Raw genomic sequence first — 288,358 nt, 5'->3', positions numbered from 1 at the left:
AAATTGCAATTTACAGATATTTCCAGAAAGTTGGTGCTTCATTAGTTATAACAATAGCTTCAAATATATAAGAAAATTAAATTGTTCATGAAGTTTCTCCAACTGAATATTGAGATAAAACATCAGCTAAATGGTTGCATGCTTCACCCACCACCCGAGGATCCCAATCTGATATTCTCTCTTTATGGATAACCAGTGACCTGCCAGGTGTTTCCTGAATGTTTAGCTTTGGTAAGCTATTTGAATTGATGCTCCACAATGAGATCTGTGACATTAGCTGCAAAGTGTCAGGCTTTCAAAGCCAGTGTGCTTCAGTATTCATCGATTATTCATCACTTGAGTCTAATCATTTTGAATTTGTTACTTAAATGAAATCCCAAAACCCAGTCACCCATCTGCTGAATTTAATCAGTGTAAGTATAACTCTAATATCTCTAAATAACCTTGGCCTATTATTGTGAAAACAAAGCTCAAGTCAAATATATCTTTCTCTACACAATTCACCATATCTACTTTCCTGATACCTATACACTTCAATTCTGTAAGATAATGCAATGTTTTCAAGAGGAGTTCTCTTGTGCTCCTTGCAACATTGACATTTCATTGTCACTATATTAATATAACTGGCTCACCGTTAGATCAGGGCTTTGTGGCTAATTATGTACCTATCCTGTCAATGGATTTGGAGGATCCTGTGGAGAGAGCTTAAGTGGTGCTTCTTCAGTGACTTGTGTGTCTTAGATCAGGGCTTTGGGTCTATTAGATCACTGGACCAGACTGCACCAGGCCTGACCTGCTGCTCAAACTCACTTTCCCACCCAAACTTACTTTTTGTAGAACCGGAGGGCCAAATGAACTGAATCTTTGCAAGGACATGCACTCAGCAGGGTGGAGTGAGATCTGAGCAGCAACTGCATCTCAGTTATCCCAAGGCCCCACCTCCAGAACACCCTGATAGACTTTGACAGCTTGTCAATTATAAGAGACATTTAACACCCACTAAAGCAGATTTGGTTAAAAAAAAACAAGATGTACAGGCATCTAATCGATAGCAACTCTTGGACTTCTGCATTTGGCCTAATGTGTGCAAAGCTCCTGGACCTCCTGAGGAGCAAATGGCTGATAGGCAGTGGCTCCCTTCAGTTGTAAGTTATTATGATCCACCCCATGGCTCCTTCAAATTTAGCTTTACAAGGAAAGTTAGCCTAATGGGAGATTGTTTTCTAGCAGTTTTGTTATTGGCTACTGAAAATTATAGTTATGTTCTACATGATAAAAAAAACAGAAAATACTGGAAACACTCAGCAGGTCAGGCTGCATCTGTGCAAAGAGAAACAAAGTTAATGTTTCAGGTCGAAGACCCTTCATCAAAACCGTTTCTTCTGAGTCCTGATGAAGGGTCTCGGCCTGAAACATTGACTGTTTATTTCCCTCCATGGATGCTGCCTGACCTGCTGAGTTCCTCCAGCACTTTTTGTGTGTTGCTCCAGATTCCAGCATCTGCAGAATTTCTTGTGTCTCCTTCCATAGATGCTGTTTGAGTGATTCCAGCATTTTCTGTTTTTATTTCAGATTTCCAAACTCGCCAGTTTTGTTATTTTCAGTTATACTTTGCATTTCCTTAGTAATAACATCATGTATCAGAAATTTAGAAAATCTATTACGTAATTCACAGTGGCAACATTTATAATGAGGAAAGTGGCAAACAGTGTGTCCCATTGACAAAAAAAAGTTTTGCTGGTTTTTGAATCATAATTTTTGACAGATGTTTGTTTTTCTTTGTAGAAATTCAATATTAAAGCTGTAGTTTGAACATGATGATATTTAATAGCAGACACAAAAGCTTCTTCTCCGTTGCATAGATACAGAACCCATTCTGTGTACCTGCTCTGATGAATAATACAGAACAGCTCTATGAAAGACCCATCCAATTTAGTCCACCTTCCTGCTCTTTCTGCTATACACCTAGAAGTTTTCTTTTAAACACCAGATACTTTACTAGTTTCAAACAAGAAATAAAAACAAAGAATGGTGCAATTACTCTGCAGGTCAGGTAGATTCTGTGGAGAAAGAAACAGATAACAATTCAGGTCGATGACCTTTCATCGAAACACTGAGCTACCTGGCTTTCTGCGTATTTCCAGCGTTTCCTGTTTGTATTTCAGATTTCCAGAATCTGCAGTGTTTTGCCCAAGAACTGGAAGGGGGTTCCGTTTGGTAGATGGAAATCCTAATATTATTAAAGGCTCAATAGTGCCGGTAGTAGAGCTGCTGTCTCACAATTCGGTGAACTTGGTTCAATCCTGACCTTCAACGCTCTCTACGTGGAGTTTGCACGTTCTCCTTGTGACTGCCTGGGGGCATGGAGAGAATAGGTTAGGATAAAAAAATCAATGAGGGAATAGGATTGCTGAGAGTTAGCATAGATTTGATGGCCCAAAATGTTCTGCTTCTATGTTGTAAGGAAATATTGAGGTGGAATAATACACATACCACAGGGACCCCAGCCAGTCAGGAGCCACATGGAGCAACATTTCCATGGACAGAGGAGCTACCAGGTGTTTGGCCTTATACCCAGGGCTAAGGTGATCAACAGTCCAATATGCTCCAGCAATTCAGTTCTCCCATTGGTCCAAAAGGCTGGGAGAATGATGGGAATCCCCAGGAGAGCCCCAACTCCTTAAAAGGAGTATTCTGTGATCTCACCACACTTCCAAAACACATGTGGCAACCAACAAAAGAATGTGGTGGCTGCAGCTGTGGAGTGACTACCCTCCCCCACCCCTGGGTCCATTGGAAGTTCATTCCCATCTCTGGGACCCACCCATTGGTTCTCTGGACCAGAAACTTAGGAACAGGAAGGAACAGCCTGGGAACCTGAGCCAGGGGGCTAAGCCTAGGGACCTGGGCCAGGGGGCCAGGACTATTTACCCGAGCCAGGTGAACCTCTAACTGGCAGACTGGGATAGGCCAGGAACCAGGGGTTTAGATTCCAGAGACCTTGCTAGCTCTCATATTTCTCCTATTTTTCACATTCTCTTATGACATAGGAGGCCATTCAGCTCATTGAATCTAGAACATAGAACACTACAGCACAGTACAGGCCCTTCAGCCCACAATGTTGTGCCGACATTTTATCCTGCTCGAAGATCTATCTAACCTTTACCTCCCACATAGCCCCCTATTTTTCTATCATTCATGTGTCTATCTAAGAGTCTCTTAAATGTCCCTGACGTATCTGGCCCCACAACCTCTGCAGGCAGTACGTTCCACACACCCACCACTCTCTGTGTAAAAAACTTTCCCCTGACATCCCCCTTATATCTTCATCCAATCATCTTAAAATTATGTCCCCTTGTGTTAGCCATTGTCACCCTGGGAAAAAGTCTTAGACTGTCTACTCGATCTATGCCTCTTATCATTTTGTACACCTCTATCAAGTCACCTCGCATCCTCCTTCTCTCCAAAGAGAAAAGCCCTAGCTCAGTCAACCTATCTTCATAAGACATGCTCTCCAATCCAGGCAACAGCCTGGTAAATCTCCTCTGCACCCTGTCTAAAGCTTCCACATTCTTCCTATAATGAGGCGACCAGAACCGAACACAATACTAAAGTGTGGTCTAACCAGAGTTCTATAGAGCTGCAACATCACCTAGTGGCTCTTGAACTCCATACCCCAACTAATGAAGGTCAACACTCCATACACCTTCTTAACAACCCTATCAACCTGCACAGCAACCTTGATGGATCTATGGACGTGGACCCCAAGATCCCTCTGTTCCTCCACACTGCTAAGAGTCCTGCAATTAACCTTGTATTCTGCCTTCAAATTCGATCTCCTGAAGTGTATCACTTCACACTTATCCGGGTTGAACTCCATCTGCCACTTCTCAGCCAAGTCTATGCAGATAAATGACATTGGGGTGTAAAATTCTTTGAATTACCATCACAGCCGCAATGTCCCTTCCAGATTATACTCTTGTTAGGAAGAAGCACACATACCTGAGTCCAGATTTGTTTTCATATCCAGCTCTAGACCCAGGGGCACTGCACAAATGGACACAGATCTATCATTATAATGCAGATATAGTTCTGATGGATACAGATCTGACTTTGTGCAGTGCTGGCTTTATGATGGTGGGAATAGATCTGCCACTGTATAATAGTGGGGTTCAGGTCTCTCACCAGCAGTAAATGCTGTTTCAAAAGCACTTTTAAGGAGCTAGTAAATGACAATGGATTGTAAAAATTGAAATGCCATCACTGTCACTGCCTTTCTCTAAGATTTCATCCTTTTGAGGAAGAGACACGTGCACATGGATGAATCATTCCCATTTAAAGCAGATACTGTGAAGTACAGTGGTTCCGGAGTATGGGCAGGAAGAGACTTAGATGAATGAGAAATATTTCCCATCTAAGGAGGAGGAAGGTGTGAACAGCTAGATTTTTGACAGTTTTAGGTTTTGTGAATTTTGTTGCCTGAATTGTTGCCTTTGGAGTTTATTTCTGAATATATTCACTCAGAGGACTGCAGTACTTTCAAAAAATGCTCAGATGTTAGGAATGGAGCAACTGGCAGATTCCGTATTATGTTTCTATCTTCCTATTTCATGCAGTATCCACATGATAGTTCGATCCATTGACCCCTTTCTCCTCCTGCGATCTTCTGTGGTACATCAGCGCTTGTTGTGACTCTACCCACAAAGGAGTGTGAAGGCACTTCCAATTTTCTCTTTGCCCCTGCTCCAATAACGCAGCTGCTGAGCACCATGAAGAAATGCTCGGTACTCTAAATGGTTGTAATTTGGAATCTTCCCTCAGGTTTGTAAAACAAACAGCATATTAATACATTCAGTTCCTACTGGATTTCACAGTTGATGTGTATGTTTTAAAAATCTTTTAAAGTAAATACGACTGGAACAAACTGCCTGAGTGGGTGGTGGAAGCAGATAACCTCACAAGATTTAAGAATTATCCAGATGAGCACTTGAATTGTCAAGGCATTGAAGGCAACAGATCAAGTGCTGGTAAATGGAATTAGTATAGAAGGCTGCATGAAGGTGGGCCAAAGGGCCTGTTTCTGTGCTCTGTTACTCCATGATTCTATGATGCTAAAAAGACCAGTGGGATTCTGCACAGATCAGCACTTAGATCTCTTTTATTTGTAATATATACTGATGATTTGGATGAAAATGTAGGAGGTCTGATTAGTAAGTTTGCAGATCACACAAAAATTGGTGGAGTTGTAGAAAGTGAGGAATGTTGTCAAAGGATACAGTAGGATCTAGATCAGTTGGAAATTTGGGCAGGGAAACAGCAGATGGAGTTTAATCTGGACTAGTGTGTGATGATGCATTTTGCGAGTTCAAATGCAAGAAGAAAATATGAAGTAAATGACAGCACCCTAAGGAACATTGATGCACAGAAGGATCTTGTGGTGCAAGTCCACAGCTCCCTGAAGGTGGCAACACAAGTGGATAGGGTGGTAAAGAAGGCATACGGTATGCTTGTCTTCATTAGTCAGGGCAGTGAGTCTAAAAGTTGGCAAGTCATGTTGCAGCTGTATTAAACTTTGGTCAGGCCACATTTGGAGAATCAAGAGACTGCAGATGCTGGAATATGGAGCATTGTAGCACAGTGTGTTGTATTGTATGCATTTATGGTCATCACACTATAGGAAGGACGTGGAGAAGTTCACCAGGATGTTGCCTGGATTGGAGTATGTTAGCTATAAAGAGAGGTTGAACAAACTTGGATTGTTTCCTCTGGAGCGTCAGCGGCTGAGGGGTGACCTGACAGAAGTATATAAAATTATAAGGGGCATAGATAGGGTAGATTGTCAGAGTGTACTCCTTAGGGTGGAAATGTCAAATACGAGAGGATGTAAGTTTAAGGTGAGGGAGTGGAAATTTAAAGGAGACGTGTGCGGTGAGTTTTTTTTAATACAGAGAGTGGTAGCTGCCTGGAATGTGCTGCCACAGGAAGTAGTAGAAGCTGATATAATAGGAACTTTTAAGAGGCATTTAGAGAGACACATTGAACAGTTAGATTGGCATCAGGGTCAGTGCAGTCGAAGAACATAGTACAGTGCAGCACAGGAGCAGGCCCTTTAGCCACAGTATCTGTGCCAACCACGATGCCAATTTAAACTAATACCATCTGCCTGCATGTGGTCTGTATCCTTCTATTCCCTGCCTGTTCATGTGTCTGTCTGAATGCCTCTTAAACGTTGTTATTGTATCTGCTGCCACCACCTCCCTGGCAGAGTGTTCGAGGCACCTACTACTGTCTGTTTAAAAAACTTGCTTTGCAAATCTCCTTTAAACTTACCCCTTCTCACCTTAAACTTATGGCCTCTGGTGTTTGACATTTCCACCCTGGGAAAAGGACTGACAATCTACCCTATCTATGCCTCTCATAATTTTAGATACTTCAGTCAAGTCACCCCCCCCCCCCCCCACAGTCTCTGATGCTCCAGAGAAAACAATTAAAGTTTGCCCAATCTCTCCTTACAGTTAATACTCTCTAACCCCGGCAACAAATCGGTGAATCTCTTCTGCACAGTCTCCAAAGCCTCCACATCCATCCTGTAATGTTGCCACCAGAACTGCATAATGTGGCCTAACCAAAGTTTTACATAGCTGAAACATGACTTTCTGACTTTTACGGTATACTCAATGCTCCAACTGATAAAGACAAGCATGCCGTACATTTCTTTACCACCCTATCTACTTGTTTTGCCACATTCAGGGAGCTACGGACTTACATCCCGAGGTCCCTCTAAACATCAATGTTCCCAAGGATCCTACTAGTTACTTCATATATTCACATACTCTTCCAAAGTGCAACACCTCACATTTGTGCAGATTAAGTTCATTCTGCCATTTCTCTGTCAATATTTCCAACTGATCTATATCCTTTTGAACCCTTTGACATCCTTCCTCACAATCCACAACTCTGTCAATCTTCATGTCATTTGCAAAATTGTTAATCAGCCCACCTACATTTTCATCCAAATCATTTATATATACGTATCTCACAAAAAACAGGTCCCAACAATGATTGTGGCAGAACATCACTAGTCACAGACCTCCAGTCAGAATAACACCCCTCTACAACTACCCTGTCTTTTATGACCAAGCCAATTTTGAATCCAATCTACCAAGTGTCCATGGATCCCATGTGTCTTAATCTTATGAATCACCCACCATGAGGTATCTTGTCAAATGCTTTACTAAAGTCCATGTAGACAACATTCACTGCTCTACCCTCATCAATCATATTCATCACCTCCTCAAAAAACTCAATTAAGTTTGTACATGATGCATGTAATGGACTGAAGGGCCTGATACCCCGCTGTACTATTTGCAAGGAACACCACACACTGAGGTTGGGAGAGGTAACACATCGAGATCTTATTGTGCAAGCACAATTAATGGTTCACCACCAATTCAGAGAGAATGTAGCAAAAGCTAACTGAAAAATATGGTGTAATAATAAATCCATTCAGGATAAAACACAGAACATCAATTTGTTATTTTATGGTTCACTGATTAGTATTCCACAAGCTTTTCTCTTTTCTCATTGTTGAATAATTGACCTTGAAAATGATTCAGAGGAAAAACCATTTAAAAATTCCTACCATAAACAATCTTAGCAATGCAGGAGGAATGATGGAGCTGGGTCTACTTTCAGAACAGTATGCACTTCAAGGATACCTCGTAGCATTTATAATGAAAGAGGATAATAACTTGATTCTTGATAAATTATGTTAGTTTAACAGATTGGGGAGGGTCTGGGATTTGAGCTTAGACTATGTGGAAGTAGGAGTGGATTGGATATGAGCCAGTCCTTTATTCAGAGAACAGCAGACCTCTGGAGTACACATATGATCACTGCTGCATTCTTTAAAGCTGGACCTGGTCTGTTTCTTGACTGGGACAGAGGTTTCATCATAAGGAAGTTATGCGACTTTACAGATAACATACGGTTCATCTGATTCCTGGACTGCTTTCAATCACTTGACTGCGTTAGAAAGAAGTTTCTCTTTTCATTATTGGACATGAATTTTAGTGTCTCCCAGGAGACTACCTGCTAGGGCAGGGGAGGGATGGAAGATTTCATGATTGTCAAGTTACAACGAGTGTGGGGCAGATTGATGGAAATGTTTGGAAATTCTTGCAGCAGATGGTTTCATTTTTGCTACTAACTGTTGAACCTGTATTAGCTGATCAAATAAAGATATCCATTCTTTCCTCTGGATGTGAGATATGTGGTGTAACTGGCAGTGGTTTTATGGAACCTCCTCTTACACGAGAGATAAGTGCACTATGTGTTTAGGTGCCATATTTTTCATAATTGAATAAATGGATGGGTGTGAAAGCTCTGAGATGTGAATGTCAGGCATGAACTATTGGTATATACAGGAAGGTGCAGTGGGGGAAATAAATGTTAATTCCAAGTCTTGATCAATGGAAATAGTTAATGTGTGAATTTGGGGCTGTGGTGTATTGTGCAGTGCTTGAGGCTAATGGTGCCTTTGATTAGAGATGGCATTTGAACTTCACTCCAGAACTTTACCAGTGTATGTGTGTTCAAATGCGTTTAAATCTTTGGAGCTTTAATTCACATGTTGACCTTATTAACTGTCTTCTCCCACTGCTGCTTTAGACCCCTCTTCTCCCGTCCACTTCATCTACCAAAGCCTCCTGTGTTGTATTTGAAAATCTTAGTGCTTGCTCTAATCAGTGTTTATCATGGCTTCCAACAAGCCAGCAAGATCTCCAAAATGATTTCCCATCTTGATGCAGCAACAAAATATCTCCTCTTTAAGAGGCAAAAGATGGCTTTAATCAGTCCTAGCCAGCTGGGCCTGCAATGATGATCCAAGCCATTTAATAGTGCAGTTAACATTGGCTGGTAGCTGAATTCAGATTATTGTGCAGACAGCCATAATTTTGTGTGTGTCCTGCACCAGGTCGAATCGGAGCAGGTTAATTTCACAACCCAATCCTTGCAACCATATTCCATTAATGTCAAATTTAGCCGCCATGAAATGTAGTGATTTTGATAGAGAACTTTTAATTAAACATTCCCTTTAGACTTCCCTGCACTTTTAATAATGAACATGTATAGAATTCCACAGTTGCCTTGTTACTTACAATATATCCTTCAGTGAGCTCAGGCCCTCTAGGGAATCTGTGACTGATGTGTGCCACATGGTAAGTCAAGACAAAAAAGGACAGACAACCATCTGCCAAGCACTAGCAGTAACAGTGAAGGTCCCTAAAGTACTTAATTCATATGCCTCAGAGATCTTCCTGGCAAATCACAGTAGTCAGTCACTTTGTGTGTTTTTCGTTCGTCTAACTTTTGTTCTGTACATAATGAAAGGATGTCAAACTGCAAGATATATCAAAGTGAATTTTGTTCATTAGTTTAGTCCTCTGCTACAAAAAACACATTAATCTGTTTAAAGGCTCTTGTATGTAATGAACTTCTGTCTATTGTTTCCATACCATTTAAGACTCTCCTACCTGTAAGGGAAACTTAACAGGTTGCATAGCCAACCAATGAGTTATCCAAAATAAATAATATCCATTATCTAAACCTGCAATTAATTTTGATGGCCCCTTGAAAGTATCAAGGAGTTGACATCAATTAATACTTTTACAAAAGTACCACCTACAATTACTTGTACAGTGATATGTGGATATGTAGGGAATCAAGGAAATCTCATTATTCCTTCTTTGTGTAATTGAGTTCAGTGACACCTGTAGTTCACATGTTAGTTCTTTTGGTTCTGTGTTTTAAGTGCATCTGTGCCTTGACAGTGATTTACGAAAATTACTTGGGCTCTGAGGATTTCAGAGTGAATTCTGCATTGCTCCAAACCAAAAGACTAATGCCCGGAATTTTGTCTACAAATATGGCCTTGATCCTGTTGCCAATCTTACCCATGTGGCTTGAGCAGTCTTTAGGTCAACTTCTTGGAAAAGGTTCCAAGTTCAGTCAGGAAATTATGGGTTCAAGTCCTACCTCAGACTCCTAGCAAAAAATGTAAGCTGGCATTCCAGTGCAGTAGAGATGAAGTGCTCCAATTTCAGAAGTATTGTCTTTCAGATGGGAATTTAAGCTGAAGTCTAATTTGACCTTTCAGGTGAAAGTAAAAAGTACCACTACACTCCTCTGAAGAAAAGCCAGGGAATTATCAGCAGTGTCTTGATCAATACCTATCCTCCAAAAACATCACTGCAACAGATCAATTTGTCATTATCATATTAGCGTTTATATGATCTTGCTGTCTCCAAGTTGAGTTCTGTATTTCTTATATTAAAACAGTGACTGCCATTCAAAAAGATCTCATTGGCTGTAAAATGTTTTAAGTGATAAGATAAGATTTCCTTATTAGTCACATGTACATTGAAACACACAGTGAAATACATCTTCTTACGTAGTGTTCTGGGGTCAGCCTGCAAATGTTGCTACGCTTCCGGCGCCAACTTCCTAACCTGTAGGTCTTTGGAATGTGGGAGGAAACCGGAGCACCTGGAGAAAACCCACGTAGACACGGGGAGAACGTACAAACTCCTTACAGACAGTGGCCGGATTTGAACCCCGGTCGCTGGCACTGTAAAGCCTTATGCTAACTGCTACGCTACCATGAACGAATGCATAAGCAAAGTCAGCATCAATTATAGACTAGCAAAACCTCTCAAGGAAAGATCCTGGTTTTGAACACATAATAAATGTTGTTGTCTCCAGAGACAATGTCATATTTTGTAGATTTGACCACCATCAATTTAAAGCATCTTCAGAAGAAATTGATACCAAATAAGGTGCTTTATCGTGTAAAAGTGAGATGGTTTAGCAGGGGTAAAGTTTGTGGTATGGATCACCAATGATCACCACATTTTTGATGATGAAACAAAGCCCTGCAACCTCTCTTCTCCGCAGTCCAGAGGAGACTAAGTATCTTTGTGACGTTTCCTGACCAACTTTACTCTCCACCTTTACAAAGAATATTCACCTTCAAGAAAAGGAAAAACTTTCCTGTCCTCACCGGTGAAAACACATCCCTTCAGAGTAAATATATTAAAGCTGTTCCACACATCACTATACCAAGATGATTTTTCTTACTTTCCTGTAACACACAGCTTTTATGTGAAGTTGTAAGGAGGATTTGGTATTTATCTGTGCAGTGACTTTCAAACTTCAGTAGAAACACAGAGAAGTTAAAATTATTTAATGACCCATTTTCAGTTGACCCAGAAATGCTTCTGACTTTTTGCAACAAATAGTGCGAAGGAAATTTTCTCAATTTTGCTTTGATTCAGAGAAATTTCAAAAACTGAGAAGTGAGGAGAGTGATGTACAACTTACAAGACTTTGCAGCTGCAGGTTTATTGGTGAGCTTGCCTATTCTCTGCTGTCTCAACTAATCAAAATAGGGCAACCAAATTGCAGATGAAAGACTCAAAGGAGTTATGCACCTAATAATGTTAAAAATAAATCTGACACTTCCAAAATGGTCTCCTGGAAAAAATGCAGCATACAACATAAACCCAAAATTCACTGATAAATCAGTTATATCTTAACTTGTAAAGAATCAACTGTTTAAAAATCTGTAATGAATTAGTGGCTTTATTTAAACCAATCTGTGATCAACTATCCAGGATTGATAAGGGCTGTAAAAATGATTTCAAGTAAATTATTCTAATGCTGATAGCATCAGCCACAATACCCTGCATTTTAAATAAGGAGACTATCATTACGTTTTGTAGCTTGATGGAAATTTTTACAAAAGGTATGCTATTAAGCAGACTTTACTTTTTGTGCCTTTATGTACATTTAAAACCATGGTTATGCATGGTTGAAAAATAATTTCATTTGTGGGCATCAGAAGGGATTTGGATTATCAATCTTGGCCTGACTATAGAAGAGTTGTGCACCACTTGTATGGTCATTAAAATCAATAGAGACAACATATAGCAGTCTGCAAAGCTGTAATTTTATCTTTAGATTTTGTTTGCAACTGTTAACCGTTCTACCTTGGTTTAGCTACAGTGATATCATCTAAAGTTCCAACTAAGTTAAATCTTTTCAGGCCACAATATAACTGCTCTTGTCTGCTAGAAAGTGTGCTGGGGGAAAGAGAGGCTGCATATGAATAAATTACCCACCAGCAGCCATGTAGCAGCACTCCCACCCCAGCCCTGCTCACCACCTTCTGATCCAGCTGGTGTCCTGCAGTGTCCATTATTAAACAGGCAGCAATAAACCTGCACAGGGCAAAAGCTGGTGCTCCTTTCAAAATGCAAATCATGTCTGATAATACAGACATCTGAACTGTAAATTTAATTTTTAGGCTTAAGAAGGGCAATAATGTTCCACTTCCAACAGGAATATTTGTCTGACACTGGATCCCGGGCCAAAAATTTCATTTTAGGTTTCCTTATGGCCCAGGAAGAGTAGCATTAAGACCCCATGCTTCAGAGTAGGGACTGAGCTACCCTTGTGCTGGAATTTCCATCTCTCAACCCTTGACAAATCCTTTCCACCCCTTCTGAACCTACCCACAGTCTTTATCTCCATTGCCATCCCAATCTTTGCCACAGCTGCTCCCCTCTCCCTAACTCTATGACTGCATGCTCCCTCCTCCTGATGCTGTCCAGAGTTTTCCACTCCTGCTGACTGGGTTCCTGATTATGGAATTTCTGCCACTCAGCGGCCGATCCCACCCACCAGTCAAACAGTCAATGTGGTGGAATATCTGACTCTCCTCAGAAGGCATTTATTTAAATAACACACAAAATGTTGGAGGAACTCAGCAGGTCAGGCAGCGTCAATGGAGGAAAATGGACAGTCGACATTTTGGGTCGAAACCCTTCGACTGTCCATTTTTCTCCATAGGTGCTGCCCGATTCACTGAGTTCCTCCAGCATCTCGTGTCTTGTTCCATATTCCAGCACCTGCAATCTCTTGTGTCTCCATTTATTTAAATAAACCTTTCTCATTATCATGGTCAGCACCTCCACTTACCCAACCTTGTCAGATCCAGGAACTTTTGCAATGAGCTGATTTCAGGTCCTTTGGGTCACAGACTGGAGGATCCAATCAGATGTCAGGTGCATCTGTATGGTCTGTGAGGCTTATGAGACTTACAGCCTGCTCCTGGAATTTGATCCAAAGTCCACAGAGCCCTGCTAGGGAAGGTGCTGGGTCATATCTTGCGAGATTCTGTGTGTGTCCACCACTGGACTTCTTGCTCACTTCCTGATGCTCAGTGAAAATTGAAGCCTAATTATCATTGTGCACAGTTCTTCTATTTATCAGATTTCATTAAATGTTAAACTTACATTTACAGGGAACTTGTTTTTTTAATAGATTGTGTATTAACCTGAAGAAGGCAGATTTAAAATATCCAAGGATACATTTTGATTCTGTGCTATGGTTTGAGATATTATTGAATTTGTAGCCCATTTTACATTGCCATGGCTTCTGTGGAAATGAAAGCAGAAGAAACATAAAAGCAGAAAATTAAAACAACTACAAAGTAGAGGTAAAATTTGAAAGCTGTTAATACTGTGTAATACTGCTGGTGTTAGCTTGTTACTTAATCCATCTGCCAGTGAGAAGAGTGTGAGTTGAGTTCAATTGAGCTGTAGGATGTTGGATTAGGAGGCAGAGTTGAAGGTTAGTCTTTTTAAAATAGTTGTTCTTTTAGTTTAATATTTCATTTAAACATTTTTAAAATGCTGTTTAGAAAATACATTTTTGAATTTAAAAATATTAGAAACATTTAGAAACTGAAAAATACTTCAATTTTTACAGCTGACAAGGCTGTAGATGAAACATTGCCAGCTGCTAAAGGTTTATGGGCAAAGGCTTGCTCACTGCTCTGTCAGAGGGTCCGCGACTGCTGAGACCACAGAATCAGGGACTTTCGGCCTTCACATCCACACCAGATGTGCAGGTATGGTGAGGCAGCAGGAGAAAAATCCTGGGTGGGGGGGTGGGGTGGTGTGGAGGAAAGGCCAGCAATTTCACCCATTAAAATCTACCTCTTGCAGGAGATTCTGTAGCAATGGGGAACCTGGAATTATCTGACCTATGACTATCATTCCTCAGAACAGCAGTGTGGAACAGGGTCTGCTGGAGGCCACCTGAAAGGGCCAAAGCCTATTCAAACAGATCAACTTATGATACGATTCACAGAGATTCCTTTCCAGGACCCAGCTGTTAGAAGACAAGCTCAGTCTCAAGAGCCACTTTTTACCAGCTGCCTTGTGACACCTAGATACTACAGCAATCCGGGCCGTTAGTCTTAATGAGATTTGACAGATATACAGTCAGTATTAGAATTAACTTCACAAGACCTGTAATTGGCAGTTTAAACTCCCCATTGTCACCATCCTAAAAGGATCTTGAATTATCCACATTCATCTTGCTTCCTTAATGACACACATACAAGCAAAGACACGCAACATCTGAGCTTGTATTGTGTATAATATTTTTTCTAATGTGTATGTCAGTTATCTTACCCAAAGTCAGGAGATAATATTTATAATTGGTTGTTTTCCTCTAGTTAAATAAATTGTTATAATTTCTATAATATCGCAAACACACGATTGATGAACAGTTTTGTGCACGTATCATAAATAAATGTAAGGTGTATTGTAAAATGTACGAACATGTGTTCCCTTTCTTTTAGCAGGTTTGAGAACAATTGCTGCCCTATGTTTTTGGCTCAGTTCATGATGCCTCGATTCATTGCCAGTAACTTGTTTTGCCAATCACACCTCATTCACATACAGTTATATGCCTGATTATCTTGGTATTTCTCTGTAACCTTTGCTAGCCTTAATCAGACAAAAGCTTTAATATTTTTTCTTCCTCTTTGTACAGGCTTGGAGTTTCCATAGCACACAATACTACTTAGTGTTCAGCTTATTTTTTATGTTTCTGGCTCATTAAAGCATTCTATGAAAAGCAGCTGATGCCACACCCCCAGGAAGAAACCCATTTGCAAGAACAATAGCAAAGATATTTTTGGCAAAATGAGCGTGTGATAGATATCCAGTTAAAGTAGAATAAGACCTGCTATATCTGTGTTCTGTGACCAGATGCCGGGTGTTGCAAAAATTTTACAAACAACAAGAGCCCATTTCTGACAGCTGATTGGACACTGTGTGCAGTATTTGTGAGCAAGGCCATAGCCTCTTACAGGGCCAAACATATTCAGAATGAAGAGGAGTCAGAAATCTTCAGCAAATAATTAAGCTTAGTGCCAGTTACTTTCTTCTCTTAGCCAATTTGTGATACAGTTTCAAGTTAATGCACACATACTTACATGTGGAAGAAAGATATTTTCCACCATTAAACCAGAAAGGCTGTGCTTTATACGGAGGAACAGACCAGGTAACACACTGAAAGCAGTACATGGAATTACACAAGCTGAGAGACTGAATTTCACCCTTTTTGGTGCATTAAACAATTGTAACATTTAGTAATGATGCCCTTTCAGTCTTGCTGCAAATAAAGTTGTGAACTTGGCCCAAGAAGCTTTGGAAACAGGATTAGAATAGTTTACACTGAGAGATGTACACTAAACCAAGATAAGCACACTTCTCAATTGGACCACACTCAATTACTCAATTTAAAAAAAGCTGTTGATTCTTTGCTATGCACCTATAACAGGAGGCCATCAACCTTCAAAGGCACACTGGTCATTGGCAACTAATCAGATGTACCACACACAATGGCACACATGAAGGAAAGAGAGATAGAGAAAGAGAGATACTGCAGGAGAGGGGGAGAGAAGGTGGAAGGGGAGTTGCACGGGGATGGGGAGAGGGAAAGTTTCTTCCATGTGATATTGAGGTCCTGTTGCAGGGGTTAGAGGAAGGGATGATTGTTCAGTTTTCCAGCAACATTGGTGGGGAAAGAAATTGCAGGTCAGTGGTACAAGACACCTGGCAGGCCACCATTAGAAGAGCCTGGCAGGAGGTGTCAGTGTAATATTGACCAGGAGTGAATCCCAAAACTAAGAACTCATGCTCAAAGAAATGTCATTGCTTTCCTACATATGTTGAGGCGAGCGCTGTAATATCAGAAATACTGCTCTTTCACTTAAACAAACTCACACAGACTCTATTAGTCCACCCATTCCCCACCCTCAGCCTACTACTGACTTTCTACTTTTTCCACATTTCCACCAAGGTCAAGCCTCCAAAAGGATGATATTTAATGACCTTTTATCACTTCCGTGTAAGCAAAGGAATCAAGAAATAGGGGGAAGGCTGCCAAAATGGTCCAGTGTCTAACTCACATCAATCAGTTCACTAGTACATGTTGTGTTAATCAATGACAGGGAATTAAGCGTGACTGTGAGTAATGACAAAGATACAAAGAGGGCTCAAGAGAATGTAGATAATTGGAATGAGTGGGCAACAACATGGCAGATAGACTACAATGTGAAGAAAATGTGAGATTGTGCACTTTGGTAGAAAAAAATACAGAAATGCTTAGTATTTTTTAATGTAGAAGTTGGAAAGAGCTGATGTTCAAAGGAACCTGTGTGTCTTTGAATACAAGTCACTGAAAGCTGACATGCAGATGCAGCAGGCAGTTAGGAAGGCAAATGGTATGTTGGCCCTATTGCAAGAAGATTACAGAACAAAAATAAGTATCTTACTACAATTACATAGGGCCTTGGTGAGACTGCACCTAGAGCACTGTGTACAATTTTGGCCTTGTTATCTATAAAAAGTTATATGTGCAATGGAGAGAGTGCAGTGAAAAGATAATCAGAACTGTGATTGGACCAGGAGATCATGTGGTAAGAAAATAAACATCAAAGTACTCCTTTCTCTTTTCATGCTGTTTTCCAGTCCAACTGCAAATGTCCTATTTTCTTCCATGTCTCCCTTCCCTAGCACAGTCTAAAGCAAAGGTATGAAAATAGGTGCAAGAATCACACAAACTCATAAAAAGAAAGAAATAATAAAGAAATAAAAAGAAATAAATGAAAAGAAAGATAAAAGAAATATAGAAAAAATCAGATTTATTGAAGCTGAGAATATTACAGACAAACACAACACAAAAGATGCATGTAATAAATGATAGATAAAATTTATATAATGCTGTGGATGAACCATGTGAACTATATGTGATAAATATCTTAAAATTACACCATGTACATTGCACTGCTTAAAAGTGCTTTGATTTTCTCAGGATATACAACATTGACAGCACTATCAAAATGTTGCCTGTGATGGAAGGTGCATCAATCAATTGTAATGTTATGTAAATAGACAAAGTAAGGTATAAGGTTAAAATGCTCCATAATGTTGGTATGCTTCATGATAATCTTCTCAAAACTCTGATGTGTGCTCACTCACTTCTTCAGGTCTTTTTAAGTATTCAGAGAGAACAGAGGAACAAACTGTAATGTTTAATTAATAATGGACAAATACAAATATGATCTATCTGCATAAATCTTTGAAAAGAACATAATCAATGGTGGTACAAATTAGGTAGAAATCACTGGTGCCTTTTGTTCTACTTAAACTGTGCTGGTCATCTTACAATTACAGTGAAAAATGCAATTACTGAGAAGTATTTGAGTTCACTACCAACCCGGAGCAGTGCTCAACATCATGAAAGGCATAATTTAATTAAGCCACCCCTTAAGTGTATTATGTAAAATTAGATTTTAAATGAATTCTTGTCTGCAGAAGTGCCTTTTCCTTAATGTTAATGACTTCTACAACCATTACATAAAACACAATCTATAGTGATTAGCAAGAGTGAAAAATTCAGTTGTTGTTTAACTTTCTTTACATAAACTATATTGAAGCAGAAAGGTATGTTTTAATTATCATATCATTAATAGTCAAGAATTGATTGAGCACCATATAATTCCACTGAAATCAAATTACATATATCAAATGATATAGTAGTAGAGACTGTAATTATGCCAGTCAGTATGTACATGACTAAAATGTGCAGCATGGTAGCATAATATTGTTCTGCATATTTTGTCTAATTTTTATGATTATTAATTTAGTTAAGGAAGTGAGTAATAAAACCCAAAAATGAGTATACAAGGCCAAAGAGTCAGGCTGCCATTAATGTTAGCTTCAATACTCATAACAACATTGTTATGCTACTTGATAGTGTCTGAGGGCACAGCACTCTTAGGCCACAATATCACAGACTGGAAGTCAAAGATATACAAATGCCAGGACTTCTTTCCTGAACTATAAGAGTGTTATGTTGCAGCAAATAGTAGAAAAAGCTAAAGTAAATGGGTTAGGGAAAAAGTTCAACATTTCAGTAGAGGAAGTGTAGGATACCTTTAAAGAAATAATGGCTCAGAAATTCTATTGAATAGTGTAATGCTTCTTACCCTCAAACAGAGTCTATGACGAAAACTATTCTCCTTTGCACACTTAATGGTTGCATGTTGTCAAAGGAAAGATCTTTTACTGATACTTTAGGTATAACACATTTATAAAGAGGAACACAGAGACTTAAGGAGCTATGGACTCATCAGGCTCCCTTCTATTTTGTCTAAAATAATGACACAGATTACAAGGAGTAAACGTTACATGTACTTGGTGTCTAGGCAGAATGGTTTCAAAAAGACTCTATGTGTCAAACCTCCTCCACCTATTTGAAGAAATTTATACTTGGAGTTATAAAAGACAATATTGAAGGTTTCACTTAAAACATAAAAAATCAGTTTTAGACTGAACCTTAGAATTTTGTCAGAAATTGGCCAGAGAAGAAGAGAAAACACAGAGTACTGGTTGGGAGCAGAGGAGTAGGAGAAACTGCATTACTGTGCTCTTGACCTGGTGGGGAAAGGTCGAAACACTGTTAAACAGCAGGAACTTGCAAGGCGATTGGTTAAAAAGAAGAGGGGATTGGAACTAATTGGTAGCTCAATGGGCCAAATGATCTCTAGCTCTGGTGTACCATTTGATGATGTGTTCATTAGTCAGGGCATAGAAAATAAAAGTATGGAGGATAGGTTCTAACATATAAATGTTAGTTAGGCCACAGCTTGATTACTGTGTGCAGTTCTGGTTGCCAGATTACAGAAAAGATTTGATTGCACTGGAGGGGGGTGCAAAGGAGATACATTGGGATGTTGCAGGGGGATGGAGCATTTTGGCTATGGGGGAGGCCAGCAAGACTGGATTTATTTCCTTGGAGTGGAGAAGGGCCAATGAGGGGAACTGATTGAGGTACACAAATTATAACAGGCAGTCCATTTCTGCTTGCAGCAAGACTGAGGCAACGTCCTAGGATTAACCTGGCTACACGAGTGCCAAGAGATGGCAAGAGAAACAACCTAATTTTGGCATTCAAAGACATGATCATCACTGAATTACTTGGCATCTTCAATTTGGGAGTAACCACTGAATACAAACTTAAGTGAGCCAGGCACTTAATAGTGTAGCCAGGAGAGGGTAAGAGTTTAGGCATTCATTATTCTAATGTAAGAAATAAGTAATGCTGTCATCCATCAAAATGTGCTGGTGGTAAAGCATATTATTTGTGGGAGGGAGCAAGAACTAACACCACTTAGACCAATTTCAGGTAACGACTCCTAAGTGAGTCAACCCAGAATATATTTTCTAAACATGGTTTGTTTTCTGGGGATTCTCACAAAGGCTAGGATGTCTCATATTCCTTATGTAGTAGTTTCCATTGTTATGTTAGATCCTTATGATCCACAAGATGGGAACTCAAGCTCAGGAACTCTCTGTCCTTCACCTGACTCCACTACATATCATTGAAAGTTATGAAGATTTAGAAATTTTATATTCTTCCCAATTTTTTTTGGTATTGCTCAGAATTTCTCTTTCATGTCCAAATGTATTGTCATTTTGAGCCCCCCCACCCAACAAGCAGAATTGCAACTAAAAATCCTTGTTACTTTCATTGTTTAATTCACAAACTCTTTCTGGTTGTCCTGAATTTGAAAGTAGAAAGTAGAGCCCTGGTGAGATCACATCTGGAATATTGTGTACCAGTTTGCTCTGCCTACAAGAGTATACATGATGCAGAATTCCTGAGATGAGGAGCTTGTCCTTTAAGGAGACATTGAAAACCTGAGCCTATTCTATCCAAGTTCAGGAAATTAAGTGATGATCTCATTACAATATACAAAGTTCTTATGGGCTTGACAGGATGGATAAAAGGTTGGGGTTGCCGTTTCCCCAGGGCCCACAATGTCAGAATAAGGAGTCGGCCTTTCAGGATGGGAATGAGAAGAAGTATCTTCACCTGAGGATGGTGAACCTGCAGAATGCTTGACCCAAGAAGGCTGTGGAGGCCCAGTCACACAGAGGTTAATAGATTTTTGGATATTCAGGTAATCAAGGGACAAGGTGTTGGTGTACCAAAGTGGCACTGAATTGAAAGCTCAGCCACGATCTCACTGAATGGAGGAGCATGTACAAAGGACTGAATGGGCTCACCCTGCTTCTGTTTCTTGTGCAAGAATAAAAAATATTTGATGAGAATTTAGGCTATAACTAGTAAAGTTTTTTTTAAAATAATCAGCATTAATTGATTATACAGCAGATTGCAATAGTTCATAAAATTTTGTCTCAACACCTGAATACAAAAACAATAGTTCAACCCATTGTTCATCAATTGGAGACCTGGAATAGGAGGGGTTTTATGACACCACATGTTGGTTTGTGAACTTTATCACATCAGAAAATGCTAGAGAGAAAAGCTACCATCTTCAGTGCAGAACAATGATATAGAAAGGAAATCAAATAAACTTCCTTTAGCTGCAACGGTCTGCTGAAGATTCACAAGATTAAACAAACTGTTGACCAGAGTATGAAGTCTCTTGCACTCTTGAAATTAGAGTCTTCTATTTTAGTCTGTCAACCCAATGAGAGGATACTTTGAGATGACCACAAGTTTGCATATATTATTATCACTTAACCTTAACTGGACACTGTTTAAAAGGGGTACATGGATAGGAAAGGTTAGAGGGATATAGGCCAAATGCAGGCAAATGGGACCAGCTCAGGTAAGCAAATTGGTCAGTATGGATGTTGGGCTGAAGGGCCTGTTTCTGTGCTGTATAACTCTATGACACTAGCTGTCTGGGGTAAGCAGATACAGCTGAATCACTGACTGAAGGACAGAGGTCTTGAGCATTCAAGACAATAATAACAAACAACAGGACTGAGATCCTGGAAAGATGATGGCATTCTCATAACTAAGCCTCCTCTTCACATCTATCCTCTCCTTCAACCCTCACAAACTTCAGATAAGATAGAAATGCTTCTTTTATTGGCTCCTTTCTCTTACAATAATCCAACAAATGCCTTTCTCCTTTCACATTTCAAATTGCAAGCTGACCTGGAGTCGATTGAAGAGCAAGAAGACAATGAAAATGAAGAAACACACTTTCTTATTTTGACACTTTCAGCCTCCATTTCAGAGAGGACACTCTACATATTGGAGCTTAGATCTACACGTGGTGCTTCAATGCATATGATTAGCCACCAGCCAAAGCAATTGGAAAGGATGGTACAGGTTCCAGCCCTCTGGAGGGCAAGATCACACACAGGTTTTGCTGCATAGAACACACCTGAAATCTTCAAAGGTGAAGTTTGTTGGGTGCACACAGTGAAATCTCTGGTATACTGGCAAACCTTTCGGAAAGACGGTGCTCAATGACAAGGAGCACAAGTAAGCCATGTAACAACATCACACAGGGCTTAATGGGGGACCCATAGACCAACCGTTACAGCAGCTGGGTGGTCAACATCATAATCACACTCGTGGACGCAACCATCATATAGCTTCTGATGACTGTTGTCTCAGCCTTCATTGCAATATTAATAGAAGGCACTCAATGCATGTATGCTACAGTGTCACGGTTTCACGTTGTGCAAGCTCAGACTGCCATTGCCATGACTCTAAATATCTTTTTATGCCATTTCTGATTGAAATCCTGCAACCTGTAATCCATCAAATTTACCAGAATTCTGTGACATTGCAGGGACTGTGGCAGGATGTCTGTAGAACATAAATCAGTTGTCCTTTCTCAGGGGGATAAGTCTTTGTTCTGGGCCCACAACTGGTTGGGGTCATCCTGTAACACCATCTACAGTCTCCCCAAGTGAATATTGGCTGCTTTCCATCAGCCAAGCTGCAGCCATTCTGATGGCAGAGCATAGGAGTACTCAGACAGGCATGTGCACATGGAATACAGTGCACAAAAGGGATCAGTTGACATTAGGATAGTATTTGGCACAGTTGGATTTATAAATTTGTATTAGATTGTTGATTGTAGGATGGTTTCTATTTTGGCATTCTGATAAATGATATTGTGATGACTACTGGATGGTGGAAATTGCCTGGATGGTGACCTGCCCACTACTTGATGCTAATCTCCACACATTTAGAACACATGGAATTGGCTGAATTATGAAGCTCTAATTTTGCAGTTACAAATTGATCAATGTCACAATCTACCTGCTCTGCATACATCTAGTAGGGGTTAATGCCATATGTGTCATATTCCTTCCCACAATAGCAGGCAGCTGAACTCCCACTACAAATGTGCACTCACTCTCGTTAGATTCCACACTGGACTCAAACTAGCATCCATAATGTTCAAGCAATTGGTGCTGCACCACATTATTCATTGTTTAAGGTTCCCTGAATACATTCTGTGTGCTTTTGCTATGAGGACATTCTTATTCTGAAGGTTTCCATTTTGTTGCAAAGGTAATTATCCCTTCAATATTTGTATTCCATGTTACTCAGAAATGTTGTGTCCATCCTTTTAAATTTACTGACTTGTGACATTTTGTAATGTAAAGTATTTTGTGAGGCTGTCAGGAAACTCTTACTTTAGTTGTCTTTCTCATATGCCCTATTTTTTATTTAAAATGGTTCATAACATTTATCTACAGACAACTCCATATGAACGTTGATTACATTCAGCGTAAGGAATGAATAAAATGATTTCAATAGCTGTAAGATTATAAAAGCAATGCACATTCTGAAGATTGTAACTGAGTTAACAAAGGGTAATCTCATTAAATAGAAATGTCTAACAGGCAGTGAAGCTACAATAGTACTGTGTCTCCATCATGTCACTAACATATGAACAGCCTGAAATTGCATAGACTTTCATTTCAGGATCCTTGGGCTGAATGTTAGTATGTAATTGTGCGTGGGTGGGGAATTAGGACCAGAGAAATCGACAGCACATCAGGAAGCCAACTCCAAGTTGCCAACCTCCCCATTTAACTGCATCATATCACACTGTGTATGAGCAATCCCCTTGGGAGAGGTACCATGTCAATTCCAATACATCCAATCAGTCAATTACAATAATATTAACACTTTGAGAATTTAATTTGGGGTTTGATCTGGTTTCCCGGGTATTTTCAAGATCACCAGTGAAGCAAGGCAAAAACATGGAAGCAACTGAGGGCTGAAGACAACAGACTGAGCAACGTCAGTGAGTAATGAAGCATCACAGCTAGTTTCTTGCCTGTTTCAGTGAAAGATTTGATTCACAGTGCTTGTGCTGAGAAATTACTTAGTACTTTGGAGGCTCTTCTGACAACTTTAGAGGTTACTCAGACAGCGCTGGGGATTTGTGTGTTTGATCTGGACAAAGGAACATTGATTTAACAGATCAGCATGGGAGCTGCTTTTGCTGCATTGTTTCCGATCTCAGATGAGGAATGAGGTGACAAGCACTAACAGCAGCACCGGCAAGTACAACACCAGAACTAACAGCTTGTAAGTCACAAACTTACATCTCCACAGGGCAAAGGGGATGAAGGCAAAGTAGTGTAGCTTGCAGTAAATTGAGCCTACAGCTAGAAGTAAATCTTCCTCAATATGTTGAAGCAAAAAACTTTCAGGGGGTTCAGGGTCAAACATCAGATGGTGGCAAACACTACAGTCTGCTGGAACAAAGCCTTCTCCTAGATGGGCTCTGGTGACCGAGCTTTACCAATGGACATTCAAGTCACCACGACTATTTGCCTGTGGATCCTTCCAGGTCTTTGTTGGATATATTTGTAGGATTTCACAGTTTGCAACATGTCAAGTGACTGATTTGTTGCCAGGGCAGTTAATCATGTGCAGTCTTCCAATGAAAATGACAGTCAAAACAAACTGGTGCCTGGGCTTGTGGCTTTACGTTTGTACAGGGCATCATGTACAATTAATACACATTCAAATCATCCAATAACTGCAAGGTATCCCACTCCATCACTGTGCAGCTGGCATACAACAACAGAAAGATCTTCATGTAAGTGTGTGAAAAATTCCTGGGCAGGAGCTATGATGATTTCTTTGCACTGCAGTCCACCCTCCCCAATCTCTTTGGACCACAAAGCAGAATTACTGGCTGAATGCTTGGAGTCAAGTGACAAATTAGTTGAAGCATGGCTGATGAGGATACCAGCCAATGAGGTCAAGTAACAATATAATTAAAGACATATGGCAACCATTGATTAACTCCATTGGCAGGCTAAAGATGCACTTTAGATGTATGGACAGATTTGGAGATGTCTGTTGCACACACTTGACTAGATATGAACAATAGTTTTGGGTTGTTGGCCTTACATTATATTCCATAGTAGGGAGGCTTGGGCCTGCAGGAGGAGTGTGCAGAGAACACAGCCCCTCCATCTAATTCGGAGGAGGAGGAAGAATGTGATGCAGTCAACACACCAGCTGTGACATTTCTTACTGGCTGGGCTACCTGCCTTTCTGTGAAATTGAATTAAATTCCATTAGACCACCCATCTGAAAATCACATGCAAAATATCCTCTTGGTGATATCCACCTCCAAACCCACAACGCACCATCCTTCTATCTACCCTTCTATTTTTTGGTGTCAGTTCATGTCTTATCATACATCATAAATGAAAAGTCCATCTGCTAGTCAGCAAACCAAAATCAGACAAGGCAGGAAAGTCATGGAAAAGTTGTCTTAAAGATTAAAAAAACTAGCATTTTATTGTACAATCATATAAATACTCATGCAAATCTTTACTCTTACTCTTCCTAGCTCTTCTACTTGTTGCAACCTAGTTAACCACGAGAAGTCCTACTAAAAATAAAAGGGGACATATCTAATTGAAAGAACTGCTCCACAACAGCTTGATATGGCTATATTCAACACATATCTTTCAGCCAACATTCTGAACTCCTCCATCAATACCTTTGGTCATGTCTTGACCACGGATGAGAAGAATAAACATACCAGAGATGGTAGCATTATGGCATTCAGTCAAGGAAAACTCTGAGAACCATCAACATTGATTCCAGACTCCATGAAGTTTCACAGTATCAGGCAAATATAAGCAGGGATGACTATCGCTGATTACCATCATCTGCCTTCCCTCAACTGATGACGTATGTTGAATACTTGGAAGAAGCATTGCAAGTAACAAGGGACAAAATGCACTCTGGACAGATGAGTTCAACGCTTATCACCAAGAGCAACTCAGTAGCACTTCCACTTTCCAAAGTGGCTGTCCTAAAAAATGTAACTGGTCTGTGGGGCCTGCAGTAGCTGGTGAATGAACCGACATGAGGGATAAACCTGCTTGACTCATTCTTACCAGTCTATCTACTGTAGATGCATTTGTGAATGATAATGTTGGAAGGAGGGAACACCATATCACCCTTGCAATGGCAAAGTTCCATCATTCTTAAGCAGCTCAAAACTAGGAATCCATGAGGCCACACAACTTCACAGCTCCCTGCTCTGAGTCATGCAATTGGTAAGTGTGCACCAGTTCAGGGGCAGACTCAGCTGTCTGTGTTTGGGCAGGGTGAAATGGGAAAATGCAGGGACATGTATACAGTGTGACCATGCTTGTAGTTCATTCCCATATCCTATGCCACCATGATTGCTTTCATCACCCAAACTCACTGCTCAGCAAGGGGATTGGGGTAACATGCAGATGTGTATATGTGAGTAAATATGCCATTGCATTCACCTTGCTGATATACTTAAACCACTTTCAGCACTATGAACTTGACATCAGACTTCCACTTCTGACCTCGTGCACCAACCTCCAGCCCAACTTCTTTGTTTCACCAAAGGCTTCCTCCTCCCATCAGTAGGGAAGAGTATCTCCATGCAGCTCCTTGCTGCACCCAACATCTATGCAATCACTGAACTTTTAGACTCCATCCTGCCATTTCTGACAGTTGTGCTTCCAATTACAAAATCCACCCAGTTGCATGTATGAGGCGCCCCCTTAATTCATCTTTTGAATACTCAGCAGGTTTAATTGGTTGGAGTAAATGTGCTGTCCTGTCCAGTAAGTCACCAAAATTGCCTTTGGAGTTAATTCTGTAAGATAGGTCACGAGTTAAGATGTATTAATGAGGGTCAATAACATTCACGTGGATACCTCAAATTTTGATTTACATTGAACTGAGAAGAATAGCAATCATGTTTCAACTTCTATTCCATCTGTCTCGTTTCCCCGAAGAGAAGGAACTGATGTCCTTGCTTTAGCTGTAGCCCACAAAGCCAATCTGAACTCCATCTACCAGATTTCCTTCTCTCACTCTCCACATATGGATTGTTGTTCTGTGCAGACATTAAGGGGATCCCTAGCTTTACCTGGAGGAAACTGAAAGCTTAGTTGCCACTTCTTTTGATTACATTGGTTATAGATACTGGAAGCCTTAAAAGTTTTCCACATTGAATTTCATTATCTGCCTATAATGTTTCTTTCACTCCCTTTTAAATTCTAAAGCTTTGAAAGTTGGCTGCCTTAAGCACATTTGCTGAGCACAAAACAGCAAGCTGCTTATGACAACATGTGCTGTGCTGGAAATTCGGTAAATTAACATAAATGAGGTCTGATTATGAAAATGGCTCTACTCTCCCTGAGCAGCCGCAGAGCACATCTCAGCCATTGTTTAAATGTTTTTTTATATATTGAAAATTCATTCCAAGATGAGAAATTGGGGTGGTGTCATCCTCTTGGAGCAGGACTGACATCCAGCCTCGAATCTTGGGATGAAAGGCTGCTCCCCTGTTGGCTGTAAACAGTTCTCTTTGGAAACAAGCCTCAGACCAGTCCCTACTGTGCATGATTAAATGTAAGCCTGCTCCGTGTTCTGTGTTGATTGATAATCTTATCACTTTAGCAATACTGGGATGATGGAACAGCAAGCACTGTGTGGAAGAAAATCTGTAACCTGCAATATTTGTGCTTTATTCAAATTCATATCCTGGTGGATGTATGAAATGGGAAAATTCCAGGCACCAACATGAACAGTTTTCATACTTAAGGGCACAGAAATTGAAGACAACATGTTAACATGTCACAACTGTATTCCCAAGTTCAAACAAAATAAATTGTGATAGGTTAAACTATTTCTGCAGTGTGATACATTCGCTGTCTCTTGAGTTAAAGAACAACCTGGAGCTGTCATAACTCCTTAAATGAAGGGTAGGAAGTAATCTCTCTTCCAGATTTATGTACCATATGTGAAAAGCAAATATAAAATGTTATTCTGTTAATTCTCCAAACGTTGTGAACCAGCCAGTCAAGGGCAAGTAATAAAAACAACGGTTAACCACAATACTTCATTAGGAAGTTCATGTGCCATCCTCACCTAAAGAAAGTACCCTGATCTTAAGTGACTATCCTTTGTTCGTGTTCATCCCACTTAAGCATTGGCCCAAATGGCAGTTGTGATATTTCCCCTGTGTTACGGACTCAGTGAAAGTCCCTTTAAGATAGAGAGTGTGTGTGTATATGTGTGTGGGGCGTGCTTACGTCAATAGAAGATAAAGGACGTAATGACTTTGTTAAAGAAGTTAGAAGAAGAAGAAGGAGAGAGAGAGAGAGAGAGAGAGAAGGGAGAGAGACACTAGCCTGCCAGTTTTCTCTATCGATGGATGAGAAACTATAACTGTGTCTGCCACTGAAATCCATGTATGGAAGTTGGAAGTAATCCGGTGGAGTTCACTTTGTCGCTGACCTGTAGAAGGAAACAGGTATTTGTGTGGACGACCACGATTCGGATGCTTTTCAGGGTGAGGAAGTCACTACCGAGTAAACACTGAAGTGTCGTTTGGGTTCCATTGTGGAACATTTCGATTTCATAATTACTCTCTCTATGTTTCTCTACGTCTACGCCTTATCTTCAGACAACAGTGGTTGTTGAAGAAGCCTTTGCTCATGTTTCACCTTATGGCTTGCGGAACTGAACTTTAAGAACCATTCCGGAACTTGGAGTTTGGGACTTTGTCACACACACACACACGAAGAGTTTAGTTTTGGGGTTAACGTTCGAGGTTTAACATTTTTGAATTCTAACATACTAACATTTTTACTTTTATTTTACGTATTATCATAAGTAGTGATTAATAAAATAGTTTTTAACACTGAATCATGCTCAGTGTGTTTCGTTTGTTGCTGGTTCATGACAAAATTGGGGGCTCGTCCGGGATAGTTCCCAAGGTTAACGAGATTCGTCCGGGATCCAATCCAAAGATTAACGAGTGTTGTCTGGGATCGTTCCCCAGATTGACAAGATTTGTTCGGGATTCAATCCAAAGATTTTTGAGGGAGGTCTGATAATTTCTTTTTAATTGGCTTGTGTGTGTGGAAACCAGCAGCAATGGATATTAAGGCATTTTTGGAGTCACCAACCCAAAAGGGATTGGAAGTGGCGAAAAAGGATGATTTGATAAAGATTGCTACAAAGCTAAACCTTACAGAAGTAAAGCAGTCTATGAGAAAAACAGTTATTCATAGAATGATAGTTGACTATTATTTGGAGAAGGAAGTGTTTGAGTTGAGTGAGGTAGTTGAGTTTCCTGAGAGTAAACCAGTGATTTCTGATGTGACTTTTCAACCAGTGGAGTTGGAGGATCTGGAGGAGGAAGAATTAGAACAGTTAGAAGAGTTTTCTGGGGGTGAGTCAGAGAGACCTGTTAGACAGGTGCAGATAGCAAAGATGGAGTTAGAACAAACACGACTGAAGGTGGAGTTGGGACAAAAAAAGATAGAGACCGAACAAAAGAGATTGGAGACTGAACGAGAGATAACTCAGATGAAGTTAGAGGCTGAACGGGAATGAGAGCTAACTCAGATGAAGTTAGAGGCTGAACGGGAACTAATTCAGTTAAAGTTTGAGGCAGAGGAGAAGGAAAAACAGAGGCAGCATGAGTTACAAATGAAGCGTAGGAGTTTGGAATCTGATTCTGATGATGGTTTTTCAGCCAGCAGGGAGGTTCGATTAGTCCCTCCGTTTGAGGAAGATCAGGTTGATCAGTATTTCCAACATTTTGAAAAGGTTGCTGTGAGTTCAAACTGGCCAAGGAAAGGATGGGCTCTTATGGTACAGAGTGTGATTAAAGGTAAAGCTCAAAAAGCTTATTCTGCTTTGTCTGCTGAGGATGCAGCTGATTATACCAAGGTAAAACAAGCTATATTGAAGGCCTCTGAATTGGTACCTGAAGCTTATAGACAAAAATTTAAAGACTTGAGGAAATCTGCAGATCAGACTTATATGGAATTTGCCAATGGAAAGAGAATGTGTTTTGAACGATGGTACATGGCTAAAAATGTAGATGGGGATTTTGATAAATTGAAAGAATTGATACTAGTGGAAGACTTTAAAAGATGTGTTCCAGCTGAATTAACAACATATTTAAATGAAAAGGCAGTGAAAACTTTACAAGAAACTGCTAAATTGGCAGATGATTATGCTTTAACCCATAAATCCAAATGGGAACAACCTAAAACCTTACAAAAGAGTTACAAGGACAATCCAGGTAAACCGGAGATTAAATTGGGAGGTAATCAAAAAGGAAAAGATGAAAAGAAGCCAGGGCTGGAGAAACCTGTTGAGCATACTTGTTATTCCTGTAGGAAACCTGGCCATGTGATATCTAATTGTGCCCTTTTGAAGAAAAGGAAGGAAGCTGTGCCCAATGCTTGCGTTCAGGCAATTAAAAATCAAAAAGGTTTAGGAGATGCTGTTAAAGATCAGTCCTTGCAAGAGGTAAAAGCAGAAAAGTTGGAGGAGGTGAGAAAGGAATTCTGTTCTTATGTATCAGAGGGTTTTGTTTCACTGAATGATGAGTCACCCCAGGTGCCAGTGAAAATTCTTAGAGATACTGGGGCTAGTCAATCTCTCTTGCTGGACAGTGTTTTAAATTTTGGTGAAGAAAGTGACACTGGTGAGGTAAATCTAGTGCGAGGCATTACAGATGACACCATATCTGTCCCTTTACACAGGGTGATTTTAAAGTCAAAGTTCGTAGAAGGACCAGTCGAGATAGGGATAAGACCTAGGTTGCCAGTGGAAGGAGTTTCTTTGTTATTGGGAAATGACCTTGCAGATGGAGAAATTGTTCCTGTGGTACGGTTAACGACCAAACCAAGGATTGATGAGTCTGAGAATGATCCAGATGTTTACCCATCATGTGCGGTGACTCGAGCTAGAGCTAAAGAATTAGCCAAGACCGACAGTCCGGTGCAGTTTGATGTGGTTCCTTCTGACAGTCCTAAACAGGAAGAAAATTATGATGCCTTATCTGAGACTTTTCTGTCTTTACTGGACGATCAACATCCTTATAGTGAGCCTGAATTTAAAGATTTGTCTTTGTCGAGGAAGGATTTTATGGTGGAACAGACAAAGGACCCTGAGTTGACGGAATTGAAAGAAAAAGCACTCTCATGTGAGGAGATTGAAAAAGTGCCAATTGGATATTATGTCAAAAATGGAGTGTTAATGAGGAAATGGAGACCTCCTCATGTTCCTGTTGATGAGGAATGGGAAGTTATTCATCAGGTTGTTGTTCCAAAAGTTTATAGGGATGAAATTTTAAACTGGGCCCATAGTATGCCTTTGGGTGGTCATTTTGGGGTGAATAAAACTGTAGGGAAGATCTTGAAACAATTCTATTGGCCTGGTTTGAGAAAAGATGTGGTGATGTTTTGTCGAACCTGTCACACATGTCAAATGGTAGGTAAACCAAATCAAAAACCCCCTGTGGCTCCTTTGAAGCCAATTCCTGCTTTTGGTGAACCCTTTTCGAAGGTGATTGTGGACTGTGTTGGCCCCTTACCAAAGTCTAAGACTGGAAATCAGTATTTGTTAACCATCATGTGTGCCACTTCTAGATTTCCAGAGGCAATACCCCTTAGAAATATTAAGGCCAAGACGGTGTCAAAGGCTCTTTTAAAATTTTTTACCTTGTTTGGTTTGCCAAAAGAAATCCAATCTGATCAAGGTAGTAATTTTATGTCAAATTTTTTTCAACAAATAGCCTATGAGCTGGGAGCAAAGCAGATTGTATCATCTGCATATCACCCAGAATCTCAAGGAGCTCTGGAGAGATTTCATTCTACTCTCAAAAATATGCTGAAGACTTATTGCTTTGAAAACACAAAGGATTGGGATGAAGGTATTCATTTACTTTTGTTTGCCGTTAGAGATTCAATCCAAGAGTCAGTAGGATTTAGTCTGTTTGAGCTTGTATTTGGACATAGGGTGAGAGGACCTTTGGAGTTGTTAAGAGAGCAATGGGTTAATGAAGAAGTGCACTTGAGTCTGTTGGACTATGTCCAAAAATTTAAAACTCGGTTGGAGTCTGCCAGCTAGCGAGAGAGAATTTGAAAACCAGCCAGATAAGAATGAAGACATATTTTGATAGACGTGCTCGGCCTAGGACATTTGCAGTGGGGCAAAAGGTGTTGGTATTTTTTCCTAGCCAAAATAATCCCTTGCAATCTCGTTTTTCTGGACCCTATGTTATTGAATCTCGAGTGACTGATTTAACATATATAATCAAAACACCAGATAGACGCAAGAAAACACAACTCTGTCATGTAAACATGCTAAAACCTTATTATGAAAGGAATTCAGTTGTGGCCTTGGTGGATGATGTAAAGGTTGTTTCTAGAATGCCTGATGTTGATGTTGAGGAAGGCCAATTTAGACCAAATATTGTTCCATCGAAAATAAAAAAACCAAGATATCCTGGAGAACCTTGAAACAAAGTTGGACCATTTACAAGTTTCACAAAAACAAAAGATGAGAGAATTAATTTTAAAATTTAAAAATCTGTTCCCAGATGTTCCAAACAGAACATCGATAATTACCCATGATGTTGATGTTGGGGATGCAAAACTAATCAAACAACACCCATATCGAATGAATGTGGACAAAAGTAAACTTGTTGATCAGGAAATAAAATACATGTTGGAAAATTATATTATTAGACATTCTACTTCAAATTGGAGTTCGCCCTGTGTTATTGTACCTAAACCTGATTGAACTGTTAGATTTTGCACAGATTACAGGAAAGTGAATGCTGTAACAAAGTCAGATGCTTACCCTATTCCTAGGGTGGATGATTGCATAGATAGAGTGGGAAAGGCAAAATTTCTTACAAAGATTGACCTATTAAAAGGGTACTGGTGTGCTCCATTAACAGATAAAGGAAGGGAGATTTCAGCCTTTGTAACCCCTTCTGGATTGTATGAATACAATGTTTTGCCATTTGGAATGAAAAATGCTCCGGCAACATTTCAAAGAATGGTTAATTCAGTGATTCATGGGTTAAAACATACAGATGCCTACATTGACGACTTAGTGACTGGGAATGATACATGGGAGGATCACACATCTGCGTTAGAAAGGTTGTTTGAAAGACTTTCCAAGGCTAACCTTACAGTTAACTTGGCTAAAAGTGAATTTGGCCATGCCACTGTGACGTATCTTGGTTATGTTGTAGATCAAGGCAAGCAAGCTCCTGTTCAGGCAAAAGTTCAAGCAATATCTGAGTTCCCTATTCCACAGGTACGAGGACTGTTAGAAAATTTTTGGGAATGGTTTGGATATTACCGAAAATTTTGTAAAAATTTTGCTGATATTTGCTCTTCCCCTAACTAATCTTCTGAAGAAGGGAGTAAAGTTTGTTTGGACAGATTCTTGTCAAGAAGCATTTGAGAAGCTGAAAGCCATTTTATGCTACCATCCCGTGCTCAAAACACCTGACTTTGAAAAGCCATTTTCATTAGCAGTAGATGCCAGTGATGAAGCTGCAGGAGCTGTGTTATTGCAGAAGGGTGACCTTGATGATATTGACCATCCTGTAGCTTACTTTTCAAAGAAATTTAATGAGCATCAAAAGAATTATTCCACCATAGAGAAAGAATTACTGTCGCTTGTTTTAGCTTTGCAACATTTCAGTGTATATGTTTGCACCGCTCAGAAACCATTGACTGTATATACAGATCATAACCCATTGGTGTTTCTGAGCCAAGTCAAAAACAAGAACAGAAGGCTGTTCAACTGGAGTTTAATTTTGCAAGAGTTTGATCTCATGATAACTCACATTAAAGGCAAAGATGATGTGATTGCTGATTGTCTTTCCCGATGTTAAATGGGAAACATGTATCTGTACTAATCTGATAGTCTGTAGTTGTGTAGCATGATAATTATTAACATTACTAACTGTATGCGCGGTTAAATTTTTCTTAGGAAAAATTTTTTTTAGGTGGGAGGTGTTACAGACTCAGTGAAAGTCCCTTTAAGATAGAGAGTGTGTGTGTATGTGTGTGTGGGGGCGTGCTTACGTCAAATAGAAGATAAAGGACGTAATGACGTTGTTGAAGAAGTTAGAAGAAGAAGAAGGAGAGAGAGAGAGAGAGAGAGAGAGAGAGAGGAGAGAGAGAGAGAGAGAGAAGGGAGAGAGACACTAGCCTGCCAGTTTTCTCTATCGATGGAATGAGAACTATAACTGTGTCTGCCACTGAAATCCATGTATGGAAGTTGGAAGTAATCCGGTGGAGTTCACTTTGTCGCTGACCTGTAGAAGGAAACAGGTATCTGTGTGGAACGACCACGATTCGGATGCTTTTCGGGGTGAGGAAGTCACTACCGAGTAAACACTGAAGTGTCGTTTGGGTTCCATCGTGGAACATTTCGATTTCGTAATTACTCTCTCTATGTTCTCTACGTCTACGCCTTATCTTCAGACAACAGTGGTTGTTGAAGAAGCCCTTGCTCATGTTTCACCTTATGGCTTGCAGAACTGAACTTTAAGAACCAGTCCGGAATCTTGGAGTTTGGGACTTGTCACACACACACACGAAGAGTTTAGTTTTGGGGTTAACGTTCGAGGTTTAAGCATTTTTGAATTCTAACATACTAACATGTTTACTTTTATTTTACGTATTATCATAAGTAGTGATTAATAAAATAGTTTGTTAACACTGAATCATGCTCAGTGTGTTTCTTTTGTTGCTGGTTCGTGACACCTGGGTCATCTTAAATCTCTGCCAGGAAGCTGATGAATTATCTTTTTCACCTGGTAGCAGCAGTAGGGAGCTTGCTCCATCTGTGAAGAGGATAATCCAAATTCTTTCACCCCTGTACTCCGGGGGCACGAAGTTTATCACAAACAGGGTGAGGCCATAAATAACATATTGATTTAAGTTCATCTTTATTCAAAGGCATTGATAACTTTTGGCTGTTGTGTGATGTTTATATTGCTGTGTCTATGGCTACTTTCCCACAATGTTGAAGAATTATTTTCAAGACCTGCCATAGTGTTTACTTGAAAGGAAAGTTAACATTGTCTTTTCAGAGCTTGTGCCAACAAAAGCATAGAGATAGCTCTCAAGAAAGAAATCACTTTATCCAAGTAAGGATGTGTTTGATTTGGTGTCCATCATGCAAGTATACAAGTACCTGATGACTGTTGGCAATATTATTAAGAGCAGAACAGGTTGAGAACCTATAACAAGGTCCTGGCATTTATTTGCATGTGGCCATTCAGTGCACCTTTAAATCAATGGCAGATTGCAATAACAGAGTAGGTTTATAGAAGGCTGGTAGTGAGCTTGTCATAATCTTGCTGAATGAGACAGGTTGTTGTCCAGTGCTGATGAGGCTGCTTTCATAAAGGCAAAAATATAACAGGAGTCTTCCTGATGCATTCAAAGAGAAAAGTACTTGGCAGGAAACTTCTTGGTTAGGAGCTGTCTTTGTGGTGCCAGAAATGTAGCAGGAATCCCTTAGGTCTGATTTTCCCTAGTGGAGGCATGTAACTTTCCTCAGAATCCATGTTTCGTAAGTCCCAACTTTCACATGTTTAGCAGAATCTCCTGTAAAACGTTATCTGTCTACACTTCTTGCTGCCTCTGTAATGCAGTCAGCATAATCAAATACCTCACCCACCCCAAACATTCTCTCTTCTTCCCCCTCCATCAGGCAGAAGTTTTTCTAAATTTTTTTTTTCATCAGGCAGGAGATACAGAAGCCTGAAAGCTTGTAGCACCAGGCTCAAGGACAGCTTGTATCTCGCTGTTATAAAACTATTGAGCGGTCCCCTAGTGCGATAAGATGGACTCTTAACTTGGCAATCCATGTCCTTGTGGCCTTGCACATACTGTCTGCATGCAATGCACTTTCTCTGTGATTTTTGCACTTTATTCTACATTCTGTTATTGTTTTCCCTTGTACTACCTCAATGCATTGTTGTAATGAAATGATCTGTATGGATAGCATTCAAAACAAAGCTTTTCACTGTACCTCGATACATGTGACAATAATAAACTAATTTGTAAATGTATTAAATCCCCATCAAAAGTAGTACTGCAGTGATAGGAGACCTATGGGTTATACTACAATATGCAGCCATTTCCACAGATTTCTTTCTGGACTCTGTCTAGCATTTTTTTCCTGAGAAGTATGGATATTACCTTCATTTACATTCACTTTCACTAATTGATATTCATAATAATATGCAAATGGTTTTATTTGAGTGTTACATTTGAATAATGATGACTAGCTTCTGATTACGTGTCTTCTTGTTGAAATTTATGGCACTGATTTGCAAAGTAAGTGTATAAAAGCCATTAATCTTCATAAATAACATTTTTACTTTCAAGACCATTTAGAAAAGATCTTTCCAAATATGTTTTCTAGTAAACAATGGATATGCAAAAAAACACACGTGTACCTTACATTTTCATTTATGTGTTCAAAGATTTGCAAAATTCTACTTAAAAGAAAGGAACAATTATGTTTTCTTTTATTATTCAACTACCTTCAAAGGATTCTAAATATGTCAGATGAAGGAAGAACAATGTTGCATTTACATAGTACTTCTATCCTCAGAATGTTCCAAAGTCTTTGATAGTCAATCAATTTCTTCTTTAAAGTAGTCACTGTTAAAATGAAGAGAAACCTTGGATTAGATTTGTGCATCCCTATGTCCGCCAAGCAACCAATACAGGGCACAAAAATATATATTCTTAAGTAATTTAGTAGAAGGGTAAATGTTGGCTAGTTGAAATCCACTGACTAATCCCTTGGGATAAATGCTCAAATTATTCAATTGGATGTTTCTGACCATGGGACATAATGATAAGGAACTGGATGAGAGAGTAAAGGAGTAACGTCAGATCATGAGGTTCAGTGGAGAGCCTCATTGATAGTTGTTAGGGTCCTTGCTTTCTAATCATTTCAAAGACACAAATTAATCAGATCTGTAGATATGCCAATCCAAGGAAGAGGTCAGCTTGATGAAGTATCAAAAGGAAACTGCAGAATGCCAAATAAGCTTGGAAATTGGTAATCTAAGACAGATATAAATAATATTTATATAAATGTAAGAAAAACTGGTTGGAAAAAATAGAACAGCACCCTTATCCAGAGGTGGGTGTTGGAGATGTCAGTGTCTTCCAGGCCTTTTGATGCATGTGACTAATCCCCAGAAGAGGCAGCATTTTGAGAAAGCAAAACAGGGTGGTCTATCGAGGGACATTCAAGCAGAAAGAGGTGAACAATCCATTGTTGCAACCTATACACTCTAGGAGAACATAGTATTGCTTTCGTCAGTGTCATGTGTACCCAAATTGGTTATTTCCAGACAGAGTGGAAAATGTGATTGTGATGACTTCCTGGTCAATTTGAGCCACTCTGGAAATTCAATGAACCATCACACTTGCATTAATAACATGATTTCTGTATCGGGGCACAAGGAATGGAGTAATTCAAAACAAAAACAGAAACTGCTGGAAAAACTCAGCAGGTCAGGTGGCATCTGGGGAAAGAGAAACAATCCATTGCCTGACCTGCTGAATTTTTCAATTATTTTCTGTTTTTGTTTCAGATCTCCAGCACCTGCAGTTTTGTTCTGAATTTCATGACTGGTGTAACGCATTGCACAAAGCCCCTTTAGAGTTTTCTTTACCTATCCCCTCATCTTTGTGCCTCCTTCCCAATATCTTTGCAGAGCGTAAAAATAAATGTGGTATCACTCTATGATGTAGTTGATTATGGGTGCATCATTGTGTGCATGTGTAGAACTTCAAATAAACCAGACACTGCTTTTAGAGTTCACCATGTTTCTCACACATTAGTCTTCCCCTCTTTGTGTAATTTTACTAAGAAACACAGGGGTAAGTACCCCATACAGGTAAGGAGAGTCACAGTAAATTCAAACTGCAGACTGGAATTTCTGGGCCTCAAGCCAAGATCAAACAAGGGAGAATTAAAGGCGAGTGTATGACAATGTCAATGTAAGCTTGCAATCATTAAAGAGGAAATAGTGCAACTCATACCCCATCTGGCTGCATTGGCTTTGGAGACTAAGATAAAACAATTGGAGCCCATCAATTCCTGATGTTGAACAATGGGCTGAGATGCTTTTCTGAGCAAACAATATCATTGAAATTAAGAGCAAGAACAAAATTGTGGCTGCTCCAATACATGAATATAAGAAAGTTATCTTACTAATGGAGAGAAGCTCAGATACATAGGCCAATGCAGTAGTGCTCCCGGCAGCACATGAGATGAAAGATGTTTCATTTGTGAGGTGATAGGGAAATCTGCCGAATCACTTAGTTTAATTTGGCACCGTATTTGGCGCAGGAATCACAGGCCAAAGGGCCTTTTCCTGCGCTGTACTATTCTTATTCTATTTCAATTCAGCAGTGTCAGAGATTGTAGGAAGTTACAAATTCAGGACCAGAAATCAAAGTTCAGGTGAGATCACTGATGATTATAGTGCAACGTTAAAGAGTTTGTTGTGATATTAGCATGAAAATACTGGAGTCTCTTATTAACAAGTCATTTAGAAAATTATAGTAGGATTAGAGTCAATCAAAATACATGTAAGGGAAATCATGTTTGACAAGGTTGTTGCAACCTTTTAAGATTGAAGAAAACAGATTAGATTCCGGTGAATCTGTTGATATTAGGACTTCCAGAAAACCTTCAGTAAATTCAAGCACAAAAGAATAATAAACAAGATTGCAGTACACAATATTGAGGGTAATACACTGGCATGGATTGAAGATTGTTTAAAAGGCAGAAAACAAAGAGTAGGAGTAAATGGATCATTTCCAGGTTAGAGTGTCTGACTCATGGAATGTTACAGATAAAGGTGCTAGAGCTTATGCTGATCACAAACCATGTTGACTTATATCACTGATTAGGAAGTGTGCGTGTGTGTATGGGTGGGGGGGGGGGCGTCAAATGCAATATATGCATGTTTGTTGATTCTTTTAAGCTGGGTGGCAGTGTTGTGAGAAGGATGCAGAGAGGCTTCAAGCAGATATAAAATGGTTCAGTGAATAAGCAAGTGGTTGGTAGATGGAATACAATGTAAAAACGTGAGGTCACCCACTTCAACAAAAAGAAAAGTAAAACAAAGTTTTTTTTTAAATGGTAAGATTTCAAATGGACCTGCAAATCACTGAACCAGTGTTAAAGAATTTGTTGTGATAAAAGTACAGAAAATACTGGAATATGTTATTAAGGAAGTAGCAACAAGGCATTTAGAAAATAATCATAGGATGGATGCAGGTACAGCAAGTAATTAGGAAGTCAAGTGTCACAATGGCCTTTATTGTAGGAGGATTTAAGTATGAGAATAGAGATATCTTCTCCAGTTATAAAGGGTCCTGGAGAGAACACACCTGGATTATTGTATACAGTTCTGGCCTCACTACCCAAGGAAGGAAATATAGCAATTAAGGAAGAACAGCAAATGTTCACCAGTTTGATTCCTGATATGGTGGTTTTGTTGTAAGAGAAGAGGTTAATCAGACTGGGCTTATGCTTTTGAATTTAACTTCTTTTGAGGCTATTTGTAGGTGTACAGATGACATTGACCTTGGTTGAGGTGTCTGGATGCAGGGGTCACAGTCTCAAAATAAGGGGTTAGCCATTCAAGACTGGATGAGAAGAGGTTTCTTCACCCAAAGGGTGACAAACATTTAAAATTCTCCATTCAAGAGAGCTGTGGAGTTTTAATAACAATTGTCTATATTCAAGACAGAGACTGATCTTCAGGGAATCAAAGGAATAAGGGGTAGGTGTAGAACAGTGACACTGAGGTGAAAGATCACTCATGAGCTTATCAGATGATGAAACTGACACAAGGGCCAAATAACCTCTTCCTTTTTCTATTTCTAAAATTCTTGTGTTCTCATTGTAATGAAGGCATCTTCCTAAACTGAGTGTTAAAGAGCAGATCTGTATGCAGCTTAACAGAAGAGTATAATTAATATAAATTATTGAAATGCATAACAATGTACAAATGTGAAAGTATCTCAAAAGACTGGCTCAAACAATTAAAAGGTAGATTGAAAGAACTTATTTAAGTATAAACACTTCACACCCTTGTCAACCTAAGTTTTTAAACCAATGTGAATGTTTGTTCATGGATTTGTATACTGGCATTAAGGGACATGAAGTCAATTTACATGTTAAACTAAACAAAGCTAATTTACCGTAGGCTTATACTAGTAACATACACAATAAAGACACAAGTAGTGAAAGAGTACAATGAACTCACACAACATAAGATTTCTTTATTAGTCAAATGTACATCGAAACACACAGTAGAATGTTCTAGGGGCAGCCCACAAGTGTCGCCATGCTTCCGGTGCCAACATACCATGCCCACAACTCCTAACCCATACATCTTTGGAATGAGGGAGGAAACCGGAGCACCCAGAAGAAACCCACACAGTCACGGGAAGAACGTATAAACTCCTTACAGACAGTGGTTGGAATTGAACCCGGGTCGCTGGCGCTGTAATAGTGTTATACTGACCGCTATGCTACCATGTCACCCCATAGTGTGTCAGTCAAAGCAGCACAAAGCAGTTGGGCAATACCCATTGTTTTGACCAAAGATCATTAAACTATTTAGCTTTCTGGGCACCACAAGGTAACCCTCAATGGAGTCTACAACCAGTCATGGAAAACATTGAGGCCATTGTTGGAAAAATTGAGAATGCCACTGAACTTCAATCTTTCTGAAATTCACTAATGTCCCTACAATTATGAAGTTGGGGCAGTGGTAAGTCAGATTATGGACAACGTGTTTGAATCACAGACATTAACAAAGAGTAGGTAAGGAGATATTGACATTCATATTGGGGATCAAAATATTCCCACTGCTTTTGTTAGGCCAACTGTTCATATTGGTCACTGATCATAAATTGATGTCAGCCATTCTTGGGCCCAATTCACAATTTCTACAATGGCAACTTCAAGGATGCAATGGTAGGCTGCTTGTTCATCCCAGTATGCTTATGATATTGAACATCATGCTACAACCAATGCATTATCAAGATCTTTTTATGAAAGAAGTGATGCAATATTTGAAGATCCTAGGTGCACCTAAAAAAGTTTACGAAAGGAAATGTAATCAGACATTGCTTCAAATCTCCTTTTCATCTAGCCACAGAAGCTGAAAGATTTGAAAGTACAATGAAAGAGGCAAAAGAGTAGTAAGTTATGAAAGACACATCAAGTATTAGTATGAAACAATATGCAGCAGATATTTTTCTGAGCTATGGATCAACACCTAACTCTGCAGAAATGCTGATGCACAGAAGACCTAAGACAGGTCTGGAATATGGTTGAAACAAAGTAATTATCATAGCATGCACCATAAATTCAAATGACATGAAAGGGTTCATGTGTTTCCAACAGGTCAAGAATGAGCAAATAATATATTGGAGATTGTGGAGGTATACAGTTCCAAAAATTAACTTGCAAGAGTTACAGGATTGATTAAATAACAGTAGGATTGATGGAACAAGGTGAGAGAGGATGATATTGGGGATAAAGATAAATTTCTACAATCTGTAAATGTAAAGGCTCGAAATTTATTACCAGCACCTGCTGCCTGACAAAAATGGTTATGATTTGAAATTTTTGACTTCAGTATTGAGTCCAGCAGGTTGTTACATGCCTCATCAAAGTTATCAGAAGACAGACCCAATGTATACTCGTGGAGTCTTAAGGAGAACTATTTATTCTCCCGCCTCAAAACTAAACTGCAAAAGAATCGTAAAAAATCCTTGTGCATCCTGTGATTGGAGTGTTGCCTGCTCTTGCCATTGAATCTGAGTCTTGGCAACCTTTAAGTAAGATAGCTTGCAGTCCTAATGAAGTAATCAGAAAGAGAACTTTCCCTTAGGTACTGCTTCTAGCCATCCATCAAGGGTAGGTGATGTCCCTGAGCCTGATTTCAATCAAGTAAAAGCAGTGCTTTATATCTCTGTTAAGTGATGCTGTATACAAAGAATTATAGCTGATGATGCTTCTCCGCAGGAATCTCCTTTCTAACCTCTTCATGTTTTCACCTTCCTTTTTATAAAGGTGAAGTACAACTGGTTCCAATTCAAAACAGTGTTCTCTATGGGTGATAAAGTTGTAAAATTCTGACCATGATTTCAATGCACCATGAAAATATTGCCTCTTTGATTGCATATCTAACTTCATTGGTATTGGTTTATTATTGTCACTTGTACCGAGGTACAGTGAAAAGCTTGTCTTACAAACCAATCGTACAAGTCAATTCATTACACAGTGCAGTTACATTGAGTCAGTACAGAGTGCATTGATGTAGTACAGGTAAAAACAATAACAGTACAGAGTAAAGTGTCACAGCTATAGAGCAAGTGCAGTGCAGTCAGGTGTGAGGTCACAACAAGGTAGATCATGAGGTCATAGTCCATCTCATTGTATAAGGGAACCATTCAATAGTCTTATCACAGTGGGGTAGAAGCTGTCCTTAAGTCTGGTGGTACATGCCCTCAGGCTCCTGTATCTTCTACCCGATGGAAGAGGATAGAAGAGAGGATGTCCCGGGTGGGTGGGCTCTTTGATTATGTTGGCTGCTACACCAAGACAATGAGAGGTAATGGACTCTAAGGAGGGGAGGCTGGTGTCCGTGATGCGCTGCGCTGTGTACCATCTCTTCAATGGCCGCATTTAGGCTATCTTACAGCCACTGCTACCACAGCTTATAAATAATTGGTAATTATCTGATGCACTTTTAGGGAAAATACTGCTAAAGTGCTAGCTCCAGGTAATGCCATTTAAATGTGTCAAAGTTCTAACATAACTTAAAAAGGATAAACGATTATATTACCAGCGAGGAAACGGTGGTGCTGTTTTAGGTTGGTGACTTTGAAATAATAGAATTTCCACTATTTTTATTTTATCAACACCACCCCAAGCTGGATTGTTATTCACAGAAGAATCCAGCCCTGGGAGTGGTTCTAAAGTTTAGTCTTGAGAGAGGCCTTGCAGCAATAATTTCGCAAGAAACAGTCAGCATTGATTTAACAGGAAAAGAAAGACTTCAATTTCTAAAACACCATTCCCATGACCAATAGGACATCACATGGTTTTACATCCAAGGAAGTATTTCTTAAATATAATCGCTTTGGTATTGTAGAAAACAAGGCAGCTCTCACAAATAATATGATGGTTGCCAGGTGATCTATCTCAGTGATGTTGATTAAACAACTGGCCAGGTTTCCAGGGTTAACTTCCCTGTTCTTCTTCAAAGTAGTGCTATTGGATCTTTATGTTGAGCTGACAGGATCGCCAAGGGCTTCCATGTTATGTCTTATCATGAAGACAGGACTCATAGATCATAGCACTCCTTCAACACCACACTGGAAAATTAGACCAGATTTTTGTGCTCAAATCTCCAAATTGGGATTCACACCCACAACTTTGTTTCTGTAGTGTCTGCAGGCTTTTTTTGCTTTGCTGTTCACTGAAGCAAGTAAAAAGGATAGATCTATTGACAAAACATTCTTTATGAAGTCAACAATCAGTCAATAACAGTCGCTGATATAACAACCAATCAAAATCCATATCACATTACATAGAGTTTGTAAAGAAAGTCTTACAGTTATGCTACAGATTCAAAAGCAAGTATCATACAGACTGAGCCTCTATTGACTGTGTTTGATAAACTTCTGTAGTTTCTGAGGTTAGTTATTTAGGAATAGACAATCATATTTGGAAGCTAGCACTAAATGGCCATGATAGTGTCAGTCATCCATTGATCTCTCAAGTCTCCAGTTTCACTCACTTCACAACAGAATATTTAAGATCCATTGACAAATTTCCACATAGCAATCATAAAGAGAGTATCTACAGCAATACTGATCACAGGACTGGACTGCATTAAAAAAATGGATTAAAAATAGTGACTAGATTCTTTAAATTACTGAAAACACATCAGAATTTCTACCGTGTGCATCCCATAATTTTCCACCTATTAAAACTAATGGAGATAAAAGCATAGGAGACCTGTGTCTAATGTTGTATTTATTGCTAGCAGGCAAAGTTCCACACTCTTGAGTGTGATAGTGGAAAATTATGCATGTAATATCAAACCTAAGGGTAGTATTACATTGAGTTGGGCAGAACTTTATAGAAGGGGCTTTATTATGATCTAATCTACATTAATAGCTTACATTACTAAACTAGCTGCAAGCTCATTAAAACCACTGACAATATAAAATATTAATGTGCAGTTTCCTCAACTATCACTAATTAACTCATCAGTTATTTCAGGTAATCATTTTGGTTACTGTCAGTCCTTTCCAACTGTTAAGTGAAAAATCTGTTGTGTAGATAAATGCAGCAAATATCACTGAGACAAGAGTGACAGAATACATTCATAATCATACTTTTTTTTTCTTCCCTTAGGTCTCCCAGGGCGATCCATGTGCTGAGGTGGCCGATCTTAACCAGGGCCTCAGGGTTTTACAGTTTGCTCCAAGGTAACAATAATCAAAAAGAGATTGAAACCGAGACCTTGGAAGTATAGTTTAGTTATTTAGTGCTTTAATCAAAGGAGTTTTTAAAAATGCATTTAAAAAAAAGAAATGTTTCCTCCCTGTCTATAAAAACTGAGACACTTTTATGCAGGTACAATATTTTTGAGTTGAGTCTTATGTTCCCAACAGGGAAGGTAACATGGGAAATTACAGGGTCCAGCTGTCTCTGTTATAAATCTAGATAGTGCTTTTCCACCATTACTACTAAATTCTTAAAAATAATGTATACAAAATGCCAGAAGCAGTTTATTATTTTGTGCAATGTTAACATTCATTCCTTGGCTCACCAATTCCCAGTCTGGTTCTTACCCCGATTTCAAATTCTTCCATGGCTTTGATCCTCTATTTCCTTCAGCTCTAAAGTCTTCTGAGATTCCAGTCTTCTTGCCCTCTTGAGAGAAGGGCTGATAACCTGCTTTGGAGAGGAAAATGAGGCTGGAGGTGAGCTCGTAACTCTCAAGATTGGGGTCAAGGGTTATTCCTTTCTTGAGGAGATGATTGATGGCAGAATATTTGAAGGAAAGAAGGATGTGGTTGATAGGAGTCAAACATTAACAATAGCTATCAAGGGAGCTTGTGGATTTGGAATGTAGTTTGTAGTTTCATGGGAGAAGAGTTGAGGGAAAATGGAATAAGTCTTATTGACAAGATGAGTTTGAGAGGCATGTTGAGTTCTAGAGCAGGGTTGTGGAGATGGGGGAACTGCTGTGAAAGTTTAGCTTCGTAGATTAGGGGAGAGAGGTCACAGAGATCACATAACCTCAACCTACATTACAAATGAGCCCATTGAAGATGGTTGGAGATGTGGATGGAGGAGTGAGAGTGATTGCACATGACTTGAGAAGGTGGTTTGTAGTACAGAAAAGTATAACACTTTAAAAAGAGTTATGTTAATTTTTGGAATAAAAACAGAACATGCTGAAAGTTCTCAGCAGGTCAATGTCACAATGTTGAGCAAAGAGCAAGCTTGCAGAGAACCCAAATACAGCACACTGGTACAAGACTGGAGTCAGGATGCTTCCTCAGAACCAAACACAGGCAGCAACTGGAAGGAATCTTGCCTCAGGGATCTGAGGTGGAGTCCCAACACAAAAACTGGATATCCTAAGAGGAACAGTGAAACCAGGACTACTCTAAAGCTAACAACTCTAAGCAGCCAGAAGACACCATATACCCAAAAGTTGACCAATACTCTAGCAACTAGTGCTAGAGAAACCCGGGTACTTATGCTAGGCCCTGATGGGGCTCAGGTGTGTGTCGTTATACAATTAGTCATGCAGGGAATCCATGTGCTGCCCAACAAGGCATCATCAATGGAGCTGAATTAAGGCCAGTACTTGGAATCATGACAGTCAGAGAATGTCTATGAAGAGAGAAACAGAGATAAAGTTTCAGGTTGGTGACCTTTTATTAGAACTGTGCAAAATTAGACTCTGTTTCTCTTTTTACAGATGCTGCCTGACCTGCTGAGTGTTTCCAGCATTTTCTGTTTTTTATTCAGATTTACAGTATCTGCATTTTTTCCCTTTGTTTTCTGGTGCTGGTTTCAGCCTTTTACATACAGTTGCTAGATTAAAACTTTAGCAGGCAAGGTGGAGGGTAGGCACAGTAGTGTAGCAGTTAGTGTGACACTATTCCAGTGTCAGCAACCCAGGTTCAATTCCAGCCGTTGTCTGCAAGGAGTTTGTATGTTCTCCTCGCTTCTGTGTGGGTTTGCTCTGGGTGCTCTGGTTTCCTCCCACATTCCAAAGGCGTACGGGTTAGGAAGTTGTGGGCATGATATTTTGGTGCCAGAAGCGTGGCGACACTTGCGGGCTGCTCCCAGAACACTCTATGCAAAAGATACATTTCATAGTGTGTTCCAATGTACATGTGACTAATAAAAATATCTTCTCTTTATGGCCCTGAATCAGACAGTAGAGCAAGTCAATCATCTATGGTGATGAGAAGGCAAATGTCCCATACTGACTGACCAGCAGAAGACAAACCAAACCGGAAGATGAACCTGCATCTTGCGAAACAGGCCAACCAGGGACAAAGTATGGGAAATGAAAAGAAATAGCTGAGGCCGAGCAAATATCTATAGTCCAAATCTTGAGTGGGGAGACTGAGAGCTAACATGTGGTATGAAATGGCAAAATGAGCTATGCAGATAATTGAACTGATGAGGAAGTGGATGGCAGATCTGCAATTTGTATGCTTGTGTCTATTGCAAAGCATTTCTGATATAGAGGGTATAACAGCTCCTCTTCACGACATTATGAGTATGAAAGATTCATCCATCATCAAAGTCTAATTCAAATACCTGCCCGAAATAGATGAAAAAATATTGATGCTTCAGTGGCCTTACACAAGCATTAATAAAAAGATTGTAAGCTATGCAAAATGTTAGAAGCTAACTAGTGCAGAAGTTCACGGCAGTCTTCGTGGTTAATCTGTTTGACTACAAACAGAAGCAGACCATAAACTGTCTTGAATTGGCCTCAGATAATCACTTGCACAATGCTTATCTGGATAAGCCAGTTTAGAGCAGGCTAGACAGGACAAGGAGAAGTTTAGCAGACTAATCCTATCTGAAGGACTGAGTGGAGGAAAATGGAGTGTATGAATTTAGCTACATAGTTAACATGTCTGTTGTTAATTTGCATAAACATCAATTAGATAGGAGCACCTAATGTGACTTGATAGCAGTCTAATACAATTTCTTATTTTTTGCAAGGTAGAATCTTGCACCTTTGAAAGAAAAGATATATGCATCGTATGTGGCATAGATCATGATAACAAAGTTAGGCTCTCATTGTACATGCTAACTTTAGTTGTGAATTGAACATAAAGTTGACCGGCTCCAAAATTCTTGCAAACCTTTCACTTAGTCCTGCTGGGATAAGAAAAACATTCTAAGGCAGTATGTGTAGTGGAATGTCTGCTGAACCATACCTATAAACCTTACTACACCATATAGGAAGCCCTAATATTTTAAATATGATGCAGATACAAAGAAGGATAAATTCAGTTTTTAGGTTGATGTGTTAAATAATACTCACATCACACAAGTGTTAGCTAATGACCATTCCTAAAGGAGCAAGTTTAGCTGCCTCCTCTCAATGCTTAAGGGCATTACCAACATTGCATTCTGGACAATAATCATTCAGATAGTTTGTTCTTTAATCATAATCCCTGTATGACATCAATTCTGATGCTAAATACCCTTCTTATGTATTTGAGTGAGATTATCTATTTACTAAGAGTGGATGATAAACTATCCAAGGTTTTGCAGTACCAAATTATGCCAATGAGGAACAGGATTAAAGACCACTAATACACAATTCACAATGGCAATTTAGAATTTGAATTCATGGCAGTGGGTGGGTTTGGAGCAAATGGGATGAGGGTAAAGTGTGATTAAAAATGATGGTATTTAAGAAGCTCAAAGCCAATTCCTTGCAATTTCTGTCTTGCATTTGCGAGAGCTGGATTTACAATTTCAATATTGCAATCACTCGGTAAGACCAGTATTAACACTTTGAGAGTACACAGGTTTCCTGAGATTCCTTGAAATCTCAAGTGAGACCAAGGTGAGAGCAAAGCACCAGTAAAAGGCAATTTAAGAGCTGACGGTAAAGAAGTGACTAGACATAAAATAGATTGTTCCCATTCTTCAAGATTTAACATGATTATGGAAAATATCAAAGATCAAAAGTTCTCAGTTGAGGAAAGGATAATTTTACAAAGCTGGAATGTAAATGGCCAGGAAGTAGCTACTTGAAGGTTAGTTAGTGTCAGAAGCAGTCAAGGGAAAATGCCAAGCAAATTCTTTTATACAAAGAGAAAAGGAGGAAGTCTCAAAGTTGGACTCTCAGCCCTCCACCTTCCACTTCCCTCACCAAACCCAATGTCATGGAGCCCATCATGTAAGAAAAAAGCAGTAGTGAAAATAAAAAGGAAATAAGGTTGATAAAGCGAAGGCATGGAAAAATACTGGAAAATAAAATCAAGAAACGCACAAGTTTTACAAATATTTAAAGAGAAAGAGAATAATTAAGGTCTATTAGAGACATAAAGAAGATAATTTGCATGTGGAGGTGGAAGACATGGACATGGTCCTAAATGAATGCCATGTGTCTATCTTTGGAAAAAAGGTGAATTATGTAATTGGTAGACACCAGAGTGTGAAATTTTTGAAAGATAAACATAGTTAGAAAGGAAATAATAAGAGGTTTAATCCTTTTCAAAGTAGTTAAATTTCCAGGCTCCAAGAAGTATATCCCAGGCCATAAAGAGAAACAAGGAATAATTGGTAAGGGCTTTATCCATCAGCTGGCATGGAGCTGGAGAATTGTTAGTACTTCATCATTGATCGCAAAGGGATAATGGAATAAACTAAATATTTGATTGCCACTTAGAAAGTTATTAGATTCATTTAGAGAAAGAGATTAGTTAAAGGCAATCAGCATCATTTTTTAAACAAAGTTCATAACAGAATTTTTTTGAAGAAGTAACAAGGAGGATCATTAAACTACACCCTGGGGATGCTCAGTGTGGAATTTACCAAGACATTTGACCAAATCCCACACAGCAACAGTGAAGTAAAACCCATGCATTCAGAGAGTGAAAAGTTGAACCCAAAACCACTGAGCAATAATGACTAACATTGTTTGTGGAAGGCTGATTCTAGTGCTGTTCAATGGAGTCCAGGAACAGGTCCCTTGTTTTCTGTGACAAGTATCAATGATTTATCCATAACAATGCCATCAGGGGCATGGGAATTGAATGGTTCAGCTAACAGATTAGTATCCAGAAATTTGAACTATTGATTCAGAGATGGAGGTTTGAATCCGACCATGCAGATATGGAATTTAAACTCGAGTAATGAAAAGCCTGTAACGCCAATGATAATCAGCTACTGGTTTGTCCTAAATTCATCTACTTTTCTCACTTTCTTCAAGGAAGAAACTCTGCCATCCTTGCTCAGTTTGGTCTATATGTAATTCTAGACCTATCAATGTGGTTAACTCTTGACTGTCCTCTGAGATGACCTAACAAGCCATTCAGTTTGGGGACTATTAGTTCAGACAATAAAATCTGGCTGCGTGGATGATAGTGAGGAAGAAAGATATACACTGCAAGGAAATTTGCCTGGACTGCTCAGGTGGATAGCCAACTGGTAAATGGAATCCAACCTGGAAACATAGAAGGTAATGGGTTGGCAAGGACACAGGGTGATGTGGAAATAAGGGAAGGGAATACAAAAGTGTAGAGGAATATAAAGTCCCTGGATGCATTGCTGAAGGTAGTGGAATGATTTATATGGCAGTTAAGAGGCATACAGACGGCTGCCCTTCATTATCTGATGACTGAATACAAAAGTACAGAGATTATGCTGGAAGTGTTTAAAAAAAAAGCTCTAATTACACTGATTTGTCCAATACTGTCTCCACAACATCCTTAAAATCCATTGGCAAGAGAAGCAAACCAATGTCAGTATCTTCTCCCAGTTCAACATCTTTGACAGTGAAGCTCTAATTACACCCAATTAGACAACAACAAGAAGGGAGGGGGCATCATTCACATGCCTGACTTTAGACTTCCACAGCAGCTGCTCTTCTCTGATCTCCATTGTGACAACTGATTAATGGCAAAGCAGATAAAACACTACAAGGCTGTTCTTGAAGCCTTCCTAAAAAATATAACATGCTTACCAACTCCTGGCAATCTCTGGTCTGCAATGAAACAAAATGAAAATGGAGCATCTCTAGTTGGGACTGAGATCCTCAAGTCTCTATAATTGGAGCTGCTAGAAGCACAATGAGAAAGGTAGGAGGAGCAGACATACTACTCACCACTTGCCCCATCGAGCACTTTCTGCTCACTCCCCTCACGCCTCCCATGACAGCAGGAGATCCTAAAATGTCTCATCAGCTACCTCAAAACCTACAGAACTGGTAGAGGAGGAAGAAAGACATCCTCAAATCATTGCGATTGTCTAAAATGACAAAGAAGAATTAACACACAGATAAAATACTACTGACAATTCCATCCACCTCATTACAGAAAGAATGTGAAGATACAGTTAAGCTTTATGGGTATTTCATAAAATCATTAAATAGTTGCAGGACAGGGGGCAGTCATTTGGACAATTGCGTCCATGCAAGCTCCCTACAAGAGCAGCTTGCTGGTTTCACTCCCCATGGTACCTTACCTGAAGCCTTACAATTTTTTCCCCACCATATATCTATCTAATGCCCTCATGAAGGCCATCTGTCTCCACCATATCTGCAAGCAGTGCACTCCAAATTCCAACTATACATTGCATACAAAAAGGGTTTTTTTTCTCATGTTGCTCTCATTTCTCTTCTTCTTTACTTTATATCTGTGATCTCTAGTCCTCAAGGCATCCACCTATGGGAACAGCCTCTCATTATCCACTCTGCCCAATCCCCTCATCATTTTATATACCATTGTTACATCTCCCCTCAACCTTCTATTTAAAGAAAACAATCCCAACCCCTCTAATCTATCCTAGTCCCTCATCCCAGGAACCATTCTCATAAATCTTTTCTGGACTTTCTCTAGTACTGTCGATTCCTTTCTATAATGAGGTGACCAGAATTGATCACAATAGTCTGGTTGAGGCTGGACCAGTGTTTTATTAAGGTTCACCATGACTAGCCTGCTTTCAAATTTCATGTCTTTATTCATAGAGCCCAGAACTGAGTGTGCCTTATTGACTGCTTTCTCAACCTGCCCTGCCATTTTCATTGAATTTTGCAATGACATTTTAATTTTGCATTGTTCCTGCTCACCTTTTGCAACAGTGTCCTTTATCCTCCATTGTCTCTCCTCATTCTTCCTACACAAATGGATCACCTTCAATTTCTCTGAATTAACCTTCATCTGCTGTGCGTATGCCCATTCCACCAGACTGTTTATATTGTTCTGCAACTAATCATTGTCCTCTTTACAGTTCAAAATACTGTCACATTTGGCTATGTAAAGGTTTTATTGGAACAGATGATGCTTAAAAAAGACTTAATCTAGGTGCATAAAATTACAAGTGTAGTCCCTTTATGATTAGAGACTGGTTAGGAAGGAGCTACCTTGCTTAAAAGTGAGGTTAATAAACTATAAAACTTGTGCTGGAATGGTTAAAAGTGAGTTGGAGAAATTATTTAGTTTACCCAGAAGATGGTGACTGTTTGGAAAATCACTACCTGAAAGAGTGGTAGGGGCAGAAACTAATCTGGATGCTCAAGTAATACTTAGGAGTGACATAACCTATGAGACAATGGACCACACAAATCGTAAAGTGGGATTAGACTGGGTAATTCTTCATCTGGAAACAACACATGGGCCAAATGGCCTCTTTTTGTACTAAAAATTTCTATGATTCTGCAAGAGCTGTCAATAAATTCTACAGCCTCACAGATGCTTTCTGAACAGTCCTGTGAAGATGTTTCTTCACATAAATTATCCGGAGAGATTACTGAGAAAACGTTGGAGATAAATTTATAGTATTGGAAAAATTGTTGACACCATTGTAACACAGTTAATAAAATCAGAAAATGCTGAAAATACTCATCAGGTCAGGCCACATCTGTGGGAAGAAAAACAGAGCTAATATTTCAGGTTGAACTGCCCTAGAGTTTACCTGCAGGCAAATTTGCATAGATGCTGTGTACGCTGCCAATTTTAGAACTCAGAAAAGCTTCACGATTGTCTCTATACCTCTTGTTAGGGTTGGAAGAAAACATAATAATCTATTGCTGGCTCAGGAATACCAGCAAGCTAATTATTAAAGACCAGTAGCCATATGGCAGAGAGGGCAATAATGGAAAGACACAGCGTATGGAAGGTCTTGTCAAGTAGGATGTGTCCACATTTATCTGAACAGTTTTGCCTCAGGAGTCTCAGGGTCTGATGTCAGGAGAGTACAGATGTTTGCAGCTTTCAGGAACAAGATTTCCTGCCTGGATGCTCTATACCAGTGGCAGTCAGAGGTAGCACCAAGCTCAATCTTTTTGATGACACATTGATTTTCTATGCTGATGGGACTCCAGCAAATGCAGGCAATCCATGCATGTGGGAGTCAAGGCACCAAAAATTTCCCAGGGATGTTAATGGACAGTAAATGTTTCCATACTACCTACTTTTACCTCCTGGCAGTCGTCCTTTCCTGATATTTTTGTATGATTCCATGCTAGATGCTTGAAGAAAAAAAGACACATTGTTACACTCTGGTAAATGAAACTCTCCCACTGACTTATCATCTACAAAGTAACTGTTGTATGTAGCGTATCTGGCTGATATTCAGTTCTGTGACCAGGTTGCAGTGATACCCCCATTCACTTGTCACTGCATTCTGGTGTGCCAGTTATTGCTGAAGTCTTGTCCTTGGCAGATGTGCAGAGTTAATTAGATGGAAAATTGCCTCTAGTATTTTGTTATTTCTCCATGTCTAGTCTTCTGTGCAACTGAGAAGAAAGGAACCAATGAGTGAGTCATGCAATGTGGTGAAATGATGGCTTTTGAGTTTTTGTTGAGTCTGACGATGAGTTGCATGAGAATAGCAGTGACTTGATGTAATGATTCATCTGAACGTCAGTGGTTTACAGACAGGTGGGGTTATGTGAATGTGCATAGGTTGAAAGGAATGGGTTCATCTGTAAGGTGAGTTGATGTAAGGAGTTTTATATCATTATGGACTTTCAAAGGCAGATTGGGAGGTTTGGAGTGATATGCACATTAATTTGTGGGTGAATGACCATTGTAATCATCTTTCTTAATCTGGTGCTGTCATTAAATAGCATTGCACTGAATTAATGAACCCTAGGCCACAGTCATAATTTTCTCTTAAGCTCTGAATTCTTGGTCCACTTCTAGTCTACTGCTCTATCAGTAGAAAAATGATTACATACTGCCCCCTCCCATTTAATCAAATAAAATGTTAAAGCAAAAGAAAACCTTGTTGCAAGAACAACCCAGTTTTTTCTCTATAGCTGTTGGGCAGCAACATCTAAAATCCATTGTATTTCAAGACTGTGCTTTGTCTTTAAATCATGGAGCTGAAATTGAGTCTTACACAGTGCATTATTTCAACTGAGCTTCATTGTGTAGGGAACTCAGAAATAATATCTTAATGCAATAGGTTGAAATAATAGGGATCTGCAAATACACTGCAAAAGGTCTTGTTTTTCTCTTTTCCTGGACCTCCATGAACCTGATCCCTGAACGTTAGCACCCCTCTTACAGTGGATGTGCAATGTTATATTCCCCCCAGTATAGCATATTATCTGACTTTCTGCATAAAGAGAAAGGACACAGCTACTCCATACCAAAACAAGATATAAAGAAATGATTTTATCCCACTTTGAAGTTGAATTTAGATAATTGTTTTCTTCATCCCTGATAAAAGGGTACATGTACAATGCTTGCTAAAATTCACCAAAGTACTCAACTTGATCAAATTCTGGACCAAAAGCATTTTTTAAAATACCAAGATCAATTTGCCTACTATCAGCAAAGCAGTACGATTTTAGATATTAAATACATTTGTATTTTGTGCAAAAATATTGGGAAAAACTTGGACATTAATAAAAAAATAACAAATACTGGATCTGAATGTGTGATGGAGAACTGCGAGAGCAGGTTCTGAGGGATTGAATCACTGATTGAATCTGAAATCCATAAATTGCAAACATTTATACAGTGCTCCTCCACAGGATACATTATTGAAGCTTTCTCAAGTGAAATCAGAAAATTGATGAGAATATCAACTATTTACATAATATTCTGACTTGGAAAACCTTGAAAATGCCATGCAAATGGGGTGTATGGCATTTTGGTGAAGATATGCTGTTGGGTTGGGAGTTCCAGGATTTAGATACAGTGAAGAGGGAGTACCAGTGAGTTGTTTCCAGATAAAGATGATATGCCATTTCTCAGAGAATCTAGGGGAAAATGAAAATGGGTCTTTGAACCCATGAACACTACCTTGTCATTCAATTGTTTGCAATTTTTGTTATTTTTGTAATTTACAGTAATTTTATGTCTTTGCATTGTACTGCTGCTGAAAAACAACAAAGTTCATCTCATATAAGCCAGTGATAATAAATCAGATTCTGATGCTGATTCTGAAATGGGGGTGCTCCCATGCCCCTGTCCTTCTTGACTGTAGAGGTCTTAGGTTTTGGAACAGTCTTGGTGAATATCTGCAGTGTATTTTATAGACAGTGTTTTGTGCAAACATAATGTGCTGGTGGTGAAGGGAATGAATGTTCAGGATGGTGTCAAGGTTTGTTTAATGTTCATCAAACTGCATTCACCTGAGCAAATGGAGACTATTCCATCACATTCCTAATAGTGGAAATGCATTGGGTTGTCAGGAAGTGAGTCATTCACCTCAGGCTGCCCATCGTCTGATCTACTCTTCTAAATAGATATTTATATGGCTCATCCAGGTGAGCATCTGGTCCATGCTAACCCATAGATGTTGACTATGGGGGACATGGTGATGGAAATGAAAGGCAATGAGACTTACTCTTGTTGGAGATTGTTATTGCCTGGCATTTGTATGCTACAAATGTTCCTTTCCAGTTATCAGTAATACCCAGATGTTGTCTGGGTCTTAGTGCATGTAAACACAGACTTCTTCATTTTCTGAGAAATTGAGAATGGAATTAAACATCAAGCAATCATCAGTGATTCATGACGGAAAGGAATGCCATTGATAAACCAACTGAAAATAGTTGGACTGGGGGCTACCTAGAGAAATTGCTAGGGATATCACAATAGACCTTCAATGACCAATAATCATCATCTGTGTTAGATATGACTCCAACAATTGGTGAGTTTTCCCCTTGATGTTCTTTGACTTCGGTTTGCTTGGTATCCTTGCTGCCACTTTTGCTCAACTGCTGCCTGAATGTCAAGAACAAATACTCAGCTCACTTCTGGAATTCAGCTCTTTGGTCCATATTTGGAATAAAGCTGAGTTAAGGTCTGAAGCTGAATGGTCTTGGTGAAACCCCAAGTGGGCACTATAGATCAGCCTATTGGTGAGTATGTGCCATTCAATAGCACAGTCAATAACATCTTCCATCACTTGCTGACAATTGGGGGACCTTTCATTAGACACTTATTAGCTAGTCTGGATTTGCTATGCTTTTTGTTAACATACATGAGTAATTTTTCACACTGTCAGCTAGATGCCAATGTTGCAAAAATACTGGAGCAACTTGGCAGGAGATGCAACTCGTTCTGGAGCACAGGTCTTCAAATATCACAGCTGGGAGGATTTCGTATGACCCCATCACTTTCTCAGTCTGTTCTTGATATCATGTCAAACAAACCAAATTAGCTGAAGGTTGGTCTCTTTGAAGGCATGAATCTCAGGAGGAAGCAGTGATGGATCATCTGGCTGAGCATAGTTGCAAATGTTTCAGTCTTTTTGGCACCAGCATTCTGGCCCCTACCATCATTTAGGATGGAGATGTTGTTGCAGTTGCCTGCTCCTGCTTGCTGTTTGACTGCCTACCATCATTTACAACTAAATGTGGCAGGGCTGCAGAGCTTTCATCTTATCAGTTGGTTGTGGGATCACTTAGCTCTATCTTTGTTTGCTATGTAGCACACCTGTGGTCCTGTGTTGTAGCCTTGTCAGGTTGCTGCCTCATTCTTGGATATACATGCTACTGCACTCCTCATTGAATTAGTTTTGATCCCTTGGATTAATCATAATGATAGTGACTGTTATGCCAGGCCACAAAGCTGCAGATCATGGTGGAACACAGCTCTGCTGGTGACGGCCCAAAGCACCTTATGAATATCCAGTTTTTAGCTGTTCCATATTATGTGATCAGCTGCTTTGCCCACTTGATAGTATCACCATTTCTGGGGTCTGGAGGTCAGCTGGAATTAGCATGGGTGAAAGGGGAAATCCTTACCACAGGAAATACTTGGTATCAGTGGGCTTCTTTATTGTGGTGAGTGATGCTGACAGACATTCTGCCACTCACAGCAAAATCCAGGTCAGAATTACTAAGTAAGTAAAAGAAAAATGCAGATGCTGAAAGTCAGAAAAAGAAAATGCTGTAAATGTTAGGCAGAGTTAATTCTGATGAAAGATCATTAACATCTGTTTTGCTCTCCACAGATGCTGCCTGACCTGCTAAGTGTTTCCAGAATTTTCATGAAGGACACCATAATTTATTGTTTTGAATACAACAGGTGTCCTGCATAGCCCACTATCAATGCATCCTCTTCAGTATTTACATTGCATTCAGACACAATTCAAGCACACTTTCACTTTTTAGTCAGAAAGACAATGTATGGTATATATTTGCCTCTTGCATTAGAAACTATTTCAATGTTAATAGAGCAGCATATAATTTTGGCTGAAACTATAGTTATCAGCTAGATTAATGTAAATAAATGCAATTTTTAAGGTAATCTGAGGAAATACTAAAGATCATGGAGAAAGATATCATTATTAGTTTAATGCAGCCAAGGAAGCTGATTGCGGCTTTTAATGCTGCTTACATGTCTTTAAATGCATTCACTCTTATAATTGTGCTAATGGATTTAATCACAAAAGCTATTACACTCATCTTAGCTTTAGAAATACATGGTATACTGATGGAGAACTGAATCTATAGCTTATTGGGGTTGAATTAGTTCTTCACAGTCAAGGTTCCAAATCAACATTAATGCTTGCAAAATCTCATTGCTTGTATGGAATCAAAATCCCTCAAAGAGATAAATGAATGAACCAATTAATTGGCATCCATTTTCTATGTATGTGGGCATTAAAATTGTTCCTTGTTGTTGTTGTTTCTCCTCTTTAAAGCATCATAAGGTTTATTTTTTATTTGAGGCACTGCATGAAAGTGAATAATTAAAACAAATGAGATGTATTTTAAATTTTGCATTTAAAAATAAAGCCATTTATTTTCCATAAGTTATGAATTACCTCATTTCCTGCATGTCAGCATTTAGCTTCTGGCTAACCTAAACCTCACAACTGCATTAAGAGTATTAGAACACAAATAATACATAACATAATGCTTTGATCTGATAATGTCAAGCAGGAGGTAAGCTAACCATCAACATCTGATATTCAATAGCATTATAGTTATCAAATCTTCCACTGGCAAAATCTTAGGCTGTGGTTGGGATGGGATTGGAAGTAATAATCATTTATAATAATCAATTTTGGGCTCACTAGTCTATAGCTCCCACCTTTCAATGTTAGTCCTTCATCAAACAATAGGAATACATTTGCTACTTTTTGATCTGTGAGAACCATTCTAGAATCAATGGAATTTTAGAAGAAGCGAGGCATGCTGGTAGAAAAAAAATGGAAAAGTGATTTTTTTAATGTTTTGAGAGGTTGTAAGATATTGGTGTTCAGAGGGAATAGGTGACCTTGTACACAAACCTTTGAACTTTCAAGTATGTGAATGGTAAGAATTAGGAGGGTAAATGGTATGCTGTCCTTTAATGCATGAGGATTTCAGTGCAAGATTAAAGAGATCTTACTGCAATTATATAGAGCCTTGATGAGACTGCACTTGGAATATTGTGTACAAGCCTAGTCCCCATACTCAAGGAAGAACATACTTGAATACTTGAGACAGAGGTTTACGGACTGATGCCTGGGATGAGAGGGAGGAAGTGGGGAAGGGGTTATTGTCCTATAAGAACAAATTGAACAGACCAGCAAAATATTCCTAAGAAAACTGAGAGGCAACCTCCTTGAAACATACAAAATCTTGAATGACTTGATTGGATGGATGCAAGGATAGTGTTTCCCCAGGCTGGGGCTCTAGAACCATGGATATGTCTCAAAATATGTGGTTAGCCATTCTCAACAGAAATAAGAAGAAATGTCTTTAACTAGAGGGAAATGAATCTTTGGAATTCTCGATCCAAGAGCATGGTGGACCCTCATTGACAGTGTACTGAAGATCAATACTGATACAAATTTGAATGTGAAGGGAATCAGGGGATATGAGTTTAGTACAGGAAAGTGGCACCGAGTTAAAGGTTGGCAATGATCAGATAGAATGGCAAGTAAGCACAGAAATCTGAATAGCCTACTTACTCTTGCTTCTATTTCTTATGCTCTTATATTTTATTTTCCAACTTGTTAGATGAATGCCTGCTCTGCAAACAGCCAAGATGATGATTATCATACAGGATAAAGCATCTGTTGGATGAGCATTCTATCCATATTCACTTCCTCCGATGTGGGTGCAGTTTGTTACAGCTTCAGTAACTTATGATTTACCAGAATATTGTAAACATTTAAGCTTTACAATCTGGAAACTTACGGGCAGGAGGCATGTCATTGTCCAAGTTGTGCATCTTAACCCTGTCACAGAGCCAAATTAAGTTCCTGGGACTTTAACCAACAGCACAATAGGAGTATCTTCGCTGCATGGTCTACATAAGTTCAAGTACACAATGCGTCATCATGTTCTCAAGAGCAGAAAGGGACAGACAATAGATGTTGGCTTTGAAAGTAACAGCCGCATCCCATGAATGAATAAGAAGTAACAATGTATCTCTTAAGTTATTATGAAAAACATATGTGAACATTTGTTCACAGTGAAAACAGTATTATGTACATTTCTTAACAACATTGATGAAAACAAGCTGTCCTCCTGATGCTTCAAACCACATCATTAATAACATGCAATTTTTATTATTGCCACATTGGTGAGTTTTATTTACCATGTGAAGTGGGTGTTCAAATATTACATTTTCAAGAAGAACTGAGGTCTGAAAATACTACCACTTTGTTGAGCTCTATTATTAGTTTGAAGCAGAGGTTTACTTTTGTCGTCTACTTGTAGGCAATAATAAAACTTCAATACTTTTGATTAAAATGTTTAAATGCTAAAGTTAATAAATACTTGCTATATGGTCAGAAGAAGACAACCATTCAAATATAAGAGCTATACATTCATAAACAAATCAATGGAACACAATAAAATAGGAATTAATTAAATCTTCAGGATGATATGAGGGTTGATATCTAGCTTTGTTAACCCTTTACATCCAAATTGCATTGTCTAATTTCCCAGTGCCTAATTCTATATATTACAACAAAAGCTCTATTAAGTTAACATTAGAGTTTGATTTGATTGAGTGGGCATTTGATGTTTCATATTGATCCAAACTGTATATTGATTTTCAATTTGCAACCTTACTGACTTTCAAAGTGGCACATGTCAGACATATAACATCATGGATATTTGTTAAAGGTTATCTTAAAACAAAAATCTTGCTGCTATGGTATTGGCTTTGTCTTGAAGAAAGGGAGGGCACTACTCCATTAGGGCCATGAAACCAATCAATCATTTAAAAAACAATGTTTCTTGAATAATAAGGCTATACCCAACTGACCTTAACTCATTTTATCTTAGGGAAAAATAAAGGTAACAATCAGTAAATTTATTCACTATGCAGTTTATATGCATTTTAATTATTTAGCTCAAATTTGATGGATCAAAATATACCCAATTAACCAAGGATAAATAATGTAACATGTCCTACTAGTATAAATCTTGTAAACTACATCGTGTTCCAAGAGTCTTGATCCAATGTCTATGATGTGTTTGTTTTCTACTTATAGTTTTTGAAAAGTGAACAAGCCATTGATCAAATAAACTAGAAGACTTGAAGCAAGACAGTAGATTGTTTTCAGATTTTTTCACGTCAAAGGCTGGCTTTTGATTTTAACCTTGTCACTTCTGAATTTCTTTTGTAAAAGATCTGTGGTTAACTTTCTCTATATTTTCATATTTTTCCAGAGGCATTACAAATCAGAAACAGATGTGACCCGCAACTGTATAAGTTATGTATCCATTGTCTCTTGCAATGGTAGCTTATTGTCAATACCATACCTTTCGTACATCAGAGCTCAGTAATGAATCACAAGTACTGCCCATGCAACAAATACCACCATATAAACCGCCCTCTGCTTCAGATGTGTATTATATTTCCAACAATACACAGTTTGGAGTTAATGGATGAAGATCTTCCAAGCCCTTCTGCCTTCTACGTGACGGCGGGTCAACTGCGACTATAAACAATTTTTTGTCTCTATGGTTTCGCTTCCAGAGAATAATCGCGGGGTGGGAGGGAAGTGATTATACATCCGATAAATGTACAGATGTGTCAGTTTATCGCAAGCAGACGGCATAACAAGCTATTTTTAGCAGTGCCTTTATTCCGGCAGCCGAAGTGGGATAGAGCAGCAACCGAGGGGAACAGTTCTTGTCAGAATTGCAAAGCGCGGAAGGAGCTGTTTTTTTCAGCACCAACGTCTTCAAAACGTCAAATAAGGTTTGCACCTTTTCTCCAACCTTTCAGTCTCAAGAAATTAACCATTTCCAGGTTTTGGTTTGGGGAATATCAATCCCATTTTCACGTCAGGGCCCAACCTGGTTGCACTCCCAGGAAATCTACGTATGCATGAGACCACGGTCACTGTGATTAATTACAATGTAGACCAGGGCTTTGTTGATTTCGGCGTCCTTTTAGATACTGGTGAATGAAAATGCCCAATTCTACATTGTTTAATTGGAATTTTAAGCAGAATGTCTCACACGAGTGGGTAAGGCATTGTGCCATTGTGTCTGTTACGTTTGCAAACCACAGGGTGTAAATAATCCGGGACATGCACAGACCAAACGGAAACTTGAATGTGGGCTACAGGAATTGAAGCCCGAGTAAACAGAACTGGCAAGAGGTACGTGCTCGTTGATTTCCCCAATTCTGTAAAAACGCTTTTTTTTAATGTTCACCAAAGATTAAGGGCAATATTCAAGATGTGAACGTTGCATTGTTAAGTTGAATCGTACTACAGCTTCCATGGCCCTGCTTCCCTCACTCGTTCGCTACGATCCGTCAACCTGTAAAATGACGTGGGATCGTACAGTCGCTTGTTACAGCAACGATTAGCATTAATATGCAGCGTGGCCTTTTAATGCACGGCTCAGCGTCGCTGAAAAAAAATCGTGTTGTTCACTTCGGGGTTTATACTTGTGATCTGGTGGCGTGTTTGATGTACAGGGGTATAGGATAGAAAGTGGTAGTCACGGTTATTTCATCTTTACCAGTTAGCAAAGAGTAAAACTGAGTGGACCGAAAGATCAGAAATGCATCCACGCGATTGTTTATAAATTATTAACAATGTGCCGGCGCTTCAATCAACCGCATATGGTGCAGATTTAGGATCATTTAAATAGGAAACATTGCAAATGCATCAACCAACGAGTGACTTGCACACGGCCGGCGTGGATATGTTTTTCTTTGTGCCAAATAAAATAGTTAGGGGTGATATTAATTCAGCACCAAGGATCAGCTATTAATACAGAGCAAGGAGATTGGATTTGTTGGAAGGATAGGCGGAAGGCAGTTATGAATGTATCCAGGTTCTTAGGTTAGCAATATTACTTTGGTAATAGGATTATACAGATAAATGCAAAAGTATCAGGCGGCTTTTCTGCTGATCTTCTACTTGACCTGCAGTCATAAGCCTTTGAAAGCGTGCTTCAGCGAGACGAACAGTCAATTAATTTAAGATTGAATTGCACACTCCTGTTCCAAGAATAGTTTAGTTATTATATTTAGGCTTTTATCTCCCAAAAAATGAATTTATATGTAGACAAAAGTAAACACATTTCTGATTCTGGATCTTGCCCTTTTATGAGTGGAGATCATCTCGTAGGATTACTTTGATTCGTTAGACAAGACGGTTTATTTCACCATTGGACACGTTTTCACCAGACATTGTAAATAGAATCTCATTTCCTGTAAAATACCAATGTTCACAGTTTCCCTACACCACAAATAAATATTGGCTGATATCTCCCCGCAATATTAAGTGATGAATTGTTTTCCTATTATTAAAATTTCAATATCTTAATATTGTCAAACTTTCAACACAAGTACATATAATGAAAATATTCAGTTTCAATAAGTCGATAACTCAGTGGTTTATTTTCATTTCCTTGCTAGAGCCCAAAATAAGATAACTGCTTACTTGAGCATCAATGCCATAATGTTTTTCTTTTCCTGTTTGCAACTAAGGATACTAATCATTCAAAAATATTACAGTTAGCATTACAGACCACAAATGTAATCATATTGCAAACAACAGTACCAAAACAAAGAAAAACAAAATTGTTACAACGTTAGAGATATTGATTATGACTTTTACCATTGAAAATCCTTTTTTCCCCTCAGTTAAAATGACACTTTAAATTTCTGCCAGTTTTAAATCCTCTTTGTGTCTCCAGAAGTGTCAGCAGGGAATATTGCTCCTCTGCAGTTTCACTTTCCTTAATGCTAGCATACCGAGTGTGGGGCCAAACTGTGTAGGAACTGGAGAATGGGGGTCTGTCATAATCCCAAGAACATACAGGAGAGACCCATTGACAAGGCTTGACAATCTTAGAACCCAGAAGTGCCAAAGCACCAGCCTAAAAATTGCAAAGCCAACAAATGGAAATGCAACTTAAGGTCCCAAAAGAACCTCTCCTGTACTCAAAGTGCCTCTTGCTCAGGGACAGGTGCTGGAATGCAAATTTGCTGACGTTTTAAGTGGTATATTAGACACATTAAACATACATGTCATACACATTCAAGTGATCCATAGAATTTCATATTTCATAGACAATTATGGATCATGTACTTTCATAACCTGCTCCCACCTTTGTTGACAGAGGCTCTACCAGCTAAATAGGACTCAGAAACGTTAGGTGTGTTATAGAGCAGAATATGCGTATAGTTATACCAACAATCTACTAATGTGTTATTTTAACAAATTAATTGATTAATGTTAAAGTAGTTTTCTCTGTTCAGAAAGTTATGGTCATGTCCCTACCAGCAACAGCCATAATCAAGTAACAGAACTTTGTATTTTCCCCTCTTTATCAAAGTAATTACCTGCTCTTTTGCCTTTTTGTTCTTAAATGATGCATTTTGCATGTAACATCATTAGTTAATCCACCATATCTCCCAAATTTCTCTACTAATCATTAACACTGTGGCACTTATCCAATGAACCATAAACTCTTTTGGTTCCTCACTCTCATTCTAATCATAAAATACATGAGCATACAGTAGAGATGCATACAAAAGGCCAGTGGCCTCAAAATTTCTGCATATTATTTTTGTGCAGCTCAGCATCACAATTCCCAATGTTTTCTATCCACTGAGCAGCCACACAATTAACTGGAAGAAGCAAATGAAATAAATACAGGAACAATTCAGAGGAAATAAAAATCATCTAACAAATTCCTCTCTGATCCCCAAAGGCATTCTAAACAAACTTCAGAAGATAAGTGACCATATGAGGCATGATCTAACATCACACCTACCTTGTTCCGGAGTGAAATCAGTCAAAACTAGGAAACTACCCATTTCTCTTTTGATATTTGCAGCCAATCTGTTTTCACTACCCAGGTTCATCTGCTTATGTGAAGAGGAAATCTAACCTTGTTCTTTGCCTGTATAACTTCTAGGCAAGCAAACTATTTCTGCCTTATCAATTTAATGGTCCCTTCACTTAAACAGAACACCTTAATTATTTTAAAACACCCCAGTCTAATTTCCCTGGTCTTCTCTTCTCTAGAATCAGAAGGTCCACTCTTCTAAACCTAAGTATACTACTTTTTTTCCCCTATATGGAATTAAAAATTTTACTCTTTTATCAAAATACTTTAAAAGATCTGAAAGCTTTTGAAGTTGATTACTTTTCCATTTCAACTGTTCACTCAGTACACCGCATTGGAACTGCTTAAGTGTTTGTGTATATTGTTAATTCAGCTGTTGATTTAAAAAACTTTCAAATACCAATCATTCCTTGCATAAAATAATCTGGTTATGTTAATCGTATTTCAATCCTCAGAAAATGAAGTTTATTGAATGTGCAATTAACTGGTTTCATAATTAAGTAATTTATTCTATATATTAATCCTCCAAGTTAAGTATTTGCCATTTTAGTTCTTTGACATTGCAATCCTTCACTTTTATGATAGTTTGCAACATGGAAAACAAATGAAGGTTAGGAGGGGTGGGGAAGTGCTGGGTTGATCAATTTTCATTAGGTATTCTTTACTGGCATACAGAACCTCAGCTGCTTGAGTATTATGTTTCCAAACATCCTAAAAGAAAAAAAAAGGATCTATGGTTAAAATTCTCAGCTTGATCTAGATGAAGGCTTTGCCCAAAAAAATGGTTACATTAGACCAAATAATCACTGCCATTGGAGACCATAACTTAGAAAAAGTCAGGATTAAATAAGTTAGCAAGAGAACTACTATTTGTGAATCATGGAGCTAAGCAACTTGTAGCCTTCCGATTCATTGATCTCATCACTCCAGACTAACTCATGACAAAAGAAAAAATACCACTGAAGTAAATTTAAGATTAAGATATCTCTATTAGTCACATGTACATCGAAACACACGGTGAAATGCATCTTTTGCATAGAGTGTTCTGGGGGCCCCAAGCATGCTGGAAATGTGAAATGAAAACAGTAAAGGCTAGAAATAACAGGCCAGGTAGAATCTGTGAAGAGACAAACAAGAGTTAATATTTTGGGTCAATGCTGCTTTTTATTTCGATGTTAAACATTCTCTATTGTTGATTAAAATAACAATATTCTTACCATTCCAGAGCAATATAAGGTACGAGTTCAGCACCCTAAAATAATAAACACACAGGAGTCCACTGACTGCTAGAACAAAATTAGTATCTTTGTCGATTATTGCAGGCTTTGATTTTGGTGCTGCGGTAATGAGCGGTTGCCTTGGTAACACAATTCTACACCTCTATTTTTCAGTGTACAAAAAATTGTTTGACAATATAATGAGGTGAATCCACGTGTGGTTACAAGAGTCTTGGTCAGTTTCCATTTCAGATAATAAGAAACTTAATATACCTAATAAGAAAAACTTTGGAAATATATGCATAGCAGATTCCCAAAAATTCAGTGCATGGTGTACCAAGGAGTAAATCTTTGAGAATGAAGGTGAGTAATGAAGATGAAGAGGCTATAGCAGTCATAAACTAAATCAACTCTTTATAATCATGTTATTTTCAAAAATTATATTTACATTGTCAGTATCATAAAAATAATTAGTTACACACCTCAAATAAACCCTCAGCCTCTGTTCTATAGAAATAAATATCACCTCATTGTTATTATATAAGCTTGACAGAACATCGAATCCAGCTGGGTGCTTGAGAGGCTCTTGGTACACTGCTGTTCACTAATCCTGTACAACTTGTGGAATCAAATCGTGGTTATATCAGAGTTGGGTCATGGCCTGCAAATACTTTTTAATAATTCAACAGATAGCACTTAACATGATAATCAGTATATCAGAAATACTTTATTTGAAAGAAATAAGATGAGCCAAATACCATGCATTTTCCAAAATGATTAATATGAAAATCTAAATGTTTTTTTTAATCTCAGTATTTATTACATAGAATGATTAAAATAGTTCAAGGTGAAAATATCAAGTAGTAGACTTAATCAAATAGTCTTGAATTTGGTAAGACAAATGTTACATAGGAAACTAGATAAGCAGTTCCAAAGCATCTATAAATTAGTAAGACCATATGTCATAGGTTGTCCCCCAGTCCATCGATTCTCCATTATGCAATCTGCACTTGTGCCCTCACCTCCTTTCTTCCTACCCAGCGCAAGGTTAGGATTCCCTTGTCCTCATCTTCCATCTCATTGGCCTGCACATTCAATGATTCAATTTTTGCTATTTCTGACATAATGCTGCCACAGAGAACATCTTGCTCTGCCTCCCCTTCCAAAAGATTGAACTTTTCACTCCCAAATACTTTGCATTTTTCTTGTAGATCTACCAAAATCCATTCCCTTTCTCACAGCATCTTCACAACCAATCCCGTGAGGAATAACATCTACCCTTATACTCCCTTCCTTCCTGCCATCCTGGGCTGAAAACACATCTTAGAGGTGAAGCAATGACTTCACTTTACTTCTTTCAATTTGGTGTGCTGCAGCCATCTTCATGAAATAGGCTTCTTTATATTGGAGAAACTGAATGCAGATTGGGTTCTCTAAAGCACTCAACTTCCATTCAGTCTGCAAGCGTGAAGACGTGTCACTTTAATTTTCAGCCATTCTGACCTTTGTCTTCGCTCAATATATAATCCAACTCAGCATATTACAACTTTCTGCACTAACCATTGCACTCAACAATCTACCTTTTTTATCTCACAATTCTAGCAGCTTTCATCTTCTGAAAATTTGAAATTTTAACCTCTTCTCCTATTTACTTCTGTTTGAAGTAGCTTTTGTTATCCATTAGCATTTACTACCTTTTTTCAATTGGCTCCAGCACCACTGTTATCAGATAGTCCCTCCTAGTCTCCACATACACTGTTTCATCTAGTCCTCTCCATGTTTCTCTGCAATTTAATATGTGTTTTATTTCTAACTTTATCCTGTCCTGATGAACGGTATATTGACCCTAAAAATTAACTGTTTCCCTCTCCACATTTACTGGTTGACCTGCTGAGCATTCCATAATATTCAAGTTTTATTTATAATTAATAAGAGTTGTTACCAGTCTGATGCACTTAATAATTTTCTTGTCACAACAGCTTCCCACTGAATTGGCTACATGCTATATTTACATTGAATTTAAAGGGGAGTTTTCTTTCATAGCCAGGGTAAACTTTACAGAGTGCTGTCAACACAGAAGAGAGTTGAGAGGAGAACAGGGAAGAGTAAAGAAACAAAAACCAGTATACATCAGCAAAAGAAAAATGTTCTTTATCCACAACAAAAAAAGCCACAGAAATTCAAATCATTGAAGTTGCAATTACAGGGCAGTTTTATCTTTCACTAAGTTGTACACAAGCAGGACAATTGACAGGAATATTGCTTTGGATTGGGCACCAGCTGTGATGTTTTTATTCTTCTGAAAGCTGACGCCGGTCTTTGGGTAAGGTTATCCAGTCCTTAAAATAATGTTGGCAGAAGTTTATAAAGAAAAAAAAATGCAGCGTTACTGCATATAGGAATTTTAGGCTCATTTCATGAGAATTATTTAAGATACAGGGTGAAATTTGACTTTGATGGCTATAGCCAAACAGGTGCAAGTGTATTGACCACTGATTTAACTCAACTCGTGACATTAATTTTTATTGATATCATTTTAACTGTATGTTGGGAGATGTTTGCAATTGGCAAGTAATAATCTCACATCCCTTAAATTTTGGGAATTATTCCCTCACCAATGAGCAATGTAACACTGTTACCCTGCTTATCTTTTGCGGAACCAACATTAAAGGCCAACACATTTGATCACCACAAGCTTTTCATTGCTGATATATTTCAGGCTGCAAAGATCAAACATTTTACTTTTTAAATGAATAGTGCTTAGATCAATGACAATGATATTTTGGGTTGGATCTCAGCCTAATTTACCACAGCAGATGATTAGTTTTAGTTTTGTGACATGAGCACCAAGGCACATGAAAAGTGCAGCAGGTTGTGGTATCATAAATTACACTTAAGTGGGTTCAGAAATGTTTTTCAATTTTGCTTGCAAATTGAAAAATTGCAGAAATGATGGTGGTCATCCCATCACATGTACCAAACATTTGAGCAATAACGTTTAGCAAACATTGCTGTGCCGTGAATAAGCCAACCACTGGATTTATTTTCTGGTACCATGGAATTATAATTTTTAAGTATTTGGTGATTTCAGAGGAAGATATTTCCACTTCCAATGCCCAGGAATAGCAATTAATCCTGTTTGTTCTGATGTTAAATGAACTACTCGGCTTTCAATATCATGTGCAGCAGCAGGTTACACATTTTTACTCAAAGTATCAGCCTTAGTGACAAAGATAGAGGTACCCACAGCAGGAAAACACAAGAGATTTTTTTTTGAAATACATAATAATTCATTTAAATTAGGGTCCTCAAGTGTAGTTTGCATTTTGTCTCCCATCCACCCATTTGTGCCCTTATTGAATTTCAGCCTAGTGTAAGAATTACACTTTTCTATTCAAGTTGGCCATCAACTGCAGAATAAAATGCTGTCAGCACTGAGGCAATTCACAAATGGACAAATTATAAATTAGCTGAATTGGAAAGTTTAAAAGAATACTCCAGAAGCAATACATAACTGTTCACTTCATGGTAATTTCAATCCACGTGCAAACATGGAGAGCCAGGCAATCCACATCTTATCAGCATACAAAAAAAAGCTTGAGTTGGCGTTATCTATAGGATCAATGTCTGATCTTAAGGTAGGAGAAACTGATCTTAAGGTATCAGACATATAGAATGCTGTAGATAATATGTCAGAAAATATAGCAGTCATAAAAAGCAAACATTATCCTATTTGTCAACATGCATTTCTATCTTTGCAGAAACGACAATTGAGGGTAATGGGTATTGTTTCTTTCCAGCATGACATGCTTTATGATACTAGATAATTTATACAATTGAGTAGTGTTGCAAAGTCTACATAATTTTTCATACGAATGAACTAAGCTCTTAATGATAGCACATATTGATTTGAGTGCATGTTTATATCAATACTCTGTGTTTGTGCAGAAAGAATCTCACCAAGGCTGCAGGTCATAACAATATCCTCCAATGATTGATCTTGAATTTGGTTGCAACATTCATATATTGCAACTGGAAGCAATTAGCCAAGTAGACAAGTCAACTGTTGATCAGAGGACCGTAGGGTATATGTAGCATAAAGAGGACATGGCTCTAGCCAATAAATGTCATGCCACGGGATATTCTATTAACTGAAATACTAAGCTATCAGAGTTCTTCTAATGTCCTAACTCATTGTTTATTGTTTTTTGTAACCATATCCTTTTTTGTTACTTCATTGATCATAATGTGGGTGCATTACAGATTTGGTTTAGGTAAGTTTCTTCACTATTGGCGTTATTCACCATATCGCAACCAGGCATATTTTGGCTCACTCATTGACTTTAATTGCTTATTTTTGGTGATGTACTGATGGTGAAATCCTCAGCATACATTGTCACCACACTGTGGAACAGCACATTTCAGAGTGCATACATGAGCAGTTAAATGCAGAAATTTGGAGGTTGCTGTCAGTGATTCCTGGACTCTTTCCTAAATATCTACTACTTTGCAGTGTAATCTGTAGAAATCTATAAATGGATAACAGAGAGTATTTATGAAATATTCTTGTTGTAAAATACCCCAAAACTAGCATGCTTTAATGCACAAGTTTTTAATGATGTATGTATGCCATGATTCCCACCTTTTTTGTTTTAAATTCATCAAGGTTGCTAATTATGTATTGCAATTCTTTCAACTATTTATTTTAAAATTAATATTTTGAAGTGCATTTTACTTTTGATAGTTATGCCTAAGCTTCTACGTTAATCTTGTTTGCATGTTCCAATCTTTATCTTGCACTCTTATAAAATATTATTCAAAATATTTTACAATGCACTTTTTAACTTCCTGATTTGATGTCCGTGAGAATTCTTCAAAATGATTGACCAAAGGGCCAACTTGTCGAAGTCATTGTGCCTGGACTCTGGGATCCCATAGAACTTATATTTGACGACTGACTCCACAATGTGGGAAAAGCATGTCATGGAGTTTGCTGGATCTTGGTGAGCAACTTTCTTTGAGACCAGCAGCAAGCACAGCCATTCTGTCACTGATCACTGGGCTGTTCTGTAACGTCCTCCCTACCATTCTTCTCTTGCCTTTCCCAAGCAATCTAATTATAAGAACTGAGTATTTAATGACAGAGTGTATTGTCTTGAGAGCTCCTTTATATTTATACAGGAAAAATCTATCCATTGCTGCAGGCCATAACAAAATACTCCAATAATCAATCTTGCAGTTGGTTGCTATATTCAAATTTTGCAACCAGAGGCAATTAGAAATAAGTCAGCTATTGATCACAGGAGGTATAAGTTTGCCTTGATCACAATTGCAAATTGTCTTAAAATTCATATGAAATTCTACCGTTAGCTTACATTTGAAGTGTTTTTTATCCTAAAATCAATTTGAGCAATTTCAGAATTCTATGATCCAATGCAATCAGGCAGTGATAGAATGCAGAGATCTATTTTTTCTCTCCATTAAAAAAATATTCTTCTTTATACTTTAACATGGTAACCTAATTCAGTTCTTTTTGTAACAGCTAAACATGGAATTACTTGCAAAAATAAGCATTTTTATTGCAGGTATCGAGTCCATCAACTGTGAGTAATCTAATTTATCCAATCACTGTAAGTGGCTTACAAGAACTATACTGAAACATTTATTAGCTTCATGGTCAAATCTTGGTCAAGCTTTTACCAAATCAAATCATGAATGAGCTTTTAATACAGACCTGCTAATGTCTCTGTGCATAAGGAAGTGAAGGTATTTGAGCTGCATTCCTAGATTAGTGTAATTGGTTGCATCTCCCAATTTTGATGAATGGGGTATGAGGGTTGGGAGCCTCATATGGGTAGATGAAACTTGAACCAGAATAAGAGATTACAGAAAAACTTGAAAAGAAGCTGTCTTGGGTACAACTCAGTTACGACTTAAACTTCTCCATTCTTTTGCATTAGTTTGGCTGCTTCTGCCTGGACTGTGCCAATTCAGTTGGATTGGTACCAGTGTTACTGTCAGAACCAGGAGGAAGTGATCCATACATATTCATGCAAAAGGTCTTTCATTACATATTTTAATGTATTTTTGACTGGAACAGTTTGTAACTGTTGTAGCCATCGGACCCTTCTCTGATTGAATACAGTAGCATATTCGAGTGTGAGGAATGAGAAATTGCTTACGAACCAAGTTCCTGTCAAAGTCATGATGAAAAATGCAGCTAATCATATTAATTTGATTGAGGCAAGTGCTATAAACCAAGTGAATGGACGATTTGAAAGTAAATCCAGGCAGCATAGTGGTGCAGCTAGAAGAGAGGCTTTCTCACAGCTCCAGCAACCCGGAATCAATCCTGACCTCTGGTGCTGTCTGTGTAGAGTTTGCATGTTTTCCTTGAGACTGTATGGATTTCCTCCAGGTTTCCTCCCACATCCCAAGAATATGGAAGTATATAAGTTGATTGACCACTGTAAATTGGCCCTGGGTGTGTAGGTGAGTGATAGAAACGGGAGCACTGACAGGAATGAGGGTGAATAAAAAACATGGGGATTAGTGTTGGATTAGTATAAATGGATACAGTGGTTGAAGTGGACTCAGTGGGTGAATGACCTGTTTTTGTGCTGCATGACTCCAATGAAATGTGAAGGGAGATCCGCAGGGAGAATTAAATTACGGGGCAGATAGGCAGTTGCTGCTGCAGGAGCAGGTGACTGAATGGGGAGAGGTTTGCACCTTCCCTCTGCAGGCACAGGACAACTGAATCTTCACCATCAGGACCCCCACGTCCAAGTGTCTTTCAGGCTTCCAAAACTATCCTGAGACTTGACTGTGTGTGTCAGCTGAATACTGTACATTTTCGGGAGCATTTGATCGAGTTGTGCTTCTCTAAGAAAACTGCATCCAATGAACGCTTGTAGACTGAACCTGCCCTTGTTTGCATTAGCAGCACCAGGTAAATTCAGATGATGGCAAGCAGCAATTAGTCCCAAAGCCAAGCTTTCAAAAAATATTTTCTACTTGATTTCAGCTTACACCTATTTACCATAAAAGGTCCTTGAATTTCTATCTAAATTGTCCCAAACTCCCACTCTAATTTCAGTGGGTAATTTTCTGAATCAGCAGGAGAAGCAGCAGGAAATGGCTGATGTGCTTAAACTCAGGTTAATTTTTGTAACACTGAGAGAGCCTCCAGCTTTCCACATAGACAAAAGTTCCCTCCTGACAGGGAGCATTCCAACTTTGTAAGTGATGCAGGAGCTTCCTGGTAGCTTCTGAGAATATAAACCCAATAGATTAGAGTCTTCATTAAAACATGGTGCTCATTAATTGCATTCCTTTCATCTCCAAGTAAATCATTCAAAAGAAAAGAATGACATTTAATCCTTGTGGAAATCCTTTTATTATAATAATGGCCTTTCTCTTGAATTCTTGGAACATTCCATTGCTTTTTGGAGTTATTTTTCAGGCAGAATATTAATAATTGAATTACATTTAGGTTATCAAATGTAATAGAAGGCTTTCACATCCTGCTATTAGTGTAAACTTGCTATTAAGATCATAGAACACACTCTAACATGACTTTAACAGGAACAGTGGATGTAACCCATATACTGTGCATACTAGTCCGTAAGTGCAAAGAAGATCAATCAGTCTCTGACAGAGAAAGGTTTGTGTATCAAATTTGATTCTTCAATAGGTAATGGCTTCCAAAAGAGTTACATTAGAAACTTTAACAAATCTGTATCTCTCAAACCCTGAACTAAGTATCCAAAACTTTTGAATTCCAAAAGGTAAACATTTGGACACTTTCCCCACCAATAACCTCAATTAAACATTCTACTACTCATGTTTTATCCCTACTCCAAGTTCTACTTACTCATTGCTCTCACAACCTTTGGCTTATATTGGCTCATAGACCTCAAATGTCTTGTATTTAAAATTCTTGTCCTTGCTTTTAAACCAAGAATGCTAATGCACTCTTTCTCACAGAACCATTTTATTTTAAACTTTCTTTTGTCTCAAAATGTTCAGCCTCCTAAATTTCACACCATTTGTATATCAGGAAGTTGGCACACAAGGTACAATGTGGGAAAATATGATGCTGTTGACTTTGGAAGGAAAAACGACAAGCAAATTATTATTATTATTAACAGAGTGAGATACAAAATATTGCAGTGCAAAAAGATTTAGGTGTTCTACTACAAGAAAACGAAGTTAGTATGGAGGTACAGCAAATAAAAAGCCAATGGAATGTTGGTCTTTTTTGCAAAGGGGTATGGAGTGTAAAAGGAGCTAAGTTTTGATGCAACTTCACAGGGTGCTGGTAAGAATGTACATGATATACCACATACAGTTTTGGTCTCCATATTTAAAGGAAGGATGTGCTTACACTGAAGGTAATGCTGAAAAGTCTCATTAGGTTGATTCCTGAAATGAAAGGGTTGAAATAGGAAGAATGATTTCAGCAGTTTGGGCCAAATTTCTATTGGAATTTAGAAGAACAAGAGGCGATTCTGAGGCAAATTGAAAGGGTGGATGCTGGGAGACTGTTTTCCCAGGATGGGGTATTTAGAAGCAGAAGACATAGTTTCAGAATAAGGGTTGCCTATTTCAGTCAGGGATCAGGAAGAACTTTAGAGTACTCTACTCCAGAGGACCATGGAGGCAGAGTCTTTAAATATATTCAAGGTAGAAATTGATGGACATTCGAACTACAAGGGGGTTGGCAGGTACGGTGAGAGTGTGGGAAAGTAGCCTTAAGGTCAGGATTGTTTCAGTCATGATCTTACTGAAAGCTGGAAGAGGATCAAAGGGCCAGCTGCCCTACTCCTATCTTTTATGTTCTTTTCCTCTAATTTTAATATTGGAATGCTGTTGTGGCTTTCCTGCCTGGATGAAAGGATGATTGGGACTTGACAAAAAAAAGTTTGATAAACTTCCTTTGCCAGAAAGAAACAAGTTTAGAGTTCCTTCTGGAGTTACTGTACTGACATCTCACAGGCTATTCTGTAATCCTACTCCTCAAGTATTAAGTTTTCCAAGTGAGAGGCCTGCGACAGCTGATTCTAAAGTGGTCAGAAGCTACTTTCTGTTAACCTTGTAGTGGAAGTGAGTGAAAGTGGACCATCTCATGTTTATGAGTTCTGGAGTTCCATAGCACTGGCTGATTTCTGCAGCAGTGGATAATTTTCCAACTCTCATTCACATCCACTAGACAATTCTACAACTGGATACAAGCCTAGCCGGTCTAATTTTTCCTCATACAACAACCCATTTATTCCAGGCATTAGTCTAGTAAAGCTTCTCTGACTGCTTCTAGCATATCTGTGTAGAACCTTAAATAGGGGGAACCAGTAGTGTACACAAATTCATGAAGTATAACCTCTCTCCCTTTGGATTCAATCCCCCAATCAAGAAGCACTAACATTGTCAGCTTTTCTAATCACTTGCTGTACCTACATACCAACTTTTTATGAAGTACACATAGGACACCCAGATCCCTTGGCATCTCAGAATGCCAAAATCTCTCACTGTTTAGGTAAAATGCTTTTCTTAAAAAAAATAATTTCATGTCAACATAGATAATTATCCCCTTTCTTCCCTTTCCCCCCCCCACCCCCCCCCCCCCCCATGTTATACACCATTTGCTCACTCACTTAACCAATCCATATGTCCTCTTCACAACTTACTTTCCTACTGTGGTCAAATTTAGCAATCATAACTTTAGTCTCTTCATCCAAGTCATGTATATGAATTGCAAAAAGGTTTAGCCTCCAGCACCATCATGTATGGTTTACCACATGTTACATCTTGCCAGCCAGAAAAAGACCCATTTGTGCCAACTGTCTCTTTCTTGTTGGCCACTAATCTTCTATCCATATCTATACATCATGAAACTATTATGAATTAACTAAAATAAAAATCACACATAACTCCTTCCACAGCTTGTTCAGTGTTGGATCTGGAATTAATAAATTCCACATGCAAGATAAAATCTTCCTTAAAGAAATAGAGATAACAATGATCTCAAATCTAGAAAAGTGAAAAGGCAGTTTTCACCTTTCAGAATAATTCCCTCTGCTCCCAGCATGCTCAGTTGCACTCATTTTTATTTTAATTTTCTTTCAAAATGGGAACATTATGACTCAACACACCCACACTTACGTGGCTTGGATTTTAGTTGCATAAAGAAATAGATTAGTTATTCTTTGAAAAGTTTAGCTCATGGACTCCTTTGTGAAGAGTTTTTGAATGTTTTTCATTTGAGAGACACCATATAAATTAATGTGCTCTCGCTGAAGCTCATACACAACCTTCAGCAGTAGAGAATGAACAATAGATTGAAATGGAAACTGACTTCCTCTCCCTGCTGCACGAACATCAATGTTATTTTTAGTACTTGAATGAGATCATCCAAGTCAGATTAAAACTGGGGTTTAAACCAGTGACCAAGAGGCTCACTTAAACACTGTACCTCATTTGAGGAATTAAAAGAGCTTTGTATTTAAATTCAAATATTTTACAGATCTATGGATCTAGTACTTTAGAACTAGCCTCCTGTTCTAAATTAGCATCCATGGATGGCACATTCAGATATCACCATCCTATTGCTTTGGCCTTCATTCATTTTAAGGTCACCATGTTGAATTACACAAATACACACAGACAATATGTGGTGGATATGATATTAGTCGATAATCTTTGTCTTAAACGTGATTGTGTTTAATATTTAGTTTAGCCTTAATATGCCCAGAAGTTTTTAAACTGCATTTTTATTTTGAGGTCACCGATAACAATTGAATAACTTGAGGAAAATATTTCAGCTGCTACACAAGTGTGAAAAAGAACTTTGTTAACAGATCATTAGCAATTGCAATGTAAATGTAACCTGCCACAGCAGGTCATGAAGCAAAATCTGTATTTGGAGTACATTGGCAATGAAGTTCCAAGCATAGTTACCTTTGTTTTCGGAGCAAGTTTACTGATACGTTTCTGGGAGAATCAACTATCCTCTGGAATTGCAGGCCACATTGTGTTGCCCAGGATACTGGTATAGCCACAAACACAGTATAACCAAGTGGTACCATTCAGGAAAAGCAGATCCACATAGAGCTGAACCAACAGTCTAATAGGAACCAATGTATTGGTCATGACCAAAGAAGTGCGCATTTTAAAAGGTGAACAGGAAGTTCACAGTAGGAGCACTTGCTAGTCCCTCTTACACCCCTTCCTGATATCTTTCTTCCTTTGCTCCCTTCCTGGTTTTTCCATTCCCAGAATCATACACTTTCCCTTTGAACATCCACCCACGGCCACATCCAATGATGCAGAGGGCAATGAAGTGGTGTCTCCTCACTGGTTAAAATCTGAAGTGATATTTAGGTGGTTTCCCTGCATAGTTTGCATCAACATGCTAGTATTTCTAAGCTCAGGTGCTCATCTACAGATCCCAAAGTCCAAAAAGGCAAATAAATGTTGGCTGCTCACTTGTTATCTACATCAAGCATAGGGTTGGTAAATTAATCTTCTGAAGTGTAAATATCATTTAAGTTGAGTGTTTAGACTGTGGGGATTAATTTTAATTTTGAATATGCTACTCTTTATATGTTGTATACAGATGTATTTTTTGATCTGCTTTATAATATAGCTTAAAAAGTGGATGGTCTGGGGATAAATGCATTCACTTCACAGACTAATAGCATAACATTCACTCCTTCCTTACTGCAGACTGGGTCACTTTCCAGCTACAGTATAATGAGCAGTCTGATGATTGTTATCAAGGTTTGGCACTGATGAATGTTGCCTAGTTACAGAGTGAATGCACATCTGTCAATATCCTTTATTTCCTACAGTCCTTGTTAGATAATTGGATCCATTCCAAAAGCTTGACAATAGGAATGATTGTTACAAACAAAAGCACTGAAATGCTGAAAGCTCTGTAAAACAGTCATTACAATAATATCTGCTGCTTTGCACTATGCAACTCTCATTATGTAATATACAAAAGTGTTCCAGAAAGACTGTACAGTATTCTAATATGGAATTTAAGCTCACAGAACTCTTATTTTAGTGTGTTAGTTCAACAATCCGAGTAAAATAAAAAAAAGCATAATTTTTTGCATGCTAAGAAAATAGTCTACCAATTGACACCAGTTGAATAAATCTATGCAACCATATGAAGTAACACAGGTGTTTCCAGAAAGGAGCATACAGCACTGACTAATATTTCCAAAAGAGCAACATCGTCAGTGTGTTAGCAGCTGTAAGAGCTCTAAGATTCGTTTGCATCTCTGTAGCACTCTTTCTGGGAATATGAGGATCAAATAACTAAGACTGGACCTCATGAATGAATAATTGATAGGAAGGAACTGTGTCAACTTGTTTGTGGAAGAACAATCGGGGGTTACAGGACCTTATTAGGTAAATCAGCTTTTATTATTGAGAGCCCAAGGCTCAAAGCTATGCCCCTTCTTTGACTGTAGATTATCAATTTTAAAGCTAGAGAAAATCAAAAGACAGTAAATGCTGGAAATCCAAAATAAAAACAGAAGAGGCTGGAAATACTCAGCAGATCAGACCCAGGTTGGGAAAGAGAAATAGAGTTAATATTTCAGGTCAAAGATCCTTCGTCAGAACTAGGAAGCAGGGGTAAAAAAAAACTTGCTGAGCAACAGGGTCTCTGATAGGGTTAAACCAGGGTGATAATGGGAATAAGCTGCTTTAATTAATATTTAACAAGCTATTTTAAAGCACGCTTCTTCCTGTGTTCACTTCTCAAACAATGAAGATACCCTTTCACCCTTTCTTGGTCATTACTTTTAGCTTCTGCATGCCATAATACTTCCTTCATTATATGTTATGCAGATGTCTGGAAACAAATCACTAGATTTCAAGGCACAGCTGGATTTATCTAGCCACCTAAAGCCCGAATTCTGAATACCCACTGTCTACTGTATTCCACATTTTGCTGCAGCAGGGTCCTCACTATTATTTATTCAGTATTTTGGGATGTAGGCATTTCTAGCAAGTCCAGCATTTATTGTCCATCTCCGATTGTCTCTTGAACCACAGCAGTCCTGCTGCAGTCATTCTCTCAATGCTTTTGAGTATGGAGACCCAGGATTTAGAACCAGTGATGAAGAAGAAACATCAATATACAGTATTTCCAAGTCACGATAGCATTCACCTTTGAGAGGAACTTGCAGGTGGTGGTATTCCATGTACCCATTGTTCTATCCTTCTCAGTGGTAGAAGTTATAGCTTTGGGGGATGCTTTCAGATCACCTTGGTCAAGGAACCACAATGCATTTTACACAGGGTACACACTGCAGCCACCGTGCAACAACAGTGGAGAGACTGAACATTCAGGACTCTGCACGGGGTCCCAATCAAGTTGGCTGTTTTGTCCTGGATGGCATAGAGTTATTTTAAGTTCTGTTGGGGTTGCACACATGCATGCAAGTGGAGAGTATTCCATGCTCCTGATTTGTGCCTCGTGGATGGTAGAAAGTCTTTAGGGCATTAGGAGGTGTCATTCACCACAGGACACCCAAACTTTGCTCTTGTTTTGTAGAGACAGTATTTTTTGTGGGTGGTCCAGTTGAGTTTCTGGTCAATAGTGACCCTCAGCATGTTGATGGTGGGGTACCCACCAGTGGTGATCCCATTGAATACCAAGGTAGGTATTTAGACTCTGTCTCATTGGAGACTTCCACTGTCAGGCATCTGTGGTACTTGCCATTTATCAACCCATGCCTGAATGTTGCCTAGGTTGTGCTTCAAACAAATATTGACTGCTTCATTTGCTGAAGAGCTGCAAATAGGATTCAACATTGCACAGAGAATAAACCCATTTCTGACCATTTGAGGGAAGGAAAGTCATCAAAAAGATTGGATCTTAGATGCTACTTTGAGAAACTTTGTGATATCCTGGGTGGAGATGATTGACCTCCAAGAACCAAAATCATTTTCCTTTGTAATGTCATCATATCAACCATTGGAGTGTTTTCTCTCTGCTACTCTTTACCTTCAGTTTTATCAGGTTCCTTGATACCATTCTTGTTCAAATGATGTCAAGAGCATTCACTTTCACATTCCCTCTGGAATTCAGCACCAAGATTCATTACTTGGACTAAGACTGTGATGAGGTCTGGAGTCAAGTAATCCCGATGAAATCCAAACTGAGCATCAATGAGCAGTTTACTGATAAACAAGTGCTGTTTCATAGCACTGTCAACAACCTTTGAATGAATTGTCGATGATTGATTTGGTAGTATTTACCTAGCTTGGGTCAGTCTTGCCTTTTTGTACGCCCCCCCCCCCCCCAAACAGGATTCCCTAGGTCGTCTCCACATTGGAGGAACTGCCAGTGTTGTGACTACTGAAACAATTTGGATAAGGGTGTAGCTAGTTCTGGAGTGCAAGTCTTCAGACCCAGAGTTGGGATATTGCCTGGAACTGCAGCCTTTACAGAATTAAGTATTCTAAGCCATTTCTTGATATCATGTGGAGAGAATCAAACTGGCTGAAAACCAACTTTTATTATGAGGGGGAAGCTCAGGAGGAAGCAAAAGGTAGATCATCCACTCCACACTACTGGATGAAGGTCACGGCAAATGCTTAACTCTTGTCTTTGTATGCTGGGCCCCACCATCATTGATGATAAGGTTATTTCAAGAAGCATCCTTCTCCTTTTGGCTATTTAATTGTCTACACCATTCACAATTAAATAAGACAGGACTGCAGGGGTTTGGTCAGATCAATTGGTTGCGGAACTGATTAGCTCTGCCTCCTACTTGCTGTTTACCATGCGTGTGAGTCAATGTTGTAGCATTGCCAAGTTGGCACTTCATTATTTAGGTGTGCCTGTTTCTGTTCCAGACATATCCTTCTTCATTCCTCATTCAATGATATTTGACTCGCTGGATTGCTTGGAATGGTAGAGTGAGGCACATGCCAAGCTGTGAGGTTATAGTTTCAGTGCAGTACATTTCTACTGCTGCTGGTGGTCCACAGCATCTCATGGATGCCCTGTATAGAGGTGCCAGATTTGTTTCAAGTCTATCTCCAGCATGATGGCAGCACTAGCAACACAATGGGTGGTGACCATGGTGAGAAGATGGAACTATTGTCTTCATTTTACAATGATGTAATGGACTGATGCATCTGCAAGTTGCAGTGAGCAGGGGCGAGGTCAAGTAGGTTCATGCCACATCTTAATTGTCACTAATTCCTGCAGGCTTAATCTGGCAGTCATGTCCTTCAGGACTCAGCCAATTTAGTCAGTATTAGTGCTACTAATTGCTATCACCAAAGAATGGCTTGTACTCCCTACCCAGAATATCGTCTGTGCCCTTGCTATTTTCAGTGCTTTTTCCAAGTATTGCGCAACACGAAGGAACACGGAATCATCAACTGAGGTAGAATGATATCTGGTAATCAAGAAATGTTTTCCTTTCCCATGTTTGAGTTGGTGCTATGAAACCACACGAGATATGGAATCAACATCAAGAACTCCCAGAAAGATTCCCTCCAATCTGTATACCGTCACCAGTAAGTCTGTTTTGCTGCTGGGACAAGAAGTACACAGGAAATGTGATGGAGGAATCTGGATGTTGTTGGTAAGGTATGATTCTGCAAGTATGACTACGAGAGGTTATTGCTTGACTAGTCTGCGGTGCAGCTCTCAGACACCAGTGATGTCCAGTTTAGACACCAATTTCTAGTTGCTCATGAGGATAACTGGGCTGGCAGTGACTTTCTCCACAGTTGAATGCAGTGCCTAGGTCAATGCTGGACAAAAGGTCCATTTTTTTAATGGATTGTTGTATTTAAATATAGCAACCGTGATATTATGGCTTGCTGAGGCATTTTAGAGTGCATTTAAGAGTGAATCACAGTGTTACAGGTCTGGAGTTTCTTATCAGTGAACCAGATGGGAATCTAATAATAATCCAATGGTTTCATGGTCCCTTCACTGAGATTAAATGTAAAAATAAAATTTAACAGCATTTAAATTCCACAGCTGCCATGATAAGACTTAAACTCACGTCTCAATTGTTCATCCAGGTCACTGTGTTACTTGTCCAGTAGGTTAACCACTGTGTCTCTCTTATACTATGCTTGATTCCCAACTATCTGTACGAACCTTGCTTATCATCCTCCTCAACTATTTGGATGGAATACTGTTCTCATGAATCATCCTCGCACATAGTTCTAGGACGGGTATTGTGGATTGTCAAGTGAGAGTTTCTTGAGATTCTGGCATTCAGTTTCAGGGTCAGGTGATTGGGACTGTATACCTGCTACACATCACATGTTCACAAAATGGTCAGGACTGCTAATTGGAACTTTGACAGTCACATATGTCCACATTGCTCACTAGTTCAAATTGTTTCAGTCTGAAGGAATGAATTTCCCTCTTTTTTTCAAATCTGACTCCAGAGGGAAATAATCAGTCCTTCATACCAGAGCAAGCAGTAGTCTTGATATAACAACTTCTGATGAAGGATCCATTTCCAAATTTAAGTGAGGACTTGGAAGTAATAGAGATGATAGTGGGAGTGGGCTCAGGTCTTCAGCCCATAGTCTATGAATTGCCCCATGGCCTCCTGGGGTGGGGAAAGGGGAAAGGGGAAAGAATGGCCTTTGGCATTGACTGTCAGAAGTCCTAGGAAGACTTATTCACATCATGCTCTGTAAATCACGTGTAGAGATGTTTTTAGTAACTCCTCAATCCAGCCTCTTCTATTTCCTCATCAACCTCGTCTTGACTTAGACTGGAGTGGATGGATCAGTTTGGTGAAATTCATGCAAATTGGATGAAAGTAATACTTCATACACATTTAATAAAACCATCAGCAAAGGATTTTACTGACCCTTCTTTATTCATTTGCATACATTGGTCAGGTGCTAAGAGGTCTTTAAAGGGGAACTTGCTTTTTTTTATTTTAAGTTTAATTCAAATATAGTTTTGTTGTGCGTTGTAATATTTAAGAATACACCCCAAAGCAGAGGATAATTCAGTGCTCTGAAACAATCTCCTGCACCCTGACACACAAGAATAGAAATGCTGTTGTTCCATTCTCTGTATTCTCTGTAAAGGAAACAGTATTTTTCAGCATTCAAACAATTCTTCCCTTTAATAATTAGTAAGCTGCACTTCAAATGTGATCTTCTGCTAAAAAAAAGCTCTTATGCCGACATCAAGCTTTCGCAGTGTTTTAGTCAACGTCATCACTTGGCAACAAAGAATTGTTAATAAACTCTCCTGAGCAGTTAATTACTTCTGCAGGTAAATGGAACATATCGACTTTGAGCCTTGTGTTACTAAATACATGAAATGTTAAAGCACAACTTACTGTGAGCTACAGAATATTACAAAGAGTGTTCCTTATTTCAAACATGTTTAATTTACTCAGCCAAAGTGCAAAGTATAAGGGACTTATTGGTTACTTACCTGCAGGGGAGAGTTACTGAAACACCTTGGCAATGTGCCAAAACTAATTGTTCTTACAGCATCAAGGCTAAAATGATGGGAAGGAAGTTGCGGAAAAACAAAAAGCAGTTTGATTTGAAGGCCTGCAGGTTAAGGCACAGAAGGGAAACAAAACTGAAAGGAGGTCCAGAGTTTCTGAGATTGTGATGAAAATGAATTTGGAGTTAGGTGAGAGGTAGACAGAAATTCACCTCAGGTGGAAACTGAAAACAACTTGCTGACAAAGACAAATTGTCATCTCCTGCATAAGGTTCCTTCTACACTAGTAGTGCAATAAAGCTTCAGTTCAATCTAGCTGGGGTATAGAGAGGAGAAAAGTGGTTTTGGAACTCCAGATTAACGAAGCCATTCTCACAATTGTCGAAAGAGTTAAGAGTAAAATCTTCTTGTAAACAGTGATGACAGCCGCCAACTTTTCACTCACGTTAAACAAATAAAACAACCAAAACATTTTTAAAAAAGTATGTGATTGGTGATTCAATTTATGTTAGTTTCAAGAAAAGGTTTATGTGCAAAGGCTTCTGGTAACACAGATTTCGATATCATTGGACATGAAGTCTTATGCAAACCAATGCAGCTTGGAACATAATTAAAATAAAAGAACAAAGTTATTTTGGAAAAAAATGAACAAAAAGATATTTTGAAAAATATTCCTTTATACATTTAAGAATGTTAATCTGATGGTTTTCTTCTTCCCCCACACAGCTAAAGTTTACTTCAAGAGTACAATTTTTTTTTAAATCAGACTATTAGATCCATCAGCCATGAGCAACCAGATGTTAAGTAACTAAAATACCTTTAATAATTATAAAAGACCATTTACTTATTAAATTGGTGTATTGAAGAGAATTAGAGTAAAGCTATCAAAATCAGCCATCCGTGTCCTGTACCTCAGGAAAAGAAAACCTAATTTTTTTGAACACTTCCTCAAAGACCAATAAATTGGCACAAGTAGAAGAAATGCATTGTTATTAAATTGCTCAAGGAACTTGAACACTTTTCTGGGCAAAGCTAGCTAGAAGTATTATTACCAAGAAATTCAATTGTTCAGTACTTTTTTTTTCAGCACATGTGAGAAAATTGATCTTTTTTCAGGAGTGGAATGTGCTTTTGGGTCAAATCAAGACAACCTGGAAATTTATCCAAGCACTTCAGGTCACAAATTTTTCATGTGTTAAAATGCCTCCCATGTTTACGTAACCATAGAAATGTGACCATATAGGAGGCACTTGACCCACTGGGTGTGCTGGTTCTTGGTAGAACAAATCAGTCTCATTATCCTGCTCTTTCCTTGTGCTCTGCAAAGTACTTTCCCCTCAGCTGCCTATCCAATTCCCTTTTGACCACCCTGATTGACTGTATTTCCATTGCCCTTAGAGGGAATAATTTCAAGATCATAACTACTATCTGTGTGAAAAAACATTTTCCACACCAAAGGGAAAATCCAACCCAACTCTCTTCAAATGTTCTCCTGTAGTTCTCTGCTCCAGAGAAAAATAACAGCCTCTCTGGTCTAATGTTATGGCCGAAATCTCTCCTCCCTGGACAGTTCTGGTAAATATTGTCTACACCCTCTTCTAGAACCTTTATATATTTCCCAAAGAATGTCATTCATAATTGAACATAATAATCCAATTATGACATGACCAGCATTTTAGAAAGATTGAACAAAATCTTACTGCTTTTGTATTTTATCCCTCGATTTATGAAGGCTGGGACCCCAAATGTTTTACTAACTACCTACTCCCTCATTATATTTTGCTGCTTTAAAAGATTTATGAACATGTACACCCAGCTCTCTCACTTCTCAGCATCCTTTACAACTATGCAATACAGTCTACATTGTGACTCCTCTTTCTATATACTATAAACATACTTCTTCACACTTTCATGTATTAAATTTCAACTGCTATGTCTGCCCATTTAACCAGCCTATCAGTTTCTATTTGTAGTCGAATACAATCCTCCTGTTTATCACACCTCCACATTTTTGAAATTTTACTCTAAAACCCTGCATTCATCATTAATATATTAACAAAATAGACCTACCCTTATGAAAACCTATGCATCAGCCTCCAATCTAGAAAAGCAAAATCTTTTACCAGACACTCTGTTCTTGAACCTGTTTCTTGCTGCCGCTGATACTCCACTACCACTCACTACTATACTCCTGGCCTAAAAAATAACTCCCAAAACCAGCGATTCCCCAACTTAGCAACCACCATACAACACACTGACTAACCTCCCCACCCAACCTGTGCCTCCACAGAACCTCCCAACCAAAAATTGCACCCCAAGGTCAACCCTCTCAGACTGACAATTGCATCTGAATCAACAAAATTCTGCACAAAATCATCATCGCTTACCTATTTGCTCCCTCCCAGCCCCAACCATTGACTACAGGCCTCCTTCACAACCCTGCCCCTCTGTCCAGGCATCCTTTTGGACCCGGTCCAACTCTTATCCCCATATGAAAAACACCATGATGCTGGAGAAAGTCAGCAGGCCAGGCAGCATCCATGGAGAAAAGCAGGTTCCAGCATCATAGTGTTTTTCATCTAGATTCTAGCATCTGCAGTCCTTTGTTTCTCTCCTATCCCCATATCAAGCTTACTTGTCTTAGATCTGTGCAATATAGTCCATGTTGTCACTGCTCATTCTCTATCCTTGCTTAAGGCTAATTCACCAGCAGTTATCACTTGAGATGCTGAATAATTAGCTAATAATCCATAACCAAAATAATTATTGGCACACTATGCAGCAATACACTAATGTACTGCTGTGGATGCCAGAGAATTTCTAGGTCAACATTTTTAAAGCAGCTCAAAAGATTACCAACACAACTTTCACTAAATTTAAGCACAAATTATAATTGAATAAAATTTTGCTTTGGTTGGATTGGATTATGCTGAGAAAACAGAAATATAACCTTGCAGAATCACCAGTCATTCGGATACATCCTGGAAATGTCAACTATTAAAATGTTTTAGGTTGATTCAACAGCATTGCAGTGAACTGACAGAACTCCACAATCTTTTGATTTGTTGTAGGTAGAAAATCAAGGTACCTGGTTAGAAAAACAGTAATAATCAGTAAAGAATTGAAAAAGTAGTAGTTAGACATTTCATCATTAACAGATAACCAAACAGTAATTTTTGAAAGCTGGAAGGCAAAAGCAAGAATAAAAATCAAAGCATTTAAGTTTACTGGCAAGAACCATTTGCTGTTGGTGTTTGACTGGTCAAGGGCGAGGATAGTCCCTATAATTGGAAAAACCAGAAACCCCACCACTCTGCCCAAACATTCAAAGGATGTGGAAGTCAGGGATAGGATGCCCTGGCGCAATCCCCATGATTATAAAATATTCATTAGTTTGAAGAACAACAAGAGCACATTTTTTTTATATAACTGCAAAGTACACTTCAAAGCTGAAGCTGAAGCCCTAAAGGATTTATATTAGCTATGCTGCGGCTAGGAATCCTTAGAGAAGTTGTCTCAAGGGCTATCACAGATGCTGCTGTGAGAAGTATCATCCGAGAGCTTGGCAAACTACAGCCTAATGTATAGTATTTCTGCATGTAAATAAATGTACTATTTAAAATGACTGCATACAAATAAATAGTAAAATCATCCAACTGTACAGCAGAGGTTAGAAGTATTATCTCAACAGTGTGTAAATCAACATATTCATTCATGTATTTAAAATATATATTCCTTTTATCAGAAGAAAATTTCATACCATCTGGAGTTGAAATATGCATTACACAGAGCATATCAAATATCAGTACAGAGGTTAAGAGGTTGTGGACAAGATTCAGCACCATCACTGCAGAAGGGCTGAAATGCACTGACTGTTGCATGGCCACATTGAGTCCAAAGCAGGGCTTACTATTGCAGGGACTTTCTATCAAATCTAACAGCTAGACACAATATCTGAAACCCAGAAGAATACTCCACCTTCAATTTTGCCAACTGTTTGGAGCTCCAGGGGTGGGGTTGACATTACAAATAGCCCTCACAGTTGGACTCTGGGTGTGCATGGTCAGTGTGATAGTCCCACTGCATTTGACCCAAATGTGAGCACACAAGGCTCACTGTACCAGTTAGGTCCAGCCCAATCCAGCTGGGTAAATGTGGTTGTTTAGGGACCATGGGTGGCAATTCGGGACAGAGGGCTCTTTCCAGCTCAATCAAAATATATAACTTGGAGAGAACTGTGCTTATTTTCACAAATTCTAGGCCATACAGTGCAGGAAACAGTTGTAATAACCAATATCGTGTGTCAGAGATGTGGCAAGCTATACACAAGGCCTTAGCTTCAATATAAATGAAGCACACATTTTTCTTTGTCTTTTGGTAGTAAGTAGGTGAGAGCATTGGTCACTTGTTGTACTCAGTGCCTTTGCGGGGACATACATGTTGGGGTTTGAGTACTATTGAGAACTGAAACGATGGCATCTATTTAGCATTAATAATCATAACAAGGTTCTTCTTTAATACCTCTGAAATTCTAAATGGAAACTACAATCCAAGAACCCTGCCCCCCAAAAATGCTAGAAATACAGATACTGAATTGCAATCAGCTTTACATGTGCCTGTTTGGGCAGAGAATAAGTGTTCGAAGTCACTCTCCAAGGGAAATTGTCCGTACTGTAGAGGAGATACAGGCATTAGAAGGGGAAACCTTGGAAGGAGATCATATAGTTCAATCTAGTCATATCAATATTATAATCATCCAATACCTGCCCAATAAAGCAATTCAATGTTTGTGGCATAATGGGCAAAATGTTAACCCAGAGACCAGTCAACAATGGTTAGGAGATATTAGATATATTAGTGATACCAGCAGATAATTGCATCTCTTTTTCCACAGAATGCTTTACTTTAAAAAAGTATAGAAGTTTATCTACATTTGAAGATGTCTTCAAAATAATAATTTACTTTACTGTTTAACAAACCCTCTGATATAAAGCAGAGTTGCAGGTTAATGATATCTTTGCACTTTTCTCCTCCATTTATTGGCGTTAGCTAATGCTGCTATCTAGTCTACAAGCAACCAGTTGTGAATGAGAAAAAATGAAAACCTGTTTATGGATGAAGTATAATAATATCAATGAAAAATGAAAACAGAAAATACTAGAAATAGTACGTCATCAACACAAAACATCGACTATTTCTCTCTCCATAGATGCTCTGACTTGATGAGTATCAAGTATACTCTGTTATAATTTTAAATCTCTCATATCCACATTTTTCTGGTTTTCCAATAATGCCGATGAGCATTTGCTTAAACCCAAGTAGATTACATTGTCAACCTTTCCAGTTGATGTTACCAACACAAAAACTGGCTAACTATGAACTTTTCAATAATCCTCAACAATCAAACTATGAAAGGTTCATTTTTCCTCAGCAGCATTGATCATACTGATCACTGCGCACAATTTCTGTGGATATTATCCAATTTTAGCACTGAAGACAACCCCATGTAATTAACTTCATTGAGAGTGCAAGTATAATTTTTATAATATTAGGATTAGGATTTCACATTTTTGAATAACACCAGAAACAATAAATACTTGAAGAACATATTTTCACTTCACTATCACACAAGTAACTTGTAGCAGATATAGTTGTCAATAAACTCTTGCCACTCAAATGTCTTACTGTAACCAATTCATCTTCTGACTACTAGTCTTGCTGGAGTGTATATGTATTGTACTGTCTTTGAAAAGAGTTGCAGAAGTTTTGACTAATGAGAATAGGAAATCATTCCCTGGATATGAATTCAAAGCTTCTCTTGAAATACAGGTGGTCAGCAGAATTAGATCATCACTTACTTCCATCATTAGCTTTAACAAGTCCAGGGCTAATGCAACCCACAGTGCTCATCTGACAGCAAGGATAGTCTAGCCCAGAGTGGCTAATTAAGTAGAAAGACAATGCTATCTTTAATTTTAGTTTGTTTTGAATAAACTACAGAGGTCATGAAGTCCACTGGGCTTGATAAGTATGTTGACTTATGTACCAAGAAGGGCAATATATTTATCATGCTGGTAGCATTTTTTGTTATACTTGCTTCCAGCAAAGCCAGTCCATGCAGTCTTTTTGCATTATTCATTATTGCTTATTAAACTACATCATACATTTGTAATTTTATTTGAAATGTACTTAGGACTTTCACAGAAAGCTTCTACCCTTTAGGAATACTTTTAGTTGTATACGTATATTTCATGTAGAAACTTTGAGCTTTCTTGACACTTGCTTTTGTGAATTATATCATAAGATCAGTTCCCCAATAGTGTTATTCAAACAATCCCATTCCCTTGCCTGTTCTGTGTAGCTGTGAAAAGAATTCCCCTTCATCCCCTGTATTCTCATCAATGTTATTTTTCTACCACCCTTTCAGACAGTGCATTGCAAAGCACAACAACTCATTCTATACTAGAAAAAGGTTTCCTTACACAGCCTCTACTTCTTTTCACCCAATCATTTTTAATTTCCGTCTTCTGGTTACCAACATTTCTGACACTGGATCAAATCAGCTTATTTACTCTATCCAATAAAAGGAATATGATCTCTATCAATTCTCCACTATATTTATCTATTCGAAGGAACAGAAGAAAAAGGAACAGGAGCAAGGCCTGCTTCATTAATAAATGTCATGCCCCATGTGTGATCTCAGTGCCTGATCCCTACACCTTTTGATCTGCTTAAGAGTCCAAAATTAATTGAACTCAGCTGTGAATATATCAAATGACTGAGAGCACTCCAGGTCGATTCAAAGATTTATGATCTTCAAGTAAAGAAACCTCCTTGTCTCAGAAATGGCTGACCCTTAATCTTGAGGCCAAGCCCTCTGGAAATAGATACTGTAGCCTCAGTCAGCAACTATTCCATTAAGCCCCCTCACAATCCTATTTGTAGTGCAAGTGACAGTGAATCCATCACAACTCACTGGTTATACCAGTGGAAGTTTGACAACAGCCTCTGGAGTGTTGCACACCAAGTTAAATATGGAGATCTGGAAGCTCAGTGTGATTTTTGATCACCTGTTCTTCCACAAAGCAATGAATTTTGTAAGCTTTCTTCAGCATAATTCAGCAGAAATCATTTAATGAAAGCTTCTAGTAATTACCAACCATTCCCACTGAAAAAAAATTAAGTATTTAGTTTCATATGGTCTTAATAGTATGCTAAACTGTAAATTGCTATGCCTAAAAATCAATTTGATCAGTGTGGATTGCTTTAATCTCAGGTAATTATTTCAAAAAGCTGCACATTTAAAAAAAATATTATTTTGAAGCCTCTAATGTTCCAATACTTAATTTGTACATAGTAAAATCTTTAAATATTGTTTAAAATTTGTACTTTTCATTTCCTGGCTTATTGTCTGTGAGAATTGTTTAAAGTGAATTGCTGCCTAGGCTTCTTGATGACAATGCTCTTGCTGGTTGCCAGAGGTTCTGTAGAGCAGGTCCCTGACAGCGACTAGTATTGGGAAAGATGAAATTCACAGTGAAGAGATCACCAGATCTTTTTGAGCAGCTTTCTTCAAGGGCACTGGCAAGTGACTCTGCTACCTCACTGCTAACTGGGAAATCTGGCTTTTATGTTCCAGTGACACTTTCCATTCTTCTTAACTCCAGTGGAAATCAAGCATATCCTACTCAATGTCTCCTCATCTCAGGAATCAATCCAGTAGATCCATGTTGTACTCCAAGGCAAATGCATCCTTATTTAGATATGGAAACTTAACCTGCAAACAGTAACCTGGGTGCAACATCAAAGACTTGTTCTCTTGCAGCTAGACTTCCACTCTTATTTTAACCTCCTTGCAAAAAGAATTAATTTTCCTCACTATTTGCTTGACGCACTTGCACGTTAACAGCTTATGTTTTATGACATCTAAATCTTCCGACTGCTAAGGTTTATTGCACAAAATCCAAAAAGAATTCAGTTTTCCAGTTCTTTCTTCAACATAAATAACCTTACATTTCCCCATCTTGTAAACATCAGCCAACTTTTGCCCACTTGTTTGGTCTGTCCATATTTCTTTGTAGATTTGGTGCTTGCTCCTTGGTTTTTTCCCAGCTAAATCCCCACTTAGCTTTCTTAAAAATTTTCATCAGGTTTTAGAAGCATTCTACTTGGTCCACTTTCCGAGTTACTAATAATAAACATAGGAGGTGAAATCTTGACACTTGTAACTTTCTTGTACAATATCCCGCCAATCTGAAAATGTGCCATTTATTCTGTTTACTGAACTTTATCCAAACCTCAAGGCACACCAGTGTATCACCCTATATCCCCATAAGCCTTGCTTTGTGTAAAACCCTTATCAAATGGTCTTTAAAAATGAAAATATAAAACATCCATTAGTTTCCCCTTGATCTATCTTGATAGCCCATCCTCAAGAAAAAACGTTTTCTTAACAAATCTCAGCTAACATTGCCTTAAGATATTCTGATTTTCTGGATCGCATTACCTCTTCAATAATACATTCCAGGATTATTAGGTTTACATAGTAGTAGTAACCCATTTTATCTCTTCTTCATTTCTTATACAGTGATGTTATATTAATACATTCTAATCTGTAGGTTCATACAGAATCTAAGTAATTCAGAGCTGGTGAAAGGATGTGGAGGGTAGGGGGTTGGTAGACGGATGCATTCTCTCTATCACCACCTTGGCCATTAGGTGCAGGGGATTTGTCAGCTTTTAGTTCCAGTAATTTTTCCAGCACCTTTTGCTCACGAAAACACCTTTCATTAAACCCTTGTTTCCCTATTATTTCTGGAATGCTTGTTGCACAATGAAAAATGGATTAAAAATGCTTAGTATTTTGGCTATTTCCAGATTCCACAGTATAGTTTATTCTGTTCTGCTTTTACTAAACCAATGGCCTAATTTACTTTTGCTGGTCTCTTTGTTTTCAAGTTAGTGGAGATTTTACAATCTGTTTTTTACTTTTCTTGTAAGTTTATTCTCATATTATATTTTCCTACCTCCCATTTTATCAGCTTTTGATCATCCCTTGAGTCTTCCAAAATTATTCCAATCTGCAGGCATATTATTTATCTCAAAAACACTGCAACTTCCTTCCTTTAGCATAATGCATTTTTTTTTGGTCAGGGGTAAATCACTTTTCCCATGTATTTTTTTTTAATTTTCAATGGAATAAGAATTTGTTAAGAATTAGGAAATATTTCTCTAAATGATTGGCATTGTTTATTTCCTGTCATATTTTCTAAATCTACTTTAGCCAATTTTTCCGCTCATTCTTTTACAATTAACTTTGCTCAAGGACTTAGTTTTAAACTCTATGTAAAATACTAACATACTATCATATTATTCATATAAAAAGCCTGGAGTATTCTTTACTATAAGATTACCAATTAATCTTGACTCATTATGCAAGGCAAGATCTAAAATAGCCTGTTGCTTGGTTATAACAATGACATGCTACTCCCTAATGAATTCAATGAACTCATTGTCCAAATTATGTTTTGCCAATTTGACTTGTCCATTCCAGTACACGTAAAGATTAAAGTTCACCATGATTATGGAATTACCTTCATTATTATGAGCTCCATTATTTTTAATTATCTCTACAGCTTTACTGTGACTACTCCAAAATTCCAATTATCTGAAAGCCACCATTCCCAGTGCTACTCAAGTAAATCCTTTCTGCTTCTTCTCCAAGACCTTGAGATTGAATGCAGCTGAGACCAAACCAGTGATTTACCAAGATTTAGCATTACCTCATTCCATTCTATTAAATATCCTACTTATATTTTTCCAGAAAAAAAAGGTCAGTCATCTCAATTTGCCCTGCCAAATTCAAATGTTTGCATGCATTCACTCAGAAATCTCTCTGCAGTATGGTCCTTTATTAAGTCAACAGTACAACTTTGGTATTGGGAATCTTCTTTCTTCCACTGAAATAAATCACTTCAGTTCTGTCTGTGTTAACTTTCATCTACCATGTGCTGGTACCTTTGACAAGTCTACCTTCTTCAGCTTCCACCACCTCACTAATTCACCACGTTTACAAGTTTTTGTATCATCTTTAGTCTTTCAAGTCAGGCTATAAACACCAGAGTCCACCTCATTGATTTATCAAAAAGCGCAGTCAGCCTGATTTTGACCAGCAGGTCACATCACCCTTTATTCCCATCGAGTTTGAAAACCCCCTATTCAAAATCTTTCTTTTTCCGCTGGCAGCAAATTTGTCGGCATATTGCTGCTGTGTGTTTAAGCTACAGGAGTTAATTTTACCAGCAAACATGTGCAAATGAATCTATATATCCTATGACCCATGGAGCCAATTAGATGTGACCCAAATAAGAATTCATAATATTTACTGGAGGTAGCGATGACCATATAGAAACTGTTTACTGAGTTGATCAAGACTCATACCTTTAATTAATAATCTAGTTCAGAAATATCATAAAAACATTATCCAATTAATATTGTTAAATAACATAGGGATAAATATTATGCAGAGAATAATAAAATGGTTCCGCTTTTAGCATTTTAACTTCAAGCATTCAAGTTCTCAGGAATGAAACAAAAAAATTAGTAGTACCTTAAGTCCAATGTTGATGAGGGAAGATATTTATGAGTTATTAGTTTTGTTCGCTATTTTACCCATATCTTGCTGTACAAATCAGTTCAAATGATAAATGATACTGTCACTTACTGCTTGGTGGGATTTAAACTAAAATAATTTTGTACTGCGCAAAATATGAAAATATTTCAGAACATGCTTAGAGGCAAGTTGCTTAGACTTTGCTTATCCAACAGGCAAATAGCCAGATGTACAGTAGTCTAACCGCTGGAAATTAGTTTTGATTTATAATTTGCCCATTGCATTAGGTTTTCTACCCAATGACCAAAGTCTGTTGACATTTCTGCTTCCCGGTCCATAAAGGAAATGTTGTATACTAAGCCAGCACTAATCAGACAAAGCCAAGGAACATTGGATACTGCACTACTTTCTGACTGCGTAGCTAGGCCTTCACTCACTAAAAGAATGAATGAAACAACCCACCATTGCTAAGTGGACTTCTTGCACTCCATAGTTCTTGTATTCAAATGGACCCAAGATCAGACACATTGAAAATGCTACTTCAAAGGCAAATATCACACATCAGATGGAAGGAAATTATTCAAAGACCAGTGATTGACTATATAAAGGCAGAACTGAATTTAATGTCAGATTGAAATTTAGTCAACAGGATGTGCATTACCTCAGGAGGATAATTTCAGTTTTGTTGAACTGAAATGGCAACAAAAAAAGGCAATGATGTAGAAAATCTATTGAAAATATATTCAAGTTTTACTCATTTCTGGATAAACCTGCAACCTCAGTCTTAAAGTCCTTGGATTAATTGCAAAATGTTTGTATTAAAACTGGACTCAGGTTCTTTTGGGTTCCTTTTGAACGACAGAATCAGTAATGAAAGACACTACAATTTCACGAAAAGTTTGAGTAAATTTAACACAACTAAAAACAACTAAACACAAAGGAAACAACAGCTCTAACCACAAATCTAATCTAACCCAAATTAAAAGTAACAAGACCAAAAACCCCAAACTCTCTCACTTAACACTTCCCTGGTAAAATTGAGCTCACGTTTGCATGCAGTTCTCAGTGATACTTATGGGCATCCAGTACTTAGCAACGTTGCGTTCTCTGCCACTCAGTCTATCGCTGAAGGGGAGCCCCGGGGTACCTCAGCAAGACGTGAAGGAGCGCATCTTTATAGTCAAGGAGGGCTTTGTGCCCCATTCGGTCCTTGCATAACAAGGGATTCCACACCTTTGCTAAACCCTCCCGTTGTTTGAGAGAGTCTCATCAGTCATTAGTGCAGAAAAATTCCACTGTTAATGAACAGATAAAAAATCTGATCTTCTAGAGGGCAGGTGGCTCCATGAGTGTGTAACCAAGAAAGGTTTGTGACGAACTCAAACAGAGCTCTGGGATCTTGTCTGATGGGGCAAATTAACCCTCCCCATTGTCTCGCTTGGCTGAAGCATACCCTGATTGTTTTGCAAAGCTGCCCGTTTAACTGCACCCGATTAATGCTCGGGGCTACCTTCCACAGAGAAAGATGCTTCTTTTAACCCTTTAGTTATATCCAGCCATAGGTAGCTGTTGCAACAGGGAAATCATTGATTGTTTTTCACCTTACCACAATGTTCTAATCTACAGCAAGAGAACAAACTTCTTGCCTCTGAAAACTATGCAGGAATACTAATACTAATCTACTCCCGGTCAATCATTTATTAAAAGTCAGACAGCCACTGGTCAACCATCAGAATAGTTGTAATACAGGAAACAAAAAGGAGAAATAATTAGGTTGCTTTCAGAGTGGGAGGCTGTGACTATTGAGTTGCTGCAGGTATCAGTGCTGGGACCCCAGCTATTCACAATCTATTTCAGTGATTTGGATGATGGGATCAATGTATCCATGATTGCTGACAAAACAAAGCTGTATGACAATGTACAGAGGATGCATAGAGACTTTAGGGAGATGTAGACAGACCAAGTGAATAGGTTCGGACAATATAGAAAAAAATTTAGGTCATCCACTTTGGTGGAAAAAAATAGAACTGTAGAGTATTTTTTTAATGGCAAGAGATTAAAAGTTGTTGGTGTTCAGAAGCACATTGCTTTCATTATACCCTAATCAATGAAATTAACATTCAGGCAGGGCAAGCAATGAGGAGGACAAACAATGTGTTGCCTTTTATTGCAAGAGGATTTGAATACAAGAGAAAATATATGTTCCGACAGTTAAGTGGGGCCTAACCAAAACCACACTTTGAATATTGTGTTCAGATCTAGCTTCCCCACTTCAAGACAGAGGGAATGCAATAAAGCCTAACAAGTTAATTCCGGAGATGGAAGGATAGTTCTATACAAGGGAGATCAAGCAGACAGAAACAGGGCAGGCACGATAGTGTAGCAGTTAGCGTAACGCTATTACAGCACCGGTGACCCAGGTTCAATTCCGGCCGCTGTCTGTAGGGAGTTTGTACGTTCTCCCCGTGTCTGCTTGGGTTTCCTCCAGGTGCTCCGGTTTCCTCCAACATTCCAAAGGCGTATGGGTTAGGAAGTTGTGGGCATGCTGTGTTGGTGCTGGAAGCATGGCACCACTTGCAGGCTGCCCCCAGAACACTCCACGCAAAGATGCATTTCACTGTGTTTCGATGTACATGTGACTAATAAAAGAAATCTTAATCTTATACCCTCGAGAGCTTAGCAGAATGAGACAAAATCACTTTGATGAATACATCTTGCAGGACTTGGCAGGGTGGAAGTGAGGATAGTACTTCTGCCTGGAGTGATTCGACCCAGAAATCACAATCTCAACACATGTGGTCAGCCATTTATGAGTAGGATGGGCGAAAAAATTTCTTCCCCCATAAAGTAGTGAATATTTGGAATTCCACAAGAGGGCTGTGATGGCTTAGTTGGTGACTCTATTCAAGATACATTAATAGATTTTTGATCAAAGGGATCCAGGGATATAGTACATGAAAGTGGCACTGAGGTAAAAAGATCAGCCATGATTTTATTGAATGGCAAAAGCAGGTGCAAGATGGTCTATCACTTCCATTTCTTATATTGTCATAGAAACACTTATAGAAGGATATCTTTGATTACACTCATTCAACATTTTCAAAACCAGTGCTAGACCAAATATTTAATTTGAAAAAAGGCCTGTAATAATGTTGGGCCTTTCCCAAAACATCTTCCTAAAAGTAACAGTGCAATTAATTCCAAACTACTGACTATTTTCCATTACACAATCTACAATCACGCTCCTTTGAAATTTGATGAACACAGTCAAATTTAATACAAATTAACAGTCAAAAACAAAACAGTTTGGCCACATAGTTCCAAACTGAATTTGACCCCAAGTGCCAGAAGCTAGACTGCAGTTTTCTATAAAATTGCAGTACTGAGTCTGTGGTACTGATTTAGCTGCCATTGAAAATTACATTACTATAATGTAATTGAATGATATGGACATTGGTTCTATCCGAGACAAGAAGTATTGAATCACAACATAGAAATTGAATCATTCCAGTTTCTGGCCAAGGGACACCATTGAAAGGACTATATCAATAGATTATTTTCCTTTTTCACCCCCCCCGCAAAAGAGGATATATTTGAAGTAATGAAACAACTAATGATGAGCATGACAGCTTTATGAAGTAGTTCAGTTAATATCTCAATAAATAGATTGCAAAACCTCAGATGAATTAACTTCTCATGTATTTAATTTTACTTTTAATTTTCTCGTCATCTCTAAATTTTCCAGAGACTAACATCTCCCTGACTGAGAAAATGATTAGCCATTCACAGAAAACAAACTAGATTCTGAGCCACTGAATATTTAGAGGGTACAAGAAAATGTGTCAATGTATCTTGAAATCCATCCAAACAGAACCTCCTGACCCATTCAATAGCAGAATTTATTTGAAGAACATAGTAAACTTTTCTTTGATTGATTCTGTCTTACTACATTGAAATGAAATAAAAAGGTTTACAAATAAATCCCTTCTGACTGTTAATATATGATTATTTCCTTGAAAGGAAGGGAATTTATTCCAGGAAATGTCAATAGATTCTGGCTGTAGGATATACTTACGTGTGAACAGTAATCATCCCAATTGAGTTCATGATCACCTGTCTATAATATCCATCTAATCTCATAACCACAGGCTGCCTAGGCTGGTTTAGTTTTCACCTCAAGTACAGACGTTGAAGCACAGTAGCCAAGAATTACAGTAACACCCACAAAAAAACGTACTAGTCCATCATTTATAGAGTGCGCCAATGTGGGTTTTGATCCCGGACCCACCACTTAAAAATGTAGTTAGCCCTCAGTCCCAAGGAATCAGACATCATTGAATGGCTTTACAAACAACTTTGTGTGATGAGCTATTGAAGAGCACGCAAACGAATGCAGGAGATAAATCTGGAAGTAAAGTTGTATCAGGGTGGGGGAAGAGAATGGGTGGAGTGGCTTGGTACTGATTGCATCAGGACCAGGGGGTTTGGGCTCATCCAAGGCTCATGGACATAGGGTGTGGGTACCCCCTTCCTAACCCCTCCCCAAGCAGTGGCAGATTAAGATTTACTGGGGCCCTGGGAAAACAGCCAACCTTGGAGGATCCTCACACCCCATGGTGGATGGAGCTTGTTGTGGGCAGGGTCTCAACAAGCCTCACAGGGTTAGCACATGCTCTATGGAAACAAAAGCCTCCTGTAAGTGTGGAGACTGCATGAAGTTATATCAGATAATTGAAAAAAGGAAATACAAAACAAAATACCATCTGCAAGTTACCCATTCTGAAATATGACCATGTTTGGAAAGGACTACAATCTCCATAGTATGTGCTAATGCATTCAGGGGCAAACTCCAAAGGCAACATTCCAGGCCATTCAGATAAAGTACTTGGAAGCTAAGTGTTTATTTTTAAACCCAGCTGCTCACACCTTCTTCATTCCCCTCAGAGGGTAAGCATTTCCCACTTCCACAAGTCAGGAAGTTGGACACGTTTCCTTCCTGCCCCCTCAATAATCGTTGTACTTTACAGCATCTGATTTATCTGGGAATCTCACAAACATGCCTACATTTAATGAGTAAAATCTGGGAGGGAGGCCAGATGGCAATTCAAAGAATCTTACAGCCCATTATGAATGTACCAACTCCTTAAAAGAACTCTTTGTAGTTGCAGTTAATGCCAGAGAGATACCTGTGGCCACCACTACTGTATCCCAGTATAATACAGTGACAGCTATGCCCACCAGTTCTGTACCCCAGTATAATATAATGACAGAACTCTGCCACAAGTATGGTACCACTGGGTTTACAGCTGGAGTTTGACCCAAATCTGCACTCAGCCCTTAACAAGGTCTGACATAGTTCCTGATGTTCTGTTCTCTGACCAAGGGTCCCTTGGTCCCCAAAGCAGGCTGGCTCTGGGTGAACCTCTGGGTCCCTAGCTCACTGGGTGGGTACCAAGGTTCCAAGCAGATAGTGTTTGCCTCTGACTTCAGTCATGGTTTCTACATTTCCTCCTCATAGCATGATGAAATTACTGGCCTCTCCTTTAGGGACCTGGGACTGGCTTCAGAATTCTCAGCACCTCCCCCTAAAACCGTGTTGGCTGCAAGTGAATGGTGACATCCCAGATGTTAAAGGGATTGGTGGCAGCCCTACCTTTGGATGCAAGGCCACACATCTGACAGCTCATCACATAGCCTTGCCGCCTTTCCAGTGGTCCTGAGGCCTAGGCCATTTCCACAGGCCAATGCATTAATGTTGTTCTTCCCCTCCCTCCTCTTACCACAAAGGAGATCAGGTAAGAAAATAAGCTGGAAAGGAGCTAGATTGGTATCCCAGTGTTAGGCTGGAAACTGGGCAGGCAAGCGTCCTTCGAATGATGCTGCTGTAGGGATAGCAGCTATCTTAAAAACCTGGGTGTTCTGGGAGTGCCCAACAACAAGCTTGCCTCAGAACCATATGGACAAACTTTCCTGGCAAAGGTTTGGCAGAGACATCATTGTATGTGTATCTTTTGTGGGAGATGAGTCTTTAATCCAAACATATTCATAACTAGAAATACCCGGCTGAATTTCTGGAGAAGCATGATTCAAAACAGAAATCATAATTGTATTATTCTCCAGAGAGAGAAAAAAATTATATGGATGGTGATGTGTAAAAGAAAGAGCGCTCTGTGTCCTAAATGGGGGTCAATATAATTGAGGCATCTGGTGGATGATCCAAGAACTAGATGACATGACCTTAAAATTACTTGAGTCATTCAGAAGTGGTGTTAGATAACACAAAACCTTACAAAAATCTGGAACTCTCTGCCAAAACATAGAAAATTTCTAAACTGACAGATTTTTCCCAAAGGGAGAGACATGGATATTTGTTTAGTGTATTTCATGATCTCAGCACATCCCATGCCATTATGTAAAAAAAATAAAGTAGTTTTGACTTGTAGTAATTGCTGACCTTTTTCTCAAGCAATCCCTTATGGTTGGGGTTTCCCTTCCAGTTCTCTGGTTTGGTGGTGCACAAAGCCCCCGTGGTACCCACAGTCTGTCATTTGTGAGGCAAAAGGTGCTTGACAGTTTGGGCAGGAGGGCAATTTGAGAGCTGAAGTGTTCCAACCGTGAACTCTATCTTCTCAATGCTGTCAAATGCTCCTTCTCCATTTTGAGAATTTATGGATCAGAGATACCCAGAAGTTGGTGGAGAAGTTATACATTTTCAAGGCGGCTTTGAAAACATCTTTGAATTATATCCTCTGTCCACCTGGTAATCTTTCGGCATAACAGAGTTTGGAGTAGAATGCCGGATTTGGGAGTCTCACATTGGGCACACAAATGAAGCAGCCTGCCCATTTGAGCTGACCAAGTGTAATTAGGGCCTCAACGCTGGCAATGTTGGCCATTGACATTGGTTCCCAGTGGATTAGCAGGATTTTGTGGAGACAAATTTGGTGGTATTTCTCCAGTGCCGTCAGTTGTTAATGTCCAAAAAGCATACAGAAGGGAGAGATCATTGCTGCCTGGTAGACCATGAGTATTGTATTGGGCTTGGTATCCAAACAATCCTTTTCTTTGTTAAACAAAGACTATGTTGGCACACTGGAGGCAGTGATATTCCTGATCAATATCTGCCCTTGCTGAGAAATAGTTCCAAAGATACAGGAAATGGTCACTTAACCAATGAGTCCACAACACACCTAGTCTCAGTGCAGTCTGGTGTTAAGCAAAGCTGCATCATTACCCCACTATTTTTCTTTCTTTTTCTTGCTGCAATATATCACCTTGTCTCCAACAGGCATCCTGTTGGTTTGGAGCTAATCTACAAGACAAATGAGAAACCATTCAACCCATGCTACCTTTTCTACGGAGTCAAGGTCACTCTCACCTCTGTTAGCGAGCTATAGTACACAGTTGATGCTTCCACAAATGCTCACTGAGGGGCCAGGTTCCAAGTCATCATCAAATCATTCACTGATGAGAGAGAGTGAGAATGGGCCTTACACTAAACATCCACAGATCTCACTTCTGTAATGTAGGAAATATACTGGCCAATTTGCACATAGCAATCTCCCACCAACAAAATGTGATAATGACTTGAAAAATAAATATTGGCCAAGATACCAGCCATAACTTTTCCACTCTTCTTTCACAAATGAACCTGCAAAAGGGAGCAGACCCAATTTTTACAGATGCACCACAGAAAGCATCCTATCCGGATGTGTCACAGCCTGGAATGGCAACTGCTCTGTCCAAGACCGCAAGAAATTGCAGAGAGTTGTGAACGCAGCCCAGTCTATCGTGAAAACCAGCCTCCCTTCCAGTGACTCTGTCTATACTTCCCGCTGTCTTGGGAAAGCAGCCAACATATTCAAAGACCCCTTCCACTCCGGTTATTCTCTCTTCTCCCCCCTTCCAAAGGGTAGAAGATACAAAAGCATGAGAACATGTACCACCAGGCTCAAGGACAGCTTCTGTTCCACTGTTTTAAGACTCTTGAATGGACCTCAGTCTGGCAATCTACCTCATCATGGCCCTTGCACCTTATTTATCTACCTGCACTTTCTCTGAAACTGTAACACTATATTCTACATTCTGTTATTGTTTTTCTTTTTACTACCTCAATGTACTTATGAATGGAATGATCTGTCTGGGTGGCATGCAAACAAAAGTCTTTTGCTGTATCTCAGTATGCGTGACAATAATAAACCAATTACCAATCTTCACCTTAATCATACATCTGAAATATGGTACCTTGACTGCATAGCACCTATCTGGATTACTCTTTCAGTACATTATATCGAGTACTAGTATGCACTTTGTGATCAAGTCAATGGCATAGGATTTGAACTTGCAAGCTTCCAGCTCAGAGGCATAAGTCCTGCTAACAGTCAGGCAAACTTATTAAGGGCAATTGAACCAAAGTGGATAAATGGAGTTATAGAAATCAATCATTAACTTGAACAGTCCTGAAAGGCCGTATGACCTTTTGTTTTCTATATTCTTAACCAGTGACTATTGCTAAAGATACGATTATTAAATTCTCTTTTTGTCTCCAAGTAATACTGCCTAGCAATTGGAAATATTTGCGCCTGTTATTCACAAATCAGACATGAAAACACTTTGCTCTTGTTTTGAAGTGCTCAAGTCCAATCCCTGCTGAAGCCCTGTCCATTGGGAAACTGAGCTGAGCACTTCCCATTGCAGTTGAACTAAATCCAGGTGTTATTTCCCCATGGATCACTACCCAATCTCCTGGAGTCTTCCCTGCCCTTCTTTCCCTCCCATCCCACAGACTACTATGGAAAATTTTAAAAGCACTGACCCACTTCCCAAGGATTAGCTTGTTTATGACTCATCTGTCTAGAAAACAGTAGCATCTCTAAAATACACTGATTAGGTTTTAAATATCCTTAAAGGAGAGCAAACTATGAAAATGATTTCTCAAAACTTAGTTCAGGATTCTTGTGTGATCTTGGATTTGGCTTTGAGATTAACATTATAAGTAGCAATCATAAAGCATACCAAATATGCCCACAGTCAAAAAAGTAGGCGTGCATTTTTAACTGTTGTTGTCGGGTAGTTCAGATAAAATTGTTAATTTTGTAGTTATTGTCGTGACTGTTTTACATTGACTTTCATGAGGAAAAAAAATGATATTGGTGAACAGAGCTGTGACTGTGTTTCTGGTGTGAATAGACTATGACGTTTCAAACCCATTTCCACTCCTGTTCAATTAATCTGAATTGAATAATTTATTTTTAGAATAATAAACTTATATTATTTTATCATGCAGCAAGTTCTTTAAATCTTATGTCTCACTGTTCCCTCCTCCCCATGAGAATGTTTTTTTTCAGCATGCCCTGAAAGAGGTACATTATAGAAAAATAATACCTTATATCATTTATTCACATATGTGCAATAACATTCTTGGAAAACATGTATACTTAATATCTGAGTTATGATGAAATCCATAATTTGAATTTGATAAGATTATAAAATTCCAATCATTTACCTGACCCATCACATAATTAAATGCAAGTAATTCAAAAGATAACTTCTGATGACCACCCCCAACACAGGTGCAGGACCCCGATGCACATTTCCTCCACCGCCTTTGTTAACCAGCATAATTTGCACCACAAGTGTGTGGATCCCCATATTGCAATTAATGTGGCACTAAAAAGATGCTCCCTTTGAAATTAAATTTTACATTCATTTTGGAAATATAAATCTTTTCAAATGGAATATAAAAAAAACCTTTTCAAAGTGGAGGCTTCCATTCCCGAAGTACATCACGATTAGTTTTTACTTCGGCTGTAAATCCCACGCTTAGTAAATTGTTCTGTTCAAAACTTTTATAAAAAGAAAACTGATGCATTTGCTATTCTCAATCTGCACACATAATCTAAAAACAGTCTGATCACAGAGTCATACAGTCAGAGTACAGAAACAGGCCCTTCAACCCAACTCGTCCACGCTGACCAAGTGGTCTACCTGAGCTAGTCCCATTTGCCTACATTTGGCCCATATCCCTCTAAACCTTTCCTATCTATGTACCTGTCTAAATGTTTTTTAACACTGCAATTGTACCCACCTCTACAGCTTCCTCCTGGAGCTGGTTCCATATACTCACCACCCTTTGTGTGGAAAAAGTTACCCCTCAGGTCCCTTTTAAATCTTTCCCTTCTCACCTTAAACTTATGCCCTTGAGTATTAGACTCCCCTACACTGGGGAAAAAATTGTGACCATTCACCTTATCAATGCCCCTCATGATTTTATCTACCTCAAAGGTTATCACTCAGCCTCCTTCACTCCAAAAGTCCCAGCCTATCCTTGTAACTCAAGCCCTTAGTCCCAGTAACATCCACATGAATCTTCTTCTGCAGCCTTTCCAGCTTAATGACAGTCTTCCTTCAGCTGGGCAACCAGAATTGCATACAATACTCCAAGTGTAGTCTCACTGACAACATTTACAGTTGTTACATGACATCCCAACTCCTGTATTCAGTACCCTAAACGATGAAGGCAAGTGTGCCAAACACCTTCACCATCACAGTTTACCTGTGTCTCCACTTTCAGGGAAGTACTTCCCTGTACCCCAAGGTCCCTTTGCTTACGACATCTCCAAGGCCCTACCAAGTCCCGCCCCAGTTTAACTTTCCAAAATGTAATACTTTGCACTTGTCAGAGTTAAATTCTATCTGCCATTCTTTAGCCCACTTCCCCAAGATCCCATAGTAATCTTAAATAACCCATCCACTATAGCACCAATTTTGGCATCATACATTCTCATCCAACTTGTTAATGTAGATCACAAACAGAGGACCGACCCCTACAGCACACCATGGGTCCCAGGCCTCCAATCTGAAAATCAACCCTCCACTGCCACCCTCTGATTCCTTCTGCCAAGCCAATTTTGTATCCAATTGGCTTGTCTCTGTGGCGCAATCGGTCAGTGCATTCGGCTGTTAACTGAAAGGTTGATGGTTCGAGCTCACCCAGGGACGCTGGTAATCCCGCAGCTTTTGTGTCATTGTCAGCTGTGTAACACTGCGCTGCCCAGAGGTGGGTACTCCCTGCTGCTGCCTCACTGAGCATCCTCCCTGCGGGGTCTCAAGCCCAGGAATCTGGATGTTCTGCTTCCTTTTCACCGGAATGTGTGTGTTTCCTTGGGCGACATCCTTGGAACTGACGGACTCGCCAGGTCTAATGTCATGTTTGGGCGGCACAGTAGTGTAGCAGTTAGTGTAACCTTTTTTTTAAAGAAAAGCTTTATTTACAGCAGGGTAACAGGCCCTTCCGGCCCAGTGAGTCTGTGCCGCCCATTTAAACCCACATTAACCTACCTGTGCATCTTTAGAATGTGGGAGGAAACCTGAGCACCTGGAGGAAACCCTTGCAGTCACGGGGAGAACGTACAAACTCCCTACAGACAGCGACAGGAATTGAACCCCGATCGCTGGTGCCGTAGCAGTGTCATGCTAACCTATCTGTGCCGCCCCATTACAGCGACCAGAGTTCAATTCCCGTCGCTGTCTGTAAGGAGTTTGTACGTTCTCCACGTGTCTGTGTGGGTTTCCTCTGGGTGCCTTGGTTTCCTCCCACATTCCAAAGACGTACAGGTTAGGAGCTGTGGGCATGCTATGTTGGTGCCGGAAGAGTGGCGACACTTGCGGGCTGCCCCCAGCACGTTCTCAGTAACGCAAGAAGATGCATTTCACTGTGTTTTGATGTATGTGACTAATAAATAAATATCTCAATATCTTAAATCACCCTGGATCCCACATGATCTAATCTTCTGGGCTAGCCTATCATGCAAGACCTTGTTAAAGGCCTTGCTAAAGTTCATGTAGACAACGTCCACTGCCCTGCCCTCAACTGTCCTCTTGGTCAACTCTTCAAAAAAAAAATTTCAGTTTGTAAGATGCAATTTCCCCACACACAAAGTCATGCTGACTATCCCTAATCAATCTTTGCCTTACCAAATGCTGGCAGATCCCTCATAATTCCCTCCAGTGATTTTCCCACCACTGATGTTAGGCTCACTGCCTACAATTCCCTGGCTTGTCCTTCCCACCCTCCAATCTTCTAGCACATCAGCCGTGGCTAAAACTGGGTTAGGGCCCCTGCAATTTCTTCCTCAGCCTCCCTCAATGTCCTAAGATACATTTGGTCAGGTGCAGGGAATTATCCACCTCAACATGCTTTACCTATCACTGTTTGTGTTAGACTACCAGAGTAACAAACCACCAGCACTTCCTCTTTTGTAATGTGGATATGTTCCAAGACATCACCAATGTTACTGAAGATTTTATATCTTGAAAATGTTTCTCCTAAAAAGACTAATATTGAGATAATATTATCCTACGTTGCATTTTTGCATTAGATTTTAAAGCAAAATTCACTGATCCAATAGAAGCATGCTGTGATTATAACATATTTCACAATTAATTACTTGCATGGTGAAATAATCACACAAGTCCACCTTATAAAGAAATCATTTGTTTTAGTTGGCACTGTCTTCCTCTAGTTTTGTTTGATCAATCACATAAATGAAAACTATAGTCCAATAATAATTTTAGAGTTTGCATAATGTCTATCTTACTTAAACTACTCTATGGTTGATCAATGATGCAGGGTCCAACTGGAAGATGATACACATTTGGCTCAATGCTAGGTCTACATCGTACACTGAAAAATGTGAGGAAATCACAAAATGACTTAATTGGGTTACCCAGCAAATAACTGGATAGTACTGCCCTGTGAGGTGTCAGGCTTCCTCCTTGGTTCACTTGTACCCAACTTGGTTGACGAGGAAAAATACAAAGACAGGATCCAGCTTGGTTGTGACCTCCACACCTTTACTTTTCAATTGAATAACTAGCTAATATTTGCTACCTCAGCTCATCTTTGAATAATTATTTGTATCAAGCAATGTTATTGAAGTGCGTCTGATGGCAGAAAACATCTCAGAAAATGAGGTGGGAAAAATAAGTAGTCCTGAACTTTTAAAACAAAAGCATTGTTTGATTCAAGGGAGAATTAGACAATAAAAAGTAAATAACATACAACATAAAGGGAGCTGCATCTCAAATTAAGGTGTGTGGTGGACAGTGATCCTATATAATGGGACCAGTCCAGAGAGATCTAGCCAACTGAAAGTGAACACTCATAGGTTTGTTTCATTATTATCACAGACTCCAGTTCAAAGTCCCTTGGATCCAAGCATTTTTTTTTATCCTCTTCTATTGTCTAAGGGTTACCACTTCAGTGTATTTTAGAAGCCTTCATCCAGTTCCAAATCAGCAAGCACCAACCAGTAGTACAGACAGCATAAGGAGGGAGTAGAAAACACTTTTCCTTGATGGTGTGAGATTCAGGCTTAAGAATGGTGTCGGAAAAATAACAGTCCAACAAACCAATCTCAGTCACATCAGGAGGTTAGCTCCTTAGACATAAAATCAAAAGTTATTTATTCCTTATTCTTAATCTTTCACTTTGATTGACTAATAAAAAAAACATAAAATAGAAATATTTTCAATATAGAAATTCTATCAATGAGTACTTACAACTCAATAAGTGTAATTAACTTACTCATTTATGGGTAATTATTATAACTATTACAATTCAATTTTTCAGTCTTATAAAAATTAAAAGCTTTTCCCAAATTACCTTACTTCCTTTCCTGAAGGCACTAATTCTTGATGATCCCACCATTAAACATTGGCTTCTAATACCTCAACCACTGGAACCATTAGTCTTATTAATCAAATTAACTCTGAAAACCAGCAGCCAATTTGTATTAGAGTGCATCACAGATGAACCTAATTAATTTTTCAACCAGTATCAACACATGCACACTTACCAGAAAGGGTGACGGGATAGCAATTGAAAGCAGAAAGACCAGCTACTTCTTTTGCTTCCTAAATCCATAGGTTTGGAGGTCAAAGGCAGCATCTTGTTGCTGGTCCCATTGAGATAAGCATGTTCAGCAAAGGGCACATTGCATAGTTTAGCAATAAACATTCTATCAGATAAAATATACAAACTTCCTATGTTTTCACTTATTGATCTACCAAATAACTGGGAATCTCCCTGTCATTCAAACTACATGATTGCACTGCTATAAGTGACTGTGATTGACATTATGCCCATGATTTATATGTAACTATCCTCCACTGGTGGCCTTTTTCAAGACGTAGCAGATGGATCAAATTTATCCTTTGGAATTCATTATTAGCAATAAAATATGCACTAAGGTCAAAAGCTGCAAAATATCATGAAGTGTTCTTTTTTTTGCAAGTTATGTGGGCACAGTAGTGTAGTGGTCAGCGTAACACTATTACAGTACTAGCAACCCAGGTTCAATTCCCACCACCGTCTGCAAGGAGTTTGTACGTTCTCCCCATGTGTCTGCGTGAGTTTCCTCCCACATTCCAAAGACATACAGGTTAGGAGCTGCGGGCATGCTATGTTGGCACCGGAAGCATGGCAACACTTGCGGGCTGCCCCCAGCACATTCTCAATAATGCAAAAAGATGCATTTCACTGTGTGTTTTGATGTACATGTGACTAATAAATAAATATCTCATCTAAATTGGTTCCAATAGGGCTTTTCATACATGGGGGTACATTCAAACTGTCCTGAACACCAGAAATGACAAGGATGTTAATAACTTGTAATGCTAATTTGACCCCCAACACTCCCAAACTAAAAGTCAGTGCTCCATCTAATACACTATTTAATCTCATTTAACTCCATACCCCCGCCAACCCTAATTAAAGGGATCATTAACAACTTCCAGGTGAGTTGCTGATTGATTTCTATTGGCTGTTGTTATGATTCTGCAGGTGTTTTGGACTTTCTAGTTCCTTAAAATCCTGTAATCTACAGGCAGTACTGTACCAGGTACTGAATGCCTTTGTCTTGGCTTTAGAGCCAACTATTCATGGGTGTGGATACATTAAATAGTATCTCATTAGTAGGTATACATTAGCAGAGGACTACTTTACTGGGGGAGCAAGTGAAGGCACATAGAGAAGGGCAACAAAATAGGAGGGAGCAAGAAAGGACAAAATGGATCTCTTCAGGAGGTTACATCTACCCAGTGTGTTCATGTTGAGGATCTCAAGCCTTCCTATTCCACTTCATGCTTGTTGCTATCCAGGGATCACTTGCCAAATCTAAAAAGGAACCTGTTTCCTCGACGTCTATCTGGTGTGTGGTGTTCTACAGCTCATTATGGAGTTCAATGCCTGTATCCTGACAGCAGGTGAGAAGCCTACATTCTGCAGCTACATTTGAACCACGATGATAAACAATAGTTCTGTTGGTGACAAGAGTTATCTACTGACTGCAGTTAGCAACTCATGCACACGATGGCGTTGTGCTATCAATAAGTGCCATCCTGCCTCCTGTAACGTGTTAAAGAAGAATATTGGCATGCTGAAATAAGGATTACGCTGCCTACGCTGTTCTGGAGGAGCCATGCAGTCTTTGGCAGAGTGAGTGTCAAGCTAGGTGGCAGTCTGCCTTATGTTTCACAAGCTCCTCATCACGAGGCTGAAAACCTAGACACCAGTTATATGGTGAGCAACTGCAGCACAGGAAGAGGAGGAGGTAGATATTGTGGAAGAACCAAAGAAGAAGTGGAGTGGAAACAAAAACCAGACACAATCTTTCTAGTCAAGCAATCTGTGAATGATTCATTGAATTGTGATACCATTGAACACAATCCCAATTGTCCTCCATCTGTTGCTCCCCATCAGAATGTTAGCTTGGCTTCAATGTAAAAATAACAGACAATGCAAAGTACACTACATAAATAGTGCTATATTGTATGGTAATATAAACTGATCATGCTTGTGCATTCTCTTGCACTTGTTTTTTGTTGTGCCTTTGTCTGTCCTGGTGCCTTCGTCTGTCCTGGTGCCTTCATGCAGTGCAACGTCATTCATTGTGACATGGCTGGTGAAAGGTTTTTGACTTCTGGTAGAGGAGATTGCTGATGGCCTCCGAGAGTGACATCTAGCAGCACTGGATTTGGAAGACCTGGTTTTAACTGCACCATCTTGTCATTATGTGGTAGTAGTCTGGACTAACCAACTGAAGGGCATCAGCCAATGGCAGTGATGAAATCACAAACCTCTCATCCTAAGAGGACAGCAGTTCATGCTTCACAGACCACTGCCACTCCTGAGAATGATGAGGCTTTTGTAATGTGTTGGAGGACAAACTAATGGAGTGATAAAAGTTACTTTGAACATTGTTAGCCAGGGTCATGATATTGGGGTCTGGGTGAAATGACCAAGCATTTGAACTTTCACTGTAGCAATTAGAGCCTGAAGTGTCTGATTTTCTTGCAATGGAAGCTACAATATTGTCTGGAGGCTTCACTATGGATGCCTAGGCAACTGTACTAAAGGATTTGCCCACCAGTTCCTTGCTGGAAAGAATGAGCTCTAAGCATTGCACAAAGCTATGTGCATGATCAGTGCTAGCTTCATGCATGTTCCTTGTCATTGAATACAAGTGTTCTAATTTATCTTACAGTTCCCAAAGAGTCCCACATTGTTAGAGGTGTCATTACCAAAGGCCTCCTCTGCTCTCAGCCAGATAAAAGATCCTAGGAACCACTTTGAAAAAGAACACAATAGAAGTCATGGTCGATATTTATCCCTCATTAAGGACAGTTTATCTGATTATTAGGCAGCACGTTGTGTGCAAATTGGCTGCTGTATTTTCTACATTGTTTCTACAGTTATTCTCTACTGTAAAGTGCTTTAAGAGATCAGAGGTCATAAAAGGCATTACATAAATGCATGTGTTTCTTTTTTTTAAGTGCAAATCTTTCCAAAATCTCACAGAAGGCAGCAAGGTCAATATTAGCTGTGCTTCTTTGTGTGAATTATGTTCCACCCCCTCATCCTCCACTAATACTTCGACAAAACTAGTAGTGAACACTGCTATCGCAATCCACTGGCAAAATAACTACCAAATTTTTAATGTTTCTCCTTCACTAGGGATAGCTATATTTGAATCTTGTTTGAGGCTCTCAATCAACATAACCATGGGAATAAATGTTTTCTGTTACCAAGAACAATTATGAATGTGTAATCTGTCAAATACACCGGAAAACTCGCCCTGAATACTTCAGCTCAGCCTTAGTGGAAAGTGTGAATCAGCAGCAAAGGCAGAACATATGGCAATGTTGCTGAAAGCAAATAAGAACACAGTTTAACTTATCCCATAAAATCTGTGGAATACAGCTTTGGGATGAGTTCAGTCTCAAAGCACATTTGGAGTAAACATATCTGAAGATTTAAAGCAATAAACTTTTTTTAAAATCAAGATGCTAGAAAAAATCCAGGGATCTCAATGGAATGCCTGACACTTGTTAAATTATGCTGTGAGGGATTATGGATGCTAAAATCTACCATGAACACACAAATAGGAATTGTGGACAACAGTTCTATGCCAGATTGTCAAGACAAGGAGGATCTAGTGCACACATTATATGCAGAAGTTCTAAGATTTACTGGAACACAGATTGCAAAAGGCAGATCATCAGAGTGCTCAGATAGCATTGGAAGATAAGACAAGAAACAATCTGCAATTCTTTGAGGGATGAATTGAAAAATAAGTATTGAATATCCGTTACAAAAAGAAACCTAGAGTTAGGTCATTGTGAACAGCAGCATGGAATTCTGAACTGCACAGATGCCTAAGGAAATGCAAAAAATAAGTATTAATGGAGAATTTCATAATCAGAGGAATAGACAAGCACATTTTTAGGGAAAAAATTTAAATGATAATGATGGCTCCCATATGGCAGAATGAGAAATACCATGAAGGACGAGCAAATAATTTTTGGAAATGGAAGAGAAATCTGTAGAAATTGTGGCTCATGCTGTATTCAATAATGTAGCAAGGATTAGAATCAAACATTCATAGAATTTTAGCAATTCAGTGATAGATTAAGGAAAACAGAATGTGCCAATGTCACCTGAACTAGGCCAGAAGTAAGGTCAGTGCTGAAGGAGTAATTTGTGTAGTGAACAGGCTTTAAACTAATATGTTATTGGGGAGGGTAAAACAAACATGGTAAGAGTGCAGGATGGAAAGCAAAATGATCTTTTAATATAGAAAAGATGCACGAGAATAAGCATCAAATGAGAAAAGAAAATTAATGGAAGGCAATCGAACTGGTAACAATAGTGATTCAGCTTAGTTTAAGCCAGGGCCAAGATAACCTTTTCTGTCTTTCCTTTTGGAAACAAAATATGCAGGAGAGAGAAAGGAGAAGAAATGGTGGTTGTGATGAAAGATTTGGTTCCGACATTAGAAAGTTTTCTGTTTCTAAAAAAAAGGCTACGTATGTTTGATTAGGTGCAGGACTAAATAAAATAGATAAATGGGTAACTAATAGTTCTTTAAAAGGGCGTAATTCAGGATAAAATGAATGCATAGAAAGATGTGAGTTTGTGTAAAGTGAATTGTGCATGAAAGGTTTAATAGCATTCTTTTCGGGATGTAAAAAAGTATATTATAAATAAAATGGATATTTTACATATGAATGTTGAAATGGAATTTGATATGTTGCAGTAAAAGAAGCTTGTTGATAATGTTCACCTGTGCAGTACAAAGCTTAAGCCCAGAAGTTGGTTACAACAGTGACTTCAAAAAACAATTCACTGATTATACAACTTTGGCATCCTGAGTCATAAAAGGCAATATAACAAAGCAAGTCTTTCCTTTCCTTTTTTGTTAAAGGAAATTGCAGCAGGCGTTGTGACTGAGAGCTGTTTCTTCTATATTCACTCATGACACCTTCTTAAGGTAGTATACGGCTTTTTTTTTATATCCTTCTGTCAGGAGAAATAGCTAAGAGGCTACCAGGTACATAATATTTTGGTAGGCAGAAGACACTGGAAAAGTTAGGATTCCTTTCATTAGACAGCCAAGTGGAGAGTTGATAGAGGTAGTCACATGAAGAAATTGATGAGACAGGGAAAAACTATTTCTACCAGTTGATGAATTTGGTAGGCAATGACTGTAAATTTAAGGTAATTTCAAAGTGTATGGGGAAATCACACTACTGAATTTTTCAGAGCCAAAACAGGCACAAATTGCCTTCAATATTATATGATTCCATCTATAAAAAGTACACCAAAATAGATAAATGAAAGTTACTATAAAAATCCCAGGCATCCATTATATTAAAAGCAAAAAGCTGTTTTTTTTTATCTTTAGCATTTATTTAGTTGCTATGATTAGATACATTGGTAATGTGTTGATGCAAAAAATACTGTTTTTCATTTATCCTGTTCTAAAACAAATATCATTTATGTGATGTTTCTTTCTAATAATGTATCCATATCATTTGATGGTCTTAAAAAGTAAGTTAATGTAATAAGCCAAAGAGTATTGCTGGATTCTCCGTATGTTGTCAACTGATTTCTCCCTCCACAATCTCTTTCATAATGTCTAACCTTTGTGTTAAATTGATTAAATTTGACTGGAAGCCTATTGTTTCTACAAGGATCAAACTTCATAAGCTTTATAAACATATATTTAAACAATCTTGCATTAAAATAGACTAGTCTGTCAATATGCAACAATACATCAACTGCTCATTGTCATAACTATTAACTTACAGCTTCCTCTAAAGTGAAATGAATTTTTCATGATTGCTGGAATTTGCACCCATTTGCCAATGACTTTGTACACTTGTAATTTCCTGTGCATTACAAAATATGAAATATTATTGCACTGGATATGGATAAATGCCATCGTATTGCCTTTCAAAAGTTGAATTTCTGGTTTAGCCACCACAGAAAGTGGATTATTTGCTTATCACATTTGTCTGTAGTCTCAAAGAACCAGTGACTATTGTCCACAACAACAAGATGTGCCAAAAGAGATACTTTTCGCTTCCAGGACTACAATTCAATAAAACATAACTTCTTTCCAATCCATTAAGCTTTGTGAGAAATTGAAAAGAGAACTTGTAACAACAAGGAAAGCATGCACATGATCTTGAAGCAAACTTGCTGACCAAATCTTTTGGACTTCTTGTGAAATTTTAACCCTATGTCCTAGAGGTCAGTATCTATCTTGGACACTAAAAAGCACTCAATTCTGCCTTTTGAGTGTTAACGTGAAGTTGGATCCTTGGGAAGGCCTGTGACTGAGTTCTCAAAGAATGACATTGTCTTAAACCCCCAGGGCCAGACCGGAAGGCCTGCAAAGCAAGTGAAAAGCTGATCCAATTATTGCAGATCTTGGAAATCTGAATTAAAACAGAAAATACTGGAATTACACAGCAGGTCAGGCAGTGTATTTAGAGATAAATGCAGAGTTCATGTTTTGAGTATGAAAATGTACATTGCCTGGTTTGTGTGAGTTTTGAGGTGGTGGGCCGATGACCAAAATCATCATTGTCCCATCCCATTAATGCCACTTTAGCAAGCCTTTTACTGTGAACAAAAATGTCTGGGCAGTTATCTCTTTGTGGGTTGCTATGTGTAATGCAGTACAGACTATTCAGTGTAGCTGCTGTTGATGGGAACACTAATTAAATCTTCGTAGTGTGCCAAAATTTAGTAAAGGGTCAAGACATACTATGCAGGATGTCACCAAGTTCTGAAACACAAAACAGTAGCAGCTCTACTTTGATTTCAGTGGAGTGAATTTCAGAAGCATAGCACAATATGATAATGCTCATAGCCTCTTTAGCACTACCAACTGGAGATGGATTTCCTTTATGGAAATTCAGAGTAAACCGCAAAGACATTGCAAATAGATGCAATAGGTTTCTTCTTAACACTGATAATTGTGGACAAAAATATCATTATCATCACTTATATTCCATATTCAAGCCAATTTTCTTTAAAATCTCCTCAGTAAAATTTTACCTAATGCTTTTTGAAAATTCAAGTAAATCTAATCATTAAATTGCCCCATTCAGTCAATTTAGTTATTTCTTTTGAGGAAATATGACAGGTTTATTTTGCAATCCATGGTGAAGGGATGTCATCAGCACTGACTTTGAATTGTTATGAACCAGCAACAAAAGAAACACTCCGAGTCATGTGATAAGTGTTTAAAACTACTTTATTAATAACTACTTATGATAATAAGAAAAATAAAAGTAAAAATGTTAGAATGTTAGAAGTAAAAATGTTAAATCTTAAACATTAACCCCAAAAAGTAAACTTGTAGTGTGTGTGTGTGTGTGTGTGTGTGTGGCAAATTCCCAAACTCCAAGTCCAGGAATGGTTCTTAACGTTCAGTTCTTCAAGCCGCAAGGTGAAACGTGAGCAAAGACTTCTTCAAAACCACCGTTGACTGAAGACAAAACGTAGATGTAGAGAGAAAATAGAGAGTAATTACGAAATCCAAATGTTCCCCTTGGGAACCCAAACGACACCTCAGTGTCTACTCAAACCATGGCCATCCACACAAATACCTGTTTCCTTCTACAGGTCAACAACAAAGTGAACTCCACTGCTTTGTTCCGAAGCATCTGCCACCCTGAAAGGCATCCGAGATGTGGCTGTCCATACAAATATCTGTTTCCCTCTACAGGTTAGCGACAAAGTGGACTCCACCAGATTACTCCAAAAATCCATACATGGATTGTAGTGACAGACACAGTTACTGTTTTTCATCCATCGATAGAGACAAGCTGTCTCTCTCTCTCTCCTTCAGACTGACTGCTTCAAAAACGTCATTATGTCCTTCATCTTCTGTTGATGTAAGCATGCCACACACACACCACTATGCTCTACCTTAAAGGGACATTCACCAATAGTAACCTAGTCCGTAACAGAATGCAGCTCCCAGGAAAATCTTGTGATCTCGGTAGCAAAATTTTACCAGGCCTTCTCCAAAGGGAAACTTGGTTCCAAGCAGTGATGATGTTGTTCATGCAAAACCTTAAATTAACTTTTTAATTATTTTACAGAGCACTGAATAAAGTTCCGAACACATCCATAAAATTAAGGTAAAAGCCAAAATATTATGAATAAAAAAAACTAACCTTTTATTACAAAATATAAATTTTGTAGATGCTGAAATCGGAAATAAGCATGGAACGTACTGGAGTTATCTAGCAGATCAGGGCAGGACCTATCGAGAAAGAAATGATAATATTGTTTGAGGTTGATGAAGTCCCAACAGAAGAGGAACAGTTTGAGATATAAACAGTTGAAGCTGAATGGGAGGGTGGAGAAAGAATAAAAGTGAAATACTGTGATTAGGTGGCAATCAAGAGAAAGTTAATAATATAAATGATGGTGGTGCTCAGTGAAAAATAATGGTAAAGGCTAATGAAATAACAAAAGGTATGTTTAGGAGAAATCGAAGATGAACAAAATCGGAAATGCCGATCCATTCACAATTTCCATTCCCACCATCCAGGGACCCAGTTTTTTTTCCCTAGGTGAAAGAATGATTCACATGCACTTCTTCCAATCTATTGTATGTGCTGCTCGCAATGTGGTTTCCCTTACATTGGAGAAATCAAACACTGACTAATTGCTTTGTGAAGCACCTGAGTTCAGTCCACAGGTGTGACCCTGAGCTTGTGGTTACCTGCCATTTCAATCCACCATCCCACTCCAGCCTTCCTATCTCTAGCTTTCTGCACTGTTACAATGACACTCTATCCGAGCTTGAGGAACAATACCTCATTTAGCGATTGGGCATGTTTCAGTCTTCCAAACTCAATATCAAATTCTCCAATGTCAGGTAACTTGCTTGTTCTTTCTGCCTGTATCAGACCTAGAAATTTCTGCCCATCATCATTTTGCCTCAGTTTTTTTCTTTCTATACCAGAATAATCTGACTTGCTGAGCATGTCCCACAGCTTTGCTATTAACATTTACAAATTTGGTCTCACTCTATTGAAGATATTCCTTTGTGGTACTTATCCCTCCCCCATCTTCTCTGTTATGGAAATTCTCTTTCCTACTTCCAAGTGAGTGGAGTGCTGCATGTTCAGAGGGGTAGATTAGAATGAGTAAGTGGAGAGGAAAAATTGAGATAGATTGCTAACAGCTTGCAATGAATAGATCTAAAGAGGGAAAGGGACCAGAGGGAACAGTCAACTTGTATTTTTCATTTTGTAATCCTTTAAATTTTTAAGTATTTATTTAAGGAATTTCTTGCTTTCTCACTCTCCCAGTTCTGATAAAGCTTCTCAGTCCAGAAACATGAACTGTTTCTCTTTCCACAATATTGTCATTGATGGAACAAAAACAAAAGTGAGGAAGGGGAGCCCGAGTAAGACTGAAGCAAGGTGTCTTCCACATATATCACAAAGCTTGGACCCAGCTGGCTGCACCTTTTATTGGGAGGAAGGGAACAGACATTAAAGAAATGGTTACTCAATGTGAGAACAAGTTCAGCCAGGTGAAGGAGGGTGGACCTCTATTCATAGTAGAAGCAAAGGACCCTCAAAAGATCTTGGTGAGCGTAGAAGGATTGAACATCCATATGTAAATTAAATGAATCATAAGAGACAGAAAACTTTTCAAGTGAAGGAGGGCAATGGAGTATTCCAGTCAAAGGTGGGAAGAGACTAAACGTGAAGAAAGAATAGAGTTAAAGTAAGGAATAAGTACTCTGGGACAACACAGGCTGACGTTAGGGGTCTGCGGGAGAGTCAGGCTTGAGGCTCTCAGGGAAACAGTGGAGGTACTGTGCAGTGTTGGTGTACTATGATGCTGAAGACTGTGAAGGGAAGATCTCTAGAAGAAATAAAGTCAGTGAATGTCTGGGAAACAGTGGCCTAATTTTCAATGGTGGGATTATGGTCTAGGAGGAAATGAGAGTCACAGAGCTGACATTCAGGCTCAGTGAGATAAAGATAATTTGCCAAACAACAGAGCTCTTGTCAGTAGGTTTGATGACAATGTTGGGCTTGGTCTCCAGTGAATGGAGTGTTACACATTCATGGGGGTAGATTAGAATGAGTAAATGGAGCAGAAAAATTGAGACAGATTTCGACAGCTCGCAGTAAATAGATCTAAAGAGGGAAAAAGACCACAAGGAACAGTCCAGGTGTATTTTTATTACTTTGTAATCCTTTAAGTACTTATTTGAGTGAATTGCAATCCATGTGCATAAATTTAAATTTATTTTGGGCCAGATTATTTATAAAGGCAGCAATTATGGCTTTGTACACCTTTAAGCACTCATTTACACTTGAGCACCTCAGTGTAACTTTGTTAGACTTTTCATAAATCCCTGTATTGTTCATCAGTTCAACGGATTTCCTTTGATGACACTGGAGAAGGCTAAATCACTGAGAGGATCTTTGGGAATTCCAGGTTAAACATTGCTCCTGTGGAAGCCCCAAATATACACGGCTCAGTTACTCCACACAGCCATAATTTCACTCTTATAGCAAGCACAAAATCCATGCCTTTGTTCAACATGAGGGTGGATTTTTTTTTGAGCTCTTGGTACATTGTCTCACATGCCAGAAATACATAATAAAAATTCAGCTTTAGGGCTCAGAGGGCTACAAGGGATTTTGTATCTCTTAAAAAGTGTTATTACATTTATACAGGTGCTATCCAAGTGCAAGCTGCTTGTTGTCTTATGCATACCAAACTCCAGAGATCAATATTCCTGAGATACAGAACATTCTGACAGAATCAAACCCCTCCCCCCCGTGTGGAGCATCATGCCTTATTTTGTTGTTACAAACTTTAGACTAAATGACTGTTGCTTGTTTGTAATCTATTCAGGATTTAAGATAACATTTACTATCCTCCAGACTGAGGTGAAGATTACAAGGGACACAGGGATCCAGAATACAGGCAGCTCCTTAACAATTCAGTCAATAACAGCAAAGAATCTCATCAAATTTTTCTCTCAGGAAGATAAACAATCTGATGTTTTTCTTTTATTGAAATGGAGTCCCATAACTTTACAAAGTTCAAGGGAATGATACAGGACTAGCAGTAATCTAGAGTAAGAGACACTGATTTAAATACTGTCTAAGCCATAATTCTGTAAATTTATTGCAACTGCTCATGAAATACTAGAACATTTGAAACGTGAAAAGCATCTCAACCACCTTTAAAAATAGCAATATATTCATTTTAGATCTGATGAAAATATCTGAACAATTTATAAAGCTTGTGTCTGTCATCACTGTCAAGATCATTCTATAAAATTCAAACAAAAAGACTTGTGCACTGTATTACTACATTTTTAATGTATGTGAAACCCAAGATTATTGATCAAGTGGATCAGTAAAAAATAGGACATTTATTTTCCCATTCTTAATTCATGCGTGTGACTGGAATTTACTGTAAAATTTATATCTACTAATGTAGTTACAGTGCACGGTATTTACAAGTTTCTAAACTTTTCAGTTTTGCCAAATTCTGGATTTATAAAAGGGATATACAGTGTACTGAAATTAAGTTCAAAGTAAGGCAAAAGGGAAATATCATGGGAAAGTAATATATCCTTGTTTGTGAGTACCAGTTATACTTTCTCTCCCTTGAAGTAAACGAAACCAGATGTGCAGGAATGACCGAGTCCAGCTAATGGCCAAAACACTTGCAGATGTTGAGTGCAAGCGGCTAAAGATGCCCCACGTTTCAACAGCTGCATATTGAAATTATGTCACTGCTTGTAGTTGTTATCTATTAAGGGTTCCACCTTTAGAATCCTTGCAGATACCCAGTTTGCTGAATGTTTTATTTTCATATTCAGCTACAAGTCTATCAAGCCTTATACATCTCAACAACTGGCTTGGTTCAAATATTTGAAGACACTTTTAGAAACTAGAAACTGTTTAATTGAAAATTATATTTGTTCATGGGGACCATATATCTGAATTATATTTTCTATGGCTATAATATTTCTGAAAATGATGTGCGTCCACCATAATATACCTATCAAGTACCTAACAAAATTACTAGATATGTTTGTATCCATTATAGGTTGATTTAGGAATATATTTAACATTGATGAAATACTGAATTGTAAAATACAACAGAATAAGGTGGAATTAGAAGAAAGAGCCAAATTACATGACTTCATTCATAAATGTATAGATGATTTCTAATTTAAATAGCTTTGGATTTGGTCATTCCTAAGATTGCATATGACTGTATCAACAAAAAGTCATATTAATTTTTAATTTGCAAGAAAATGTGGAAGTGGTATAAAAAACAATTTTTCTTCTCAGTCTTATGATATGTTTTCTGTAAATAAAGGCAGGTGAGAAACGTAAGAATTTTGCAGCAGTGGCAACCTGAATGAACATATAATTTCCCTGGTGTAACTGAAGCATGGCACAGATAGGCAACTTGTAACCTTCTTGACAGGTTAAAGCCTTCCTTTCACCCTTGCATATTTTGGTTTGTCATCACACAAACACTGATAGAGAGAAAAAGCCCTCTGATCCATCTAGCCTGTTCCACTCAAATGTGATGCTCACCCAAAAAAACATGTGATGTCTTGAGAGAAGCGGGAAACCCAATAAAACCCAAATGAACTTGGTGAGAGAGGTATGAATATTCCTCTGCTATCAAACAACTTCTTCACCACAACTCCCAGTTCTGACAGAATCTCAGACCTAAAACATTAACTGTTTTGTTAACTGTTTCTCTTTCTATGGATGCTGCCTGGCCTATTGGGGTTTTCAGTGCTTACTGGCTTTTAACTCCCCACCACAACCCCTGGGAGATAACTCTGGCCCTGAATTTATGAAAGTACTTATCATTATTTATACCTTCAATAAGAAATAGGAGCAGCTCTTCCTTCCAAGTATTCAATGAATTATCATCTACCACAGAATCCAGCAAACCCGTTCCAGAGGTCCACAGTTTGACCTTGTAGATGGCCTCATACAACTTCAAGTAGAAATGGCTCGCCTCTGATTTATTTGGGCTCGCTCTCAATTTGAATGGCATTGATGTGGTTCCTCATCAGTTACTGATCAGATCCTTATTAAATCCAAGTTTCTCTAATGTCCTTTTGTCAGATTTCTGAACAGTCCATAAACTCATGAACCCTACCTCATTATTGCTCTTTATTTATTTTTGTAACTTTTTATAATTTTATGCCTTTATGTCTTGCACTGTACCACTGCCCCAAAAAACCAAATTTCATGACGTATGTCAATGATAATAAACCTGATTCTGACTCATCCACTATTTGAAAACTAGACACAGTACTCCTTGTACACTAACCATTTAAAGTTAGTATGTTGGAAAAACAAGCAATTCATAAAATAGATGGTATGTTGACCTTTAAATTTTTTTAAAAAATTTTATTTGCAGCATGGTAACAGGCCCTTCCAGCCCAACGAGTCCGCGCCGCCCATTTTAAACCCATATTCACCAACCCTTACGTCTTTGGAATGTGGGAGGAAACCGGAGCACCCAGAGGAAACCCACGCAGACACAGGAAGAACGTACAAACTCCTTACAGACAGCGACAGGAATCGAAACCCGATCGCTGGCGCTGTAATAGAGTCGCGCTAACCGCTACGCTACCGTGCCAAGATGATGTGAGAATAAAAATAAAGTCATGTCACGGAAATGATATAGGGTCCTGGTGAGATGACACCTGAAGTATTGTGGACAGATCTGTACTTCCAACCTAATGAAGTATATACTTGTGATAGACTGAAATGAAGGTTCTTGAGATTCACTCCATGGATGAGGGCATTGTCCAATGAAAAAAGATTAAGCAGAAAGAGACTATATTCTTTAGAGTTTAGGACAGTAAGAGATTGCATTGAAGTATACATAATATTTACAGGACCTAACAAGGTAGTTACAGGGATGATGTCCCTCCTGTCTGGAATGCCTAGAGCCATGGATCACTGTCACAAAATAAGGACAGCCATTCAGGACTGATATGAGAAGAAATTTCTTCACCCAGAACATAGTGAATCTGGAATTATTTCCCCTGGACCACTATTGGAGGTTCAATTGCTGAGAATATTCAAGATGGAGTTCAATAGAATTTGGAATATTAAGGGAATCGAGTTCAGGAAAATGGTGCTGAAGTAAAAGATCAGCCAGAATCTTGCTGAATAATGGAGTATAATGGAGTAGACAAGAGGTACCAATTACCCTACATCTTCTAACTCACATGTGATGGGACCTGCCCAAATTTTTGACTTGGTGGGGGGGGGGGGAGAGTAATATTCCTTATCATGGATCAAATTATCTAGTGAATGCAAGTCCATATCTTGTTTGCCCCATCATTTTTCTGCGGTACTCATGAACCTTTAGAGACCTAAGCAACAGAATGGTCATCATCTGCTGCCATTAGCTCAGTCTACAAACACCAAGGCCTTGACAATATCATTGTGGTCAGGTTTCACAACATACACAAGTCCATTATGTGATATGTCAAATCCAATCATACAGTTCTAAATTTGGTTCAATGCATCATTTCTAGTATCAGAGGCTTTGATTTTGCAGAGAACTCCCTTGTGTAGTAACTTATTAAAAGCTTTATGTATGTCTAAGCAGGCAATATCTACCTGGTTTACTCCAACCATCATCCTAGCAACTTCTTCAAAAAATATAAGCTAATTTGTAATCCATCTTGGGTGCACCTGAGATCTCAATCTCTCCCTCTCCCCAATATTCTTATAATGTATCCATAATGATTCATGTGGTAGTTACCCAAATAAACTTCCCACCTTTGTTAAAAATACAGATTTAAGCTGCATTGGCAAGGGATATACACATTTTGTTTTGTTCAGTATTAGTTGCCTTTAGTTCGTAGAAAAAAATTTCATACACAATTTTTTGCACAATTGAACATGAAATTTTGAAACTGTGTTAAAGATACCCTGGCTTTCCCAATGCTGCACAAAAATAGCTTTTCGGTATCTGCTTTTTCATGCAAATCAATAATGTATTTGAAGAGCTTGGGGTGAGGTTGTATCATAACAAATTAAGTCCTATGCATTCCGTATAGGTATCTTCTCAACAACGTGGCAAGTCTTAATCACAGCCCAACAATCATTGCAGTATGGAACATTAAGATTTGCAAATGAGACATCTCATTCTTTCATAGCTTAATTATTGTTAAAGAGTTAAAGTTTGTCTCTTTTACCTCTCGCTCTCTCCGATTTTTTTGTTAGTTTGCATTTTGAACGTAATTTGACATTTCACTAATTTTGATTTAATCTTTCATTCATATTCTAGTTCAGACTCTTAAATAATGCTTCAATCCAATTGGTTAAGGAGTACATAGTGGCTAAACCTGTTCACATAGCTGGCAGATTCCCTGTAGAGGGTACTGGTATGTTTGGCTTACAGCAACTTGCAACTGGACAAAGTACTTGTGTAATTATTTGCTGCCTGTAGCAAAACACAGGTAGAAGACTGACAAGATTGTGCATTTTTCAGATGATTTTATAACACAGAATCCAACATATAAAGGACAATACTGAGAAATTATTTGATAGAATGAGACTCATTAGAAAGAGGTAACTCAATAATAACTTTTATGACCCTTATCCTCCTGTACCCTAATGTTTGAACTTGATTCATATACAATTAGAACATTATGAAATATACTATTAAAATGTTAGTTGAAAAATACACCATGTAGATATAATTATAATTCTAAAAATCAATGTTAGGCATTTGGAAAGTCAGTGCTATTACAGAAGTACCTTACACTTAATGTTCAATGGTTTGTCAGCAGTAATCGTGTCAACTCAGTTGGGCATTACACCGGTAAATGCTGCAGTTGCAGAGGGACTGTTTCAAGTATTGCAACAATACCATCGTTAAGTAGCTGTTATTGTGTTCTCAGATGATGCTAGCAATCACAGTATGTAACGACTAAGGAGGCTGCAAGCAAACTCGTGTCCTCTCCGCTCTCTTCAAATGGTTTCCATTTCCAAAAAAAAACCGGATGTAATATAAAGCCTGTAGGGATCTGGGTGCAGTGTTTCTTTATGTGTTTGTATATTGACACTGACTTGACTGAACCGGAGAGCAACTGGTAGCATACGTTATTTTAGTCACTCTCTCAACATTGTCACTTAGAGAATTGATTGTTGTTCTAAACGTACTCCACAATGATGAACCGACAGAGTTCAAAGATTCAGCTGAAGGCGGCTCCTTGAAGCAACTTAAGTGATACCAGGCCTTCCCGTGAGAAGGGAAAGGATAAGTACGCAGCGCAGAGGAAACAACTCGAACAGGGCCCTATATTTAAAACAAAATAAACTGATTGATGAGTAATTCCTTATTAAAAAGCCCACAGGCTTTCAGCACTTTTATTGTAGGCACTCCAATCAGTCTGTGGATTGGCTGCACCTGGCGAAAAATCAACACAACCGGTCTCTGGTTAATTGTTTTTTTTTAATGACCAATCAAAGAATAGAGCTCTCTACCCAAAAGTGAGTATTTTCATTAAACAGATCGTGCTCGATAACAATTGCTGTTGAATGCATTTAGGTTCAGCCAGTGTAAATTTATCAAGAGAAATTTTTCTTGTAGCTGACTTAACTTGTACTCTTTGCCGAGGGCAAATAAAGATTTGTCCTGAATTCTTCAGCAGACATATCAGGATTTTTTTTCATATAATTTGACATTCTTCAGGTAATTCGGAAGTCGGTGAGATCACTGTGGGTTAAAGCCTTTGGGTGATCATTCTGGTATTGGCAACGCAGTGGTGATGTGACTAGAGACACAGCAAATAATTGTTTAGGCATATCTGTGCGACCAAAATTCATAATTTGTAATTGACCAGCCAGCTAACGGAGTACAATTACTGAAAGAAAAATAACACCTCGAAACAGTTGTGGCTGCAGATATCACGCCCAGCTTTATTTTGCACTTTTATTATTATTACCTCACACGCACACAAAATATTAGCCCTACTTTTGATCTTTGGAAATTGCAAATGGTTTTAATAATGATGAAGTATACTTCCCAGAGAATAGAAAGTGACTGATTACAGTAATGGATACATTACTCCCTCCCCTGTGGGGAAATTGGCAGAGGGATGCAGTGATCATTGCTGGTTTCAGTAAGAAATTTGAGTCCCAGCATCTGCCGGTTGTTTCTTTTGCCCAACAGGAGATGAAACCAGTTCAGTCGCCGAACAGCTTGCGCTTGGAGAAAAGCCCACCTGAAAATAAAATCACGAATGTATACAGGCTTTCTTTTGGCTGAGAAGTCATTTCATAGGGGAACAATTTCTAAATGAGATTTTGCTGTCAGAGGCGGTGTTTATTATGTCCTTATTTAGTTTAAGTGATGAGTTTTCCTTGTGAACTGAGTCTGCGTTTCATTGGGTTGATACTGATGATGTTTGTGGTTGAGTATTTGATTGTCAAAAAATTCAGGAACTTCTTGTTGAAAGTGACAATTACATTACAAAATACACTTCTTTCAAATCTAATTTGTCCTTTTACTGTAGGAACAGCACCAAAATCGGTGCAATAGTAGGTAAAAACACCACGAGCGAATCAAAGAGTCCCCAAGATTCAGCTTCATTGCTAAGAGAAGCTTCATAATATGCTATTTGGCTTCTCGCATAACGTCATCCGATAATTGCAACTGTTCTCCGTCATATTGGTATTCAATCTGTGAAAAATATTTCTAATCTTCAAATGCCTCGAAAAAGGCAAAAGCTGAAAATTTGAAACAAATCCCCGGGTATACTTTGCGGGACGAGCGGCATCTGTTTAACGTTCAGAGGAGGTGGTTTGGGTTAGAGATCCTTCCTTCTTCACACGTGGGAAATAAAGGCGAGAAGATTTAAAACAAAAGAAAGAGAGAGGGAGAGAACACCAATACCGCGCGCGCAAGAGGAGCCGAATCCCTGGAAAAGTGTTGAGATTAACAGGACATGATTGCTCAGCAAGATGTGATAGGCAGTGATACCACAAAAAGACAGGTTCAATAAAATAAAAGGCATAAGAGGAGGAGATTGCGAATGGCTTCAGGGTGTTAGTGAGAAATATCTAAAGCCTTCAAAATGAAGTAAACCCCTCCGACCCACCAGTCAAGTGGAAGTGTTGGGAAGATACAAGGACAGTGTTCCTCTAGTGCCTCTAGTTCCCGGTCTGCAACAGGTAGCCGTGCAGATACCACCGGGAAGCCAGTCATAATTGCTGGCATACCGGTTTATGGCCACAATCCATTTCAAACGCCTACTTGAATAGTCGGCCATTAATTTGTGGTGGACGTTGGTTGGCGAGCGTACCCTGAGCTCAGGACCAGAAGGAAATCACGCGCATCAGCTGAGAAGAGAAATTGACCGACGTGCCGAGCGAGTAAAGATAAAGCGGCTCCCCGGAGGGTCACACTCCGGCTTGACGAAACCGTAGTCCAATTAATGCAAAGAAAATAAAGTGAGAGATTACTGTAAACCCGATCCATCACGTATAACCGTTTTTAAAAACTTTGCCTTTATATAATCTAAGGGATATAATGATTTCATTGTGCTTAACCAGCAATAAACTGGCTTAACCTTGATGCTTATTAAGAGTGCTTTGAGGCGAGTGGGAACTAAGCATGAAATCACTGTTCATCAGGAGTGCAGGTGATAGTGAAGTTGCTTGTCCGAAAATACAGGCAAGGCTAAAACTGAGAGCTGGTCCATCCTCTGTTATACTGAAGCTGGACATTGTGGGCGGTAGGTGTTGGAAACAGTTCCCTGGTGTAGGTTCCCCGTGGCGTCTGGATCGTTGCGTTTAGCAGTAATCAGTATTCAGGACTCCGCTCACGGGCTCTCGTCAATCTGAGGAGGAATCTCGACCGAAACGTGGTGCAAGTGACTTGCAGGGCAGAAAGATCCCGAAACCTATTCTGCATGTGCACCTTGTGAGATTCGCGTCGAAACATTCCGCACATCGATCAATCTGCAAGTAAGATTGGTTATCTTTTTCCCGTTCAGGGCTGAGTGGTTGCCGACAACAGTCAAGTTAGCGCACAGGCCCCCTGTGTTTTTCATTGCGCCTTTAAAAGCATGCGCGCTCCTTAAGGCACAGCAACTATTCGGCGGATGTTACTGATGTATGGCGGGTGGGGAAAGACCTCGCCAACATTTCTGTTTTATGGTTTTGAATGTCCCACCCCCGTTACTTTGCCAGGGGTGGAAATGCATGCGGAATACTTAAGGGGGCGCATGCAGAATGCGTTTGGGGTCTTTCTCCCCAGTAAATCAGTTGTACCATGTTCCCGTCGAGACGCTGCGTTGACTTTTATTTACTTTTTTGGGGAAAAGGAGAACGAGCGCTCATGACAAGTGGCAACAGCTGAATGCTGCAGGATTAATCTATTGCTCTTCGCCCCCAGTTACAGTGCGACATCGAACGGGATTTCTCTTTAGAGCCGTGGTCACTTACTAACCGCATAAGCTCCTTCGTGTATAATTATGCCAAACACTTCTAATCCAATAGAGATAGGTGCCATTTGATGCAAGCTCACTGGATGCAGTTCTTGCCAGAACCCAGGGCTATGGGCACCTGTTAGAAATATGTCCAGGGCACCGACCTGGGGAAGGGCTGTCCAAACACGTGGGCTTGTGGAGTTTTGTGGACAACTGCATCGTATCTGCGTTTTTAGAAACACAGTGATGGCGCAAATGAATAATCTAACTTCGTAAGAAAGAAAAATTATCTCCGTACTTAGTTTAAGAAAAAGAACCAGAAGTGCTTGCCGGTGGTCCCTGGCGGTGATTATTACCAATTGTGCAAAGTACCTTCCCAGTTTGCACAAACGGTGCTGGGAGACACACCAGAGGCAGAATGCAACCTTCGCATTAAAAAGGTGAATTACTGGTGTCTTTCTGGCACTTGTCACTTTTGCGACCAGAGCTACAGTTGATCAAAGGAGAAGCCCGTATGGTCGCAGTCTGTCCCACTAATTGGGTTTATAATTTTCTTTTGAAGCTTGATTGTTCGCATCTTCACGTTTAATTTTCTAAAACTCCAAGGGGGCAACTGGGATGTTTTAATGAGGACCTATCGAGAACTAAACTGACCACAGTGCTTGCTGGCATTCTGCAGAGCTGGGACTGCCTGTCTCCCTCAATTTGCCCGTTGTATCTTCCTGTCATAAATTCAATACTAGCCACCCATTGTCCGATCGACTGGAAAGTCCGCATTACAGTTGTCAGTGACCTGAACGAAATAACACATTCGCGTTTAACCCCTTACAAATTGTAGCGATCAACACTCCGTTCACAGAGCGAAGCAATCAAACCCCACCCAACCCACAAGGACAATTCGGTGTAGCATTGAACAAAGTCCTTGTCAACATTGTCAATGAGATCTTGAAAAGGGCACTAGAAAGCAAGCTAATAACACGTACAAGCGCAGCTTTTGATGTGACATGTATGCACACTAGTCTGTTAAATTGAATGCTGAGGTAACTAACTGCATGGAACACCTTCACCACTAGAGAGAGTCATACTGCCTACAGAACGCAGTTTCCTTCGGCGTCCGTAACTTGCAGACACGCCTTTAGTTATTGTACATCCAAAAAATAAATGAAAAAGGAGTCGGCGTCCGTAGATCCCATTTCACAGAGACTAAGACAACGGTACACACGTCCCGTAATATATGGGTTTAGGAGCTATAGCCTACTAATATAAGTATATGAAGCCTAAACTGAACTCACTTATAGCAAAGCGTGAGCGAAGAACGGAGCAATTCAACACACTGTAATCTATTTTCCTTTTATCTTGTTTCCAGGTCTGACGACGTTCTTGGGCAATTCAACATCAAATCTGAATGAAAGCTTCTTAAATTAGGAGTGGAGACAATTAGTTGAGCACCATGGATTTCGTTATGAAGCAAGCGCTGGGCGGTGAGTAAAACGAGTCATTGTTGTTTGGACAAGTGTGTGATGCTGTTATCAAACACGGAAGAATGATTTTTTTTGGAAACGTTCCGTCTTAATTTTGCACCGGCAATCTTAGTCCCAGTTTTAGTGCGCACGATATCGATGATCCCCGTTCGGTTCTCATTCTTAACATAACTCAGGATTTCATTGAAAAAATAAAAGAGCTAAGTCATATCTGCACGTGAGGTTCCTGCATGATGTGTTGTTTGCTCAAGGTCACACTATGTGCTAAAAATCGGCGGAAAGGTTAAATGATGGTGGAAGATCAAGGAGCCGGGGTGCTAAGGGATTAGTGTCTAATATAAGCTTCTGTGTCCCGAGAGACATTGTGACTGGCACGGCGATAATGATGTTCATAAATCCGGTATATTCTCTTAAAGCGACAGTGCTGCCGTGTTGCTTTTTTTTAAAAAAAACGAAACTGATAGCGTACAGCCCCTGTAACCAGAATCTTTGTCGACGTGACCCTGAAGTTTAAGTCCAGATACTTGCAACATTAACCAAACAGAAGCAAGCACGGCACCTTTACTTCTCTCCAGTTGACTTTCTTGCAATTCTAGCCTATGACTGTTTTGGGAAGCGATTTACAAATGTGCTGGATACGGCATCAATACTGTAGTTTACGAAGTAAACTCATTGTTACCGTCGTTATGAACATCTTAACTGCGTATGTTTTTTTGATGGTGAAATGTAGGTGCATTTTGCGATACTTTTCCAGATGGAGTTTGAAATCAGAAACTCCCCTGAGAATAAGCCAAACCTATCGAGTCCTTTGCCTGTATACAATACATGGCATATTGCGGTAGGTAGATCTGCGACGTTTGATGCTGCTGATGATTCATTACTAATTGTGATAACCTGGACAGATATCACACTTGTACGGGAGCTGAAAGCATTTTGTTCAACAGGAAGCTGCAGAGTTAATGGTTTCGATTGGAAGTCGCGGAAAAAGTTCAATGTTAATGCAAGGTCAGGGTGTACGAAAACAATATTTGGTGTTTTGCTCATACATTGGGTTGGCACTAATTATTTTGCCTGGTTTTTTTTCCAGCTTCAGTTACAACGTGTCAAGTTCTTGTCACTTCCAATCACCCACCCACACCCCCAAGGGAACACTCAAAAGTCAGTTTATTAATAGGTGCTTTGCCTTTTCCCATCCACAAGACAGCGATTGGAACCATGGTCAATTATACTGGGCACGGAACAATACGTACACTTTTATATTCCTCGGGGAAAAAGGAAAAACACATAGAATCAAATTTTCGAAATACATTATAATTTGGAAGAAAGTACAATGCTGTGGAGCAGTCAACTGTTCCACTAATTTAGAAACAGGCTTCAAAAATATTACCATGTTTATACTTTGAAATATTAAATATGACCACCGACACACATCAAAACTAATTATTTATTTTAATAGCATTTTTAACACTAATAGTTGCAGTAGGTTCTTCTAAAAAGAACTTTAATTTCCCTAATTTTGATATCAAATTATAGGTTTCAGTCCCCTAGTAAACATCAACATGAAAGATGTGATAACAGTACAGTAACTTCTCTGAATATTGAATTTATAAAAGCCTCATTGATTAACAGATGTTTTATTCTAAAAAAGGTTTACAAATGAACTTGAAAGCAGGGTAAAGATATTATACTCTCAAACGCTGCCTATCCTTTAGCTAGCAAATGAAGGATAACTAGATTCCACATAATAGAGAAACAAAATGTACTGCCAGATTATGTACAGTTATGCAGTGCTGCTAGATTAAAGGAGGTTGATTGGTGATATGATTGCTGTTTACAGGGTTCTAAAGAGACTAGGTAATGTGAATCATGAGAAGCTTCTTTTTACCTCATCCAGAACAGTAGGAGCATACGACATGACCTGCATTTGAAGAAGAGTAGTTTCAAAGAGGATCTGACAAAAACAACATTTCAGCAAGTGAATGACCAGTCTGTGGAAAAAGGTCCCTAGGGAGACAGTGGAGGCTGTCAATATTGATTCATTCAAATGCAAATTGGATAATTACTTTCAGAAAAATAACATTTTGGATTAAAATATGTGAACAATTGAGGCCTGGTGGGTATGGGTGGCATGCTTGAAAGGAATGATTTGACTTTCTTTCACAAGGCTTTCCCTGCCTCATGTCTGACAGATGCATAAATGGTTACCGCCATCATTTTCTGAAAAAAATCTGACATCTTTCCAGTTCTAATTTTTTTTTACAAATATACCAATTCTTTAACAAGGTCATGTGACAGTATGATGCATTTGGAGAAGGTTGTGTTTGTTAGGACAAGAGGTAGAATGTGTGGAGAAAAAACGTTGGTGTAAGATCTTTCAGAGGCTGACCAATTAGAAATCTTTCTATCAGAAAAGGACACAAACACTCAAAGAAATCAGTTTCTGGAATTATTTCCCAGAGGATGTGATTATGAAAGTTATATATCATATCATGCTATTTACAGTGTAGAAATGGGCTAATTCTTTCACATGTCCACATGGAAATTATGTTTATAAAGAACTGAAGATCACTTACTCTCCCATCTTGCCACCAACTCTTCTTCATCTACCTACTTTTATCCCTAGTTAAGTAAATAAAAGTTATTTGTCTCAAATATTTATTGTGATAGTCACTAATAAATGTGAACTTACTAAATTATATAAAATTATATATTGTGTTCCCTGGTTCTGGACATCTATATCTACCCTATCAAACCATTTTATAACTTTAAAAGCTTTTGTCAGTCTTTTCTAAAATTTATTCGTTCTTTCCTGATAGAACTGTGTAACATCTGAGTTCATATTGTTCCAGTGCATTTTTATCTTTGCGTCCTCACCAGAGTGTCTCTATCTTTTCCAAGATTTGGAAATCAGAACTGTTCAGTACACCGAGAGGTCATTTTTGAAGCGCTTATTTAGTATGGGAAGAAGATCCATAAAAATGGAGCTCTGAGGGGAAACTGACATTGTTGGCTTTTATTTGAAATGGTTTAAGGTGCTTTTTAAATGGATGATTTTCTTAAATTTTTGTTAATTTTGAGGGAAAATCAGCACAATTCTGTAACTGCTAACAATGATGTTATTTATAAACTTCATCAAAAGGTTAATAAGAAATAAAATGAAAGGAGGCATGTAAGTAACATCAGAAAGTATGAAACTATACACTCGTTTCTTAGCATATCTATCTGCTGACTATTATAGGTAACTGCCATAGTTTTCCTCATCAGCTTTACCACCTGCACCCATTCCAATGAAGGGACACTACTGTCCTGGCTGGTAAGGTCATCACAGCTCTATCTGTTAATTCTGTGGTTTTATTCTGGTTAGCACAGAAGACCTATTGTTTCTGATGCAGTGTTTTAATGTGTGAAACCTTTGGAAGATGTTAGTGTGGAAAGGTTTCCAACTGAAAATTGCGGCCATAACGTATATGCTATCTAAAGTTGGGGGATGCAGAAGATCCAAAGAAAGAGTTGTTAGGATGTAAAACACAATGATGCTGGAGGAACTCAGCAGGCCAGGCAGAACCTGTGGAGGAAAGCAGGCGGTCAACGCTTTGGGTCAGGACCCTTCCTCAGGGCTGGAGATAAGAAAAGGGGAAGCTCAATATATAGAAGGGAAAAGCAGAGGTGGACAAAAGAGGGGAGGCGGGGTGGGCACAAGGTGGTGATAGGATAGATGCAGGTAAGAGGTGGTGATAGGCAGGTGCAGGGGAGGAGGGGAGAGCAGATCCACTGGGGGATGAGTCAAAGGTAAGGAGGAAAAAAATGGGGGGGTTAAAAAAACGAGAGATAGGAAAGGGAAGAAAAGAAGAGGTATGGTTGGGTGTGGGGATTACTTAAAGTGGGAGAATTCAATGTTCATGCTGTTAGGCTGCAAAGTTCCAAGATGGAAAATGAGGTGTTGTGCCTCCAGTTTGCGCTTGGAATTCTCTTGGTAGTGGAGGAGGCCAAGGACTGACATATCTGTGATGGAGTGGGAGGGGGAGTTGAAGTGACTGGCAACAGGGAGATGCAGACTGCAGTTATGGATGGAGCACAGGTGTTCCGCGAAACGGTCACTTAGTCTGCATTTGGTCTCACCAATGTAGAGGTGGCCACACTTGGAGCACTGAATGCAGTAGATGATATTAAGGGAGGTGCAGGTGAATCTCTGTCTCAACTGAAAAGACTGTTTGGCTCCCTGGATGGAGGTGGTGTAGGGGCAGTTGTTGCACCTATGCCAGGGCCAGTGGAAAGTTTCCAGGGTGGGGGGGGGGGGGGGTGGTAGGGGAGGAGTGAACTAGGGAGTTGCAGAGAGAGTGGTCCCTGCGAAAGGCAAAATGGGGTGGGGAGGGGAAGATATGCTTGGTGGTGGGGTCCCGTTGGAGATAGTGGAAGTGGTGGAGAATGATGTGTCGGATACGTAGGCTGGTAGGATAAAATGTGAGGACAAGTGGGATCCTATCCCTGTTGGGTCTGGGAGGGGTGGGGGTGAGAGCAGAGGTGTGGGAAATGGCAGAGATTACTAACTGTGGCTTTCCCCCCTGCTGTGGTCAAGAGAGCTCGCACCCACACCTCTGCCACTTCCTGCACCTTTGCTCTCACCCCCACCCCTCCCAGACCCAACAGGGATAGGGTCCCCCTTGTCCTCACATTTCATCCTACCAGCCGACGTATCCAACACATCATTCTCCGCCATTTCATCATTTCCAATGGGACTACACCACCAAGCATATCTTCCCCGCCCCACCCCTTTCTGCCTTTTGCAGGGACTGCTCTCTCTGCCAATTCCTAGTTCACTCATTCCCCCACCCATCCCGCTCCCACCCCAGATGCTTTCCACTGCCCCGGCATTAGGTGCAACACCTGCCCCTACACCACCTCCATCCAGGGACCCAAACAGTCCTTTCATGTGAGACAGAGATTTACCTGCACCTCCCTTAATATCATCTACTGCATTCAATGCTCCCAGTGTGGCCTCCTCTACATTGGCAAGACCAAATGCAGACTAGGTGACCATTTGACAGAACACCTGTGCTCCATCTGTAACCACGATCTGCTTCTCCCCATTGCTGGTCACTTCAACTCCCCCTCCCACACTATCACAGATATGTCAGTCCTCGGCCTCGTCCACTGCCAGGAGAATTCCAAGCACAAACTGGAGGAACAGCACCTCATTTTCTGTCTTGCAATTTGCGGTCTAATGTCATGAACATTGAACTCTCCCACTTTTTAAGTAATTCCCACACACACCCCTAACCATGCCTCTTATTTTCTGCCCTTTCCTAGCCTACCTCTTTTTCTTCTACCGCCCCTTTTTTCCTCCTTACCTTTGACCAATCCCCCGGTGGATCTGCTCCCCTCCTTCCCCACACCTACCTATCACCACCTTGTACCCACCCTGCCTCCCCTCTTTTGTCCACCCATCACTGCTCTGCTTTTCCCTTCTATATTTTGGGCTTCCCCTTTTCCTATCTTCAGTCCTGAGGAAGGGTCCTGACCCAATACATTGACTGCCTGCTTTTCTCCACGGATGCTGCCTGGCCTGCTGAGTTCCTCCAGTATCATTGTGTTTTTCATCTAGGTTCCAGTATCTGCAGTCCTTTGTTTCTCTAGTTGTTAGGATGTGCTAAGTAAGGCTTTCAGGACATTTTGTGACACACCAAGTTATAAATATTACTTTATCAAAGTAGCTCAAATTCTTCATTTAGTCTGCTTGGCAAATGCTTAGAATTAGCACAACTAGCCTATGTAAATCATTATCCTTTTCCTCCTAAGAATCAACTCTGTGATCTCCTACCCTTTCACCTGACATATCTTTCGTCATATTAGGAATAGTGTGTACTTAGGAGCAGAACTCTCCAGAATATTTTGATGGATCTTCTTGCTGAAAACTAACTGAAAAGCAGGAAAAGTAGAAAGCAGTGGGGAGAGAATCTAGATTGTTGCTGAACAATGAGATTTGGGTGGCCTCAGACATGAACATTAAAAGCTGGCATGTGGGTACAAGTAATTAGAGGAGGCAAGTGGAATGTTGGCATCTATTACAAAGGGGATTGGATATAAAATTCAGGAATTCTTGCTGCAGCTGTGCATATACTTGGTGATGCCATATCTGGTGAAATGCATACAGTTTTGTCGTGGAGTTAAAGGTAATAGAGAACAGGCAGAAAAGTGGAGCAGAAGACAAGTCAAGGTAGCCATGTTCTTATTGTTCAGAAGAGCAGTTTTCAGCACATTTTGCCACGTTAGAAACAAAAAAACTACAGCACAATTCAGGCCCTTCGGCCCACAAAGCTGTGCTGAACATGTCCCTACCCCAGAAATTACTAGGCTTACCCATAGCCCTCTATTTTTCTCAGCTCCATGTACCTATCCAACAGTCTCTTAAAAGACCCTATCGTATCCGCCTCCACCACCGTTGCTGGCAGCCCATTCCACGCACTCGCCACTCTCTGAGTAAAAAAACTCACCCCTGACATCTCCTCTATACCCACTTCCCAGCACCTTAAAACCTATGTCCTCTTGTGGCCACCATTTCAGCCCTGGGGAAAAGCCTCTGACTATCTACCCGATCAATACCTTTCATCATCTTATATACCTCTATCATGTAGCCCCTCATCCCCCGTCACTCCAAGGAGAAAAGGCCGAGTTCCCTCAGCCTACTTTCATAAGGCATGCTCCGCATTCCAAGCAGCACCCTAGTAAATCTCCTCTGCACCCTCTCTATGGCTTCCACATCCTTCCTGTAGTGAGGCGACCGGAACTGAGCTCAGTACTCCAGGTGGGGTCTGACCAGGGACCTATATAGCTGCAACAATACCTCTCGGCTCCTAAATTCAATTCCCCGATTGATGAGGGACAATACACCGTATGCCACCTTAACCACAGAGTCAATCTGCGCAGCCGCTTTGAGCGTCCTATGGACTCGGACCCCAAGATCCCTCTGATCCTCCACACTGCCAAGAGTCCTACCATTAATACTCAACTCTGCCAACATATTTGACCTACCAAAGTGAACCACTTCACACCTATCTGGGTTGAGCTGCATCTGCCACTTCTGTTGCTATCATTCCCTTTACTTATGTTCTTAAAAGACCATAAAATTTGAAGCAAAATTGTGACCAGCATAATGTCAGTTTCCAGAGTCTTATTTACTAGAAAAAATGGTACTGGGAGAATTGGAATTGGTTTATGTACATTACGTACCAAGGTAGAGTGGAAAAACTTGTCTTGCATCCCCTTCATAGAGACCAATTCATTACACACTGCATTGAGGTAGTACAAGGTAAAAGAGTAAAGTGTCACAGCTACAGGGAAAGTGCAGTGCAGGTAGACAATAAGGTGCAAGGTCACAATGACATAGATTGTGAGGTCAAGAGTCCATCTTATCATACTAGGGAACCGTTCAATAGTCTTATAACAGTGGGATAGAAGCTGTCCTTGAGCTTGGTGGTACGTGCTTTCATGCTTTTGTATCTTCTGCCCGATGGGAGAAGAGAGAGTGTCTGGGGTGGGTGGGGTCTTTGATTATGCTGGTTGAATGAGTGTCCCTACAATTATAGCTCCACCCCAGATGGAATTAATCACAATTGTGACCCTTCTATAGTAGGAGTAGATTATCAAAACCTTTGAGCCTGCGCTATTGTTCTTCAAGATCATGGCTGATCTTCTACCTCCAGTCCATATTCCTGGACTATCTCCATATCCCTTGATTTTCCCTTAATATCAAGAAACGTATCACTCTTCTTTTGAATATATCAATGACTGAGCTTCCACAGTCTTCCTGTGTAGGGTATTCCAAAAATTCACGCACTCGCTGAAGGATTTTTTCTCCTCATCTCATTCCTATGTGGTTTCCCCTTTATTCTGAGACAGTGGCCTTGGGTTTCAGAGTCCTCCACCAGGGAAAACACCCTCACTGCATCCACTACACCAACCTACATAAGAATATTGTTAAGTTTCAATAAGATCACCTCTCATTTTTCTAAACCCTATAGGATACAAGCCCAGTATGTTCAATCTCTCCCAAAGTGGCAAATCTGCCACCACTGGAGCTAGGAGATAAAAAATAAAAAAAAGATAGGGATGCTGGAAATCTGAGTAAAAATTTAAAAAGTGCTGAAAACACTCAGCAGGTCAGGCAACATCTGTGGAAAGAAAAACAGAGATAACATTTCCGGCTGAAGCCCTTTGATTAGAATTAGAAAAGTGAGAAAACAAGTTAGCTTCAAGTTGCAGAGAGGGTGGAGGAGGGATGTATTGGACTATGGGATAGGGGGAGGCCAGTGTTTCTATGACAACAAGCTGGTCATGTAGCCATCTGGTTGATGGGGGGTGGGGGTTGGTTAGAAAGAACACAAACTAAGGGACATGTAAAAGGTGTAAAATGCCTGTCTAGAAAATACCCTTCAGGTCGGGCTGTGGTATTGGAGAGAGAAAAGAATTGACTCATTATTTCCGGATGGATGACTTACAGCAAAGCTGGCCAGTTCAAATGGAGAAACAGAGATACAAGTGGAGAAAGCAAGTTACCTGAAGTTATTGAATTTGATACTGAGTCAATAAGGCTGCAGCACGTCCTGGTGGAAGGTGAGGGTCTGCTTCTCCAGCTTACATTCACTCTCACCCCTGCAGACTGAATGCAGGTACTCTGCGAAGTTCGCATCTGGTACCTGCACTGCACTTTCTCTGTAGCTGTGACACTTTACTCTTTCACCTTGTTTTACCTCAATGCAGTGTGTAATGAATTGATTTCTATGAAGGGGATGCAAGACAAGTTTTTCACTCTACCTTGGTATGTAACGTACGTAAACCAACTCCAATCCTCCCAGTACCATTTTTTTCTAGTAAATAAGATTCTGGAAATTGATATTATGCTGGTCACAATTTTGCTTCAAATTCCATGGTCTTTTAAGAACATATTGTGAAGAATGAATGCAGTATGAAAGAAGTGGAAGAGAATTGCTGCTTCACTTGGAAGTACTATTTGGGTCCCTGGATGGCGGGAAGGGAAGAGGTAAAAGGAGAGGGACTGTACTTCCTGTGGTTGCATGGGAAAATGCCATGAGAAAGAAGTGATTGATGGAGACAGAAGAGTGGACCAGGTAGTTGTGGAGGAACGTTCCCTTATGGAATGCAGAAAGGGGAGGGCAAGGTGTGTCTGATAGTGAAATCTCGTTGGAAGTAGCGAAAATTGTGCAGGCCTGTAATCTTTAGCTTCCTGCTTTTGAAGATCTCCCTTACTGACTATACAGGATTCTGGAACTGCTCTCATAGCCTTAGATTCTCACTATCTTTGATTATTGAGATATTGTAGCAAAACAAATAATGGTATTTTAAAATAATTTTAACACTTTATATTAATCTTTTATGTTGTCTGGTGTGTAGTTTAGAATGCAATATCAGTTTGTTGAATGTGAAGTGGGTGCAGTTGATTTCAAACCTCTGTAATGTCCTGATCTAAGCTCTCTTGAATAGTGTGACAAGTCACTATAGGGGAGGATGTGCATGCTATTGTGGGGAAATAGAAAAATTGCAGCAGATGGTTGCATCAATGGATAGAGATGCAGTTGGTGGGTTTAATATCTGCTGCCTGACGTTGATATGTATTTATAATCTCTTGTGGTCTAGTGTGAAAGGTTCACCCTTGATGAATCTAGAAAGAACTTCACATGAATCTGGACGGCCGCAACTGTGTTGGAATCATAGCTTCTTGAAGATGAATTTCTTCAATTGCTAGCACAGATCTATTAAAATTCTATGATAGTAAAACCATTTTCAATTTTCAAAGTAAACAAAGGTTTCCTTAATGATTATCATTAACAATTAAAATAAGATTTCCAGTAATTCACATAGCTACTGTATATGTTTTTAAAAGAAAAATATCATGGAAAAACATTAGGTACCCTTTGCTTTCTCAAAAATCATCATAAAAGCCTGTACTTTGTTTTTTAAAAATATTGATAGTGATAATAGTTTCACCATTGTGGCATAAGATAGACGGGCTCAAGTCTGAATGCTTAGTTAAGTGTAGACATTGGAAGGTAGCTGGCAAGTTGCTAAGCTCCTCCTCTGTAATGGCATCTCTGAGAGGCTTAGCATTCAAGCACATGGAATGGCACATAGTTTTTGATAGTTACCTACTATACCTCCCAAGAAGTATAAGAACATAACCATTTAAATATAGTTCATAGTATACAGTGTGATAAGTTTTAATTACTGCCAGAAACCTTTTTGGTACTGAAAATAAGCCTTCCTCCAGAATTTATTTATTGTTGGGCACATTTAAAAAAAATACCCTTTTTGTCTCTTTTAGCACACATTCTCTTAATTCAGTCTTTCCCTCTATCTTGCTTTCAATATATGATTTGACGTTGAATTAACTCTGAACTGACATTTCCTAGTTTAGACTCTGTTGCTCAGGGGAGATTATTCCACTTGATCAGTTAAGCAGGCACACCATTGCTTGGCTTTATTTACCACTGGCTGAAAGATCCAGACTAATGTTAAAATTTGATCATCAATAATAAGCAGACACTCAGTGTGGAATTTAGTTCTTAGAATGTGATAAATTGCAATAATCTATTCTTAACCCAGTTAATGCGCAGATAAGTATTGTAAAATCTGATGCTTATCATGCATTTTCAAGTTATCCATGTGATTTTAATAGCACCACAGATTATTATACTTAAGTGTTTAAATCTTAGATCAATGTTATAGTTCTGTTTCTGACCTGTCTCTTTTGAGGATGCCTCAAAATTGAAAGCATTGTCCTCTGAAGTGTTTCCTTATATTTTCAATTATGTAGATACAGGACATTGAGGAGAACATATAATGCTGAGAAACTAGATTCCATAGTTGCATTAAAATTTGGTATGTTCTACCACTGGTTAAAAATTATAAGGCAGTTGTGGGCACAATTTTAATGAGCCAAATTGATTTGGCTGTGGCAAGCAGAGTCTAATGGTGGAGTCCAGGCGTGCTGGGATTCCTGATCTAATTATCTCTATGTGTCATCATCTAATGTAGTGTCAATTCTTTTCAGTCATTAAACAAAATATAATAATTTTAAAGTGGTTGAACAAACTGAGAGGTTTCAAAAACATACAGTAATCAGAAAAAATAAACAGAAGTCATGTTACATTGCTTATAGCAATAGAGTATTAGCATTCAGAACCATAAGTTAACTTGTACTTTTTGAGCTGGTCTCATGCAAAGCCTGTCCTGCTGTACCTGCTGCATTATTTTAAGATGTCAGGAAAATGTCTTAAACTTAGAAATTATTTTAATTTTTGAAACTTCAGTGAATTAAAAAAGCTTTTGAAATTTATGGAAAATAATGTCCATTACATATTATAGCAACCACACCCTAGCATCTACAGGGCATATTTAATCCAAAAATGTGTCACAAAGTACTGTGTATGGGCACAATCCAACAAAAATCTAAGCAAAGAAAAGGATATGATCAGAGGAAGGTTTGCAGAAGTGGGATTTTGGAAGAGCTTAAAGGAGAAGGTAGAAGATGTAGAAGGCTTAGCAAAGGAATTCCAGAGCTTTTGGTCCAGAGAGTTGAAAGCATTACTAAATATTAAGGAGCTGCAATGAAAATTAATTGCACAACAAGTTTAAAATACATACATATAGCTTTTGACTTGATTCTGTAATGATTGCTAGAGGGCACTGTCGTCTTTAAAAAGTTTGCTTCAGGATTGTATTCCTAGGCACACGTTCTCAAGAATAAACTGACCAAAATATGTATAGGCGTACACACACATGCGTACAAACACCCAGGCGCACAAACATACTGCCTTAAGTAATAACTTGGTAAGTGATCCAGAGCAATAGACTGGGTTAGTTTTGGGGTTAGAAATTCATCTTTGTTTGTCTGCATGCAGTTCACTATAATACATGTGTCTGTTTTACCTCATTTCTATGGTATCATTGACTTCAGTGGAACCAATTTTCAGAGCTGGGTACAACAGAGACTTGTTATTAGCAGTACACATTTAGTATGAGTAAACAAGATTAAGTTTCTACATCTTTTAGTTTAATAAATTCCAATAAAAGGCATCTTGCAGAGGGAGCACATTAGGAAGAGAAAATGTATAAAACTAACTTGTTATAATTACCACGTGCCTGTGTCTGATGTTAGAATATTCTAGTTCTTCAATGCTGGATACTTGAAGTCTGCTTTAAGTCTATTGTGTGATCTATTAACAACTAAGAAAATAAAAACAAAGTCATAGTTTTGAATATATTAGACAATTTTAACTCTACTTTTTGGTTCCAACGTATTGTTTTTTAGATGTATGTTATTGGTAAAGTTCCTGTCGTAAAGAAATTGACATGTTGAATACAGATATGTATTTTCCATCTCACTTCTGGCAAATGTCCAAATTCTGAACTGACCCAAAGTTGACACATTCAGAAAAAAAATGCACAGCAGTTCAAAGGAGACTAATATTAAATCCATTTAAATTTGAAAGTGACTTCACACCTCGTTTTCAGTTGGCAGGGAAAACAATACCTAATAACACTGATCTAAGTGACATCTCATCGTGTACATACATGGATGCTTGACTTGTGAAGCTGGGACTGATGCCAAAAAGCATTTTATTAGAAACAGCCTGAATTGTCCTTGAAGCAATGTAAGTGCCACAGAGAGCTTGTACATGGCGTTTGAGACCAGAGTTATGTCATTTTTCCTCAGGCCAAAAATTTGGAAGTTTTTGTTCTGATTTGCGATAATTGACATCTTGACTTTGTGCTGCCATTTGTACGAGATACAGATAAGGAAGGCCAGTGCTCCTGTTAGGTACATGACTGTCCACTGCCAGCTGAACTGAGTAGTCCCATTTAATGCTACTTTGCATAACTATTGAATAATCATATATACATAATGCTAGTGGTCAACAATATCATCTAAAGATATGTATTATGAGATGAAGATTAGCTGCAGCAACAGAATAATCAAATGTTTGCTTCTTTTCTAGGTAGAGATTGGCAAGAAAGTTAACTTTATTTTCATGTGCACAAGCCTTTTTTTTGGAACGCAGGGAATCTAGAACTAGAAGGTATAGGTTAAAGGAGAGAAGGAAGAAATTCAAAACAGATCTAAGGGTCTGTTTTTCACACAAAGGGTGGTGGTTATCTGGAATAATACAATTACAACATTTAAAAGGCATTTGGATGGGTACTTGGATAGGAAAGGCAGAGAGGGATATGGGCCTAATGCAGGCAAATGGAACTAGCAGAGAAAGGCACTATTGCTGGCATGGACAAGGTGAGCCAATAAGGCCAGTTTTGTGCTGTACATTTCTATGATTGGAAGCCACAAGGGCATCTTATATCCATCTGCAATTTTAATAAATAATTCAAAATTGAAATGTATATGTTAAAGTCTCATGTGGATTTCCCTATTAGGGAAATAATTCTGCAGCATCCAATGAGAAAAGCTTTTCTAATCAAGTTCAAGCATGAACAATTGATTAGGAGGAAATGAAATTGTGTTTTATTGAAGTTAGGAGTATTTGGTTTTTGTCTTGGTAGCAAAACTAGTAGAGTTATTGAAGTGGTTTAATATTCTCCTTCTTATGATGCACGTTGAGATTTTTGCAGTCATGTGATCATACTTTTTCAGTTGCTATGACAAAAAAAAGGGACTGCTGTGAAAATGTGTCTAACAGCTGTGAACTACTGTCTGATTTCCTCCCCTGAAGTATTGTATGAATACAGATGTGGTGAAAAATATTATGGGTAATAATGTCCTGATGCTAGAAGTTAACCAATGTGCTAAGTATATGTTTCATTTTGAAACACATCCAACTAATTATGCAATAAGTCAACTAATCATATTGTTTCAAATAAACAGTTACTTAATTAGATTATAGATCTTTGCATAAGAACACAGACATAGAGCAAAAAAAAAGACATTTTGACATTCTGCAGATAAATGAGATTAAAGATGATGTACTACCAAAAGCACACACATCATTACTGAAGATATCAGTGAAGGGCATAACTCACATACCAAACATTTGCCTTGTGAACTTGCACATACACTGCCTGCTGTGACAAGTCTTTCACCAAGAAGAGGTTTATTGAATATTAATGAGATCCCTAAAATAAGATTTCTATTTATTGTACCCCATTCTTTAAGTATTAATCCCATAAGACAGTATGCATTATTGCAAAATAAAAATATTCTCTTATTTGAAAATCTCATTCAGTATAATAATCGTGAATAGCAAAAGCAGAAAGCCTTAGCATTGAAACAGGTAGAAGATGACAAACCACCAGTTATATTTTTCTTCCAAATTCTACACATCGCCGTATTTCCTCTTGTTTTTATAAAAAGCAGAGAAATTGATAATCTGTACAAGTTCTGCAGGTGCTCATTTACATTAAGCGGCTGTAACAGTTTTTCAATGAATGATATTAAAATTGCTAAGTCAAAATTAGTTTACTAGGTATGCTAGACTCAATTCAATAATGCAACAGCAAAACCCTTTTTCGCTCAATATCTTCTCAGCATGAATTTTGATGTGATCAATGGATGAAAACATTTACCATTGCTGTTGGTGGGAGGAGAATATTAGTTACTGCATGAGGCACTAAACGATCATTGTATCAGAGTATTCTTCTGCATTATCCTGACGGCCACTCAGTTAAATGAGTGTCATTGAGTTCAGAAAATGTTTAGTAAGATACATACAGCTGGCTGAATAGACCAAAAAGCTGCTTGATCAAATATTTAATTCTTCTTCATAAGAAATAAAAAAATCATTCATTTGTACATTTAAATATATAATTCTAACTAAGTAAATATATATTTGAATTCAACATAGCTTACATTATTGGGAAGGAGAGATGAGAAAGGTAGTTTAAAGGGTCATATTTAAAAAGAAAGAATTTGAGAAAGTTTTATTTGAGGAATGAGAAGTGGAGAAATGGGAAGCATTTGGAAGAGTTCCAGGCATCTGAAAGGATTAAAAGGTCTGAATTAGGGGTGGCAAGTATGGGGGATAAATGCTGAGCAAGTTAGAAGGCACAGTAGAGTAAGAAATATGGAAAGTTGCAAAGGTAAGTAAGAGTTTATATTTTGAAAAGGTGGGCGGATGAAGGATAAGTGTAGATCAGCAAAGATAGGAGAATTCAACTGGCAGGATTTATTGAGATATTAATGTGAAGACAGTATGAACAAAATTTCCATCTGAAGCATATTTTTGGATGCCAAAGTTGCCACTTTGGTTTTGATGTGTGCACACACATTTGTGGGCTGGGTCGAGGTGAAAGCCATTTTGGTGAAGGTATTGGACATTCATGGACAATACCTGTCAGATGTCACAATGTCAATAATGGTTTAAAGCCAGCATTGCCTTTTTGAAGCTCAGTGCTGCAGTTAATGCCCTCTTTTGATTTGTTTTCCAGAGTTCTTAATAGAAGGTCATCCCAGAAGAAGAAAAATTAAAAATTTGTCCTCAGTCACATGCATTAAATGTGTAATATATTCTGTACTCTTTTTCTCCAACTGTATCACTGTGCTCTATAGAAGTGAAATTTTGAAAGCAGAGTAAGCATGTGTGTCATAAAAGCAAAGTCTGGCTGAAGACAAATTTCCACTCATTAGTTCTTGCACAGTTTGACTCAGTAGGAGCAAATGACTTTGACTTGGGAGATGGATGGTATTAGAAGCAAAGGCACAGAGATTGTGGTCCAAGCTGGAAATCATGGATATTTTTTGCTTGTGTTAAACTGGAGCAAGTGGTAGCTCTTTGGACTTGACGTAGGATGGCAAGAGGCAGCTCTATGGTTCACAATTATGATGAAAGTAATGTGTATGCTGACCCCAAGCCAGCTCTTCAAGATATGAAAAGGAGATGAAAGCCATATATGGACTTTGGGAAATTTCAGGAGAAAACTTTGGGAAGCAAGAAGGGAAATTGTTACTGGTGACATGATGCCTGGATTCAGATAGATTAGAGTGGTGGAAGATGACATAATCCAAAGACCACAGGAAGGTTAAGGAGAAGTTGTTACATTGCTAATTTCCTAAAACCTACTGCATCCTAAGTTGAATTAATGCTCTTGGTCTTTTAACTTAGTAGATGGCATTAAAGCTATGTGGGAAACACAGTGCAAGCTTTATTGTGAGTCAGGCCTGATAGACCAGGTTCCAAATGTCTTGGATCTGCAGCAAATTTGGGGTTCAACTGTACCAATCACTCTTATAAGCAGGCCCTGAATCCCTTACGATCTTCAGTACATCTAATACAACAATAGAATGATCTAAGGGGCTGTAAGATTTGACTCCTTGTCAAGTATACTGCATGCTATCTTTTTGTAAGGGCCACATAATGCATTCTATTTTCTTTCAAGACTTGCTGATAGTACACCCAGGTAGGCTATAATTACCTGAAGTGGATGAAGGAACAAAGTAGGGTTTTGCAATACGTTTTATCTATTTCATATCCATGCCAGGTAATATACAACTTTCACATTATCTTGGTACGAACTATTTGAGACCCATCTATCTTCTACATAAAGTGGTCTTAGCTGTACGCTGCAAGCATTCTGATGCTTCCATGAGCTTCACATTCAATATCTAGTGGAAAAGAATTTCCCTTGATCTCAGACAGCTATTTCAGAGAAAAACAAAGACTATCCCCTGACCTTTTTCACATCTCTGGGTCCTAAAATAATAATTCCACCAAACTGCCAATCAAAGATCCCACCTTGAATGAAGATGACTTGATTTGGTAGCTGACAGCACTTGAAAACTATTCAGCAAAGATCCCTGCTGGGCATAATGAATAAAAATCATTCTAGCACCACCGTGTGAACTGCTATGGGATGTATTTAATGACTCCCTATTGCTTCCCAATTAGCATCCTAAATGTTTCTAAATGTTAAGCTACAAATTGCTATACATCTGGGAGTTAACCTTTTGGAGAATGAATGAAGTCTTTTGTAATAACATGAATTAAAACTAATTTCTTTCCAGGCCATATAGGTAAAAGTCCCAAAATGTTACACTGAATAAATCTAAAACAATGAATCACCTGAAAGCTGGATTAACGCATTTATTCATTTAATTGAACAAAAATGGCAAGGACAAAATGACTGATTTTAGGAATGAAATAGATCTGATTTCAAAATACAAGATATATTTTACTACATGCCCATGTAAATGCTTGGGCATATTGTACTGGATTAAACATGAAAGGAAAATATCATCTTTACTAAATCAAACACCTTTGTCCTGTCAAAAATATCTGAGAATGAGGGGGGCATTCTCCACATTGTTGTTCCTTGGCTTTTTGCTTTCTCCTTTCTTCACTGTCTGACAGAGGCAAAGTTCTTCATGGTGGGAGGACCCCTCCTAGGGGGTGGATTCTTCATTGCTTGAACTTCCCAAATTTCATCAGATGTGACTTGTCTTTGTAATGCTCCCATTGACCTCTGTGAATTCTTGGTCCTTGACTGAGTTGGGAATAGAGAACCTGTTAGGCAAGGCCCTCATCTCACATGCGCGCACAGTGACTTGGCAATTCCAAGAAAAATGTTTGGAGCATCAACGGGGACAGGCTGTGGCTTTCATTTCTCCTTTTAAGGCTTTTGATTCTGTTAAATATGAAATCCTGTGGCAACTGTTGTTTACAGAAGTTTGTCAACATTGTGAACCTCCTGCATTATCATATGATTACCACAGTCCCACGCGGTGATTCAGAGGACTCTTCTGTGATCAATTGAACAAAGCTGTGTTATCACCCCAGGCCTTTCCCCATTTTTCTATAGCCATCCTATTCCAAATCAGTGACCACTGTCTGTGGGGATTCCCAGAGTAGCAAAGTGATGTGCCCAGACCAAAGCTAAGGGGACATCACTCATTACATTGGAATCTTTCTTAGGTTGTCCCTTTGAGTCAAGAATTAATTGTTTTCACTCCAGTGCTTTGTTTTCTGAGGTGGTTCATGAGGTCAATGTGGAATCTGCAGACCCTGCCATAGATGGGTCAGGAGATACTTGACAAAACAGACAAATTGATAGTTTGGGAGGTATAATGTCCATTGTCTTGTCTGCTTCAGTGAATGAGTCAGCCTGGAACTCCACCTCCAAGTGTGTGTAAACAAACCTCTATATGCCACACCTCAATAACCAATGTTAGGGTGACCTTGTTTCTACTGTGGAGGTGACATCAGTTAGACAGTTGCCTATTTGTCCTGTGAATTAATTCCACCTGAGCAGCACAGCGGCAGAGCTGGCAGAGTTGGTGCTTCACAGCTCCAGTGACCTGTATTCAATCCTAACTTCCAGTGCTGTCTATGTGAGGTTTGCATGTTCTCCCTGTGGCTGCAAGGAGTTCCTCTGGGTGCTCCAGTTTCCTCCCATATCTGGGTTGGTAGGCTAATTGACAACTGAGTTGACCCAAGTGTGTAGCAAGTATCTAAGGGGAAATTGACGGAAATATGGGAAGAATGAAATGGCTTAAGGTAGGATAAGTGTAAAAATGGGTGCTTGATGGTTGGCATAATGTTTCTGTATGTATCTCTCTATGACACTTTTGGGAAGCTTGTTGGAGGTGATGTTTAGCAATGCAGGAAGAAAAAATGAGAAAAGTGTCTAGCTGACTGATACCAGTCTCTAGTGAAGATGGGTCTGTTATGGACTTGCTGGTTAACATCATTGCTTGCATGTCATTATGTATAAGATGGTGATGAATTTCCACAAGCAGCTTCATTTGAAAAAGATGCTGCATGGTCTTGAGCACGTGCTGTTAATGCCATTATAAGGCACATAAAGGAAGACATACAGATCTCCCTAAATGTGTTCAGATGCAAGCAAACATCTGCAACTCCACATCAATATTGGATAAACAAAACTGTTACATCAACTGGTCCCCATATCAAGACGGATGCACATATACATTAAATTTTGACCAAGGGTGACAAATATATAAGCGAAACAGGAATTTGCTCTTATCCTTTGGTTACTAATGAAAAGGAAAGTGTAAATAGTGAATAAGGTATGCTAAATTTAGAGAAGTTCCATGTGAGGTGATGTTCCACCTAGAAGGAATAAAGGAATGTTTGGGTTTCTGGATGGTGGGAAGAAATGTGGTAAAGGGAAAATGTTGGATCCTCAATGTTTGCACCACGGGAAGGGGACCGTGTATTACAAGTCAGTTAGTGTGATGCAGAGAGAACAGTTGCTTTAGAATGCTGAAAGGAGAGGGGAGGATATGTATGTGATGGAAATGGAGGCAGTTGAATACAGAGACTGATGGAATGGAAAGTGAACATAGTTCTGGGAGGATGGAGGAGAGCAGAAGTGTTAGAAATGGAACAGAGAAGCTTTAATTTCCCAGACTGTCATTCATCTCATCGCCTGTGAAAATCTATGCACCATCATGAATCACGTAGCCCACTGGTCCCATCTTTACCTACTTCCCAGGTTCTTCTGAGTTTGAAGGCTGGAGGAAATGTATCTAAAGATGTCAAGATAGTCTGATAAAAGAAAGCTTTTATCTTCTTTCCAAGACAAACTTTGATTGGATGACAGTTCTTTGGCATACTTCTATCCATTCAGTTTAATTCTCCAGCCTAGTCACACTCTAACCTCCATTTCCTATATTGTTACAGTGAAACTCAATGGAAATTTGAACAACACCTCATTTTTGATGAGTTACAGCCCTTTGGAAGTAACATTTGAGTGCAGCAATTTCAGATTAAAACTACTACCAATGGGTGTAGAGGAAGACTAACTGTCATGATCCTTTTGTTTCTTTGCTTGACTCATTATACTTTTTTGCTTTCTGCTCTATCGCAGACTTTCCTTTTACCTCTTCCTTCCCTCTCTATTTCCCTGCCACTGTGCCTATTTAAAAAAAACACTTGTCTTTGGTACAAAAATGCAAGAGAGACTGACAAGGTGAATGGTGCAGGGTATTTTTTATGGCTGGAGGCTCTAGAATTTGGATCGGTGATTCACAGAAAGGAGTTGGCCATTTAGGACAGATGAAGAGGAATTTCTTTTCTATGAGAAACTCTAATGCATTGCAGGAGAAACAGAGGGGGCATCAAAATTTTTAGCCCCCCCCCCCCCAACTGAAAACTCGACTTTCAGGAATCAGTGTAAGTAACCGAGCAGTTTCATAACCTAAACTGTCCTCCCAGATATTTCTATTGGAGGCCAGGAGGGGATTTACAGTCACAGGTTCAGTTAGGATTATGCTGGAGCCACAGGTGGGGCAATGGAACACAGCATGTATGTAGGTGGTGTGTGATCCGCATATCAAAGGCCGGGGTCATTAGGTTAATAGCCCCAGAGTTGGGGTAGGGAATCTGGGACCCATGCTGGGGCATGTAGGGTTACAAAGGTGAGTAACACCAGGAAGTGGCTGGACAAATTTCCACAGTGATGGGCCTGGAAATGGTTATTATCATGCTTTGCTGCAGAAGGAAGTCAATTTTCAGTTACATAACACTTGTAAAAGCACCATTTACTTTCTTGGCAATGATTGTAAATCTCTGTAAATGTCAAAGCCAGAGGGGTGTAGATGTTCAGTGGTATTCTTTAAAGTAATTTAGAAATGTTTATATTTAGGTTTTCCAAATATAAAGCAGGGCTCTAAAGTTTGGAAATATAATATGATCTTGTAGCCTGGTCCACATTGTTGCTGAAAACAATTCTGTAAACAAAAGTTATGCTGAAAAGAAAATCAATTGATCCCTGAGTTGTATTAAAACACAAAACTAAAATGATCGTCAATGTTAAAATTTCATGTAACTGTTATCAAGGCCAAATTATTTTAAAAATGCTTAGGAGGCTGAGTTCTGGGGAGGAATTCCACATAAAGTGCATTGTTGATGAATTGGCAGAGGCTTATTACATCTACAATTTTTTGTTACCTCGTATATCAAAAGCTTTTAAAATGTGACATGTTTTTTAATGGCTACTTATCACTGCAAGTGTTTGCTTGGTAAGTTAGAATTTACGTGTTTACCTGTCAAAATAATAACTGACAGTACTTTCTATAACCATAGAAACAGAACGTAATTAGAAAAGCAATTACCTGATTATGTAAAAATGCTGCTTAATCCTATGAGCACTTTTTAACATTTTTGTAACATTATTTTCTGTCTTTCAATTTTCTGTCCTTCTGATTGGAGGGCACAGGCTCATGCTGAATGTGCTGTGTGAGTTACTGACAACCTTCAGGTTCAAGTGACTATTCCACAATATTAATTATCTATAGACTTTTGGTGTGTGGTACCACAGTTAAGTCCAGTCCTTTTTGACAAAGTCACTTTTTGGTTAACTTACCTGATCAAGAAGAGCATCCCTCACAGACCCTGTCTTATATTATTGCAAACAACACTGACCATAAATTCATACCAGATCACATCTTTTCTGTACAGTTCAGCAGTAGCATTTTTCATTTATAAAGCCCTAATGTAATATTATCACCCAAACTGTTTCCCAGAAGTGTCATCAAACAAAGCTTGACTGAACAATGTTTGGGAATTTTTGGACTAGTGGAAAAAAATGCTTGTTCAGAGATGTAGGCATTAAGGAGTGCCTTAAAGAAGCAGATAGAGGAGAGAAGCACATGAACATTATCTCGCTCCACACCCGGACTATATCTGTTCACTAAGCCATTGGGGCAGAAGCTTGTTCCCTTTTAACACTTCCTATCATCTTGATTTCTGTGTCTGTTTGGAGAACAGTATGTACATCAAAAGATTATAGGAGTTAAACCATAGAACCATAGAAACATACAGCACAAAACAGGCCCTTCGGCCCACCATGTTGTGCCATCCATCAGACCACCCTCACACTACCTAACCCCTTCCTACCGCATGTCCCCCCATCCCACACTCCTCCATATGCCTATCCAACAAGGTCTTGAACCTGTTCAATGAATCTGCCTCCACCACCACCCCAGGCAGTGCATTCCATGCACCAACCACTCTCTGGGTGAAAAACCTCCCTCTGACATCTCCCCTGAACCTCCCACCCATAACCTTAAAGCCACGACCTCTCGTCTTGAGCATTGGTGCCCTGGGAAGGAGGCGCTGACTGTCTACTCTATCTATTCCTCTCAATATTTTATATACCTCTATCATGTCTCCTCTCATCCTCCTCCTTTCCAGTGAATAAAGCCCTAGCACCTTAAGCCTCTCCTCATATTCAATACTCTCCAATCCAGGCAGCATCCTGGTAAATCTCCTCTGCACCGTCTCCAACGCCTCCACATCCTTCCTATAATGAGGCGACCAGAACTAAACACAGTACTCTAAGTGTGGCCTAACTAGAGTTTTGTAAAGCTGCACCATCACCTCGCGACTCTTAAACTCAATCCCGCGACTTATGAAAGCCAACATCCCATTGGCCTTCTTAACTGCTCTTTCCACCTGTGAGGCAACTTTCAATGAACTGTGAATATGAACCCCCAGATCCCTCTGCTCCTCCACACTGCCAAGTACCTTGCCATTCACCCAGTACTCTGCCATGGAGTTTGTCCTTCCAAAGTGTACCACCTCACACTTCTCCAGATTGAACTCCATCTGCCACTTGTCAGCCCAGCTCTGCATCCTATCAATATCCCTCTGTAAGCTCCGACAGCCCTCCACACTATCCACAACACCGCCTATCTTAGTGTCATCCGCAAACTTACTAACCCAGCCCTCCACCCCCTCATCTAAGTCATCTATAAATATCACAAAAAGTAGAGGTCCCAGAACCGATCCCTGCGGGACACCACTAGTCACTGCCCTCCAATCCGAGGGCACTCCTTCCACCACAACCCTCTGCTTTCTACATGCAAGCCAATTCCTAATCCACACAGCCAAGCTTCCTTGGATCCCTTGGCCTGTGACCTTCTGAAGAAGCCTACCATGAGGAACCTTATCAAATGCCTTACTAAAATCCATGTAGACCACATCCACCGCACTGCCCTCATCAATCTTCCTGGTCACCTCCTCAAAGAACTCTATCAGGCTTGTGAGACAAGATCTTCCCTTCACAAAGCCATGCTGGCTGTCCCTAATCAGTCCATGGTTCTCAAGGTGTTCATAAATCCCATCCCTTAGGATCCTTTCTAACAGCTTACCCACCACAGACGTGAGACTCACTGGTCTATAATTCCCTGGCCTATCCCTATTACCTTTTTTGAACAAGGGGACAACATTCACAACCCTCCAATCCTCCGGCACCACCCCCATAGACAACGAGGACTCAAAGATCCTTACCAGCGGTTCAGCAATCTCCTCCCTAGCCTCTCGAAGCAGCCTGGGGAAAATCCCGTCAGGACCCGGAGATTTATCTGTCTTAATATTATTTAACAACTTCAACACATCCTCTCTCTTGATATCAACAACCTCGAGAACATTACCCCTACCAGCACTCCCTTCCGCATCATCAAGACCCCTCTCCCTGGTGAATACTGAAGAGAAGTACTCATTGAGAACTTCTCCCACTTCCGCCGCCTCCAGGCAAATTCTCCCACCTTTGTCCTTAATCGGACCTACCTTCACCCTAGCCCTCCTCCTACCCTTCACATATTTGAAAAAGGCCTTGGGATTTTCCTTAACCCTACTAGCCAAAGCCTTTTCATGTCCCCTTCTAGCTCTCCTCAGCCCTTTCTTAAGTTCCTTCCTTGCTACCCTATATTCCTCACGGGCCCTGTCTGAACCTTGCTGCTTATACCTCACGTATGCTACCTTCTCCCTAACAAGTCGTTCCACCTCTCTCATCACCCACGGTTCCTTCCTCCTGCCATTCCTTCTCTGCCTCACCGGGACATATTTATCCCTAACATCCTGCATAAGATCCCTGAACATCGACCACATCTCCATGGTACATTTTCCTTCAAAAAGGACATCCCCATTTACACTCCCAAGTTCTCTCCTTATAGCCTCGTAGTTAGCTCTTCCCCAATTGAAAAACCTCTTGTCCTCTCTGCACCTGTCCCTGTCCGTGACAATTTTAAAGGTTATGGAGCAATGGTCACTGTCCCCCAAATGCTCACCCACCAATAGATCCTTCACCTGTCCCGGTTCATTTCCTAAAACCAGATCTAACATGGCATTCCCTCTAATTAGCCTGTCAACATACTGCATCAGGAATCCCTCCTGGACACACTTAACAAATTCCGTCCCATCTAAACCTTTGGCACTAAGCAGGTTCCAGTCTATATTTGGGAAGTTGAAGTCTCCCATTATAACAACCCTGTTATTTCTGCTTCTCTCCAAACACTGCCTGCCAATCTGCTCCTCTATATCTCTACTGCTACCGGGTGGCCTATAGAATACTCCTAGTAGAGTAACTGCTCCTTTCTTGTTCCTTAATTCCACCCATACGGACTCTAGAGATGATCCTTCTACAACATCCATCTTTTCCACAGCCGTAACAGTGCCCCTGACCAGTATCGCCACCCCTCCCCCTCTTCTCCCCCCTTCCCTATCCCTCTTAAAACACCGAAAGCCAGGAATATTCAATATCCACTCCTCTCCTGACGTCAGCCACGTCTCAGTAATAGCCACGATATCATAGTCCCCCATACTTATCCAAGCCCTCAGTTCATCCCCCTTATTCCTGACACTTCTTGCATTTAAGTAAACACACTTCAGTCCATCTACCTTACTACTTTTATAGCCTGTATTCTGCTTCTCCTTCCCCAAAGCCTCTCTACCTGTTTGATCTAACTTTTCCCCATTCCCTTCTTCCTCTGACCTACTCCTCCGGTTCCCTTCCCCCTCACAAACTAGTTTAAACCCTCCTGAACCACCCTAGCAAATCTCGCCGCAAGGATATTGGCTCCCTTCTGGGTCGGGTGTAACCCGTCCTCTCTGTACAGGTCCCACCTTCCCGAGAAGAGATCCCAATGATCCAGAAATCTAAAACCCTCCCTCCTGCACCAGCTTCTCAGCCACGCATTTATCTGCCACCTCCTCCTATTCCTACCTTCACTATCACGTGGCACTGGCAGCAATCCCGAGATTGCTACCCTTGAGGTCCTGTTCCTCAATTTTCTGCCTAGCTCCCTGAACTCAACTCTTCAGGACCTCATCCCCCTTCCTACCTATGTCGTTGGTGCCAATATGGACCACAGCTTCTGGCTGCTCTCCCTCCCACTCAAGAATTCTGTGGACCTGATCAGTGACATCCCGGATCCTGGCACCTGGGAGGCAACATACCATCTGGGATTCATGCTCACTGCCACAGAACCTCCTGTCTGTTTCCCTGACTATCGAGTCCCCTATCACTACCGCATGTCTCTTTCCCACCCTTCCCTTCTGAGCAGCAGTACCAGTCCCAGTGCCAGAGACCTGGTAACTGCAGCTAGGCCCCTGCAGGTCATCCCCATCAACAGCTTCCAAGGCAGAAAACTTGTTACTGAGGGGAACAGCTTCCGGGGTTCTCTGTCCTGTCTGCCTGCCTGACTTCTTCTTCCTCTTCCCTCCCCTGACAGTCACCATTCTATCTGCCTCCTGAACCTCAGATGTACCTACCCTAAGGGGGGTGACTGTCACCTGATGCACCGTGTCTACATAACTCTCTCCCTCCCTTATGCTGCGCAGTGTTTGTAGCTGCGACTCCAGCTCATCAACTCTGAGCCGAAGATCGTCCAGCCTCAAGCACTTGCTGCAGATGTGGCCATCTTGGACCGCAGCAAGGTCCACGAGTTCCCACATCAAACAGCTGCAGCACACCACCATGTACTCCATCTGACTACCTTTCTTTTATCCCTAGTTAGTCCCACCTACAAATCTATAATGAACAAAAGGTAAACCTTGCCTTTACCTACTTACCAGCTATTTACCCTCCTTGCCCTTTCATGCTGAAGCCCCTTGAGTCAAAGCCCAGAACACTCTGCTCCCACTCACTCCGCTGTCTGCTCCGCTGCCCGCACTATAGGCTGTTTGCTTTTTAAGCTGCCCGCGCCGCGCCTGCGCAGTCCAGCCCCCACTCGACTACTTAGTAACAACATAAAAAATCTACCCCTTACACTAAAAACCCTAACAAAAACTAACCCTTATACCCAAAAACACTAATAAAAGTGATAAACAGAGAAAACACTTAGCTGCTCCGAAGTCCTCCGAACCGAAGCCCGAGTCCTCCGAAGTTTTTTTTCTCTCCTTTTTAAGCTGCCCGCGCTGCACCTGCGCAGTCCAGCCCCCACTCGACTACTTAGAAAAAACTTAAAAATCTACCCCTTACACTAAAAACCCTAACAAAAACTAACCCTTCCACCCAAAAACCCTAATAAAAGTGATAAACAGAGAACCAATTAATTCCCCTCAGGTTTACACATAAATTTCTGTAAAATCTTTCCTTTAGCCGTCTGTTACTGAGTTTTCTAAGACTGATGAACTCAGAATGAGTTAATGCCCTAGTTAACAAAACAATGTAGTTTAATTACCTGCTAATTATGTATTTTTATTGACATTGCATTACATCAGCTAAATGAATATAAAAGATGTAGAAATGCAAGCTATAACCTGTCTGGAAATCAACAGTTTATTTGTATTGAATGTAGCTCACCATGCAGGCTATTCTGCAGTAGCTTTGCAGTGTATCAGGAAAGAAGTCTCCAAGTTTGTGGTGCTTTGCTGTATACTGTATAACCTGCAATGACATGATCTCAGGCTTAACCTTTAGCTGCAGACGGGATGAGGAGGAGACAGAAAAAGGGAGGCAACATTAAGAATCCTTTGTGGATGGGGCAGTTGAAGACCAATTAACTAAATTATGTTTTCAATGACCATTTTCCACATTCTCCATACGCCACAACAGCCAGGACCTCCCGGTGGCCACCCACTTCAATTCCACATCCCACTCCCATACTGACGTGTCTATCCATGGCTGCCTCTACTGCCATGCTGAGACCAGATGCAGGTTGGAGGAACAACACCTCATATTCCATCTTGGGAGTCTCCAACCTGATGGCCTCAACATCGACTTCTCTAACTTCCGGTAACCCCTCCCCTCTTTTTCTTCCACCCCCACTCCCTTGTCTTCCTTTATTCCTGTGGTTCCCTTCCCCTGCCTTGATGAACTGCCCATCTGCTCTCCTCCTCTCCTCCCCTCCTCCATCCTTTTATTGCATGGTCCACTGCCCTCTTCTGCCGGATTCCTTCTTCTTCAGCCCTTTGCCTCTTCTACCTATCACCTCTCAGCTTATTACATCTTCCCCCTCCCCCTCCTACCTACCTTCCCCCCTCACCTGGACTCGCCTATCACCTGAACTCACCTATCACCTGCCTGCTTGTACTCCTCCCCTTCCCCCCCCCCCCAACCTTCTTAGTATGGCTTCTGTCCTCTTCCTTTCTTGTCCTGATGAAGGGTCTTGACCCGAAACGTCAACTGTTTATTTCACTCCATAGATGCTGCCTGACCTGCTGGGTTCCTCCAGCACTTTTTGTGTATTGCTCGAGATTCCAGCATCTGCAGAATTTCTTGTGTCTCCCCTTTCAACTACTGTTCTGATTCTCCTTCTCACTCTTGCTTATCATCAAAGTGTTGATCAAGATGACAGAATAAAAGCTAGTACTGTCAACTTTCCAAACCATATTTGTATATCCACCCATAAGAAATCACACAAATTTTATCTATTCACACTTGTCTTTTCCCTTTGTGCCCATCTCCTGCATGCTTTTCATGTCTTATTAATCTTATATGGTTGGTGAAAGGCTCCTGACATGCAACGGAGCATGTGGCTGACATTGTGGCTCAGGGCCCAGTAGGTCCACCTTTGGACTGCACCATCTTGCCACGAGCACAGGCAGTCAGGGATGGCTAGCTTATAGTCAGCAGTAACTAAGCAAGCTGATAGGTAGACCATTAATACATTGGAAAAATTGTAATCATTGTTTATCGTGATGCTTTGCCTGATGATTGGGAGCCACTGTTTAAATTCCCTTTATGCAGAGGGCACGCCGGGAAATACTGGTCACGTTTAGTGATCAATTTTATATTTCAATTCAGTCAGATCACTCAAAAAAAAGATATGCACTATAGAATTACATTTTTTGTCCAATGTATCCTTGGTGATTGAAAATAGAAAAAAAAAACTGCAGATGCTGGAAATCTGAAATAAAAAAAATACTGCAAACTCTCAGCAGTATTCTGTTGTGAGCAAAACAGAGTTAATATTCTGAATCAATGACCCTTTATTAGAACTATCATTAGTGATGTTGGCTGAGGGATAAGTATTGACCAGGGTACCTGGAGAATTCTACTATTTATCTGTGAACAGTGCAATGGGATCTTTTAAATGCACAAGAGTGTAGATGGGATATTGATTTAAGTTTTCTTCTGAAAAATGGTACCTCTCTGATAATCAGCAGTCCCCTTAGTGCACCGTGCATTGGCCTGGATTAAATGTTCAAGTCTCTGAGATACCTGACATTTTGACCCACAAGTGGGAGAGCTACATGGAGTTGAGGTTAACAATGAGAAGAAACTAAAGCAGAATTGTTCCACTTCATGTTCTTTATGCATCCATAGGATTTGGGCTTTATTGATGTGGCCACCATTTTACTGTCCATCCCTATTTGTTCTTAGAAGATATGGTAGTGAGTTGTTTTCTATTGGCACTGCAGTATGTTTGTTGAAGATACTCCTACACTATTGTTGAGGACTTCCAATATCTGGACTCTGATGTGATGTAGGAAGAAAAATACATTTCTAAGTCTGGATGCTGTGTGAATTTGAGGGGAACTTGCACACTGCAGCATTCCTGTGCATAAATTGCCCTTCTAAGTGATACAGATTATGATTTTGGGAGTTGCAGCTCAGGGAGCTTTGGTGGATTTGATGAAAGTTATGATAAACACACATTAAGATTTATTTACACCACCATTTTAAAAATCAGTTGTGTGCTCCACAGTATATACTGTGACATGGATATGTCATGTACGTCATTATATGTATATCAGTGCAATTTAAATGATCAAAGTGTCTGCTTTTGAGTGGAAAGGAAAATCTAAACAGTCAGCACATAGGATCAGAAATCGATTATTCAGCTCTTGAACCTGTTGCTTTGGCTTGTGATCTCTAATAAGCCATGACCCAGTCGGTAAGCACTGATTGGGAGCTCCCTTTCTCTTCAATGCAAGTAGTAGCCTAGAGTGATGTCTGATTATTTAGATCAAAGGAATTATTTTATTGTAGACTGTATAGTATCAGGATAATACTGATACATCTTAACATGCTAAATTAATAACAAACTCTTTGGCCCCTCACAATCACATGACAATTGTGTATTAACCTCATCATTATATTTACACAAAACTAATTGGGGTACTTTTTTCTCTGACACAAAACGCAGGAAATGGGGCAACAACTTCTGAATGATTGATTGATTGTTTCTTTCATGCTGTTTCGAGATTCCTAGGGCTTCCCCGAAGAGGAAGCAAAGTGTTTGTATGAGCAGTAAGTGCTAGTAAAATGCTAATATATAAATGCAGTGGCTGCAGGATTCTCACCCTCTCCAACTCATTTTCTTCAAATGCCTTGTATCCTTTTTGAATGAAATATCAAAGAGAATGGGTGCAAATACAAAGGTCCTGAAAGCAAATCTGTATTATTTAGGGACATCAGTTTAAGGATTGGCACTTTGTGGGTACTAAGCTGAATTAAAGCCTGGTTACATGTGACCATTTTCACAAATGTCATACAGTCAACACACCAATGATGACACATGGGAAAATTGTGTTTCCTTGTTAAATGTGATTCATGAACCTGTTTGTTTTGAACTTAAAGCAGTAATACCACAACTTGAATGTTGCTCCAAGTTCTGGAGCACTAAAATTAAAAGACTTTAGTGCCACGAAAAACCTTCAAAAGTGAAGTAGCACTGGTGTTGCAAACTGAATTAAAAAGAGAACATGATGGAAATGCTCCACAGATCAGCCAACACTGGTATAGAGAATGAGTTACCATTTCACATCATCAGAACTGAATAGTCTGATTGGTGAATAGTCTGCTTATTGTGGAACTCAGCTGATGTAAATTCTACAGATTCCAACAAAGGTCCTATTAATGGGCAGTGAGGCACACCATCAGAGCACTGCCAGATGGTGAAGGTGAAGTTCCAACCCTTTTGTCTTATAGAAAGTGAACTAAAGTTCCTACATTTAGGGAGCAATTAGGTTGTGCAAATTTGGCAGACAGGAGAGGAAACTGCTACAGGTTCTGCACAAGACCCTGTATATCCTGATCAGAATTTCATCATTCTGGGCTGATTGTATTCACTAAGTCCACAGCAAATGAGTATACTTGCCCTGTAAATAATATGTCACATGATATTTTTGCTGCATAGCACTCTTGAACAAAAATAATATTTTGAAGAAAACATCCAAAGTGTGATCAATCACAAACCAAAAAAACATGAAATCTTGACAAAACTGATTGACTGCTAACACTGTAATGAAGTTTTTGAGAGAGATCCCTCTAACCTCAACTAAGCAAGCACCACATTTATACTAAAACTAGCATCTGTTCCCATTTGGTGGGGAGTTGGGGTCACAAGGATGACATGCCAGGAAATGCCCAGTAAAGTTTACAGAGTGATGTGAAACAACTGAGAAATAGCTCTTATTGCTCCTAATTTCAGAGAAAAGCCACTTTAAGTTGTAAGATGCTGATTAGAATAGCATTATACAATTGAAGGCAAAGATTGAGGAACGGTAGTGTAGTGGTTAGAGTAACGCTATTACAGTGCCAGCGATCCGGGTTCAATTCCGCCGCTGTCTGTAAGGAGTTTGTACATTCTCCCCGTGTCTGCATGGGTTTCCTCCGGATGCTCCAGTTTCCTCCCACGTTCCAAAAAAAGACGTACAAGTTAGGAGCTGTGGGCATGCTATGTTGGCTCAGGAAGAGTGGCAACACCTGTGGGCTGCCCCCCCAGCACATTCTCAGTAACACAAAAAGACACATTTCACTGTGTGTTTCGATGTACATGTGACTAATAAATATCTTGCGTTCAGTGATACGCTCTGAAGTGGTATACACATGGTTATGTATGGGGTTTCCAGTATAAAGCAGGTGTCTAAAGTTTGGAAATATAGTTTGTCTTGTTAACTTTTAGCTTAGTGATAACAGTGTTATTAGCAAAAATCTTCAATAATGCAAAACAACACCATTAAAAACCCCTTAGGGGGGTGAAAGGGAGAAGATTTGTTTTTATAGCTTGAGATTCAAATTTTAAGAGCTTTACCTCAGGGAACAGAATGTAACTGTGAAAACTCTGGGGAGAAAAAAACTTATTAAATCACAAGAGGAAAACCTGCATCTTTTCAAAAATCACAAGCCATAAACAAAGTAAAAAAAAAACATGAAACAAATTACTTTGGAGAAAGGAGTTTAGTCTTCTGATTATCCAAGGCATCATTTACCCTAAACTTTGAAGGTATGTCAGATGTTTCAATAATGATTGATGCAATGTTAATACCTGATGTCAAATTACCTGCTGTTTAGCCTTTCTTCATTGGTAGTTGTTTGGCCTTTGGATTTCAGAAGGAATTTTATAAAACAACCTTTAGGAAACATGATTCCAAAGAGCAAATAATAAAATAAATAATAAACCTGGATCACTAAAATGAAAGAGAGAGAAATGATGAATTTAAGTAGATTGAGTTATGTGTGATTTGTATCTATCCCTAGCCCAGAATTTTGGACATGGTCAGCTGTCTATCTATGATGCAAGTAAAAGATTAATCAGTCCTGATGAAGGGTCTCAACCCGAAATGTGGACTGTTCATTTCCTTCCATGGATGCTGCCTGGCCTGCTGAGTTCCTCCAGCAGTTTGTGTTCATTGCTCCAGATTTCCAGCATCTGCAGTCTCTCTTGTGTCTCTGTAAGTAAAAGATTTGGCCCCTTTGACCTCTAGAGAAACCCTGTGGTAAATATTTACTATAATTTGCAACCAATTGGATACAAAATCTGCAGGAAGAAACAAAGAAACTGCAGATGGAAAATAGATATATGGGTGAAAATGGCTGTACTGTACTTTTGACAGATTTTATGTATTCTGACCATGAAAAATTGCTAGTGTTTTAATTGAGACAGGGAAAAAGAGTTAAGCTGTATTTTCTTACTAACATTTAGGCTTTTAAGTCAAAGTCATGTTTATTGTCACATGCATAAGTGCATGTATGTACAGGTACAATGAAAAACTTACCTGCTGCAGCATCGCAGGCACATAGCATCATACAAGCAGCATTCACAAGAAAAACATAAATTAAACATGAATTATACACAATTTTTTACAAGAAAGAACACACTTGGAGCAAAAAGAAATAAAGTGCATTTGAGTACAAAGTGATCAAAGTGGTCATAGTTTTGCTAAACTGTAGAGATTAGGGTTGGGGCATAGCAGTAGAGGAGGCCACACTTGGAGCACTGAATGCAGTAGGTAATATTAAGGGAGGTACAGGTGAATCTCTGTATCACCTGAAAGGAGTGTTTGGGTCACTGGATGGAGGTGATGTTAGGGGCAGGTGTTGCACCTATGGCAGGGGCAGTGGAAAGTTCCCGAGGTGGGAGTGGGATGGGTGGGGGAGGAGGAGTGAACTAGGGAGTCATGGAGAGAGCAGTCCCTGCGAAAGGCAGAAAGGGGTGGGGAGGTGAAGGTGTGCTTGGTGGTGGGATCCCATTGGAGATGGCGGAAGTGGCAGAGAATGATGTGTTGGATACGTAGGCTGGTAGGTTGAAAGGGCTGTGCTGATTGGTTCAAGAACCAAATGATTGAAGAAAAGTAGCTGTTCTTGAACCTGGTGGTGCGGGACTTCAGGCTTCCGTACCTCCTGCTCGATGGTAACTGTGAGAAGATGTGAGCATCCATTTTTTTGGTGGGGACAGAAATGTTGCTAACCTTCTTCATATTATTGCTTAACAAAATTATTGATGCATCTGTAATACAAGCTGGAAATACTTCTCTATAAATTAGTTTGAATGTAAATAGTAAGAAGGAATTGTAGGTGCATTGTGTTTCACATCTGCTTTTGGAGAGTCCTTGGAACAAAGGTGTATTATTGGCTGCTATTTCAAAACAGGTCCTAGAATATCATCTGCCATTTATACTCTCTTGTATTCAGATCCTTTGATGTAGTGGAACAGAATGAAGTGAGGGAAGTACAGGGGGTGGCCAATGCTTCCATGTAAATGCAATGGTGGTAATTAAAGATAAATTTCTTCCACTCTAATCTAATGGTGAACCATGTAAATTTAGTTCAGCATCAATCTATAACATGGCCACTTTAAAGAAGCAGTTGTTTCCAAGGTTTGTCTGGAGTGTGGCTGCCAATTCTTTTTGCCTTTCAAAGGCTTTCAAAGGAGAGACTTCCATTTCATTAATTTTGAGCTGCTTCATCTAATGTTAATTGCTTAATTGGCCTACATAGTTACTAAACACTTCAAAATGATTAAAATATAACTTTACAACTATTTCCTGTACATTTTTGAACGTGAAATTAATTTGAATCAGTTGCGAGAATAATGTGCTGTCCATTACCATCAAATTGATGGACTAATAGTCCTTACCAAGAGTACAGATTTTAATATTGATGGGGATTTATGTTAACAAATTTAGGCCAAAAAATGGATGCTTAATTTATTTGACAGAAAATTATATCACTTTAAATGATTAGTATATTTAAGTAACGTGATATGAAAGCAAAAATAATTCAATAAATGGCTATATTACATAGCAATGCCAAGTTAAACATTAGAAAGTAATCTAAAATATTAGACACTAATGTAAATAGATAAATAAGTGCTCAAGATAGGATGAATTATAGACTCATTCACAACCTCTTCTATGAAATTAGTTAAGAAATGTTTTGAGTTGGAAAAGACAGTTGTACTCAGTGGTTTCCCGCTAAGTAAAATCCAGATATATAGGGCTGAAATTGTTTACTCTTTAAAAGTTTATTAATCACTTACAGGGAAAGGAAACCTGTAAAACATGATAAGTGTATGTCAGGAACACTAAATGCAAAAGAACAGTATTTCAAAGTTATGTTCCAATGTATTGTGTGTTTTGCCTTGCAATACATGATTTCCTTTGTATATAGCACTTTTCTGATGTTTGATTGATCATTGCAAGACATTGGGTATTCCCAAGTGCAAATCCTCAGAGTACTGTTATGTGATGCCACACTTCAATGAGGCAAAACAGTGCCATTTAAAGCCTCTTAGGAGGGTGTAAGAAAGGAGTTTTCTTTTGTAGCTTGAGATTCAAATGTAAGAATTTTACCTTAGGGAATGGAGCATAACGCAGTGAAAATTCAGGAAAAAGACATTAAATCACTGGAGGATAAGCTCATAAGCTATAAAGAAACCAACACAAGGGACACGAAGAAAATTACCTTGGTGAAAGAATTTTACCCTTCAAATTATATTAGGTGCAGGTTTATTGGTGATATTTTGTACGACTGATGTCAAATTAAACATTATTTGTTTGTTCTTCTGATGTATATTGGATTAAATAAGGCCATTCATAAGAGGCCTTATAAGAAATATCATTCCAAAATGAAAACAATTATCATACCAAGGAAAGAGATAAAATAAATAATGAATATTTAGACCATAAAGGAAAGCAAGGAGTGATGATCAACTTGAGTATATTGATTTATGCACTAAGGCAGAGTGGTCTAATACATATTTCCAAAACAGAGTATCTAACGTGTAGAAGTCGAGGACAGTGGGAGTTCAGTGCAATAGGGATGCTGTTCTTTGTTTCTAGTTCTTGAGACAGTATAATTTTGGCACAATGCGTTATTTTTTAATGCTTAATACAGGTTAGTGAGTTCTTAAAATGCAAAAGATTGAAGGTAGAAATAATATAAACTAAGATATAGCAGCAAAGGTTATGAGTCCTGATTACAATACTTGGGAATTTGTGAATTGTTAGAGTTCTGAGCAAACATATCTTTAGTAGATATCACCCCCCTTGAATCTAGAACTACCTGAAAAAATTGTTCTAGAGCTTATAGCAACTCTCTGAGGTGCGAGCATTAGAATGGAATTGTTTTGATTAATAGGGTAGAGCAGAAGGGGAACCCAAGTAGGATAGAGACTGAGATTCCACAGAAAATGACCTATGCAAAAGTAATGATATGCTGTACTTGTTACCTGCTATGTGCAAGATAAAGAATGGCGGAAGGACAGGAGGAGAAAGGAGGAGAAAGCAGAGAACCTTGGTGTTATAGTTGCAGGGAATTCAATAATCAGGTATGACAGAAAGCAGACTTACAGATCTGTTGAGGAATCCAACATTTTAGTGTGCTACAGTATAGAAGTTCATTAAAAATGTGATCACTTATCATGATCAGGCATTTAATGCAGAGGTAGGTCACTTATGTAAATTAGTTGCTGATCCTCTGGAAGCATAGTACATACATAAATGAAAGTCACTGCATATGCAGTGTTGCTGTTTAAGTTGGAATAAATTTAATTGCGCAGGTGGTAATGGTAAATAACAAGGACCTCACATACTAAAGCAATCACTGCAAAAAGTTCAGGAAGCCTTTCTTGGAGATTGCTCCCACCAATGCGCTGGTGATGTCCTCAATGACTCACACCCTCCCCCCCATAAGAAAAAAAAATTGTGTTTGACAAATTTATTGGAATTCTTCAGTAATGTAAATAGCATGGTGAGTAAAGGGGAACCAGTAAATGTATTCCACTTGAATTTCCAAAAGTTATTTTGTAGATGCCACATAAAAGATTATTGCAGAAAATAAGGAGCTCATGGTATCAGGGGTAGTATGGTAGCAAGGATAGCAGACTAGCTAACAGAAAATTGGGAAATGAGATAAGCAGGTTATTTACAGGTTGGCGGGCTATAACAAGTTGGGTGTTGTAATGATTAGTGCTGAGGCCTCAACTATTTGCAATCTATATTAATAATGTAGATGATGGGACTAAGCGTATGGTATCCAAATTTGAAGACGGTACAAAGGTAGGTGGGAACATAAGTTGTGAGGAATTCATAAAGGGTGTGTGTGTGTGTGTGGGTGTGTGGGTGTGGGTAGATGGAATATAATGTAGGGAAAAGTGAAGTAGGATGAATGTTGTTTGAGCAGAGGACCATACACAGGCATCATGAGGAAGTCAAAGGATACGGCACTGAGATGGAAAATCAGCCATGAAATTAATAAATGACAACGATGGCTTGAAGGTCAGATGGCCTACTCCTGCTCCTATTTATTAATATTCTTATGACTCTGTGGAATCCAGCGTTGGTGTGGCGCTGGCTAGTCAAACTCAGCTATGAAGTTTGAGATTCCACCTTCATATAGGTGGCTGTATAGAACATTTGCAAATCATTCCTGTCCAATTTGGCAGACTAAATGTATATCAAATTAACGTTCACCCTGATTCCAATTCCTACTGTGGCCTGCTTAACTGAGTTCTGGTGGTCAAAGTAAAATAGTATCCCTTCTAACATCGTTGTTTAAAACAACTCTCTGAGGTGCCTGAAAATGGTCCATGACCATTGTGACTTTGACTGCACCTTTTCAGGCAACTTGGATGCAGCTGGGCAAAAAATGAACACTGAATGTTACATGACAAAACTCAGGTCAGTATTTTGCAGTCAGCATCAGTCATCTCTCTGGAAAAATCCAGCATTCTTTATGGTCAGGACATTACAATACCAGGCTACATCTGAATGTATGGTTGAGTGTACTAGGACTGTAACACTGAAATTCTATTTATATGTGAACTGAACACTGTAAACTCTATGGTAATTTTTTTTCAGTGTTCTGAAGGGTTGACTGATGAACACCCTGGTGAAAAGGGCCAGTTGAAATTCAACGAACGGAGTCATTTTGCATATTTATATAGAGTGCCAATTAAACTCTTCTATAATGCTTCTCACCATGGAAAGTAACAAAGTACTCTGGACTACTAACAGGGAGGCTAAATATATCAACCGACTGACATTTTTTTCTGAATTTTGTTGCCATTATGATCTATTCAGCTGAGCCCTGCTGAGCAGAGTGAAGAGGAAACATTTCTAAATGAGTATCACTAGGGAATGTTGGAAGATGTTGGGAACCCCTCCTCTGCACTTGAATGGTATTATCAATGGCAATCCCATTATTTCCAGGGAAGTTTCATTTGCCTACTGTGTATTTGTTTACACTTCCATTTTCTCTTGCTGTCAAATAGTTAAGCAGATGCTTTCCCTATTAGTCCTTAGAATCTTGAAATGTGGACTTAGCACAGCCAGAACCAATTATCTATTCTTCTGAACCAAGTAGTCAAAAATTGTGAATTGCAACAATGGTACAGATTACCCTATTACATAATAATGTCTCCTCTAACACCCCTTGAGAGCTAGAATGTTATATAGTGAAAGGGTCATGCTTGCCTCCTGAATATTTAGCACTAGCATGCAAGATAAAGAGAGCGCTATTGCCTGCGTGCTGCACATTAGTAGCAATGAAAGCCCTTGTTGTTCTTTGTCATATGGTACTTTGAATGCCAAATATAAACTGATGGTGCTTGCGAAAATGGTCACTCTGCAGAACTGGCAAGCTCTCTGCTTGGTTGGCTGGTGTCATTGGGAAAGATATGCATTGACCAGGCCTCCTGACTAGAGCATCATAGGCCTCCGTGTTGTAGAAGCAAAACGGCAGCCAACCCCTATAGCAAAGTTCATACAATGTCACTTGGAAGGATCTGATTACAAAGATATCAAACGTATTGGCTTTCAGACCTTGACAGTCAATGCTGTTCTGCTATTAGTGGAAGGATGCTGCTTCATTAGCCATTGACATCTTTCTTCACTAGACTTCACAAGACGAGGCAGCATTCTAAAGCACTGAAGGCAAATACATTTTTGATGGTAGAGTATGATGGGAAGAAATGCCTCTGAGATCCCTTACTCGGAGCCTTGAATTCATTCTCTTCTACACTCTCCTTGCTTTCTTCCTCTTCGCAAAGCAAAAATGGAAAGATGACCATTGAGAAATTCATATCCACAGTGCTATCAGCAAAAGGATTGGTTCAGCCTCCAATGTATTAAGTAGATCAATTCTTGAGGTGGAAGTTTGGAGAAGTGGGTAAGGGAGAGAACCATGTCCTCTCAATACAATTTTCAGACAGCAGAAAGGAAGACTTTAGAGCCTTAAAAGGAACTGGATGTTACTGAAGAGGATACTGAAAGTAATTTTATGGCAGCATCCATTTAAAATAAAAAAAGACATCATTTTGTTTTACACCCAGTCCCACCCAAGTTTAAGTTATAATGAGAATTCTACTTAATTAGAATTAAGTAGCGCTTTGAATTTGGACTCTTGTACATCTGCCGGTGGCTTTGTATTTTTTTCATTGTAACATAACAGTAGCTATGTAACAATAAGTCTCATGATAACCCAGGTGTGGCTCCAATCTCTGGCAGCACATGGGAAGTAATTGTTCAACTGTGCTGCAGTGGAGATTAGGGTCTAAAATATCTTGTCTAATTGAATTGGTTTTAACTGAAGAAATATTCACATTATAAAACTCCACATGGTATTCTCCACAATTCAATCATTTAACTACAATTTAAGATAAGCCAAGAATGAATTATTAATGACAGATGTTGATTGTTAAAACTAGATTTATGCATTTATGCCTGTAACAGAACTACATACATGATTGTTCATTGCCTTAGCCATCTAATATTCTGGATGATCCAAATACAATCTGAAAAATGCACATCTCTCTTATGTTTGCCCCTTATTAAAATTGTGCTCCCTAATTTTAAATTGGCAATGTATGAATATATTGGCATAATTGCTTGCTGAGGAAATACTGAAGTTATAGAATCTTCATGTATGTATTTCTAATTTTTTTAACCTGCCTGTGATAGGAATGACATCATCCAAATTGCCCATTAGATTTGTAAAATGTATTCTCACCAATAAATGATAATGAACACTGACAGTGAAATTGCCACAGATGATTGACGTATAGTAAGAAAAAGCTTGAATACACTTCAGTACTGAATACAAATACTAAAGGGGATTCTTCCTGTCAACTTTAATTCAATATATAAAATGCATTAAAAATCTATAAATTCCACTAGGTTACATAAATTACTTTTTCTGTCTGGATTTTTGTTACATCAGACTTTGAAATGAAAACCTTTCAGTATGTATTGATGAGAGATTCCAAACAAGAGGTCCATTACAGACCCAATCCCAGTGCAGACTGAGATCAAGAAAATCTGTGTCAATGCATCAACCCTCTTCCCAATCCTACTCACTGAAATACTGCACCCCATTGCCAACAAGTTTTATATCTGTCTTCAGAGAGAAAAAAAACACTGAAAACCTCCAAAAACAAAATAATGGAGAATTGCAGGTCTAGAGTGAACATGGAGTCTACAGAAATTAATATTAGTAAAAAAAAAATCAATTTAGAGAAATTGGATTGAAGATTCACAGGATCTGATGATCTATGTCCAAAGGTTTCAAAGAAAATGTTATATGGAAATATAAATGCTCTGGTTGTTGTCTTGCTAAATTCTAAAATGGTTACCACAGATTGGAAAGTAGCATACATAATCCTATTATTTTAACAAGGATGGAGAGAGAATATAAGGAACAAAAGATCTTTAGCCCTGATATAAGTAGTGGAAAAAATACTGGAAACCATGACTAAGGAAGTGGTGACTGGATACTTGAGCAATGTTTCTTGAGGTTGTAACTAGTAGAATCGAAAGGGCGTGAGGAGTGAATGTGGTGTATCTGGACCTTCAGAAGTTCTTCAAATAAGGTGTAACACATACTCATCTAAAGAAAAAGTTAGAGTGCACAGTATTGGGGAAAATATACTGGTGTGAAGTGAGGATTGATTAATAGGCAGAAAATAAAGAATAGGAATAAACATGCCATTTATGGGTTGGGAGACTCTAGTGGGTACAGCAGGGATTGGTGCTAGTGTCCTTGCTGTTCACAATCTGTATCAATGATTAAGAGAAGGGAATTATGCATAATATTTCCAACTTTGATGGTACAAAACTAGGTGACAGTGTGACGTGTGGGGGGGGGGGGCTGCAGAGAAGCTTCAGGGGATGTGGACAGGCTCAGTAACGGGCAAGTACGTATCACATGGAATACATAAGGTAAAATTAAATTGGTAAATTAGTTTATTATTGTGACATGTACTGAGGTGTAGTGAAAAACTTTGTTTTGCATGCCATCCATAAAGATCATTTCAGTACAAAAGTGCATTGAGGTAGTACAAGGGAAAACAATAACAGAGTGCAGAATAAAGTGTTACAGTTACATAGAAAGTGCAGTGCAGGCAGACAATAAAGTGCAAGGTCATAACGAGGTGGATTGTGAGGTCAAGGGTCCATCCTATCATACAAGGGGACACTTCAATAGTCTTATAACAGCAGGTTAGAAGCTGTCCTTGAGCCTGATGGTACGTGTTTTCAGGCTTTTGTATCTTATTCACGATGGGAGGGGAAAGAACAGAGAAAAAAGATATGTCAAATCTGCCTGTGTGGATGGAATAATATTACTAAAGCAAATAAACAATCCCAAGCTACCAAATGTTTTGCCATCTGAATTAACCCCATTCTGACATCTAATATATTTTATAATGCAAAAAAAATAAGCAAACTAAAAATACTGCAGTTTCACTTGGGTTGGTAACTGGGTGATTTTATGGTATCATATAGTAGCTAAACAAACACATAAGAATCTAAATTTAATCTGTGATGATTTTGCTGATCAAGATCACAACAGGAGTTGGTGCCAAATTGGACCTCAGTACACCTGAGTGAGGAAGTCTGGGAAAGCTGCTGAGATGGCTTTTCAAGAATTTTATTTTGTGACTTCTGTGGGCTGTTTACAGAAATATACATCAGGCTAGGGATAGTTAGCCTCGGTTTTCTGTCTTCCCCCCTAAGTCAAGTGATAATGGGCATTTGGACAAGATGCAGGAAGGCTGTGGAAGTGTTGAATCTGAATAACAGGAAAACATGAGAGGAAAAAGTACTGCATAAATCGAATTTCAGTTTTTTTTTGAATTATGAAATTTAAAGTTTTGTATGTTTTATAGCCATTGAGGTAAAAGGTATCTTTTTACTAGGGAATTAAACTCTTGCAGTTGTGATTCAGTGTCATTATTACGTACCAGCAGCTTGGATGTGTAAATATAGGTCAGATGTGGAGAAGCACTGCCTCTGCTTTGCTCCAACATGAACATTATATGCAGCCAGGAAATAATATCTCCTTAGTGCTACTGAGAAAGAAACTAATTATCCAGATAGTGGTGAATAACAAGCAACTTAATGTTATGGTCATTGATCCATTGGTAATTGGGTTGAGTACACAAGTTTGTTTAAAGTGGAACTGGGAAATCAGTGAGACAGATGTCTGTCTTTGGACCTGAAGTTGACTGCACAGTCCTACTCTATATATCCTTTTCTCAATTTCCTTGTCATGGTTACCGAAGCACAAATTGGACTTCAGCAATCCAATAAATCTGTTGGAGGATCAATTGCTAGATTGTGAGACCCTATATAATGGCTGCACATAGGACACATGCTTCTAAACCCAAGCAATGCGAGGAACATAGAGATGCATAGAGAGTTACTAGAACATGTGTAATTGGCTTAGATGTGCAATTGGTTCATTCAACTTGTACATTTCCTGCATTGCTCTATTTTCCTGTTTTTGAAAAGAGCAATTGATATAAATATATTACATACAGATTTACCTTATTCACAAGTTTTGCTTTGATCTTCACAAATGTAGTTGCATTGTTGACTTTGTATCAACTTCTTGACTTGAAGTTGACCTAATACGGTAAAATCCTGCTGGTTCTTCTGTAGTATCCATTGGATCAACATCTGGAATGCACTCAATTATGTATAATTCCATGCTCTTGTATTTTTCTCATTTAAAAATTTACGTATTTTATGTATCTATTTCTAATTGTATCTATTTTTGCAGTATAAATATTATTCCAATATCCTGATTCTGGACGTTAGGTTGGTTGGGCGGTATTAATACATCTCTATCATATTACTTCAATTGGTCCTCTGTTGGTTGAGTTATCATTTAATTTCTTTCTCAGGATTTTCAATCAAGATTTGGTTGAACTGAGTTAATTTGTGTTGCCTGTCTTCCATGCATGAGAATAACTTCTTGTGCAATATGGTGCATTCTATAATTTAGCAAAAAGTTTGCTAATCGATGTTTCATGGTTAAACTTGATCACCCTTGTCATACTTGCTACTTCCACCTTTGCCAATCTCAGTGGTCTCACCACTGTACCAATTGATACTAGATGATATGGTGACATTAGTGTGTGCTTACTACAATTTTCTTTCATAATATGTTCAAATAGAAATGAATGAATCTGAAGATTGTTATCCAAGACTATCTCTTCTGATAAGTTAGGAAGTGAGAAACTGTCTCTCAGTTCTTCAATAGCACACTTTGTTGCAGTACTGCACACAATATGTTTCACCTCAATCCACTTAAAGTATGTCAAGTTTTTATCTAAGAATTTATCAATCCTATTCTCATAAAAGCCAATGTGTACTCTTTGGAAAGGGCTCATTGGCCATTTCTAACTCAGTAACAGTATCTTCACTGGTTTGGCTCTGCAATCATGACAAACAGTGCATATGTCTTAGTTTTTCAAGATATTTATCTAATCCTCGCTAGTAAACAAAACCTCTGGCTATTGCTTTCATGCTCACAGTAACAAAATGTTCAGTGTGAAGTTCTTTTAAAACCTATCTTCTCAACACACTTGTTATGACAACTTTGTATTCACACCTACTTCAACTCTTGTCATGCTGACAATCTTCAGTTACAGCACAATCTCATGTCCTCATCTGAATTTTTGTATGATTCAGTCCATCCTTTTGAAGATTTTTGTATATTCATTATAATGTATTTTTATGTCCTTCCATTTCTATAAATGTCAGCTACCACCTTTGCTGTAAATTATCATCTTTTTTCAGTGTGAAGGTCCTATATTTGATTTCTCAAATGGTAAACTTGACAACACATTTAATTTCCAACATCTATATTCAACTATGTAACTTTATTGAGGTAAGGGAATTGCTCACTTTAATATTCTCTCTGCGGCCACAGTTAATATTGTTGATATATGACCAAAAATTGCTAGCAATGTCTTGTGATCTGTAATCAAGGTGTGTTCAATAGGAACTGATGCTTTTCTTTCATCTAAAGACAATTCCTAAAACATCTTTCTCAATTTGAGCAAATTTCTCTTAACCTTCATCAATGAAGGTTATTGTGGTCTAAGGACAAGTGGTTTCTCTTGCCCATCATGGATAACATGATTGAGTATGGTTCCTAATCCATAATTTGAAGCATCACATTTTAATTAGGTTTTGTATCATGATGAACTGACAAAGAGCCACTTTCCAGTCTTCATGTGCATTAAGTCACATGTCTTTTGCTGTTCTTTATCCCGGTTCCATTTCAGGCTTTCTTCAGTTACTTATATAATGGTGTCAGCACTTTTGCAAGATTTAGCACAGTTCCATACCATGCTAGAAATGGTCTAACTTCTGAAATGTTTTCAGGTTTTGATGGGTTCATGGTTTCTTCCATGTATTTTTGACTAGTAGCAATCCATTTATGTCAATTCTTAGTCCAAGATAAATTGTTACTTTATCACTTCTTCTGAGCTTTATATTTTGCTTGTGTAGCTGCTTGAACATTTTGCCTAATATTGGAAAATTGTCTACTTCATTATTTACAGCCATGAGTACTTTACCATGACTACATTTAAAAAAAAGATACCTTGTAATAGCTTGTCTGTTATAAATTGAAAGATAGTTGGTGAGTCTTTTGCAATATAAGGTGGTTTATTTAGGTGTGAATACCCATATATGCAATAATAGTTAAATATTGCACCAGATGACACTTATGCTAGTGGTTAAATGAATTTTCTCATCGATTTAACCGCCATGAAACTGTGTGTATTTCAGTGCTGCAAGTTCTTCAGTAAGAGAATGCACTCACTGACATTCTCGCCTGACACAATTCCTAGTTCAAAATGTAGAGCTCTTCATGGTTTCTAATGGTTTAGAATTGATATGATCTTGTAGTACTTTCCTGAAAAAAGTTTACCCTTTGCAGTGTTAGAAGAGTTACTAACATTCTAAATATTTTGGAGCCCCTTCAAGTTAGAAGTAAAGCTTTCTTACATTCTTGTATATTCCCATGTATACTCTGAATGAACTGAAAAATTCACACACATGATCAAGTATACCAACTTAGAAAATGAAAGGTCTGACGAAGAGCCTTTGAACTGAAAGGTAACACCATTTCTCTTTCCACAGCTGCTGTCTGACTTGCTAAGTATTTCCAGCATTTTCTGTTTTTTTATTTTGGATTTCTATCATCTGTTGTTTATTTTTGATATTTTTAATCTACTTCACCATATGGTGGTTTGGAAAATTAAAAATTGTGAAGAGGATGTAAGGAGACGGCAAAGGAATATAGATAAACTAAGTTAACGGACAGTGATCTGGCAAATTCATTGTAATATGGGAAAATAAATAAAGCATGTTATCCACATGGTGTGAGACTGCAAAGCTGCAAAGGATTCTGCGTGTACAAATACATAATTTGCGAATGGCTACTATACAGGTACAGCAAGTAATTAGAAAAACTAACAGAATGCTGTTGTTTATTGTTAGAGGAATTGAATACAAATGTAGGCAGGTTTTGATTTAGTTAGATAAGGTCTTGGTAAGACCACACCCGGAGCATTACAAAGTATTGGTCTTATTTAAGGAAGTATGTTATGCATTGGAAGCATTTCAGACAAGGTTTATAGTCTAGTACTTGGAGTAGTTGGGTAATCTTCAAAGAATGGTTAGGTGAGGCTTGTATCTCTTGGAGTTTAGAAGAGTAAGAGGTGTCTTGATGGAAATGTACACATTCTGGACAGGGTGGTTCTGCAAAGGATGTTTCTTCTTGTGGGAGAATAAAAAAATAAGTGGTTACAGTTTAAAAATGAGCCATCCATTTAAGATGAGAGATGAAATGATTCTCTTCTTTCAAGAGTGTCATGAGTCTGAGGAACTCTCTTCCTTAAAGGGTGGTGAAAGAGATGGATACATCCTTGATTAGAAAGGAAGTGAAAGCCTACTTGGAATAAATGGGTATGCAGCTTTGGGTTACAATCAGAGTAGGCATCATTTTGTTAAATGATGGATCAGGCTCAAGGGGCTGATGGTCTGCTCCTGTTCCTATATTGCATGGATGTAAGCCATCAATCATGTTTATGCAAATAAAAGCACAGCTTTTTTAAAGAAATGTAGTTCCTGAAACTTTGCTTTCAGTATAATATGTGTATAAATGCTACATATTTTAAAAATACAAACAAAGATATAGAGAATTGTTTCATTTTTAATAAAGAGATTTTGTTTTTAAGAATTCAGTGCATCAATACATTTCTTCGGTGATGCTAAATCTGAATATTTTGGGCACAAATGCAGAAATGTCTATTTAGTGTTCTTTTCCATCTGTGAGAGTGGGTCTGTATTATAATCTTAGCAGGGTTTTGATTTATACAACCTTTTCAATATCATGCCAAGTCGAGAAAATTAGTGCATTGCTATGCTTTGGCACAAAACTGGTGTAAATCAGTTACACGTGAATAACTGAAGAGAACTGTGCCTGAGTTCCCCTGGAACATTACAGGAAATTACAGGCCAAAGTGAAATATGCCAAATACAATAAATGCTATTAATACAGTAGTAACTGGCAATGTCAACAACTAGCAAAGCCCTCAGTACAATTCTATGTTAAGGAGATGGGGCATTCTGTAGCTAATTAATAAATATGTAGAAAAGTATAATTCCTGTGACTAGTTGCAATTTGCAATAACCACCAGTTACATGATTTGAGAATCATCTTAGGTTCTGAATGTAAACACTACCAGGTGCTCATTTTTAACACAGTTTTACACCTTCAATTTCATCAAATCCAAATTACAATATTTATTATTAATTACATTTCAGATTTTTTATATAAATTACTTTTTTATATAAATTGATTTTTAGGAGGTTGATCAGTAGGTTGGTAAGTGTAAATATTCCTTGGAGCAAATATCTTTACAATGTTGAAATGTGAAATTGTACTTTAAAGCTATTAAAAGGTTAATTGATAGGTTAGCTGCTTGGATATTTAGCTCCTTTCTAGCTATTTAATAACTGAGAACAATAACATAATGATATTGGTGCAGACTTCTAGAAAAATTAAGGGCTAGGAATGAAGCTGTGTAATAAATAGGTTATAGATTGCATTTAAAATTAGTTTAAGTCATCAATTTAAGCAAAGGAATTTCACGCAAGCATATTAAGTGTTCATAATTATCAAGCAACATAATTTTCAGGCACAAAATTTTGAAGACTATGCATGGCAATTAATTACAAAAGCACAGATGGAAATTACTTTATTCTTGGTTGTATGAATTCAACAGACAGTACAGTGAAGCATTTATACCATACTCTGCTTCTGAAATTTGAATCCATTGAAGTTAAATGAACCAAATTACTGGAGTGCTGCAACAGAGGATAAATTTCTACCCTAGGGTTTTTAATGCTTTCCAAAGTGGCCCAGCAAGCCATTCATTTGTCCATTCTACTGTGCTGCTGTGTAGTTTCTGAGTTTTACTCATATAAGTCATATTCAGATAGGCAGATAGGCACCAGAGATTATGTTCAGAGTAAACCTTTCCCTTGATCCAAGTTTAGTTGAAGATTCACAATATTTAAACAAATCGTAGGAAGTCAGAAGGCAAGATTTGTTGGCAAGCTGTGGAGGATTCATATGACACTGCAGATGCTTGCAGGTTAGACACATAGTCACAGTATTAAGACTAACTGTTTACCAGCTGCCTACAGGATCTTACTTTGGAGTTATTTACATTCTGCAATGTGCTACATAAAACATTTTTTGTCTCTTTCACTGCCAACAAGCTCTACAAGCTGAATCTCAATTCCTCAAATGAGCTGGAGATATATTAGAGACTAAATTGCAAAATGAAAAATCTGGAACCGCATCTGAACCTTGCCTGAGTCCATAAAGTTCCAGTTTTATCAGAGGTCCAGCAAGGATCAAGTGGCTAATCTGCTTCAGGGAAGTAGATTGATCATACATGTAATATGGTAAACTGTCATTCCTAATTTCAACCATAGACAACCAGTGTTCTCGAGCTGAAAGTCAATGAGTAGAGGTTGGACACATGATACCCAAGTTGACCTGGCTGCTCTCCCATCACACTATCCCTCCACTAACAACCATCAACAGGCCCCGACGTAACGTAAGTGGAGACACTAATGCTGCCATAGGGCAACCACACTGCACCTTGGATACTAGCCCCTCCAGGGTTAACATCCTCCCTCAATGTCACTTCAGTCTACCTGGTCTCATTTGTTTTGGCCGTCTGAAGCAGACTTCTCACCCAAGAGAAATCTAGCTCATCATCCACCTTGTGAATGGGAACCCTACTTATAGGAGGCCTGCAGTTAAATTCTGCAAGACATTCAGAAGTCATGTTCCACAGAAAGTCCTCTCACACAGAACTCTTCTCCAGGCTATAATTGAAGACAACGTATTGGTATTGGTTTATTATTGTCACATATACCAAAATACAATGAAACGCTTTTGTTTTGTGTGCCATCCAGACAGATTCAGGTTTTTTACATAATTACATCAAGGAGGAAATAAAAAGAAAACAGAATGCAGAATATAGTGTTGCAGTTACAGTGAAAGTGGGGGTGGGAGGGTCCTTGATTATGTTAGCTGCTTTTCCAAGGTAGCGGGAAGTGTAGACAGAGTAATTGGAGGGGAAGTTGGTTTGCATGATGGACTGGGGTGCATTCACAACTCTCTGCAATTTCTTGCGGTCTTAGGCAGAGCAGTTGCCATACGAAGCAGTGATGAATCTCGATAGGATGCTTTCTATGGTGCATCTATAAAAATTGGTAAGAGTCATTGGGGACATGCCTTCTGAGGAAGTAGAGGAGTCTACTCTTCCATGTGGTAATGTTTATGTTGATATTAGGTGTAGTGAACTGTCTTGGAAACCATCATTTTCCATTTCTTCTTAACTATATTCAAACCGTTTCTCATAAACCTCATTATTTCAGCATATGTGAAAGAAGTGAAGAAAGGCAGGCACACATTCCTCAAAGCTACACCCAAATACTAAAAATCATAGGTTTTATGCAGGGGCCACACTCTCTGTGACTCTCTGGTCCTCTCATCCCTTCCCACCCATCCACCCCTCCCTGGCACTTTCCCCTACAACTGTAGGAGGTGCAACACTTGTCCCTGCAGGACCTCCCTCACCACTACCCAGGGACCTAAACATCCTTTTTAGGTGAAGCATACACGCACGTCACTTCCTCCAGCATGGTTTATTGCATTTGGCGCTCTCGATGTGGCCTCCTCTACAATGGTGTGATCAAACATAGTCTCGGTGACCGTTTTGCAGAGTACCTGTGCTCTGTCCACTGTGGCCATGTTGAGCTTCCAGTTGCATGTCATTTAAACTCCCCTTCCCACTTCCACACTGAATTCCCCTTCCCACTTCCACACTGACCTGTCTATCCTTGGCCGCCTTCATTGCCACAGTGAGGTCGAAAGCAAACTAAAAGAACAACACCTTAAGTTCTGCTACAGTTCAATGGTATGAATGTTGAATTTTCCAATTTCAGGTCAACCACTTCCTGTGTTCTTTTACCACTCCCACCAGTCCACCCAGGATCTCTCTCTTTTTGTTTACCTTCGCCATCCTTTCCCTCATTACGTAGATTCATCACTATCCCCCACCTGGTTCTACCTGCCCATCACCCCTTCCTTGTCTGGTTCCACTATCACCTACCAGCCCCAATCTTACCCTTTCCTCTCACCTCTTTATACTAGCTGTCTTCCCTCTACACTCTCAGTCCTGATGCTGGGTCTTGACCAAAACTTTGATCATCCCTTTGTCTCCACGGATGCTGCTTGACCCATTGAGTCCTTCCAACAGTATTATTTTGCTCCAGTTTCCAGTAGCTGCAGTCTCTTGTGTCTCCTGCAAACAAACTGTAGCTCAATGCTCAAATACAATATTTTAAGAATGTGGCAATGCACAAGAATTGTGCAATTGCTTTTATTACCATTATCACTACAACAAAGTTTAGTTCTTGTACAGGTACCCTTTTTTGGGGCTGCACTATGACCAGATAACTTTGTTCTTGCACTGATCCATGGACATTTTACTTACTAGTATGTAAGACTGAAGTTCAAATAGGGAATTGCTCACTAGCTTAAAGGAAGCCCAGGTCTCTACAGCAAATACATTTATAAATTTTTGCTTCTTGAAGCAAAGATCTGTTTATGTCCATTGTGTAAAGAGATGTGAATGCAGCACTTTTATCTGAAACTGTGACTTTCTCTGAAACACTACTTGGATTTGTAATGACTACCTTTTACATAACACAACTGCAAATTGTCTGGCTGTAAATAAAATGGCACTGTTTTATTTCCCTTCAGAGGCCACGAGTTAATCTGCAGTGTAGCTTTCTCATGGAGAAAAGAAAGTTTAAACCGATGTGCACCTGACCTACAGAAGTATTCCCAGAGGTATTATCAAAGGTTTAACTTCAAAGATGAAGTTGGCAAATTGTATTTCTGTCTGTCACAGTCTAAACAAAACAGGCGTAAATGGGCTGCAGTGATATTATAATTGCTTGTTCTCGACGTCACTGTGATGTCAGTACAGTTCCTGTGCTACTGCTGGCAATAACTGCCATCCAGAAAGAATTTGAAATTAGTGTTTGCTACAACTGTCTCACTATATGGTTATTTTTGTTGCAGCCACAAATGTAATGGTGCTAATTTTCTTGAATGTTGCCCCTGAGGCACGTTTGTTTATACTCCTTCCCCAGCTCTAAAGAATGAAAATTAGGATGCAGAGAACGATGACCCTAAGTGTCCATTCTTTCACATTGCCCAAACATTTGGTGGGGAGAGTGTGGGGGAGCGCTGTGTACTGTGTGCCAAGATGTAATGATGCTCAAAATTGCTCACTTTAGAGAAACCTTGGTGGAAACAGATACAACAGTTACTTACAAAGCTAAATTGGATATATATTCAAAGAGGAAATATTTGTGCTACTATGGGGATAGAGCGGAGGAATGTGACTAATTAAACCATTCCCTGAAAAAGCTGGCGTGAGCACAAAGGGTCAAATCACCACCATCTCTGCTGTATGATTTCATATTTCCATAAGACCCACCCCCCCCCAGCTTGAAACCTGAGAGTCTGAGAGGCTCAAGCAACTAATTGAAGCAGAACTCCAAGCAACGCTTGCAAAATTCACCTTATTAAATATCTGATATTTCATCCTTGTTCTCCATGCAGCTGGAAAAGCTATCCTATGCAGCTGAGTTTTCATTACTCCCCACTTGCTCCTATGACTTGCAAATATCAGCTGATCATTGAGATGACATTTTTCTGGACGCTGCTGAGGGCAGTCCAGTATAAGGGTTGGCAGCCTAGAGGAAGGAAGAACAGCACACCTGAGTTTGGACGGGCCCCCTGAGGCAGAGAGGGTGCCAGAAAATATTTTTCTTGGGGGAAAAGAAGAGTTGAGTGGGGAAAACAAAACATGACTTCACTGCATCGGGATGTTAAACCTCGCATTCTACCTACTAGAACTGCTAATTTGCACATGCTGCGAGTTTGTCAGCTACAGTCCTCTTTATGGCATGTTAAATAACGCCACCTCCCATTGTATTCTTTGGAAACAGTCAGTGACAAGAACACTGCAGGACTGGATTTCACTGATCTGGGCACAGGAAAGAGAATGTGCTGATAACAGTCCCTTTAAATAGTAAAATAAAGAAAATTGTCTTTTTGACCTAAAGGTTAAGATGCTTTACACTCCCATAGTCACAGCATCAGCATCAATACTTGTAATGAGTTCTGTCAGCCCTTGACTGGGCCTACCAGCGGGACTGTTCCCAATAGCAGTGAGGAAACCAGAGTGCATGTTGCCCTGCAGCCAATGTGTCGCTACTAGGTTGCAGTAGAGTTACTACCCAAGAAAACTAAATGGAGGGATGACATGGCAGAAAAGGGAGAAATCCACAGATAATGATGCTGCAATGTATGTTCCTAGTCCGACCAACAATAAGGGCATTCTGAAAAATGGAATAAATAGTAAAAAAAAGGTATATTTTGATCTAAACTCCACAGAAGAGACAGCTCGCTGTTGTATGTAGAAAGAGAATCAGACAATCCAAATTGCAATCTATTCGGCAAGTTCATCCAACCTCCACACTCCATGATGGAGGTTATTACATCCCAGCCCACACTTTGATTAGGCATTGTAAAGCAGCTTAATTCTCCAGCCCAGAGCAGAGAATAAACAGCATTAGTCTATCTCATGTCACTTGGCCCAGGAGCAAATGACAAAGGTAACAGTTAGGAAGGATTCACTCTCCGGTGGAAAACTTGCACAGTAAAAAAAAATAAACTGCTGGAAGAACTCAGTTGGTCAGGCAGCATCTGTGGAGGCAAAGGGATGGCTGATGATTCGGGTCGAGACCCTGCACCAGGACTGAGTGTAGAGGGAAGAAAGCCTGTATGTAGAAGTGAGAGGGAGGGATGAGACAAAGGTTGGGAGGTGATAGGTGGAACTAGTTGAGGGGGGGTGGGTATGCTGGGCATATAGAGCCGGAGGGGAGAGTGTTGAGGCAGAGGGTGATGGGTGGAACCAGATAAGGGAGAGACGATGGGCAGGTGGAACCAGGCGGGGGGGGGGGGGGGGGGGGGGGGTTGGTGGGCGGAATTTCGGAGAGGTGAACCCAGAGAGAAGAAACCCAAGTGGGTGGGTATGTCGGTGATGGGCAGATGGAACCATATGGGGAAGGTGATGAGTTTAGGTAACGAGGTGAGGAGGGATGTGAAAAATGAACAGAGAGAGAGAAAAATCCCTGGGTGGACTGGTGGGAGTGGGAAAGGGTTACAGGGCGTGTGGGTTACCTGAAACTGGAAAATTCAATATTTATCCCATTGGGTTGTAGACTACCCAAAGTGGAATATGAGGAGCTGTTTTTCAAGTTTATTAGCCTTTAATTACTTTTTGGTTTGCCACAATGATTCACATGAGCTAACATTGTGGACTGCTGCATGTTTACCAGCACCTATGGGCATTATTCGTTCACAATCAACAATTAGGGAGTGAGACCCTCTTTGATTTTTGGGGAGAAGTGGGATTCCTTTTGGCTCTGACATGCAGCATACACGTATACCTACCTAATGGCATCCAGCTCGAGGCTGGAAGGACCCTGAGGCATGAAAGTTAATTGGCTCGTTCGAGGATACAGGTGAGAATGGGGTCAGATTGCAGTCAGATTTTCCATTCAGTAGAGACATTTTGCACATTCTTCTCCACTGGGATTCATTTAGAAGGATAGCAGAGGAAACATAAGAGACTGCAGATGCTGGAATCTGGAACAACAAACAATCTGCTGGAGGAACTCGGCAATCGAGCAGCATCCGTGGGAGGAAAGGAATTGTTGACATTTTAGGTTGAATCCTTGTATCGGGACTCCCTGGCACCAGTGGTAGTTCCCTAGCACTTTGGCAGCTATGGCCTCTTGCTGACCGCCCTTCTCCCTCTCTTGTCTCTTCTAACAGCTTTCCCCACTTTCCACATTCAGCCAGTGGGGCAATTGCAAAGGGAATGCCTCCTAAAACTCCCATATGTGAGCAACTGACTTGTATAGAAGCTTGAATTCAGGCAAAAGTCTTCAATATCTGGCACACCATAACTGGCAACTCAGCAATGTGATGTTATGGCAAACAGTTAGCCAGAATGTGAGATCCAAAATGACAGCGCTGGCATCAAATCAATGTTACACAATGATCAACCTCCTCGGCACCCTTCCAATGGGCATTTGTTGAATGAACACAAATACCAATGCATCTGGTACCATTCCCAGTCCAAATGTGTATATGCATCACAGATGTCACTTTGGACAGGTATGGGTGCCCAGAAGTAATCACAGCGAAAAGGCTTTATAGATCTGAGGGTTTTTTGCTGATCCAATCTTTATTGTAATAATTTGGAACCCATAAATATGTCATTCAGCAACCATTGACAAATGGAGTATATTATTTCCAAGGCCTTCCATCATGAAAGTGGTTACTTTAGAATTCTAAGGAATTTGGCTTGCCATTGAAAATACATTACCGCATTCAGAGATAAATTAGCACATCCCAACCTGCTAAAAAGAACATTGTTTCACCTTGTCACATCCTATTCTATTGAACGGTAACCAGTTGAGAATGAAGCAGCTGCAACACAGATGACCACTCTGTATATGTAAGGGCAGTTAATCTCTCAGTTTATACTGTATACTAATTTTGATTCTAATTTTTCCACAGCTGTTTGAACCACACATACATGATAAGCATACACCATACTTTAATGCAATTAAACAATGATTTATTTTTGTAAATATTTTGAAACATCGGAAATGCAGAAAGCATGGTCTGCATTTAATAAACCCTTATCTATTTTTCATGCTCTGTCAAAATAACTTCTGAACAATACCTCCATTAACATTTGGCATATAACTGAACACTAATTTATTTTGCTCCCCACAGTGCAGAGTATGATTCCTTATACCTAACAATTAAGAGATTTATCTAGTTATTAGATGACTAGGAGAGGGTAGCCAAAAGATATTTAAAAAAAACAAATATTTTTTAATCTCAAGAAAACATTATATAACAATCAAGCAATATGGTCAAAAAATTATTTTCCCTTTCCTTGTAAGTGACATCAGAAGAAAGGACTTGATTTAGCATTGTCTAAAGAAAGATCTCCATTTCCAGCAAGGTACTTCCATCACTTGGTACTTATGATGGAAGAGAGCTGCTTTACTCAGTTTGCTTATAATATTTTATATCATTTTATTAAATATAAATAGCTTATAAATACTGTCATAATCAGAATGTCTGACTGAAAACTGTCAGATTTGAATCACACAACAAATAATAATAAAAAAAATCATGCTTGTATAAGATCTCTTAAAAAAAATTAGAACACCCTCAATGCATCCCCCCACCATCTTCTTGAGAAACACACACACACAGAGTAAGGACAGTTAATGGGAGGGTTATCATAGAAAAAAATTAAGACTGAGCCACAGGTGGAGATATTATGACCAATAACCCAAAAGCTTGGTTAAAAATATGGGTTTTAAGAAGCACCTTAGAAGAAAGACAGAATCCAATAGGATACCAAATTTGCAATTGATCTGGATCAATTATTGGCCTGAGAGAGAAGGCTCCAGAGCTCAGCTTGTTCCATGGAATGCATGCAAGTTTAATATTCCCAATATTTCACTGGAGAACATGTCTGCTCATCCAGTCCTATATACAGTATAGTATGGGTAGCTAGAAAACTCATAGGGGCATTGTCTTCCATAGTATATGTTACACGCCTGGTATTCACAATCAGAACTCTAATCGTACAGTTATATTCATCCCCTGACTGTCAGTGGAAATTTCTTAACTCCATTAAATATTTTTGCTCATGTATTTCAGGAGAAAAGGGAAAAATATTACAACTTTATATTGGCATTTTGAGAGTCTTATAATTGTGCAATCCTAGAACTGGATCTTGATTTACTGAAAAGTCAATAAAATGTTCTTAACCACAAAAAAAATGTATTTTGCATTTTTGTGGAATTGTATGGTGCCAGGAAGACGAGCAGATGGAGGGGGATCCTTTTGCTTACAGCTCAGTTGTACTTTCTAGTTATGCAAATAATGAGTCATGGACTTATGGTGTCCATGGAGATTTCTGCAGGCAACACAGTGCCATTGAAATGACCCAATTGGGCAGAAATGGGGAAATAAAATTGGAATCAATCAGGTCTTTTTCTGATGTTCTCAATTATGTTGTAATTTAAATTATAAATAAAAGCATTTGTTTGCACAAGTAATGCATGCGTGAAATGTTTTAAAAATGTTAAAATTGAAAAGCAGGTTAAAGTTTGTATTAATTTCCTGGTAAAACATAGACCTACCACACAAAACTCAGAGGGACGGCTATTCTGCAAAATTGGAAAGCTCTTTCTGATGTAGATTTAGAGTCTAAATTTAGTGATTTAGGAATCTGATAACCTTTAATGAGCTGGAAAAGTATTTAAATTTAATTCCCACATTATTAAAATACTGCAGATGAATAGCTCATTGATGATTTTAAAATGATTGGCAAATTTGGTAGATGCACTAGCAATATGCTTTTATTTAGACTGCAGCAAAATGTCAGTATGAACATTATGAAGGTAAAGGTCAGTTTTTTTATTTCTCTCTTTCCTCGTGACATTATGACAATAAACTGTATTACTCAGAAAGTATGATTCCTCTATTGTCTTTAATAAAATACAATTTAAAGTATTTTATTGATATATCATGACCCTTTGCAGTTTAATAATTCAAACACTTGGAAGAATGATATTAGAAACAGAACAAACTATTCATTCAGCTCAGAGGTTTGCTTCTGGACTAAGAAGAAAAATGCGAATAAGTCAGAGCAAATGAAACATTTTCAGTTGTATATTTAGCTGTGAGCTTAAATGTCAATATCAGCACTATGCACGAGTGAAAAATTGAATGAAGGCTGTAGGTGGGTCACCTTGACAGTCTACATGGTACCTGAAAGGATGCCAGTCTCAGTTATGCAGCATATTTATCACTCCAGGGGATGTACAGTCATCATATGGTCTAATTTATCTGTGTATGTTCTGACACATCATTTAAAAGTCTCCAAATCAAGCCCAGGTACTTTTTCAAACTTATAACTCTGGAAAATGTTGCACTGAAAATTTACCCCAAAGCAGTCATTGAATAATATTTAATTTGCGAAATATCAATCAGCATTGCTCCTTGGAGATTTTTCCTAGAATTTTCTAGAAATAGCAGAATTTGATAATCACCTTTGTCTTTTCTTTATCAATCTCTTTTGGAATTCAAGTTATGGTACCTGAACTGATACAAACCTAGCCAGGTCATGTTTCAAATTCAAGCAGAAACAAAACCCTTAAATTCCATGCTAACTGGAAACATCGCTGTTGAGATCTGACATTAACACTAATTGAGCAATATCGTTTTTATCAAACACTGGTCTTTAGTAAAGACTATTATTAGGAGATTAATTTGGTTTAATATCAGAAATGATAAATGATCTAAGGAGGTAAGTATATTTAAAGTGGCCTGCCAAGAGTAATGTTCATTCTAATTTCCATTAGCAGTTAAATATTGATTAATTGATTCCTTAACCTTACTGCATCATCTTGGACCACTTCATTCTTTGGGGTATTAATGGAGAAACCAGTTCTAAAGCATAATACCATTCTAGAAATTCTCAACTGTAATTGATAGATGATTGTCTAGCCTATGTGAATACCTTCATAAATGCTTATTTCCTTTTCATTCATGATAGTAGTAGTAATAAAGTAAAATCTTGCATATATATACTAACCTACTACAGCATTACAACAACTCAATTTGGGATGTAATTCAGGAATTGTAGAAGTATTGAATAATAAGGCTAAGGAGGCTGTTTAGGCCATGTTTAATAGAACAATTCAAGTAATCCACATGCCTGCTTTTTCTGCATGGCCATGTCAAACGTTTTCCAATCTTGTTGAATGTTATTGCTGATTTTTCCTTTGCCTACCATCTTTTAAGGCATTGCATTACCAACCACCAGAAGTAATTTTAGATTAAAAAAATGTTTCCTCATGACACTCTGACTCTTTAACTGGATCCAATCTGATTGGTCACTGTTGCTTCATCTACAGACTGTTCTTCCTAATTAACATGATCAAAGATTTTGGTCACATTTAACACATTTGCTTTTTGATCTTCTCTGAGGAAACAAATCCCAACCTCTCCAGTCACAGTGCATTTCTGAAGTCCCTCATTACTGATGCCAGTCTCATTAAATCTCCTCTGCACTCCACTTAATAACCTTCTGAAAGTATGATGCCCAGGATTGAACGTAATACTCCAGGTGACACCCAACCCATGTTTCATAAGTGTTTAATTTGATTACCTTACTCTTTTACTCTTCTATTAATAAAACCAAGAATCTATTCTACTGATTTTATTAGTTTTCTTAGTTTGTTCTTTCATCTTCAAAGGCCTGTGTACATATGTCCCCAGATCTCCCTGTTTTGCATCCTTTTATACACTCCATTTACATTATACAGTGGCATGCAAAAGTTTGGGCACCCCTGGTCAAAATTTCTGTTACTGTGAATAGCTAAACGAGTAAAAGATGACCTGATTTCCAAAAGGCATAAAGTTAAAGGTGACACATTTCTTTAATATTTTCAGTAAGATTATTTTTTTATTTCCATCTTTTACAGTTTCAAAAGACCAAAAAAGGAAAAGGGCCTGAAGCAAAAGTTTGGGCACCCTGCATGGTCAGTACTTAGTAACACCCTCTTTGGCAAGTATCACAGCTTGTAAGTGCTTTCTGTAGCCAGCTAAGAGTCTTTCAATTCTTGTTTGGGGGATTTTCACATATTCTTCCTTGCAAAAGGCTTCTAGTTCTGTAAGATTCTTCGACAGTCTTGCATACACTGCTCTTTTGAGGTGTATCCACAGATTTTCGATGATGTTTGGGTCAGAGGACTGTGAGGACCATGGCAAAACCTTGTGCCTCTTGAGGTAGTCCATTGTGGATTTTGTGATGTGTTTAGGATCGTTATCCTGTTGTAGAACCGATTCTCTTTTCATCTTCAGCTTTTTTACAGACAGTGTGATGTTTGCTTCCACAATTTGCTGGTATTTAATTGAATTAATTCTTCCCTCTACCAGTGAAATGTTCCCTGTGCCACTGGCTGCAACACAAGCCCAAAGCGTGATCAATCCACCCCCGTGCTTAACAGTTGGAGAGGTGTTCTTTTCATGAAATTCTGCACCCTTTTTTCTCCAAACATACCTTTGCTCATTGCGGCCAAAAAGTTCTATTTTAACTTCATCAGTCCACAGGACTTGTTTCCAAAACGCATCAGGCTTGTTTAGATGTTCCTTTGCAAACTTCTGATGCTGAATTTTGTGGTGAGGATGCAGGAAAGTTTGGAGAAAAAAGGGTGCAGAATTTCATGAAAAGAACACCTCTCCAACTGTTAAGCACAGGGGTGGATCGATCATGCTTTGGGCTTGTGTTGCAGCCAGTAGCATGGGGAACATTTCACTGGTAGAGGGAAGAATGAATTCAATTAAATACCAGCAAATTCTGGAAGCAAACATCACACCGTCTGTAAAAAAAAAACTGAAGATGAAAAGAGGATGGCCTCTACAACAGGATAACGATCCTAAATGCACCTCAAAATCCACAATGGACTACCTCAAGAGGCACAAGCGGAAGGTTTTGCCATGGCCCTCATAGTCCCCTGAACTGAACATCATCGAAAATCTATGGATAGATCTCAAAAGAGCAGTGCATGCAAGACAGCCAAAGAGTCTCACAGAACTAGAAGCCTTTTGCAAGGAAGAATGGGTGAAAATCCCCCAAACAAGAATTGAAAGACTCTTAACTGGCTACAGAAAACATTTACAAGCTGTGATACTTGCCAAAGAGGGTGTTACCAAGTACTGACCATGTAGGGTGCCCAAACTTTTGCTTCGGGCCCTTTTCCTTTTTTGTTCTTTTGAAACTGTAAAAGGTGGAAATAAAAAAGTAATCTTACTAAAAATATTAAAGAAATGTGTCATCTTTAAGTTTATGCCTTTTGGAAATCAGGTCATCTTTTACTCGTTTAGCTATTCACAGTAACAGAAATTTTGACCAGGGGTGCCCAAACTTTTGCATGCCACTATATGTCTCTCCTCATTCTTACTATCAAAATGTAACACTTCGCGCACATATGGGTTAAATTTCATTTGGCACATATCCAATCATTTTACCAAAATTTTCTTTGTCCAGCTCATACCTCCATAGTACCATAGAACCATACAGCACAAAACAGGCCCTTTGGCCCACCATGGTGTGCCGTCCATCAAACCACCCTCACACTATCAAAACCCTTCCTCCCGCATATCCCTCTGTCTCATATTCCTCCATGTGCCTATCCAACAAACTCTTGAACCTTTCCAATGTTTCTGCCTCCACCACCACCCCAAGTAGTGCATTCCATGCACCAACCACTCTCTGGGTGAAAAACCTCCCCCTGACATCTCCCCTGAATCTCCCACCCATAACCTTAAAGCCATGCCCTCTCGTCTTGAGCATTGGTGCCCTGGGAAGGAGGCGCTGGCTGTCTATTCTATCTATTCCTCTCAATATTTTATATACCTCTATCATGTCTCCTCTCATCCTCCTCCTTTCCAGTGAATAAAGCCCTAGCACCTTAAGCCTCCTCATATTCCATACGCTCTAATCCAGGCAGCATCCTGGTAAATCTCTTCTGCACCCTCTCCAACGCCTCCACATCCTTCCTATAATGCGGCGACCAAAACTGAACACAGTACTCTAAGTGTGGTCTAACTAGAGTTTTGTAAAGCTGCATCATCACTTCGCGGCTCTTAAACTCAATCCCACAATTTATGAAAGCTAACATCCCATAGGCCGCCTTAACTGCTCTATCCACCTGTGAGGCAACTTTCAGTGAACTGTGAATATGAACCCCCAGATCCCTCTACTCCTCTACACTGCCAAGTACCTTGCCATTTACCCTGTACTCTGCCCTGGAGTTTGTCCTTCCAAAGTGTACCACCTCACACTTCTCCAGATTGAACTCCATCTGCCACTTGTCAGCCCAGCTCTGCATCTTATCAATATCCCTCTGTAAGTTCCGACAGCCCTCCACACTATCCACAACACCGCCGATCTTAGTGTCGTCCGCAAACTTACTAACCCAGCCTTCCACCCCCTCATCTAAGTCATCTATAAATATCACAAAAAGTAGAGGTCCCAGAACCGATCCCTGCGGAACACCACTAGTCACTGCCCTCCAATCCGAGGGCACTCCTTCCACCACAACCCTCTGCTTTCTACAGGCAAGCCAATTCCTAATCCTACATTTGTGATTATCAGTATCTCTTTCTAAGATACAGGAAAATAGTCAATAATTCAAACTAACGACAAATAGATAAAGACTTTACAGTGCTAAAATGAGTGTGATTTTCAGTGAAGTAACATAAGGTTGACAAAGGTGGTGTGGCGATTTATATAGATTTTATGTTACTGCAGTTTACTTCACAAAGGCAGACGAACATTGTTTAGTGTGAAACTTACCACAATGTTACAATAATCGGCTATATGATACAATTCTTAAAGTGGTCCTGACCAAGAATACATATGTCGCATGTTGGCATCATCTACAAATTTGACAATCAGGCCTCAGTTACCCAAGTCCAGGTCATTAATATATATGGAAAAGATTTGTGGCCTTAATCTCTTCCACTGGGAAACAGCATTACGTTCTTCCCTGAAGTCACTTATTCAGTGCTAGTCTGCCACAGAGTCATCTCTTCCTATTTATGTTTTTGCCACTGTCCCTTTTACCTGAAATATTATCAAATGCCTTTTAAATCTATATAGATCACCATGCAACCTTCATCAACCACCTCTGTTACTTCATGAAAAATCTCACTCAATTTAGCCAAATGTTTTGTAGCTTTAACTCTCACTTACTAGCCTATTCTTTTCGAAATCCCATTTTATCCCCCAAGATTGTTGTCTTTAACCTTTCCCTTCCCTGCCAGGTTTATTCCTCAGATTTTTTGTTTTGACTGAATGTAATATTTCAAAAGCTCTAGTCTTCCATGTCTAAGGAGCTTGGGGTAGTTATGCTCAGGGCCATCACAATTTTTATCTTCCCTTTACTTTGTAATCTAACTTTGGATGGGGTGACTTTTGAAGATTGCCAGGTTTTTAATTACCTCCTGTTTACCTATTCTTCTATCCAGTATCACTATCACACCTCCTTTACTGTCAGTTGCTTGTTTTCTAGAGGAGACAGGTGCATAGTACTTATTTAGTACCTAAGCAATGAACTCTGTTTCTACAAAACCAATTCCTTTTGGTCCCAAATTGATCATATCCTTTTAACTATCCTTTCACTATTTATGATTTAATTTTGGACAACTTTTGATGTTTACCATTGATCTATTGCAAATATTCAATTTTCTCCTATTTCTTCCTCAGTTAGACTGTACTTTTGACATCTTGCTTGCCTCTCCATGGAATTATGCACCTTCTATTTGCTTTGACAATCATTTGCTGTTTCACCTCTAGTACCTGGGAACTGGAGTATGTAGCACCAGTGTTTTTAAATGCAAATCGAGCATAAAAGTCATTTGGCACACATTTTAATGTGTTTGTGTCCATTTCTGGTTGAAGTCCTGCCCACTGGGAAGTTGAACTGGACACTTATGGGCATGACTGATCTTAGCTGAGCTCTCATTCTTCTGCTGCCATTCACACACATGACAACATTATCAATATATACACATTCATACCATTCTGACAAAATAGGATCTAAATATCACAGCCTACAACCTTTGTTTTCACCTTGCTGTCCAATAAAAAGCAAAGCCTACAACTATTATATGTCTGTATGTGAATTAAAGAGAAGAATGAGAGCTCAGCTAAGATCAGTCATGCCCATAAGTGTCCAGTTCAACTTCCCAGTGGGCAGGACTTCAACCAGAAATGGACACAAACGTTTTGGCCACTGACTGCCATTATTATTTCTATGTGCCGTAATCTTCTCCACAGACATCACTGATAAAGATTGTAGTGTCTCACTATTATGCAGCCCAATGCAAGATGCTATGATCTGTCCCTGGCATGATCCCAAACCTTGCAAAAGCTTGGGGCTATTTGCTGCATGGGAGACCATGTTCTTTTTAAAGTCATGCCTCTGCAAATATGTTTTCTCTGGCAGAAACTTTACAATCACACCAAAGTAGGTGTGATTTTCTAATGAATATTCAACCACACCCAATTCTGCCCTTGCTCAACATTCTTCCATTTAATATTTCAACTTGGGGCTCTGAATGGTGACTAATTGTGGAAAACCTCATAACAATAAAAAGCAAGGCCTACAACTATTATATATCTGTACGTGAATTAAAGAGTCTCTGCTGGGACATCAACGTTTTGGCCACTGACTGCCATTATTATTTCTATGGTTAGTTCCTCCAGTATGTTTGTGGTGTTCATGTGTGTGGACGGCATGGATTGATAATCAAAAATATGCCAAACACTTCCAAGGTCGTTTCAAGAGAAATTCTATTGCATAGCACATTAAAAAAAACCTTTGCATTATGTAACTCCTAGGCCTGTGACTCCAGGCAGTGCCTTCAAATTTAAGTTACAAAAAATTGTTCCTCTTAACAGATGCGAGTCCTGAAAATGAATTTTATAGAAATTGTAGAGATAGGAAGCAGAAACAACTGTTCTCATGAATGGTCAGGGTTTATATTTTGGATACTCCAATTGAGCCACTTGTTAAATTAATGAGCTTGCTTACAATTGGCTCATGCACATGGGTCACTTTGAGATTTAACCCAATTTGTGAAGCAGAGTGCAGAACAACACGATGCAGCATTTGACATTTTCATTCATTTATTATAGATCTTCCGGAACTGTTGTACCAGCCAGCATATTTATTTACTATTCTCAGAAACACATCTCAAATCATTGAGGCCTGCTCCACCACTCTCATGAAAAGGAACAAGCAGTTTCAGTATCAGCTGCATCTTCCATTAAGCAAATCAGTGAACTCTATCGATGGCTGTAATTTCAGAATGGTTCCCTTTTAATATTTAACTGGAGCTGTCTGTGCTGAAAATTGCTTTGCTAAAAAAAATTAGTGAGATGGAAAGAAAGAGAAGACTATCCTTTCTGTCAATTTTTCCAAATTTACCTCACTTGGGTGTTTTAAAAAAAAGGAAACAATTCCTTCACTGAACATTGTAAAGATGTAAAGGTAAATTACCCATAAGGAACTCCCTATAAGGGATTACATTTGAATGACTATTGGTCACACCCAGGTTCTTTGTTGCAGACTCCCTCATTCCTCAAGGGAAAAGAAACAACACCTGAAGGCAGACATCCAGCAGAAAACCTGTGATCTAAAGAACATGTGGTGGGTAGAGGGAGCACATTTACGGCCCAAATATCCAAGGCTCCTCATGACTGAGAGCTGAGAGGTGGGGTGAACTCATCAATGATTGCTGGAGAGAACTCTTCAAAACCTCTCCAAATGACATTTTTGTGATCCTTCTTGATTACAAGCCATAGCAATCTATTCAGTCCAGCCTTGCCGTTGCTCTTGACAGAAAAGAAGTAGCAAACGCCGTATCCAGAATCAGAATCGAGTTAATTATCACTGACATATGTCGTGAAATTTGTTGTTTTGCAGCAGCAGTGCAAGACATAAAAATTATTATAAGTTACAAAAATAAATAAATAGTGCAAAAGAGGAATAATGAGGTAGTGTTCTTGGACCATTCAGAAATCTGGTGGCGGAGGGGAAGAAGCTGTTCCTGAAACATTGAGTGTGGGTCTTCAGGCTCCTGTACCTCCTCCCTGATGGTATAAATGAGCAGAGGGCATGTCCTAGACAGTGAGGGTCCTTAATGATGGATGCTGCCTTCTTGAGGTGCCGCCTCTGGAAGATGTCCTCGATGGTGGGGAGAGTTGTGCCTGTGATGGAGCTGGCCGAGTCTACAACCCTTGCAGCCTGTTTTGATCCTGCACATTGGAGCCTCCATATCAGGCAGTGATGCAACCAGTCAGAATGCTCTCCACTGTACATCTGTAGAGGTTTGCAAGAGTCTTTAGTGACATACCAAATCTCCTCAACTCCTAATGAAGTAGAGCCACAGGTTTGCCTTCTTCTTGATTGCATCAATATGTTGGGCCCAAGATAGATCCTCTGAGATGTTGACGACCAGGAACTTGAAGCTGCTCACCCTTTCCACCACTGATCCCTCAATGAGGATTGGTGTGTGTTCTCCCAACTTCCCCTTCCTGATGTCCACAATCAATGACACTGAGTGAACAGCAAGACCTTATGAGCAGACAGTATCCCTGCTGAAGTTCTAAAACTTGGCAGTGAAGAGCTTCAGTTAAAAATTCACAATTTAGTTATCTGCCTGTGTTTGAAGATCAAGACTTCTGGCCTGATGAAGATCTCCTGGAATATCAGGCAGCAGTGATCACTACCTTAATAAATGCTTCTGAGACATCTCAAGGTACTGAAAAGATAGCACCAATGTCAGCTCTGCAAATTCACTGGAATAACAAACAAACCTATGTCAGTGTGCACTCCCAGGTCAACAACACCAGCACTGAGGCCCAATTTATACTCAGTCAGCTCCTTTGGGATGGCCTTGTCAATGTTGCTTGACGTCAAAATCCTGAAGCAGACACTTTATTCCACACTCTATAATGGGAAGAGGTTACAAGGTGTGCAGAGGAAAAGATTCAAAGATATGCTCAAAGCCTCTATTTAAAAAATCCAACATCTTCACTGTCTCTTTGGAATCCTTGGCTAAACATTGCTCAAAATGGAAGAGGAACATTTGGGATGCTATTGAGAACCTTGAGTCCATGCATTGGGAGCTCTGCATCAATGGTAGGGGCGCACTACCTCACAAGCTACCACCTGTCTGCCCTGTCAGGCACTTCCTCCCCATCCGTGGGAAGGTCAGTAGTTCTCACACTGTCCACAAAACCAGAGTGGAATCAAGTCATCCTCAATCCTGAGGGACAGTCGAAGAGGGAGAGGTGTGACACTGTGTCTATCATTGGGGTGTCACTTTAATTGATTGCTAGAACACAGCTGCTTATTATAAACAAGATATAAAGCTGCATCATCAAGGAATTCCACTGTTAAATCAAAGCAAAGTGGAAATGTGAGATAACACCTGAAAAAAGATAGTGTTCACTGCAGTTATTATCAGGAAGCACCTTTAATGCAACTGACAGAATTATATTTCAAACCAACCAACCAAAAATGATATCTCATTAGAAAATCTGACCAGAACTTGAAATAGAATTAAATATCACCAGCTTTCAGTTATATTGAAATATTTCATTTATCTTAACTGGTTTTTAATAATGATTACTCTCAAGTTATTATACTGACATACTGTTTCTAATTTCTTTCTCAGATTATGGAACTATAACTTCTTGCACATTCTACTAATTGCTAAAATCCCAGATTGCCTTTTGACATATAAAGGGCGCAGGAAAGAACAACATAATCCATGCAGTTATCGTGCTGAGGAAAATAATTTGTTTCTTAGAGACTTCATCTGGCCAATTATTCCTAAGAGCAGTTTTATGTATCGTTATTAATACCATATACAGATGATGACAAAGCCTGATCTTACAGGTATTCAATGCATGTATCTTTTCCTACAAAGGAACTAAACATTTCAAAGTTAAAACACTGGATTAAAGAACAAGGCTACTATAAATTCTGTATAAGGATGAGATTTTTGGTGAAATGCCATTTACTTAGGTAGGAAAAGCTGCATTACTTCATTTACATTCAATTCAAATAAACACCCTTTGTTTCATTTTGTGCCCTTGACAGCTAGGTTTCTCTTAAATTCCCTTCCTAATCCTCTCCACTTCTCCCCTTCTTAAAACCTGGCTCTTTGCCTGAGCTTTTGTTTCACCCACGTGACTTGGTCTCAGGTTTTGTTCGGCAGTGTTTTTGTGATATGACCTGAGATCTTTCACTATATTAACAATGGTATTTTTGAGCTACTGATGTTCATTCCGACAAACCCATATCGAGCATTAATTCCTGAACCATTTGAAGCTGTCCCTAGAAACCATGAATTGGTATCTGTTGAAAAGATTTGAGCATAAATTGAGTAATGTTGCAATAAGGTTGGGAACAAACCTCACCCACTGAATGAAGCTTGGTAATTTTAGATGAGTTTGTTGGAAAGGGCAGATACCTTCCCTATTAAGGGAATTAAATCTAGATCTCTGCAGCAACTTTCTTTTCTATTAGCATCTGTAGTGTAGCAAAAATATCCCGAAGCTATTCATAGAAATATTATCAAACAAAAATTGATGCCTAACCGCATGAGTAAAAACTAAAGCAGATACCAGAAAAGTTGGTGGAATGTTGGTTTGAAGGACCATTTTAAACCAGAGAGATTTTCAAAGTGATACAAAGGGCAAGCACGGTAGCGTAGCGGTTAGCGTAATGCTTTACAGCACCAGCGAACCCAGGTTCAATTCTGGCCGCTGTCTGTAAGGAGTTTGTACATTTTCCCCATGTCTGTGTGGGTTTCCTCCAGGTTCTCCAGTTTCCTCCCACATTCCAAAGACGTACAGGTTAGGAAGTTGTGGGCATGCTACGTTGGCACCGGAAACATAGCGACACTTGCGGGCTGCCCCCCGAAACACTATGCAAAAGATGCATTTCACTGTGTGTTTTGATGTACGTGTGACTAATTAAGATATCTTACAAGAAACTAAAGCCATTGGGTGCTGAAGGCATGGGGTAATGGTGAAGAAATTAAATTTGGGAAAATACAAGAAGCCAGAATTAGAGAGGTGCAAATATTTGAGAGTATTATAGGACCAGAGGAGAACAATGAAATAGAGAGGGATAGGACTATCAGAACAAGGATGAGAATTTTAAGATCAAGACACCTTGTTGCTTAATCAGCTGCCCATGTGTTCTTGTTAGGAGTTGGGCAAAGAAGTTTTTAATGACTACAAATTTACTGAGAATAAAATGGAGTACATTGGAAGAATGTAATTGGAAGAGTGAAGATTGAGGGCATCAGCAGTAGATCAGCTGAGGCAGATGTTGCTATTAAGTTGGAAATGAGTGGCCTCAGTGTGGTTATGAGATTCATAACTCAGGTCAGGATTTGATATGACTGAAAAGGTTACAAACACTCCAGTTCCACTTCAGACATTTGCCAAGGAGAAAGGTGAACTTGATGGTTAGGGAATTGATTTTGTGACAGGGTCTGATGTTTTTCCATTTCCAGTATGTAGTCATGGGAACTTTCTTTCATCCAGTAATGGATTTCATACAGTCTGATCATTTAGAGATGGTAAAGGAATCAGGAGAGCTGGTGGCATGGTAAAACAGAGTGTTATCGGTGTACATGTAGAAACCGATGCTCAGCTTTTGGATGACGTTGCTAATGTGTAGCATGTAGATCATTAAATGGAGATGACCAAGGATTGATTTGTGGAGAATACTAGAGGTAATGGTGCGGCCCAGGAAGAGAAGCCAGAAAGATAGAAGTGCAACCAGGCATGTGTTGTCCCACCCAGCTGAAGAATGGTGGAGAGGAACTGGAGGAGGATGGCAAGGTCCATCTCAGAAGTGTTTCTGCTTGTAGTATTCCCTTGGTAGAAAATTATAATAACTTCAGAAAGATAGCAGGTGCATAGGAATGCAAGATTCCTTTTAATTCATATCTGGTCCTAACTTGGAAATAGCATTACACTAACCACTACATCACTATTACAGCACCAGCGATCGGGGTTCAATTCGCACTGCTGTCTGTAAGGAGTTTGTACATTCTCCCCCTGACTGCATGGGTCTCTTCCAGGTGCTCTGGTTTCCTCCCACGTTCCAAAGATGTAAAGGTTAGTGGTGTAATTGCGCAACGCGGGTTCATTGGGCCGGAAGGGCCTGTTACCATGCTGTATAAATAAAGTTTTAAAGTATTCATCATCATCAGGTTGAAATCCTGGAACTCACTACACCACAGCACGATGGAAGTACCTTTACCAGGTAGACTGCAGTGGTTCAAGAAGGTGGCTCACTACTGATGGTCACATACTGATGGGCAATTAGTTCTGGCCTTAGCAAAGATTTTTAATTCAAAATGCAAAAAAAGACTACAGATTCTTGAACTCTAAAATATAAACAAAAAATGATGGAAACTCTAGGTAGGGCAGGTAGCATCTGTGAGGGGAGAAACAGAGCTAACATTTTAGGTTAATATTCTGATGAAGGGTCATCATTCTGAAATGTTGCCTGTTTTTCTCTTTACAGATGCTGCCTGATTTGCTGAGTATTGTCGGCATACTCATAGAATCATAGAAAGTACAGCACAATACAGGCTCTTCAGCCCACCAGGTTGTGCTGACCTTTAAACCACACCTAAGACTATCTAACCCCTTCCCCCCATGTATCCCTCTATTTTAAATTCCTCCATATGCTTATCTAGCAATCTCTTGAATTTGACTCTGTTTTCTACGTTGGTACATTTTCAGCATATGGGTATCACTGGCAAGAACATCATTTATTGCCCAACTCTAGTTACCACATTCCATAAATAAAACTATAAGTTTAGTACATATTGAATGGTCACAGTGTAACCAGATGCTATCTATCTTACATCTGATTTTGTCCTTTTGTTTTTCAATCAAATTTGAACAAAATGCATAATGTAAAAAGGGAGTGAATTTAAAATTATAGAAACTTAAAAGTTATGCAATAACAGAAAAGTATGGAGTTAAATTTACTGATATATTTGGGATGACATGAACCAAATAAAAATGCAGGAATGATTTGAACAAAATGTACTGTTATATTTGGTCATCAAATGGCCAATGAAACAACCTTGATAATGCTATAATCAGCAATCTTGTTCCTCCCTATGGAATGTTATTGCCTCTGATCTTACAGCAGCACTCTTCCTAGATAAAAACAGAAGAGCCAAAAAAAAACTCCCAAAGTAAATTTTTGATTTTAACAAAAATCAACATAAAGGAAAGATTTTAAGGCAATGCTTGTATTCTTTTCAGCTAATTCTGTCATGCTCAGTGCCAAGAACTACTTCTCCAAGGACACCATCACACTGTAAAAATTAAACAGACACTATATCTGGTAGGCTTAAACAGAAACCCCTGTGATTGTATTTGATTACTGGATAAGTCACCTGTTCATCTAGTCTTAGGAATGTGGAGGAATAAATATTTCCATCTGAATATGGTTTAAGATTATAAAGTATGGAACAATATTATTAAAGGAAACAGTTGAGCAATATAGCACATAACAGAAAATTCACAGAACTTAGAAAGGTAACAGATAAGGTTATGGATCAAATATGGGTGAATAGGACTGGTAGAGAAATACAATGGTCGGAATGGTTATGATGGGCTGAAGGGTCTGTTTCTGTGCTGTATGACTCTATGTCTGAGGGCAATCATTCCTTCATGATATTAGACTTGGAATAGACCTTCAGTGCAACTTGTGTATAAAGTTTTGATGAGCCATGTAGTTAACAGTGCATGTTGGTTTACTTGAGAAACTTAAGCATGAAATTCCAAGATATTTAAGGCCAATCTTGGTCATCCAGTATAAAACAATGGGCCACAGCAGAAAGAATGCTGCCCAGTAGATTTAAATTGGGATTCAGCATCCAATAAAAGTCTAAGTACTTGGCATAGATAATGGATAAGATTTTTAAGGAATAATTAGCATTGAGGATTTTGGTTAAAAAATGAAGTTTTGAAACTATAAATGTATATGTGCATAATTCAGTTGAAGATTTTTATCTAGTGAGAAATAGTGATAACTAACATAACAATACAGAAATCTATATTTTACAGGTTAATATAAATTACAGAATAACTTGTTAAAATGATTACACAAATCTAATCTAAGCTAGCAGAATGTAATCGAAGCAAACTGTTTAAGAATATTTAGAAGTCATCAAAGGAGCTGTGTTAAGAATAATGGTTTATTTTGAAGACCATGTTGTTTGGGTTAGCTTGCTATATTATTTTGGAAAGATTATGAGTAACTGTGCCAAATTATCCATGAAAGCCAAGGCATTACAGTTGAAATGTTATCAATAGTCCAATTGGAATAAAGTTATATAGTGCAATATTGCCACCTATTGGTGTAGTAGCATATAAATAAGGATCACATGATAATCTCACAATTGATAGGTTCAGAACGTTGTCTAATAATTGCTTTGAAGCTTATCCTTAAGTGGAAGAATTAGGATTGATATTGCTGTTCTTTGTCATTCCACTCTGAGAACGCATATGAATTTTTTTGTTCATGGACCCCAATGAGTATTCTATTTTTATGTGTGTGGATCCACATGTCTGGATGTGCTCTCTGTGGAAGATAAATGCAATGTTCCCCTTGAATTACCCAGACACCTGGTAAGTAGACAATGGCATGGTATGTAAATGCAGATACATTTACTTGATTTCTGTGCAGTAAGAAATGTTAATGACCTTGCCAATACTGCTAAGAAAAGTAATGGTCCTTGCCATTTTTCTTTATTTTTCTGTTCAGACTCACATGAACCAAACAAAACTTTTGGACAAGGATTTGTTTACTTTGCTTCTCCTGCTTGCACCTACACCATGAAAAAAGTGGAACTCCTCTCACAACTATATTTTTCCTCTTCAACAAATTTGCTCCTGTTTCTTGTCAATAAATGCACTGTGGTAATCTGGCATATACTGAGGCAGCTTGAGAAACTTTCTCCAGAAGAGATGCTTGTATTTTTCTGTCTTGTCATGGGACAAACTAACTAACATCCAGAATGATGACTAATCGTCATCTTGCACTTCTAACACTACCCCTGCAGAAGAGGCTACCACTGGTAATTTGAGAGGAGATGGCTAGTGTTGGAGATAGCAGAACTGGAAGTCTGAGTTTGTTGGAGAGTGTGGGAATCGGCTGTCTCATCTCTTCCTCTTTGCTACCACCTTCTCTTCCTCTTTAATTCACACCCTCTCTCATCACCTAATCATAACATCCCATTGAGGTCGGATATTAAATGTGCTTAGCATTGAAACTACAAACCTTAACCTCTGTCACAGTGGTATATCTTTTCATTTATTCAATGACTCAAGAGACTAATGCAAGATGGAATTAAATATAAACCTTGATAACAATGCACCATTAATCACCATTAATTAATAGAAGTCAGTATCCTGCTTAACTTAAATAGTAACTCTGAAGGGACTCTATGAATGGGCATGTGATCAGAGGCAAATAGAGGTGGCATGAAAAGCAAAAAGCTCTGTGAAACAGAAGCTGGTACATAGAAAGTACACAACCACAATTACTTTGACATTAAACTGTCTTGTTAGGGAGATTTAGAGACATGCTGTCTAGTATATTGGAGCCCATTCCTCCCTTGCAAGAGGTTATTAGACATGGAGTAATACGCAGAATGTTTGGTCATTTTGCAGAATGCCACTTCCTACCTCCCACAGCCATCATACTCCCCACAGCCACCTGCCAACATGAATCTCCCAGAATAATTCCAAGTACTGCCCTCAGATCAACAAAGATTTGGTAATATCATTTTCTGAAACCCAAAAATTTGAACACCAGCACAGTTTCACACTAAACTTCTGACAGGAAATTTGAAAATATCACTTCCATGGTTCATTGTAAAATTTATAAACACTAGAACAGGCTTGTTAAGTGTAATTGGTGTGCATTATTAGTCGCTAAACAGCAGGTTACCTAGCTAATTCTCTCTGCTGTACCACTGTGCCTGGATAAGTATGTGTACCATCAATCATGCCAGAGGATTTTCCCCTTGAAGGATTCAGTTGTCAGCTTGACTAGCTCCAGGACCTGTGCTGGTAATTTAGGCTGATATTCGACAGCAACACTGGTCCTGCACTGGTGAAACCTTAATCGTCGTGATGAGGCATTTAATGAAAACCCCCTTAGCCTGGCCCTTGGATGTTTAAAGATTCCATGGCACACTTCAAATAAGAAGATGGACCTTTCGCACAATATTGACCAATATCCTTGCTTTATTCACCACCTCTGACACAGGGTTCAGTAATCATCACCAACATAGACTATTGCCAGCATGTATTAGCAATGGAATGCAATACAACTCACTACCTGCTATCTATGCCTCCAAGGAAGAATCACATTGCATTGTTTTAGTAACACCATTATCTCAAAATTATTCTAATTGCACACACGTTCCTTCATCACTCAGTCAATATCTTGGAACTTGTTATCTAACAGGATTGTTAGAGCTCCATTATCACTGGCAATGAATTGGTTCAAGAAGAAAACCTACTACCACCTACTCAAGCAACAACTGATGGACAACAAATAGAAGGTGGCACAGTGGTGCAACTAGTAGAGTTTCTGTCTCACAGCTCCAGCAACCAGGGTTAAATCTTGACCTCCAGTCTGTCTGGGTGGAATTTACACCTTCTCCCTTTGACAATAAGGGTTTCCTTAAGATTCGTCGGTTTCCAACCCAGGTCCCAAAGTTTTGTGGGCTGGTAGGTTAATTGGCAACTGTAAATTGGCTTATAGTGCGTAGGGTAGTGATAGAATCTGGGTGCTGAGGGAAATGTGGAGAGGATAAGATGGGATTAGTCGAAATGGTGGTCGTGTGTGAACTCAGTGCACCAAAGAGCTAATTTCCATTCTGTATGATTCTCTGACATAACAAATATCATCATCGCCCATACTGTATGAATAAATGTTCCTGTGGGAAAGGTGTGGATGAAGTTGAAATCAGCTGAAAATCCAGCAAGTTTAGGGATGTGAAGATTTTGCCAAAGTTAACAGCAAAGCTCCAATACAAAAGCTCCAACCAGATAGCCAGTCTAATATGGAGGACAGGGGGCACACAATTGCAAAAAGACAATGAGACTTGTGTAAAGCAGATATGTAAATATAGAAGTTGTGAGTCGAATTAAATAAATCACCTCAGTGGGTGACTGTAAAGGAGTGCAAGGTTATACGATGGAAAGAAAGTAGGAGGTCTGGAGAAAAATGAGCTTAATTTCTCACTTCTTCAGAAACCAACTAATTGCCAACCTCTCTGACCTAGGGCTTTGATTGCATACTCGCATTTTTCTTTCTTTATTGCTCGGGGTTGATTTTCATCTCTGTGAAGTTTTTTCATAACCATTTGCACCCTCTTTACCTATGAAACTTAGTACTTTATTTTTTCTTTATTCATTTGGCCAAGTGCCTTTCAGAAAGTTGCAGTTCAGTCAAGATCATCTCTTAATCAGTTTCTTGATCTATTCTGTCTTATTTATCATACGTTTCAGCTCCCAGATCTCTCCAAGTTGCATAGTGCATCACTATCACACAAAATATATCCTCTGTACTGTTCTCGTTTTGCTCATTTTATCAGTGTTCATTTTATTTTTTGGTAAAACCTTTTAATCTTTTGCTGGATGAGAAAACTTGCCCCCTTGCTGTTTCTCTTGCACCATATCTGTTCAAAAGCACAATTCTATTCACTATACACAATACATACTTGCTGTTACTCATGGTAAGTAAACTATCCTACCAGAAAGGAAGGCCTGGAATTGGAAGGGTTGGGAATGGGGTGTTTCAGTGAGATTACCATGAGAATCCTGAGGGTTGGGGCAAAGCTGGAAACTGGGAGAAAGAGACTGGAGGACGGGAGCCTGGAGAGTAAGGGGAGGAGGCTGGAGAGGGGAGTCTTGGGAGGAAGACAGGTACTGGGAGAGTGGAAATGCAAGTTAATCTTGAATGGAGAAGGCTTGTGGTCGGAATTGGGAGAAGCCAAAGTCTTGCTAGTGGAGCCTGGAAAGAACAGTGTGAATTATTTTAGCAAGTTGGCAGGTCCCATCTTTGACCTGCTGCTGTCAATCACACAGTACTTGACCCAACCACTCACTTCATTCCCTGTTAAGTTTAAGTCAAACCTCTAATAATTATATCAAAATACCAGGGAACATCAAAAGTAACTCACCTGAGATGTCACAGCTCTATGGTACACACATACAATGCCAGGTATGCACAACCTCTTTGAGGGCATGGCTCTTTCCTTCCTGCAATGATCTGGATTTAACCCTGAAGCTACACTGTGTATGGAATATGACTTTGGTATGTTAATTAGCCCCCATCTTTTCTTTATGAGTGATATCCATGGGTCCAAATTCTGCAGTTTAAAATTTAAAGGGTTGGTAGGTGGTTCAGTTGTTTGAACTTTTATTTTCCAAACCACAGACCCCAAAACCCCCAGCATTAACCTCTCTTGCCTAATGATGGATAAGGTCAACAGGATCCATAAATCACACGAAAATATCAACTAGTTACTAATGGTCATTGTGAGATGAGCACATTATTGTCTTTCTCCTACAACAATTACAACAGCACTTTGAGAAATTATTTGTTTTTTAATTCAGGCCAGCCTTTATTGTCCATGCCAAATAGACCTTCAGAAAGTGGTGGTGAGTCACCTATGATTCATTAGCTTGCTCGGCCATTTCAGAGGTCATTAATGAATCAGTGACATAGTACATGGAGGCTCAGACCACATAAAGATGCTGGATCTCTCCACTGAAGGTCATTAGTGCATTAGGTAGTTTCTGCAACAATTCAGAGGCTTTTGTGTTCATTATTATTATTAGAATTAGTTGTTTCATATTCATGATTATTAACTCTACAACTGCCATGGTGGGATCTGAATGTGTATTTTTGGATATGTAGTCCAGGTCCTTGGATCACTTTCATGCCCTGGTGCTTTGTAAATGCAAGTGTTAAAACTGGAGATATAGGAACATTAAAATATGCAATTGATGGTGATGTGCTGGTTAGTGCTATTGGTTCACAGTTCCAGAAACCTAGGTTCAATTCTAAAGTGTTATCTGTATGAAGTTTGCATGTTCTCCCCATGACCATGCGAGTTTCCTCTGGGTGCTCCAGTCTCCTCCCATATCCCAAAGATGTGCTTAACTGGCCCTTGTAAGTAGCCCCTACTTTAGGTAGATGGCAGAAGAATGGAATTGTTGGGCATGTGAAAGAGAGTAGAGGGAAATTTAGGAGAATGGGACTAAAGGAAAATAGGGCACTTGTAGAGTCGATGCCTCATAGCTCCAGTGTCCCAGGTTTGTATGTTCTCCCTGTGAGTGTGTGAGTTTTCTCCAGGTGCTCCAGTTTCCACCCACATCCCAAAGATGTTCAGGTTGGTAGGTTAATTGGTCTTGGTGTGTAGCTGAGTGGTAAAATCTGGGGGGGGGCTTAATAGGAATGGTACGAGAAGAAAATGGGAAGGGTGTAGAATTATTGTACCAATGGTTGGCATGGACTCAATGGATTGAAGGATATGTTTCCAAGCTATATGACTCTATGGCCCTGTGATGGATATCAAGTTGCCAGTCTAAGGATTTCCTGAATGACTTCAGATACATGATGCCTACTGTTTTTTGTGCATTGCAAAGCATTTATCTTAACTTGAGAGATTACAGAAGGAAGCCAGCAACCTGTGATAAATATATTTTACTTGCTTTGAATCAAAATGCATTTTTTAAAGAATGATGTTTTAGAGATCATCTGTAACATACCACCTCATCATTATATTTTGAGTAAAGCAACCTGGTATATTAGAATATATTTTGATCTGAATTGTGCCAAATTTCTGTTCCTCATGAGCACTAACCTCATCTCCAGGTTTATAAATGTTAGCTGTCCTCCCACTTGTGCCTCTTGAGGAATTATTGTGTCTATCTGTACACATTTTACATGCTTGCACAGTTTCTTATACTTCAAATGCTATATTCTTGTTCGACACTGAACAATGATGTTTTGAACTGTTATTTAACAACTTAAAGGAAAGCAGACTTTTAATTAATAAACCAGAATACAAATTAATTCATACTAACATCATAAAACTTTGAGACAATGGATTTTCTGAAATTAATATGGATAAGACATAAGATATGGTTTAAAGTACACAGTTTCCCAGAAAGGCAGCAGCACAATGGAATGGTTTTGCAGGCTTCTTGCAATCAGAACATCTGGGACCATTACTTTAAGAACAATCACTCTGTAAAGTCAAGGAAAACATGACAATGTGTGTAAGGTCACATTATCCATCAATTATAATTCCTGTATTGTGTTAGCGTTCAACTAGGTATTGGAGAAGGAGAATGGTCTTGGATTAGCAGGATACCTGAGATCTGTTTATAATGATCCTGAGATAAAGAAAATTTCTCATACAAAAATGCCTATCAATGAAATTGCCATTTGTAATTTTCCTCTTTGCTGTTAGTAATCTGAAACATAATTCCCTTTTGTAATTATATGATAATTAGACAATTTCCCACATGGAGAATCAAGACCAAGTGTCATCATCTGGGAAAATCAGGTGAGAAACTGAATGTTGGTTAATTGGATAAGAATGCAAAGTCCTAAATCAGTCACAGTTTTAGTCAAATGTTTTGTTCCCTTAATCTATTTTGAATCTATGTTATTTATAAGTAGAAAATCTTGTGTGAGTTTGGGAAGCTAAAAAGTTGGTTAGGTCAGAGTTTAAGGCTTGATCTAGGCTGAAATCTTAGCAAGGTGCAAAAATGTTACACATCACAGGTTAAAATGCTTCGATTATTTTACATAGGCAGGAAGTTAAATGTTACAACATGAAATATATGCTGAAGTAATATTTTACAGTCATAGTTATAAGCATAGAAATAAGCCTTTTGGCCCACCACAACCATGCTGACAGTTGTACCTTTCTAAATTAATCTCTTGCTTGAATTAAGTCCATAGCTTCCTTTGTCTTAGCTATTCAAGTGCCTCTCAAGATGCCTCTAAAATATTGTGATTGTATATGGCTCTACTTCCTCTGGCAGCACATTCCAGACATCAACTACTCTGTGTTTTAAAAAAAAGATCCCTTCTAAACTCTCCATGGGAAAAAGATGTTTTGTTTTCCACCCTTTCTATGCCTCTCATAATTTTATATCTCTCTATTAGGTCACCTCTCAGCCTCCTTTGCTCCAGGGAAAATATATCCAGCCTATCCAATCTCTCCCCATGATTAAAGTCCTCCAATTCAGGCAACATCCTGTTGAATCTCTTTTGCACTCTCTCCAGTGCACTCATATCCTTCCTATAGTATGGCAACCAGAACTGCACATAATGTGCAGCATTGGCCTACCCAATGTTTTGTAAGGTTGCAACATGATGTCCTAACTCTTGTATTCTATGGCTTGTCTGATGAAAGCAAGCTTGCCATATACCTTCTTCACCACCCTATCTACCTGTGTTGCCACTTTGGAACCATGTTATCCCAAGGTGTGTCTGTTTTTCAACACTCCTTAGGGCCCTAACATTTACTGTGTATGTCATACGCTTATTTGACTTCTTGAAATGCATCACATTGTACAAGTAAAATGTGAAAATTCTTATTCATGTAAAAAAAAATTAAAATAGGTGGTTTATTATTTCCTATTAATCGTTTGGTTATAAAACTCATGCCCAGCATATCGATCATCAAGCAAAGTTTATTTCTTTCCTGTAATCAATTGCTATATGATTTGAAACAATGTGCATAATATGTAGATAGTAAACTGTTGCATTTAAAAATTTCTTTCCTTAATTAACAAACCTAATTTATAGCTCTAATTCCATGGCTCTTGGTTCTAAGTATTACAAAGAAAAACATTTATTTTAGCTTTGCTGCCTTGCAATTAAGCAGTGACAATATGATGCTTTGTAATTCAAGTTCCTGTTCGAAGGGGAGTGGTCCTCTGTTACAGTGCTCATCACCAAGACTGGTTTTTAAAGTATTTATAGCTTTATACTATCTAAAGCACTCAGCCACACGTTCACTTCATTCACAATGTATTATTAAAATCTACTATTTACAGATTAGTTGCAAGCATCAAGTGACGTATGGGAATAACTCAATTCCCAGAGCAGAATAGCAAATGTGAATGAGTTTCTTACTTTAAAATAAAATGGAATCAGTCTGGACTCCTACAATTGTAGTATAAATAGTTTATGCTCCTATTATAGTTGCACGACTATATACAGTATGTTTTGTTAGAATGTGAATTAAACGAATTCTAAGTAAATCCATGTATTTATCTACAAGGCCATGTCATGCTTTTTCTCTTGCATTGCAAAGATTCTTCCCTTATAATTTTGAAAGGCATTTGGAATAATATGGGGATTAATTGTTTTTTTGCAAAGCCCTACACAATGTTTATTTTAACATGGCCTCAAATGAAACTTAACAGGGAGCTCTTTGACACTTGAAGAGCAAAGAAGGTAGATTTTCTGCAAGGTACATTAGGCACTGATGCTCACTTCTTGATGGCACACTAGATTGTTTGTCATTCTGCCTTCACTCTGTCATCTATGACCTTGAGGCTGCTGACTAAATGATGGAGACTGCAGAAGCATTCAGGCACACAAGCATGCTAGGATACACACTCTCCAGCTTTCTTCGTACTGACTGCAATTAGCCAATCTTGACATTTCAAAATGTCATCAATGCCTTTGATTTTACAAGGCAGTAATTATGGACAATTTTCTATTTTTTTTTAAATAGCTTATCATGCAGTATGAAAAACGTACACGTAGGTGTGAAGAAGCTGGATGTGCATCAAATGATTTGTTTGATTCCTAAAGCCAACAATTTATGTGTCACCAGTGAAGGAAGTTAATTATTAATGATGATAAAACTGTCTTTTGAATTAGAATTGGTGCAATTTTTGCATAAAATGTAATTTCATTAAAATATGTACAGTTACAATGACAGTCAATGTGAAAGATTTATATCGGTTGGAAATTTTGAAGTTTAGAAGGCTTTTGGTTTTAGATTACGCTCAGTGGCAGATAGTTTTGGTCAATAGGATGAAGAAGGGCAGTATTCCTAAGGATAAGGAAGAACCAGTTAAGAAAACAAAGAACCAAGTGGTGGGGGGGGGGGGGGGGGTGGGAGAAATCTCAGCCTACATTTTCAGTATCATCATTCATGCTGAAAAGTGTATGATTCTAGAATTAATGGCTCATGAAGGAGTTTGTAGATGCAGTCTGTTACATCATTGCATTTTTAGAAAGGTATGAAGATGAGAGACTGGAGAATCTGGCACAGTGGAAAACAAAATAAAGAGAGTAAGTAGTATTTCTAATTCAGAAAAATGATGTGCTGATATGCAAAGAACAATAAATGACAACTGCAAACGGAATCTTGTTTTGCTCAGTGATCTATGGCATTTTGTTGGCATTAATATCTAATTGTAATATTTTCATCATGAACATTTTAAAAGCACCAGTTAATACATGAATGCACAAACTAATACACAAGTGTCATTTTTGTTATTACAGTCATTAATTCACTTAAACATATTTTGAAGTAGGACAATTTCTCAATTAATGTAATTTAGTGGAAAGTACAGGTCCCATGATCCATTGCTCAGTTAAAATTATATTCTTGTTGGTACTTTCCGTTGAGTAGTTTCTTTCAAGTAACAGCTGGAAGGATAGAATTGCTTGAAGTGGGACTCTCACTTCCATTGTGGAGATTCATGTAGGAATAAGGCTTCGTTATTTGTTTTCCATTCATCAAGGGCTTGGATGGAAACATTAAGTTCTGAATAGCAAATCAGAATTGACTGAATCTGAGCAATTAAAGACTAAAGAGTCCTGCTTCATATCCTTTTTTTTCTTGCAACCTCAATAAAAAGGATGAGCTCACTGCCCTATTTAATGAACTCACTAGACTGATATAAAAGCAACCCTTAAGGCGAACCTCCTTTTTATAAATTTCATCTGTGCTTTTTTCTGCCCCTCAATCCAGTCTTCAAACATCACTTTAAGTACTTCCAGATGAAACTATGGTGACCTCTATTCACAGATGGTAGTAAAGATATGGAAACCTCTGCAAATGGCAATTGATGCTGGGTTAATTGTTTATTTTAATCTGAGTTTTACAGAATGCTGTTAATTGAAGTTGTTAGTGGATCTGGGAGAAAATGTACTCTGCTCCTGTTCCCATGTTCTTGCAGTTCAATTTGCAATACATTGCAAAATATTTTACTCTGGCTGGTGTGTACCCTGCTCATGAAGCCTCAATATGTTTCTGCAGCAATTTTTAATTATTCATCCTGAAAATTGTGGTATAAATTTGTCACTATAAGATTGGAACTTAATGGCTCTACTCATGACAGTACCTCCAGTATCAGCATTGCAGAATCCCAACCATGGTTTAAAAAAGGACACTCTCAATTTATTAGACATTCATTGCTGAGGGAACTTGCTTCAAATTGCCGGTTGCCTTTAAATCCATGTTTCTACCTTGGAGCCAGGCTAAATTATGAAAGCAATAAAATCCAACAATGAATAATTGGCTTTTAATAGTTTTGACTGTATAAAATGTGACACTTAGAGTGTGATGGGTGTGCATTAGACTCATGTTTATATTTATAAATCTGTGCTTGAATGCAAATGATTAGATTCTAAGATGCAAGGAGCAATTACAAGTTACCACATTAATGAATAAATGTTTTTTTCTTGAGGCTTGAAAGGCTGATTGTAATTCACACTCCATCTAATAACCATGGTGATTACCATTATAATATAGCCTGTCAAATGGACAATCTAGGCACTACTTATTGAATTTAAATATTAATAGCATTCAGATACTTGATGTATGCAAAAGTTCAGTTTCATTTAAGCATTTTCAGAATATTCTGATTTGCCACACGGAGTAAATGGCTTTTGTACCAAGAATTTATTTTATTACAAAAGTTAATATAAACATTGCCTTTGTAGTTAACAAGGTTTATGTAATCTAGAAATATACAATATGCTGTAATGGAGGTAGTGAATAGACTTTTCACAGGTCTGAATTATATTTTTCTTCAAGAAATTTTGTAAAAAGGCTTCATTCCCTCCCAGCACCACGTAATTCAAAAAATATGTGTTCATCTGACTCAGGACCCTTGAGGCCAGAATTAGAATGCCCTGTCTTTGAAATTTAAAGGCTTTGGTAGATATGCTTCTTATTACCTAGTCCTTTTGCCCTGGAATTCTCTCCCTCTATCCCTCACTACTTCTTATTCTTGCTTTAAGACATGCCTTAAACATTACCTGCTTCATCTACTGAGCCTTACCTGGGTTAGCATCAATTTTTGTTTGCTAACTCACCTGTGAAGTCAGAATCAGAATCAGGTTTATTATCACTGACACATGTTGTGAAACTTGTTGTTTTGTGGCAGCAGTACAGTGCAATGACATAAAGATATAAAAATTACTACAAGTTACAAAAATAAATAAATAGTGCAAAAGAGGAATAACGAGGCAGTGTTCATGGACTGTTCATAAATCTGATGGCAGAGGGGAAGAAGCTGTTCCTGAAACATTGAGTGTGAGTCTTCAGGCTTCTGTACCTCCTCCCTGATGGGAGTAATGTGAAGAGGGCACGTCCCAGATGGTCAGGGTCCTTAATGACGGATGCCACCCTCTTGTGGCACCACTCCTTGAAGATGTCCTTGATGGCAGGGTGGGTTGTGCCTGTGATGGAGCTGGCTGAGTCTACAACTCTCTGCAGCCTCTTTTGATCCTGCACATTGGAGCCTCCATGTCAGGTGGTAATGCAACCAGTCAGAATACTCTCCACCATACATCTGTAGAAATTTGCAAGAGTCTTTGGTGACATCTCCTCAAACTCCTAATGAAGTAGAGCTGCTAGTGTGCCTTCTTTGTGATTGCATCAATGTGTTGGGCCCAAGATAGATCCTCTGAGATGTTGACACCCAGAAACGTAAAGCTGCTCACCCTTTCCACCACTGACCCCTCAATGAAGACTGGTGTGTGTTCTCCTGAATTCCTCTTCCTGAAGTCCACAATCATTTCCTTGGTCTTGTTAACATTGAGTGTGGGGTTGTTGTTGCGACACCACTCAACCAGCTGATCTATCTCACTCCTGTACACCTCCTCATTGCCATCTGAGATTCTGCCAACGACAGTGGTGTCATTGGTGAATTATAGATGGCATTTGAGCAGTGCCTAGCCACACAGTCATGAGTGTAGAGAGTAGAGCAGTGGATTAAGCACATGTCCTTGAGGTGCGCCTGTGTTGCTTGTCAGAAAGGAGGAGATTTTACTACCAATCCGCACTGACTATGGTCTCCCGATAAGGAAGTCAAGAATCCAGTTGCAGAGAGAAGTACAGAGGCCCAGGTTTTGAAGCTTGTTCATTGGTACTGAGGGGATGGTGGTGTTGAATGCCGAGCTGTAATTGATAAACAGCAGCCTGACGTATGTTTTACTGTTGTCTAGGTGCTCTGTAGCAGAGTAGAGTGCCAGTGATATTGTATCTGCTGTAGACCTGTTGTGGCAGTAGGCAAATTGCAGTGGGTCCAGGTCCTTGCTCAGGCAGGAGTCAATTCTAGCCATGATCAACTTCTCAAAGCACTTCATCACGGTAGATGTGAGTGCTACCAGGCGATAATCATTAGTGGGAACCTCCAACTGCAGCAGCGAGAGGTTGAAGATGTCTTTGAATACTCCAACCAGTTGGTTGGCACAGATTTTCAGTACCCCACCAGGTACGCTGTTGGGGCCTGACACCTTGGGAGGGTTCACCCTCTTGAAGGATGTTCTGACATCGGCCTCTGAGGCAGAGATCACAGGGTCGTCAGATGCTGTGGGGATTCGCACAGGTGTAGTGTTATTCTCCCTTTCAAAGTATGCATAAAAGGCATTGAGCTCATCAGGGAGTGAAGCATCATGGCCATTTATGCGATTAGGTTTTGCCTTATAGTGCCTTGTGACATTTTACTTTTTTTAAGGTGCTTTATAAATATTATTGAGAAAAACAAAAAAACTGCAAAATAGACTCATGCTTGTGACTCTGTGAGGGGGATAAAATGGAAACAACATTTTCTCCTTCAGTCATACCAAATTCAGTTTGTCCAAACAGATGGGTAAATCAGACAAACAAGACCTCATATACTAACTCATGTTCAAGTTCACATGTTTATCCAGGCAGAATTAAAGATTTACAGAACAAAGAGTGGGCCCTGTGATGCTGTTAACATGTTTTGTAAAATGCATGTAACTTAGTTTTCCCAGTCTGCTATAATCAATTTGACCTTCCAGTCTTCTGTGGGCTAACTTGATTATTCAATGTTCAATGACCAGACGTGACCCTATAAGTCTTCTGTATTCTATCCATTGCATTCAACATTATGCACTAAGTCAGTGTTACTGTGTTATATCTATAATTTGTCAAGCATGATTTGTTACAGAAGCCATCAGAAATACCAGACGAAATATATTACAGAACAAACTAATTGCACTGTACTCGTTCACATACATGCGGTACCCTGAATTCATGAATACTGTACTAAGCAATTTTCTCTTTGTCACAAACTGGAATAGACATAGTGAGATAACATTTTAAGTCAATACTGAATACTTTGATGAAAGAATATCTTTTAAAATTACTTTTGATCATATTTTCCTCTGGTTACAAATTACTACAAATCTATAGGGAAATATCAACAAGGCACAAACTGAACTTCCTAGTCATGTAGAGTTGAGAATTTCTTTGAGGGTTGCTCCCAATTAAAAGTGGTTCACAGTATTTACCCAGCAAAAAGATATACTGTACAACTCAGTCTTAACATTATTGTTTTGTCAACTATTTCTGTGTCAAATCATTGCACAACAGCCATAAACAAAATGAACATAAGTGGTTAATTAGGGTGTTAGATTGTTAAGCATGTATCAGAAGATGTCATGCCCTAAAGTAAAATCAGGCTTTGAATTTTGGTCACAAAGCCATGGAGGAAGCATTTAAAGCATGGAAGTAATTAGCAAACTAAAAGATACCCAGCAATCCTCATAATCAGCATGAAAGAATTGAGTTATGAGTTGTATTAATCTGAAGGGCAGCGGGGGTTGGGGGGTGGGGCGGGAAACTGCAGTGCAACCTGATAAAACTATACAAATGAAGATAGTTAATCTGAAGCCAGAATTTAAGGTGATAACCAAATGAATAAGATATTGAAACTAGTTAGAGAAACAACTGGATTAGATGTCAGGAAGAGTTTTCTCTGATAGGTGATCAAAACTTAGAATGGTCTCTCTGGTAGGGTAACGGCTCAATTAGATGATGTGCTGTAGAACTGTAATTTATGTTATGGGGAAAAAAGAAATGAGATGTGAAGACTGGACTCATCTGCATGTTTTTTGTGCTTTTAATACCCATCAACAATCAATTATGAATAACTTGTACTGAGTTAATTGAGGCAGAGGGTAAGGAAGTCTGCTATTAACAGGATGGATAAACAAAAAAGGTAGCAGGAAGTTCATCAGGTTCTTGAACTGACCTGCACAACCCTAATCCTACCTCAGCAATGGAACATTGAGCACCACATTTTGCACTACCACGGACTCTTTTTTTGCACAGTCTTTTTTCTTCACTGTCTTGTATAACATGTATAATTTATGGTCTGTGTGTTGTCTGAATCTACGTATCTGTGATGCTGCTACAAGCAAGTATTTTTATTGTACCTGTACCTGCATATGACAATAAACTTGACTCAAATCAGATCAAACTATTATTATGTTTTCAGAGAAAGGGTTAACAAAATAAATGTTGAGGTGTCCTGTTGGATAAGGTTAATGATTTCAACAGCAATAGAGACTAGAATCAATTATGTATTATAAGTACTGAGAAAATATGAGCTGTCAGTGATTACTTATCAAATCAAGAACAATAAATTCAGCTTGCCTTGAATAGTGACTTTAGCATGACAATGTTCTGCATTTTGGAAATAGTGAAGAAAATGATTGCAAAATGTGGGCAAAGTATTTTGAGTGAATTTATAAAAGGTTGGAGTTTCCAATGGAAGGTGAAGAGGTTTGGGAAGAAGTTGCAGATGATAGGTTCAATGTGGTCTGAGGTTCTATTAATATAGGTAAGAAGAATACAGGGAGGAGATGTTAAAACTAGTAAGGCAGACATCGAAAGTGTATGAGAGTTGATATACAGCAATACAACATTAAAGAGAGGATGCAAAGAAAGGGTGGAAAAACAAAAACAAGGATATTAAATGTGACACTTGCAAGATCAGTTAAAATGTTTGTGAATAATGACCAAATGATGAACAAAGCAAGCTGGAATTTGCAAAGGCTCTTTAGATGGAAGGACAGGACAAGGTTACAGGAATAATTGGGATAGATTTTTAGCTTAATGTAAAAAAAAGGTCAAAGGAAACTGGCAGTCAATATTATATGATTCTTTATTATCTTTTTATTATAAATTGGGAAATACGAAACAACATCCTGAGATTTTTAATCTTCAGTTATGCAGAATTGCATGATGACAAAGTCTTGTCCGTTAAAAGTAACAAATGGGTCAGAGGTTCAATGGTGAAGGGCTGAGGCAAGACTGTGGAGCAGCAGTATGGCAGGGAAAGTTGGAGAAAATCTCATTGATTAATTAAATATATAAGTTCAGCTTTGAATTGAATAGGCTTACTGGTTTTTGTATAGTCTGGTTATGATGGAGGCAAAAATAATGTCTTATGATCATGATTACAAAGAACATCACCATCTGATGCTATAAGAAGGTAGAATCTAGACTGGCTATATCTTGAATGGGAACTTTGAGAATGGGAGGTGGTAGATCTTTTTTAAGTCCAGCAAAAACAAAAGTGATTTAAGTGTTAAATTCTAAGAGTCAAATTGAGGGAGCTGGGGAGATTTTTTTCAATGGCTGGATGAAAGCCTGAGGGTATGGGTAGAAAGGGAGATAAGGAAATGATTGAAGATTACATAACTGGTGATGTTACAAACCAGCAACAAAAGAAGCACACTGAGTCATGTATAAGTGTTAAAAACTACTTTATTAATAACTACTTTATTAATAACTACTTATAATAAGAAAAATAAAAGTAAAAATGTTAGAAGTAAAAATGTTAAACCTTGAACATTAACCCCAAAAACTAAACTCGTCGTGTGTGTGTGGCAAAGTCCCAAACTCCAAGTGCAGGAATGGTTCTTAAAGTTCAGTTCAGCAAGCCGTAAGGTGAAACATGAGCAAAGGCTTCTTCAACAACCACCATTGTCTGAAGATAAAACATAGATGTAGAGGGAACATAGAGAGTAATTACGAAATCCAAATGTTCCACGATGGAACTCAAACGACACCTCAGTGTTTACTCGGTAGTGACTTCCTCACCCCGAAAAGCATCCGAATCGTGGTCGTCCACACAAGTACCTGTTTCCCTCTACAGGTCAGCAACAAAGTGAACTCCACCGGATTACTCCCAATTTCCAAACGTGGATTGTAGTGACAGACACAGTTATTGTTTCTCATCCATCGATAGAGAAAACTAGCAGGCTGGTGTCTCGCTCTCTCTTCTCTCTGATTGACTTTGACTGACTTCTTCAACAACGTCATTACGTCCTTTATCTTCTGTTGACGTAAGCATGCCACACACACACACACACACACACACACACACACACACACACACACACACACACACACACACACACACACGCTACCAGCTCTATCTTAAAGGGACATTCACCGAGTCCGTAACACCTCCCACCTAAAAAGAAATTTTTCCAAGAAAAATTTTAACCACACATACAGTTAGTAATGTTAATAATTATCATTCTACACAATTACAGAAGATCGGACTAGTAAAGATACATGTTTCCCATTTAGCATCAGGAAAGACAATCAGCGATCACGTTATCTTTGCCCTTAATGTGAGTTATCATGAGATCAAATTCTTGCAAAATTAAACTCCAGTTTAACAGCCTTCTGTTTTTGTTTTTGACTTGGCTCAGAAACACCAATGGGTTATGATCTGTATACACAGTCAATGGTTTCTGAGCGGTGCAAACATATACACTGAAATGTTGCAAGGCTAAAACAAGTGACAGTAATTCTTTCTCTATGGTGGAATAATTCTTTTGATGCTCATTAAATTTCTTTGAAATGTAAGCTACAGGATGGTCAATATCATCAAGGTCACCCTTCTGCAACAACACAGCTCCTGCAGCTTCATCACTGGCATCTACTGCTAATGAAAATGGCTTTTCAAAGTCAGGTGATTTTAACGCAGGGTGGGAGCATAAAATGGTTTACAGCTTCTCGAATGCTTCTTGACCAAGATCTGTACAAACAAACTTTACTCCCTTCTTCAGAAGATTAGTTAGGGGAAGAGCAACATCAGCAAACTTTTGCAAAATTTGCGATAATATCCAACCATTCCCAAAAATCTTCTAACAGTTCTCGTACTCGTGGGAACAGGGAACTCAGATATTGCTTGAACTTTTGCTTGAACAGGAGAAAACTTGCCTTGACCTACAACATAACCAAACTACGTCACAGTGGCATGGCCAAATTCACTTTTAGCTAAGTTAGCTGTAAGGTTAGCTTTGGAAAGTCTTTCAAACAACCTTTCTAACGCAGAGATGTGATCCTCCCATGTATCATTTCCTGTCACTAAGTCGTCAATGTAGGCATCTGTATGTTTTAATCCCAAATCACTGAATTAATCACTCTTTGAAATGTTGCTGGAGCATTTTTCATTCCAAATGGCAAAACATTGTATTCATACAATCCAGAAAGGGTTACAAAGGCAGAAATCCCTTCCAACCCTTTTAATAGGTCAATCTTTGTAAGAAATTTTGCCTTTCGCACTCTGTCTATGCAATCATCCATCCTAGGAATAGGGTAAGCATTGACTTCGTTACAGCATTCACTTTCCTGTAATCTGTGCAAAATCTAACAGTTCCGTCAGGTTTAGGCACAATAACACAGGGCGAACTCCAGTTTGAGTAGAACATCTAATAATATCATTTTCTAACATATATTCAATCTCCTGGTCAACAAGTTTACTTTCTTCCACATTCATTCGATATGGGTGTTGTTGATTGGTTTTGCATCCCCAACATCAACATCATGAGTAATTATCGACGTCTGTTGGAAATCTGGAACAGATTTTTAAATTTTAAAATTAATTCTCTCATCTGTTGTTTTTGTGAAACTTGTAATGGTCCAACTTTGTTTCAAGGTTCTCCAGGATATTTTGGTTTTTTAGTTTCGATGAAACAGTATTTGGTCTAAATTGGCCTTCCCCAATATCAACATCAGGCATTCTAGAAACAACCATCATATCATCCACCATGGCCACAACTGAATCTCTCTCATAATAGGGCTTAAGCATGCTTACATGACAGAGTTGTGTTTTCTTGCATCTATCTGGTGTTTTGATTATATATGTTAAATCAGTTACTCGGATTCAATAACATATGGTCCAGAAAAATGAGATTGCAATGGATTGTTCTGGCTAGGGAAAAATACTAACACCTTTTGCCCCACTGCAAATGTCCTGGGCTGAGCATGTCTGTCAAAACACGCCTTCATTCTTATCTGGCTGATTTTCAAATTCTCTCTTGCCAGCTGGCAGACTCTTTCCAAACGAGTTTTAAATTTTTGGACATAGTCCAACAGACTCAAATGTACTTCCTCATTAACCCACTGTCTCTTAACAATTCTAAAGGTCCTCTCACCCGGTGTCCAATACAAGTTCAAACGGACTAAATCCTAATGACTCCTGTATTGATTCTTTCACGGCAAACAAAGTAAATGAACACCATTGTCCCAATCCTTTGTGTTTTCAAAGCAATAAGTCTTCAGCATATTTTTGAGAGTAGAATGAAATCTCTCCAGAGCTCCCTGAGATTTTGGGTGATACGCAGATGATACAATCTGCTTTGCTCCCAGCTCATAGACTAGTTGCTGAAACAAATTAGACATAAAATTATGCCTTGATCAGATTGGATTTCTTTTGGAAAACCAAACAAGGTAAAAATTTTAAAAGAGCTTTTGACACAGTCTTGGCCTTAATATTTCTAAGTGGTATTGCCTCTGGAAATCTAGAAGTTGCACACATGATGGTTAACAAATACTGATTTCCAGCCTTTGACTTTGGCAATGGGCCAACACAGTCCACAAACACCTTTAAAAAGGGTTCACCAAAAGCAGGAATAGGTTTCAAAGGAGCCACAGGGGGTCTTTGATTTGGTTTACCTACCATCTGACATGTGTGACAGGTTCGACAAAACATCACCACATCTTTTCTCAAACCAGGCCGATAGAATTGTTTCAAAATCTTCCCTACAGTTTTATTCACATCAAGATGACCACCTAAAGGCATACTATGGGCCAGGTTTAAAATCTCATTCCTATAAACTTTTGGAACCACAACCTGATGAATAACTTCCCATTCCTCATTAACAGGGACATGAAGAGGTCTCCATTTCCTCATTAACACTCCATTTTTGACATAATATCCAATTGGCACTTTCTCAATGTCATCACATGAGAGTGCTTTTTCTCTCAATTCTGTAAGCTCAGGGTCTTTCGTCTGTTCCACCATAAATTCTTTCCTTGACAAAGACAAATCTTTAAATTCAGGCTCAATACAAGGATTTTGATCCTCCAGTGAAGACAGAAAAGTCTCAGACAAGTCATCATAATTTTCTTCCTGTTTAGGGCTGTTACAGGGAACAATATCAGGCTGCACAGGACTGTCAGCCTTGGCTAATTCTTTAGCTCTAGTTCGAGTCACCATACAGGATGGGTAAACATCTGGATCATTCTCAGACTCATCAATCCTTGGTTTGGTAGTTAACCGTACCACAGGAACAAATTCTCCATCCACAAGGTCATTCCCCAATAACAAAGAAACTCCTTCCACTGGTAAACTAGGTTGTATCCCTATCTCAACAGGTCCTTCTACGAACTTTGACTTTAAAATCACCTTGTGCAAAGGGACAGACATGGTGTCACCTGTAACACCTCACACTAGATTTACCTCGCCAGTGTCAGTTTCTTCACCAAAATTTAAAACACTGTCCAGCAAGAGAGATTGGCAAGCCCCGGTATCTCTAGGGATTTTCACTGGCACCTGGGGTGACGCATCATTCAGTGAAACAAAACCCTTGGATACATAAGAACGAAATTCCTTCCTCACCTCCTCCAACTTTTCAGCCTTTACCTCTGGCAATGACTGATCTTTAACAACATCCCCTAAACCTTTTTGATTTTTAATTACCTGAAAACAAGCATTGGGCACGGCTTCCTTCCTTTTCTTCAAAAGGGCACAATTAGCTATTACGTGGCCAGGTTTCCTACAGTAATAACAAGTACACTCAACAGATTTCTCCAGCACTGGCTTCTTTTCATCCTTCCCTTTTTGATTACCTTCCAATTTAATCTCTAGTTTACCTGGATTGTCTTTATAACTCTTTTGAAAGGTTTTAGGTGGTCCCCATTTGGATTTATGGGTTAAAGTATAATCATCTGCCAACCTAGCAGTTTCTTGTAAAGTTTCCACTTCCTTTTCATTTAAATATGTTGTTATCTCAGCTGGGACACATCTTTTAAAGTCTTCCACTAACATCAATTCTGTCAATTTATCATAATCCCCAACTATATTTTTAGCCATGCACCATCGTTCAAAATATATTCTCTTTCCATTGGCAAATTCCATGTTCGTCTGATCTGCAGATTTCTTCAAGTCTCTAAATTTTTGTCTATAAGCTTCAGGTACCAATTCATAGGCCTTCAACACAGCTTGTTTTACCTTGGTATAATCAGCTGAATCCTCAACAGACAAAGCAGAATAAGCTTTTTGAGTTTTACCTTTAATTACACTCCGTAACATAAGAGCCCATCCTTCCTTTGGCCAGTTTGAACTCACAGCAACCTTTTCAAAATGTTGGAAATACTGATCAACCTAATCTTCCTCCAAAGGAGGGACTAATCGAACCTCCCTACTGGCTAAAAAACCATCATCAGAATCAGATTCCAAACTCTTTTGCTTCATTTTTAACTCATGCTGCCGCTGTTTTTCCTTCTCCTCCCTATCCAAATCCATCCTCCTCTATTCTATCTGGGCCTTCCTTTCCTCTAACTCTATTTTCCTTTGCTCTAACTCTAGCTTCCTTTGTCCTAACTTGAACTTCATTCGTGTTTGTTCTAACTCTATCTTTGCTAATTGCACCCAGTCATCAGGAATCTCTGACTCACTCTCAGGAAACTCTTCTAACTCTTCCTCCTCCAAATCCACTGGTTGAGAAGTCACATCAGAAGTCACTGGTTTAATCTCAGGAAACTCGACTACCTCACTCACCTCAAACACTTCCTTCTCCAAATAATAGTCAACTATCATTCTATGAATAACTGCTTTTTTAGACCGCTTTACTGTTTTAAGGTTTAGCCTTGTAGCAATTTTTACCAAATCATCCTTTTTCACCACCTCCAATCCCTTTAGGGTTGGTGACACCAAAAATGCCTTAATATCCATTGCTGCTGGTTTCCACACACACAAGCCAATTAAGAAGAATTTATCAGACCGACCACAATCAGTCATCCACTAAGACCCCAATTTGTTCAAACTCAGACCACCCTTGTCAACCTTTGGATTGGATCCCGGACGAGCCCCCAATTTTGTTATGAACCAGCAACAAAAGAAACACACTGAGTCATGTATAAGTGTTAAAAACTACTTTATTAATAACTACTTATGATAATAAGAAAAATAAAAGTAAAAATGTTAGAATGTTGGAAGTAAAAATGTTAAACCTTGAACATTAACCCCAAAAACTAAACTCGTTGTGTGTGTGTGGCAAAGTCCCAAACTCCAAGTCCGGGAATGGTTATTAGAGTTCAGTTCTGCAAGCCACAAGGTGAAACATGAGCAAAGGCTTCTTCAGCAACCACCGTTGTCTGAAGATAAAACGTAGATGTAGAGAGAACATAGAGAGTAATTACGAAATCCAAATGTTCCACGGTGAAACCGAAATGACACCTCAGTGTTTACTCGGTGGTGACTTCCTCACCCCGAAAAGCATCCGAATCGTGGTCGTCCACACAAATACCTGTTTCCCTCTACAGGTCAGCGACAAAGTGAACTCCACCGGATTATTCCCAATTTCCATACGTGGATTGTAGTGACAGACACAGTAATTGTTTCTCATCCATCGATAGAGAAAACTAGCAGGCTGGTGTCTCTCTCCCTTTTCTCTCTCTCTCTTTTCTCTGACTGACTTTGACTGACTTCTTCAACAATGTCATTATATCCTCCATCTTCTGTTGACGTAAGCACGCCGCACACACGCGCACACACATGCTACTAGCTCTATCTTAAAGGGACATTCACCGAGTCTGTAACAGTGAACAAACTTAAGGTACGGTGAACCATAAAGAATGCTGAAGTCAAGGATGACGGTCAGGAGTTTATGTTGATAGTGAAAGTGAGGTGGTTGAATCAGTGGAGATGGCTGAAGCTGTTGAGCTTGATGTAGAGGTGGAGGAAATCTTGCTGAGGGAATCGGTGGGGAACTTGGAAAGCTGAGGAAGAGAAATTGATAGAGTGGTTGGATAGGGCTAAGTAGCATGTATATAAAAGGAACCACATTTTTATCAATTATCCCTCATGGAGAACTGTAATGAAGTATGTAACCAGCCAGAGGAAAGGAATTCTTGTATTAATCCCAAATTGGCAATAGGTCATTAATGGTGACAATCTTTATGTGACAGTGGATGTTCTGGTGGGCAATATAAGGCAGGAGGGTGATTGATGATCTGACAATAGGATCACAAGAGTGAGAAAGTGATAGTAGTGAGTAGGATGGTGGTGTGGTTAGAAGTTAATCTTAAGGAACAGGCTTTATTAAAGAAATGTGGTGAATGAGACTGGGTGATAATTGAACATGGGCATGGTGGAAGATACCATGGAAGGGATTAAAGGGAAATGTGGATCTTTACAAGAAAGCTTCAATGATAACACCAAGAAAAAAAATGTATCAGGGAAACAATACTCAGTGGAAGAAAGGATAAAGGGAGGTATAATGCTAGCAAGAGAAATCTAGAGATACATCCATAACCTTAATACATTGATTCAGGCAGACAACGTGATTGTTGTGATAATTTGTATTGGTCATAAATCAAATATGCAGGGTATGACCACAGAAGTTGAGAATGGGAAAAATAAAAATATATGACCAGAAATTCATCCCATTGAAAATCAAAAACCTGTGGATGCTGGAAGTCTGAAATGAATGCAAAAATGCTGGAAACATTTGGTAAGGGAAGTCATGGGAAGCAGTGGGTGCATGGTGAGTAAATATGCATTTTGGCCATGGACCCACCACAGTAAAATTCAGTAGTGCCTGAAGTCCAAGGCACTGAGCGATACTGAAAAGCCCTTATGGGCTTCCTTTTCAGAATGGATAAATGAGAGTAGTGATTGAAGCCATGAGTAGGGTCTGATCATAGTAATCCTGCAGGAGAGCAGACTGGAGGTTGGATATCCATTTTTGGCCTATGTCAGTGGTTAGAACACCAATTAGGGCTTGAATCTGGGTATCCTGTCAGACTCTAGGAGAAAGAGTAGGAGTTAGGGTTCAGAGAATGAGTGGGTCCAGGAGAGGGGTGTTTGAAGTAAAAAGGGATTAGGAGGTCAAGAATGGCTGTAGAGCAGAAGAACCTGGTCAGTGTGTTGTGAGTGGGATGAGGTCTCCTGAAATAACTGATCTTTATTTACATAGCCTGGAAAACCATGCAATGCAACTCCATTTATAAACCATAAAGTACAAATTTGACTAATGTTTGCAGTTGTTAGTTTTTTTTTAACTGCTTGCTTAATTTTACAGATGCCAATTTTCTTAGAAGCTAAGCACTTCTCCTCCTGGCTGGTATCTGGCCTGACCTAAAATGCTGTACCTGAAAAAGGCAAACAATCAGTCCTGGCTGTGTCTAATGTGTTTATGCTTCCCATCTGCAACCAATAAATTGCTGAAATGTGTTACATGAGATACTGAGATAGACTAAGCAGAAGTGAACCTGTAAATTAAGCTGGGATTAGAGGGAGTAAAAACTGGAAATAAAAAATAAACAGAGCAAGGAGAGTATGATAGAAAACAAAGCTGGCTGGGACAGATAATAAGGTTTAGATCAAGTTATGGAACAATTAATTTCAGTAATGGCTGAAAGTAAAGAAGTGCGAACCATGAGATTACTAAATTTACAGTGGAACTATTACATACCTTTTACAGGAAAGAAAAAAGGTCAGCGAGTAGCTTCTAGATGACAAAGCCCACTCCCATGTATAATGACCTCAGTAAGAGTGACTGAAGTTGTAGCAAAGGACCACCACATGTCTTTACAAAATTGGGATAATTGCATAATAGTTACTAATAATAGCGGAAGCATAATGTCACTGATCATGGAAAACTAGACTTTGTCATAATGAGAAAATCCTAACCCTGGATCTGATAGAACAAAAAAATATGGTGTAGAGCATCACAATGAATACCTTATTGGTCACTGCAAGGGGTGTCCAAGCACATGTCCTCTCTCCTGGGTAACACAGCCTGCCTTTGATTCCACTGCCTTGTCAGCTTAGCCACATTGTCCGATGAATGGATAGTCACTCAACCAATGTAGGACCATATGCATCCTATCATATTTAAACATGTCAGCCTTCTATATGATTTGGCCAATAATCATCACCCAGAGTAAACAAGTCAACACCAACCAAGTGTACTCTTTCATGAACGAGTGTCTACTCCATTAAAGCATGTTGTCAATGCACATTCTTTTCTAATCCAAGAAGTCCAAAAAGATTAAAGCTATTATTCTAGATATTCTCCTTTAGCTTGATTTTCAAAAGGGCCTTTTTTCGGTATTCTAGAGCATGCATCCTAAAAGTCAGGCTTTTGGGAATGTGGTTGGATGCTTATGTGGCAGCCACATTCTTCAATCCCATTGTGGACAGCTCTCCGATATCTCTACTTTATTGAATTTCAGTCTTGTGTTTTCATGGAGGGATGATTTTTTTACATCTTCAGCTGCATATTCTAGTGAAGTCTTTCATGTTATACTGCTACCTAGAATAACTTCATGTCTACAATAACTCACCCATTAATGGGTGTGTCGACTTAATGATCAAATGTCACCCTTGATCTTTAATTAAATGCCATGTCCTTGAAATTTCCTTTGATAGGACTGAGTACCCATGAGCCTGGATGAAGTCATATCCTCAATCTCTTCTGGGAACATGACCATCAAATTCTCAACCTCAGGGGATCATTGTGATTTGATAATAAACTATATCTTCTCCAACACTGGTACTGCAACTTTTTGGCTGAATTAATGGATTAGTATCCAAAGGCTTCAACTAGTGATTCAGAACCATGAGTCCAAACCCTACCATGGTAGCAAGATTGAATTTAGAAGAAGTCCACATGTTGTTCTTTCTGCTTAGGTGGGATGCTTAATTTTATTGGCCTTCCTGGGGATGAAATCATTGACATTCAGTGCCTCTGTCACTTTAAACCTGTCTTGTGGTTTGGTTCTGCTCACTTCTGTTAGCTTGAAGAGATGTGGAGATCTGAGCAGTAAAATGGCTGGGTTCTTCTGCGCTTACATGTCATACTCTGCTTGTCAAGACTTGAAAAACATCGCAACACATTGAGACTAACAGTAGTATAGAGGAATAGATGAACCAAACTTTGTTCTTTTGAGGGCTACACTCAGACTTCCAAACAAGTAAACAGTCTACATGTTAATCACTGCTCTAAATGAATGCAATGCCTCTGCTCCTCCATTCTGACCAAGGGAAATCTTTATACTGACCAGATGTAGACCAAGGCATTTTCCCTGATCAACCTTTAGTTAATATTGCATTGGGATTTATACTAAAATGCTGTGATACAGATCCTCATAAAATTATAAATAACATAAATGCTTTGTATAGAATTACATCTGCTTGAAATCTCAAACAGGTTGAAATTACAAATGGGTCAAGATCTGGGTGGGGAACTTGCTCATTTTATGGTTAAAATCATCTCTATATCTTCAGTGCATGTCCTGTTCTTTGAGGAGTTCCTGAAATATATATTTGTATGTGAACTTTCACTTCAATATGATCTATACATTTCATCACGTGAACGTTTAATGACTAGTTCACGAGAATATGAATTCCATCCTCTCAAGAATATCTTGTACACTGTCATAAAGAAGACTCTTGAATATTTTCCTACTTTTTTTCTATTTCAGTTAGGGTCCTTAATAGATGGCTGTAATTTTTTCCAATATTTGAATCCTATTGGTTATGGAGTTATGTTATCTATAAAAGCAGATTTTTTCTTACAGCTTTTGAAAGTACAAGGTTTGGAAAATAAAATTATAACACAGCTACATCAAGATTATTTATCTATCTAAACCATTTATTGAATGTAATGATTAAACACAACTACATGTATCAAGCTATAATCTCTACTTGCATTTGCCAATGATATTTAGACAGCTGGTTGAACAGGAAGGCAATATTGTTCCATGTGGTGTGTGTATAATGAAACAGAATAGCAGAGCAGATGGGGTGGATGCAAGAAGACAGTCTTGTGGAATCTCGTTATATAACATCTGTCCGAGTACATTTATGTATCTTATGTAAGTTTGCACAGTGTGTTCATTGTTCACACACAGGTACAAGCATGCTGTTCTGGTTAGTTTGCCTCATCAGTGTTTGCCTCTAGCTGTTATTTCCCAGTTCAACTATAGATCTACACAAACAGCCTTTAGTTTCAGTTGAATTGTTCTGTTTTTTAAGTAGTCTATGTCTATATTTTTTTAAAAAATGAATACATTTGAAAGCTGCAAAGCTTGAATAAAGTTAGGCAGAATTAGAAATGATATAGAGTTCAGTTTATTTTCCTCCCCCAACCCCAACTTCAGGGCATTAACTATATTGGGATATGGTATTTACCAGATAGTCATTGTTCATTTGTAAGCTTTGACAATGTGCTTTGGCAGTCTATTCAATCACAGTGACATTATAATTGAATTCATTCTTATTATATGTCAGTAGATATCACTGGATGGAAATTAGAGTGGATTGAACTCAAGAAAGGAACCTTTGTTAATTTTCGGCCCATTGAACTGTGAACACTGATTGTAATACCCAGTTCTTGCCTCAGGTATGGAGACTTCCTCATCAGTAGGCTGAGCTGGAGAAACTAGTGGGACCATTAAATAAGCCCTTAGCTATTTTTATATTTATAATTTTTTTGAATTAAAAATAATTTGGATTTACTTCCAGTGACCATAAGTATAGCAAGAATATCATGGCAAAATTAGAATGCCAAAGGTGATGTAAAAAATTTACTCTCATATGCACACCTAACAGAAGACTATCAGTTTCAGGAACCACGTGCAGATTTCAACCTCAATGGTGTCCTTTCATGTTTGAAACTCTCCTAATGGTGACTTGTCACTTTAACTATTGCTGGAACTGGTGGAGCAGCAAGGAATGACCTAATATGAAGAGTTCTAGGAAGGACAGAGAAGCAGGTGCCTCCGACTTGAACATGATGATAAGAAGAAGTAATCACTCAGGGAGAGGATCAGAGCACACTGAGCATTACTCAACCTCCCAAACATACAGTGGAAGATCTCATCTAAGTAATGCTCAGGGATCTGGTTCATCATTGCAAAGTGAGCTGCAACTATTGATAACTTTTATACTGGAATCCCTACTGTGTGTCTCAGACTTCCATCTAATTACAATCTCACAGCCAATTCCATGCACTTTTATTTTTCTAATAATTCCTAGCGGAAACTTCTCAAAAACATTTTGGAAATCCATATGACCAACATCCAATGAGATTCTCCATTCCTTCATGTCAGTGATCTCCTTAAAAAAGTCAAGTTATTTATGATTCAAAGTGAATTTGTCCCTTACGGCAATTTATTCACCTTCATGCATGCTGGGCTATCCAACTGATGTTATAGAAGAGAAAGAGTCTATACTGTGGCGACTCACCGTCTAGTCGGGCGAACCGGCTCGGCAGTCGGGTCGCGCGGTGTCGGAGTGACGAGGCCCAAGATGGCGGCGGGCCTCGTCTTTCCGAGCGACGGGGAGAACCCACGCGCGGGAAAGTCCTGATGACGTAGGACTTACGTCATTGCCGGTTTTTTGGGCGGGAGTTTTCTCCCTTAAAGGGCCCGCGCAAGGCGGGAAAAAAAAACCAGTTCTGTTTGGCAATCCTCAGAGTAGAGTCTTGTTTTATTCCGCGGTAGCAACCGCTACATTGGTGACCCCGACGGTCCAAACGGCTTTTGGACCCTTGAAATGGACGACAGCGCAGCAGCCAACGCAGTGGCCCTCAAGCTGCCCACCTTTTGGACACTTCGGCCCAGCGTCTGGTTTGACCAGGCCGAAGCGCAATTCCACCTTCGGCAGATCACCTCCGACTCCACGAAGTACTACCATGTGGTTAGCTCTCTGGACCAGGAGACAGCCGCCCAGGTTGGAGACTTCATCCAGTCGCCTCCGGAGGAAGATAAGTACCCGGCTTTCAAAGACTTGATCCGGACCTTCGGCCTCTCCCGTCATGAGCGCGCCGCCCACCTGCTTCATCTGGATGGCCTGGGGGACAGATCCCCATCCGCCCTAATGAATGAGATGCTGGCATTGGCCGAGGGACACAAGCCATGCCTGATGTTCGAACAGGCCTTCCTCGAACAGCTCCCCGATGACATCCACTTGTTGTTAGCTGACGCCGACTTCAGCAACCCCCGTGAGGTGGCCGCCCGGGCAGATGTCCTGTGGAGGGCCAAGCGCGAGAGCGGTTCGTCCGTCAGTCAAATCACCAGGCCGTGAGCCCAACGCCCGCCTCGCCCAGTCCCAGCAACCGAGCAACCACGCCCCAGGGACGCAGCTGCACACCACCACGGCCTACCATCCTCAATCAAACGGGTTGGTGGAACGTTTCACCGCCATCTAAAATCGGCCTTGATGGCCCGCCTGAAGGGTCCTAACTGGGTTGACGAGTTGCCTTGGGTCCTGCTCGGCATACGCACTGCCCCCAAAGAAGACCTCCGCACTTCGTCAGCTGAGCTTGTATACGGGGCGCCACTAGTTGTCCCCAGGGATTTCATACCTGTCCTTCAGGACCAAGGGGAACAACCCCCAGCAGTCCTACAAAGACTGCGCGAGAAGCTTGGCGCCTTGGCCCCGATTCCCACCTCACGGCACGGTCAAGCCCCATCCTGCCAGCCCAAGGAACTACGGGACTGTAAGTTTGTTTTCGTTCGCAGGGGCACACCTCGGGCGCCATTGCAACGACCATATGAGGGACCGTTCCGAGTCATACGGAATAACGGATCCACTTTTATTTTGGACATTGGAGGCAGGGAACAGGTTTTCACGGTGGATCGCCTCAAACCGGCCCATTTGGATCTGCAACAGCCTGTCGAGGTTGCCACGCCGCGACGCAGAGGCCGCCCCCCTAAGCGGCAGCTGGCACAGCCCACGGACCTTGGGGACTGTCTCGCCGGTTCTGGGGGGGGTTGTGTGGCGACTCACCGTCTAGTCGGGCGAACCGGCTCGGCAGTCGGGTCGCGCGGCGTCGGAGCGACGAGGCCCAAGATGGCGGCGGGCCTCGTCTTTCCAAGCGACGGGGAGAACCCGCGCGCAGGAAAGTCCTGATGACGTAGGACTTACGTCATTGCCGGTTTTTTGGACGGGAGTTTTCTCCCTTAAAGGGCCCGCGCAAGGCGGGAAAAAAAAACCAGTTCTGTTTGGCAATCCTCCGAGTAGAGTCTTGTTTTATTCCACGGTAGCAACCGCTACAATACAAAGATTATTGTAATTCAACTGATCTTTGAAAGCAACAAATTAACTGAATGAAATGGTTAATTAATTAATCCCCTGTAATTTTACTAATTTTTTCTGTGCTTAACATAGGATTAATTAACAAAATATGCCTTTAAAACATAAAAATTGGAACAATGACATCTGCCAAAATATGTTGGGGTACTATAATGACCAAAAATTCTTTTTCAATGGCTTGCCACTTGTTTACCCATTACAATTGATTCACTTTGAGCAGATTCCTTGGCAAGAACCACTGTGCAGCAGCCATCCCAATCCTCATCATCCGTATGTAAATTCCATCTCATTGCAGGCCAGAACAAATCCCATTCCCAGAAATCCTGGGGAAAAAAACATTGACCCCAGGCCAAGCCAATCCTTTGTTTAAATATCTGTTTAACAAAATAAATATTGATGCTCCAAAACATTCAGTAGCACTTGTTAACTATTAAAAATGAATCAATTGTTGTATTATAAAAAAAAATCCTTTAAAAATTAAAATGGTTAAGTAACACAGTAGGTTCAAAGAATGTAACTTACCTCATGTTTATCGAGCATTCTGGCAGCTATTCCTCTTCATGGAAAGGAATGGAATCACTATTCCTGCTTGGGTTCAGTGGGCAGATTCTCTCTGTGTAACTGTTGAGGAATTGCATTAGGTTCACATACCACTTCTGTCAGAAAGTCATGGAATCATCAGCATTTGTCAGGGAAATCCTGGTCATTTTGTTCCAATGCATTACTTATTTGGCTGGAATTTTCTGCTTGTTTGCAACCAGATACAATTGCATTCAGAGTGCAAAGCTAACACAGAAATATTGTGCATAAATTGCTTACCTAAAAGCTCAAATCTCTGGAATATTTTTTAGATCATCTTTGATCTTTTCATTCAAACACATCTGCCTTGTATCTTCTGTTTCTTTTAAGGGGGTTTTACAATATTAAAAATTAAAGCATGTCTCTGGTTGGGGATTTTTTAACATGTGATTATTGTGCATGAAGGATATTTGACTGAGTTGAAGCTTGATTCTTCATCCTGAAAGGTGGAATGCATTAAATGAGTTTGGTGCTTTCATTGGGAATTTATTGCATCCACTGACTTATGGTTATTTTTACTTTTGGGCTTATTCTACTGGTATTCTCAAGAAATTTGAGCAAAACTTGACAGTTGCAGAATGGCATGAATGGTGGCAATTTTAGCCCTAATATCCAGGATACACTTAACAGAAACAATTCCAGACCATTTAAGCCAAACTTTTTCTCCTTGCCTCTACAGGCTCATTTTAACTTTATGCAGGATGTAATTTTAACAATGCAGCCAAGAGATTCCAAATCTTCAAGGAATAGCTTTTATAGATTTAGCACCATGCCAAAAATAGATTTTGCAACAGCTAGTGGAACTAATGGATTTCACACCGGCATTTTCCAAATACCCTTGCAACTGACCCGAGAGTTTTATAAACGCATTTAATGCTTTAGCACCTGAAGTGTTGGATTTTTCTTTCCACTTGTATATTAGAATTCATTGTGTAATGGATTTTGCACTGAATTTAGTGAGACACAGGATCTATGGCAATCATCCTAATGCTTTATGGTACTGTGCTTAAAATCCTAAGTTCTGAAAGTCTGTGAGGTGTTCTTCCCACCAGGTGCACCTAACTGAGTTCAAGTGCATATGACATGGTTTATAAATGTTATATTAAATGGTCAGAGAAACATCTAGGGCATATAGCCAGATATCTGATTAGTGGTCCCTTAAAGAGAGATACCCTATGGAAAACAAGACCATATTTGTAGAAACAGAATCCCACACTACCATCCAAAAAAAATTGTTATAACTTTTCCCATAACCAAAAATCCCACTTCCAATCTTAACAACTGATCCTGGCCACTCATTGATTTTAGACTGTTACTCAGTACTAATCAACAGCCACATCATTCCCAGCCATAATGTTTGAAATTGTGTATCTTTAGTGAGCAGGTTATGAGTAGGCCAAAAATAAAAAGGCAACTCTGAAGAAAGATTTCATGGAGTCTCCACATGAATTCTTTGCCCAAAATTGAATCCTAGTATCCTTCATGAACTCTGAAAATGTCAAAGAGATATGCTTCCCATCCTCTATATTTAATGTTTAATCTGTTTGAGATAGAATAACCAAATAGAAGCAAACCAGCAACTTATCTGGATTAGCCATATAACTACTACAACTAAAAGACCACTTTCGGCATTGAGTTATGCATCTCCAAACAATTTCAACAACATTTAACATCCAAGACCAAGTAATCCAAATCATTGGCACTCTATTCACCTTGAGCATTCAGTCCTGAACCGATGGGCACTGTAACTGCAGTGTCTTGTCAATAATACACTGCAGCATCTCCTAAACACATGACCTCTTCTACCGAGAAGGACAGAGGCAGTAGACATATGTGTACACCATCAGCTGTTCCCCTCCAATCACACAGTTGTGATTTGGAAATCACTAACCACTATTCATTGTAAATGGATCCAAATCCTGAGATTCCCTACCCAATAATGCAACGGAAGCATTAGCAGTTAATTGATTGTTGTGGTTCAAGGGCAGTTACAAATGGACATTAAACGCTGGGGCTGACAACAATGCCCCCATTCTATGAATGAGTTTAAAAAAAGTGATATTGACTTGTGGTAGGCAATGAAGAGGTATTAAATAAATGTTATTCATAAGGAGATATAAAGATGGTTGTCACAAAATGCAAGCATGTACAGAGAAATAGTACATTTAGGAAATGTAAAATGGACAGAAAGTGCCATTATAGTCCAAGGAACTTTGCATCTTGGGAGGGCTTACAGGGAAATCTATGAACTTGCTGCTTGATTTACTGCTTTGTCAATGAATGGGTGCAGAATTCTGCAAGGTACCTAAGATTTCATATTGTTCTCCCAGTGGATATGACTTTATACAAGCACATATTTGGAAAACCTAGGCAAAATAATGTGGTTGTCTGCAACCTGAAACAAAGATAGAAGATGCTGGAAAGCACTCAGCAAGCAATGTGCCCTCAGTAGGGCATCAGAAGAATCATGGTATATGAGTAAGACGTGACTGGACAATAAATGTGGTGAGAAATAAGTCCTGTGGGCCAAGAATGGGTTGTAACAATGGATCTATCAGATTAGTTCCACTTCTGCATTTTGCAAAGAAAATAGAAGCTGGCTGGATGTGTTTGTGGTTTGTACAGTAAGTGGAGAGAAAGGAATGATCTCCAATGGAAATGATTACTTGATGTTAAGTGATGAGATTATGGTCCAGAAAGAGCTGTGCAGAAATGTCAAAGAGTTGACATTAAATTTCCTCAAGGTAGAGCTCAGCCAGACAATAATACCACCATTCTTGTCAGTCAAAATAACCATCTTTCCCTTTAAATTCATCAATGCTGAATTCATCAAGGCTCAATTATTATTCTGTATGATAGCACACTATTAACTTTGAGTATGGAAGATTCTCCATTATCCTTTACAGTAGTTATTAATGAGTAAGAATAATATAGAATGCTTTACTGGAATATACTGGAAATGCAATGCACATTGAAATTTTGCTATGTTTGGTTTAAAATGAATGCTGGATATAATTTTGATAATTAAGGCAGATGATTTTATTTGCCCACATACAAAAACACCAGTTTCCTAACATACAGCTTTGGTCTATCCTTAATACCAATTATGAGGAATGAATGGAATTATGCAGATTTAATGTACTCCTATTCACATTCCAAAAGCATACACATATTACTGCATTAATTTCTTGCCTGGTAATATTTTGGTGGAGCTATTAATTTGTCAGAGCGACTGCAAGCCATGTGACTTTCTCTACAATCAAAATAATTTGAATGCTATAAGAGGTTTTTTAGGTCACTAATGTTGCATTACATTTATTATGAAACAGCAACAAACTAATATAGGATTCTGGACTACAGTGGAGAAACTTTGGATGCCCTCAGGTGGCTGTTATGATCAAGAGAATTGCTAATACCTTGTATATTTTACACCTTAATTATATACACTGCACTGTTACATAGAGACATGTTCTAATGTCCTCAGAAAGGCTAAGAGTTTTCAATTACTTAAATATAAGTATTGGACACTCTGAAGCAGGATGTTAAAGCTATCAGGCTAATCTAAATGAAAGATTCTGCAATATTCTGGGATATTAATTAAGATCACAGTGAGACTATTTTGGCACTGATGCTATTTTGGCAGTGGTATGAGTGGTTATTATTGAGTAATATTGCACCATGCATAACTAATTGTAATAAGTGATTATGTGCACAGATTACTCATTGGCATTAAGTCAGGGATATTAGAATATTGATTAAAATGTAATTGCTCTTTTCTAACTATAAAGGCTTAAACATGCCCTATCAGATCACTCTATATGGTTTAAAATTTGGTTTTAATTTGCTTACACTTAAAATGTCACTGGGATAAAAGTGCTGTGAAACGCCCTTCAAATCATCTCACATCCAAGGCAAAGTGCTGTTCAACCTCTACGTATCTGTATCCTTGGCAAACTTGCACGCTATGATTTGGAAAGTACAATGCACTACCACAGAATGTTCAGTCTAAGTGCCTTTTAGATAAAGACCAGGACTCTCCTCTAAGCTCTGCTTATCCATTGTAACTTCAATGAAAGCACTGTGGAAACAATGGGAAAACAGCATAAATATTTAAAATATTTTTCATAAATTTCCACAGCTTGTCTGTCAAAATTATCCAGATAAGCATGGAAAATCTTTAGAGCATTAAATAAATTATATGAAGTTAAAAACAGAAAATGGTGGGATACTGAGTAGGTCAGGCAACATTTGTGCTGGAAGAAACAGTTCACATTTCATTCAATGACTCTTTGTCAGACAAATACATTATTTTTCGATAAATTGTCCATAGAATTGATCACAGTGTCACGCAGATTATCTACCTAATTTAATGCTTTAATTCAAAAATAAAATTAACTTTACTGAAACAAGGCAGGTAATGTGGGAGATTCTTAATATAGCTAATGTCAAAGTTTCTGCCACAATATGTTGGTTGGCCATACTCCCACTCCACACTCAGCATGGTTCTGTTATAATTAACCTGAGTTTCCTTTGCTGAAGAGATCAAGCAATGAGGTTTATTTAATTCCTCAGCCTATTAACGTTCATTGTCCCACATATTATAGAACACTCTGAGTGGTTTTCTGTTCAATTCAAAGGTGTTAATTGTGAATACTGAAATGCATTATTTCCCAGACAAAATCAAGTCTCCAGACAGAGCTCTGAAGCAGTCGGATTAATTCTCAAGTGTGGCATGTATCATACGGCCAGTGGGCAATGACTTTGCACACCCAATGGAATCAACAGGAGAATCAATTGTTTCTTGTGATCAAAACTAATTTCAAGTGGTGAAATTTCAGAGCCAAGTGCACTATATGTAAACACCATGAACATATGATAGATTGGAAGAGTCGTACTGCAAAATCTCTCTCAACTGTATGATATCATCAAAATTAGAAGCTAAGAATGGGCACACAACATTGTATATGGCAAGACTGGTGTCCATACATAGCAGAACATTGACCAATTTTACTTTTCTTGAGTTGCAATTAATATTTGTGTCCAAGTTAGCCTCATTAAATCAGGGTCAAAGTTTGGTATATGAAGAATTGATGCAAGATGGAAGAGTCATGGGAGCTGGCAGGAAAGGGGACCAGAACCACATGAAGTGTCACTGATGGTTACACATCATTAATGAATTAATGGAAGAGAAGGACAAAGAAGGGGAGGGCTCTCTGAAATGATTTCCAAGAACATCCTTGATTAGTATGTTTCTGACTCCGTGAGGAGGAGTGACATTGGATTGGTTCTGAGAAATAAAACCAGCTAGGTGAACCACATGCCAGTGTGAGAATGCTTGGGGAGCAGTGATCATTGTATTCACAAGGTTTGGTTTAATCATGGAGATGAGGAAGGAGAGATTCAGAGGGAAACTTTCAAATTGGGGAAAGGCTAACTTCAGTAAAACAAGAAGGACCTGTCGAGAATAACGTGGAACCAAATAATCATAGATATTTTGGGTTTTTTGGAATGGAGATGCTGGGGTCGTTCACCTAGGAGTAAAGAATATTGAAAGATTTGACAGAAGTGTACAAGAACATGACTAATTTAGATGGGGTTTCTATGAGAAGACAGGAGACACAGATTTTAAAAATTGGTAAAAGACAGAAGGCGGACATAAACCATTTTTTATTCAGAGAATAATTGTGATCTGGAAATAATTCCTTTTTAAGGTGGGAGAAACAAAAGCAAACAATCCCTTCAAAAGGAAATTGAATGGGAACTTTTAGATAAAATAATTTGCAGGCTGCAAAGAAAGAACAGGGAAAGAGGTAGACAGAGTGGTTCTACCAAGAAGTAACATGGGCCAAATGGCTTACAATTCTGTGATTTTGTACTTCCAAGAAACTTGGTGATGCATGAAAGTTGTAAGTTTGTACTCAAAAGGTTGAAAACTGTAAAGTCAATTACACCATGGGGTGGGGGGGGGGGGGGGGTGGAAGTCTGAGGGTTGCAAAAGCCCTGGAATTTTATCTAGTTATCCATAGAAAACATAAACTTGTTTGCATCAGCCAGCTACATAATGAGAACATAAGCTGCATAATGACTAATGTCCCTAATAACCCCCGGAAGGAGCTAGCAGAATAGAAGTTGCAGGCTGTGACAACTTAAAAGGTACCAGTAATTGCAGTGCTAGCTGAGGCTGTGCATTTCTGGTATTTAAGTTTGTGATGGCTTCCCTGAACAAGCATAGTCTTGTCATGAACTGTGCCTGTGAGAAATAAGGGCACACAATGTTGGAACAGCATAGATGCTGGATATGTAAAAGTTCCTGCGAGTTCTCTGTCTCCTTATTTCTCGTACCTTCTGCCTTTTGAATATGGTCAAAATGTTGAAAGCAAAATCAAATTCTATATTCAAAACTTACTGGAAAGTACAAGTATAGCGTTTGCCAGATGTTTGCAGAGATCTAAAAACCAGGCATGTGTCACTTTAAGTACCATTAAAATTGGCTGTTTTCCCCTGTGTACCTTGTTGGAATAGAAAGGATGTCCAGATCAGAACTGAGTCACATGTAGGCAGGCTGGCCACTTAACGTGAGGCCTATTCAAAAATCAGAAATATTTTATTCTAATTTTCATCCTACTAATACCTATTCACCATGGAAAAATAGGAGGGTTGGGAGATGAAAATTGGCTCCCATTTGTATTATAAAGCCAGAGAATTAATTAAACCACACAGTGCAGCCAAATGTTTCAATTAGCTCAATGTCCCCTTGTCCATCATAAAACTCCACTTAAATATTCATTATAATCAGTAGTACATTGGGAAAGAAAAACAAATGAGGTTAATGTTTTCAGTTTAAGAACTATTGGAGATGCAGTAAGCTAATCCATACGTATATGGCAAGCTGTTCCCACGTATGAACCACTCTGCCCTGGGGTTAATCAGATTGCTTCATAAGCAACAATTTATCCACAAAATGCATGGTGAGGAGGCAGAGATGCTAAAGTTTCAAAATCAAGAGAAAATTACCTCTGTGTTCAGTGTGAAGATTGTAGTGTCCCCAAGGTGATTCCATGGATGGGTTGTACAAGGTGGCTTATAAACATCTGGGTAAAGGCAAATAGATAAAGTGAAACAGAAAAACACACACCATGCAGGAAATAATGAAGGGAAATAAATGAGAGTGTGAGCTCGGGTCACTGTGGTATGGCTATAGCTTAGCTTGTTATATCTTAAATTTCCACAGATGATGCACGCCCTTGGGAAAAGCAAATGACTTCTCTTCACAAATAAGCCATACAAAGGACAGATCGGAACAATTTATTATCCCGCATTCCAGTTTTATTGCCAACTACCCATTTTGCCAGCAAAACAGTCTGAGTCATACCTAACATAAAGGTTAATGCTTCTTCAGTGTTTCTGAGACAGTTTAATGGGGCTGAGCCCAGACTGCAAGTGTGAATTCTTTCATCCCTATATTGAGTGCCTCAAAATTTAATTGTCTTTTTTTTAAAAGGGACTTTTTCTCTGAACCTGGAGGATACTTGTTAAATGTCAAATGTCAAGACATGTTAAAATTAGACCAGTACAATGAAATGTTAGTCCCATTACTGGTGAAAGCACAAGAATTGGCTGCAACATTATCAGGAAAGTAAGTTACCATGAATCATAGAGAATGAAGAATGAGTGGTAAATAATCCCATAATCAGAATGATGGGACCACTTCCATCCACTTCCACAGATTGTACATAATGATCAGAGGATTGTTTTAATTTGATAGACAGATTGCAGTGAATTTCCAGCATGGACATTTAAGATGATTATCTCAGTGGGAAGAGAAAATCTGATAATTAATTCAAGGACTCAGATTGGTAGGGCAATGCACATGCACAAGGTGAAAAATACTGCAGTGGTAGGTCTTGGATTTGGTAGAAGCAAGAGAGGATTTTTATTGGTGCTGGTGGAACATTTAGCTCTATAAAGAGTGCTGGTTGGATTGTTCTACTTGTATTTCAGCAGTGAGGGGTTATACCATGCAGACTTCATTCACTGGAAGCCCAGAATTGCATCCTGAACTTTGCACCTTCCAGGGGCTCAAACTTCAACATATAACACAGGTCATCCATCTGTTTCAGACAGAAATGGAGATTGTCAGTTGTTTCACCTACTCTAAAATCACAGTAGGCAGTCAATGGCAGGAATTTGCTGAGCCCCTTTTCATTTCCCACAAAGCAAAGAGGATGAAAATTGATTCCAATCTGAGGCTCATGCTAAGCTTCGTATTGGATTTTGAGACCTCCATCATCACATTGTTCAAGCTACTGAACAGACAAATATTGACCCTTCCATTACAAAGCAAATAAAGGTCATACCAGTCTGAAGGGTTCTTTAAATAATACCAGTTTACAGACTTTGTTCTATCTTACCATGCAAAAATATGGAGACTGAATTCTAGGAAGTTTACATATTTCAAGGCTGCTGAGTGCACATGTATACAAACACAGCCCTTCTGGAGATCAACCAAAATGCTGTCCACCAAAGGTCAAGACAGTGACACAAGATAAGCCCCCCAAAAGCACCATGATCCCTATTAGCTTGGAGAAGAACTAACAAATGTCCACATTCAATTTTAAATACATATGTCACTGAAATATTGTTGGCTTTCTTCTCTAACATAGCATGGATATGTATTTATTCAAAACTCTTTGCATTTTAAAAGGTTCTTATATGAAAAAAGTTCTAATTAAACCATTTTTGTGTACAATATCACTAATTCTCTTTCACCTCAACTGGAGTGGATACTGAAGAGTCAAAAGTATAGAGCATGAAACATTCAGTCCTGCCTTGAAAGGTAAACAGTATGTTGTCCCTCATTGCAAATGGCCTGGAGTAAAAAGTATGATGTTTTTCTGAAACTGTACATAGCTTTGGCATAATCTCACTGCATTTTTGGACTCCATTCCTAAGAAGGATATATTTGACTTTGAATCGAAGTAACATAGATTCACTGAATTGATTCTTGGTATGATGGTTGGACTATGAGGAGAGATTGTGTAAAATTGAAATAAAACCAGAAAATATTGGAAATACAATATTCAGTGTTAATTATTGTAAACACTGCAGTGATAAGGTCAGCACATACTAAAAATGGGGCTCTCATAAACATGTGAAACGATGAAGAGGGTTACCAGCCAATTTTGACAAAGTACAAGTTAACCTTATTTAACTTGTACTAATATTGTTACACAGCTTCTGAGTTTAAAATAAATAAAGATTTAAAGCCAAAAACAAAATAGCACCATCTGTTAAGTCCCTTGGTGAAATATACCATATTATTAATGTGCTTTCATATGATTTCTCTGTTATAAATTGCACCAGGATCTTCCTAAACACAGAAGTACTTTTAGAAAGCCACACTCAAGTTACTACTCTGATCCATCTGTTGCCCCATTTAATCAAATTTACACAACAAATTTCCAATCTCCTTCTCTCCCTTCCCCATTAACAGGAGAGCTTTGTGTCACTGGGGAAGAGAAGAGAAGCAGTTAATCATCCCTTCCACCTCCCACCAGCCTCCAATCCCTTCCCGGCATTACTAACAAAGATAATACTTCTATGCGGTTTTACTTAAGCACTGGCCTGCTGGCAATGATGAACCCACTGAGATGGTGAAATAAAACAACCATATAATTACCTTAAGCTGCTTTCCAAAGAATAGTCAGCAAGGAGAGCAATCACAATGGAGATGTTAGAACAGGTTTAAAGCTACTTTTTATTATTTTCTCCAAATGTGACAGTGCATTTGACTCTGTTGTCCTGTATGTTGTTTTTGTGGTGTAGTGCATTCAAATTACAATTAGCAGTGATGCAAGTGCCATTGCCAACAATAGCCACCAAATTCTGCAGTAAACTAAAAATCAGCATGAAGTGAAATGGTGAATTAAATGCATTTGAAGCCTTGTATCTAAATGTTGAAACATCACTCAATTGGGAATGCAGGCTGTGTACCAACACCAGTTGTATTCACAATCAGCCTACCAAAAACACAAAGGTCATCTTGGATGATGTTACGGAAATGTTTTTGCTTAGATCATTCTACCCAAGAGCTAAGAAAAAAAGCTGCTCTGATTGACACAGGAAAATTTGCAAAGGGAAGATTCAGAGACAAGCTACATAATTGAAAAAATGTTGCACAATTGTTTTAAATGCTTCTGTTGTGAAATTTGTATTATTTTAATTTACTGTCCATTAGTAAATTGTATTGGATTTTGCTGAGTTTTATGAAAAAAAACAAAATGACTAGTTGAGTACCTCAGGTGAACTTCTAGTTGTACTCCAAGACTGTACACTACATGCAGTCTAAAAGAGGAGCAGGACCTTACTGACATTCCTCAGCATTAATACTGGGGAGCTTGCTCCAGGATCTTATGCTAGGTTAGACCAGGTGCAGGATCGGTAAGTCAATTCATTTGAATGAGGGTTGTAAAGCTACAGAAATGAAAGATAATAAAGCAAGTTACATTTTAACTATTTGTGTATGGATAATGTTATAATTACTTAAGTACTTTAGGTGAGTTTACTTTTTTCAATTTTTGATACTTTTTCATTTTTTAATTATTTCATGGAGACATTCAGAAGAATTAAGCAAAGTTAGGAGTGGGGTTTTGCTATCCATCAAATGTTTCCAGAATAGTTTTATGGGCAGGGCTTTCCCTGGCCTGCTCATGTCAATCTGTACTTCATTTGAAACCTACATGCCATACAGGTTCTTGCTGCTTAGCTTGAGGGCCACCTCAACCGGAAAGATCGACTTTCCAGATCTGGTAAAAGGAAGTTGAATGGAATTGAGAATGTGGGTAGCCAGTGAAACAAGATAATCCAGGCCTATATAGCAGTACTTATTTGAATGTTTGTTCAGAAAATGATTATTGCAGTTCTAAAGTGAGGCCAAAATAAAAGAGGACTGACCAATACATAAGGAAACTTATTCTTGAAGGAGACCACAAAAGTTGAGACAAGGTGGTAAAGTTACAGTCATTCAGAAACAAGGACGAGGATCCTTTATACTCTGTTTGAGGCATTGAGAGCTAGTAGAGCTCAAGTAGGAAAATTAGTTACACTACCCAAACATAAATGCAGGGCAGGGACACAGTTAGATTATGCCTTGTAAATACTCAGCCGCACTGTAAAAGCAACCTCAGATACTAGACCTCACATTGTTACAGCTCTGAAGTTCAGAAGAAGGTATAGATCAATACCATTAATACAATGCAGTGGCAGTATTTAAATGTCATTTCATTCTTTCAGTGCAATACAATAACAGCAACATATTCTTCTCTAGCAGCTAGTCTTGATTAAACTCTGCTGATGTGATTTGATTCAGGGAATATGCATAATATTGAAACTGGTAAAATGTGTAATTTTGGCACCTCTGAAGCTTTCAGGGATCAAATATTATGTTTGATTTTTGTTTTGTAAATTATAAAAAATATTAAACATTATTATCTTTCCAATGCATGAAGCCTAATCATAGACTTCTTGGCTACAGCAATTAAAGTAATTTTGTGGAGTATTTTTTTTACTTAAAAAAATACTTTTTAAGCAGTTTTGTTATAAATAAATCCCCAGGTTACTGCAGTTTGATAATGAGATATCCCTGCTTTCTGAAAATTTATATCAGAATCTAAGCTCAGCGTAGTCTTTTGGCTAAGCTGTCTTAACAGCTGTCTCTGTTCTCCAGCTGTGCACGACATTCAATGGAGGAGAATTATTTTGGAACATTGCATATTGTTAAGATCTTTAATGACCTGACACAACAGTGGTAAAAGAAAATCCAATGGTAACTTTCAGAAGGAAATTTTATATATATTTCAAAAAGAGAGTATTGCTACTCGATGGTGAGAGAGTGGAGGTTCCTCTGTGACAATAAAAATATATACCCTAACTTAATCAGGACTGAAAGAAAACATGGATGCAGATATTACGGAGAATGATGGGTCCACAAGAAATATGTACAACATTGAGTGGATCACCTGTCATCATCCTGCCTCTGGATCCCAGCAAATGTCATCCTAGTTTGCTAGCAGAGGAAAGAAAGTGACTGACATCCATTGTGGAACTACTACCTACGGAAGGAAGCCCTCAGTCCATGGGAAAAGTATCTTCATTTAGTGCAACATCCTCAGCAAGACACTTGATATTTCAGCCATCTTATCATAGTAAGCAATATTTATACATTTCTGTCCAACACAATGGCTTGCTATATGTCAGGCCATGGCTCTATAAGTACTGCTGCTTTCCTGGACTCAAACCCTTGGGAAACAGTGACAGGGCAATTTGTCTAGCCATTATTTACCTCTAACACAAACTTTTTCAAAACAGTGTAAAAGTTTCCATTGCTAGGTGTGGCCTAATTCATCTCCAGAATCCTGGACTAGATATACCCGCACCAAGAGCTTATGTGATGTCAAGTTTTTTTTTGTCTCATGTGTAATATCCAAGCTAGCAACGGCATCTTATTCTTGGCAATCTTCATGGTTATTTCATACAGGGGCCACCAAAGACATGGGGAAGATGCTGGGGGGTGATGAGGAGAAAGACCCAGATGCACAGAAGAAGGAAGAAGAAAGACAAGAGGCCCTTCGTCAACAAGAAGATGAACGTAAGCAAAAACATATTAGAATGGAAGCTGAACGGGAAAAAGTACGACAACAAATACGAGACAAGGTAAACAAACTTAACTTCCACTATTGACTTCATCTATTTAAGTTGTTCTCAATTATGTTGGTAATGTATATGATCGACAGGTGAGGTGGTTATTACAGAAGAAGGCACAGTTTAACTGTTCTGCAACAAAGCTATTTATTTAAAATTTACAACAATATGGAATAAGCTTCAGCAGAACAATTGGCAAGTACATTTTCAGGAATGAAGCAATCCTTTGGTTCTGGTTCACTGGAGTTACCTTTTATTCTCTGGTTCAATGAATAGTGCAGAGCCTCAGTGACATGATGTATATTAAATGTATGTATATACAAGGCTGCTTCATTTCCCCAATACTTTTCTTAGTCTTTCTCGCCACAGTGTTGACCCTCACCTCCAACATGGAGTCATAGAGAGATACAGCACAGAAACAGACTCTTTGGCTCACTGAATCCATGCTGACTGTCAGCCACCCATTTACATTAATCCTACATTAATCCAATTTTTTATTCCACACGTTCTCATCGACTCCCCACAACGGGAGTAGAGCTAATCTACTGAACTAATTAGAAGTTGTTCAACCTACTGCAACTGCACTCTAGAACCAAGGTCACCTGAATGGACTTCAGTAATCCAGTTGTACTATTCAAATGACTTTTGTGTTTGTGCATGCTCAGAGGCTGAGCTTCAAGCCATCGTTGACTCAGTCACTGAAGCATAATAGAGAATGTGCCTGATACTCAATGTATGAAAGACACCAGTCCTCTTCCAAATTGCCCCCACTACACTACACTGTCCTCTAACAATAAAGGTTCATGGAAAACATGAACCACTTTCCATGACAGGAGGCACTTCTCATATTGATGAAAGTCACCATTACCTTCAATATGCCAGCATAGCCTTTGGTTGATTGAGGAAGAGTATTTAAAGACAATGCCTCAGACCAGGCCCAAAACTCATGGTCTATCAGGCAACAATGATCCTGAACCTTCAACATGTTTGAGATATGATCTGCCTATGTCAGGAACCTTAATATACTATAAAGATACTACCAAATCCTCCAAATTCACTGGAAGGATAAGTTAACCAATATCGGTGTCCTCTCCCAGGCCAACATCCCCAACACTGAGACCCATCATATACTCAGTTCTGTTGGGCTGTTATTCACATCACTCAAGAGGCCGAGACCAGACTCCCAAAATGGGCAGTTTATCCGAACTCTGTCATAGGTACAGATTATCAGGAGGACAGAGGGAAAGATTCAATGACATGCTCAAAGCTTCTAAAGAAATGCAACATCCTATTGACTCCTTGGGATGTCTGGCTCTTGACCCACAAACCACAGTGGAAGAAATTCATCCTTGTTCCTGAGGAACTGTCCAAAAAGAAGAAAGGAAGATTATATTTTTGGTAGGTTACACCCAATATATGTAATAGGGGTCAGTGCAGACACAGTGGGAATGCATTGTTCTTTCTTGAGATTTTCTTTTATATGCCAAAGGCTGTGGAAACAGTTGTGACAAAAGATGAACAAGTTTGACTTGACTTCATTCCTTCTGACATTGATGCAATGTCCTTGAATGCTGTCTGATTCTGCATTTCCATAAGGATTTACTCACGAAATCTGACATCTGCTGCAGCCAACACCTGCAACACCTCTCATATATATTAACAGTTAAAGCTAATGTCCTTTACATAATGTAGAAGGAGATTGCTTCAAGTCAATAATATTGAGCTTAACTCCCTTAGACAGCAATCTTCATTAATGGATTTGCAGATGCTTGAATGAACTGCTGTGTAATACACTTTCCACAGGTGGGAAGAACGTGACCAGTTAAAGGCTTAAAGATTGTTTCATGCTGTTTTTTGCTGGTCACCCCTAATGCTGTTTGTGGTAGTTCCATAACGAGCAAAAATATAATTGCAGAGTTTGCAAAACAGCTTCATCAGGTTCCTTGTGTAAAACCACGCTGAAGTTTCATTGTTTGTTCACTATTGATTTTTTTTTCAAGTTCTTGCAGTTTGCCAGGAGTAGCCCAGCATGTGTGATCTTTGCAGCTAGGTTTAAAGAGCATTCTGCAAGATGAGCAAAGCTCTTTCAGCTATTGGGGAGTGTGGCCACTAAATGAATGGATGGTGTAATTATGGGAGTGAGGTTAAAGAGTGCTCGCAAAAGGTTAGAGAGATGTGGACAGGCTAGTGATAAATAATGCCTGAAAGAGACATATACTTGGTATAAGGAGGCTTAAGGACAGATGTTCTTGGAGGGAGGTTCATGTAACAGCATGAGTTCAGTCTAAGATATCTTCATGTTGGGGAAACTTTCAGGAATGCCTGTGCTTGCTATGTCCGCTCTCCTTGAGCATGTAGCTTTGGTAACCTCCCTGATGCAGGCCTGAAACATGCGGTGATCAGCATCCTGGATGGATCCTGAGGATCTGAAACTGAGAGTAGCCATGACCATGGGCAGAGAATTGGCAGCCACATTTGAGGCCATTTTTGAAGTCACAGATCTCAGTAAGGACAAAGAATACAATTGTCTCTTCATTCTTTAGTGTTGGCCCTTTAAGTAATATAGTTTCAGTGCAAACAGGATTAATAACATATGATTGTCCTGTAGGTAATTAAGAAACGCCATTTTGAAGATCAATAAATTTGTGCGATACACCACTCAATGTAATGCTGGAGAAAATGCTGGTGCAAATGAAAACTTTGCTTAAAAAATTAGGAGATTATTTTCTTAAGTCCTAAGACATCCAGAAATGGGTACGAAATTGCTCTACTCTAGGTTAAAATCCAGTTTTCAATGGCTTTAATATCAGGTACAATGTTTATTTTTTGATGGAGGGGAGCTAATTCCAGTCTGTACTTGTTTAGAAGACATTAAAATAAGATTGTAAAGAATAAATAGAGGAGCTGTAAAAGATATGTAATAACCTTCCAGGAACAGAACCTCCATCATTAAAACAATACTGCGGTCACCCTTCTGCATTTAAGCTGCTTCCTTGGTCAGGGGTCCTCTGGTGAAGCCAATCACCACCTTTGTTGAACATAGTATACCTCATCTTCTTTTGGGAAGATGGCTAAGAAGTGAGACTGGCTGAACAGTTCTTGCATATAGCCAGTATGGACTTGATGGGCCAAATAGTCCCCTTCTGTGCTACAATCTTTCTTTGATTCTGTATTTCATTATCCCACTTGATGTTTCAGCTCCAAGTTCGGTGTTGGGTCCCATATGAGCTGGGACTGTGGGAATTCCAAGCATCTTTGGGAACTCGACTTTGGGATAATCAGTGGTCACACTTTTAATACCATTTGCTCTCCAAAGATGACTGAAGCTTCCTTCCATTTCAAAGCTGTCAAAAGAACAATGGAGCAATGGATGAACCCCTTTCCTACTGGGATTTGAAAGGTTCTGACATTTCCAGCTGGAGTCACTACAATTTGGATGAAATCCCTTAAAGGTAGTCATTGCCAAGATCTGAAAAAGTAGGAAGCTGTATTAAAAGAAATAATCTGGACAATTCACATAAAATAAAACTTCCAAGTGGACAGTAGGTAATGGAGCATGAATCACAAGCAATTTAAAAACACAGCCAATTTGAGTATACTTTCTATCTCTGAAATATTTTGTAAAATATTATCAAGTAGAGTCAACATCACGATCTGAAATATATCACAGGAGCCTCACAGTACCACAGGCAGAAAGGCATGTGTTGTGCAGAATCTCTTTGTGCTTTTATCACAAATCCTACTCATTGAGTGGGTGAGCGTGCAAGTGATTGAAATCAATTTTCTATCCTATAATTCTGGGGCTGAAGTGACAACTGTTCAGCTGCCCACTGAGTGCAGGCGTATCTTTCCTAAACTGGTATTATATTGGAAGTTAAAACTGCTTAATGTTTATAATGAGTACAGCGGAGAAAACACAGCTTAAACTCTCCACAATTGTCAAGCTGCATAGTCGTTAGGATATTAAATAACACAGATAATTTTCTAAATTATTAAAGAACATGGATACATCTGCCAATAAACATACGAGCTGAATGGATATCTATGACCTCTTCACCACACTTGTTCTGATATAGAAAACAAAGGAAGGCAATTTTGCTTCATTGGAGTTCAGCCAACAAGAGGCACACTTCTGCTTCTGCCAATGCACTCTTTACTATAAAGTGTTCCAATGTGCTGGGAACTGGCGAGCAAGGGTGGAAAGCTGAAATGCTGCACTTACACCCTACTAAGTGATTTTATTGGATCTCTGCATTACACCAAAGTCAACAGTACCATAGTGAATGGCATCTGATGAAACATAAAAGGGGAAAAACGATGGAGTTAGAATACTTTTCTGAGGAAAAAAATGAAATCATTTATAGACCCAGATGCAAATCTCCATTATGGGGGTGAATGAAGAACATAAATCTACACCTAGCATTGAACAAGGAGGGAACTAGTGTGTTGACACAAACTTTTTAAACAACTCTGATCATATTTTTCGTAGTTCCTAATGACGTGGAAGGAGGCCATTCAGCCCATTGAGTCTATGTCAGCTCTTAGGGCAATACCATCAATCCCATTTCCTACTAATTTCACTGCAACCTACTGTCTCTCACGTTCCTATTAACTCCTTCTGATTCTCGCACCAGCCTCTTACACCAGGGCTAATTTTACTACAGCAGTTAATCTAAACCAGCAAGTCATTGGGCTGTGGAAGGAAAGCAGAGCACTTGGGGGAAACCCGTGTGATCTCAGGGACAATGCGCAAACTCTGCATAGAGAGCACTGATCAGATTTGAATCCAGTTTGCTGGAACTGTGTGGTAGGTGTACTGTTTGCAGTGCAACAGGGTCCTTTGACAGGAGCAAGCCTATCAGGACTAGAGGAGAAAGGAGCACTCAAGATCCTCGACCTGAGTCACTGTTCATAAACATTTCTACATGGGAAGGTAGTGTGGGCATAAGGCCTTCACTATGATCAGACATGACAGGCTGCAAATCATTAGTCTAGGCAAGGGAATAGCCTGGATGGTAAGTGTAAACTATGGACCAGATTGAGTATGATCCAGGCTTTTAATAACTTCTCTTTTTTCTGACGTAGCTGAAACTACATGATAGCCACCAGCAACAGTATAACTTGATTATAAAGCACCTTTTACATAATAAGGAACATCTCAAGAGGGTTCACAAATCACATCAAACAAATTTTAACACCAATCCAGACAGAGCCATTCAAGGACAGAAAACAAAGCCTGGTGATTGATTTTAAATGAGTAACTAAAATGAGGAGAGAGGGGCAGAGAGGTCTCGGAAAGAATTGCAAGAGCTTAAGTCCTACGGAGTTTAAGATAGAACCACTGATATCAGAGCAAGGAAAACTAGGAAGGCCCAGGAGTCTGGAAATGGAGAAATGCAGAGAGATCTTTGAGGAGAGTGAAGCTGGAAGTAATCATACAAGAATGTTAGTGATTACTTGCCAATGGATTAAGTTTAATTGTATGTGCATGCATTTGGTGACCCTACAGATGTAGCGAAAGTCCTGGCAGAAATCTTTGTAAGTAATATGCTACTCTACAACACACTTGAACCTCACAAAATGATTTCAATTGCACTCCACTGATCCACATTTCAAAGTGTTCACAGCTGGTGCCTCAAAGTAATAGATAGGCCACCATTTTAAGTGAGTTGCTCAAACAGAACATCTGTGATGAAGTCTACACCCAAATGCTAACTGGTCTTTTTTTCTCAGATGTTGTCAGAAGTGCTGTCTATTATTAGCATTTGCCATTTTCATTGCTAACATGTAGCCTTTGTAATTTTGTATCAAAACTGATTGTTTCTTTATCATGAAAACATACAAAGAATGGTGACATACACAAGCTATCATCACCTCTGCCTAGGATTCTAAAGGTCTATTGCTCCATTTTATTTTCAGCAATATTGATTTTGAAGTGCCTGCAATCATCAACAGGAGACAGTGGAACTTTCCCAACCACCTGATAGAAAAACAAAACAATGCAAATGCTGGAAATCAGATATAAAACCAGTACCAATGGATTGTACGAACGGGGATAAGACCTCCTGAAGACAATTGGAGCTCCCACCTGTTCTTGGCAGGGGCCTGGGACACAGTTTATGCCTCCCACAACCTGCCAATTACTGAGTTAACCTGCATCAGTTATGATGTTTAGTGAGCCAACTATTGGGCATCATAGGGCTGTTTAAAGAAAAGTGCAGCATTTTTGAAAATTCATAAATATTGTTCCCTAATGTTGTGTAATTCCTTCAAAAAAAAATCCTCCAATGACCAGCTGATTTTTGGCATGTTAACTTTTAAAATATTAATTTCAGAAAATAGTCTTCAGAACATACTAATAAAACTGATTAAAACTTCTATCACAGTGAAAACTAAAAAGTCTGAGGAACACTACACCATTAATATTTTCCAGTTTCCATTAACTTTGTCTTATGCCTAATGTACACTGCTAGGACTAATAGTTATGGCTTGGATGACCTTCATGATCCTGCCATTAAGATACCAGGAATACTGCTTTTGTTGAAAAGAGAGTTAAAATGCATGAAATAGCACAGTTTACAGATTTATTTTACCTTGGAACAGATTTGACATACAAGAGAAGATATCTTTATTAGTCACATGTACATCGAAACACACAGTGAAATGCATCTTTTGCATAGAGTGTTCTGGGGGCAGCCCGCAAGTGTCGCCACGCTTCCGGTGCCAACATAGCATGCCCACAACTTCCTAACCCGTACACCTTTGGAATGTGAGAGGAAACTGGAGCACCCAGATGAAACCCATGCAGACAGGGAGAATGTACAAACTCCTTACAGACAGAGGGCGGAATTGAACCCAGGTCACTGGCACTGTAATAGTGTTACGCTAACCACTACAGTGCCATATATGAGATCTTCAATGTGGTCTGAACAGCTGCTCTTGGATGACTCCAGTTCAGATCATGTAGCAAAAACAAACCAACATTCTGATCTGTCTCCATGCACATTACTTCCTGGTGTTAGAGACACAGTCAACAATTTCTATTCATTGATCTTTCACTTCAATGAGCTACCCTGCCAGTTAACCATGGGGAGAAGCTTCATTCTGTACCTGACAGTACATGATGTTAGTACAGAATTTAGCATTACATTTGAAAACAGGATCCCAAATTAGAATGATAATAAACAATTATTGGTATTGGTTTATTATTATCATTTCTACTGAGGTACAGTGAAAAACTTGTCTTGCATAACGTTCATACAGATCAATTCATTACACAGTGCATTGAGGTAGTACAGGGTAAAAACAATACCAGTACAGAGTAAAGTGTCACAGCTACAGAGCAAGTGCAGTGCAGGTAGACAATAAGGTGCAAGGTCATAACAAGGTAGATTGTGAGGTCAAAAGTCCATCTCATCATATGAGGGAACCATTCAATAGTCTTATAACAGCAGGATAGAAGCTGTCTTTGAGCTTGGTGGTATGTACCCTCAGGATCCTGTATCTCCTGCCTGATGGGAGAGGAAAGAAGAGAGAATGATCTGGGTGGGTGGGGACTTTGATTATGCTGGCTGCTTCACCAAGGCAGTGAGAGGTAAAGACAGAGTCCATGGAGGGGAGGCTGGTTTCTGTGATGTGCTGGGCTGTGTCCACAATTCTTTTCAGTTTCTTGTGGTCCCGGGCAAAGCAGTTGCCATACCAAGCTGTAATGCATCCAGATAGGATGCTTTCTATGATACATTGATACAAGTTGGTGAGAGTCAAAGGGGACATGCCAAATTTCTTTAGCCTCCTGAGGAAGTAGAGGCGCTGGTGAGCTTTCTTGGCCATGGCATCCACGTGGTTGGACAGGACAGAATATTAGTGATGTTCACTCCAAGGAACTTGAAGCTCTCAACCCTCTCGATCTCAGCACCATTGATGTAGACAGGTGCATGTACATCACCCCCTTTCCTGAAGTCAATGACCAGCTCTTTTGTTTTGCTGACATTGAGGGAATGGTTGTTATCAATGACATCATGTCACTAAGCTTTCTCTCTCCTTCCTGTACTCTGAATCGTCATTATTTGAGATACAGCCTACTATGTTGGTATCATGTGCAAACTTGTAGATGGAGTTAGAGCAGAATCTGGCCATGCAGTCATAAGTATATAGGGAGTGGAGTAGAGGGCTGAGGATGCAGCCTTGTGAGGCAACAGTGTTGAGAATAATCGTGCTGGAGGTGTTGCTGCCTATCCTCACTGATTGCGGTCTGTTGGTCAAGAAGTCAAGGATCCAGTTGCAGAGGGAGGTGTTGAGTCCCAGGTCTCTGAGTTTGGTGATGAGTTTGCTTGGAATTATAATATTGAAGGTGGAGCTGTAGTCAATAAACAATAATGTTGGTGTCTTTACTGTCCAGATGCTCCAGAGATGAGTATAGGGCTAGGGAGATGGCGTCCACTGTAGACCTGTTTCAGCGGTAGGCGAATTGCACTGGTTCGAGGTTGTCTGGGAGGCTGGAGTTGATGCATGGCGTGACCAGCCTCTCGAAGCACTTCATGATGGTGGATGTCAGAGCCACTGGTCAGTAGTCATTAAGGCATGTTACCTTGTTTTTCTTCGGTACCAGGATGATAGTGGTCTTCTTAAAACAAGTGGGAACCTCAGATTGAAGGAAGGAGAGGTTAAATATGTCTGCAAGTACCCCCGCCAGCTAATCAACACAAAATCTGAGCACATGTCCAGTGACACCATCCAGGCCAGATGCTTTCCTTGGGTTTACTCTCCGGAAGGCTGATCTATGTCCTTGACAGTGACCACGGGTTCAGTTGTATTGGAGGCTGTCAGGGTGGGTGGTGACAATCCACTCCCCTTCTGTTCAAAATGTGCTATTGAAAAGAACGTATAATAACTTGATACATCTTAAAGAAATGAAAAACTATTTTTCAATATGCGTGGTGCTGCTTCTGGCAAACACTTTTACACTTCTTATTGAACCAGGGTTGAGCTCCTGACTTGATAGTAATGGTAGAGTGAGGGATGTGTCAAGCCAAGAGGTTATAGATTGTGATTATATTTCTTTTTTCTTATTCTTTATCCTTCAGAACATAAGCAAGCCTGAGAGAACTGATGAACAAAAATGCAGAATACCTGTGATCATAATCCCACACAATGAGTTTTAGCAAATCTAAGGAGTTGGTTTGCACCAATTCGAGCCCGTCTGACTCAGACAAATAGATAGTTTGAAACCGGAAATTGTACAAGTTAGTATTTGCATCTAAAAGACATACATTGTCAGGAACAAGGTATACTGATGTAGATAGGGAGCTATTAGAGTTGTAAATGGATGCAAGAATCTCTTTTCCTCTCTCTATGGAAGGAAATTTGCAGTACAAGGCAATCACAGACTGCTAAAGCAATTCTACACAATAAACCTATGTAGAGTGCCAGCACAGCTGTAAAAAAATTACGCTGGAGAATTCATAGTTAGGATTTCATTCTGCCATAAAGCCAGGGAAAGAAATGGTGCCAGCAAGTGTACTGTCTCATCAGGCATAGCACGAGTTGAGGGATCTAAGTGTGAAGACACACCAAAGGTGACACTGGTAAAATTTAGTGAGGTCAGAGAAGAATCCAAGGAGCCTTATCAAATGCAGAGAGTAAAAAAAACTCAAACTTTATTGCGGTAGCACATTGGCACAGCTAGTCCTGCTGCCTCACAACTCCAGTCCTTCTGTGCTATCTGTGTGGAGTTTGCATGTCATCCCTATGACTACATGGGTTTCCCCTGGGTATTCCGGTTTCCTCCCACATGCCAAAGATGTGCGGGTGGGTAGGTTAATTGGCCTCTTTAAATTACATTATAACTTATTTGTTAGAGTTAATGAGAATGTGGGGAGAATGAGTTATAGGATTAAGATATCTTTATTAGTCACATGTACATCAAAACACACAGTGAAATACATCTTTTGTGTATTGTTATGGGGGCAGCCCGCAAGTGTCACCACACTTCCGGCACCAACATAGCATGCCCACAACTTCCTAACCTGTACATCTTTGGAATGTGGCAGGAAACTGGAGCACCCAGAAGAAACCCATGCAGACATGAGGAGAACATACAAACTCTTTACAGACAGTGGCCGGAATTGAACCCAGGTCGTTGGCGCTGTAAAGCTTTACACTAACCGGATTAGTGGAGGAATGGAATTGCTTTGTGAGCTGGCATGGACTCAGTGGGCCAAATGGCCTTTATGTCATAAGGAAATATGGAAATAGTTTTATTATTGCCATAGGTATATCTAAGCTGACAAGTAATTGCCAGTGGAGCTACTTATTGCTAAAAAAAAATCAGGAGACAACTTTGCCAAGCAAAATAAATCCTCTGGAAGACCAAGCAGTAATCAGACAACAAATTACTGGTGGACAAGTTAAAGGAAGCCAACACTACAATAACCATGTCAAATAAAAAAAGTGAAAAATCAAAATAAAAACAGAAAATACTGGAAATTCTCAGCAGGTCAGGCCAGATTTATGGGAAGAGAAATTAAATTAACGTTTGAGGTTAAAGATCCTTCATCAGAATTGGGAAGGAGACAAAAGAAGCTTGTTAAGCTGCAGGAAGTGTGAGAGAGTAGGGGTGTCTCTGAGTAAAACCAGGGTGACCATGGGGATAAGCTGTAAATAAGGTTATCTGGTCAGTGAGTGAATGGGAGCAGATAGAGTGAGAAAATGGACAATAGAATGTAGGCATTTTGAAATGCAACCATGTTAAATCATACTCTGGGCTTTTGAGATATCAACCCATGCAGACAAAAGATCTAATTATGAAAACAGCTAACGTTACTGATTCAGCTGATGCCTCAAAGTCCAAGATGGACCAGCAACTGAACCAGAATAGAACGAACGCCTGGCCTGCACCAGACACAAATTCACCAACACAATGTACCAATTCATCGTAGGAATTTCAGAAATGGAGATTCAACTTCTTACCACATGTATGACATTATGAATAATACTTCAGAAGTTTGACAAGTAATGATAGTTGTTTTAAAACAGATTATAGAGGTTAAAAATTTTAAGAAAATAAACAGTGAAAAGTAAAGAGTTATGTTATCTTATTGCAGGAATAAATTCAGATCTATATTGTTATAGATGCAAGTATACTATTTGTACTTATTACTACATCACTAACTCACACACTATATTCTCTGTAGAAAAGGGCACATTATGTCCCCCAGGTTTGTAGGCTGAAAGTAAACATCATATAACCCCAGATTTGAGTTTTAAAGGGTAAACAAGGAACAGAGCCGTGGGAACAATAAGACATAGCGGTGGGTTTTATGGGTAAGATGAGATTGAAAATGGCATGAGGAGAGATGAGATTGGTTGGAAAGGATATGGTTTCAAAGCTATAGATGGATATTAGTGGAAATGTGCTGGATCAAACAAGGTGGAGGGAGATGTGAAGGGATTGCAAGGATAGCTAAATAGACTATTTCTGTTATAGTGACAAAGAGAGGTGATATTAAAACAAGCAAATGTCTGAAAAACAAAAGTCCTCTCCAACCTGACTCCACAGATCAAAACCACACACTGACATAATAAAAGTTCACAACAAGTGCCTGGAAATTGTAGGCTGTTTCTCATACCTTGGGAGCCTGCTCTCAGTGAAGCCAAATACCGATAATGATATCCACCATCACTTTCTATACATCAGCAGAGTCTTTGGACTTCTGAGCCAAAGAATGTTTGAAGATCAAGACATCAAACCCAGCATAAAAGTCATAATCTACCAACCAATGATCCCTGCCCTCCTGTACACTTCTGAGGCATAAACCACCTATAGCAGGTATCTCAGGGTGCTGCAGAGGTACCATCAACACTACCTTTGCAAAATCCTTCAAATGCATTTCCAGGAAAAGTGAAATTGCATAGTCTCCCAAAGCCAATATCCCTAATATAGAGGCCCTAATTATATTCAGTCACCAGACTTCTGAAAAAGATTATTCCAAGTTCTTTCACGACAAGGGGTTACCTTGTGGACAGGGGAAACAATTCAAGGATGTGTTCAAAACCTCCTTGAAGGAAGAGTATAACTCTTCCACCAACTTATGAGAATCCCTTTGCCCAGTCAAAATAGAAAAGGAGTATTCTGGCTGGCATGAAGAACCTCAAGTGCATTCATTAGGAGCACACATGAGCTCAGCACAATAGCAGAAGGAGCGTACCACCTGCATCACCAAGTACCTCCTGACCTACCTGTGGCAGATCCCACGCTGGTCTCATCAGCTACCTGAGAATCCCCAGAACTGAAGTTATAAAGTCATAGAGTTGTACAGCATGGAATCAGGCTCTTGGCCCACTATGTCTATGCCAACTATTGTACTTACCTATGCTAGTCCCAAGCCCCATTTACCCACACTTGGTCCATAGCCTTCTATGCCTTGGAGATTCAAGTGCTTGAGTGGAAATAAGTAAAGTAGAAGTAAGTCACCTTCGATTGACAAGGAATGCCCAAGAATAAAACTAGAGGTAAGGTCCGCAGGGTACAGAGATTCACAAGATTCCCTGCAGCAATTATTTTTCCCAGAGTGGCACAAATATCACTTTAAAAAATATCTACCTATATATTGGGTTTCCCATTTTCCTATCTTCAGTCCTGAAGAAGGGTCCTGACCCAAAACGTTGACCGCTTGCTTTTCTCCACAGATACTGCCTGGCCTGCTGAGTTCCTCCAGCATCATTGAGTTTTTCATCTGGATTCCAGCATCTGCAGTCCTTTGTTTTTCTCTCTCACTTCAAAATTAATTCTCTTAATTGAGATGGCAAGAGGATGAGTGGGGCCGATGGACATGAGACGTTTTCTGTTCTAATCCACAGAAGCCACACATAACCTTGTATCCAGAAAGTGAAGGTCAGATCTTGCTTTGGTAGATGATTAGTGAAAGTGGAGATACTGGCTTTCTAGATAAGTAGTGACGAGAGGCAATAAGGCATAGATCTATGATCTACAAGGTACTACATGAAAAGGTCAAAATAATAGTCAGTCAATCAATCAATCAACTGTGATTGGTCAGACTAACTAAGATGCCATCAATCATGTTTGCAGGCAGTGTTGCATTAACCTGTCACTGGCTGTGGGGTTCTTTCGTCTGAGTTTTTGGATCCGCAGAACTAAATGAAGGGCTGTACTTAAAAAAAACTTGCTAATCTATGATGTAGCACAGAAAATAACTCAGCTGATCAGCTGTGGCCACAAATCTCCAATGAAAGGCTTTTTTTTTACCCATGATCTCTTAATCCTGTGCACCTGAAGTTTAAGACCATTAAGAGGCTCAAATATCATTTAAATTTTTATAAAGACTTTCAGAATTGTTCTTTTACTTTTAATATTATGACATACTCCTTCAGCAATTTAAATTCACTTACACACACTTTCCTCTCCTCTCACCTGTGTTGTCCTTCTACCATGTGCTCTGAGATCTATGAATTAAAATGCTAATAAGCTGATGTGATTGAGTACTTTTAGCACATTAGCAGTTTGATGGATGTCGCTTCAGTTCTAATCCCTTTAGGCATAACTTGCATCAAATTAGGAATTTATCTCTATTACAAGCTAAATTTCCACAAGCTCACTAACAATTGCTCATTTTGATAAGCACATATTAATTTACAATTACTGGTTCATACTGATATGCCCAATGCCTTCCATCTCAAAGCAAACTGCAAGAAATTGGAATTGCCCAGACACCTGGTCACTCTATAACCTTGAGATAGATATAGCCTTTACAACAGATTATGAAATTTGTGATGGAGCTGCAAGGATAATTTGCATGCAATTATGAAGATATATGAAAAAGTCCTGCAATTAACTATAATTCTTTCTTTCAGCACAGCATCCTTTCTCTGTAGCAACTTTCCTTGCAAAAATTCCAACAAACATTCAGACATTATGCAAACATTCTAAAGCAATTGTGAAGAAGTGTTAACATGACTTAACAACAACGCAATGCATTCAATTTGGATCCATTTTCCAGTCTTATTTTTGGAAATGCCACACCATCATTCCTATCAGGGGCAGCCTATTCTGATTTGTTGTTTAAATCTATCTGCTTTCTTTAATTCTAGTATGGCCTTAAAAAGAAGGAAGAAAAGGAAGCCGAGGAAAAGGCTGCAATGGAAGCACCAATAGAAGGGAGCTTGACTCGCCCGAAGAAAGCAATTCCTGCCGGCTGTGGAGATGAGGAAGAAGAGGAAGAAGAAAGCATTCTCGATACTGTCCTTAAGTATCTTCCTGGGCCACTTCAAGACATGTTCAAGAAGTAGCTTAAGATAAGAATACTTTATTTTGTAAATTATTTTAAGTTACATTAATAGGATTTACATACGTTTTGAGCATATATTAAAATACATTTCTTTTTTCTCTGACTAGAGCAATTGCTTATACTCCTACTGCAATATAATTACAAAGATTTTTTGTGCCTCTCTATGATGTAAGCCATGGTGAGGGGGTTAACATGAGCATGAGGAGTCCGGGAGACCAGTGGACCTCATGTAAACTCCTAATTGTCTCTATTGTAGACTCCATATATGCTCATGTAATGCTGAAACTCTTAACCTCACAACTGGCCGTATTAAGTTGTGTTCATTGCTAAGCTTTTCTACCGTATTGCAGACTTTTATGAGGTTGCCTTTTTAAGTTGCCATACTGCTAAATGTGTTGTGATGTGTGACTTGGTTGTTGGTTGTTACAGGAGAACTTGGGGTGGCATGCAGCTAGGCACCCTGCGATGTATGTGTGCAAGATCTGACAATTTTCACAGTGATTTCTACTGAGATTTTTAAAAGTTTTATGCAGTTAATTGTTTAGTAGCAAATATCTTGCATGATTTGCTAAAATTGTGAAATTGTAAAATATTATATGTGGAGAAGCCTTTTGTTAAAAAATGGCAATTTGCGATATAAGTTGATAATCTTTATGTTGTAAGAATATCTATCATCATTGCTTTTTGGGTAAGGAATGAGGATCTCTCTGGTTTATGTATAAAGGTAGCAGTATCATTTTCTGTACGTCACAGAGAAAAATAAGTTTGCTTAAAAATAAAAAAAAGACTGCCAATGCACTAAATTCAATCCAATTAGACATTTAGCATTGAAAACCATCTAAGCTAATCATCAGTCCATGGAACACAAGGCCCACCAAAATGTTAACCAAACTCCTCCGCCTTTACACTATACAATGCTAAAACGAATAACGTATTGAATTACTCGCTAATCATTCCGAAATAATGAAGTGACCAAAGCTTTTTCTTGGAATTGGGGAGAGTCTTAACAATAATCACTTTTTTTCTAATCTTTAGCTATACTTAGTTCGAAATGTGAACCTTTTCATGTCTTTGGCTGTCGGAAACTATGTTGGGATGGAGGTTTGGATGGAAATGAATTTTGGCAAATTGAGGTACATTGCAAGTCAATCAACCAAATACTGATTATACAAAGTTATGAACTTGCATTTTTATTGATTCATGGGATCTGGCTATCACTGGCAAGGCCTGTTTGTACTGTCCATCCCTAATTGTCCTTGTGAAGGAGTTGGTGGTAATTAGCCATCATCATGAATGGATCCTGTTTGTGTGTTGAAGTTACTCCCATAGTCCCATTAGGGGAGGATGTTCCAGGATTTTGTTCCAGCGACAATGAATGTCCAAGTCATAATTTAGTATGACTGCCATCATGTTAAGGAAACTTCTTTCTTAGTCTGTTTAACGTTTTGTAGCCATTAACCTAATATTTTATACGTTTGTAATTTTTTGTAATTTCTTATTACTTTGGTTACTCTTTGTAACGGAAACTATTTCTATTGTAGATCCTCATGGTCTATAATCCTGCTTAGGTTTTCTGCAACATAATTAATATATGTAGGAACAAGACATTCTCAATAATTAACGACAAAGTTAGCAGATTTAGCAGAATATTGCCAAATGGAAACTCTAACATTCCTGGAATATATATTTATTGGAATTAGAATTTCACTCCAACAATGAATAAGTGGTTTATATAGATTTCCTTGTTACCAGTCATAAGGTAAGACTTCATTTAATAGCATAATTAGATGTTGCTTAACAATAAACTAAAACAGGTTAAATGATATTCTGCCAGAATTTTTTTTAAATGTATTTAAATCACTTTCACTTCAACAAATGAGTAACCTTGGATATACTTTCCCCTTCAGTTGCACACCAAGTATATTACCAGTAGTTTAGATCAACAAGTGAATCACTGAAGTGATTAATACCCCATTCTATAGAACTATTCAGTAGTAAACTATTTATTACTGATCTGTTCCAAGTGCTACCGCAGAGTGAAATTATTAGCAATTTGTCTTCAGATGTGGCACAGACTGACTTGTACTATAAATGTGGATTTTTTCTTTGATGGTAAACTTTGCTGCTTGCGTATAACACTGTTTCAGCTCTATTGAATTTCAGTAGACTAAAAATTGTGTTTCACCTGCATTTCATTTTACACCAAACCAAAGAGAGCTTTTCTCTATGGATACACTGATTTAACTGCTTTCCATGGCATAAAACTAGTTTAAAATTTAGAGAAAATTAGTTTAAAAATCTCAGGTATTGGTTCTTGGATTTCAAACCACTATGCAGGAGAGTTGCTTGTATTTGTGTTAAGCTTGCTGTTTCCCACCGCAGTCCTACTAAAACAAAACCAGGTCTCCATTCAGGAGAATCCTAAGTTAATGTTTAAAGTTAATTTAGGGATGTTAAGCTTCTTTGTTTAAACTCTTTTTCAATAGTTAAAGCCATATCAGTTAGACTGCAATACTAAAAGAAAATTGAAAGGAAATACCTTTTCCTAAAAAAAGAGTGTATTCAATAATTTATACTTAAAGCTACAGTAATGTCTGTTTGTCTATGTGTGAAATTAATCATGCCGTCAAAACATATGTCTAGTTTTCGATCAGTCTTTGTAACAGGGTATTTCGCTTGAGCTCACTTCTCATACTCATCAGTTATACAGCATAGCATTATCTTAACCATTTGGAAACGTGATCTGCTTTTTAATGTTGAAGTTCCAATGCACAACACAAAGGTACACACAGTGTATGTAATAACGAAGAATATTTATGAAAGCCATGCTTGTCTTCAGATGTTTGCGTCACTCAAGCTAATATTCACTAAGTTGTAGATGAAATGTGCGTACAGAGGTGTAATCTTTACTGACTGTGAATTTAAAGAAAAGGCGCCACAAGGTTAAAGGTAACTGAATGCGTTCAACCTTATTCTCAGGTGGCACGCCTTTGCTTTTTGATAGAATCAATAGGATTGTTATTTAAGAGTACTGAATTCAAAGTTATTTTATTGGCTTTAACAAAGCCATTAAGCATTCTTCGGTGCTTTGCTTCAAAGCAATGCAAACAAATCTTTTATGTCACCTGCTCCATTCAGGAAACTATGTTGAAAAGTAAAATCATATTTAAATTAAACTTTTCAACTTTTATTTCTAACAAGATATTTTCTTGAAATGAAGCTGAATATGATAAGGTTGAATATGTTCAGCAATGACACTTCTATATAGCAAGCCAGAAAGGTTAGCCTTTTGCAGCCCAGCAAAACTTAAAATTCTGCCGCTCTGATAAATGAGAATGTAAACTGTGTCCATCTGATAGAAGACTGTAATTCCACTGCATGTCATAAATGTGCAAATCACTGTAGTACTGTCACAAACTGGAGTCATAAATCTTTAAAATAAAATGGTTTATAAAAACTTCACTCTGCCTCCTCTTTGGAAGAACTTGACGGTTTCAACATCTAGGAGTTTTAGGGTTGGATGGGAGCACATAAACTCTTATATCTCTCCTGGAGTTCAGAATGCAAAGGGATCAAACAAAATCAGAGTGCTTACATTAAAATACTCTTTTCCTTCAATTCTATGATTTAGAAAAGAGTTTGCTGCTTATTCACTCAAATGGGAATATTTGGGAGCAAGCTCTGAACTGATCTTTTGGGAGGATCAAAAAGGATAAAGCTGTGAGTTAGTTTACATATAAGTATTTTGTTTAATTGATCATAACTATTTAAAATCAAAGCTGGATTAATAAAATTGCATGTAAATGAAGAACAGTCATGTAAGTTTATATATGGGGTGTCTTTCATCGCTATATCCCAAGCCTTGGAATTTGGGATGCTATAGGAAGCAAGGGAGGAGATTACTGGGGCTTTATTGGGTAGTTTTGCGTCTTCATTAGCCACAGGTAAGGTACCAGAAGACAGGAGGATAGCTAATGTTGTTCACTTATTCAAAAAGGGCTGTAGGAATAAATCAGGAAACAACAGGACGGTGAGCCTTACGTCAATAGTAGGGAAATGATTGGAAAAAAATTCCAAGTGGTGGGATTTGTGTTCACTTGGAAAGGTAGGGATTGATTAGGAGGAGTCAACATGGATTTATGCTGGGGATGTGCTGTACCACATCTGATTGTATTTTTTGAGGAGATAATTGTTTGGCTTCAATTCTAACATTGATGAAGGCAGGGCAGTAGACATGGTTTACGCGGACTTTAGCAAGGCTTTTGACAAAGTTCCGCACAGTAGGCTGGTCCAGAAGGTTAGGGCATGTGGCACCCATAATCTGTTGGCAAACAAGATCCAAAATTGGTTTGGTAATAGCAGATAGAGGATAGTGTCAGGGGGTGTTTCTCTGACTAGAAGTCTATAACCAATGGTATACCGCAAGGATAGGTGCTGGGACCTTTGTTTGTCATGTAGATCAATGACTTGGATAAAAATATAGGTGGATTGATTAGTAAACTTGCTGATGACACAAATTAGTGGAGTAGCAGATAGCGAAGAAGGTTGTGAAAGGATACAGAGGGACATACTGTAGGTCAGTTGGAAAGTTGAGCAGAACAGTGGTTGATGGAATTTAATCCAGACAAGTGTGAGATAATGCATTTTTGGACATCAAGTAGTCACAGGACATATACAGTAAATGGTAGGGATCTCACGAGTATTAATGTGCAGAAGGGCCTTGGGGTGCAAGTTCATTGCTCCCTGAAAGTGGTGACGGAGGAGGATAGTGTAGTGAAGAAGGCATTTGGCATGTTTGCTTAAATAAGCCTAGGCATCGAGTATAAGAGTTGGGAGGTTCTGTTGCACCTGTACAAAACAGTGGTCGGGCTGTACTTGGAGTATTGTGTACAGTTCTGCTCACCACACTCCAGAAAGGATGTGGTAGCATTAGAAAGACTGCACAACAGATTCACCAGGATATTGCCTCGACTGGAGGACTTTAATTTAAAAGAGAGATTGGATAAACTGGTTTTATTTTCACTAAAACATCGGAGGCTCAAGGTGACCCTACAGAGGTTTATAAAATCATTGGGAACATAGATATGGTAGAGTCTTTTTCCTGGGATGGGGGAGTGTAAAACTAGAGAGAATGGTTTTAAGGTGAGAGGGGAGAAATTTAAAGGAGATCTGAGGGGTAAGTTTTTCACACAGAGGCTGATTGTTATATGGAATGAACTGCCAGTGGAAGTGGTGAAGATTCAATTACAGGATTAAAAAAAACACTTGGACAGGTACTTGGATAGGAAAGGAATAGAGGAATACAGGCCTAATGCAGGCAAATGGTTTTAGTGTAGATAGGTGTCATGTTTGGCATGGACGAGGTGGGCCAAAGGACCCATTTCTGTGCTATCAGCTCGCTACAACCCTTAACCATGGATTATTTCCAAATTCATTCAAAAATTGTGAATTTAGGAACCATTATGTAAAACAGTGAAGCAGGTTAGATATTACTTTTTCCCTCCAGTGGTGGATCAGTGATGGAAGCAGATACCATGATTCACTGACAGATAATGGGACAACATGACATCCAGGAGATTCAACTCCTACATCCTCCAACGTCTGACTGGTAGTCATCACTGGAGTGGCTCATTATAGTCTGACATGGCTCAGGTAGGGCCAGGCACCTTAGTTTATTCTTAATTGGATTTTCTTCCTGCTGTTAAAGTTTCTCAAGTGCATATAGAGTTGTAATGGTGACACACGGATTGATGTTGGTGTTGCATGCTCTTTAATCTCTTTATGTAGGCACATCTGTGTCCAGTGGACCACTGCACAATTTTCCATCACTTGCTAAGAGCACACAGGAGTGCCAATCATGTTAAAGCATTGAATCTGTCATATAAAACAAAAACCCACAGAAATAATAACTCCAAACAATTGACTTTAATTACATGAGATTAAATAAGGATGGCAGTGCAGGTGGTTTGTCACAAATACATGCAGAGTTTTTCTGGTGAACAATCCCAGGCAACTACACCAGAAGTAAGAGATTATTTCTCAAGGAAGGTCAGCCTAGAGTTGTCAGCCCAGAGTTCTTGTGCTGGAGCATGAGATACATTGATTACATGGTATCCAGGAAGGAGAGTGTTACACTCTGATGTAGGAAGCAGTCAACACCCCATAGGTTATTTAGTATCTGTCTTGTGAGGTGGAGTGGCCAATGAATGGTGACTGGGCCTCAGATGGCAGATCCCATGTCCCTATCCCAGGATTTCTCTGACAGTCTTTGAATTTATTACCTCAAAGACCTTTGAGCTGTTCTTAAGTGTTTTTTTAGCTCAAGGTGTTTGAGCTTCATTTTTGAATGCAGTGCAAAGTCCACTAACAGAAAGGCAGGACAAGTGCACAAAGCTTCCAGCCTCTCACCTCAAATTGATTTCCAATTTGGAATGCTTGGGTAGGGAAGTAAATGCACTGATCTGTATACTGTAGCCAGCTGTTGGTTCTCTGTAGCACATCTGACTGTATGATCTACTGTAGTGTGAAAGGTCATGGCTGTCACGTGACACCATTGAGCAATGGTTGAAAGCGACACCACTGTCAATCAAGGTCTGGCCCCACCCACTCATTAGTACACACTCTTGACCATTGGTTCCTGTACACACCTTTTGTACCTGGCCATGACCTATTGGACCTTTTGAATTACTTGAACTGGCTCCACCCAGCTCTCTAGCATTATAAAGAATGCCACATGTGTGTGGTTCTCTCTCTTTTGATTGCTGCAGAAGTCGAAACCACGCCAAAGGGACCATTGGTAAGAGTGTGCACTTCCACAGGGGATTAGGAGCATCCTAAGTAGATTCCCGGTAGCGTAGAGCCGATGCTTGTCCAGAGTCAGGGTGTTCAGGCATCATATTGTGTTTTCCCTGATTATTTGTAACCAGTTCGCTCTGTGTGTGTGTGTGTGTGTGTGTGTGTGTGTGCACTTCACCCCGTTACGATTTCCCCCACGTTTTGCGATCACCTGTGTGCGTGTGTGCATCCATTCCCATTCATTCTGTTCCCGCGTTTGTCTTTGTGATTAAATCATTTTTCAAAAACTCCAAAGACTGTGTCCAGAGTCCTCTACCTTTGAGACCCAGAAGAACCTTTTCTCACAACATCTACCCAATGTAGTTGGGCAGAGTTGACATAGGTTCATGAAAAACCAATTGTGTTTGATAAATCTGTTGGAGTTTTTTTGAGGTTGGAAGTACCAGGAGAGACAAATAGAGCCAGTGAGAGTAATTTATTTGAAATTTCAAAAACTCTTTGCTAAGGTGCCACATAAGGACTCGTTACACAAATCAAGGACTAGAGATTGGATATAATACACTAACGAGGACTGAGGATTAGTTAACAAAGAAAATAGAGTTATTTTCAGTTTGGCAACTTTAACAGGTACAATGAAACAAAGATCATTCCTTAGGCCTCAGCTGTTTACAATCAATGAGAACAATTTAGTTGAGGGGATTATGTATTGTAATATAAGCAAATTTGCTGGAAATACCAAGCTGGCAGGAAGAAAAACTGTAAGGTAACATTGGAAAGGTAAGTGACTGGACAAACGTGGAAAAACAGGAAGTTATCTTAGTATTTAAGGGGATCTGAATGTCTTTGTACACATATATGTAATGGAAATAAACATACAGGTACAGTAAGCAATTAGTAAAAAAAAACAAATGATGTGGTAGCTTTTAATTACAGAAAGGTTGGAGGATAGGAATAATGAAGGACTGTGTTTATTTTTTGTCTCCTTACCTAAGGAAGAATATTTTGCCTCAGAGGGGTGCAACGAAGACTCACTGGTCTAATTCCTGAAAAAGGGAAATTGTCTTATGAGGAGAGACTTATGAGATTTGTCCTATAGAAGTGACTTCATCAAAACATATATACAGCTAAACTGGGTACCTCTGAAAAGTGAATGAGGATTTGAACAGTGAGACTAACCTGAGCCCGTTTAACTCAGTTCGGAGTTTACATAAAATTTACCTTGAGACCATATTAGCAAGACAGAGGCAACTAACCAAAGTTAATGCTGATTTTCTTGGTTTATTGCTAAACCTCTGATCTTTGTTTTAAGATTGACTAGCATCGATACAAGCTGGTCAGCAATATTTAAAACTAAGGTCAGAGGCCAAGGGATCCGGGGAGGCTTGGCCATGTGGATTCAGATTTGGCTTGCCTGTAGAAAGCAGAGGGTTGTGGTGGAGGGAGTGCATTCAGATTGGAGGGCTGTGACTAGTGGTGTCCCACAGGGATCGGTTCTGGGACCTCTACTTTTCGTGATATTTATTAATGACTTAGATGAGGGGGTGGAAGGGTGGGTTAGTAAGTTTGCAGATGACACAAAGATTGGTGGTGTTATGGATAGTGTGGAGGGCTGTCGAAGCTTACAGGGGGATATTGATAGGATGCAGAGCTGGGCTGACAAGTGGCAGATGGAGTTCAATCTGGAGAAGTGTGAGGTGGTACACTTTGGAAGGACTAACTCCAAGGCGGAGTACGAGGTTAATGGCAGGATTCTGAGGAGTGTGGAGGAGCAGAAGGATCTGGGGGTTCATATCCACAGATCACTGAAAGTTGCCTCACAGGTGGATAGGGTAGTTAAGAAAGCTTATGGGATGTTAGCTTTCATAAGTCGTGGGATCGAGTTTAAGAGCTGCGAAGTAATGATGCAGCTTTACAATACTCTGATTAGACCACACTTAGAGTACTGTGTCCAGTTCTGGTCGCCTCATTATAGGAAGGATGTGGAAGCGTTGGAAAAGGTGCAGAGGAGATTTACCAGGATGCTGCCTGCATTAGAGAGTATGGATTATGAGGAGAGACTAAAGGAGCTAGGGCTTTACTCATTGGAGAGAAGGAGGATGAGAGGAGACATGATAGAGGTATACAAAATATTAAGAGGAATAGATAGAGTAGACAGCCAGCGCCTCTTTCCCAGGGCACCAATGCTCAATACAAGAGGGCATGGCTTTAAGGTAATGGGTGGGAAGTTCAAGGGAGATGTCAGAGGGAGGTTTTTCACCCAGAGAGTGGCTGGTGCATGGAATGCGCTGCCTGGGGTGGTGGTGGAGGCTGATACGTTGGTTAAGTTCAGGAGATTGTTAAATAAGCATATGGAGGAATTTAAGATAGAGGGATATGTGGGAGGAAAGGGTTAGATAGTCTTAGGTGTGGTTTGAAGGGCGGAACAACATGGTGGGCCAAAAGGCCTGTATTGTGCTGTATTGTTCTATGGTTCTATGGTTAAATCTGTAGAGATGCTTTGTCTTTCCAGCTGAACAAGTCAAACCACAGCTGGTAGCATGTAGCAGTGACAGATGTAGAACCACGGAAGGGTGCGAGTGATTTTCATCTGTTGGTGGATGAGGCAGAGAGGAGCAGAAAGGTTATCTGCCTACACGGACATGGAAACAATACTGAAAGATGTTTAATAACCCCGCATGAGGGATCAAGGTCACAATGAAACAATTTTAAAACTCATTCCCTGAAAATGTGCCATTAGCCTCAGTTACTACGCAATTCAGATACCACTATCATTATCATAACCTACCAATCAGTGACCTCTATTAACCAGCATTGAAAACTAATTTTCATATCACCCCATCTCACTCTCACATGATTACCACTACTCCAAGCTTCACACCAATATCACACAAGTTGCCAGATATTTAGTCAGCAAAACACACCATGAAATGCATATTAATTCACTCCCCTCTCTCGGAGTATAAGGTGGAAAACTGTTGTCCTTAGTGAGGTCGGAGACTAACTGGTGACAAGTTTGGCTTCAACTGTTCATCCCCTGAGGTGAAAGTACTGGGAACAGCTGTTACAGAGGGCTATGGTCGATGAAAGCTAAACATAAGTTCATGCCTAATTGTCCTTCTCACATCCCACCTTCTGCTTTTTGAACAGCAGAGCATCTGTGTCACAATGCCAGAGACCTAGGCTCAATCCTGACCTCAGGTGCTGTCTGTGGGGAGTTTGCATGTCCTCCCTGTGACCATGTGGGTTTCCTCTGGGTACTCCAGTTTCCTCCCACATCTCAAAGGCGTGCATGTTGGTAGGTTCATTGGCCAATGTAAATTGCCCTTAATATGTAGGTGATTGGTAGAAGCTAGGAAGAGATGATGAGAATTTTTAAAAAATGGATTTGTAAGATTAGTTTAAATGGGTAGTTGATGGTCAGTGTGGACTCAGTGGCTGAAGGGTCTGCCTCTGTGCTGATTCTTTTGATGACTCTAGCCTCTTTTGATTTACAAGCTCGAAATTATGTAAGCATACAGCAGCTATTTCAGCCTCTCCTCTCCCCATATCTCTACTCTTGTCAAAACGTCCCATCTGACCAGCCAGCAGGGTCTGAGTGGAATGAAGAAAATGATGAAGATGCACTGCCACTTTATCTGATACCCACAGCTGACATTTCCCTTGTTGTCAAGGTTAACTTAGAGCTGGGAGATGCACAGACTGTCTCTGGGCATGAATAGCCTGCAGTTAGGGCAGGGAGAAAGGGTACATCAGGAAACATGACCCCTCTCTGTAATAACATTTTGGTCCTTTACTACTGTGCAGCAATTAAATCAGCATAATTATTTTTACTGAAAACCTGGTGAATAATCCAATTTCTCACCATGTGTTGCACAGCACATTCATTGATAGAATATTTCTACTGAAATGAATAATTCATATTGCCAGTCACTGAGGAGCCAATCTTGGAATTATCTGATATTAATTCTTGGCAGTGGTGGATAATTTTATATCTAGAAAATGAATTCTAGATGACATCCGATTCTATCTTTGATAGATGAGCCCTGGCAGCACTACTACCCTACCAACTGGCTGACGTGCATCTCCCTTATTGGTACTGCTGACATTTTTTTTGTCCTTTCCCTGTTTGTGTTCTACAATGCCATTGAAAAATGTACGTCTATATTGTTTAGAAAATATATATGTTATATATTTGTGAAAGAAAGAGCGAGAGTGAGTGAGAGAGAGAGAGAGAGAGAGTAACAAAACAAACACGGGATTCAAATGGGTTGTACCACCACCTCAAGCTTTATTAGGCATTCTGGTGTCATGTAAGCTCTACAGTTGCACAGCAGCAATATATTAGTAAAGTTCTAATTTAATTATCAAAATGTTTACTGATGGAGAGATTGTTTCATCTTTAATCATATTCCAATATAACATGAGGACCATCTCTGCCGTTAGCATCAAAATCATAAACACGTACATTGTGCTTTCATTTTTAATGCAAACAGCAAACGTAGGAAAGCTTTCTTCAAATGAGTTTTTCTACTAGCAAAAAAGCTTTTGTTTTTCTTTTCTACCAAAAGAAGCTTTGAATACCACCAAATAAATTTAAAATTCAAATGTAATAAATTAATTTTATTTAAACCAAGACATGGTTTTTATAAAGTTAATTAAAAGTGAAAAAGGAATCATGCAGTACATTTGTATATAGCAAGGAGCAGAGGAATAAAGAAAGGAAGAAGGAGGAAATATGTTAAAAGATGAGAAGGTTTGGAACAAAGTCGGTTAGTCTGGCAAGGCCATTCTATCCACTGTTCTCATACAATCTGTTCTACGAATGACAGATTACTCTTTTATAGCATTTCTAACACAATGCTGAGCAGCACTGAAAGAAGATCAGAAAAGGTGACTGAGGGAAAGGTCAAGAAAATAAATTTTAAGTGGGCTTCTCTTTGGACAGTACTTGGGGGTTGATCTAACCGGACCACCAAATGCGAGATAGAATTCCCTGGGGGCATTGAGATGCACAAAACAGTGATGGAGATGTGCTAGGACATTCGTTAGGTGGAGTGGGCATAGAGAGGGGAAAGACTATGTGAGGACTTACAGATGAAAATGAAGATCATTCAAGTCAAAGTATTGAGGGATGGGGTACTAATGAAGATTGGCAACAATGGGAAAATACAGGAATGTGACTAGCGAAATAAGATGTGAGAAGTGGGCTTTTACAGCGTTAAATCTGAAAATCAAAAAGGGTAATTCAATATTATTTAAAAAAACTCAATTATTTATGATACCCAAAACAAATTGAAGAAGAATCTGATTATCTGCTTAAATGTACTATTCCAAAACAATAGTAATAGTCCAGGAACATTATGACAATCATGATGATCAGTAGTCAATTAATTAATAATCAACAATTATGCTTCCTGTAAAAATTAGAAAACAGTCCAAAAAAGACGTTTGAATCATACATCTTAGCAACACACACTTAGGCTAACATACTGTAGAGGAGCCAGAGGCTACAATGGAAAGGAAGACAGCTCCCACATTCACTCAAAGGGATATGTAACACCTGTTCAAGGAGATACTTGTCGAAATAAAGGTCTTGTGTTCCAGTGGGGCCAGAAGACCCACCCGGCCCATCATAAGAGGCCTAGCAGGAGATTACTGCAATAGTAGCCTTAAGAAGTTAAAATGTTGAAATCATTACACTGTGGAACAATGCTGGAAGAAATTTAATTTTTTCACAAGATACCTTAATTTGCACACCACTGCTTATGTCCACAAAATGATGATCCTCACAGAAAAATGTATTCATGTAGAAGACTGCATTCTTTAGGCAAGGTGCCACCCATTAGAAAATACAAAGATTTTATGACAAGCTGCTAGGTAATCATAGCAAGGATTCATTCATTCATTCATGTGTTAAATAGTGCAGGTGGAGGTACAAAGCAGGATGTGTGATATTTTTATGCATCTCTGGGCTCCCCCACCTGATTATGTTTTTGCTGGCTTCTGAGAGACTTCTCTCTATTTAAGCTCTTGCCAATAATGATCCTTCCTCCACTCAAATAGAAGGTGCAGCTTTGGATGCTGAGCTTGTAAAATAAGATAAGATATCTTTATTAGTCACATGTACATTGAAACACACAGTGAAATACATCTTTTTGTGTAGTGTTCTGGGAGCAGCCCGCAAGTGTCGCCACACTTCCGGCACCAACAAAATCTTCATGGTAGCCTCTTCTCCCTCCAGTCCACTTCCTCCTGTGGCTCTTGAGGTTGTGCTTCATGAACCTTAGGCTTCAGGTCTCCTCACTGTGCTTCCTCTGGCACTACTTTGCTGGATCAATATAGCATGTCTGATATGGCAATGAAGTATCTGCATCTGTTTGGTATGTACTGCAGGCACCCTTGGACTAAAGAAGGCAATAAGAACTGAAAATGAACTCCTTGCATACAATGCCCAAGTGTTTGGTTGTTTATGGCGCTGTAGGTTAAGACATACATATTTTGATATTCTTCATTTTGCACAAGTTACAACACATTAATTACTCAAAATATGTAATGTTATATTTGGAGGTCATGGCACATTTCATTTAGAATGGGAAACTCTTGTTCACAAGATTACAAAATATAAATCATAGAATCATTATAGTACAAAAGGAGGCCAGTCAGCCCATCAGGTCCATGTCAGCTCCTTGCAGAGCCATGTATTTGGTTTCATTTTCCCCCAATTCAAAAAGAAAATATTCAGGAAACAATCATAAATAACAATGATATTGTTTTGTAAAAGTGACCTCTGGAGATTTTTCAAATCCTGTTTTGATGAGTTAAACAGAGAACTGTGGAAATACAAAGAGATTTTACTTTAAGTGAGGTATTAATATCAGGTAGAATTCCATGCACCATGTTACAGATTTGACATTTTCAATATCAGCTTGTTTGTACAAAGCTGACTTTGAAAGAAAACACTTGGATATGTATATCGATTTCAGTTTCTCATATTATTTTACCTTATATTTTCTTACGACATAGAAAGAGGGCATTCAGCTCATTGAGCCCATGATGGTGCTCAGAACAATCCCATCAATTCCATTGCTCCACTAATTCCCTGTAACCTATTCTCTCACACATGGCCTTGTGTTCTCTCACCAATTGTCTCACTGCACCCCCCCTGCGCCCCCCCACCTCACCTGACTCCCCCCCCCCCCGCCAAACTTCCTACCACTCACCTACTCTTGGGGCAAATTATGATAATTAATTCACTTAACAAACATATATACAAACACTTGTACCACAGTTATAAATCTTTACTAATAAAATGTGGCGGGCAAGCTATTGGAGAGGATTCTTAGGAACAGGATATACGAGCATTTGTGGAAGCGTAGACTTATTAGGGATAATCAGCACGGCTTTGTGAGGGGTACGTCATGCCTCACGAGCCTAATTGAGTTTTCTGAGGAGGTGACAAATCAAATAGATGAAGGTAGACTGGTGGATGTGGTGTATATGGACTTTAGTAAAGCGTTTGACAAGGTTCCCTGTGGTAGGCTCATCCAGAAAGTCATGAGGCATAGGATCCATGGAAACTTGGCTCCATGGATTCAGAACTGGCTTCCCCACAGAAGGCAGAGGATGGTAGCAGATAGAGAATATTCTACCTGGAGGTTAGTGACTAGTGGTGTTCTGCAGGGATCTGTTCTGAGACCCCTACACTTTGTGATTTTTATAAATGATTTGGATGAGGAAGTGGAGGAATGGATTAAAAGTTTATGGATGGCACAAAGGTTGGAGGGGTTGTGGATAGTGTAGAAGATAGTCATAGGTTACAGCAGGATATAGGTTGCAGAGTTGGGCGGAGAAGTAGCAGATGGAGTTCAATCCAGAAAAGTGTGAAGTGATATTCTTTGGAAGAATGAACGTGAAGGTGGAGTATATGGTTAATGGCAGAATTCTGAGCACTGTGCAGGGACAGAGGGATCTTGGGGTCCAAGTCCAAAGATCCCTCAAAGTTGCTGCACAGGTTGATAAGGTGGTTAAGAAGGCATATGGAGTGCTGGCCGCCATTAGTTGGAGGATTGAGTTCAAGAGCCACAAGATAATGTTGCAGCTCTATAAAACTCTGGTTAGACCACACTTAGAGTATTGTGTTCAGTTCTGGTTGCCTCATTATAAGAAGGATGTAGAAGCTTTAGAGAGGATGAAGGGGAGATATACCAGATGCTGCCTGGATTAGAGAACATGTCATGAGGAAAGGATGAGCGAGCTAGGACTTTTCTCTTCAGAGTGACGCAGGATGAGAGGTGACTTGATGGAGGTGTATAAGATTATGAAGGACATAGATAGGGTGGACAGCTAGCACCTTCTCCCCAGGGTGGAAATAGCCAAAACCAGAGGACATCATTTAAGGTCAGAGGTGGAATGTTCAGGGGAGATGTCAGAGGTAGCTTCCTTACAGAGAGAGTGGTGGGTGCCTGGAACGCAGTGCCGAGGGTGGTTATAGAGGCTGATACAATAGGGACATTTAAAAGGCTCTTAGATAAGCACATGGAAGTAAGAAAATGGGGGTTATGTGCTGTGCAGGAGGGAAGGGTTAGATTGATCATGGAGGAGGTGTACATATAGTTTGGCACAACATCGTGGGCTGAAGGGCCCGTGCTGTGCTGTACTGTTCTATGTTCTATATTCTATGTACTAAAATGGAATGCTCCACTATGAACCAGTACAAACTGCATCTGCACAGCTGAGTGCCAGTGAATCACAACCCAGAATGAATTAATATATTCAAATGCAAATCTGCATGCCAGTAATTTACAGGATTATCAGAATATAAAGCAAGATAGGCAACTGTGGCACTGCAAGAAGAACAAAATGATTTGAAATCCTTCATGGCTTCACATGCAAAATCAAATCCAGCAAGAAGACTTAGCTTATGAAATATTGCCACCACCTACATTAAAAAGATTTGAAGCTGACTGATTCAGAGTAGTAAACATTAGAATGATAGTCATGTCAAGTAAAAGAAAGTGTTAGAATTTAAGGATGGAACAATCCTCAACAATATGACCTCACTTCTTTCAGTAACTGTCTCCAAAGCAACCAATATTTTTTATGAATTCTAACAAGAGGACAATGTGATAGTCAGGAAGTAAAAAAGTGTTTTATTAACTCCACCATTATCATCTTACAAAAATATCAGCACACAAAGTCTGCAAAGCAAACTCTATTTTAAGAAAATAGGAAAACAGGCAAGAAGACAAGCTTTATTTCTACAGAAGACTGAAAGCCTCTCTCTAGCTCTTCATTCAGTCCTTAAGTTTATATTATATTTTGAAGATAAAAATAGTTACTGATGGGAATGCTGAAATATTACAATATGTTAATTGTATGCTAGAAGATTGTCTGGTAAATAGGATAGAAATATGAGTGGCTAGTTAATAAGCTTAGCAGCTAGCCTTCACTTGACAATTAAAGTAATATTATTGGCCGAGCTTCACTATTCCTGCCACACTCTCTCAACCTCTTTCAAGTAAGTGGGCTGTCATTTGCTACTTGGGCTTACTTGTTTGCACATCAGTGGAAAATTTTGTTGATATGATGTTTGTTAACAGGAGGTTGGGAATGAAGAGCATAATAAGCAGAGTTTCTTCCAATACAAATGAGTTTACCTTTTTTTTTCAGACCAAAAGATCTTCTGCAAGCTTTCCGCTCAAAATGGATGGCTGAAAATTCCCAATTGGTAGGGCTGCTGCTGCTTCAGTTAGGAAAAAAAAAGTGCTGGTCAGGAGTTTGGGAAAAGTCTCATGCTTTGTTTTGATTGTATCATGAATCCTTCATGTCCACTGAGAGAGTAGAGAGGGCATTGATTTAATGTGTTATTTGAAGAAAAAAAAGACCTGCATTTATTATTTTGCCTTTCATGACCTTAGGACATCCCAAAGTGTGTTAAAGTCAATGAAATAGCTTTGAAGAATAGTCACGGTTCTGAGGATGGAAACACAGCAGTCAAAATGTACACACCAAATGCAAGAAAGAGAAATATGTTTCAAAAAAACAATAGTTAATGTAAATTTTAGTGACATTAGTTGAAGAATAAACACTGGCCAAGAAAGAAGGGGAAATTCCCTTGATTTTTTTTGAAATAGTGCCATGGAATCTTTGATCTCATTTGTACATGAGAGGGCATATAAGATCACAGTAATCCCCAGGATTTGCACTGAAGTGTAAACTACAATCTTGTGTTCAGGGTTGTGGGAGGGGTTAAATCTACATATGGCTGATTTAAAAATGATATGGTACTACTTAGGTAAGATTGGCGCCTTGAACAAGATTGTTTTTAACCAGATCTCACCCAACAAGATGCTCATCATCATGCAAGTATTAAATGCTAACCTAATATGGGGAGCATGGAAGAAAACCAAAAAAATATATATTTTAATGGTTTATTAATTCAGTCTGTGAGTCTTAAAAGCATGTCGATCACAACCACCTTGACAGAGACCTGTGATATTTTGTTATTTCTCTAGAATAACCCGCAAGTAATCTTTGTTTATTTCGAAGTATATTTTGCACAATACCTCATCCCACCCTTTCTATGGTCTCCCAAGGTAGGAACACCTCCATTTCCAGAAGAAGATGGAGGGGTACAACTTGTTTGCATTATCCTTGATATGCTTCTTGCAGAAGATTTTATGCAACATTATCACTGCTCTGTTTTGCAGGTGAATTCTTAATTGTTGGCTGATGATATTATTTTGAAGTCTTACTGCTGAATATATTTTGAGTGCTTTCATAAGTGTAAACTATTTGATAAGGAGATATTTTTGGAAACAGTGCAACATTTATAACTTTCTATGAATTAACATATTTTTCATATTATTAAATCCTTTGCTTTTGCTGGTTAGATATGCACAATATGTGCAATATGTTTATGAAAGATTTGATATAGGATGCCAAAATGAAAGTGTCCTGCTTAGTTATCCTCAGCATTAAGCAAAATCTATGAGTAGTGATTTGAATAATGCATATCCAAAAAGTATTTGTTGACTGAAAAACAATCTAAGTGATGTCTCCTTTTAAAGCACTTAAACCATGGCTAAATCTTGGATGAGACAAAGAGCTATATGATCTATTGCTTTCCAAAGTTTAATGATGGAAAGCTGGAATGCTGTTATCTTTCAGCTTAAAGGACCAGCACTTTTAAGCATTTGATATTCTATTGTTCATGCATATTATTATAATGTGCAGCACTTTTTTCCAAAGTCTTTTGGGTGGAAAAAATAAAGATAAGTTATATTATTTTGGATTCATTACAAATCTGCAATCAAAATTATGTATGGATATAAATTATTAAATATATCTAAAGTAAAATGATTTATAGATTTTTCAATTAATGTGAACCTTGGGTATTTTAAAAGAAACATCAATAAGAAAGATAAACAAAAACCCAACTAAGGAATCAATGTAGAAATATTTGTAAAACAAGATTGCATACAGAAAGAAATAGCAATGAGCATCATTAACAGTCTGAATAATTATACATTTGATATTGAGTTATGATAAATATGATTAATATTTTCTGGCATTGCATAGTTTTTCTGTGAAAGAGCATAAGTCTATCTCTTGATGAAAATGTTAAAAAAGAGTAGTGTTTCTAATCAATTAGAAGCTCTACATGCTCCAGTATACAAATCACCACAAGAATTATGGTGAACTTTAGATTTAAACAGTCTTTTATCCTTGAGCCATCTCCACGTAAGAGAAAGACAGCCTCAACAGGGACAAAATTCCCATGGATCTTGGCAGGATAGGCTGTGAGTAATGAATTCAAACCAATTTGCCAACTTTAAATCACACCAAATATGTAGTAGCAAAACAAAACAAATAAGTTTTTTAAAGACGGGCGGCACAGTAGCGTAACAGTTAGCGCGACGCTATTACAGTGCCAGCGATCGGGGTTCGATTCCCGTCGCTGTCTGTAAGGAGTTTGTACGTTCTCCCGTGTCTGCGTGGGTTTCCTCCGGGTGCTCCGGTTTCCTCCCACATTCCAAAGATGTACGGGTAGGTTAATTTGGGTTTAAAATGGGCGGCGCGGACTTGTTGGGCCAGAAGGGCCTGTTACCACGCTGTAAATAAAAATTTAAAAAATTTAAAAAGTTAACGATACCTGAATTAAATAAATGGGTTCTATTTCCTAAATCCAGAGACCTTCAAGCCCATCAATTATAGACTGTCATGAGAACCGAGGTAGAAAATACCACAGATGTAAAAGGATGGATTCCCATCCACCTTCTGACTTCATGCCAGAGGTGTTCCTACACTATTCCAATAGCAGAAAATAGCAGAAAGTTGGACTGCTAGATTTTAAAATGAAGACCTCTTTCTTCACATTTGATCACTTAAAGTAGTAAGACTCCACAGAACCAGAATTACCTGGAATACACTGCCTGGGAGAGAGGTAGAAGTAGTCGCTGACAGCATTTAAGAAGTGTCTGGACGAGCACTTGCACATCGCCTAGACATGGAAGGTTATAGGCCAAGTACTGGAAGAGGGAATCAATGCAGATGGGTTCCTGCTGGTCTGCGTGGGCATAGTAGGCCTAATAGCCTGTTTTCATACTATGACCATGCAAGATTTAGGGTGGAATTCACTGAAATCCAAGACAGATCCATAAAACAGATTTTATTTGTTCTCAGGATGTCAAGGTCATTCTCTCCTTGATTTCTCTCTACCAGGATATTCCAGGGGGATGTTACAAGTAACCACAATAGTGGGTCTGTATCGCATATAGTTCAGACCGGTTGAGGATGGCAAACTTCCTTCCATAAGGGGTATGGTTATCATTGACAATCCAGTTGTTTCATGGTCACAATTACTATTGGACCTTGCACTGTATTCCAGATTAGTTTAATTACTTGTGTTTATGTATACTAACTGCTACAGTGGGATTCAAAATCATGTTTACAGTTCAATAGCCCATTCAAAGAACTAGTGCTATAACATAATCACAATGCTGCTGCACCCTAATCCTTCCCTTGTCCATCTGGGTAGACAACTGTGACTGATGCTTTGCACCTGACAACTGCAGTTGGTGAGATGAGGCAAGATGAAGGGAAAGTAAAATGTTTTCAGTATTATGAAATGGAAAAATATTTAACATGATCAGTGGCATTTTCTCATTTTCTTTGGAATAAGTTCATAGCAGGCCTGCATATCCCATGTTATTCTGTTATTCCTTCTTGTGCAGCTCACTTATATGAAAGCAGCATGTTTCCTGGAAAAAGTTCCCTCCATTCAAATCTATCCCCAGATTAAAAGGAAAATAAACTGAGACCAAGAAAAAAAATGTAACATAAAGGAGTTGCCTGCCAAATGAAGAAAGGTTAATTGGGGGGGAAATCATATTTTTTTCAAAAAGGTCAAAATGGATGTTGGGTATCATTATTCTAGGTAGGTTTAACATTTTGCTTTTTAAAAAATTTGTAATGATCTTATGCAACGATTTCTGATCCAAGGCACTGCAAAGTGGCAAAATAAATAATTGTTAGTCATCATCTGGCACAATTAGTCTGGAAATAAGACAGGAGACAACTGTCGGATTAGTTTCATTAGACACTGCAATATGCAGCAGCTTGTTCTTTATAATGTATCATTTTTAACCATGTTGGGCCACTGTGTTAAAACTTCATGAAGTGGTGCCAGGAAATGAGTATTCTGGAACATGGCATACACATTATTTCACACGTGTTTTAAGTACACCATGCTCTGAAGGAAAAGATGACTATGGCTTCCAAAACTCTTCAGCTTGAGGTTTACCTCCCATCAATCCTCAGTCTGGTGTGAAGCAACGAATGGAGATCAATTGATATCAGTGTCAACCACATAGTTATTGTACTAGGACAAGTTGATATTGATCTTTTTCCTCCTCGAAATTCTGGTCAGCATGAATACTACCCACTAGATACAATGGGATCACCAAGAAACTGAGAACTGCAATTATCTGACAATATCTCAGCAGCAAAGGGCAAAACTGAAGTGAATAATCATGGTAAGAAATTGGTCTTGTAATTACAGAAAGTGCTGGCATTTGTCAAGCTTTTAATGATCTGGATAGAATATGCAGCAAAGAGATATTTCTCTGCATAAGTATTCAGATCCATACCTACCAACAATTTGCTGCAAATAAGTTATGGATTGAAACTTACATAAATTTTCATGAAGTTCAGTTCCTGCATGTTATATTTCCTGTTTGCATTAAATCATAAAACCTACCTTATAAACCAGGAAAATCCCAATCAGTTCCAATTTCATCAAATTTGATGTAGAAATGACATTTTATACTGAGCAAATGCAGAGTTATTGGTTTTGTTGGAAGCTGAAGACAACAGAAGAGGAAAGTCAGAGGTAATGATTTTAATTAGACATCAGGAACTGTGCAATCATTTCTTGGCTCTGAATTCTTCTAATCCTCTGAAAAAGGATGAGATGTTATTGAATCGATTAATGCAGTTAGTTACAATGTTTTGACATAATTTAACAACTCATGCACTGACAATTAAGGATTTTGTTTACAGGATGTGTGAATCTATGCAATAATAACAATCAGGACAAAATTCTTCAGGATGTGATCCCAACAACAAGTGGAGCTGGCTGAGGCATTAGGAAGCAATTCAGTAAAATAACACAAGGACACTAGAAAATAGGAGCAGTAGTGTACCAGCTGGCCCCTCAAATGTGTCCCCGTTCAAAATAATCATGACTGACCTGTCCCAGGCATCTGTGACAGTCTCCCTTAGCCTTCAGTTCCACAGTCTTTTATAAACCTATCTTCCTCCTCCTTAAATACCTCCAATGATCTCACCTCTACAATCTTTGGGGTAGAGACTTCTAGAGATCCACCACCCTCTGCAAAAACCAATTCTTACATACTTCAGTTTTAAATGTCCATTCCTTTTCTAATAACCAGGTTTCCTTGTTTGAGACTCTCCCACTAGTCAAATATTTCAACATCTATCTCATCATGCCCCCTTAGGATCTTATCTGGTTCAGTAAGATTACCCCTCATTCTTCTAAAGTCTGAAGAATACAGATTCAAGCTCTTTAGTTGTGCATGATAGGATAATCCTCTCATCCCTGGAATTAGCCCAGTGATTCTCTTTTGAAAATATCTTTTAAGTAAGGGGACTGAAGCTGTGTACGGTACTCCAGGTGTAGCCTCATTAATACCCTGTATAATTCTAAATACTTCCCTATTTCCAAACTCCAAACCCCTTGCAACAGATGCCAATTTGCCACTGAAGTTCCTAACTACTGAGTGTGCCTGTTGCTAACTTTCTGTGATTCATGCAAATTCATTGAGCAAATGAACACAATGAGCACATGTACAGCACCTCCTTGCTTCATTATCTGGAAACTCCAGAACTCATCACTACTGTGGGAAGTCACCCAGCCCTTTCCATCCAAACACGATTGTCCTCTTTGACTCGCATGCCTCAAAAAAAATGGTTCATAGCTTTCTCATTGCTATCCCACTGGTAAAGTCCAGATCACTCTTAGTGGTTTACCTCATCTCACCAAAACTCCACAGATACACTGGGTCAAAGAAGAACCAACAATAAAGAAACCCTCTCACTGTCTTTTGCCTTGTTTCAGTGGATAAGAATCTTTACAAAACAGGTGGGAGGCTCTTAGAACATCAGTGAAACCTGATGTCTTTCATAAGCTGGTTTGTTTTAATATTATCTTAATGGAAAAAAATATCTGAAAGTATTTAAATACTTAGTAGTGAATAAAACTGAAAAGGGAACTAACTCAAGGTTGGGAAGGTTGATATAAATACTATAAAACCACAAGGGTAGAAAATAATCCAATCCTATTTAAATATTCTAAAATAGTCTTTAAAATAACTCCTGGAAGAATTAAATTATCTCTCATATTTAGTGTTCTACCCATCCTCATTTGCTTAACTGACACTGGAGCTACAGTGGGTGCTGTCATGGTGAGATAGAACAGATAATTGTGTGATAAGGTGTCTCAAGAGAATCTGACATAATTGCATATTGCCTTGTTAACAGTTTGAATTTTCTAAGAAGAAAGATATTTCATGTTGTATAATTAATTTTATTCTACAAAATGTAAAAACATATTTTGTTGGGCTACTATTCTTTTCTTGTGATCTGTCCTAAGCTCTTATGTGTCTACTGGGTATTGGTGGTTATCAAATAAGCCTCTACATTTTTCACCCATATCTATAGCCTTCAAAATGCACGTTTCTTAGTATATGTGGTGTAAGGAGCATTTTGATTTGATTTTATTATAGATATGAAAGTAAATGTCATGCAGATACATGGCTAATAAAGCTATTACATTTTGCCTTGCCTTTTTGAATATGTTGACCTGTTATTCTTATTTATTTTTATTTTAAATAACTACGATTGTAAATGTTGTTATGGTTTCACAGACCAGTATCGTCAGTGAACAATATTAATCTATTCATGGATATCCTGTGTTGTTATGTTATTTTATAACTTGGACAGCAGAGTAGGTTTTCGTTTGGTCTCCAACTTGAGGATTGTCAGTCCCAGAGACAAAGAGATCCCTATCGGATCAGTGCCACCACCCACCCTATTACCTCATCTCCTGCATGTATGACATAGTAGAAGATTACAATGTGATTTGGTGTCCTACTTTATTATTGTTCTCCCAGCACACACTTGTTCGAGGCATGCCTGTAAAAAGCCATCATGGGGAGAGCGGGGTGGAGAGATCTGTTTCTGGGCCCATGCAGACTGACAAATATGGAGGATAGGGGAGTCCAGGGTGATACATTTTGCAATGGGTAGGATCCTCTCAGGGATAAAGGCTCTGGATAATCTTGACCTAAGTAGGGAAAACTGAAATAGCAGCCTCATCATGTGTAAGGTGCAAGCAGAACAAGCATGGAGAACTATCACCCCTCAAAAGAGAAGAAAATGGTCAGATCTCATGGCAGTTATAAGAAGTGTTGTAGTGAAGATATGTATTGAGTGCCAGAAAGAGTGAATTTGCAGACTGACATTTCATTGAAGATGTCTACTAAGTGTCAATTGTTCCCAAAGTGAAGGTGGTTGAGTGGTTCCTAGCTGTAGGCGGAAACATGCACCAGCCAATCATGCAGAAGCACAGTGCTGATGAAGTATGCTTCAGCTTTAATATAGGGTGGATTGTTCACCCTATGTCAGATAGATGCCTTTCAAGTAATGAACCTTCACCTCCCCCAGCTTGCAGCCTTCATTTGGCCCCCACACTGATTAGCCAACCTGGTCGCTAACCTACCCATTCGCGCATCTATCTCTTAACACCTCCTCACTGATTCACATTAGTAGACCCTTCCTTCAATCTATCTTCCTGACTTGTCTACCTACCATCTGACCTTGACCCATTTACCCACCAACTTCAGCCTCTCGATCGCTATGCCCACTCCCCCACTTCAATTCCTAACAGCTCTCAGGCCATTCTCTGAGTGACACCATCCCAGATTTACTTGATAAATTTAGTACAATCTGCAAAATCAGAGTGGATAAAGGAGGGACCTTCCCTTATTAAAGGCCCATTCAGCAGCATGTGAAGCCTGGGCCTCATGTTACTGCAAGCCCTAGTGCTTGGAGCACAAGGACAAACATCTATCGGCTTTTTGCAAATGGGCTGTTTTATGCTCCTTTTAGTTTCCAGGTAATAGTTCTCAAAGTTTTGATTGGATTTCAGGCGAATCCAGTGATGGATAGAGAATGGTGTAGACAGTGTTTTTATTTCAATTCCATCTAATGATTTCCATTTTTCCATTTTCTAATGTGGGTCGCATGAAGCCACTCACCTTCCACATCAAGACCATAGTCTGAAGCTGTTCTAAGGTAACATTTAATATTCTACCTGATGTACAACTTGATATGATCTAATAGAACAGCACTTCAGCTTTGAACTGCTGTGATTGAAATAGCACATAGAACATAGAACATTACAGCACAGTACAGGCCCTTTGGCCCACAATGTTGTGCCGACATTTTTTCCTGTTCTAAGATCTATCTAACCATTCCCTCTCACATAGCCCCCCCCCCATTTCTCTATCATTCATGCGACTATCTAAGAGTCTCTTAAATGACCCTAATGTATCTGCCCCCACAATCTCTGCTGGCAGTGTGTTCCACGCACCCACCACTGTCTATGTAAAAAACTTACCCCTGACGACCCCCTTATATCTTCCTCCAATCACCTTAAAATCATGTACCCTTGTATTAGACATTGTCGCCCTGGGAAAACGTTTCTGATTGTCCACTCAATCTATGCCTCTTATCATCTTGTATACCTCTATCAAGTCATGCTGGAATTGCTGGAAATGCTGGAATTACGCAACAAGTTAGTCAGCATCTGTAGATAGAGAAACAGAGTTAAAATTTCAAATAGTCATTTTGATAAAAGGTCACAGATTTAAAATATTAACTAAATTTTCTCTCTCCAGAGATGTTGCTTGATCCAGCATTTGCTTTGTTTAAAACTCTGGTTCCAAACTAATTCCACTGAAACATCTCATGTGTTTAATTTAGATAGACAGTATCTGCAGTATTTTGCTTTTCATTTGTTTTAGAGCTGCTGTGAGTTCTCCTGTGAGTGCATAAAATGGTCCAAAGATCCAACATTTTGTGTGTTAGCACTGAGCAGAAACTCAACTTGACAAACACAGAAATACTGTTGCTGCAAGAGCAGGTTAGAGGCTGGGTATTTTGTAGAAGGTAACTCACCACCGAACTCCCAAGCCTTTCTACCCGTCCATAAAGCAGAAGTCAAGCATGTAATGAAATGCTCTGCAAATCCTTTGCATGCAGTTCCAGCAGCATTCAAAAAACTCTTCACTATCAAAGACCTAGCAGCCCATTTCACCAGCAAACCATCCACTACTCAACATTCAATCTCTTCACTGACATAGCCCCTGCTGCAGTGTGTAACATTCACAAAACATGTATTTTTATTTGCCTCGGTTACTCTAGCAACATCTCCCAAACCCTTCTACCGCCAAGAACAACAGACACATGGGAAGACTACCAGAAGGTTGCCATCCAACACACGTACCAACCCGGCTTGGAAATATTTCACTGTCCCTTTATCATGACTGGCTTAAACTCTGGAGATCCCTATCTAATTACACCTTGGAAACACCTTCAGCAGCACCACAGCTGTGAGCAAGACTGGCTCATCACCACTTTCTCAAAGGAGTTTGGAGATGGGCAATAAATGTTGGTCTTCCCAACAAAGATCACATCTATAAAGGAATTAAAAAAAACACAAGAGAATCTCTCATGTAAAGGATTTGTTGTTAAAAGTCTAGAGTGTCTTCATAGGTGTCTGTGACATGGATGCTTTTATGGATGTTTTTATGCTTAAAAGCTCTCGATAAAATGTATATATTAAAAATGACTGACCACACACAAGCTTCTTAAAACTATTCTTTTTAGGAACATTCCAGGTTACAAAAACAAGGCACTTTAATCAGTCATAATGCAGGCTGCTTTCTCAAACTGTTATTTATGGGATTTCACAGTATGTTAAAACTGGGAGAAAATGATGAGCATGAAAGCAGCAGTTGCTCTGTCACTCATGATATATACACACGTATAATGGATTTATTCAAGCAGCTTAGTTTCTCCTCCTGAATACAGTGTTGCTTTTCTCTTATAATGTAATCCACATTGTGCCCAACTGTTCAATCATATGGTTATGCTGCAAGCTGATTCCTCTTAGTTATGAGGTTTTGGCTTCAAAATGATCAAATATTGAGCTTACTTTTCCATTGCTTTTCAGATTTCACTGCATCTGGTGATGTGCATCCATATTTCATAAATGATTGTGCATGATGAAGGCCATGCCTTATTTTGATGGCTAGGTCTTCAGGAACAGATGAGAGATAAACAATAAAAGAGTAAACGCTATTTTTAGCAGCTCTTGAGGAAAAGCAGTTTCATTTGTGCAGCTTACTGCTGTCTGGAGTTATTGGTTTCATCACGCTGTTGCATTGTACTTCATTGCTATTTTTCTGTCCAGTGGGCAATATACCTTTCAGACCTATAGAGTTCATTATTAGCATTTGTATCTTAATGTCCTATATTTGAATTGCTTCCATTACACATCCACATCATGCCTGTGTTGCTTCCGTGCATTTAATGTTGCACAAATGGTTGCACAGTATCAATTCTTCTTTCAGTAGTACTGAACAAGAGCAGCTGTGTTTGTATTGCCAGCACATGTTATAGTTATTAAGAGAAGCAGAACTCCAGTCATCCACACTGACTGCTGGTAAGATTTTAAATGACTGAAAAAGAACTTGCAGGAGAAAAAGCTAATTCAATGATCAAATACGAATGGCAGAGCAGTTTAGCAGACTATTTAATTAACTTTTATAGCTCATCGTTTCACCAGAATTCGAGTGATGCTAAGCAGATAAAGCAAGAACTTAAGGGACTTTTTAAAAAACGTTCCTGGAGCAGGAAGCAGCAGATATTGATTTTCATATCACTTTCAATATTGAGTGTCAGGGAGCTACACAAATTTACTGATGACACTGGATAGGAATCTTGGGTAAAGCAGGATTGAACTTGACTGTGATGTCAATTGGAAAAGTATCTTTCAGTAAAGAATCAAGTAAAATTGTGGTGTTAAAATATCATATACATAAGAAAATAAAAGAAATAACTTGTCAAGTGGTTTGCTGTAAAACAGAAGTGATAGAAATGATTATAACAAAAATGTTTATTCTGACCATTTTTTCCTATTGTCAATTCAATCTGAAGCAAACTGAAGTTTGTTGTGATATTTTGCTGGGAAGACCAAGAAAAGGAAAACTAAAGTAAATAATACAATGTTAAAGGAGGTGCAGGAACAGAGAGACAAAGTTTTAAAGGTGGTGGGATGTGTTGAAAAATTATTAAAAAAGCAGATGGGTATCTTCTTCAAGAAAACAAACATGAAATTATGCTAAGCAACTGGTGTATTGGGTTCAATTCTGGATAACCTATGTGTGAGAAGGAGGGTATAGAGGGGATCAACTAGAATGATACCAGTGTTATAGGACTCCATTTATGTGGAAAGGCTCAAGAAGCTGATGCTATGTCCATTAGAGCAAAGAAGAGTAGGAGATTTGGTAAAGCTATTCAAATTTATGAATGGTTTTGATAAAGTAAGGGAAAACTATTTCTGGTTCCAGAAGGAATGGAACCAAAGATACAGAACTAAGGTAATTGGCAAAGAACCAGAAGTTGCATGGTGAAACATTTTATCACTGCATGAAAGGATAGTGAAAGCAGATTCAATAATGATAATCAAAACAGAATGGGTGAAGTCTGGAAAAGGGAAAAAAAGAAAATACAGGGAGGTGTGGAATAAACAGAAGAATGGGAATAATTGGTTAGCTCTTCCTGGGAGCTGACATATGCATGGTGGGCCAAATATTCCCTTCTCACAATCAGAAATCTGCTTTAACAATCTGTCAGATTATTTCTTGCACCAAGAGATCTCCACTCCACCACCAAGACAGCTGTTGGCATATTTACTTTTATTTTAACCATTTGAGCCTAATTTGGTGTTTTAAATGTTTTAAGGTTTTTAGCTTATTTTTTGAAACAAAATCTTAATAGTATTTAATGACTTTTAACATTCTTAATGTCAGAAGATTTCAGAGGTTTTGACGCACTTAACAGCCTACTAAGCCACCTTTTTTTTCAATGGTTTTGAGGGAAGGGCTTGTTCCAATCTCCCCCATGACACAGAAGCCCCCACCTTGAAGTCAAGTGTTATTGAGTCCAGTTTGTCCACTAAGTCTATTAACAGCTCTCTGAAAAACAATCTAGTCAGTAGCATTAGCCCATTATTTTTCTGCAGCCCTGCAAGTTCAATTCTCACAGGTGTCCTTCCAATTGTCCCTGATCTCACTAAATTCATATGCAGCAGGTTCCAGATTAATTGTATTCACTATGTTTTAATAAAACATGCCCTCCCACCCCACCTGTTTCTCTTGTTCAAACCCTTTATGCCCCTTAATCATTGCCAGATTATTGTCTGTCAATTGAGAATCTGACCTGATTCTTTCGGCAAGTTCCTGCTGGGGGAAGCAGCTGGATGTAAGTGGGAACATTTTCTGCAGGAGAGCAGCAGGCAGATCACCAGCTGTTGTTCTTCTACAGCTCTCCAACATCTCTGTTGTCCTCCATTTACAGCCTTTTGATCAACCTGAAATACAATTGCTGCACCACTGTTGCTGCAACTCAAGTTGTCAAGGTTCTTACTTCTGAAATTCCCTCACTAAACCTTTCTGCCTTTATACCACTCATTGATGCTTCTTAGTACTTATTTCTTTGGTTAAACTTTTGATTATTTGAACCAAAATTTCCCTGTAGCTTCGTGGCAAATTCTGTTTGATATTGCTTCCCTGAAGTTATTCGGGGTGTTTTGCCACATTAAAGGTGTTATGTTAAGACAGGTAGTTGGTGTTTGTATAGATAACTGCAAATTCCAGTTAGTGATCAACGTTACTTAAGATACATCCACTGGAGTGATACACCCATTGAGATGCTGCAGATGATTTGGTAAAACAAAAGTATCAGTTAATTTGGGGTTCTACAACCTGCTGGCCAAAGGGTCAGCCCAAGGGTACATTTCTCTGCTAAAACTAGTGGCTCATCTCTCAGGGGACTTGCTTATTAACATCATTGGACATCTCAGCACTATCTGTTTATGTGTCAAGCATTTTGCAGAATGTGGGATATCTGCAGAGCAGTTGACAGATATTGTGCTGCACGACTGCATAGCCAAACTGCATATAAAAGAGCAAAGCCATTGGAAGGTTACTTATCAATTATAGTCCCTATCAATTATAGGAGCCTGGAAATAGCACCCTGACATTTTTTGGCATATTAAGACAGGTCATCTAAATGATGTTTGTGAAAGTGACATAGAGCAGGTTTCACACTATAGCTTTGTCATGTTTCCCCATATAATGATGTACTGAAACTGACTGTGCCAGTCTCATTGTAATGTTCTTTACTGATGCATTGCAAACTCTTGCGGCTGTCGTCATGTGGTCCAGCAGATGTGATCGTTGCAGCCAAGTCTTAAAGGAACATACTAGGGGAGCTACAAGGGAGATTTTTCTGCAGATTGAATGATGGAAGGGGGTGGGAGTGATACCCCATGGAATCAGGGGGACTTACATAGACTAGTGAATAACAGGATCCTGAAGAGGCATGATCTATGTGCAAGTCTGCCATGGAGACCCTCAATGGCTATGAAGTGGCAGGAGGTGGCCAGGGAGATATCTGCAAGCTCATGAATACAGCATAAGAATTCCTGCACTTTGGGAACGCCCAATGTAAACAAATGCCTTTGTTGCTCTGGGTACTCATGTGGGCTACGAGGAAAGAAGATGGAGTCTCCTTTCTTTGAGGATGGAATTTGGAGGACTTCCCTAATAGATCAATAAGGAGAAAACTTTGAAAGGTGGGAGGGATCTGCAGCAATAGCTTCAACAAATCTTGAGTCTAAGAAGCTGACAATGACCACAAACTTGACCTTGACCTTGACCCCTACAGGCAAAGAATTCCTGGCAGCATGCGAGGCAATGTTTGAGGATGACAATTCTCAATCAGAATAATGAGTGTTGGCCCATTAAATAACGTGATTTTGGGAGAAATCATGTTACTAACTCTTGGCTGTTCTCTGAATAAATAAGAATGGTCATTTTTCAGATCTATGAGATTGAAAGATCTCACTGCAGATGCATTTTGGATGTTGATTGCTCTAGACATCATTTGGGAGAGAAATACTGGAAAAATAGTACAATTCAGAACGAAAATCCCACAGAAAAATGAGATGTTCTTCCTGGCAGGTGTTAAGGTACCCAGAAATTGTGCAAAGTTGCCCCATTTTGAGTTAAGCTGTCTTTTAGCACCACTCCACCATATTTTTCAGGGTTGTAGGAACAGATTTCTCACCCAGCATCCTTAATCAATGCTTTAAAAGGGGCTTCAGATCTTTGGGTTCTAATTAGCAAAATTCCATCTTATCTGAATTCTCCCTGTTGATGAATTAAATTGAGACATTTTTAATACAGAGCTTCCACTAATACCGCTGCAGAGTAACTTGCTCCCACACAGATCTTCGGCCAAGCTGAGAAAACCAGGCAGCGGAGAACAAACTAGGGACAAACAGCGGAGTTCAGAATTTTGAAATGTTTTTCAGGTAGTCACATTCATAGAAGTCATGATTGTAGAAGTGAGAGAAACCAATATGGTGCTTCAAGTTCGATGCCCATCCATTAATCAAACAGAAGAAGAACGAATCTACCTTTAACTGGGCACAAATAACTCGTAGAATGAATTTGAAACACAGAAAGAAAGAAACTGTTTGCTCAATCGGTCTGTGTCAGCATTTAAAAGTCACACAAGCACTTCTCCCTTTCTTACTCATCTAACTCTGAGCTAAACTATTGTTTTCTTCTTCAGTGCATATCAACCAAATGTATCTATGCATGTAAATCACTGAATTTGAATAATCCATTCAGTTCAGCTGATTTCTTTGAAAAACATTAAAGTGAAAGGACAAAATATGCAAATTTATGGTGTGGATTTCTCATTTTTTGAATGTGTTGATGCCCACAGCTGTTTCTGAAACATTAAAATGCTTTAGAATGATTTGAGGAATACTGTGCTCCAAAATTGTTGTTATGACAGCTCCCACCATGATTATCATATAAAACTGACAAACCTTTGAGGTCAACAGTTAAATGCAGACATCCTGAACCTTCTGTGATGTCCTGCTCCTCTACATGCTATGAATTTGCTATCTTTGCAGATGAAATTAACAGACCATCACTGATTTGACAGTGGGCCAGATTGTGTTGGTGACTAGCCTGTACCTCAGAGAAAAGCCAGCTCGTTGCACAGTGCATCTCAGAACATTCTAGACTGAGTCCAGCAGCTGTTCTTAATCTTACTGAGGCAAGTTTCTGGATAGACTAAATTAGATTAGTTTGTTGTCATATACACCAGACTGCAATGAAATTTCTTGCTCACATGAAGCTCAAGAGTAAACATTATACATGGTAAGAATAAATAAAGCAATAAATACAACAATGAGCACAAAACAGCAGAATGGTGCAAAGATAGTAGTGAAAAAAAAGCAGAGAAACAAAAATCAAAGTGACAATAGCGGGCTAACCAAGAGAAGTAGAGTTAAGAGTATGAGAATGTGGCAGCACCAAAAGGAAGGGGGTGTGAAAGAGGTGATTGCTTCAGGAGTCTGATAGTAGTGGAGAAGAAGCTGTTCTTAAGTATCTAGCCCCTCACTTTATTCCAACCATAAACGAGTGCAGCTCAAGTTATTTAAAAAGCTGCCAACGTTTACTAACAAGGTAAATGAAGATATGCAGTTTGTCTCTTTTCTTAACTTTGTTTTAAATATTTTTTTCAAATAATATAAATTGTGTAAGTTTTGAGAAAATAATATTTGTAACTAAGAAGACTATCAAGGGCAGCTTATGGATAAGATTTCAGGCCTACTTTCCACCGGCAGACTGTGTTGCTTCACAGGATAGCTGTGGTAGTGAAGCCTCAAGAGAAGCCTCAAAAGTTAATGTGACCACAGGGTTCCAGCAGAAGGTGAATGTGAAGTGCAAGCTGGGTCGAGGTTGATCTGACCCATTACTTTTTATTGTTTAATTACTAATCTCAATGTAAAAAACATTGAAAAATAGGCCATGTTCATCAGAGTAACTGAGTTTAAATAATGACCAAGTAATAATAACTTCTAAACAGCCTCTATGGTCTTGAATGCTCCATTGTCTTTGAATATTTAAAATAACATCCTTTTAAAAATAAATAAAATCATTTAAAAGATTGTTTTGAATAATTTCATCTTTTTTTCTATCCCTTACTTATCGTCCAATCTTTATTTTGTTTTATGTACAATGCTTAGAAAGAGTTTTACTCCAGCTTTTTTTACCTCCTGCCATGCGGTCTATGTGAATTCTTCAATCTGAATGGTTGATCATATCTGCCTACTGCCTGTTACACATTTGAACATCACATGTCTTCAATCTGATTGTTTCCTCTATGTGGTCTCAGTTTCAAAATGGAGAAAATTTATTTCCTTATCCATCTTTGCAACCTTTTAGTCTTCAACTGCACTTTCAATTTACCCCAATCTTTAGGTTTGTTTTTGCACTTACAAAGGCATATGGACTCATTCTAACTTTCTCTGCTTGGTGAAATCCTGGTGATGATCAGAGATGAGTGGTAAGTAGTTACAATTTTTTTAGGAGAGACCTATCTATTTCTTCCCCACTCCAGTTTGTCTGATTTCAGTCTTAAATTGCAGGCACCGAGTGCAGCTACTAGAATCCTGGGGAGGTCCTCTTTAAATCTATTCATTGGGCTTCTATTGGGCCTGCTCTTTTAATCTGAGGCCTAAATGAAGGAACTGTACCGTCAGGCCAGAAACCATAGCTATGTGTAGAAGACACTGTTTCAAGGTAAGTTCTTGCTTTCTTTTTAGTTTTATTAAGAGTACGTTAGTGATACTAATAGTGGCATATAGTTAGCTATG

The 288,358-nt window shown here is 39.0% G+C and overlaps 1 protein-coding gene across 8 annotated transcripts; it reads left to right on the top strand.

The window, feature by feature from the left end:
• The first annotated feature begins 60,331 nt into the window (after positions 1-60,331).
• Positions 60,332-258,414, top strand: LOC127569918 (complexin-2). 8 transcript variants are annotated; one of them, XM_052014982.1, is made up of 6 exons: positions 60,332-60,539; positions 111,728-111,793; positions 114,924-114,962; positions 127,674-127,788; positions 240,486-240,661; positions 254,756-258,414. In XM_052014982.1, the coding sequence occupies exons 4-6, from the start codon at positions 127,758-127,760 to the stop codon at positions 254,951-254,953; spliced, it is 405 nt and encodes a 134-aa protein (XP_051870942.1). In that variant the 5' UTR covers positions 60,332-60,539; positions 111,728-111,793; positions 114,924-114,962; positions 127,674-127,757; the 3' UTR covers positions 254,954-258,414. The 8 variants fall into 8 exon arrangements, with proteins under 8 accessions (XP_051870942.1, XP_051870939.1, XP_051870941.1 ...); XM_052014979.1 differs by lacking the exon at positions 114,924-114,962 and having other exon boundaries at positions 60,333-60,539; XM_052014983.1 differs by lacking the exons at positions 60,332-60,539; positions 114,924-114,962 and adding an exon at positions 60,926-60,945.
• Positions 258,415-288,358: the final 29,944 nt, after the last annotated feature.

This window comes from Pristis pectinata, chromosome 4, assembly GCF_009764475.1.
Source record: "Pristis pectinata isolate sPriPec2 chromosome 4, sPriPec2.1.pri, whole genome shotgun sequence".
In the NCBI taxonomy this organism is placed as follows: Eukaryota; Metazoa; Chordata; class Chondrichthyes; order Rhinopristiformes; family Pristidae; genus Pristis; species Pristis pectinata.
This window is presented reverse-complemented; position numbering and strand designations above follow the sequence as displayed.

What these genes read in the sequence shown, in the direction of transcription:
- LOC127569918 (XM_052014982.1), top strand. Translation starts at nt 127,758, where the DNA reads ATGGATTTCGTTATGAAGCAAGCGCTGGGCG. An exon ending in TATGAAGCAAGCGCTGGGCG is followed by an intron (nt 127,789 to 240,485) that starts GTGAGTAAAACG and finishes TATTTCATACAG; the next exon opens with GGGCCACCAAAGACATGGGG. An exon ending in GACAACAAATACGAGACAAG is followed by an intron (nt 240,662 to 254,755) that starts GTAAACAAACTT and finishes CTTTAATTCTAG; the next exon opens with TATGGCCTTAAAAAGAAGGA.